General features: G+C 40.0%; 4 protein-coding genes and 1 pseudogene across 6 annotated transcripts; 3 read left to right on the top strand and 2 right to left on the bottom strand.

Annotated features, from left to right (window-relative positions):
- Nucleotides 1-10,252: 10,252 nt before the first annotated feature.
- On the bottom strand, nt 10,253-23,670 carry ATP5F1C (ATP synthase F1 subunit gamma; the record flags this gene model as incomplete). The annotated part of the gene is made up of 8 exons (XM_084253290.1): nt 10,253-10,353; nt 10,752-10,907; nt 12,199-12,263; nt 12,623-12,766; nt 13,296-13,500; nt 15,616-15,747; nt 16,370-16,404; nt 23,615-23,670. The coding sequence occupies 8 exons, from the start codon at nt 23,668-23,670 to the stop codon at nt 10,253-10,255; spliced, it is 894 nt and encodes a 297-aa protein (XP_084109416.1).
- Nucleotides 23,671-23,953: 283 nt separating this feature from the next.
- Nucleotides 23,954-46,815, top strand: KIN (Kin17 DNA and RNA binding protein; the record flags this gene model as incomplete). 2 transcript variants are annotated; one of them, XM_084253349.1, is made up of 13 exons in its annotated part: nt 23,954-24,067; nt 26,862-26,956; nt 30,597-30,640; nt 30,719-30,841; nt 33,577-33,758; nt 36,874-36,922; nt 37,691-37,748; nt 37,926-38,055; nt 39,868-39,918; nt 42,051-42,119; nt 43,204-43,303; nt 44,763-44,863; nt 46,753-46,815. In XM_084253349.1, the coding sequence occupies 13 exons, from the start codon at nt 23,954-23,956 to the stop codon at nt 46,813-46,815; spliced, it is 1,179 nt and encodes a 392-aa protein (XP_084109475.1). The 2 variants fall into 2 exon arrangements, with proteins under 2 accessions (XP_084109475.1, XP_084109476.1); XM_084253350.1 differs by lacking the exons at nt 23,954-24,067; nt 30,597-30,640 and having other exon boundaries at nt 26,812-26,956.
- LOC311184017 (tubulin alpha-1B chain-like) lies at nt 31,600-33,350 on the top strand (annotated as a pseudogene). The gene has a single exon. The product of its transcript is annotated as a tubulin alpha-1B chain-like (transcript).
- Nucleotides 46,816-55,112: 8,297 nt separating the features above from the next.
- On the bottom strand, nt 55,113-85,068 carry ITIH2 (inter-alpha-trypsin inhibitor heavy chain 2; the record flags this gene model as incomplete). Its single annotated transcript, XM_084253351.1, has 21 exons — nt 55,113-55,260; nt 57,241-57,347; nt 58,736-58,913; nt 59,414-59,612; nt 60,349-60,462; nt 61,722-61,856; nt 64,733-64,902; nt 67,169-67,308; nt 67,682-67,867; nt 68,728-68,909; nt 70,947-71,072; nt 71,824-71,992; nt 72,394-72,510; nt 73,863-73,991; nt 74,622-74,729; nt 76,523-76,685; nt 78,891-78,995; nt 80,144-80,313; nt 81,729-81,761; nt 83,546-83,620; nt 84,985-85,068. 21 exons carry the CDS (start codon nt 85,066-85,068, stop codon nt 55,113-55,115), a joined length of 2,838 nt encoding a protein of 945 aa, XP_084109477.1.
- Nucleotides 85,069-112,319: 27,251 nt separating this feature from the next.
- ITIH5 (inter-alpha-trypsin inhibitor heavy chain 5) lies at nt 112,320-187,770 on the top strand (the record flags this gene model as incomplete). The annotated part of the gene is made up of 14 exons (XM_084253973.1): nt 112,320-112,409; nt 122,682-122,726; nt 133,621-133,784; nt 134,636-134,740; nt 138,073-138,323; nt 158,639-158,808; nt 159,508-159,624; nt 172,663-172,831; nt 175,778-176,087; nt 177,256-177,797; nt 179,426-179,479; nt 181,362-181,478; nt 185,944-186,321; nt 187,357-187,770. 14 exons carry the CDS (start codon nt 112,320-112,322, stop codon nt 187,659-187,661), a joined length of 2,817 nt encoding a protein of 938 aa, XP_084110099.1. The 3' UTR covers nt 187,662-187,770.
- Nucleotides 187,771-288,358: the final 100,588 nt, after the last annotated feature.

The following is a 288,358-nucleotide window of genomic DNA, read 5'->3' on the forward strand; positions in this document are numbered from 1 at the left end:
TGTGAGGCTGTCCGCAGCCTTTGCAATGCGGGTTCTGTTCCCGGCCAGCCAGGGAGAAACCCACATGGTGTGGCAGACCTCTCCTGTCTCGCCCACTGCTCCCCTCAGCAGTGTATTTCAGTCAGTCTTCCTGTTCTGTTCCCCACTCTGTCTCTGGTGGATTCTCTCACCCTCCTGTGCCTCTGACCTGTACCCCAGTTGTTGTATAAATATTTTTTAAAAATTACTGCACTGGTGGTTACAAAATTATCCTTTTTCTGATTCTTTCTACATTTGTGAGTAGAAATTCTATGGTTTCCTCACTTTTTCTAACATCATATATGGTCAGGGATTCTTTTTTATTCAGAGGCACAATCCATTAACATCACTCTTATTTATGTTTAGACTGTGCCCTATTTGTCAAGCCAGCTCCCAGTTGCTATACTCTTTTAACATGCCATTGTCATTCACTGAGCATTTCCTTACTTTAAGGCACAAGGTTTTCCAGGTTCACCTTGTATTGTTTCTACCCTCAACTCGGCTATTCCAAGGGCTTCTGGTTCTTGGCCAATCCAATAGTAGAAACTAAGACATGAGTGCTAGCTTTCATTATCACAGGGCTATCATTGCTTCAGAGGCTTTTATTGAGCAGAACTATATAACATGAGTATTTTAAAAGCCTAAAGTACTTATTGATGTCTCTGATTCAAATATAAAACTACATATCCCTTACTTCCATTACATATTTTTAATCTGTTCTCCCAAAGTAAAATCCTGCTTTCTATTACATAAAACATATGCTATATCCGGCAATGCCTTTGCTGCTTTTTGTTTGTTCTAATGATTCAATCCAGTGCTTTTAGTTATATGATTCCCTAACACTTTATTCCGCAATTCTCCTGAGCTACATACTAATGTAACTAACTGCATCTATGAACAACTGTCTGCTGACATACCACATATACAACTCCAGATTTAATTGTTTGGTGAATGTACAAAACTAAGCTAATCATTCTGTTCTTTGATGTCTACTGCAGGACAAGAACTGGGTTCTCTCACTGACCCATGTCCACTAGATGGCCCAGGACCTAGCAGGTAGTAAGTACTCAATAAATGCTTTTTTAAAAAAAGATTTATTTATACATACAAGAACAGGGGTGCAGGCCAGAAGTGTAGGACATGAGTGGATTCACCAGAGACAACAGTAGGGAACAGAACAGGCAGATTGAAGTACACTGCTGAGGGGAGCAGCAGGTGAGCCAGGAGAGGTTTGCTATGCCATGCTGTGCTTAACCCCTTGTGCCACCAGGAAGGACCCTCCAGTCTGTGCTCTCTTAAATGCTACTCTATATAAAACTGTGTTGCTTATGGGTGGCTGTACAAACTTGATCCTTGCTGTTTTCTCAAAACACACACTAGTTCTATGAGACAGTGGAAGAGAAATGCAAAATCTCTTTAAAAAGCTGCCATTTCCCTACCCTACATTATTTTGTTTTCCTTTATACATAGCTGATAATTAAAAATTGATAGCATACTTATTCAATTAGTTATGTAGATTTCCCTATTTTTTAAATGCAACAGAAATTATAAAATGATTATCATTAACCTTAGAGAACTCCTATTTTAATGTGAAAAGGACCATTTTGAAAAGGGGCAATGAATGAGTAGTTTTGTTATAGGGTAGCCCCAATATTGAACGGGTTGCCTGGCTGTGGGTCCTCACCCACGCGCTTAAAAGGGACTTATTAATACTCTACTACAGGCACACACAAAAGGTTAATAAAAGGTTTATTTACAAGGGAAAAGGAAATAAGGAAAATGTACAACTCAGAGAGAAAATAGGGAAATAAAGTCTTTAATGCGTCCTACCCGATCCGCCGCCTTGTAGACCTCCTGTACCCCTGCAACATCTTTAGCTGCCGACCTGGAAACCCAAAAAGCACTCTCAGAGCTGGTCGGATGCTGCGAGCTGGCGGAGAGCCAAAATGGGGGAACCCTCCAAAGCCCACGTGTCTGGCTTTATACCAACCTGGCTGCTTAACCCCACCCTCAGGTCCCAGCCACCTTCCCTTTGGTGGTGATGGGATTTGGAGTTCCCAGTGTCTTTGGCTTTGGCCTGGGGTGGGGGTGGAGTCCACAAAGCCTGTATGGAATTAGCTTTAGGACATCCTGTTCCCCCTAACAGTTTAACATCATGAGATTGTTAAAAGTTTTGGAGTAGGGGCATCAGTATCATATACCATTAGTGAAAGTTTCCAATCTTTTTTTTTTTTAAAGATTTATTTATTTATGCAAGCAGAAGTGCGGGAGGGTGAGAGAATTCACCAGAGCCAGAGTGGAGAGAACAGGTAGAATGACGAAGTACACTGCTTAGGGGAGCAGCGGGCGGCAGAAGAGGTCTGCGCTCCATGTGGGACCCTTGCCCAGCAGACGGGGATCGAACCGGCGCTGCAGAGGCTGCGGGCAGCTTCGCAACCCAGCGTTCAACTGCTGCGCCACCAGGGAAGCCCAGTTTACAATCTTTTTGAGAACAATTGAGCAGTGCCTATTAAACTTTTTTTTTTTTTTTAAAGATTTATCCATTCATGCATACAAGAATTGGGGTTTAGGCCAGATGTGCAGGAGGGTGAGCGGATTCACCAGAGACAAGAACGAGGAACAGAACAGGCAGATCTGAAATACATTGCTGAGGAGAGCTGGGGTCAAGACAGAAGTCTGCCGCACCATGAAGTTCTCATACCAAGTGTGCACAAACTTGCCTGACTCATTCAAAATCATTCTGACATTTCACAGTAATGCAAGTAGACCTAAAGACTTCCAGGGGGAAAAATCGACAAAGGTTCAGAAATTAAAATGGGTACTAGACTTTTTTTTTTTTTTTTTAAATGTACATGGGATTCTATGTTTTTTTTTTTTTTTTAAAAGAGGCATGTATTTTATTTATTTGTTTGTTTATACATGCACTGGGTACAGTCAGAAGCACGGGAGGGTGAGAGAATTCACCAGAGTCAGAGCGGGGAGCAGAGCAGGCAGAAGGACCGAAGCACACTGCTGAGGGGAGCAGCGGGCGGCAGGAGAGGTCTGCGCGCCATGTGGGACCCTCCTCTGGTGGCCGGGGAGCAGCCAGGGATTGAACCAGCGCCATGGAGGTCGCGGGGAGCTTCGCAACCCAGCGCTCAACCGCTGCGCCACCGGGGAGGCCCCGGGTACTAGACTTTTGAAGTCACACAGAAGCAAAGTGCCTTCAAACTCTGAAGGCAACCAATTTCTAACCTATCACATCTACCCAAGCAAACTGATCACTTAAATGTGATATAACAAGTATTTTAAGATATACAAGGAGTGAAAAGGCTTACCTCCCACTTACCTGGAGAATGTGTAACACTGAAATAACAGAAGGAAATGAGACTCAACCCAAGAGAGACAAAGGGAATCAAGCCTCAAAAAAACAGACAGAAAACCCAGGACAGCCACACCCCAAAGAAGACAAGCAACAGTAGTGGAACATCCATGCTTTACATTCCTGAGAGCTGTAACCCCAGAACCCCACTCCCATGTATTCTCTTGAACCTGAGTCAGCCATGGTCAGCCTGACAGATTATTTTTAAAATTCTTGACAAGCTTACATTTCTCTAATTCTATAGTCAAAATCATGCAATTCACTCTCACAAAAGTGTTCTGCTATCCTGCAAACTGGAGATGTGTTACGTTTAGGTGCAAAACAGAAACCTCATAGCAGTGCCCCACCATTCCTAGGTGTCTAGGCCTTTGTTCACAATACACTGTGCTTGACGCCTCACTGTGGCCAGCTGTTTCTCACAGCCTTATTCACTGACCCATCCATAAATGACTCTTGTAAAATTTCTGGGAAGATTCAGTTTCTCTTCCCCTAGCCACGTTTGTATAGAGGCAATTCTGCTCTTTATAGGTTTATGCATGCCAATCAAATTTCTTTAAGATTTATTTTTATTTATACAAGCACTGGGTATAGTCAGAAGCGCGGGAGGGTGAGAGAATTCACCAGAGCCAGAGCGGGGAGCAGAGCAGGCAGACTGAAATACACTGCTGAGGGGAGCAGCGGGCAGCAGGAGAGGTCTGCATGCCATGTGGGACTGTCCTCCAGTGGCCAGGGAGCAGCCAGGAATTGAACCGGCGCTGCAGAGGCTGCGGGCAGCTTCGCAACCCAGCGCTCAACCACTGCGCCACTGGGGAGGCCCTCAATTTTTGTATTGTATTAATCAACTCGTTTTTAGGAATATAGTTGGTAAAGTGACATAGTTGGAATAATTCTTTCTATATATATGCATTTACCTAGCTACTGTTTTTGTAGAAAGTGAAGAGTAATAAACATGAAACTCTTCATTGAGAATGAGCTTTATTTCTAATATATAGAAATGGTAAATGATTGCACTAGCATTTTTACTTCATTTTGCTGACTGTTCTTTGAAGGTGTGAGAGGATGGAAACATACAAGTGCTGAGTGGTGGTTTGTCACCTATTCCTTCTGCCAGGATCCAAAAAGGCTACTTTTTAGCCTTCCTATACACAAACAATAAATCTAAAGAAGAAGAAATCAAAAAAACCATCCCTTTTTTTATTGAAACAAAAAAAATCAAATATTTGGGAATAAATCTAACAAAAGAGGTAAAGGACCTATACAAAGAAAACTATAAAACACTGTTAAAAGAAATAGAAGAAGACACAAAGAAATGGAAAGACATCCCCTGCTCATGGATTGGAAGAATAAACATTATTACAATGGCCATCCTTCCAAAAGCAATATACAGATTCAATGCTATTCCAATCAAAATTTCAATGTCATTCTTCAAAGAAATAGAACAATTATTGATGAAATTCATATGGAATCACAAAAAACCCCGAATAGCCAAAGCTCTCCTGAAAAAAAAAGGGAATGGAGGCATCACACTCCCAGACTTCAAACTATACTACAAAGCCATAATCATCAAAACTGCATGGTATTGGAACAAGAACAGACATACAGACCAATGGAATCGAATAGAAAATCCAGAAATAAACCCACAGATTTATGGTCAACTAATCTTTGACAAAGGAGCAAAGACTATGCATTGTAGCAAAGAAAGTTTGTTCAATAAATGGTGCTGGGAAAACTGGGTCGCTACATGCAAAAGAATGAAGCTTGACCACTACCTCACACCATACACAAAAATCAACTCAAAATGGATTAAAGAACTAGACATAAGACCTGAAACCATAAAATATATAGAAGGAAATATAGGCGAAACACTACGTGATTTGCACATCAAAGACATCTTTACAGACACATCACCCAAAGCAGTGATAGTGAAGGCAAAGATAAACAGCTAGGACTACATCAAATTAAAGAGCTTCTGCACAGCAAAAGAGACAATAACAAAAACAAAGAGAAACCCCACCAACTGGGAGAACATTTTTGTACCCAACACTAATGATAAAGGACTGATCACAAAAATCTGCAAAGAGCTGATGAGACTCAACAACAACAAAGAAAATAATCCAGTCAAAAAATGGACAGAAGAGCTAAAAAGAAACTTCTCTGAAGAGGAAATGCAAATGGCCAACAGGCATATGAAAAAATGTTCAACATCACTTGTCATCAGGGAAATGCAAATCAAAACTACCATGAGATACCATCTTACACCAGTGAGAATGGCACATATTAAAAAAACTAGCAACAACAAATGTTGGCGAGGGTGTGGAGAAAAAGGAACTCTTCTGCACTGTTGGTGGGAGTGCAAACTGGTCCAACCACTGTGGAGAGCTGTGTGGAGATTTCTGGACCTACTAAACATAGAGCTTCCATATGATCCAGCAATTCCACTCCTAGGTATTTACCCAAAGGACACAGAAACATCAATTCCAAAGAACACCTGCACCCCTATGTTTATAGCAGCACTGTTTACAATAGCTAAGCTTTGGAAACAACCCAAATGCCCAAAAATAGATGACTGGATCAAGAAGATGTGGTACATATATACCATGGAATATTACTCAGCATTCAAAAAAAATAAACACATGCAATTTGCAGCAACATGGATGGCGCTGGAAGGGATCATGCTCAGCGAAATAAGCCAAAAAGAAAAAGAAAAATACCAGATGGTCTCACTCATAGCAGGAATCTAGAAAACTTAAATAAGGGACCAGGAAAATGAATAACTATAAGAAAGTGAAAATCAAAATCAACAAAAAACTATGAACCATAGACACTTTTTGGGCGGCGGGGGCGGGAGGGGAGGGATTGGGGTCAGAATGGGGGGGGCTGCAATTGTATGGGCAATATAAAAATAAAATTTATTATTTAAAAAAAAAATGAAGGACTCCACCCAGAAAACTTAAAAAAAAAAAAAATAATAAACATGCAAAAGAAAAACAAAAAGGCTACTTTTAAGGTAGTTTCACTGAAAAGTCTCCTCAACCACCTAACCCAAACACTATAGAGCAGTATGTTAATTATTTCTAAGATTTTTAACACCTCATTTTGAAAACTTGTTCACATAGGGAAAAAAAAAGACAATGAGTTTCTTATTGTAAGTTGTTTATTGTAAGATAATTTACAAATATCTTGCTGTCCTTAGTAATTCAGACAATGGAGAAATAAATTCTTCTCATAAGGACAGCAGTAAGCTAAAACCAAAATCAGCTGGCTGAAATTTCCTTCTTTACCTGAAAAACAAAGTACAGAACAAGTTAAAAACCTTTTTTAGGGGGATATAATGCCAAAAGATAATACATATTTAAGTGATGTTTAAGGAATTAACAAAATGGTAAAATGTTATGCTAAACTAGTGGTGGTTCTCAAATTTGGTCTGGGGACCCTTTTGTGTGTATGTGTGTGTGTGTGGGGGGGGTCCTGTGAGGATAGAACTACCTCATAATCTAAAAACTTAAAAGCCCCCTAGCATTCACCTTATGCTCCCAAGCTGACTGCCACTATAAATGGGTCCAGCAATCTAAATCAGAGAATCAATCTGACTCTTCAATTATATCTGAACTAGGTTTCCTTTCTAAAGGGTTCTGGGGAGAGCGTGTGAAATATAACTACTTTACCTCTTGTCTGAGGATGATACTTGATTTTCATTAATCCCTGGTTATTATATTAGAAGAAAAAGACAAACACAAAACAAGCCAGTTAAAAAGCAATTCATGCTAGTTAATCATGTATCATTTCCAACTAAAAAAGTTCATTGCATCATTCATTACCTTAACTGTACCATAGTTAATAAAAATATTCCCTTACAACAGATTCAATGATTGTTATTAAAAAGTTACTGACTTCAATCTGGTTAGAATACTAAAACCATGTTCATGCGCAAATAGGCAAGATTATAAAAGCATAATTTATTATTTTTTTGAAAGCATAAATTAAACCACTATTTTTTCTATAAATAGCATACATTAAACAATTTTTAGACTGGCAAAATAATATTTTGTACCTCAAATATAATGGTTTATTGTGGCTTTTTATTTCTTTTACTAAATAGCCTAATGTGTATTAAAGTTTTTAACCAGAATAACTAATAGTTTACAGAGTATACAAGTCCATTCATATAAGCCATCCAAGCCTGGAGTGCACAGCTAACTTTCTTTTTTATGAAATGTTCAATTTCTTTTTTTTTTTTTTTTAAAAGATTTATTTATTTATACAAGCACTGGGTACAGTCAGAAGCGCAGTACGGTGAGAGAATTCACCAGAGCCAGAGCTGGGATCAGAACAGGCAGACCGATGAAATACACTGGTGAGGGGAGCAGCGGGCGGCAGGAGAAGTCTGCACTCCGTGTGGGACCCTCATCCAGCGGCCGGTAATCGAACCGGTGCTGCAGAGGCTGCGGGCAGCTTCTCAACCCAGTGCTCAACTGCTGCGCCACTGGGAGGCCCCACAGCTAACTTTTTATAAAGGATTTAGATTACTTTCTAGAAAGTGAAAATTTAACAATTTCCTATTATTTGAATTCTTAAATTTTCAGTTTACCTTCTTTCCAACCCAATTTCTCTTGCTTCATTACCCTTGATTTTGCTAACTTTACCCAGGTTTCCCACATTGGAAGGAAAGAAAGAAAGAGCAAGCCTGGTCCTCAATTATGCAGAAGTTGTATTCTCACATTCACTCTGAGCTTTCCTTTCTCAAATGCACAAAAAGGACCTTGGTTTTCTGAATCATCTCATGTAGCCAGAATCTTTAGATTGTAGGTCCTTCCTCTAAACTTCCTCATACTTACATTCTAAGAGGAACTCAGCTTAGCATCAGCAATAGGACATATAGTGAGGAGGCTAATATAATTGTTTAATCCCTTATTAGTCTGTTAAAGATGACAAAACCGTATCACAGAAGAGTATCTTAATCAAGTTATTAAGTGGCAGGGGCATTCATCATTGCACTGTACTCTAGGATGCTAACAGAACTTTAGTGACCAGGCTGAGAAACCAGTTAGTCTCAACAGTCATGCTTAGAAGGCAAAGCTGGAATCTAGTAACTACTTATGGAATGGCTTCAATTAGTTTTGTGTCTTCCTGGCATTCTGCCCAGTTTCTACCCTTGAGAGACAATACTGAAGGAGCAATTTAAATTTCACATCAGTGATAAACCTTTCCTAAACATAGACACACACTTTTAAATACACAATAAAATGTTCTCTCTCCCTCTTCTAAACTTCCAGTTCTTATGGCACATCATTCATTCACATAACAAATATTTGAAGAAATATGTGCCAAGTGATGGGCAAGTGAGTCAAGACACAGTCCCTTTCAAGCCACATGAACAAATCAAAGGGCAATTCCTAATAAAATGCTGTAACTGCTGATAAAGGGAAACATAAGATGCTAATAAAAAGCAGCCCATCCCAACTGTAAGGGAGGGTTTTCTGAAAGAAAAGACTTTGTCAGCTCAGTTAGGATAGACAGATAAACAAATCAGTGAAATAAAGAATCAACAGTGCAAGAAGAAAAGAATGGCATTTCAGGCAATAGCATATACCACCCCTTGGAGGAGAGAAAAAGCATGATGTGTTTGTAGAACTGTAAGTAGATCAATGTAGTTGAAGTTTGAGGGAAAATGAGAAACTGTAATAGTACTATAGTGGAGAGTGCTGCTTGCCAAAAAAATAGAATTACGTGTATCAAGCTAGCTGCGGATTTTTTCTCCCCCAAGGTTTATGTAATATAGAATAGATCCTACTATTTTCCTCATAATATTTTCATAAAAGGTTCAGATAGTAAATATATTAGCCATTGTGGATCACATATTGTCCCTTTTTTAATAACCTTTTAAATGTATATAAATATATGGCTCCAGGCCATAGTTTGCTGATTCCTGGTCCACTGCAACATCTTCTATCCTATCTGTCTTCCCTGTTAAGATGGGAGCTTAACAAACACTGTCACAACTACATCTTCAGTGTTTAGCTCAGAGCCTGGCACTAAAGAGGCATTTCAAAGATAACCTTTCCAATTCCAAAGAGAAATTACAAAAACCCCATTAAGCGAGCAGTTAAAGAGGAAAGAGTCAAGGGATATTTACAAGTTAAAACTTACAGAACATGGTAACCAATTAATAGGAGGTGATAAAAAAGAGTCAAAGGTAACTTATTACACATTTTCTCTTTTATCACAATTATCTACATATTTTTCTTACCCTGTTAGAATACAAATACCTTGAAAGAAAGGCAACACTATAACACTGGGCCTGGCACTATACCTTGCACATAGTGCCTGTTCAATTTAATACTTTTGTGAAGAGAATTTTCATCTCTTACACCTGCTTTCTCATACATTAACTTTTCTAGACAACCAAGAAATTTTCTTAAGGAAAGCACTATACTATCTTACAGTACTGACATAAAAAATTTAGTAACTAAAATATTTCTGTACCCTCTAGCCATTCACTGATTTATAGATAACTTAAAACAAACCCTATAACTCAGAAAGCTTGGTTTATAATGTTTTAAGTTCCAAAGACAAACTTCATAAATTACATTATCCACATTTTTATTCCTAATGCTCTAAAAAGTGAAAGCAAGCAATATATTGATTTCAAAGAAAAAACTAAGCTTGAATGTTTCAGCTGAGACAATCAGAACAAACCAGAGACCCCATTTTCACCAAATCTTTATATCCTAAGTATAAAGTTATATGTTTAAACAATGAGTTATTGTTTAATAGCAGACAAAACAAAACTGAAAACTTTTGAATATCCAATGGCTAAACTAGCAGAAAAAGAGAGACATGGAAAACAATTGCTTGAAGGCTGTCTTCAATAACTTACAGAGCTGCAGCACCAGAGATGATCTCAATCAACTCTTTCGTGATGACAGCTTGGCGGGTGCGATTGAAAGTCAAAGTCAACTTGTCAATCATCTCAGCTACAAAGTAAGCAAAAAGATTAGACAACAAAATCTAAAACTAGAAAAGGGTAACTTGTTTATTCACTTATTCACAGACTTATGTTGCTCAATCTAAAAATAAGATTGTTTCATTTTGATATCTTCTTACAATACTTTTTCAAAGTATTTGCAAACTTACTGCCTGCTAAATAACAGATTTCCTTCAAAGCAGAGGACATTATTTTTCTATCTTTTCAGAACAGAAAACTGAAGGAAAGAGATAGTAATTAGTCAAAACTTTCAGAGACTCAATAACAGTCAGTACTGGATGCCAGCTCTCTTACTTCCTGGTCTACTTAAAGAATGTAATGTTTGGTAAGCTTCATGCTACGCTCAGCAACACAATTCTGGCAGGAGAAATCTATTCACATGCTTACATGCATTCTTGCTAGCGTTGTCCATGGCTGTCATCCTGGCACTTTGCTCACTTGTGGTGGATTCCTTCAGAGAATAGTAGATAATGTTGGCCAAATTATATTCTTGGTAATTCTGCAGTACATCAGCATCAATGTCATCATAGATACTCATGCTCTCTGTTAAAATAAGTAATAAATTTCTTTAAGGTCATATAGTGCACTGATTCAACGTAAAAAGCTTACTAGTATAATAATAAAAATCCTACATTACAAAGTTAATTCAACATTTAAAGCAACTTCACTGCATTTCATAATAAAATGTTCTGCACAGCATCTAGGCGAGTGCCTAGCACTAAGCCAATATGTCAGTTTATGTTCTTCAATAAAGAAATTAATGAAAGAATAGAATACTGCAATTTCGCCATTTGATTATTGGAGAATCTGAATGTGTCAGTCAGGAAAACTTAGTTCTAATATAAAAGAATGGGAGAATTAGAGGCTGATATGAATTCTAGTAATTATGTTGCAGAAATTTAGCAACACACTTCAAAATCCTTTCATTAGGGTAAAATGGTGACACAGTACTATATTTCATCAAACTTAAGATACTATTGGATTATAAACCATATATATATAACACTAAGAAAGAAAACAACATAGCTAATTAAAAATGACATGTCACTGACTGGTAGAAGCATCCCAACGTCAGAGATACTGAAATGTAAAAAGGTGTACATCTTAGGATAGACTGCATAGGAGAAAATGCCTTAAGAAAACAGAATCAATTCCAGAATATTATTTCTAGAATGTTTCACTGAGTAGGTCAATACACTGCTCAAATGATCCATATTCTAAGTTTCTGATTGCACTGTAGTTACGGAGTTCCCACACATAGATTGTGAAGTCAATTTCTGACTATCTTCTTCAATCCTTGTGTAATCAATAAGTATGTATTTGTATAATTAATGAAAGAAAGGAGTTAACAGCCATCAAACAAAGAATGCATTAAAATATTATGGAAGTCACTAATAGTAATAGAAACAGCCCAACATCATTTTGTTACATCTGAACAGGCCACCCTGAAAAACACTATTTTCCTAAATGTACAAATCTCTCCTTTTTTTTTTTTTTTAAGATTTACTTATTTAGGCATACAAGAGCTGGGGTACAGGCCAGAGGTGTGTGTTTGGGACGGTGGTGGTGGTGAGAGGATTCACCAGAGACAGAGTGAGGAACGTGAGGAACAGAACAGGCAGACTGACTTAAATACACTACTGAGGGGAGCAGCGGGCGAGGCAGGAGAGGTCTGCTGCACCATGTGGGTAGCTCCCTGGCTGGAGATCAAACTCATGCTGCAGTGGCTGTGGATAGATTCATAGTGCTGCAACTTAACCCCTGGCGCCACAGGAAGGCCCCACACATCTCTACTTTCTACAAGAAAAACTACCTACATACAAAAATTTCTTACCAGAACTTGCAATGGTATCAAGAGAAAAGATGGGCTTTTCTTCTGTTTTATAGGAGATGACAGACCTAGAAATGACAAACGCAAATGTAAATTTAAAAATAGCATATATTTTTAGTTTATGTACTTTCAAATTGAGATTAATATTGGTTTACAATACATCTAGATGTATAGATGATGTAGGGGACTAAGTTCACACCTCCTCAGGCACCTACCACCAAAGTACTGATAGTCCTTTACCTTAGACCATTGGGCTCCCTTCACTCTGTGTTCTCTCATCCTCCCTCCCTCCCCCTCTTCTAGGAGTCTCAATTCTGTAGTTATATTTCCAGGGCTAAAATATAATTTTTAAGCTGTTATGTAGACATTTACTTATTTAAAAATATGAACGTAAACATAAAAGCTTTGATTTTTAAATTTTTCTTGCCTGAATCTATTAAAGATGATAGACCCTTCATCAAATTCATATCCAGAATTTAATAATTCAAGAGCAATGACTGACGCATCTCCAAAAGTAGGTGGCTTTCTTCCCACTTCTTTGAACGCTACCAGAAATTGGTCAGAATGAGTCCTATGGGAAAATGAAGAGATCACATAAAATAGTTTAATGGAATACTTAAGAATAAAAGGAACAGGGAAAAATATCACTTTGAATCAAGATGTTGAGTGGGTCACTGTTCACTCAATTGTTTCATACTTTATCATACCCAGTCATGATTATTCCTTCCCCTAGCACCTACTAAGAACTTTATTTTATACTTCCCTATGCCTTTATTTCTTGCCTTCTAATTCCAATTAACTATTGTTCACTTCTGACATTTCTAGGCATACCTCCTCAGAGTCTTCATTTTTAAAAATGTCATTAACCTTTGTATTTTCATTGCATTCTGTTTATAGTTTGGATGAAGAAGCAAAAGAGAAGCAGAAAACGGGAAATCTACATATTCTAATATATCCTTAAAAAGTAAAAACACAACAAAAACCTCTCCGTATAAAGTAGGTATTACGAAAGACACTTTCCTTAAATAAACTATCCAAGAAACTGATTTATGCATGCTTGCAGCACACTTTTAAACATGACCAATATGTATTTAAATTACCTATAAAGTATACCCCTGATTTTATCACCAATTCCAACAAGCATAACTTCTTTCCCAGCTGCTGTCAGTGTGGCCACCTCATTTTTCATCTGTTTAGCAACTGAGGAATGAATAGCACCACAAAGCCCTCGGTCCGAGGATACACCAATAAGGAGGTGTTTCTTCTTGTTTTCAGGTGCCTTAATTTCAGCTTTTTCATACAGAGCTTAAAAACAAACAAAAAAGCAAGAGAACTTTATAGCACAAATAAATACAGCAATAATCTCTAATTTATAGAAGAGTTGACTGTTTTCAGAATGGTGCATTTAAGTTTAGGTGGCATCTGACAACTAGAATCACAACTATCTGTGTACTTATTCCATTTACAATCAGCCTGAAAATCACAAAGACTTAAATCTATGACAAAAGTTCCTATGGGCCAATTTACCTTAAATAATATGCAAAAGAAATCTTTAGTACAATTCATAAACTTGTAAAGAGGTCAGAGTTATAGAGGTACCAACTTCTCTCGATCTTAGACTTCTGAGAATGCATATCTTCAGTACACCATCCCCGCCAAAAGGAAGTGAATATTTACTGAGATGATCATACAAACAATGTATCCAATTCTTGTGAATAATGTTGGCATTAAAATAATGGATGCCCACTAAAACAATTTTACCTTGTTGATCTAGTTTTCCAAGGAGACCAAAAGGGGATTAAATAAGATTAAATATACAGAGATTTTACTGGGGAAGTGCCTGTGAGAGCAAACAGGAAGACACTGAAGAATCATCGTACCACAATACAAGTCTGCCGCAAGGGAAGGAGAGAGGGAAGAAAGATTGAGAGGCAGCTTTGTGGATCACTATGCAGTTCAAATAAAGTTCAGAAAGACTGGTGCGGAGCCCCAAGTCTCCCAGAAATAAGCCTGCTCTAACATCTGTCTGAGCTAGGAGCGGCCAATAGGAAACGCTGTCAGGGTGCAAATGCAGGATGGACTTCAGCAGCATGTGCTCCCTGTAGCTGAAAGGTACATCTTCAAGGCTGCCATACTCACACATTTCAATAAAATTCCTTGCTATTACCGTTTTTTTCAGTATAGGAGAGTGATTCTCAAATTCTGTTAAGTGAGCACTCTCCATAAAAATACTCAATTCCAAATTTCAGGGGAGTGAGGAGAATTTTCTTTTAAGTTTCTTTTTATATATTATCCAGTACAAAATGCCTGTTTTAAATTTCAAATTTTTAAACTTATTAGCCATTTAATACCTACCAGTTTAGTACTTTTTTAGTTTGAAGCATTAGAAGTCTTGACTTGAATTTTTAGTATTATATCACAATTCTTTAATACTATCAGACACGTAAGTCAGTTTCTTAAAAGAAATAACTTGTAGTTACAGACTTTTTGGGGAAGATAAATTTATTATGGCTATTCTTATCAGCAGAAAAGTTGACTAGGGAAATGACTTTCCCTTTTTCATATAACTAGGCTAGAGAATGATTTACCAGCCACCTACATGCTTAATACTAGCCAGAGAAAAACTCATGAGAACAAATGGCTAGAGCTGACAGGGAATGCTGAAGCCTAACAGCAATTCTCTGCTATACCTTTTAGGGCAAAATCACATGTGGCATTTTTTAAGCACAGAATCACTTCCACTGAAGCCTAGTGCTCTGTCATTTTTTTCAGACAACATTTTCTTTAATAGTATTCAATACATATTTTTTAAAAAATAGAGAAGAGCACAAAAACCAGGGCATACAGTTTGCATATATTATTACATATATTAATTCATAGATAACATATATTCAATTTGGAAATAAGAATATTTTGCTTTCTTTACAGTGATATTTAAACATTCCAGTCATGTATTCATGAGTCATATCCATGACTTAGTCAACTCTCCAATGTAGGTACTACCTCCTCACCCTAAGATCCCTACAGTATCACATCATAAAGTAACAAGGGAAGATCAAGCATTTCAGTCTGTTACACTGTTTCCAAGTTCTTTACTCAGTATACTGAATAGTGTAGAAAATGTTCTGCTTATTTTCAAAGTTGACAAAAATCACATACAACAGAGACAGACTTTGTGCTAAACCATACAGATATGTGAGCTTGGGCAAGTTACTTGATTTCAAGGAGCTTTAGTTTTTCTCATCCATAAAGCAGGGACTCCCAACAATTCTTACTATCACAGAGTTGCTGAAAATGAGTAAATGTTAAATCTTTAAAATAGGTCTGTTATCACAATAAGTACCAACTTGAAGTCATTAATAGTAATCTTCTTTATATTAAATTGTTCCTTGTAATTTATATATTACACTCTTCTCTTACCCAAAGATCCTGTTCCATACACACGAGCTGGTTTCAGTTCCCTCTCAGCTCGGGCATATTTTGCTGCTGCCACCATTTTCATAGACTTGGTAATTTTCTGAATGTTTTTGATCGACTTTAGTCGCCTGGTAACTGAAAAGTAATGCTGTGTTAGGATAAAGAAGTTACAGTATATCCTCATTTGTGAATTTATCGAAATATTCCCCCCAAACTGCAAGATAGGATAATTAGTACTTAGGCCATCAATTAACAGCATGATGCAACACTAGGCTTAATATTGGGGATAATTAGTACTTAGGCCATCAATTAACAGCATGATGCAACACTAGGCTTAATATTGGAACAAGTATTTAAAAAAGGACAAACCTAGCTACTATTTAGACAAGACAAGCAAAATGGAAACACAGAACAGATATTATACATTTAAAACATTAAATGGTATTGAAAACGGCATATTAACTACATATTCCAAAACATTATATATAATAATTTCTAGTTATATATACATGTATATATTTCTAGTTATGCAATTACCGTATAAACAGAATCAGAACAAATCTTTCTCATGTGTCACCTCACACTGGTCTTTTTCAAAACCTCAGTGTCCCATGCACATCACATAATATTGTCAATTTTAACCAAATAATAAAAAGATAATAAAATAATAAAAATAATAAATAAAAAGGCTTTAAAAAGCCTTTTTTAGTTAAAATTTAGAGTTTTTCTTAATTCACATATGACACAAAGTACTTACTATCTTTCAAAGTTGCCATATTTCGAACTTGGATCCTGAGAATAAAAATTTTTAAAAATGAGTTATGATTTTTTGGGAAACCCCTCCCCAAAACTACATTATACAAAGTTTGCGAAGTCAATGTAATTATTTAAAGAATGTCCCATAAAGAAACTTCATCCCCAGCTGCTGTTAGTGCAGCCACCTCATTTTTCCACTCACGTGGAAAAATGTATATATGTATATGTTTAATCCCTTAACAGATATTGAATCGTATATGAAAGGTCTTGTTTTATTTGATCTAACTCTATCACAAACCTTCAAGTGAAATCAGAATGGCACTCCCACATGTTCTATTCCCATCTCCATTCTTTGTCTATATTGTTTCCACAAAAGAAAAGTCCTTTACCTATTAAATTATCCAGATACATTTGAAGCATCAGTAAATGCATGCATAAAGGACAGTCTAAGGAGGGCATTTCCAGGACCTGGATATAGCTTTGAAGCTGGAGACACAGGTTGGACTAATAAATTTAGATATTACTTTTTTGGTAGTAGGGAAATGATGAATGTTTATAAAGCTGCACATCAGTTTAGTATTTTGAATGGCAGTGAAAAGTACAAAATGATGTTGGAATAATGATGACTTGGAAACCAAAAAAGGGTTTGCTATAGTTTTTAGACAAGAATGCAAGAACCTGGACTAAGCTGAAAAAGCAGCAAGAGACTAGACTTGAGAGCAAATTCTTAGGCTAGGAAGGAAAAAAAGATGAATGACCTGACTTAACTCAAGGGTTGCTAATTTAATGATCTGAGTGGATACTGTTCATGAACCAAGAAAGGAAAAACGGGGGCAATTTTCCTGCAGATAATGAATTTTGAATATGGTATCGTTAAAAAAAAAAAAAAAAGACAAATTATAGGGTAATTCCTGATTCTATCAGGTCATCATTACCCTAATACCAAAAACAGGTAAAGAACTTATAAAAAATTAAAATTAGAGACAATTTCTCATGAATATAGATACAAAAATACACAACAAAATATTAGGGCATTGAGTCCAACAATGTATTAAAAACAGTTACACAGTACAACCAAGTATTCCAGGTATGCAAGGTTGGTGATTTGAAAATCACCAAATGTTGATTTGAAGATCAAATAATATAACCCAATACACCAACGAGTTGGAAGAAAAAATAGAAGCTGGGCCACCCTGGTGGCACATGCAGTTGAGTCCGCAGGCTCTGCAGCGTGGGTTTGACTCCTAGCCAGCCAGGGAGATCCCCACATGGCATGACAGACCTCTCCAGTCTTGCCCACTGCTCCCCTCAGCAGTGTTTTCAGTCCGTCTGCCTGTTTTGCTCCCTGCTCTGTCTCTGGTGAATCCTCTCACCCCCCCCCCCCCCGTGCCTCTGGCCTGTACCCCAGCTCTTATATAAATAAATAAATCTAACAAAAAAGAAAAGAAAAGTAGAAGCTGATGTAGTAACACAAGAAAATAAAATGTATACAGATTGGAAGGGAAGAAATAAAGCCGTCCTTATTCATAAGTACCATGATAGTCTATGTAGAAAATACCACAGAATCAGCAAAAACCAACCAAACAAAAAACCCCTGGAACTAATAACCAATTAAAGTAAAGTTGCAGGACACAAGGTTAACACATATCAATACAAAAGTCAACTACTAGCGTTTCAAGTAAAAATAATAAAATCACACATTACTTAAAAATGGAAATAAGTCTATGTTACCATATGCAGACTCATATAAATCTAGCAAACAATGTATATAATCTATGAGAAAAGCTACAAAACTGATCAAAGAAATCCAAGGTCTAAATAAATAAATGGAGGTTCCATATTCATGGATAGCTAAAATGTCAATTATTGCCAAGATCCCAGCAAGTTACTTTGTGGACATCAATAAACTGACAATAATATTTACATGGAAATGACTGATACTCAGAAAAACTGACACAATTTTGAAGAAAGACAAAATTGGAGGATTGACATTACTGGACTTCAAGACTCACTGTAGTTGTTAATCAAGACTGTGATACTGGTGAAAAAAAGAATAAAATGAGAAGTGAAACAGAGAGACCAGAAATAACCCACACATATACTACTTTGAGGGACCTCCCTGGTGTCACAGGGGCTAAAGACAGCGTGATCAGGCTACTGCCAGCCACTACAGCACAAGTCTGATTCTAGGCTAGCCAAGGAGGGGTCCCACATGGTGCAGCAGACCTCTCCTGTCTTGCCTGCTGCTCCTTCCCCTCAGCACTGTATTTCAGGAGATCTGCCTGTTTTGCTCCCCACTCTGTCTCTGGTGTGTCCTCTCACCATGACCACCCCCTCCCCAGACCTCTCACCTACACCCCAGTTCTTGTATGCATAAATAAATCAATCTTAAAAAAAAAAAAAAAAACTATTTTGAAAGATGACCTGGCAGTTTCCTACAAAACTAAACAGTTTTAAGATATGATCCATCAGTTATGTTTCTAGGTATTTACCCACTTGTGCTGAGGACTCAATGATACACAAAAATTTGTACATGAATGTTTATAGTACTTTATGCTCAATTGCTAAAAACTGCAAGCAGATAAGACATCTTTCAATATGTGAATGAATGGATAAAGAAACTATGCTAGATCCACACAAGGGAATATTACACAGCAATAAAAATAAAGGAGCTATAAAGTCACAAAAGATACAGAGGGAACTTAACTGCAGGGTAAATATGTCCGAGTCCAATGACAAGATATTCCAGAAAAGACAAAACTATATCAACAGTAAAAAGTGTAAATTGTGGCCACAATTCCAGACAGACATTTTTAGGACAGCAAACTATTCTGGATGATATATTATGGTATATAGATGTTACTATGTATTTGTCAAAATCCACAGATCTAGTAAAAAGTACAATTTAATGAAACTGCACTTTAGTTAATATTATGTATCAGTGGTGGTATAGTAATTGTAGCACGTATACCATATTGTATTAGTAAGATACAAATAATCAGGGAAACTTCAAAATGGAGGGTGGTATAAGAACGCTGTACTATACATTCAATTATTTCTATAAAGATACCATTTTTTATGATTTAGTTTTGTGCACTAAAAATAAGTATGAAAGGCAGCAACCAATTTAAAAAAAAAAAAATCAACTATATTACCACTCTAATATTTAGTTATAGAGAAAGCAAAAGGAAGTAAAGAAAACTATATGGAAAAAATGTTAGGTTTATTTATAAGATTACGTCCACTAAAGTCAAATACTGACAAGTTCTAAGGCCTCCCAGGTGGCGCAGCAGTTGAGCGCTGGGTTGCTAAGCTGCCCGCAGCCTCTGCAGCGCTGGTTCGATCCCCCGGCTGCTCCCCGCTCTGGTTCTGGTGAATTCTCTCACCCTCCTGCGCTTCTGACTGTACCCAGTGCTTGTATAAATAAATAAATAAATCTCAAAAAAAAAAAAAAAAAATCCACAAACACTGACAAGTTCTGTTACTTCAGAGTAGAGATTTATCTGAAATAACGATCATTCCATTTAATACTTTTTTCATAATTGGTACTTGAAAAAGTAACACCATTTTTGGGACAATCTTCTCCTTTTTTGATATAACAACTTTTTACCCCAAACGTTCCAAGTTTACAGACAATAAGGAATGACATTTGGACATCATGGTCTTTAGCAGACACTCCAATTTGGAACAAATTTCAATTGTATGCCCTATTTACATGAATATAGAATGTTTTGGTTTCCAGATGTATTCCAACTGAAAGATAAGATCTTTGTGATTTGTAATGCTGTGTGCATGTCCTAACTCTCTGCTTTGTAGGCTATATTTTGAGTCTTCATTTAGTTCTAAAACTGTGCTGCAACTTTACTTTTTAAGTACAATTTGAGTAGAGATTATCGCCAGTTGATACTAATCTCTTCAAAAATAGCTTGTTCTACTGCATATAAAAGTTTTGCAAATGAGAAGTCCTGGATAAATTGTGTGTTCTGTAAAACTGCACTATGCCCTGAAAAATCCTTAAGAGATTGTTTGAGAAACTTGAAACATTAAATGCAGTGAATGGAAAATCAGATTGCAAGTTACCATAATCTATTATGATCATACAGCACTGTCAGAAAGGCTGAAGAAAGCAGTGGAGGAGGGAGTCAAAAAAGCTGATTGGTGAGTGATTGTTTAAAGAAATTAGACAGTTTGAAAGTACTTTGAGTTTGTAAAATAAAAAGTCATGGTGCATAAAATTAAAAATTATGAAGAAAAAGCATCAGCTAAGTCCTAAGGCACAGACTTCTTTGACAAGTACAGTAAACCTTCTTAAATTTTATGTAGAAATTGTATTTATAAAGTCGCCTTCATTTTTCATTTGCTGTATTTGGATCCACACAAACATTTCTCCAACTTTCCTATGATTCTATGCAAATATTCTTCTAATCGTCACACTAACTCAGTAAATTGTGTGCTATTAATAACTCCATTTAACTGATGAGGACTTGCCCAAGGTCACACAGCCAGGTAAGTGAGTAGCAGCCATGATTCAAAGCCCACAGCCTGGCTCCAGAGTCCATATCTTCTACTATACCCTATCGCTCTTTTTTTTTTTTTTAATTTACAATAAATAAATATCTACTATCTCAGTCTCAGAACAGAATCTGCATTTTCTTTCCTGAAATGCCATCTCTCTCTTTTTTTTTTTTTTTTTTGTTAGACCCTTGCAGGCAGCCTCACAGCCCAGCGCTCAACCGCTGTGCCACCAGGGGAGACCCCATCTTTCATTCTTTTAAGAGAGAGAGAGAGAGAGAGAGAGAAAGAGAGAGAGAGTGTGTGTGTACAGTTCAATGTATGGCCTTTGATGACCTATCAAAAACAGTTCCAATTTAGAGACTTTTGAACATGTATGAAAAATACATTTTCCTTCACTTGAAAAGAGTAAACAGGACTCTTTCTCCCAATTTATTCTCCATTTTGTTAAGTTACCTTAAAAAAAAAAAAGCTTAATTTTCAAAAACTTAGGCTATTTTACAGATACTGTAAGCAACTGAAAGAACATGATTATAATTTTAGTGAAGCCTAAGGTTTAATGTCAGCATGCTCATCTCCTTTAAGACAAAACAAAAATATGACAATTTGTACTTTTGAAAGCTTTCATTAAGGAACACAGAACCCTCACAGATTCTGTAAAGGCAAAGGTATTTTTCTCCCCTTTCAAATTCTGTGGCATGTAAAACATTTCATTTCTGAATCTGAAAGGCAATTACAATGAATGAGAAGCAGAAACAAAGAAGAGGTGGAAAAGACATTAGGCGCCTGAGTGACAGACTATGTGAAAAAGAGGGTAGAATATGCTTGGTGTAGATCACTGACATTTGATAAATAAAACCTACCAACTAAAAACAAAATTCCAAAGGAATTAAAGTCAGGACTATAACGGTTTCCTGTTGACTGAGGTTCCAATTTTTGGCACTGGGCAACAGTTGTCTCAGACTAGGAGAAGTCTTGTTTAAAATAATCCTTTATTAAAGATGGCTTTTTAAGTTATTTCTGGTGGTGCAAGGGGTTAAGATACAACCTTTGAAGCTATCCACAGCCACTGCAGCATGAGTTCAATCTCCTGCCAGCCAGGGAGATACCCACTTGGCGCAGCAGACCTCTCCTGTCTCGCTAGCTGCTCCCCTCAGCAGTGTATTTCAGGCAATCCTCCTGTTCTGCTCCCCACTCTGTCTCTAGTGAATCCCCCCCCCCCACATCTCTGACCTGTATCCCAGTGCTTGTATGCATAAATAAATAAATCTTAAAAAAAAAAAAAGTATTTTCCCCTCACTTCAGAAACTTCCCATTTTTAAAAAGATCAACTTGGGACTCTACCTAAGGTTCTGAAAGTTCCAATAGAAAATATTAATGTACAGCAAGAAGCAAGGATGTATGCTGATGTATGCTGACTGCCACTACAAGCCACACTGTTCCACCAAGTTCACTAAGTTTCTAACTATTTATTTACCACCACATTTGAGTACTTTCCACAGTGCCAACTTGGCGCAGGGCTGGTAGAAAACAAATGTGTCAGCTGATTGATTAACAGGAGGGAGAAATCAATTATGACTTCCCACAAAAACTCCTTTCCAGCATGAGAAAAATCTGACTTCCAAGGCAAATCCACCAACATTTTTAACGTAGTTATTTCACATCAGAATTTTTTACGTCATTATCCGTTATAAATTCCTTGCTTAATTTCAATTAAAGCAGTATAGTCCGTTACATAAATCAGGATACAAAATCTAGTTTAGTGGGGTAGATCTTTAGAATCCCCTCTTTCTGTAAAACCAGGTAACTACTACACAGGATTTAGCTAACAATTCCCTAAGTACTGTCTGAAATCCCCCCAGAATCTGCCTGGCTTCGGAAGATTGCATCCTATTCCACGATACCAACTTTTATCTGCCTATAAATAGGCCTTATAATAATACGCAATTTCCTCCCGGGAACCAACGTTAAAAATCCTTACAACGTGCATGGTAGTTTACAGGTGACACTTTAAAGTCCACTTATCTCCTCCTCCTCAGGACCGTGTGACAACTTCATGCATGACCTTGCAGGGTTACTGCTTCAACATAATGGTTTCAAGACAGTGCTAGGTGTCTTTTCCGTCCTCGCCAAAGGGCAGAGGAAGGTCCTTTTAAGGTCCTTTTTGCACCCAAACTATTACCCCACGAGGAAACTCATTTTATTCCCACTCATTTTATTTTATAATGCATAGCATTATCACAAGTTCTGGTTGCCACTCGCCTCTGCACTGAAGAGTCTGCAAACGGCGTCAAGGACAAAAACCACAACTTAACCATTTGCTAGGCCTCTCCTCAGGTCTTCCTCTCCCCCACACTTTGTGGGCTGGAAGAAAGACTCCAACATCCTTGTTTCTGGCAAGAAGCAGGATTGCAGCTAGGACCGCCCTAAAATTCAGTAGGACTAAGGTCTCAACTCCGAGGTCCAAGCTGACCACTCCTCGTGGCCACCACCGCGCCCCGTCCCTCCTCAGGAGACGTGGCGTGACCTTCTCTCTCCACCCGGCGCGCGCCCTTCACGGTCCCAAGGAGTTTCCTGCAGCCCCGGCTCTCCCGGGCCTCAGCGCGAGGGGCCCAGCCGGTGCTGCGAACCTGGCTCCGGCCCACTCCCCTGCACCGCTTCTCCTTCCCCCCGACCGCGTCCCTTAAATTTCTCGCAACCCTTCCCTTCCCTCCCCACCGCGGCTATACCGTACCATTGCGGCTGCACGGCCAAGGCCGAGAGGCCGGCGACGCCCGCCCGAGAAAACATGGTGGTAATGGGCCCGCTGAAGGTCGGTCAGACAGACCCGACTGCGCTTGCGCAGAGGCTTCCCCACGCCCCCACACACACCCGCTTCTTCTTCCAATCTCGCGTACTCTCGCCCACAGAAGGAATTCTCGCGAGCGTTGGAGGGGGGTGGTCCCCAGTCTTTCCAGGCCCCACCTCCTTCCGGTTCGCTGCAATTTTTTTGCCCCGCCTACACTCTCAGCTCCGTTCCGGTTCCGGTTGGCAGGGTGTTGTTGTCCTGAAAGTTGCCGTGGGTCCGGTCGCTATGGGGAAGTCAGATTTTCTGACCCCGAAGGCCATCGCCAACAGGATCAAATCCAAAGGGCTTCAGAAGTTGCGCTGGTATTGCCAGATGTGCCAGAAGCAGTGCAGGGACGAGGTAAGTGGGCCGGGATAACCCCATGCCTACGCCCCGCCCGCCCCCCAGGAGGGGAGAGCCTGGAGACACAGGCTCCAGTCCCTGATGCTGGGGTGAGGGCTTGAGTCTCGGGTCCTCTGTCGGGGTGTGCACTGGGGTGTGCACTGGGGTGTGACATCTGTTTCACTCTGTAGAACCATCCTTTCCTTCAGCCTCCGTCCAGGAGGCCTGTGACAACCCATTCTTTATTATTTCTCCCCCCCTCCACCACCACCACCACCATGAAATAAAAGATTTTGCTGCTGTCGTCACTGTCCTGAAAAAGGAGGCGTGAATAGTTAAATACAGGACGTCTGGACAATAACGACAATCATCTCTAACCTTGAGTGACTCTTGCAGATGATTAGGATTCAAGCCTGTGTTCGGTATCAGATGAAAAAGCACTAAGCTCTTGCACACTACTCTGACAAGCATTCGTTGAGCACCTACAATGTGCCAGACCCAGGATACTATCTGTTGTGGTTAAGATGTGGACTTGGGAGTCAGGTGGTCAAAATTATTAAGGTTCGCAGTGCCACCTACTAGCTGATCTTGGACTTCCTTGCTTTCTCTCCAGCTGCTTACTTAGTGATCTGTAAAGTGGGAATAGTCATTGTACCTACTGGTAAGATTGTTGTAAGTTTTAAATGAATGATGTGTATGAAATGACTGATCAGATCTTGAAAAGTATGTCTGCCCTACTACTATGAAGGTTATACTCCTTCCCATTCATGTAGTGGATGATGAAGCCTTTGAAGTTCTTTGAAGAATTTAAAGCAGGCTACTGACCTGATCATTTTTTTCCTGGAGATTGAATGGGGGTGGGGGGAGAGGGCGTGGAAGAACACTGGGAAATTGGAATAAACCCAATCCAGTGTTTCTTCAAGTGAGGAATGAGCTATTTTAGATGATACTCACTTTGAAGAACATTGATACTGTTATTCTCATTCATTTCTTTGTAGTTCTGTTTAAATCAAGGTGAAATTCACACACAAACACATACAAAAAGTAGGGACTAGTACAGTGAACATTTGAATAGCCCACATGTAACATTTTAATTATTTTTCCATATTTACTTTTCTGAAATATTTTAAAGTAAATTATAAACGTCAAGGTATTTTACCTCTATGATTATGCCAAGTAAAATAAGTGAGAAAATGAAAGAAAGCTACTGGATGGTCTCACTCATTTGTGGAATATAAATAAGTAAAAAGGACAAAACAGCAAAACAAGAATAATTCTTAGACTCTACAAATAATATACTGATTACCAGAGAGAGTGTTGGGGAAGGGAGGACAGAATCAGGAAAGGGAAGGTGACAGGATTGTGGCACAGGAGCTTCAGTGAGGTGGTTTACATACAGAGGGTTGAAGTTGTGCTCCCCAAATTATGTAATTATGTAAATAAATCAATAAAATGTAAAAATAAAATGTAAACAATTAGGAAGATATTTGACCTCTACATACTTAAGTACGCATTTCAAAAATATCAGGATGTTTTTTACATACCTAATCTATGTCATCACATAACAAAAATAGCAAAAATTCTTTTATATTGTCAGATTCGTACTCTATAGTCACATTTCTTGTGCTCCCCCAAATGCTTTTGAAAGCACGCTAGTAGAATAGACATAAAGTCAAAACTTGTATGCTTTTTACAATCACCTGAAGAAAATACAGATTTAGTGTTTGACATTAAAGTTTGTGTAATATGCAACAGTGTGTTTTCAATAATGAACTAACATAGAGGAAAGTTAGTGAAAATAGTTTCGTAAATGAAAATTCACTAACAGCTGTTTTTACTTCATTATATTCCTTGAAGCACTTCCTGAACAACTCTGTATGAAATCAATGCTTGATAGGTCTTTGTTAAATTGAGTCCAAAAATGAATTTGTTCTTCTGTTACTGTACCCAGTAGTGTTTCTTTTCTTTCTTTCTTTTTTTTTTTTAAGATTTATTTATTTATCCATACAAGAACTGGCGTACAGGCCAGAGGCATGAGAGGATTCACCGTATACAGAGAGGGCAACAGAACAGGCAGACTGACTGAAATATACTGCTGAGGGGAACAGCAGGCGAGCCAAGAGAGGTCTGCTGTGCCATGCGGGTAGCTCCCTGGGCGGGGATCCAATTTGTGCTGCAGTGGCTGTGGATAGTTTCATAGGTTGTGTCTAACCCCTTGTGCCACCAGGGAGGTCCACCCCATTTGTGTTTCTTATTGATGTCTGTTTTCTAAGACACTTAGTTTGTGTCTTTCACCTTCTGGGACTAAAAACTGAACTTGTAAAACATTTTAACAGCTGTTTATAACTATTGATTTGATTATTTTTTATAAGTTTATCATCTGAGAGCAGCTTGTTAGGGTTTTTTTTTTATTTTTTTTAAAGATTTATTTATTTATTTATTTATTTATTTATTTATTTATTTATTTATTTATTTATACAAGCACTGGGTACAGTCAGAAGTGTGGGAGGGTGAGAGAATTCACCATAGCCAGAGCGGGGAGCAGAACAGGCAGAAGGACCGAAGTACACTGCTGAGGGGAGCAGTGGGCGGCAGGAAAGGTCTGTGCGCCATGTGGGACCCTCCTCCTGTGGCCGGGGAGCAGCTGGGGATGGAATCGGCTCTGCAGAGGCTGCAGGCAGCTTCGCAATCCAGCACTCAACCGCTGCACCACTGGGGAGGCCCTTGTTAGAGTTTAATCAGATACTTATATTTAGGGCCCATTATGATGATCTAAATCAGAATTTAACTCCTGTCTTTACATTTTCTGTAGAATGGCTTTAAGTGTCATTGCATGTCCGAATCTCATCAGAGACAACTGTTGCTGGCTTCAGAAAATCCTCAGCAGTTTATGGATTATTTTTCAACGTAAGTAACTTGAAGACATACTTATCTAATAGGCTTTATTCAGTCAAATTGTAATGTATGCTTTATTTTGGTATATCAGAGGCTCTATTTATTCCTTAGGTATTTATGTGTATGATAGCTACGTTATCTTTGCTCAGATTTTATCTTCCTTTGACAATTTTTCAGAGTGCAAAATTGTGAACTCACAATTCAGTCTTTCCTTTCATTTGAAACATATGAAACTATCTTTCATTCTAAACAATTGTAATTAAGAGCAGTAAGTCAGGCTATCTGATTTTCGACTATGTGAATCTGGGCTTCTCCACTCATCAGTTGTATGACTTTGGGTGAATTAAAGTATTTCTGTGTGTTAAATCCATTTCATTGGTAAAATGGGAGTAAAATAGAACTCTCTTCTAAGTACTGTCTTTCTTTCATGGGACTTACAAGAAAATTAAAGGTGTTAATACTTTAGAATTGTTTATAAGAGGGCTCAGTATTCAATTACCATTAGTTATTATTATTAGTTATTATTATTACCATTATTATTATTAGATTTCTAAGCCTTTTGGTCTAGGTTCCCTTGACACTGTATTAAAAGACCCAAAGAACTTTGTTTATCTGGAATTCTGTGATACTTGCAAATTAGGGATTAAAACTGAGAATTGCTAAGCATTTATTTTTAATTTATTTTAAGTAACATTAATAAACTACCTGCATATTAAAATAAATGTTAAAGAATTGGATTTTCCAAAACAAACTAAGATAAAGAAGTGACATTGCTTTACATTTTTGCAGTCTCTTTAATATCAGACTTCATAGGGCCTCCCCTGGTGGTGCAGTGGTTGAGCGCTGGGTTGCGAGGCTGCCCGCAGCCTCTGCAGTGCTAGTTCAATCCCCAGCCACCGGTGAGGGTCCCACAAAAAAAAAAAAAAAAAAAAAAAAGAATTCAGACTTCATAGAAGACACTTGGGATGTCACAACTGCTTCTCCATTCGTTCTGTTTCAAAATGTTGTTTTGGTTGAAGCACATAATGAAAATCTGGCTTTCACATAGATGTATAGGGGAGGGTGTGTTACAGGCTTTTCAGGTAATTTAAAATATTATTCTACATCAAAATGGTGCGGTAGTTTCTTAAAGGCTAGTTGTAATCTGGAGTCTGAAGCCATATCAGCTAACTTTTTGAACTCTATTATATTACAATGCCTTGGTCTTTTACTTTTTTTTTTTTTTAAAGATTTATTTATTTATGCATACAAGAATTGGGGTACAGGCCAGAGGTGTAGGGGAATGAGAGGATTCACCAGACACAGAGTGGGGATCAGAACAGGCAGATTGACTGAAATATACTGCTGAGGGGAGCAGTGGGTGAGTCAGGAGAAGTCTGCAGCACCATGTGTGTAGCTCCCTGGCCCAGGATGGAACTCATGCTGTAGTGGCTGTGCATAGCTTCATAGTGCTGCATATTAACCCCTTGCACCACCAGGGAGGCCCTGGTCTTTCACTTTGGAAAATACTGGCTCACCGAGTAAATGGCGGTATTCTGAAAGGTGACTCATTTTGTCGTACAATATCACAAAGTCATGTTCACTAATGTCAACATCAGAAATATCTTTTAAGTGTCAGAAAGTATGTTAAACTCAAGTTTTTAGCTTACTAGAATTCAAATTTTTGGTTGAAAGCTTAAGTTTTCGTTGGTAACAAATAATTGTTTTCCTTGACAGACTCTGTCCATTTTTTCTTTAAAGATTTATTTATTTATGCCTACGGGAGCTGGGGTATAAGCAAGAGGTGTGGGGGGTAAGAGGATTCACCAGAGACAGAGTGGGGAACAAACAGGCAGATTGACCGAAGTACACTGCTGAGGGGAGCAGCAGGCGAGTCTGCTGCTCCTTGTGGGTTGCTCCCTGGCTGGCCGGGAATCGAACTTGTGCTGCAGTGGCTGCGGATTGCTTCACAGATTGCATCTTAACCCTTGCACCACCAGGAAGGCCCTCTGTCCATTTTTAAGAAAATGTTTTGAATACTCAGTTGAAATAACTATAGTTTATTTTTTCAAGTAAAAATGGTCCATGAATAAAAGGGTGTTTAGCTTACACCTCAAGCCATCACATAGTTTTTTTCCTCTATCTTACCATTGTATAGAATTGGAAGTAATTTATTCATGATTCTCATTTCATTACATAGGGAGACACATACTCAAAGATTGATCCTGCGTCATTAAGGGCGTTCTAGATGAAAGTAGCTTTGGTTTTCATTGTGAGCACATGCCCAATAGATACACTATTAGTACAGTTTGACATCATTGATTCCACTTGCTCAAGATACCAGCAGGTTTACCATCATTGTTTCTGTGCCATCAAAGGAGATAATACAGTGAAAAAGGCAAAAGTTATTTATCTGCAAGCTGCCCATGACTGTCTTAAATAGCACCACGGTATATATGCCATACTTTTGGAATACCAAGACCCATCTCTGTGATTTCCCCTCCACTTCTCATTAGACTTCCACCTGTCCAGTAGACTTCCACCTCTCCTGAAGAGTCCCTCATGCCTTTTCCACCTGGGAATTCTCATTGATTGCTCTGTACAGTGTCCTTTAAACTCATGCCCTTTCCATTCTTACTGCCCTACTAATAATTCTTATCTCTCACCTAAATTATTTCAGTGATTATGCATCAGAATCACTTGGGAACTGTGGAAACAGAACAGTGGACCCCATATCTAGTTTCTGGATCAGTAGATCAGGGGTGGGCTGGAGACATTCCATGTCTCTCAGGTACCCACTTGATTCCAATGCTACTGGTCTGGGTACCACACTTTGAAAATTACTATTCTTTCTGGTCTACCAGAATTATCTTCCTAAATCACAGATTTTCAGAAATTAATTCCTAAATTTTCTGTATTGTCTGGATAAACCATAACCTCTTTAGCATAGCATTCAAAGCATTTCAGAAATTAGCACTAAATCTATTTTCCAGCAATAGCTTCCTTTTTATCCTATTTAATTTTTATCTACCCTCAACATCAGCCAAGTTAGATTGTCATTTCTTAAACATGTGATGCTTTCATGACTCAATGCCAGTCATGCCAGTTACACTTCATCACCCATATTAAAAATCACCTCTGGGTATCCCTTTCAATTCTTTCTATAATGTTTGTTGTATCTCTTTTTCAGTTTGACTCTGTTATAACTAATTCTACAGTTACAACCCAGGTCAAGACTGATGCTTTATTCACCTGTGTTTAACTAGCATTAATGTGGTATACTCAGTTTAGAGGGACATATGAGGTGCCAGTTCCATGTAGAATGAGGGTAGTGTGGTTATCATCAGTACGGGGGTATTATGCTACATTCGGTAGCACTAATCAGCTTCATAAAGGACCTTCTCAAAGCTGTGTAGTCAGTCACTTTTGCTGTGACTGCTTTCCTGAGGAAAAAATTTCAACTTCAAACTGAATTATAATTTTAATTCTTGATAGCTATAATGTTTTGGAATCTTTATCTTTCTATGTTCAATTTTTAAAGGTTCATAATAGCCACATAAATGTTTCGTAATGTCATTTGGGCATTCAGACTGTACAGTAGCTTGAATTTCAGGAAGATGAGATGACATATTTAGAGAAAATATCTTACCGTCTTTCTTCCTTTCTTTATTAGGGAATTCCGAAATGACTTTCTGGAACTCCTCAGGAGACGCTTTGGTAAGCATCGTAAGAATATCATTAACTTCATAATCTTAGAATCTTCTTAGAACTGACAGTACCATGTTTTGTTCTTAGGCACTAAGAGAGTTCACAACAACATTGTTTATAATGAGTACATCAGCCACCGAGAGCACATCCATATGAATGCAACTCAGTGGGAGACTCTGACCGACTTTACTAAGTGGCTGGGCAGAGAAGGTAAGAAGAACACAATATTGAATAACTATTCTGAGTTGCAGTACAGGAAGATAAAATTGTCATACTTTCTATGTAAGTATATGAGTGGGGTAATTAAAAATTGGTGGAGAGGAGTATGATCTCCAGGGTTAATTTTGGGTATTTATAGTTGAAAATGAATGTCTGGAGCAGTTCTTTGGACAGTGAAAAGATTTATCACTGAAGTATCCTCTTATTTAGGTTCAGGATAATTGGCAGTCCTCTTCCTTCCCTCCCCCCCATTCATTTCACTTCAAGAAACATTTTTTACCCCTCTCAAGATGATTTTTTTTTTTAATTTGCCACTACATTTCTCATTTCTAATCTTCATATGATGAAAATTTGGGAGAAGAAAAGACAAAGAAATTTTGTGTTAATGTATTACTTATTCATTGTGTTACTTTATTCCATCTTAGGGAAATAATTTCTACTTATTTAAGTTGGCAGAATATCATGTATTCATTGGATGCTACATACATAGATGCAGGTGAATAATTACTGTGAAAGATAACACATCTTTCATGTTTTTCCCTTGTTTAAATATGTTGCCTCAAATTAACTAGCTGAAAATTATAAGAGCTGAGCCTGCTGGCCCCTGTGAAGGGTGCAACTTAAGTGACTCCAGCGTTTTCCCTGCCCTGGCCCATTTCTTACCTCAACCTTTAGTTTATCAAGACTGTAACTGGGGAACCCATTGTCTATTACTTTCACCTGCACTGGCTCACTCTTAGCGACCGACCATGTGTGAATGTATCTCCATCCATGTTGGCCAGGCTGGCATCCACATGGGCAGTGCCTGCTGGGAGCTCTGCTACTGGGGACCGATGGCCAGATGCTCAGGGACCAGATCACTGGGGGAAGAGATGCTCCTTCAGCAGCTTCTTCAGTGAGACCAGCACTGGCAAGCATGTGCCCAGGACAGTGTTTGCAAACCTGAAACCCATACTCATTAATGAAGTTCACACTCGCACTGACTGCCAGCTTTTCCACCCTGAACAACTCATCATAGGCAAGGAAGATGCTGCCAGTAACTATGCCCGAGGGCACTACACCATTGGCAAGGAAATCATTGACCTCATCTTAGGTTGAATTCATAAGCTGGCTGACCAGTGCATAGGTCTTCAGGGCTTCTTGTTTTTCCACAGTTTTGGTGGGAGAACTGGTTCTGGATTCACCTCCCTGGTGAAGGAACATCTCTCTGTCTCTCATAGCAAGAAGACCAAGCCCGAGTTTTCCATTAACTCTGCACCCCCCACCCCCCCCCAGGCTTCCACAGCTGTATTTCAGTCCTACAAATTCATCCTCACCACCCACACCACCCTGGAGCATGTGGATTGTGCTTTCATGGTAGACAATGAAGCCATCTATGACACCCATCATAGAAACCCCAACCTTGAGCACCCAACCACACTAACTTTAGCCACCTTAATAGCCATGTTGTATCCTCCATCACTTCTTCCTTCAGATTTGATGGAATCCTGGATGTTGATATGTCAGAATTCCAGACCAACCTGATGCTCTGTCCTTACATTCATTTCCCTGTTATTTCTGCTAAGAAAAAGGTTTCTGTGGCAGAGATCACCAGTGTGTGCTTTGAACCAGCCAACTAGATGGTGAAATGTGACCTTTGCCATGGTAAATACATGGCTTGATGCCTGTTATATTGTGGTGACATGGTTCCCAATGATGTCAGTGCTGCCTTTGCCACCGTCAAGACCAAGTTTTTCTGTCCAGTTTGTAGATTGATGCCCTACTGGTTTCAAAATTGGCATTAATTACCAACCTCCCACTGGGTACCTGGTAGAGACCTGGTCAAAGTACAGTGAGCCTTGTGCATGCTGAGCAACACCTCAGCCATTGCTGAGGCTGGGCTTGCCTAGATCAGAATTTGACCTGATGTGTGCTGAATGTTCCTTTATTCACTGGTACATGTGTGAGGAGAGTTTTCTGAGTCCTGTGAAGTCAGGGTTGCCCTGAGAAGTATTATGAGAAGGTTGGTATGGATTCTGTTGAGGGAAAGGATGAGGAAAAAGGAGAGGAATGCTAGTTGCCTTTTCTTTAAGCCTTCAGCATATCATACTCAACTTCAGTTTCAATACTAGCTGACAGGCATTGAAGTTTTCTAATTAGATTGTCTTCACTTTTTTTTTTTTTTAAAGATTTATTTATTTATTTTATACAAGAACTGGGGTATAGGCCAGAAGCGCAGGAGGGTGAGAGAATTCACCAGAGCCAGAGCAGAGAGAAGATCAGGCAGACTGAAGAAGTACACTTCTGGGGGGAGCAGCGGGCAGCAGGAGAGGTCTGCGCACCATGTGGGACCCTCGCCCGGCAGCCGGGGATCGAACCTGTGCTGCAGAGGCTGCGGGCAGCTTCGCAACGCAGCGCTCAACAGCTGCGCCACCGCGGAGGCCCAGATTGTCTTCACTTTCAACTGAATCATGTCTTTTCCATGTATACCCTTTTTCCGCATCATGTCTCAAAGTAAAGGCTTTAAGAAAGAAAAAAAAATTCAGAAAAATAGTTTTCTGTTTAAAGAGATAAAACAATGTACTTAACATATCTAAATTTCATTAGATACAAATATGAAAACCTTTCATGCTATAGGAGTTTGTGTGTTTGGAGTGAGTGTTAATAATGCAGAGATCAAACACATTTATATTTACCTTTAACTTTGATTACGTACAAATTTAGGGTGTCTGTAACTTTCTTTTAAGGCTTGTGCAAAGTAGATGAAACGCCAAAAGGCTGGTATATTCAGTACATAGACCGGGATCCAGAAACTATTCGCCGGCAATTGGAATTAGAAAAAAAGAAGAAGCAGGACCTTGATGATGAAGAAAAAACTGCCAAATTTATTGAAGAACAAGTGAGACGAGGTCTAGAAGGGAAAGAACAGGTGGGCAACATTGTCATCCAGACAGACAAAAGAGAAAGGGCTCACAAAGCAAAATTGCTTGTTTTTTAAAAACATTGAAATGAGTTTTGTAGGTGTTGTTCCTTAAGTAAGAGGAGAAAGATCTTGGTAGAAAAGTTGTGGTTTTGGAGCCTAGGTTTTGGAGTTGAGACAACTCGGTTAGTTCCTGACTCACTGACTTCATGATCTTGTATAATTATGTAATTGTCAAAACCACAGTTTCCTTGTCTCCAAAGTAGGGCTGGCCAGTGCCTAATGGGGAAGACATAAGTAGGTCATGTCACTTGATTGTAATGAACACAGTGCTGAAGGCAAACACGATATAGGAACATACAGGGCCAGCACCTGCTGTATCGAGGAAGGACCTAGGATATTTGAAGGTAGATATAAATCCTGGGCTGGGGAGTCTTGAAGAATTAAGGGGCAAAACCCAAGTAAATTGTTTAGAGAGAGCACAGTGAAGGTGGTTTAGGTGTTAGAAAAACTAGTTCAGTCACTTATTTCAACAAATATATTGGTACTCTGGTAGCAAGGGAATATAGCAGTGAACAAAAAATTCCCTGCCCTCCCTGAGCTTATGTACTAAATGTTGTGTAAGGAAAATATGGCCTTACATATATGTGAAACTATTAGGTATTAGGTTTTAAAAATCTTTATTGTGGTATGACATGTAATAAAGTGTAGGCCATGCAGTCTTCAGGTTAATGAAATTAGTGAACACTTACATATATTTGTGTTTAGGTAGGTAGGCAGATACACAGACAGACAGACCAACTGACTGACCAGTGTAACCACCTCCCAGATCAAGATTAAAAAACATATTCAGTATCATAGAAGGTTCCCTTGTGCCCATTTCCAATTAGTAACCTCTGTTTCCCAAGAAGGAACCACTACTGATTGTTGGTTATGTTAGTCTTTCTTAAACTTCTTAGAAATGGATCACATTCTTTTTGTGTCTAGCTTCTTTAACTCAGGCACACTGTTTTTTAAATTTAATTCTTCTATTTCTTATCACTCTTTCACCCTTTAATTGATGTGTATAGTGTCCCATTTTATGAATATAATACAATTTATCCATTCTATTGAGAAACATTTGGCCTCTTTTCAGTTTTTGGCTATTGTGAGTATAGCTCTCTGGTCATTATTGTACACATCTTATATAAGCCATTTACAGCAGAGAGGCAGGAAGGAGCAGGTGAGAATCAGTTAATCCATCACTCTTTATACCTTATTAATTGAACTTGTTGATGAGTGAGTTTGAGTAGCTAAATATTATGATGTTATGTTAATCTACATATATTCACACTGTCTTTTAGGAATTCTCTAAATTAAAGCAGGAACAAAAGTTTACTGCCATTATGAAATTTACACTCCTGCTTAAGCATGAAAGTTTTTTATTCTTGTAGTTTTCTCAGTTTTATTTATTTTTTAATTTTCTTGAAAAAATCATATGCTTTTTTTTTTTAAAGATTTATTTATTTATTTATATAAGAACTGGGGTCAGAGGCAGAGGAGGGTGAGAGGATTCACCAGAGACAGAGCAGGGAGCAGAACAGGCAGGTTGTCCGAAATACACTGCTGAGGGGAGCAATGGACGAGACAGGAGAAGTCTGCTGCGCCATGTGGGAATCTCCCTAGCTGGCCGGGAATCGAACCCACACTGCAGAGGCTGCGGACAGCTTCACAGCGCTGCGCTCAACCTGATGTGCCACCTGGGAGGGCCCATTTTAATTTTTTTAATAATTTACTTTTATTTATATATATTTTACACCATTGTTCATTTTTATACAATGTTTGCTTTCTCTCAGGTATAAATTCAGTAAAATTCAGTAAAATTCCCACCTCCAGTTCACCTGTGCAGCTTCACCATAGTCCCTGTGCTCTTCCCTCCCTTGTTTTGATCTTTCTCCCTCTCTCTCCCCTGCAGAATGTCTCTGACTTACAGTTGCCTGTTAATTTTGTTTTTTTATTTATTGTTTTTATTTTTTTTTTCCTGATTCCTTATTTGGTTCCTCTATATTACTCCTATAACTGAAACCATCTGATATTTTTCTTTTTCCTTGTGACTTATTGCACTGAGCATAGTTCCTTCTGAAACAAGACCTCATACCATGGACAAAAATCAACTCAAAATGGATTAAAGAACTGAACATAAGACCTGAAACCATAAAAAGTTTTCTCACTTTTAAAAAATGTAAATCAGTTTTCATTAGAAGAAACATTCTGAAATTGGGGAAATAAAGAAGGGCCACATCTTTTTCCACAGAGAACTGTGATTTACTTGTAGAATAACTTTTTCTTAATAACATTTTAGCTTAGTATTGCTAAAACCTTTAAGTTGTTTTGTATTTTTGAGGTATAAATAGTATCTTTACCCTAAAAGTAGAGCTCCTACTCATCAGAGTGTCCTCATTCTACACTTAAATATGTCAAATTTTTTAAAGTAAGATTATGTTCTTTTACCTTCCTTTGTGAAATCTTAGGTGCATTAGCAAACAAAAGAATATTTGACTTGATTGCAAAAGCAAGTTTTATTAGTAGAAACAGTTAACATTTATTAAACACTGTGGCAGGCACTGTGTTAAATGCTTCCTTTATATTTAACCCTCAAACACCTAAATGTGCACATTATCCTAATTTTAAAGATAGAATATTTGAAGCTCAGAGAGACAGTCCGGCAAAGATGGCAAAGCTAATAGTTGGCAAAGGTGAATTTCATATGCTTTTCAATTTGAGTTTAATCATAGTCTCAATATAGAAAGGTTTGCTTTTTATATTAATCCTCTAGCTAAGATTCCTAAAGTTAATTGCTTTATGTTGTTTCCTGTATAAATTGTGATAAAAATAAAAATGTAGGTCAGCTTCTAAAGTCTAGTATAAGAAAGCTACTCTCTCCCCTTTTAGATTAATCCTCAGAGAGTATTTGCAGGATAAATAATTTCCAGATCAGGATCTTTATCATTTGTTATTTTAGAGTTGTTTCTTAGAACTGCCATGCGACAGAGTTAGCAAGTCATCATTAGGACTACTAAATAGTGACAGCAAATGCACTGAGAACCAAATCTTCAAATTCATTTCTTACTGTTTGTTTTTAAAGGAGGTCCCTGTTTTTACGGAATTAAGCAGAGAAAATGAAGAAGAAAAAGGTAGTTTTACTTTTCTTCTTTCTAAAAACTATGGTTAATTTTCTATTGTTTCTGCCAAAAGCTGGCAAGAGTCATGGAGGCAGAGTGATTCCAGAAGTCATGCTATTAAGCAGCTGCATGCAGGGTGACTGCCAGCACTTCCTGCATCAGATGCAGACCCAGCATCACCCAGTAGGTGACACACATCTTTTCTGAGTCCCCTGTAAGAAAGGAAGTTCTCCTGAGAAGACATTTTTGCCAGCAGACTTCCTTTTGAATGTCATTGGCTAGACTGTATGATGTGTCCCCTTCAAAAATAGTGGCTGGGAAAATGAATAAGATTGTTTTGATTGTTTTAGACCAAAAGAACCTTACTAATCACCTACCAGAGTGTCTCCCCATGCAATCCTATCATCTTGGGCTTCACAGAGGAATGGGTTTTTATGTTGGGGCTTTTGAAGAACATAAACTTTGAGAGAGTAGCATTCTCCACACCATGCGAGAGAGGTGCAGATGCCTAAACAAAAATGGAGTGTTGCTAGCAAGGGAACAGTGCAGTGGAGGGAAGCTGCCCGGGCCATGTGACAGCTCCAACATTTGAAGGTCTTTCACAGCCTTGCAAACGTCTGTCCTGTTCATTATACCAAATCTGTGATCTCTGGGTTGAGCTTGCTGGCTTTCCTTTATTCAAAACACCCATAGGAATTTTTGTGTGAATACATTGGTATCTTATCTGATCAATTTTATTATAAATTCCCTGGATTTATATGGACTAACTTTTTTTTCCAGTTACATTCAATTTGAATAAAGGAGCGTGTAGTTCAGCAGCAGCATCTTCTAAATCAAGGTGAGCTACATGAACAAGTATCTTAAAAACAGTCTTGTGAAAGATAGGCCCTGACTATTTAGACTGATCTGTTGTATATTTATCATGTAACAAGTTTCTTTTGTGTTCCTTTGGCGCCTTATAAAACCTTCCCCTCTGCATAGTTTTGTTAACAAACACAGGTTTTCTTTCCATCAGTGCTTTGGGGCCAAGTGCATTGACAACAATAGGGGTTGCAACATCAGTGAAACGAAAAGAATCTTCCCAGAGCTCAGCTCTATCAAAAGAAAAGAAGAAAAAGAAATCTGCACTCGATGAAATTATGGAGGTACAATTTATGTGCTACTTGTTGACTCTAGCAATGATGTAGTTTAAGCCAAGGAAAGTTAAGCTGTCTTACCAATCATGGGGTTAAAGATTGGTTAATACAAAGTTAGAAATTTGTGCCTGTACCAATTTATGAAAAAGAGCCTGAAATTTAGTTTCATCTGAATTGAGTTAGAGCTCCCCACATAGGTGTAGTTTCTTCCCTCAGGTGCTATCTTCAAAATTCTCCATGCAGTTGTGGCCTGGTTCTCCATGCAGTTAAGTTAGAAGGACTTCGGTGGTAGTTAGAAGGAAGTGGTAGACGTGAGAGAGCTCTTTGATTCCCCTTTTATGCAGTTGAGAAACTCCATGGTTCCTCCACCACAGCCTGGGCACTCCTGTCACCTCTGACTTTGACTTAACTGTCTCCTAGCCATCAAGAGAAAGCACTGACCTATTTTTAATTTGATTTAACCTGATGGCTAAGTTTTTATGATAAGTCATTGAAAACCTATGTTTATTTGGAGCTGGGACCCTATACTTGAAACTCTTGAGCAGTTCTCCAGAAGGTTCTTAATTCTAATATTCCTTTCTTCCTTTTAACACATAGCCTTACCATATCAATGAATTAATGAAATAAGCAGAAGAGGAGAAGAGTGAGAATAAGCAAATATAAAGAATAAACCAATACACAAAGCCCAACTTTATTTCCTATAATATTTCCTAGAATTACTGTTTTCTTCACATGTGAAGAAATGGGAAGGAACTGTTCTGTCTTCCCTGTTACCAAGTCCCCATATAATATAGGACAGTCTAAAAGGCATAAAGTATAATATAAAGATATGCATATTGTAAGATGTGGCCATTCTATCATTGAACAAGTAGTGATTTGCTCTCATTTTGGAGGGTGAGGGTCTTGGGTCTGTACAGTAAGGAGAAAACAGTCCCTCTGTGTCATGGAGCTTTCATTCTAGTGAGGGAGACTTTAGTGAACCAATAAATTATTATAAGATGCTGAGTACTAAGGAGGTCTGAGGGTGGGGCATGGAGCAATTGCTTTGGAAAAGGTGCTAAGACAGGAAAGATCTCTAATTCAAGCATCTGAGGATTCAAGGGACTAGAACATGAGTGTAAGAGTGTGGCATTTGAGATTAGTGAAAAGTAGTGCCATTGAAGTCTTCTAAGCTACAGCAGGGAGTTTTTCAATTTAGTTCAAGGGAAAATGGAAAGCCAGACCTACCTGCCTGATATAATACAAGCTAAATTTAAAATATTCTTTGTTCTTATTGGAATGTTAAAGACATTAAAATGAAGCTTGCAGTCAGAGAATTATACTCTTTGGTCCCATTGAAAGTTGGTAGTTAGGGTTAACCTTAAGCATTGGGGTATATTTTCTTCCTCTCCGTTCATCAGCTCTGTTATCCTATCAAACAGGGAAGCACATTTTTGCCGTCATACTGTACCTCTAACTATGCCGTGCAATGCTTTTTTCCCATGAAAACACAAACTTTTTTCTGTCTCATAAAGGAGTTAAAAAAGCAGGGGCGGGCAGTATAGTGCTGGCAGATAGCTGGGCAGTGTTGTCTAAGCAAAGGTTGTATGTGTTTATTTTCTGGACCAATTGACTTGTCCATCACATATTTCTTAAAATCCCAGGTTATTCTAAGTAAAAGAAACTACTTGCAAAACATGCTTATGTGCATTTATCAGAGTTTGCAAATGATAACATTCTCCTGTGAAGTATGTGTTTCATGATGTTTGGTAAATAAGATGGCATTTGACATAAACTGAGGATTTAAAGAAGTAATTTTATGAATGTTTTGTGTGTCTGCAGATTGAAGAGGAGAAGAAAAGAACTGCCCGAACAGACTACTGGCTACAGCCTGTATGTATCCAGTTGGCTCTTCTTAAATCTAAATCAACTTTTAAGTGAGTGATTTAAACAGCACTGGTATAAATAAATTCTTCAAATACATATAAAGGAGATAGATAGAATTGTGACTTCAGTGACTTTCTATTTGACCTTTAATTATTGGTTGCACCTGTTAACTTCATGTTTGTAAGCTAGTAATATTCTTTAAGTTCAATGCCAAGTTTGTTTATGGACACCTTGGATTTAAGCCTGGAATTATTTTCAGTTTTTGCTGTAAGACAAAAGTTTCTGTTTTCATAAATGGGATTATAAGGTAGAATTTTATGTTATTTTTTTCCCAAGATTTATTTATTTATGCATACAAGAGCTGGGGTACAGGCCAGAGATGCTGGGGTGGGAGGTGAGAGGATTCACCAGAGACAGAGTGGGAGCAGAATAGGCAGACTGACTGAAATACACTGCTGAGGGGAGCAGTGGGCAAGGCAGGAGAGGTCTGCTTTGCCATGTGGGTTGCTCTCTGGTGGGCTGGGGATCAAACTCATGCTGCAGAGGCTGCGGACTGCTTCACAGTGCGGTGCTTAACCCCCTGCGCCAATAAGGTAGAATTTTAAATATGGAGGTATTTGTTTTCAGCTTACAGCTAATTGTGCCTTGTTTTTAATTTTAGAAATGCAAGGAAAACTTTATATTTTGCTGCTTGTTATTGCTTATTATTAGAGATAATTTTATAATAATTTTTTAACACTTAAATAATTTTAAAAACCTTTTATTGGTGCCCTGTTTGTACTTACCAAAATATGAAGTTTTCCAAAAAATTTCTGAGTCCCTTAGTTATATTTAAAGAAGTTGGTTTAATCACTAATAGGAAAGTTAAAAGTAATGTGTAATTTAGATAATTTCTAATTTAAAAATGAGATTAATAACCTTGAATATCAAGAAGGTCAAAGTTCTAATTTAAATTTTCATAGTCATTCTCACTCACTTGGAAATAATTTTAGCTTTCATGTCTTAGTTTATCTCTATATAATGGGAAATACTTGAACCTGGTGTTTATAGGAAGGATCATGAAATAAGTTATGTAATATGAAAACACTTACTAGAAAATAATCATTTTGTATCACTTAAGTTCGTTAATTCTTATATTAGTCTTAAAGGTAATTGTTATTATTCATATTTTATAGGTGAGAACTGAGACATGAAACATTAGAGTAATTTCTGCAGGGTCATTTAGGGACAGTCTTATTCACTAGGCTGTACTCTCATCAGGTGAGCAACGCTGCTTCCTGGAAGGCATTAGTCACCCTGACTTGCAGTCACTGAAACGAAGTTTGGATCAAGATTAGTAAATAAAGGTTGTATAGACAAGAAACCACCTATGAATTATTTTGGTTTATTTTCCCTGTTAGAGTAGGTAATTTGAATATTAATAGTTTCTTATTTGCAATCAAGGATTTTGCCTGAAGCAATAGTTCTTAACCAGAGAGTATTTCAAAACCTTTTGGGGGCTTTTTTCAAAATGCATGTGCTTCAGTGATTCTAATGTGTGCACTTGTTTAAGATCCATTAGTTTAAAGGAAAAAGTAAACAGACCAAACAGGCTTTTGCCATTGAAGTTTTTATCAGCAGCAGACACAAACAGTACAATGTCCTTGGCACTTTTCACTTCCTTGAATGGAAAGAAAGAAAGAAGCTATCTCTGAAAGACATGGATTAAGAGAGTTGAGATATACGGATAAAAGTCCTAGATTTCAAGAAACCTCTGTGGAAATAGCCTTAGATATATATTTTTCCTCTCCATAACCACCTTGAATAAGAAAAGAGAGAAGGAATAAAAGATTACTAAAGAAATGTTTTGGCACTGTTGGGTAGTTAGAACTCTGAAATTTCTGGGCCTCCCCTGGTGGCGCAGCGATTGAGCGCTGGGCTGCGAGACTGCCCGCAGCCTCTACAGTGCCAGTTCGTTCCCCAGCCGCCGGCAAGGATCCCACCAAAAAAAAAAAAAAGAAAAAGAAAAGAACTCTGAAATTTCTTATTTAGCAGAGCTTTTTCCATTTTACAATTATTTTTGGTGAACATGATTTAAGATGGAGAATTAAAAACCAAGAAAAATAATTTTTATCTACCATCTTTGTTTTTTCCCCCAGGAAATCATTGTGAAAATTATAACCAAGAAACTTGGAGAGAAATATCATAAGAAAAAAGGCATTGTTAAGGTAAGGACAACAAGTTTTGAATGAAATTTGTGAAAAGAGCTGGTTGGGCTGAGTACAGTTATTTTAGTGTTCCTTTAAAGCCAAGTTCTAGTAGCAGAAACATCATGTCTCAGGTTCTTGATGACACCATAAAAAAAGTTGAATTCATAATTGTTGGAATAATAACTTATTTTCACCCATAGTTTATACTTAACCTTGGTCTGCTTTTTTTCTAGTGCAAATGGTATGTATGAAATCCCCTTGGCACCTTTTAAATTCAGTGTGTATGCCTTAATAATCAAAAGATGCGTTATCTTTGTTAATTATGGACAGTATAATTAATGCCCCTAGTGTTCAAAGGAGGGCTACCTTATGTTTTGCCTGAGAGGCTCTCTTTTGGCTGCTCTAGGATTTTAAATTTAAAAAATCATCTCTGGGCCTCCCCAGTGGCGCAGCGGTTGAGCGCTGGGTTGCGAAGCTGCCCGCGGCCTCTGCGGTGCCGGTTCGATCCCCAGCTGCTCCCTGGCCACCGGAGTAGGGTCCCACATGGCACGCAGACCTCTCCTGCCGCCCGCTGCTCCCCTCAGCAGTGTACTTCAGTCCTTCTGCCTGCTCTGCTCCCCACTCTGGCTCTGGTGAATTCTCTCACCCTCCTGCGCTTCTGACTGTACCCAGTGCATGTATAAAAACAAAACAAACAAAATAAATAAATAAATAAAACATGCCTCTATTAAAAAAAAATTTTTTTTAAAAATTAAAAAATCATCTCTGAAGTTCTCTCTTTTGTTTTTCCCAAATATAGTTTTGTTCTGGCAAGCTTTATTCAAGCTTATACATATACAAATTGCTAATAGAAACTAGGCAAAAACTATCCTTCTCATTATATTTCTTAAAGTCTTATTCTAAGGTCACTAGTCTTTTCTTCTTTCCACATAACAACTTTAATGGAATTCTTTAAGAACCATAAACTGAGAAGTCATATATAATGTTGTTTACTGTTATCTTTTGATTGGAATTTCATTTGTTTTCACTTTACATACTTTTATCTTTTACATATTTGTTCATATATTTCTCCTATTATAAAAATGTTAATTTCATATGACAGGAAGTAATTGACAAATATACAGCTGTTGTAAAGATGATTGACTCTGGAGACAAGCTGAAACTTGACCAGACTCATTTAGAAACAGTAATTCCAGCACCAGGTAAATCTTTTTGCATACCATTTAATGTGCAAGTTGTCAAAATGAGTGGATTCTATCATTAAAACTATAGTTTTTGTTTATCATTACTTGATAGGTAGTTAATGGATACAAGTTTCCTTCTTAAAAATATTTACCTAATAAAGGTTGTATATTTGACTTCAGGTCATGTGGTGATTCACCAGTCCTCTGAGAACACTATTTTGTGGCATGAATACATTTTCTCTTTCTAGAATCCATTTTTTTTCCTGAAGCAAAACAGACATATTTGGATAAAGTCAGTCATGTTAGAGTTATTAATGTATTTGTTCAGCTACCTGAGATAGTGATCTAAAAGTCAGTTTTTTGCTTTTTCTTTTTCTTAATTGTTTTTATCATGGGTGCGTTTCTAGTGTCAGTGCTACTTTGGTTAGGATGTTTGCCACTGATCAAACTTCCCCATGATGGTATCATTGCTGGCACAAAGAGAACGTTAGTCTCTCAAACTTCCACTTATTCTTTCCCTCTATAATAATACCCATTTTACAGATTAAAGAAGAGTTTTTTAATTCAACTTTAGTGAGCTCCAACTGACAGACAATAAATGGTATTTGTATAAAGTGTACAATTTGATAAGTTTTGACAAGTAAATATTCGTATGAAATCACCCATCTGATGCCAACATCACCCCTCATAAGGTTTCTCATTTCCCTCTACAATCCATCCTTCCCACCCTTTTGCTTCTGCCTCCCCTGTCCTCCCAGGCAGCCACCAGTCTGCCTTTTGAAATTATAGATTAGTTACCATTTTTCTGGAATGTTATATGAATAAAACCATACTGCTATGTTCCTTTTTTCTATCTGGCTTCCTGCACTGAATGTAATTACTTTGGATTTATACATGTTGTCACATGTTATCTATATAGTTCATTCCTTTTAATTGCTAGATTGTATTTCATTGTATGGGTGTACTACTGTTTGTTTATCCAGTAACCTGTTGACAGACATTTGGGTCATTTACAATTTTTGACTGTTACAAATAAAACTGCTCTGACATTGACAAACAAGACTTTGTATGGATATATCATTCCTATTGGGAAAAGTCTTAGAAATAGAGTGGCTTGGTCTATGTTTACATTTTTATGAAACTGCCAAATCATCTTAGGATTTTATAAAGAGACAAATTAAAGTTAGCAGATTTTTTCCTGCCTTCTTCTTGACTCTAAGCATTTCCTCTAAGTACCTTGAGCTCCTTGCAATCTAAAAGTAAAACATATTCCTTTGGAAAAGAAGTGGGAAAAAGTGAGGAATTTATAATGTATCATCAAATGTATCTTCAAACTACACTTTAGAATATTACAGAGTTCTTAAATGATTAACAACTTCTAAATGTTCTTTCAGATCATTGATTACATTTTGCTGTAACAAAGTAGAAGGAAAAAGTAGACCTTTTCTTTGCTTTAAGTATCATGTTCTTATTGTAGGAAAGAGAATTCTAGTTTTAAATGGAGGCTACAGAGGAAATGAAGGTACTCTAGAATCCATCAATGAGAAGACTTTTTCAGCTACTATAGTCATTGAAACTGTAAGTATGGTCAAAGATGGAAATTTCAAATATCTTAAAAATGTGCTGTAGTTCTTTATCATTGGATTGGTCTTAATTTTATTTTGGAGGTTGGGTTTTTTGCTTGTCTCCTCTCCTATTTGGAAACCTGTAAGTTTATTTCTCTAATGACTTTACCATTCCTAAAACATTTTATTTTCTGATTACACAAGAAATGCACGCATGTCTTGGTCTCCACAGGCTACTATACCAAAATATCTTAGACTGGGGTAGCTTACGAATAGCAGAAATGTATTTCTCACAGTTTTGGTGACTAGAAGTTAGAAATCAAGGCAGATTTGGTGTTTGGTGAGAGCTTTCTTCATGGTTTGTGTGTCTGCACATATATGCAGGGACACGGGAACTCTGAGATCCTTTATTAGGGTACTAATCCCATTCTCAAGGGCTCTGCCTTCATGACCTAATCATCTCCAAAGGTCTCTCCCCCACTAAGAACATCACATTGGGTATTAGGTTTCAGATATGAGTTTTTACAGGCGCAGGGATAGGTTGGGACATGGGACAACACATTCAGTCTGTAACAAAACTTATTATCCCATATCTGAAAAATACATCTTAATATAATTTTTTCAATTACCCATAATCCCCCCCCAGCTAGATGACACCCTCCATTCGTATTTTGGTCTATTACAATCTTTGTATTTTATAAAATTGTATACAGTGTGTACAGTTTCATATCCTGACATTTCCCCCTTCACATCTAATATAAACCTCAGTGTAGCATAGTATAACTTGTGTGTGTGTGATATGTAATCATAGTTAATGGGGGAAGAATAACAGAGATCACCTTTTTTTTTTAAATATCTCTCCTTTTTAAAGGATTTAAGTCAGCAGAGATCAATAAAGCAATTCATTTAAAGAAATCTGACATACAAATAAAATTGCTTATTGTCCTGGGAGGTCTGTGAGACCAAGTGAGGCTCTTTTCTAAAGCTCTTTTCCATCCCATCTCTCTCCCATCTTCAACAGAGTTTACAGTTGCTATGTTGGTGTGCTTTGGGTAGTCTGAGGAGGAACATGATGGATTACATGTGGAAAATGGTGTGGCCTAGCCTGGGACGTGGCACATACCACTTTTGTTCACTGCCAGGGCAGCAGTTCCATTCTATGGCCACCCTAACCACACTAGGAGCTAAGAAGTTTAACTATTCAGGAGATAGAGGAAATACTGAACAGCTGACAGTTCTCTGATGGTGATGAATAACACATTTCAAATATTGAAGAAAATATGCCAGAGATGATAACACATTTCAGATATTGAAGAAAATATGCCAGTTCCTTATACACAATGGAATATTATTCAGCAATCAAAAAGATAAACACATGCAGTTTGCAGCAACATGGATGGAGCTAGAAGAGATCATTCTCAGCAAAATAAGTCAGAAAGAAAAAGAAAAATACCGGATGATCTCACTCATAGCAGGAATTTAGAAAACCTAGATAAGGGTCAGGAAAAAGATTAATTAATACAAAGTAAAAATCAAAATCAACAAGCAACTATAAACCAGAGACACACTTCGGGGGTCGGGGGGTGGGGAGAGGAAGGACTAGGGTCAAAATAATGGGGGGGGGTGCAATTACATGGGGAATATAACCAAAATGAAAATGCATACGTTGTGCAAAAATGAAAAATGATGTAAGAATTATATAAAATAAAATATTTTAAAAAATGCCAGTTCTTAATGAAATGCCATATTTTTTTTTTTTAATTCATAGACATATAGACATGTTGGCTACCTTAAAGATATTTTAGGGCTATGGAAAAGGCAAATTTGTATTCATAAGGCAAATTTGTATTCATAAGTATAAGTACATGTGTGTTTTTAATCTTTAATCATTTCAATTTGTAGGGCCCTTTAAAAGGACGCAGAGTTGAAGGAATTCAATATGAAGACATTTCTAAACTTGCCTGAGTTTGAGAGTTTGTTAACAACACATTAAAATCCTAAAGCATCAAATTGGTGTTCACCAAGATTTTGTGAGACTCTACTGTGTTAGGGTATTTCTTTTGTATAAAACAAATGAATTTATTTAAATGTTACTGTATAGTTGTTTAGCTTAACTTACAGAAAAATCTGATTATGTCTCCTGTATCAAAATTATGTAATTTTGTCCTTGTTATTTTTGTTTGTAATACTCCCTTGATGATTTTTAAATCTTCATTAAAAGAAAGTTATTGTAAAGTGTTTTATATAAGACATTTTAGAACATATGATTGTAGGAAATGCTTCATATATGCTGAATTTATATTTTCAGTACTAAAGTCATACAGTTGAACTATAAATATTACATTTTAAAAGTTATACTGTAAATACAGTGGCCTTATTGGGATATAACTCATCATGCAATTGGTACCTATTTAAAGTGTATGATTCAGTGGCTTTTCGTATACTTACAGAATTGTGTGACCATCATGACTAATCTTAGAACATTTTCATTATCCCAATCAGAAAACCTATATCCTTAATCACTCCCTGTTCTTCCTCTCTCCCCAGCCCCTGGCAACCACTCATCTACTTTTCATCTCTGTAGATCCACCTATTCTGGACATTTCATGTGAGTGGAGTCATACACTATGTGTTCTTTATGCCTGACTTCTTTCATGTAGCAGAATGTTTTCAAGGTTAATCAATATTGTTGGCTGTATCAGTAGTTTCTTTTGTTATCAATTAACACTCCACTGTGTAGATAGACCACATTACTTTTTCTTAATCCACTCATCGGGTGATGTTTCCACCTTTGGACTATTATAAATAATGCTACTGTGAACGGTCATGTAGGAGATTTTATATGAACATTGGCTTTCAGTTGCTAGGAGTGGAGTCGCTGAGTCATAACTAATTCATTGTTATATACTGTGTTCAACATTTTGAGCAACTGCCAAACTGTGTTCCAAAGTGACTGGACCATTTTACAGTCCTACCAGCAATGTTGAACTATATATTTGTTAGTAAGTGGAGCAAAATATTTTTTAGGCATGCAGAAGGCAACCCCCCGCCCATACTTTATTATGTAAAATAAGAAGAAGTAATGTACGGTTCATGCAACTGAAAAAAAGCAGACCCTGACTTCAAATGCAGTAAAATTCGGAGTATGGACAACTTTATTAGGGCCTGATCTTTCCTTATCCCCAAATAGTGTGCTGGCTCCCTTCTTAAGGTCTCTTAAAACCACAATATTACTGCCAACTTCTCCAGCTTTACATCTTACCCTTCATCACAATTCAAAGAAAAGACCTGGAATTGAGTTGTATTAGTCCACATCTGGAAATCACTTCAAATCAAAGGATTGAAATACTGTGATTGGCTAGTATGGGGTCCTGTGGAAACCCTTGGGCCCTCTCTCTCAGATGTAGAAGGTGGGATAAATTATACTCGGAGCCAAGGGGAGCCAAAGGGAGACTACATGCTAATAATTAGAAATATAAAAGGCAGCATAGGAAATAGTTAGAGGATGATGTTGGTAACATTGCAAAGGACGTTCTCCCAGGATATTCTGAAATTAACAGCATAGTAACATGAAAAGAAAATGGGTTTTGCAGCTGGGCAGACTTTAGATTGGATTTTGGCTGTTTTGTTCACAACCTATATAATCATCGGAAAGTTAATATTCTTGAATTTCAGTGTTTTTAATGTAACAATTGTCAGAAATAGTGTGTCCATGCAGGATTGTTGTCAGAAATACAGAAAAGAATGAAATGTCATATGTAAAGTCCAGGACTTACTGTTTATGAATGGTAGTAAGCAGAAGTGGCAGCAGATGGAGCCAAGCATTTGTGGCTTGGTCTTATGTTAATCTGGCCTGAAGATTTAATGGAGAGAATGGTTTTTCCTATAGTAGTGAGATAAAACATGACAGATTTCTTATGTCTCCCTCAAATCCTTACGTTTGGAATCAACTCTGTTTTTCTTAATAGAAAAATTGTCTCATTCATACCTCTCATATTTAATTCTTTAATACCTTCCTGAAATTATCTCAGAATAAAATAAAGTGACATAATTGAGGTTTAAATTTAATTTTTAAAAATCTGAAGCACAAAAATGTGATTCCACACTATGGAATTTTTTTACTCTCAACTCTTAAAGGTCAGTAGTGGTTAAGCAAAGTGACTGCAGACTCCTGAAATCAAAACTTACATTGATGTACCTTTTTTTTTTTTTTTTAAAGATTTTATTTATTTATTTATACAAGCTCTGGGTACAGTCAGAAGCGCTGGAGGGTGAGTGAATTCACCAGAGCCAGAGCGGGGAGCAGAGCAGGCAGAAGGACCGAAGCACACTGCTGAGGGGAGCAGCGGGCGGCAGGAGAGGTCTGCGCACCTTGTGGGACCCTCCTCTGGTGGCCAGGGAGCAGCTAGGGATCAAACCAGCACTGCAGAGGCTGCGGGCAGCTTCGCAACTCAGCACTCAACCGCTGCACCACTGGGGAGGCCCCATTGATGTACTTTTCTTTTTAAAGCATCCTAAGCTATTCTTTAAATAAACTTTTAGAGCGGTTTTAGGTTCACAGCAAAACAGAACAGAAGGTAGAGAGATTTTCCATATAACCTTTACCCCTTGCTCCATAGCCTTCCCCACCATCAACGGTCCCCTCCCCCAACCAGAGTAATGTATTTGTTATAACTGAGGAACCTACATGATGCATCATTATCATCCAAAACCCCCAGATTACATTAGGTTCACCCTTTATGTTGTACACTCTACTGGGATGTACATATTTATAATGAAACATATTTCACATTATAGTATATAGAATAATTTCACCAGCCTAAAAATTACCTGCATCCCACCTTTTCATCCCTCCTTCCCACCCAACCCTTGGCAACCCCTGATTTATTTTTGCCAGCTCCATAGTTTTGCCCTCTTGAGCAGGTCATATAGTTGGAATCATACCACATGTAGTCATTTCAGATCAACTCCCTTTACTAAGTAATAAGCATTTAAGTTTCCTCCATGTCTCATGGCTTGATAACTCATTTCTTTTTAGCACTGAGTAATATTCCATTATGTGAATGTACCAAGTTTATCCGTTCACCTACTGAAGATTTCTTGGTTGTTTCCAAGTTTTGGCAATTATGAATAAAGCTGCTATAAACATCCTTGTATAGGTTTTATTTTATTTTTTTTTTAGACATCAGTTTTTAGCTTCTTTGGGTAAACACCAAGGAGTGTGACAGTTGATCAAATGGTGAGAGGATGGTTAGCTTCATAAGAAACTGCTTCATAAGAAACTGCCTTCCAAAGTGGTTGTATCATTTTTCATTACCACCAGCAATGAACAAGAGTTCCTCTTGCTTTACCTCCTACCAGCATTTGATGTTGGCAGTGTGAGATTTTGACCCTTCTGATAGATGTGTTGTGATATCTCATTTAATTTGTAATCCCTAATGACATGCTGAGCATTTTTATAAAAGATTTACTTATGCATACAAGAGCTGGGTGCAGGCCAGAGATGCGGGGGTGGGGTGGGGAGAGAGGATTCACCAGAGACAGAGTGGGGAGGAACGGGCAGATCTACTGAAATACACTGCTGAGGGGAGCAGCAGGTGAAACAGGAGAGGTCTGCTGTGCCATGTGGGCTAGCTCCCTGGCAGGGGATCGACTTGTGCTTCAGTGGCTGTGGATTGCTTCATAGTGCTGAGACTTAACCCTTTTGTGCTACCACAGATGCCCCATTCTGAGCATTTTTTCATATTTGCCATCTGTTTACCTTCTGTGGGAAGATGTCTATTTAAGTCTTTTGCCTGTGTTTTAATTGGGTTGTTTCCTTTAATTGGTTGTTGAGTTTTAAATTCTTTGTATGTTTTGAATAAATTTTTTTTAAGATTTATTTATTTATGCATACAAGAGCTGGGGTACAGACCAGAGGCGTGGTGGGTGAGAGGATTCACCAGAGACAGAGTGGGGAACAGAACAGGCAGACTGACTGAAATACACTGCCAAGAGGAGCAACAGGTGAGAAAGAAGAGGTCTGCTACGCCATATGGGTTGCTCCCTGGCCAGTGATTGAACTCGTGCTGCAGAGGCTGCGGACCGCTCCATAATGTGGTGCTCAACCTCTTGCGCCACCAGGGAAGCCCTTAAATAACTCCTTTTTATCAGATATGTCTTTTACAAATATTTTCTCTCAATCTGTGGCTTGTCCTCTTGCTTTCTGCAAAGTTTGAGATTACATTGTTGGAGATTACATCAAATCATTGGCATTGATGTCTTGGGAAATCAAATTCCCTGAATTGTCTTCATTAAGAATGCCATAATCCAGGCCTCCCCATGGCACAGCGCTGCACTGTGAAGCTGTCCGCAGCATCTGCAGCGTGGGTTCGATTCCCAGCCAGCAGAGGAGAAACCCATGTGGCGTGGCAGACCTCTCCTGTCTCGCCTGCTGCTCCCCTCAGAAGTGTTTTCAGTCCATCTGCCTGTTCTGCTACTCGCTCTATCTCTGGTGAATTCTCTCACTCTCCTGCACCTCTGACCTGTACCCCAGTTCTTGCATAAATAAATAAATCTTTAAAAAAAAAAAAAAAGAATGCCATAATCCCATTGCCATATTTGCTTATTTTTCCTTTGTGTGCTTCTAACTCCTGTCAGTTTTTGCTGATGTATTTGAGTAAATTCATTCAGCGTTTACTGAGTGCCGCCAGGAATTTAGCCATTGCAGTATGTGCTAGAGATGTAAGAATAAGAAGCAGGTGTAGACCCAAAATGAATGCTGTTGAGGAACTGACAACATTCAATGAACTGGTATTCAAATGAATGATAGGTCAATGAAAAGAAACTAATCTGGACTAGCTAATTAAGAGTCTGCCCTGATTTCACTAGGCCTCATTAATTTGACTATTAACTGAAACCAGTGTACACCTCAGTTTCTATTTTTGTTAAAATGGAATCACAGAATTAGGGCCTCCCTTGTGGCACAGAGGTTAAAGTCTCAGAGCTATCAAGCTATCACCATTCAGTGCAGCATGCGTTGGATCCTGGCCAAGGAGCTGACCCACATGGTGCAGCAGGCCTGTCCTCTCTGCAATATTTCAGTAGATCTGCCTGTTCAGCTCCACCCTCTGTCTCTGGTGAATCCTCTCACCTCCACCCCTTCCCTACAACTCTGGCCTAGACCCCAATTCTTATAAGCATAAATAAATAAAATAAATCTTTAAAAAAATCATCAAGGATGGAAACAACCCAAATGCCCAAAAATAGATGACTGGATCAAGATGTGGTACATATACACAATGGAATAATACTCAGCAATCAAAAAAGATAACCACATGCAATTTGCAGCAACATGGATGGAGCCAGAAGGGATCATGCTCAGCGAAAAAAAGTCAGAAAGAAAAAGAAAAATACCGGATGGTCTCACTCATAGCAGGAATTTAGAAAACCTAAATAAGAGACCAGGAAAAAGACTAATCAATGCAAAGTAATAATCAAAATCAACAAGCAACTATAAACCAGAGACACACTACGGGGGGGAAGGGAAGAAGTAGGGAGGGACAGGGAGAAGAAGAACTAGAGTCAAAATAAGGGGGGGTGTGCAATTGTATGGGGAATATAACCAAAATGAAAATGCATGCATTGTACAAAGATGAAAAATGATGTAAAAATTATATAAAATAAAATATTTTAAAAAATTAACAGTATCCAAAATTAAAAATTCACTGTTGAGTTCAATAGCACACTAAACACTATAAGAGAGCAACGAAATTGAACATCCCCTGGTGGCGCAGGTGGTTGAGCGCCATGCTGTGAAGCTGTCTGCAGCCTCTGCAGCGCCGGTTCCATCCCCAGCCAGCTGGCAAGGGTCCCACATAGTGCGGCAGACCTCCCTGTCTCGCCACTGCTCCCCTCAGCAGTGTATTTTGTCAGTCTGCGTGTTCTGTTTCCCGCTCTGTCTCTGGTGAATCCTCTCACCCTCCTGCGCATCTGGCCTGATTCTTGTATAAAAATAAATAAATAAATCTTAAAAAAAGAGAGAGCAATAAAAAAAAAACAAAAATGGAATCACGAATTAGCATTAGCATATGAGGCAGCCTTGATTGTAAGTTAGTTGATTGATCAAAGTCACCCCAGAAATGTTGACTGAATAACTGAATCATTGAACTATTAAAAGGAGCCATCCTTGATTTTTTTTCTCTTACGTTGATATTTCAGAAAAAGTCACCAATAGAGATGTGGAAAAAAAGTTGAGAAAAGAATAACAACACTAATTCTTAAAGCATAAGTATTTTTATCCAGGTAGAAAGAGAATTTTTATTTTGACCTAACTGGTTCTGGAGTCACTTCAATCTCTTTTGATTGGAGTAAGACTGAAAAGAAGATGCTACTTTGTATGTTATTAACTGATCCTTTAAAGTATATAGAATGATTTGCATAAGCCCTCACACTAGTAGATACTTAAATAACTCCTGATTCACAGTTCATTTTCAATACACCCTGTCACACTCTTAAATCTTTTTTTAAAATTCATTTCTTTAAATTGCCAGTTTTCCAACTCTTAAGAAAATGTGTTTAATTTTCAGTAATTTAAAAACTCAAATATAAACAGATGACAGAGATATGATCTGAGTCTGGCTTTTCTCAAACACGTACTCATTTTCCTGAATAAATATATATATTTAATTGGTTTAATGGATTATGTTGAGATTGATCTATGGGAAAAGCTTTGAAGATAGGATACATAAGTCCTAAAGATGATTTATATATCTGAAAAATACCAGTCTGTAATATCCCAGCTAAGATTTAAATTGGATACCACCACTATATACAAAATTAAATATTGATCAATTACTAATGTGTTGCAATATGCGCCAGAGAACAAATAAGCATAATACAAGTAATTCTCATGCTGTTTTTCAAGGTTGTTGAGAACATAATACTTTCAGAAACTAAATGGATGTAGACAGTGGAATAGTTCTTTCCTTGCCAACTATTCCCATTAATTTGGTTCCTTCATTTCAAATTCAAAATTGATTATTTGTTTTTAATTCAAAATTATAAAGATAGAGTAGACATTTCTGGCCTCAGAGGCATATATATGAACAAAATAAAAAAAGGCAAAGAATTTCAAAACACTAGCTATTAATAAAAACTTCGATGATTGGAATAACGTGAGTTTGATTTTAAACCTAGTTTCTTTTGATGTTATTCTGTTGCTCAATATGCTGCATATAATCCCAACCCAAGGTTGTCATGATTTTTAGAACTACTGAGCACACATAAAATACTATTAAACTAAACTTCATAGTGGAAAGTAGAAGTTTTAAAGTTAAATTTTCACCAAGTAGCAGTAACAGTACAAGTAACAAAGGATGCCTGAAACCTCCCCCAGCAGCTAGGATGCCTTTTGTAGTCCACACCATTGCATACACCCACATTCATTGAGGGACAAATGAGACAAGCTAATGGACCTCATGTGCACAGCTCTGGGATAGTGGAGGAAACCAGAATTCCCAGAAAAAACCCAAGCAGACTGGGGAGAAAATGCCAGTGTCATGGATCGTGGCCCGGGGGGCAGTCAATATTTTTTCTCATCAACATAATGAAACAATGTTGAATAAATTGAGGTTACTCAAGGACAGGCTATACATAATGTCATATATATGTATATGTCTCCTATTGGTTCTGTTTCTCTGGTGAACTCTGCCTAATAAGGGCCTTCAAGGCCAACACTATGGGTAGAATCTTGACAACCCACATTGGGCCATCACAGGTAGTGGGGCAAGGCTGTCCTGCCTGAGGGTGACAGCATTTGTGTGTATGTGTGTGTGTGTATCTATAGATAGATATAGACGTGAAACAATTAAGATCAAGTAACTTCCTCTATTTTTATTCCTTGTTCACCCAATAACCTTTTCTTAATTGAACTTCACAAGTAACCAGCATAAAAATGTACACAATCTGCAAGGCTGAGGACCTGACTCTCAGCAATACTGAAATCATTACAATAAATGCCAAATTCAGGGTTCTCTCAGGATGCCAGCTTGACTGTCCAAAGCAGTTTTTCTTGCATTGCTTGAATGAACATACCTTAGCCTCTGAAAACAGCAAAATCCTAAAATGTCTCTGCAAAGTATTTATTTTTTTCAGATGTGTTAACAAGTTTTATGAAACACCATGATATCTGGTTAGGTTTTAATTACTCGAACTGAAGAATGACTATAAAAGTTGCAGAGAAAGGTATGTAAATTTATACAAATTTCCAAAAGTGTAAACCTTTAAGGCCATTGGAGGAAACTATAGAGCTGAGGCACAAAGTAATCCTTGTAATGTCCATCAATGAAACCTTTTCCACTGTTGTGCACAAACCAGCAGGGGACATCCGTTCCAAATACAATGTCCGTTCGGTAGTCTTTCTGTAAGCCTCTGCAAAGAAAATGAGGCCCATGGTTACCACACAGACCATGGCATGCTTCCCTACACATCTAGAACAGAGACTCAGTCTCCCCTGCGGTACTTTGCGCCCCGTCTCACACATCATCTGGCCGCCTCCACTACCCCCATTCCCCAAGTTGTAGGGAACATCAGAATCTGTGACTTGGGATTGAAAGGACAGAATATAAGCAGTGTGTGCTTAGATAATTGACCAATATGGACTTTTCTGGCAAGTTAAAGTGTGCAAATGAACTTTCAAATAGAAACAAGATGGGTGGGCCTCCCCGGTGGCACAGTGGGTTGAGCACAGCGCTGTGAAGCTGTCCGCAGCCTCTGCAGCGTGGGTTCAATTCCTAGCCAGCCAGGGAGATACCCACATGGAGCAGCAGACCTCTCCTGCTTCGCCCACTGCTACCCTTAGCAGTGTCTTCGGTCCGTCTGCCTGTTCTGCTCCCCACTCCATCTCTGGTGAATCCTCTCACCCTCCCACACCTCTGGCCTGTACCCCAGTTCTCGTATAAGTTAAAAAAATAAATCTTAAAAAAAAAAGAAGCAAGATGGGTACAAAACTGCAAAGTGCTGTGGGCTCACTTCATATATTACCGGAAGAGTGAACCTGAAGTGCCTCTCGCCATCACTTTAGGGGTGAGTGTTTTTATTTAAAGATGATGCCACCTGCTGTTGAGAATTTCATGTCTTTCATTTAAAGGACAAAGAAGTCAATGGTTTGAAAGTTATATGGCATAGTTCCATTAATGAGCCTTAAATATACATATATATTATGTAATTTTTAAAATATATGTGTCTGTGTGTGTGTGTGTGTGTGTGTGTGTATAATTGTTCAAGTACCATAGTCATCTCAGTTTTAATTATGCATCATGGGATGCTTGTGGTACATGAAAATGAGACCAAGACTTACCTTTTATTAGAGTACAGTAGATGCACTTTCACTACGTTCAGATAACGTATTATCACCATCATTAGCTGGTATTCACCATTCTTCTACAAAACATGTTTACTGATGCATATTGGCTGCTCAGGTATCTCTAGTAATCCTGTACCAGTTGAATGGTATACTCGCTAGGAATCTATTATTTTAGCTATGAAACCTATGTTGAGGGTAGTACTTATTTTTATAATTTTATGGCCTAATTATTATTATAATTTATGGCTTAATTGTGTGGAAGTCAGTGACATTTGTGTGCAAATAGTTATTTCTAATATTTTCTGTTTTGTAAAAGCTTTAATATGATAACCAACTTAGGCACAGGTAAGACATCTGTAAAAGACTGGGGAAAATGTCTCCAGAATTGTAAGATTTTATACTCTATGAATGTTTTACAAATGTCTAAGTTCTCACTTCAAAATGAAGCTTATGGATATGGCTGTGTAAGAAAAGCTACACAAAAATGCCCTCAGTAGGAGCCTACCTGGTGGCACAAAGGGGTTAAGTCACAGCACTACAATGCTGTCTGCAGCCACTGCAGCATAAGTTCGATCCCCAGCCAGGGAGGTGACCCACGTGGCACAGCAGACCTCTCCTGACTTGCCTGCTGCTTCTCTCAGCAGTGTATTTCAGTCAATCTCCCTGTTCTGTTCCTCATTCTATCTCTGGTGAATCCTCTCAACCCCTGCACCTCTGTCCTGTACCCCAGTTCTTGTATGCATAAATAAATAAATCTTAAAAAAAAAAATGCGCTCAGTAGATTCATAGACCAAAGTGCACTCAGTAGATTCAGACTCAGAAAGAAGGCTCTAGCCTCATGTGCAAAAAGACCACTCATTTTCTACTTCTTTGGACTCTCTGTGGTGTCCTTGTACAAATGTCACAAATGTGTCTATTCCTGATGATGGTTTAATTTGACATAGGTAATGTTAAAATAGCTTTTCTTGTTTTGGTATCTTTTGTTGCCGTAGGAGTCCATCCTAACCAGAGCCTTTTCCCTAATTTCTTATTCATCTGAGGCCTACCTGGTGACGGTCAACTTGTGTCCTTTCACCTCCATGCTTGCCTCTGGCTTTGCGGGGTCATTTCCAGGGCGCTCATTGAAGATATGTACCTTTGGTTCATGCATGAACTGGCCTAGAGAATCAAAGTACAGACATTTATTTAAAAACAAGAGAGTGGTGGGCCTCCCCTGTGGCGCAGTGGTTGAGCGCTGGGTTGCGAAGCTGCCCGCAGCCTCTGCAGCGCCAGTTCGATCCCCAGCTGCTCCCCGGCCACCGGAGGAGGGTCCCACGTGGCGCACAGACCTCTCCTGCCGCCCGCTGCTCCCCTCAGCAGAGTACTTCGGTCCTTCTGCCTGCTCTGCTCCCCACTCTGGCTCTGGTGAATTCTCTCACCCTCCCGCGCTTCTGACTGTACCTAGTGCTTGTATAAATAAATAAGTAAGTAAGTAAATAAGTAAATAAATAAATCTTTAAAAAAAAACAAACACAAGAGAGTGGTAATTTGATCCAAACTGCAGTTGGGCTTTCCCTCCAGAATTTCAAAGATAGAGCTATGTATTGAGAGGGAAAAGGAAACCATGATGGACCCTTGCTAAAAGGTCATCTGTCTGCTCATCCCTGGTCAGTTATATATAAGGCTGATCTATCAGACCAGAAGTAAAATCGAACACCCTGATGGCAAAATCATAGACTAAATCAGAAACAAGGATATGATGTCATACTTACATTGGAACCATTCTTTCTTTTTTTTAATGTTTATTGATGTAGCATTGGTTTATAACACTGTTTATGTTTTCAGGGTATAGGTTTGCACCTCTACAAAGGTATGTTGTCACGTCACATCCACCCCCACAGCACCAATAATCTGGAATTGTTCTTTAAAAATTAGGGAAAGAAAACCTAGATACCCTATTTGTTATTACAGATTTCCTAAACCATTCACCAACTCTTCTGAGTTAGAAAAAAATCTCCATCATAAGCTTAAGATGTATCTGTACTTTCTCTTAAGTTGCCCAGTTCATGGTGGTGAAATTTAGGTTCTGGGAAAGCCTCATCTGGAACAGCAAATGGCCCTGGCTACAGCGTAATGGAGTCACCTCACACTGTTCTCACTGTTCTGTTGGGTGGTATTAATCATATATTTTTTTTATTTCTGTATAATATGCTGTTTCGGTATCTTATAAAGCCTTTCTGGCTGGGGAGAGACTGGCCTCCCGGAGCTACCCAAAGACAGCACAGGACTCAGCCTGGAACATGCCTTTGGTCTACTAACCAGTGAACCCAGAGCCAGACTTCCTCTATCTGCTGTTCAACACAACAAAAATCATTCCAGGGCCAGCTTCCCAGCAACTAGAGAGCAGCCCATAGCCCACCAAAATGACTGAAGCCAGTCAACCCTAAACTGTTCTGGCATAGAATATGGGTTCTCCTGTCACTTTCCCAAGACTTGCCCACATCTTTTCTCCTGGTTCAATCCCTGGAATGACCTCACACATGCTGAATGGTCAAGTGATACTTTACCTATTAGTCCATGTGCATTAAGTGAAAAATTGTTTGTGGGAGGAATGTAGATCCCCAAAAAGTCTACATTGATTGGATGCTTCTTCCAAACACGATGAAGTAAAATGGAGAAGGACATCTCTTTAGCTAGGGTGATAGTCACAGTTTTCTCCTTCTTCACTGAAACAAGTACCCTAGTGAGAAATTCAAAATGCAATGAAGGATTCCAGAACAAACCCTTTAGAAAGTCATTCCTGCCACCGCTACTCTGGGCTCTCTGTTCCTTTGGTACAATCCCACTGTCTACTAAGACCTTTAGAATGTTCTTATTACAAAATGGGTTTTACTGCCTACCTTTAAAATTCTGACAATTTGACTGTATATAAACAACAGATATGAATGGGAAGATAATTACACCTAAGGCAGGACCATAGTGTTTCTGAGCACACTCTCACACAGCTGGCTGTGGATTTCAGTTGCTGTGTCCACACAAATTCCCACATTTGTTGAGGACTTACTATCCGCAGGCTCCAGGCCAGCCTAAGAGGCACGTGCTCTGCTGCCAGGAACAGGTGTAGGTGCCAAAAACATTTCTGAACCTCGACTTCTTCATATTTAGAATGGTGATTTTAAGTTCTGTGTGTAGGTACTTAATATCAGAGACAGACTCGAATTCAGGTGTGAAAATACTTGCCTCTGAAAAATGACACGAGCAGTGTCAGACCAGGACAGGATGGACACTCGAGGGCCCTGACTCAGGGTGATGGTCTCAGTGCTGATTTCTATTTTCATGTCTTCATTTCGGAAATAAAATCCCAGTTTGCCAAAATAGGTTCTTAGTTTTTCATTCTCAGGTTTCTTGGCACCAATGAGCTGACCATTGACCAAAATCCCTACAGGGAAAAAGAGTTTTTTTTCTCATATGCACCCTTTGTTTTTTCAAAGGGTGAAAAAATTATGGGCACCATAATTTAAAGTTATAAAACTTGATAATAGGGGAAAATTATTAATATTTCTCTTTAAGATTTACATAACATATTTTCCTTTGCAACTGTCCTACTTTAAAACTATGCTTTATTATAGTTTAAATTAATTATATTGGGCCTCCCTGGTGGCGCAAGGGGTTAAGCACCGCACTATAAAGCAATCTGCATCCTCTGCAGCACGAGTTCCATCCCTGAGTTCAATCCCTGGCTGGCCAGGGAGCAACACACATGGTGCAGCAGACCTCTCCTGACTTGCCCGCTGCTCCCCTCAGCAGTGTACTTTGGTCAATCTGCCTGTTCTGTTCCCCACTGTCTCTGGTGAATCCTCTCACCCCCTGCATCTCTGGCCTGACCCCAGCTCTTGTATGTGTAAATAAATAAATCTTTAAAAAAATTAAATTAATTATATCACAGTGAGATCTATTAGTTCATACTCAATTTTATCTGTAATGGTTCAATCACTTATGAATACATTTATGATTCATTTTCCACTAATTATCAGATCTTGACAAATATAAGCCTTCTATTAATATTAACACTGACTTCGATTAAGGTGAGAAAGAAATCCCAGACAGTGACAATGAAGCATAACAGAGATTTAATTGTCTAATTCACATATCATTTTTTTGTTTGTTTGTTTTACCTGATTCTGGATCAGAAACAAGGTTGAGGATTTTTCCAGGTTCTGAATCAATATTGAAACAAATATTCTTTTGACTTTTTGGTAGGAAAATAATGAAGTGTGGGTCATTTTCAACTGGAAAATATACAAAGGAGTTAAAAAAACATAAAAAGGAAGATGGTTTTAAACAGCATTTTATTCTTAAGCACCCTTAACAAGGATAAGTATTTATTGTGCTTCTACTATATGCTAGGTTCTGTCTCTTGGCACTAGGAGCCCAGTGGCCCATACCCATTGTCTCTCCTCATAGAGCTTCCATCAGAGCCCTGCATTATTTTACAAATACAGTGGATACTTCTTCTGTAGTTATTACATATTTTAATAGGCTAGAGATAAAAAAAGAATAAGAATGACAAGAGGAAAAACAAACACATTCACTATATGTGCACATACATACACACATACATGCACACATATGTACCATGTATGCATACATATGCAGTGAATGTATAAATATGTAGATTAAAAGAGGTATCACAAATAAGTAAGCAGATGAACAAAAAGCCTCACAAAAATAACCAAGTAGTTATACAGGAAATAATATCAAAATATTTTTGATTGTAAGGTTTTTAGCCTGAAATAGAGCAAACTGGCAGGGTGCGGGGGGAAGGGGAAAACTAGGTTGACCTGGTTGGTAGGTACTCACCACCACACTTCAAAATGCAGGACACAACCCCAAAATGGACATACAGTGAGAAATGACAATAACAGGATTTATTTACATAGGGAGTGAGAAAAAAGAAAGAAATAGAGCTAGAGAGAGGGGGAATTTACAGGCTAGCCGTGTGACCAGATGCCATCTGTCTTATGTCAGACAGCATCTGCTGAGCAGAGACTGAGGTCCAAGCTGAAGCCACCAGTGGCAAACTGGTGGCTTCCCCATAGACCCCTCATTACCAGCCATTTTAACTGCTCAAAGCCCCAGCTTCACCCCTATTTCCCATCAGCCTCTTTCCCCTCAGGGAAAAAGACTCACTCAATCACTCTATCGCTCTCTTCCTGCCTTTACAAAGAGATCATATGAAATCACAGAAAGATGGAAGTGGCTTACAAGCCAAAACTATGAAGTATACTTTGCCAACACCTTGGTCTTCTAGCTCCCAGAACAATAAGTAAGATAGGATTGAACTTAAGCCATTCAGTCTATGGTATTTTGTTTCAGTAGTTTGAGTTGATTCTTGCAGGGAGCTATTTTCTTTCAATGGAAGTCAAGGATGTCTAGAAAAGTCACCTATTCACAGGACACAGTGATCTTGCTAACATGTACAAATGTTCCACAGGACTGTGATCCGATGGAGACCTGGGGTGTGAAGGCAGTGTCGAATGTCTTTTACCTCTCATCACATGTGGAGGAGTCATCTCAAGCACAGGAGCACTTTGCGCAGGCATTGGGGCCATTGGCATTGGTGAAGGTTTGACCCAAGATGGGACTGAACTTGGAGCAACTTTGCTGCCATAATACAGGGCACCTGTATGGACAATCCAGTATCCATTAGTTTTGAGGTTTACTTTTCTGTGGAAGTTGCTTACAATTTCAAGAATCTGTTCTATGCTGGACCCACAGGTTCAATAAGATTTTCTCCTATTTTTATTCCAGAGTTTTCTCTCTTTTGGCTTCTTCTATAATTCTGCTGTGTGAGCCTGTAGTAAGAATCTGTGCAGAGTCTGGACCCTGCATGAAGGTCTGCAATAGCAGAAAACACCCCACGGAGGTTAGGGGAAGTCGTTGTATAGGCCAGGAAGTGTGTCCTGTCTATACTCTGGGGAAGTCCTGAATTACAGTTCATATCTTTCTGGATTTAATCCTATTTACTCACCAAACCATGCAATTTTATTTACCAGTAAGGTTCACCTACTGATTACAAAAAGTTCATTTTGCTTTCTCATATCCAGATATTCATATTTGCTTTCTGATATGAAATTCATATCCATGCATTTCTTTGAGAAACTCATGCTAGTAGCCCAGGGTGAGTTTCTCTCCGGAAAAATTTAGCTGTGAAGCTATTGTAACTGGGACGTCAGAAATCAGAGTTCCTTGAACCCCAGAACACTGTGGTAAAGTTCTCATCTCATTGGACAAAATTTAAAATGCATGAAATGATCCCTTCAGTGTATGTAGGTTATTTTCAAGATTATGTTTCAACAGGACACATCCCTAAGAAAGAGGAAGGAAAGAGGCAAATAAACTAGAGGCACCTGGGGACTTTCACAGGACACAGAGAACATGGAAAATTTTTAGGGTGATTTCTATTTTTAACTCAATTTCTAGATACACTTTTCCTACGAATCCTTTTTCTCCTAGCCTACAAATGGAAGGCATGCTTGCTGTAGCCCTGCCTGTCCTCACCTAAAACCTCTTGGAACCATTTGAAATTGTTGTAATTCCAGAAAACAGAATGGTTCCAAGGCCTGGGGAACAATTCCATTTGCAAGTCAGGTGGTTTACAACTCATTGCTCTCAACAGATTTAAAGCAGGACCTGAGCTGTTACCAGATAGATCCTTAAAAATAATTTTTGAACACTAAATCCATACTTGAATTTTGTCTCATAACTTTGATGAAAGTCAGATAAGTGAGTGACATTACTATAAACAAGTTTCTTCTACTTCTAACTACTTACGTACGTTAACAAGGTTTATCAGGTCTTATGCCAATAACTTTTTTATTTTTTTATTTTTTAAAGATTTATTTATTTATACAAGAACAGGGGTACAGGCCAGATGTGTGGGTGGGTGAGAGGATTCACCAGAGACAGAGCGGGGAACAGAACAGGCAGACTGATGAAATACACTGCTGAGGGGAGCAGTGAGTGAGACAGGAATGGTCTGACACACCATGTGGGTATCTCCAATGCCAGTCGGGATGGAATCTGCATTGCAGAGGCTGCAGACAGCTTCACAGCCCTGCATTCAACTGCCTGTGCCACCAGGGAGGCCCACCAATAACTTTTTTAAAAAGAGAATTGATGCTGAATTTTTCTGTTTCAATTTATTAATAAATAACACTTATACATACATGAAAAACCACTCCGTCAATTTTCTCATTAAGAAATGACTTCTAGAGTCTCCCTGGTGGCCCAAGGGGTTAAGACACAACCTATGAAACTATCTGCAGCCACTGCAGCATGAGTTCAATCCCCGGCCAGGGAGCAACCCACATGGCGCAGCAGACCTCTCCTGACTCACCCGCTTCTCCCCTCAGCAGTATTTTTCAGTCAATCTGTCTATTCTGTTCCCCATTCTGTCTCTGGTGAATCCTCTCACCACCGCCCCCCACCACACCTCTGGCCTGTACCTCAGTTCTTGTATACATAAATAAATAAATCTTTAAAAAAAAGAAATGATTTCTAATAAAATTTTGCTTCTTATACTTCTTATATAAGCTACTTCTTTTTTTTACATTATTTTATCAATTATCTACTCAGTAATTTAATAAAGCTCAATCCAAAAGAAAACTTTGAACACTTAGAAATTTATAGACACAAGAAACTGAAAGAATTTAAATTTGTAAAATTTTTCTTGCAGAGGAGTAGGATGACAAATAAGACTCTTAAGCATAGAAATATGTTCCCCTAGAACATAATTCTGCCAGGAAAATGGGATGGAAATAAAAGTTCAACTAGAAAAAAAAAAAACAATGTACTGGGCCTCCCTGGTGGTGCAGCGGTTGAGCGGTGGGTTGCGAAGCTGCCCGCAGCCTCTGCAAAGCCATTTCGATCCCTGGCCGCCGGTCAAGGGTCCCACATGGTGCGCAGACCTCTCCTGCTGCCTGCTGCTCCCCTCAGCAGTGTACTTCGTCGATCTGCCTGTTCTGTTCCCCACTCTGGCTCTGGTGAATTCTCTCACCCTCCCGCACTTCGGACTGTACCCAGTGCTTGTGTAAATAAATAAATAAATCTTTAAAAAAAATGTAAAATTTCTAATTATTAAAATAGAATTTGTTCATGTAATTTTTAATGGATGATGGTGAGTATCAAATTAAATGTTGACCTCACTGAATACATGTAAAACAGTAGTGTAACAGTTTTGTTTTAAAATGTGCCAAAATTTAACTTCATGGCTACAACTCATACAAGATGAAAAAATTTTAATGTTGATTTCTAAAATGTGTGAGGGGTTATGTAAGTTACCAAAATTCCAAAAGTTCTTGGAAAACATATGAACAAAAATATTAGAAAACCTCAGCAATTACCTGTCTCAACTGTAAATTAACAGGAAAACCTGTGCAGGCAGAGACATAAAAGCAAGACGTGGGCTCAGGGAGGGAGAGAAACTGAGATTCTAGGACCTCCAAACAGGGTAAGAGAACAGTTCTAAATATTCCTCCTGCAAATGGAAATGCTGACCTGAGCAGCACGAGTGGTCTTGTGGGGGGGAGTCTGCCAACATGCGCTCATCCCCAGCATCGTTCTCAATCACCATCGCCGTGAGGGGGGTTACTATGTGATGTTCCAGAGACATCTGCAGGATTGTTCTTGTAATTTTCCTTTTGGCAGCAGCTGTAGGAGCCAGGCTTCTGTGTTCAGGAAATAAAGATTTTGAGAACATCTCTATGTTCAAGGCTGAGTCAAGTCCCATGACCCAGTAATTCTGGTGTTCAACCAGACCTTGGGGGTCACATGGTAAACTTGAATCAACTGGCTTTATGAAGCTTAGTATTTTATCTAGCCTTGCAGTCCTAAGGAATTTTAAAAAAGCAGTTCTAGGATCACTGCAAAATTAAGCAGAAAGTAGATTTCTTATAGAGCTCCTTTCCCCTCAATACACATACCCTATTATCCCCATTATCAACACTTCTCCACTTCCCCCATCAGAGTAGTTGATTTGCTATAAAGGAGGTACCAATATTGACACTTTGTCATCACACAAATTCCACAGCCTACATTGGGGTTCACTTTTGGTGTGGTTACATTCCAAGGGTTTGGAAAAATGTAATCACATGTATTCACCATTATAGTAGCATACAGAATAGCCTCACTGCCCTACATATTTCCTATAGAAGTGAAAATAGGAGGGATCTATTGATCCCTACAACTTCAACCCCAAGCCACTGATCTGTTTTACAGGGACTTTTTTAAAAATCAGTATTTCACTTCTACAGCACCTTACTTATTCAATTGCACTCAATGGGCTCCTGTAAAGGGGTAGGAATATTTCTAACTTAACTTCAAAGTCATAGCTTACAGCCTGAGTCTTTTCTATAATCTCACTGGCATCACCGATTTTCTCTGTGTGTGTTCTACAACCATATTTCATTTCCCCCCAATCTGGTTCAGATGATCCATCTTCCTAAGAATCTGACCAAATAGGTAGAGTAGGGCTCAGGGATGGTAATTTTCTTATCAAACACCCCCATGTAATTCTTTAAAAAAAAAAAAAGATGTATTTATGCAAACAAGAACTGGGGTACAGGCCAGAGGTGCGGGGGTGAGAGGATTCACCAGAGACAGAGTGGGGAACAGAACAGGCAGATTGACTGAAATACACTGCTGAGGGGAGCAGCAGGTGAGTCAGGAGAGGTCTGCTGCACCATGTGGATATCTCCCTGGCAGGGGATCGAACTCATGCTGCAGTGGCTGTGGATAGCTTCATAGGTTGTGTCTTAATCCCTTGCACCACCAGGGAGGACTACACCCCCATGTAATTCTTTTTCTTTTCCCTTTTATTTATTTATTATTATTTATTTTAACATTTATCATTTTTTAAATTTTTTTAGACAATATTTGCTTCCCCCCACCCCCTCAGTTTGAGTCCCCATTGAATTTTCTTCCCCAAGGCACCCATGCACCATCACCACAGTCCCCTGTGCTCCTCCCTCCCTCCCTCTCATTCTTCTCCCTCCTCCTCCTCTGAAGTATGTCTCTGGTTTATAATTGTCTGTTTTTGCTTTGTTGTGTTTTGTACTGTTATTATTATTTTTTTTATATACTGATGTCTTATTTGGTTCCGCTATATTCCTGTTATAAGTGAAACCATCCGATATTTTTCTTTTTCCTTCTGGCTTATTTCGCTGAGCATAATTCCTTCTAGCTCCATCCACGTTACTGTGAATGGCATGAGTTTAACCCCCATGTAATTCTAATGCAAGTGGTCAAAGAATCATACATTAGTCTAGAAATATAGCTTTTATAATGGAGAGTTTAAATGCAGTTCAGCTGAGAAGACAGAGATAAAATCGGTAACTATTAAGAAGTCCTTCCTTAGGTGATATAGTAATTGCATACTCATAAATTCCTCTTGGGACAACAACTTATTTTCAAGAGTAAATGCAAATGAACTTTTTATATTCACAGCAACATAAATGAGTCTCAAGATATCATATTGGGTGAAAGAAGTCAGAAAGAACATTGATGTATTGTTATATGAAATTTAGTCACAGATAAAACTGATAGATGATGACAGATGTTGGAATAGTAACTTCCAATGGAGGTAAGTGTTGATTGAGAAGGAGTAAGAAGCAAGGAACCTCTAGACATGATAGAAGTGGTCAAAATACAGATCTGGGTGGTGATTATAGGGGTGATGCACAGAAAAAACTCATTAAACTATCCAGTTAAAATTAATGCACTTCACATACTTTACAGTTTGAATGTTATACTTAATAAGAAAGAAAAAAGAATAAATTGAGTTTTAGTTAATATGTCTGGAAGTGTTGGAAATTAATAATACAAACCCTGTATTAATTTTCTGCCTTTCTGGGTTCCAAACTCCTTCAGTGTATTACTTCAAATATTCAAGGTAAACCCTTCACTTTTGCAAATCCCTGAAGTGTCTACTCTTACCGTTCAGCTAGAAGTTGGTTGATTGTCAGATAGGCCCACAGTTTCTTGGTGAAATCAGGATCTGCATGCTTATCTTTTGATAGGAAATCTTCCAAGTCATCCATTTGGCCCAGAGTTTCCAAAACTAACTCTGTATTAGCCTAGATGAAGAAAGAGCCAGGTGAAAGACACCAGGGCAGCAGAATTATAATCAAGTCACAGTTTTCTTGTCCATAGTGAGTGAATCAAGATACTATGCAATTGTAAGGGGAATGCAAAAAAAAAAAGCAAAAGAGGAAGTACGTGCTTATCTCTGGAGTTTGGGATTGGATTTGGGATGAAAAAGGGAAGGAAGGATTTACACCAGAGTTGGGAAGACGGCATATTTATTCAAATGTCTTCCTCTTCATTTAATGCTTTTATTCTATGCAAATGATTCTTGGAATGTAGAGGTGTTAGCCTCTTAATACACAACATGGACTGTATCCAGGGAACCAATTACTATTTTTAGAATAAGCAGATAAGCAGAAGTACCGAAGTTGCGGTGACAATGCTCTGTACTTGTTCCAATTTGTCAGGGTCAAGTTTTCCTGCCACCACAATCTCTGAACCTTTAAAGTAGTTGTGGAAACCGTTTTGTGTGACATCCGTTACTGATGTTTGGGGATAGTTGAACTGAACATTCCGGAGCAATGGAGTAGAGACCTGGTTGTAGAATTTCTACAATACCAAAAAAAAAAGTGGAATAATTATTTTCAAACCACAGTATAGGTCTAAAGCATTTTTTTCTGAGAGTACTTGAATGCTTAGCAGATTTACCTCTCAATTTATTATCACAGGATCTCTGTGGAAATATTAGGACAAAGAAAAGTTCTCATAATTATCAGATGAACTGAGACATAAAGAAGATAAAGACTTGTTAAAACATTACCTTTGATTTAAGAGCCCAGCATTTCATTTTCATTGTGGCCAGCATGAAGAGCTCACAGACATGCAGAATAAGAAAAGTCAGCTAGCTTGATCTTCCCAACTCCAAACCTCATCCCTGACTGTCCCCCAAGTGTAAATAATAATGTCCACCATTGACACAGACAATGGTAGTGACAGAGGGTGGAGTAAAGTATGTTCTTCTAACATCTTTTTCTTGTGCATTCAGTCAAAACAAACAAGTAACACATCTCCTTTACATTTAAGGAAGTATACAGACCACAGTTTGGTTTGTATTACTTTGTAAAAAATTTATATCCAAGATGTCTGTGCACTTTGAAAGGAAAACAGAGGTCATGCAGCTAAAGAGGACAAACTGCTTATAGGCACGGGAAAACCTGGCAGTGCCTCAGAGGACTTGTTTAGAGGATAGGAAAGTTGGCACCCACCACCTACTACCTCTCATCTCACCATGAATGCAGATCTACAAGTAGGGTGGGGTGCATGAGAAAGACAAAGACTGATTTTCATTCCCCAGTATAGATGAAATAATGACAGTTCTGACTTTAATTTAGACATCTTCTTTTATGATTCAGATATTGCTTGTTGAAAAAATCTTTAGTGAAGGAAACCAAAAGAGATAAAAATGTTACCTTGAGCTGGGAAGAAGTCTCCTGATTTCCATAAATCCTTTGAGCAATTCCACGGTTATCATTGGACAGTCTCTTCAAAAAGTCGTAATCAACATCAAATCCTATCCCCAAACTGAACAAGGAGATACTGTCACGTATATTCTGCTTCACATTTTTCTGTATTTTTGATAATTTTAGCTCACCTAAAGTTGATGAAGACAGAAAGGAAAGGAATGAGGGGGCAATATCATAAAGTTTTTGGAAAATCCATTAAGAAAATTTTAGCCAAAATTGTCAAAATTAAAAATGAACTTACCCTTCAACCCAGTAACCCAAAGTATATGGATTTTTCTTACACATGCACTCATACACATTGAAATGAAGTATAGGCAATGGTACACAGCACCATTATTGGGAATAGCAACATATTCCTAACTTAAATATAGATCTACAACTTAAATGTAGATCAGTAAGGGAGAATGGTTAAATTATGGCACATTCCAGTGGCGAAATATTGTGAAATTAGAAAGAACAAGGAAATTCTTTCTGATTTTATATTAATAATCTCAAAAACATTTTATTTTTTTATTTTTTTTTTAAAGATTTATTTATTTATTTATACATACAAGCACTGGGTACAGTCAGAAGCGTGGGAGCCAGAGCAGGGAGCAGAGCAGGCAGAAGGACCGAGGTACAGTGCTGAGGGGAGCAGCGGGCGGCAGGAGGGATCTGCGCGCCATGTGGTACCCTCCTCCGGTGGCTGGGGAGCAGCTGGGGATCGAACCGGCGCTGCAGAGGCTGCGGGCAGCTTCGTAACCCAGCGCTCAACCGCTGTGCCACCGGGGAGGCCCTCAAAAACATTTTAAAGGGGAAGTAAGGAGGTATGTAAGGTACATTTATATATATGCATATATATGTACGTGGGTATATATATTCACACATATGTGCGTTTGTATGTCTATATAGTATACAGATATGCATAGGACCTCTCTGGAGAGATACACAAGAAATTGACAACCAGATACTGCCTCCAAGGACAGGAACTGAATGGTTGAAGAAAACAGGATGAGAAACAGACTTTATTTCTTACATATTTATTTCTTTTTCTTCCTTAAGATTTTATTCTAAAACTGAATTTTAGAAGTAATTGGTTCTGAGGGCAAAAAAACAAAAAACAAAAAACAAAAAACCCAAACAAACAGTGAATCTTCAGCAAAGTTTAATAACAGCTGTTCTGTCTCACTCATAGTTACCTCACTGGCTTCCCCTCCCACTGAGCTGTGCCACGTGCAGGGTAGACAGCGCCCTTGACCTCTGACAGACTGTAACATAACCCAGCATTCACTCTTTCTTATATTCATAAGACACAAATAAAAGAAAATAAAATGTCATGACATAGTAGAAGCAGGGAGATGTTGAAGTCATTTTGTGGGTAAGAAAAGTGCTTGGCACAAAGGATGTATCAGAAAGAAGTAATTTCTCCCCAGTGGCACCCAGGCAAATGTGGAGAATGGTGAATCTTGACTCTGGGGGTGCCACTGCAGACCTGGCACAAGTACTCATCATACTTTCTGCCATTCACTAACTCATAACCTTAAGTTGAAGACATAAATGCAAGTCACTACTGTCTACCAGCAACCCTCAAAGTAGCCTGTGATATTAAAACTTAAGTTTCCCCATATCATAGGGGTGAAACTGAAGCATTTGTAGCATCACTGAAAAGACATCTGGGGATCTGTTTAAGCAGAGAGAGGGCTTCAGAACCAAAGGAAGCCTTGTTCTAGGAAAGATAAGTTTAAAATCATTTAGAAACTCAGGCAAATGCTATTGGTCGCCTTTTGAAAGCAAATCACACTCCCAAGAAACAATAATAAAAATATTTGTCGGGCCTCCCCGGTGGCGCAGCGGTTGAGCGCTGGGTTGCGAAGCTGCCCGCGACCTCTGCGGCGCCGGTTCAATCCCCGGCTGCTCCCCGGCCACCGGAGGAGGGTCCCACATGGCGCGCAGACCTCTCCTGCCGCCCGCTGCTCCCCTCAGCAGTGTACTTCATCAGTCTGCCTGTTCTGCTCCCCACTCTGGCTCTGGTGAGTTCTCTCACCCTCCCGCGCTTCTGACTGTGCCCAGTGCATGTATAAACAAAACAAACAAACAAGCAAACAAATAAAGAAAAACATGCCTCTATTAAAAAAAAAAATCTTTAAAAAAAATATTTGTCACTAGAATGTTGATGCAATACTTGCCTACTGTGGGATCGCCATCAGAAACCAAAATGATCAGAGAGACTGAATTGGGATCCAATAATCCCAAGTTATTGGCTTCATTCAAAATGAAGATGGCCCGCAGAAGTGCTTCATTGATATTTGTGCCTGTTAAAGTAAAATAATACATGGTTCTATTTATACTTGTTCTTGGCATAGGGACAATCATATCTTGGGTTGAGGTTCATCTGTCTGGTGATTACTCATGTACTATTTATCCAGTACCCAAGTCATTTGCTTCCCAAATGACACAAATTTTGCCCAAGCTGATCAACATCCCCCGGGGGGTAAAATATTCACTCTGTGGTAAGCTATTCCCTTAGAGAAGAACAAACCCTTTCAAAGCTCCAGTCTGTTACTATGTTAAACATCAGGTTTAAGGCAACATTGTCAGCCTTGCTGACAGCCTTGATACTATCTATAAGTATAGACAGTTTCATTTTATCCTCTGTGAGTAGTAAGAGGCTAATGCCATTTATTTATATCCCTTTGGAATATTTAAAGAAATTTATTTTTTTTAAACTTATTATTTTTTAACTTACATTTTTGGAAGTACCATTGTTTTACAGAGTTGATAACATTTTGTAAGTATAAAATCTTCTCTCCTCCCTTCCCCCTCACCGTAGCACACCTAGCATCTCTGGAAGATTTGAATGGTTAAAAACTTATGTGGGATGGACTATGTGTTAATCTTCTACCACAAATTTGGTATTTATCATTAAACATGAAATGTATTATTGAAGACAGATCACTGCAGATTGGGCAAAGAACACTGTGGTAGAGAACACTGCTTCTTAAGTGAATCAAGATTTGAACCCTATAGAATTCTCTTTCAAGGTTCTAGGCTAAACTCTCTCACCTCCACTGGGCTGGATTTTCTCAATATACTTCTTGGCATCTGCAATTTGTGCTTTAGTAGCTGAGACTAAATCATTTCTCCAGGTTCGAACATTGTGGTTAAAGTCAACCACAGAGAATTGGTCTTCAGGTCTTAGATCATCCAATATTGTTTTCATGGCTTCCACTGTCTGTTTTGAAAAAGAATAGAGAAGGGTCTCATTACACAAGTCTAAAACTAAGAAAAAAGAGGAAGATCAATCGTTCATCCAAATCATCTTTCAAGTACTGACTCCAGCTATAATGCTTCCAGAAAAATCTCTGGAATCCATCTCAGTAAAAAGATTTATCTCCCATTTATTCAGAATATATTGTCTGCATTATAACTTAAACTTTTACTATCTTGTTATGCACAATCATTTTGACAATTCTTATTTTAAAGTAAGGATCACATACTTCAGGTGCTCCCCTAATGGTGTTTCTAAGTCAGTTCAAAGGCACTAAGACAAACCCCAGGGGGACGGTACATTGCTGGGAGGGGATCAGTGAAGGGAGGAGGCCCACAAGCACCTTCCAACAAGGGACTACTTACTTGTTTCATTTTTATTCCCCACATTGAGCCACTAACATCAATGACAAAGAGGATGTTTTTTGGAATTGGATCCATGTTTTCAGGAGCAAAAAAATGGACAAAATACCCATTAAATACCTGAAAAACAGAACATATTTGTGAACCAAATCATTCCCAAGGTTTAGGATATAAGATTATGGGGGGTTGGGACTAAGAGAGGAGTGGCAAGCTGCAGTGAACAGGAGGCAAAAAGAAGAGAACAGAAATATCTGTTCCATCTCTCCGTCCGTTCTTCCTCCTCTGCTCCTTCATTAATTTCCTGGAAAGTTCAAGCCTTCTCAACAGTTTAACTCACCCTCTACTCCACCTGATCTGCATTGAGAGCCTCTGTTCCAGATACTCTACTGGTCAATGGTGAATCAGGCAGAGGCTCTGCCCTCATGGGTCTAGTGGGGTATCTGGACAAGAGGGTATTTGCAGCACAGGGTGTTAAGTGTCAAATCAGGAAAACAAATAACTCCAATAGCACCCAGAGGAGGTGCATCAAGCTCAAACAGGGAAGACTTTCCCATAGAAATGGCATCTATCCTGGATTTGAGCATGAAAGTGGAGTGAGGCTGCCATTGCAGGTGATGGGTCAGGTTTAGCAGGGCTGTGCATTCAGTTAAGGGTAGGGGCAGGGGTGAGGAGAGTTTCAGCCACCACAGCCCTGCCATTGAGAAAATGTGGTACCCTTGGAGCTCTGCAAGTGGTTCAGGGAAATGGGATCATAGCATTCAAGGATTTGAGAAATGAGTGAATTTAATAGGCCATCATGTGTCCTCTGGGAATTTGGATAGCTCTTGAAGTCAGTGGGGGGGGGCACTCCAACAAGCTTCCTGATTCCCCTCTTCTATTTACAGCAGGTTCTATGATTATCTCTCATCCTCTTTCCACTTTGGTTGTTTCTACCAGGATATGCTAGTGTTCACTGGTAAGGGGTATAATAGCTGTGGGCACCCATTACCTCCCTGGCCCTAGAGGGAAGCACAGTCTTTTGGATACTCTCTACAGGAAATATGAACATACATCTAAGATATGATAAAGGAAAAGGAGACTTCAAGAAACCTCACAGTGAACATTGACTCTGGAATTCACCACCAGCCCAGAGATCTTTCTCTTGGTTTTGGTTGTTCCATCCAGTCAATCCATAACCTCTGCTTTCTTTAACAGGCAGATTGCAAAGGGCTTGGAAGTGTATCTCAAATTCCCATTTTGTGATTTTTACTGTTTTTAATATAAGGCCTAGAAGTACCATTCGGGAAGAAAGCCTGACACCCAATGACCCTTTATTTAGTTTTCTTGACATAAAATACTCAAGACACTTTGGAAAATAAGGCTTCTTACAGCCTTTATGCTTGCCTTGGCAACTAAGAACTACCCAGAGGCCAGTGAGTCCAATCACCAAGAAGCAGTTCTCAGCATGGCAGTTCTAGAGTGTTTTCACCCACCTCGAGCTCACCAGCTTTCTCTTCTCTGGCCACATCGTATACCACCACTAGCTCTCCATCCACAGCTGTCTCAGAGCAGTTAAAGCATTTCCTTTGCTGTGCTACTGTGGGCTTGAAGGAGATATGCGCCTGGAAAGAACAGTGACGTCATTGCCTACACTGCCCCTCCCTCTCCAGGCAAGGGGTTCGAGGCTGTGCCATTTCATGCACAGGAAGCACCAGCAGTCCAACCACTGATGCAAGGGATATTGCCCCAGCATATGAGGGGGCCTTGGGGTGTGAGTGGTCATGTCTTTGTGAGATCCAAAGAATTCCTCCTCTTTTTCACGGAGGAAATGGCCACCAGCTCCAGAAAGAATCTGTGATTGATTCTTAGAGGAGTTTGATACCTCCAAAGTTGGTTATTATTGGCTATTACTGCAGAGAATTAAGATGAGTATCTCCTGCTGGGTTAAGGACAATCCACTATAGATTATATGACATTTGTCTGGGTAGAGTGAATGACTGGGGGGAGAAGAAGGTCCAAAGAGGACAGTCATTGGTCAAAAGGGAGGAAGAGTTGGGAGTTTTGTTTCTCATGTCCTGCAGAGGACCACAGACTTTGCTGAGGGGACACTGGTCCCTTGTGGGACTCAATAGCTGAGCACTTCTCATTTGGCTCAATGCCTGCCCCCCATCCATTCCCCAGTGCCCAGGGGGAGAGCAGCACCTGTGACTGGCAGCCTCTCAGACTTTCGCACCATGAGATGCTTACATTACCTTCTGTTTTCCTTTCGATATCACTGGAACCCCATCAAAATGGCCTTCAAATGTGTCAGGAACATGAAGATATTTTATTCCCTGAGGTTCAATAATCCACACATCAACCTAGAGAGGGGAAGGAAAGAAAAATATTCAAATCATTAAAATATCTTTCTAGGTTTTTTTTTTTAAGATTTATTTATTTATTTATGCATGCTTGCAAGAACTGGAGTACAAGCCAGAGGTGTGGGAGGTGAGAGGATTCCCCAGAGAGAGTAAGGAGTAGAACAGGGAGATCTACTGAAATACATTGCTGAGGGGAGCAGTGGTTGATGTAGGAGAGGTCTGCTACACCATTGGGTTGCTCCCAGGCTGGCCAGGATTGAACTTGTGCTGCAGTGGCTGGCAATAGCTTGATTGCTCTGTCTTTAACCCCTGCGTCACCAGGAAGGCCCTCTTTCAAATTTTTTCCAGCAAGAAGTACAATAAGTAAGTGCTCTGCTGTTTTTCTCATTTTTGAGTTTTCCCAAAGATGACCCAGCATGGTTCCACGTCACTTAAACTCCATGGGATAGGATCCATCTCATCATGGTAACTCAGTGCTCCCTCTTATTGCTTCATTCCTCTGGCATTTAATATAGAGTCTATCCTGTCCTATCTTGTCCTATCCTGTCTTATCCTGTCCTATCCTATCCTATCCTATCCTATCCTATCCTATCCTATCCTATCCTATCCTATCCTATCCTATCCTATCTTGCTCTAGTTTGTTTTGTCCTGTCTTGTCCTATTCTATTAGTCTATTCTTTTTACTTATAAGAGCATTCATATTAGGGGGTGGGGGTGGGGAATAGAAGGAAAGCCATTGTTAAATGATTCTGCATTTACTCTGTAGATATATTAATAATAAACATCCCATTCATCCCCATCTGGGTCTTTTGATTCCTTTTGTGTCTCCCTGCTTTGAACAGAGCCAAATAGGAGGGAATTCCTTTTAGTGATCCGTGGCAAAGCCATAGTCACAGATGCCATTTCTCTCTATATCTATTTAAATGCTGTGCTAAGTACTTTACATGTATGAATTCACTTAACCTCACTAATATGATTGCTATTTTCTGTTATTGTTCTTATTTGTTATTTCTCATTTTACAGATGAAGAAACAGATTCAGAATAAACTAGATAGTAAGTGGCCAAGCCAGGCTTCAAACCCAGGACCCAAGCTCTTAATACTTGATAGACACTGCTTTGAGACTTTCAAAAGTCTCAGTACTCTTTTTAGTGGACACTGGCATGCTATTCTTTTTTTTTCTTGAAAATGATATAATATTTTAATTTAATTTTTTTATTGAGGTAATGTTGGTTTACATAATTGTTTGTATTTTGGAAATATAAAGTCCCCTCCTCTCAGGTGTTGTTACCATAGTGCACCCACCACCAAAGCACCCACAGTCCACCAGAATAAACCATGTGCTCCTTCCCCCTCTTTGTTCTTTTCATTCCCCTGTCACCTTCTCCCCCTCTGGATACCTCACTTCCACAGTCAGTTTTCAAGAGTTAGTTTTGAGTTTGACTTGATCTGACTTTTTGCCTGGTTTCTCCATATTCCACATATAAGTTACACCATCTGATATTTATCTTTTTTTTTAAAGATAAATATAATGATGTTTTAAGCTCCCTGCTTTGTGGTAATTTGTTACAGAATCCCTGGAAGCTAACACAGCTAATAAGGAGCAGAGCTGACATTAATATCTATAGGGAAGAAACCTAGTTGACTCCAAACCCATCATTTTTTCAGTACACCATACTTCTTGCAGATTGAGTCACATCAAACAGCACAAGAACAGATACAAAGGGAGAGCTTAAATCAGGGGTGGGAGCCCTAGAGGACAGCCTCCATGCACCCCTGCACATCTGTGCTTACCTCCAAGTGCTTGGCCAGCCTTCCTGGCTGCAGATGAAGCCTGTGTTCATATGATCCCAGCTTCCTCCACTTCACTTCCTGGTAATGAAGTTCAAACTGCACCTTTGCTCCAGGGAGGACATTTACTTCTGTTTTGAAGTTCTCCATGTCAAGAGCCCTGCTCCTAAAGATGTGAGCCCCCAAGGTAAGTTATTATAAGTGCAGTCAAGCACAAGACCCAGAATCTAGGCAGAGGCATCTAGACTTTTCTGGGCAATCACACCTGTTAATTGTTCATGAAAACGAACAGTAGGTACAAGAGAGAAAACTGCAATTTCCTCTCCAACCAGATCTTTCTCTTCCCAAGCTTTTCAGATTTTGTCATTTTTTAAAAAGATTTATTCATGTATGCATGTAAGAGTTGGGGTACAGGCCAGAGATGCGGGGGGCGGGGTGAGAGGATTCACCAGAGGCAGAGTGAGGAACAGAACAGGCAGACTGACTGAAACACACTGCCGAGGGGAGCAGCAGGTGAGAGAGGAGAGGTCTGTTGCGCCATGTGGGTTGCTCCCTGGCTGGCCAAGGATTGAACTCATTCTGCAGAGGCTACAGACTGCTTCTTAGTGTGGTGCTTAACCTCTTGCACCACCAGGGAGGCCCCTTGATTTGTCATTTGTAAAGACCTTCCAGTTACTGATTATGTGCCAGGAACTTGACCCACATCATCTGTAATGTAGCAGCTTGGCCAGATGGATATTGTTACGCTCACTTCTTATCTGATAATAAATGAGCCACTTAAAAGATAAGTAACCTGCTCAGGACCACACAGCTAGTTAATTGTAAGACTGAAACATGAATCCAAATTTAGATGATTTCAAAGACACCACATCTTTACTGCATTTGACGCCATTCTAAGGATTCTATATATGTTGAAAATTTCAGAAAAAAATCTATCATTCCATCAGAATGCATAAGTATTTCCCCTGTAAAACCTTATTTAGTCCTGTACATATCAAGTCCAATGTAACCATTTGTCTTGGGGTGTTTATGGTTTTAAGGCGTAAACAGCAGGATTAATCAAACGATGATAACTTGAACATTACAAGTGATTTTTAAAAAATTAAATAACTGGGGCATCCCCCATGGCACAGGGGTTAAGCACCTCACTATGAAGCAATCTGCAATCTCTGCAGTGTGAGTTTGATCCCCGGCCGGCCAGGGAGCAACCTACATGGCACAGCAGACCTCTCCTGTCGCTGCTCCCCTCAGCAGTGTACTTCGGTCAATCTGCCTGTTCTGTTCCCCACTCTGTCTCTGGTGAATCCTCTCACCCCCCCCATCTCTGGCCTGTACCCAGCTCTTGTATGCATAAATAAATAAATCTTTAAAAAAATTAAATAACTGACTAAGTGAGGTGGGACTGTGCATAGTCAGCCCACTTAGGACTGGGGAAGTATTATATGGAAATAAGCTTGGGTTATTATGTGAAATATTGAAGAAAAAGATGAGCCTGATAAATGTGAAACTCAGAGCTAGTGCTGACCCTGTTGTATATATTCTAGTCCCCAGTTCGTTGTCCATCTCCCCACTGAACTAGCAATGTTTTTAGATGTTGCTGCAGCCTCTGACACAACTGGGTACCTCCTGAATAGACATTTTCTTTGAATGAAAGAAATACATAAATGAAGTGAAAAGCACTTCAACTAAAGGTAAGTTTGGGGCATAGAAGAGGAGGAGGAAATGAAGAAAATAATGAAGCCAGAATCTGGAAGAAGATTAATATGCTGCTGTGCCATGTAGGTTGCTCCCTGGCAGTTTTCAGTTGAAAATTCTGTTGAAGTTGCTTGTTTGAGAGGCTGCTTTTTAAAGGGGGCTTTAGCATTCCCTGTGTCTTATTCCCTGTGTCTTATTGAATTCTCTGGGAGAATGCAACAGAACCTAAGCTAGGTGACTGATGCTGAAAAAGGTTCTACACCATAAAATTAGTGCAATGAATTTGAGACCATTCTTTCCTCATACGTGGTATTTTGCAACAGAATTACCAACATTTCTGTAGCTCCTCTATGTACTCTTTTAGACTATCAGTGCTTATTTTCAGAACATCCATTTACATACAAGGCAAGGTATGTAAGATTAACATACCTGAGATCATGCAAGACCCATTTGTTGTAGAGAGGTCTTAGGGACATATTGGGCTGTCGGAAAAGTCATGATGCATTTTTGATTGAGAAACATAGAAAAAATACATCATGACTTTTTCAACAACCTGGTAGAAATTTCGAACCCTAATTCTGCCATCCAGCAACAAGACTCTGTGCCTCTCTGGAGGCTGGTTGCCACTGAGGGAATGGGATTGAGCAGGAGCAGCAACCAGTAGCCCTGCCCTTACCTCACCAACCCAGCCGTTTTGCCTTTTGCTCTGGCCTGTGAGTAGAGTGCTCGGCCCACAGTTTTCTCCTTGACAGAACTGGTGAATGTCATGCCATCTACAGTCCTAGAAAATAACAGAAGGCCACACTGTTGGTCCTAACAGCAGTCTTAGCGAAATAAACAACAAGCAAACAACTCAACAATGGGGATTTGATGAATAGGGACCATTATCATTTAGCTTCTGTAAGAAACAAGAAAGATGTTTTTGCATATTTCATAGACGGGAGTCCCTTCTTCTGGTATTGTGCCTTAAGAGGGATGAGGTAAGCTCCCATCCTAAAAGCTTTTCCTAACATACTGTTGCTTGTGGTTTAAGTTTTTCATCAATTTCAAATTTTACTCTGGATTAAGCCTGTTTTCTTTAGGTATGCTTTTTGAATTACAAATATGCATAGGAGAGGAGACTGATAAATCACAGGTTGTCTGGCTTAAGTTTGGCTTGAAGGTCATTTTGTGAGTTAAGCTCTCACACATTAAGCCAATCTCAGATCGCATATGATCTCATCCTTGAACACTTCAGTATATATTTTGGAGAGGATTTTTTAAAAATTGTGTGTAGAATTATAATTATCAGGTAGGAAATATAACAGATTTCAATTAAGTATAAGAAATAATTCTAACAGAGCTATCAACCACACAGTGGATTGCCTCGGGAAATAGTGAGTTTATCTTTAAGGATATATTCAAGTCAAGCCTGGATAATACACTTGTCCGTGGTTATAATAAGGGGATTCAAGCATCAGATAGGTAATTGAATTTAATAGGTGGTTCTCAACTTTTTTCCAAAGAGAGCATGTGACAAATAATGCTGAATTGTTTTACACACACTCACATGGTTCCCTGTAAGCCAGGGCAACTCAATCTAATTCTTCACACACTCCCTCCTCAAGCATATTAAAATGCAAGCAAATGGGAAGCTGTTAGCATAGAGGAAGCTTAGTTTGCTTTTAAAGTGTTAGAAATGAAAAGCAAATCCTTCACAAGTTCTGATACTTTGAACAAATTATTGGGACCCACATACACGCGCCTGCCCCTACACACACACACACACACACACACACACACACACACACACGATGATTCTTGTTGTCTGGTAGGTCCACAGTTCTGGAAGTGAGAGCATTGGAACAGTTGACTATTTAGGTCCATTCTAATCATGAGGGAGGCTGATTCTGTGAGCGGAACATATCCACATTTTGAGGAGTTACTCACATGGAGAAGTTGGAGATGAAAGCTCCTTTGGGAATCTGAACATCAAACACAATATTCTGAGGCTCTGGGGAGTTGTTCACCACTTTCGTCTGGATGATGGTGTTGGCCATACGAGAAGTAATAGTGGACTGGACTTTATGGCTATAAAGGGTTACTTGATCAGCATCCTCCTGTAAATGGCGAGAAAGCATAATTTTACTAATGGAAAAATTAGACAAAATTTCACTACATATTTGAGGTTCATAACCATCCACATTTTATAAATAATCCCAAAGCATTATTAAATACATTCCTCAGGAACTATCAAGCATTCTCCTAACTTCTTGGAATAGCCTTCCAGGCAGATATTTGTCTTTGCTTTGAGATAGTTTGCAATGTTTTTTTATCTCTATGAGTCTATGAATAATGATTTAAAAATCAGAATACAAATGGTAATGAACGTGGGAAGAAATATTGGATTAGGACAGTTTAGGAAATAACATTGAATGTAGGATTATGGCGTGGGGAAGGATACAGGCCTGCAGGGCTGAAAGGGGACCCCAGCCGCATCTTTGGGGGAACAGTCAGGAGTATCTTAAGATGTGAATACCTGTGGTCCTCAAAGCCCTATCACGCTATCTGCCTTTCTGCCTTTATTACTTTTATCTAATGACAATTTTATTTTCCAGTCCTCTTCTCCTTCCCCACTTTAAAAGAAAACACAAGAACACTGACTGGTGTGAGGAGCAAACTGAATACCGAGAAATGGGCATTCTGATGCTTTGCTGGGCCAGCATATGACCTCCTTTGCTAATATCTCTCTCTCTTGATTCAAGGCAGCTCCAGGGTAAACAGTGTTGGCAGCATATCACTATGCCCAAAGGCAAATTGCTAAAGAGGCCACCTGAAAACAGTAAGCTGCTTCAGGACTGGGGCAATTATGTGACCCATTTGTTTACTTTTTTTTTTTTCCTGAAAGGATTTGCTTTGCTTATTTCAATACTAGATGTCACCTCCCAAACTTGTCATCTACTATGAAACCTTTCAACTCATTAACATCCAACTCACCTCAAGCTAAGAAAAAAGGAGGGTAAGCTATTTGCCCTTCCTACCCTTTTAAACATGCTTCTCACAAGTTGTCAGTTCAGACCAGGAAGTCAAACCAAATCACTTCCTTTTGATATTTTTCTTGTCATGGAGGATGAATGACATTGAACATTGAAAATCTCAGGTTGCTGGGCCAGTTTCTTTCCCACAGTTACTCTTTTACTCTCCAAAGCTGTTAGGTATCAGATTTTAAATCAAAACAGATAAGCTGGAATAGACAAATGTTTGGATGAAACTTAGGCTGTTGGCAAGCCTTGAGAAAAGTAGAAAGGACATTTTCTGCTGTTGGTGATGTGTCTCCTGGCTGCAGACACACTGTCTTCTTGAATGCTGAAGTTTAGACCCACTTCCCAACAGAATTGGGAAAGGCAGTATTTCGAAAGGCAGGTAAATGCTCTCCGTGGTAGAGACAAAAGAGGCAACTCTATTGATTCTTAGATAATAGGTAACAGAAAAATCACTTGGTCATCAAATTTTAATAAAGTCAAAGTAAACTCACCATCACTTCCCCAGATTCTCCAGAAATGCTCCTCTGTGAAAGGAAGTTAGATAATCATTTTTCAGAAGTATGTTACTTATTACTTGGAGGGTTAAAACTGTTTATTCTTAGTCAAAAAAAATTTCTTTTCAATATACCAATTCATTCATGGAGCTAAGACATGAATACCAATTATTTTCGAATGTTATTTTTCCATTGGCATATTTCTGTGAACAATATTCCAAGCCACTTTTTGGACGCATGCACATCAGTCTTAAATATAATGCTAAAATAAATGTTTTTACTTGAAAATAGTCAACCAACCTCATGCTAAGTAGCATATACTACCTTTATCTTGTCAATTTATCTGATTTATTTTTTATTCAGTTGAATGTTTATTTCACTACTCTATTCTACAATAGGTCTTGGAACCTGCTATCCCTCTGTCTGCAATGCTCCTCCTTTCAAGTCCCCTCTGTCCCACTCTAATCCCTACTCATCCTTCAAATTTCAGCATGGGCAGAATTTTCTTTGAGACACTCTTTGTGACCCCCTCAATCTCCGTATGTCTCTTTACTAAGTATTTTTCCATCACCATAGTCATTCCTTCAAAGAAAAACAGTGGGAGTGCATGTCTGTCTTCTCCATTAGACTAAGCTACCTGCAAACAAGGACTTCCATGTGCTTCCTCCTTGGCGGGGGCCCAAGAGCCAAGCATGGTAACTGTCCTTTAATCCCTGTGCTAGTGAGTTATCCAGAGCAAGTACTCTCTGGAGGGCATGGAAAACTGAGTGACTTTAGAGGGATTGATGAACATTTCATATCTGGTAGATTTTACAATAAGCAGTCTGATATTACACATAAAGTTAGCTTCTCATATTTGGGGTAGATAGTGTTGAGGGAATGCTATGTGACACAGTGTGATCAACAATTGTTTTCTTTTATACTTTTAGACAACAATTTTCTCTTTTGTGGCTACATAAAGATCCTGACACAGGGACTTGCTTATTGTTCAAAAACCTGGACTTTGCGAAAGTCAAAAATTCACGTATAAAATAAGGCATCGGGGCCTCCCCGGTGGCGCAGCGGTTGAGCGCTGGGTTGCGAAACTGCGCGCGGCCTCTGCGGCGCCGGTTCAATCCCCGGCTGCTCCCCGGCCACCGGAGGAGGGTCCCACATGGCGCGCAGACCTCTCCTGCCGCCCGCTGCTCCCCTCAGCAGTGTACTTCGGTCCTTCTGCCTGCTCTGCTCCCCGCTCTGGCTCTGGTGAATTCTCTCACCCTCCCTCCCGCGCTTCTGACTGTACCCAGTGCATGTATAAACAAAACAAACAAACAAACCAGCAAACAAATAAATAAAGCATGCCTCTATTAAAAAAAAAAAAACCCTTTAAAAAAAAATAAAATAAAATAAGGCATCGGTCAACTTAGCAGTGTTCTGCAAAATGCCTCTTCTTCCAACATATCGGCTCTCTGTGGGGGAAGCCACACTCTTGCTGGTGTCCTGAAAGATTCACTCTTATTTATAAAGCATGTTGTCTGTGCAGCTGCTACTGGAGGAAGGAGAATTTGTGGCTGCCATGGGAAGCATTTAACACCCCTGGGATAAACCATGTATCCTTTAAGGGAATAAGGTGAACATTATGGTTTGGAGACTGAGGACAGCTGTATGCAGGTCTCACTTTATTTCACCTTGACAATGTCTCCACTGATGTGTAAAACCAGTGGATTCTGCTAAAAAAAAAAGAGCTCTTGAGAAAGTCTAGCAAAAGTCAGCTTAAACCTTCAATTATGATGACTTTCACTTAATTTCCCATTTGGAATTAAGGTTTATTGCACCTGATATCTCCGGCTCTCTGGTACAAATTGAAATTTGCCTGGGGCCACTTCCACAAGATCTTCATATTCTGCAAACTTAAAAGAGAATTAAGGATTTTTATTTCTATTAATAAAAAAAGATCTAGAGCAGAAGAGCATCTAGGACAAGCATAAGCGTATTCATTATATTGAATATATGTAATTTTTGCCTTGTTTCCTATACTTCTTGGAAACATTCATTTTTCTATATTGAGGTAACATTAGTTTAAAATATGGTATGTGATTCAAAGGCATATGGCCACACCTTCTCAGATGCATGAATATCTCCTATTTTTATACAATGATTTCTTTAATGTCTTTGTTTGCTAGCTATGTGTCAAATGCGTAAATGGAAATTAGCATCTTCAAAGTTGTTTGATGCAGGAAATCATTTTGAGGGAGGAAGGTCGAAGTCACTTGTGATCAGGTAGCTGCTTGTGGGGAAATACTGGTTAGCTCTTAGGGGCATCAGCAGTTTCTGATTGGATAGATACAAGATCCCTTATAGTTCAAAATGAAGCCATGAAAGGAGTATCATACAAAGTGAATTGAAAAAGCACAAATACATCTGAATGTCTTGGCTTTGATTCCTGGCTCTGCCAATGAGATTTCCAACCCATTTTGGTGGTTTTTTAAGGAGTTGGAAAATATGATAGTTTCTAAGCAGACAGAGCAATTTTTTTTTCTTTGCAAGCATGCCATCCCTGTCTTTGGCATTCTTGTAGGTAACCCACTTTACAGTTACTACAATCTACTGTAACTCCCAGAATGTTCCCACAATGCATGTTGCTTTTCTGGCATCCAAACAACTCTTGCATGACTTTCAAATGACTCTGTTCAAAACTTTCCTTGTGTGGGGGGATGGTCAATGGTCCAAAGGCGAGACTTTGACCTCTCTGGGAATGATTCCTGCACTTGTCATCCTTTCTTAACAGGAATATTTAAAGTGACCTTAGACGAGAAATCATTGTTCACTTAGGTATTAAAAATAATAGTGCTTCAATAATGACTTTCCTTGCACTTTCAACAAGAGTGTTTATATATCACCATCATCATAGCTAATCATTATTAAGTACTACCTAGTGCTTGCATTGTATTGGCATATACATATCATTCAATTCTCATAACAACCGTTTGGGCTAGATCAATTATTATCCCTATAAGAAGTAGGCAACTGTGCACATAATTGTCACAATATGGGGCTGGTCAGCTGTTTGACTTAATTCTCATGTGAAACCCTTTAATGCTTTAAAAGGTAAACTCACACTCCAAGAATTATAACAGTGAACTCTTCTACTCAGGTTAATTTTATGTTATCTCTCTCCATACAGAGCACAGTCCCGGATTAGCAAAGCAATAGACTATTTATGGAGCACACCTACAGGACAACAAACAACAAGTCGTCTTCTGGAAGTACTTACTTCTGGAAGTCCATTGGTGGGGATTTCAAAGCCTTGTGCTTCTGAAAGAAAGAACCAGATGAGCCAGCACGTGAGTCGTTCCATTTTGCTGGGCAGCTCTGCCAAGCTCCCCGGAGCAGGGTCGGGGGAGAATCCAGTCTTCACTGAGCCAAGTTCAAAGGAACACCAGAAGAATACAGTTCGGTTTAAAAAAGAAGACAGAAGAAGAAAGCTCTCAAACTTCGTACCAAAAAAATGGGACAAATATTTGTTCTGGAGTTCAAACCTGATCTGTGGGGGTGGATCCGACTCCTAGAGGTTATTCAAACAGCAAAGCCAGCGGCAGTCCCCGGGGTGGGAGCACTTAGAGGGGTCAGAAGAATATGCTTCTCCCCTCCCCCCTTGCTAATTTCCGCTCAACTTTTAATCAGAAAGACACCTAAAGATAATGCCCTCTTTGAAGAACCAACTGAGGACCTATACTGAGAAAAAGCAGAGAGGAAAAAAGTGAAAAATTTCTGGAAAACAAAACCTTTGCTCTAAATGAAAGCAGGAAAAAAACAGGAAGAGTCATGATGTTTTTCTGAGCATAGCATTTATTGTCAGTATTTTTCTTATTCACTTCGATAACTCAGTACCTATTAGAAACAAGTGGGCAGGGACAGGTGCTGATCCGAAGGACCGGTCTTCAGTGCGGAAGCTTCGCAAATTTCCTTAAAAGAACAGTGTCTGTCAGTCCTGCCGCCCCTGCTCATCCTCACTCAGGTTAGTGGAAAATAAATTTCCCCCAGTCCCAGAATCAGGGAAAGACCCCTCTAGAAATAGCGTGTTTTATTCCTTCACTTTCATGGTCCCAATATAATAATAACATCAGCTAAGATTTATTAAACCCTTTGTGGTGTAAGCATTTTTACTCACATTGTCTTTAATCCTTTACAAAAATTATACAACAGCCACGGGATATATGTACTGTATTTTCCCTTATTTACATTGAGGACAATAAGGTTAAGTACTTTATTGTACATCTCACAATTAGTGAAATGGAGACTCAGTGCAAGGTCCCCTAGGTATCCACCTAGGAAGGGCACGTTGCCAGCCGATCACCAGGTTTCTTGTCCCAGGTGTGAATTTAGACCAGAATTTACCTGTAACCCCCAAGTTGGGTGGCAAATTACTGGATAATGATTTTTCCTGAGCCTTTATTCCAGACATTGCCTTAAACAAGACCATGCTATGGAGTTTGGTCAATTAGGGACCTGAGCTCCCATGTCATTTGTGGAAGTTTCTTTCCTCAGAATGGAATCCATGATTCCTGCTATTTTGCTGTCTTGGCATTTCTCTGCCTGAAGGTCCCTATCTAGCAGAGGAATGTCATGGGTCTGCTTTTGGGAACAACTACTCTGATAGTTTGCTCACACAGGGGAACTTGCACCAGATGAAAACAGCAAGTCTGCCTTGGCCTCTGAAGCATGGTGATGTAGGGCTGTTTCCAGCACATTCCATTCTACCTAGACCCAGCAGTTTTCCTTGTCCTCAGAGAATCACTGTCTGCATTAAACTGAACACAGGACAAAGAAATCTGTTGTCTGAGATGGTCTTCTCATTTTGTTTAAAAGGAAATGGTTTAAAATTTATTTCAGAGACAAAGCCAGTGAAAAGAGAAAGTGAAAAATAATGCCCCAAAAGATAAATGTGCAATTGACATATGTGGGATGGTATTTTCAAAACAGTGTTTTATTTATTATATCTAAGCGCATGCCAAAAAGAAATTGAAGTGTGGCTCAGATATAATATAAAATGCAAATAGATTATATTTATCTGTAAGACTTTGAAGGGCTATTGCTTCTTCTTCTTCTTCTTCTTTTTTTTTGGTTCTACCATATGCTGTCTCTAAAAATTATGCTTTATCTCCAGGAGAAGAAAACGGTTTGCTTTAAAATCTACCCAATTTATTCCAAATAGAAAACAGGGTTTACAAAATGGTATGAAGTTAAAAGAGATATTTTTTTTGTCATAGCAAATAATAATAAAAAGCTGGTTGAAGAGAAAATTAAATCTGAGATTAGAAACCAACTATTTGGAAAAAGAAGATAATAACAAAATAGATGTTTACCTTATTAGGTAGTGGTAACAAGAGTGGAATATGCAATAATAAATTATCATTAAAATGAGTTTTATAATGATTAACATCAAAGATTTTTGTAGTACTGGTAATACTAATAAACAGACATTGATCATTATGTCAAACTTACAAAATAGCATCTTATAAAAATACTTTAATTAACCATAATATAGAGGTTATGAAGGCAAAAAAAGGGGAAAATAGATTCATTTACATTAAAAAAAAGGCCTGACCATTTTTTTCATCTATCATAGGATATGTACTATCTATGAAATATGTGACAATATGGTTTTTAATTCACTTAATGAGGCAGATATTGTTTTGATCCCCAAATTTGAAAAGTACACTTTAAAAGTTTTGTAGCAATTAATTATAAACAAAGATGTAAAAATAAATATGATACCATGAAAAAAAATTATTGTAATCGAGAAAGGATTTGCCTAGAAAATTGAAGCTGTTACTACACAAGAAATCTTATCAAATTAAACATCAAGAAAAAAACAAAAATTATTTCACTCAAAAGCTTGAGAAATAGTTCAATAAATTTCAAAATCTGTTTCATATAAAGTGCTTAAAGTAGAGTTAGGAGGCAATTTTTTTTTTAAAGATTTATTTATTTATTTATACAAGCACTGAGTATAGTCAGAAGTGTGGGAGGGTGAGAGAATTCACCAGAGCCAGAGTGGGGAGCAGAGCAGGCAGAAGGACCGAAGTACACTGCTGAGGGGAGCAGCGGGCAGCAGGAGAGGTCTGCGCGCCATGTGGGACCCTCCTCCAGTGGCCGGGGAGCAGCCGGGGATAAAAACCAGCACTGCAGAGGCTGCTGGCAGCTTCGCAACCCAGCACTCAACCGCTGCGCCACCGGGGAGGCCCAGGAGGCAATTTTTTTAACTTGATTTTGTATGGAGGGGGCAGTAAGGAGCACTTCTTTTATAAAGAGAAACTAAAACACTTGTTTTTTGTAGAGGACATGATTCCCCATCTAGAAAATTTAGAGAACTTCATAAAACATTGGTAGAGGTAATAAATTTGTTTAGTAGAACAGCAAGATATAGGTTTAACCCATAAAATCAGTTTCATTTCTCTTTACTAGTGATTACATAGGAAATAGCATGAAAGAAGTACACTTTTACCAATAGCACAAAACATGGAGGTTTGACTCAGGACAGAGATTTATAACAAATACTTAAGCTCTGATAAAATGAAGGAAAACATGAATCAGTGGAGCATATTACCATTAGAAATACTAATACTTAATACTAATAGCTAAATTATCTGACAATAATTCATTAGATAAATTAATATATACATTTATAATATTGATATCAGTATCTCAGATAAGTTTCTAGAACCTGTAAGAGCTAGCAGATGAAAAGACAATAAAAGCAGGAAAAAACCTCAGATTTTTAGCAATTAGTGTTTGACCTCATTTTTCAGATTTTAAAATATATTACAAAGTAAAAGTAAAAATCATGGTTTGATGCTTGAAAATATATGTTCTAATTAATGGAACAGTCTAGAAATACATTTCATATAGAATATAAGACAATCTAAAGCAATAATGGGGAATGAATTTAGCCCTAGATACACGCTACTGGATCAGGTAATGATATTAAAAAGAACTAATGTTAACCCATTCGTCCCTCACATGTAAGAAAGATTAAAAATGGTTTTCAGAATTTTATGTTAAAAAGAATAATGAGAATTGAGTAATTGACTATGTGCTGGATATTCTTTCAGGTGCTTAAAAAGCAAATAGTGGAATGAGAAATATAGATAATTAGCATAACTGGTTAAGATTTACTAATAGTAGGGCCTCCCCTGGTGGCTTAGCTGTTGAGCGCTGGGCTGCAAGGCTGCCTGCCCCCTCTGCAGCGGCGCCACCGGCAAGCGTCCCACATAAAAAAAAAAAAAAAAAGATTTACTAATAGTAGTAAAGCAATGATCTATTTGTATTCCCATTTTACAAATGGAAGAATGGAGGCTCAAGGTTAAGTAACTTGCTCAAGGTGACGGCAGGCATGATGGGGGCACAGGGCTGCATGGTCACACCTTCCTGTAGACATACCAGCATAAAGCAGTTCCCAGGGAAGGAGATTGATGGCTACTCTTGCTGCTCTGGGTGACCTGGGCTCTAGCATACAGACTGCAACCCCACCTGGCCCTGTTTAAACTTTTTGACCTTTGCCTGAAAAGTGGAAATCCTCTTCAGATTTCTTCTGCTTAGTGGGAAAAGGTACCAATGTAGGTCCTTTGTAAAAAGCAAGTAGTATAAATCAAAATTTTGAAGAGTGGGGGATACCTACATTTATGGATTACTTTTATCATTAGAAGAAAGTATAGATTTCTAGAAAGAAATTTAGGATGCAAAAACACAGTTTAGTATTTTTGAGTCATTTTTATGCATCAAGTTATATCTCCTGTTTTATAAAGTTATCCACAGCTAGGAATGCACACTTAAAAGTGGGTCAAGAAGATGTGGTACATATACACAATGGATTATTACTCAGCAATCAAAAAAGATAAACTCATGCCATTTGAAGCAACATGGATGAATCTGGAAGGGATCATGCTCAGTGAAATAAGCCAGAAAGAAAAGAAAAATACTGGATGGTCTCAATCATTAGGAATTTAGAAAACCTCAATAAGGTATCAGGAAAAAGACTAATTATAATAAAGTAAAAATCAAAATCAACAGGTAACTATAAACCAGAGACACACTGGGCTGGGGGGATAGGGGATTGGGGAGGGAGTAGGATCAAAACAAGGGGGGTTGGGAATTTTACGGGGACAATAACCAAGATGAAAATGCATACATTGTACAAAAATAAAAAATGATGTAAAAAATATATATAAAATAAAAAAAAAGGTTAAAAAAAAAGTGGTGCTTAAGACCAGGAAATGGGTCAAGTGTATTCGAATGCCTAGGAAGTATTGACACCCAAGAGATAAGTGCATATCTGGTTTAAGTTAGATGTTAGGAAGTCCCTTAAATAACACCACAGAGGACTTGCCAAGTCATATTTTGTGGCTACCACATATCTACAAAAGGACAACATCTGAGAACACGACATTTTCAGCCATTATCATTCATCTAATCACTGACTCTTTGAGGGGCCTTGGGAAAGACAGGTCCTGTAGAAATTAGAGGTATAACCTTTTAAAAAACACCACACAGTAGTAACTATATTTTTCTTGGATGCATACATAAGAAGGAAAACAATGAAAACATACATTGGAATAATACATACTAATTTTAAATAATGACTTTCTGGCAGAGAGAAGTAAAGGGAAGGGGAGGAGATTTTGGTAGTAGCTGCATATATTTCTTAGAAATGAACTTGAAGCAAATATGAAAAAATTTAGATAGAGAACTATTTCATATAGGCACATTTGCAAATATATTTATAAAAATAAAATTTTGTAAATATCTAGTTTTATTGTGATAAAAAACACATAGCATAAACTTAGTCTCAGCCATTTTTAAGTGTAAGTACAATATTGTGAACTAAAAACACAGTGCTGTCCAACAGATCTCTAGGAATTTTTCATCTTGCAACACTGAAACTGCACTCCTTGAACAACACCCTATTTTCCCCTGCTTCCAGCCCTGGTACCAATCATTCTACTGTCTGTTTCTTTAAGTTTGATATAAGTGGAATCCCATAGCATTCTGATTTCACTTAAAATAATGTGCTCAATGTTCATTCATGTTGTAGCTTAGGCCAGAATTTCCTCCTTTTTAAAGGCTAAATAATATTCCATCATATGAATGCAGCACATTTTCTTTATCCAGTCATCAATCTATAGAATTTAAATTGCTTCCCTCAAAGATCTAGAAAAAGAACAACAAAAAAACCCCAAAACCAGTAGAAGAAAAGAAATAATAAAAACCAAAGCAGAAATAAATGAAATTGAAACTAAAAAAACAATCCAAAAGATCAATGAAACCAAGAGCTGGTTCTTTGAAAAAATCAATAAAATAGACAAACCCCTAGCCAGGCTCACAAAGGAAAAAAGGGAGAAAGCACAAATAAACAGGATCATCAATGAAAGAGGAGAAATCACAACGGACACAGCAGAAATCAAAAGAATAATCAGTAACTACTATGAACAGTTATATGGAAACAAGTTTAATAATCTAGAGGAGATGGACAAATTCCTACAACTCTACAATCACCCAAAGCTAGATAAAGAAGAAATAGAACACCTAAACAGACCAATTACAATTAGCGAAATTGAAATGGTAATCAAAAACCTCCCCAAAAACAAAAGCCCAGGACCTGATGGATTTACAAATGAATTCTACCAAACATTCAGAGACGAATTAGTGCCTATCCTTCACAAACTCTTCCAAAAAATTGAGAAGGAAGGGACAATACCAAACACGTTCTATGAAGCCAACATTACACTAATACCAAAACCGAACAAGGACAACACAAAAAAGGAAAACTATAGGCCAATCTCCCTAATGAACACTGATGCAAAAATCCTCAATAAAATTTTAGCCATCAGAATCCAACAATGTATCCATAAGATAATTCACCACGACCAAGTAGGATTCATTCCAGGGGCACAAGGATGGTTTAACATCCGAAAATCAATCAACGTTATCCAACACATCAACAAAAAGAAATATAAAAACCATATGATAATATCAATAGATGCTGCGAAAGCTTTCGACAAAGTGCAACACCCATTCATGATAAAAGCCCTTGAAATTCTTGGGATACAAGGAACATACCTCAACATCATAAAGGCCATCTATGACAAGCCAACAGCCAGTATCATTCTCAATGGTGAAAAGCTGAAAGCAATTCCATTAAGATCTGGAACAAGACAAGGATGTCCACTCTCACCACTGCTTTTCAATATAATACTGGAAGTCCTAGCCAGGGCAATAAGACAAGAGAAAGACATCCAAGGAATCCAAATAGGAAAAGAAGAAGTCAAACTATCACTATTTGCAGACGATATGATATTATACATAGAGAACCCCAAAAACTCCACAGAAAAGCTAATTCAACTCATCAATCAGTTCAGTAAAGTGGCAGGATACAAAATCAACATGCAAAAGTCAGTAGCCTTCCTATACACAAACAATAAATCTGAAGAAGAAGAAATCAAAAAAACCATCCCTTTTGTTATTGAAACAAAAAAAATCAAATATTTGGGAATAAATCTAACAAAAGAGGTAAAGGACCTATACAAAGAAAACTATAAAACACTGTTAAAAGAAATAGAAGACACAAAGAAATGGAGAGACATCCCCTGCTCGTGGATTGGAAGAATAAACATTATTACAATGGCCATCCTTCCAAAAGCAATATACAGATTCAATGCTATTCCAATCAAAATTTCAATGTCATTCTTCAAAGAAATAGAACAATTATTGATGAAATTCATAAGGAATCACAAAAAACCCCGAATAGCCAAAGCTCTCCTGAAAAAAAAAGAAGGGAATGGAGGCATTACACTCCCAGACTTCAAACTATACTACAAAGCCATAATCATCAAAACTGCATGGTATTGGAACAAGAACAGACATACAGACCAATGGAATCGAATAGAAAATCCAGAAATAAACCCACAGATTTATGGTCAACTAATCTTTGACAAAGGAGCAAAGACTATGCATTGGAGCAAAGAAAGTTTGTTCAATAAATGGTGCTGGGAAATCTGGGTCGCTACATGCAAAAGAATGAAGCTTGACCACTACCTCACACCATACACAAAAATCAACTCAAAATGGATTAAAGAACTAGACATAAGACCTGAAACCATAAAATATATAGAAGGAAATATAGGCGAAACACTACGTGATCTGCACATCAAAGACATCTTTACAGACACATCACCCAAAGCAGTGATAGTGAAGGCAAAGATAAACAGCTGGGACTACATCAAATTAAAGAGCTTCTGCACAGCAAAAGAGACAATAACAAAAACAAAGAGAAACCCCACCAACTGGGAGAACATTTTTGCACCCAACACTAATGATAAAGGACTGATCACAAAAATCTGCAAAGAGCTGATGAGACTCAACAACAACAAAGAAAATAATCCAGTCAAAAAATGGGCAGAAGAGCTAAAAAGAAACTTCTCTGAAGAGGAAATGCAAATGGCCAACAGGCATATGAAAAAATGTTCAACATCACTTGTCATCAGGGAAATGCAAATCAAAACTACCATGAGATACCATCTTACACCAGTGAGAATGGCACATATTAAAAAAACTAGCAACAACAAATGCTGGCGAGGGTGTGGAGAAAAAGGAACTCTTCTGCACTGTTGGTGGGAGTGCAAACTGGTCCAACCACTGTGGAGAGCTGTGTGGAGATTTCTGGACCTACTAAACATAGAGCTTCCATATGATCCAGCAATTCCACTCCTAGGTATTTACCCAAAGGACATAGAAACATCAATTCCAAAGAGCACCTGCACCCCTATGTTTATAGCAGCACTGTTTACAATAGCTAAGCTTTGGAAACAACCCAAATGCCCAAAAATAGATGACTGGATCAAGAAGATGTGGTACATATATACCATGGAATATTACTCAGCATTCAAAAAAGATAAACACATGCAATTTGCAGCAACATGGATGGCGCTGGAAGGGATCATGCTCAGCGAAATAAGCCAAAAAGAAAAAGAAAAATACCGGATGGTCTCACTCATAGCAGGAATCTAGAAAACTTAAATAAGGGACCAGGAAAATGAATAACTATAAGAAAGTGAAAATCGGAGTCGGCAAAAAACTATGAACCAGAGACACTTTTAGGGGGGCGGGGGCGGGAGGGGAGGGATTGGGGTCAGAATGGGGGGGCTGTAATTGTATGGGGAATATAACAATAAAATTTATTAAAAAAAAAAAAGAATTTAAGTTGCTTCCATCATACATATGTATTTTAAAACTTTTCTCTGAAATATTTCATAAATTAAATTTTTCAACAAATTTTTAAAAACAAAAATAGCTTCAAATCAGTTGCAAATAGTTTAAGTAACTGATGAAGATAAACTTAGTACAATAAATAAAATCACTTATTTTCATTGACATCTAATTTTGTTTACATAATATAGAAATTTTATTTAAAGAGAGAAATGTACTAGTTCAGGTAGAGTGACATTTGCTACAAATGACAGTGACTTGGTGTGGGATGGTCTATGTTGATTTGGTTTGGGTTAACACATACTACTGGACTTGGGTTGTGAATTTTGCTTCCCAAATGCTTGGCAAACATGTTAAGTATTTCTGAGAACATACCAATTGATATTGATTGTACTTTTTCTCCATCCCTACTGTCATTACATTTGTAAATTTTTCCAGAACTGTAATTTTTCTGTAACATTAGGTATATGTTCTAGAAGACTTATTGGCTACTATTTCTGAATCAATACCCTCACACTGTTGGGGTTTTTGGAATCTGTGGGTTTGGAGTGCGGAGTCCTTGGAGTCACTCTGGAAAAGGTTTCACCAGAGCTCCCTTTTCAGTGACACGTGGTGCGTTTCCCAGGCGAGTTTATAGACACAAGTGGGCAGGAAGAGCTGCCCCACAAGGGATAGGTTTGCTAAGAGAGGCCTGCGTGGTTGCAGGCGGGCAGACTTGACAGGTCATGGGCAAACAGGAGGCTGCTGCCCTGCAGAGGGACAGATTTGGTGAAAAAGAGTCACCTGCATAAACACAGGTGGGCAGAGGAATTGCTGCCCCGAGCCTGTGCAGACACTGAACTGATATAGTCTTCTTCTATTTGGGAGGGGCTCACTCCATGTGAGCCTCAGGATTAGTTGCTGATTTTGGGTAACTATGCAGAATCTGAAAGGGAACGGAGATTCCACAATGGGCGTCAATCTCCATATCTTTACCTTTGGGGTCTGTTGAGCTCAATCTCCATATCCTTACCCTTGGGCCTGTGCTCTGGATTTCAGTCTGATACCTGCTTGGGTTTTATGCTTTGTAATCTAGATTTTGGTGCCTAAGGATTTTGGTTTCCATAGCTGTGTCAATGACTATGCTAATCCCTTCTACTCCCACCTCCTTGTGTGAGCCAGGTTTCTGGTCTTGTGGTGCCTCCTTTTCAGTTATTTTTTTTCTGCTCCTGTCCTGCATTAACACCACCGCTGAAGCAGTGTCCTGGAGCTATTGCTGTCTGGTCAGTAATCTTTACTCTTGGACTGTGGAGACTCCAGTTAAAACTGATTCCTATGATATTCAAGACTCTTGGTCTTTTTCTAATTTGATCTTCCAAATTCCTTAAAGTACCCTGTGTGCCCACACAGGCAGAGTATTTGCTCAGCCCAAACGATTATACCACTTACTTCCCCTGACAAGATTCCCTTGGCCTGAAATCATTGTAGCAGCGTGGTCCCCAGGAAAAGGGGAGGTTCCAGGTTCCCTGCCCCACCCAAAGGACGGTGGAGCTGAGCAAGGAGAGAAGATGCTGTAGAGGAGAAAGGAAGAAAGGAAGCAGGATGGAGAGCCAGAAGGAGACCTGGAGGAGGCCTATGGAGCCGAGAGACACGTGAAGAAACTGCGCTTGCCTTTTGGTCGTGGACTGGGTGACACAGATGTGGGTGAGAGAGCCGTGGGGAGGTGACAATGGCGGTTTTGTCTTCATTTTAATTTTGCTCTTTTTCTTCCAGACTTGTCTGGCTGTTTCTAATCCTTTTCTGTGGGACCCCACTGGAAGATGCTTTAGACTTGTGGCAGGCTTTGGGGCCTTGCTCTGGGGCAATCCTGCTTGGGTGGACTTTTACCCACGAGGGGACGGGTAACTTTGCTGCTTGATTTAGAAACTATATTCTTTGCCTTTTCTGTATTATTTCCTAATTGTATTAAAGTTCCTTCCCATTAAAATCTCATGGTTTGTGTTGATGAGGCGATGGCAGAACCCATTTAGAGTAGGCAGGTTTTTGGGGTCTTGGGTGCCCGTCTCCCTGCCCTGTAACATCCCTACCTTTTTCCTCAGGTATTTATTAAAACCATATGCATCTTTCAAAGTACATTTTATTTATTTATTTATTTATTATGTATTTTTAAAGATTTATTTATTTGTACAAGAACTGGGGTACAGGCCAGATGTGCGGGAGGGTGAGAGGATTCACCAGAGACAGAGCGGGGAACAGAACAGGCAGACTGATGAAATGCACTGCTAAGGGGAGCAGTGGGCGAGACAGGAGAGGTCTGCTTCGCCTGCTTCATGTGGTCTGCTTCATGTGGGACCCTTGCCAGCCAGTCAGGATCTAACCGGTGCTGTAGAGGCTGCGGACAGCGCTCAACCACCTGAGCCACCAGGGGGGCTCAAAGTACATTTTCTTTTTTTTTTTTTTTTTTAGAGATTTTATTTATTTATTTATACAAGCACTGGGTACAGTCAGAAGCGCGGGAGGGTGAGAGAATTCACCAGAGCCACAGCGGGGAGCAGAGTAGGCAGAAGGCTCGAAGTACACCGCTGAGGAGAGCAGCGGGCGGCAGGAGAGGTCTGCGCGCCATGTGGGACCTTCCTACGGTGGCCGGGGAGCAGCTGGGAATTGAACCGGCGCTGCAGAGGCCGTGCACAGCTTCGCAGCCCAGCGCTCAACCGCTGCGCCACCAGGGAGGCCCCCAAAGTACATTTTAGATGCTACTTCCGTCACCAATGTTTTGCATTTTCCTCTGGTTGAAATTCATCATCCGTGTCATTTGGGGACCTAATTGTAACATGCTGCTCCAGTTCTACAGTGAGGCATGTTATGTGTCTTACTAAATTCTCTCAAATGCAGACACCACACTCCTTCGTTCAAGACCTATGTCTAGACAGAATACTGTGTACCTGACACTGTATATATACAGCAGTCAGCTCACCCATGATGTGCTTTTGAACACAACTGGCATAATATTAGCACTGGCTTGAATCACTATTGGAAGGTGACCTGGCATCAGAGTAATAATCCTTTCCTCTTGTATGTAGGACTTTTCAAAATATTTTCACACTGTGCTATCTAATTCCTAAGACTGGAACATATGGCATGTTCAAAATCTATAGTTTATCACTTACCACATTTGTGCAGGTTACTTTACCTCTCTAAAAATCATCTTCCTTGTCTGCATGATTGGCTTAGGACATGTAGATCATAGGGCAACTGTGAGAGAGAGTCAGCGAGGAGCGAGGTTAGGCATGTGGTGGGCACACATGGTGAATGGCCACCACATGCTCAGAGCACTGCTGGCAAAGTTCTATGTGGCACACAAAACCCAGTTTGGAATGCAGATTATAATCACAGGGCATGCCACGGGGGTTGTCTCTATTTTTCAGCGTAGATTTCTCTTTCACCTTCAAAATTACACAGAGGTTTATCATCTGGAAAAACATGTCTTCTGGAATAATGGAAATGAGAAAACAAACTCCCTCCTCCCTTGTTTTAGGGCTAGGTAAACTTCCAGCCAAGTGGTTGTTTCGTTCCAACTCTCATGGGAAAATGCTATCATCCTTTCCATTCTCTGCTGAGATAATACCTCTGGGTAATTGAGATTCTATGGAAAGTTTTTCAAAAATAATTATGATTTTCAACATTATGGCCTTTTTCATTGATCATTTCATCTCTGATGATTGTAATCTGATATTAGGAATTACCTCAGAACAAATCAAACTAAGGGTAGCTGGGGTCACTCTTTTCATGTCGATAACCTATTTCCAAATCCCAAGGTCTTGGAAAAAACACCATGTTTGAACTCTCTTGATGTTCAAAGCACCATGGCTCCCTATCAGTGTAGGTGTGTATTCAGGTCACTGGGTCCTGAACCTGGGGCTCTCTCACCCAGTTTCAGGTCTGGGCATCTGTCATGTAGTGAATTGAAAGTATCTCCTATTACTTAAAACTCCTGATGTATAGAATGGGAATCACTACCTTAAAAACCAAAGGAATATTCAGTTTCATATATTTAATATTTTGGAGGGCAAACTGAGAATTCGAAGATGTCTTGATAAGCACAATAAATTCTAGAAGCAGAGCATAGTAAAATGTCAGTACATTCTCCAATGTAGACCATACCTGGAATATTGCATCCAATTCTGAATGAGCTTGCAAGAAGAACTTTAATAAATTAGATGTTAAACCACTGAAGGTAGTGAGGGTTTGAAAATTATCAGATGAGCACATAATAGAAATATACAGGTCAAGAAAAAGCAGTTCAAAAATGGGAAGATAAAGTAGAGAGGCTAATCATCCAGGTATGAGGCCTCTTGGCCAAGGAGGAGGCTCATTATAAGGTCATTGTTCTAAGGACTTTTCACATCAGAATTGAGAAAATGTCAGAATCTAAGAAAAGAATTTATGAGCTGGCAGAAACTCAGCAGGTGGCTGACCTATGTGGAACCCATAGATAGACCAAGCAATCCTGACAAAAAAGAAAACAAAAAACCTGTGGCTTCACACTCCCAGACTTCAAAATATACTACAAAACTATGATAATCAAAAAAGAATAGTACTGGTACAAAATTAGCCACACAGATCAATGGAATAGAATTGAGAATCCAGAAATAAACCCACACTTACATGGACACCTAATCTATGACAAAGCAGTCAAGGGTATATACTGGAGAAAGGAAAAATCCTTCAACAAATGGCATCAAGGACACTGGACAGCCACATCCAAAAGAATGAAACTAAAACACTATCTCACACCACCTACAAAAATCATTTCAAAATGGATTAAAGACTTGAACATGAGAGCTGAAGTCATAAAATACATAGAAGAAAACATAGGTACAATGCTCCATGACTTTGGTTTCACTGATGATCTTCTAGATTTGTCTCCAACAGCAAGAGAAATGAAAGAAAATATAAACAAATGGGACTATACCAAGATAAAAACTCTGTCAGAGAAAGAAACTATTACTAAAACAAAAAGACACCCTATTGAATGGAACAAAACATTTGTATATCTGACAAAGGGCTGAAATCCAAGATCTATTAAAAACTCATAAACTCAACAAAAAAGAAAACAAATAACTGAATCAAAATATGGGCGGAAGTGCTGAACAGATATTTCCCTAAAGAAGACAAACAGATGGACAACAGGCACATGGAAAATGTTTCATTATCACTTATCAGGGAGATGCAAATCAAAACCAAATGAAATTGTGCCTCACAATTGTGAGAATGATCCATACCAAAAAAGATCAGAAACAACAAATATTGGTGAGGATGTGGAGAAAAAGGAACACCCGTACAATATTGGTGAGAATGTAGTCTGGTCCTGTCCCTATGGAAAACAGGGTGGAGGTTTCTCAAAATATTAAAAATGGATCTACCACATGACCCAGAAATTCCATTCCTGGTATCTGCCCAAAGAATCCCAAAACACTAGTTTGAAGGGATCTATGCACTCCTGTGTTCAGTTTAGCACTACTTACAATACCCAAGTTATGGAAACAAACTAAATGCTCAAAGACAGATGAGTGGGTTAGGAGATTTACACACATACACACACACACACATAGGTGTATATACATAATGGAATACTACATAATTATTAAAAAAGATAGTCTTGTCATTTGTAACAACATGGATAGAACTGGAAGGGGATAATTCCAAGTAAAATAAGTTAGAAGGAGAAAGCCATATAGTGGACAGTTTCACTTATATGTGAAATATAGAGAAACAAAACAAAGGGTTAGAGAAAATCAAACTAATAGCAAACCCTAGAAATCTGACTGTAGAATTGAGGTTACTGGTGGAGGGGTGGGATGAGAACAAATTGGGCATGGGGCATATAACTGTGGTAGAGGACTATGGATGCCTTTGCGGTGGGTGTGGGTGTGGCATGGTAACATACATTTGAAAGGTATGACCTTAGACGTCTGCAACATATACAATATTGTAGACCAATGTTACCTTAATACAAATAAATAAATAAATAAAATAATAAAATTGTGTGGTCCTACAACCTAATTCCTCATATACTATTTTTGAAATTTTTTTTTTATACTTTGAATTAATGGGATGAAACTACTGTGTAAATTAAGGTAAAACTGTATTTTGAATCAAGAAGTTTTCATCATTTTGGAAAATAACATCACCTATGACAAAGCTGCTTATGGAATTCACATGACAGGCACCAGTGTCTTTGTCAGCCTAAACATGTAGTGTCAAAGTCAATGATTTACATTTGCGTGCAAGCATCTAAAACCTTCACAATGTATTTCCCCCTGAGCATGTGCCTATTTAAATCATATTTTTCTATAGATTTTCTTTTTTATTTTATAGCTAAGAGTTTACATTGAATTTTAAAAACCATATGTGTCGTTAGGCTATGTTACCTAGGAATATTATTCCAAAGTAGTAAATGGACTGTGCGTAATATTATTCCAAAGTAGTAAATGGACTATTCCAAAGTAGTTGATGGGAGAAGAGAAAAAAGAATGTGGAAATGTTATTCTAGTGTTGGAAATGTGGACATAGTGTCTTTTAAGTGTCTTTTAAGAACAAGAATGTATGATGCTTACCTATTAAAAAATGTTTCCTAACCCCCTGGAAAATTTTATTAAGTGATATTTTGTGGAATTTTTTTTAAAAAGGGAAGCATATTTCCTGGAAAGATCAGTTCATGGTGGTGGGGGGGCAAAGAAGGGAAAAGAGAGAGAGAGAGAGAAAATATGAACAGAATGTATTTGGGAGGTGTTTTAGTCAGTATAGGTTAAGCAGCTAAACTATATTTACCTAATAAACAATTCCCAAATTCTAGTGGCTTAAAAAGACAAAATTTTCTTGCTTCTTGGACACATACTACCTGTCCATTGCAGGTGGATAGAGAGCTCTGCTCTCTGAGGCCCTCACTCAGAGTTCCAGGCAAAGAGAGGCAAGGTTGGGACATGGAAAAATAAGGAGAAGTGTATGGGTAGATGCTTTTTCCTGGATGTGACACATGTCATTGTCATTCATAGTTCATTGGCTAGAGCAAGGCACATGGCCATACTTTGCTTTGAGGGGCAGAAATCTGCCACTTTCCCCTGTGTCTGAGGGTAGAAGGAAATTAAATTTGGGTGTAGAATGACATCTACAGTAGAAGAAAGCTGGGACTGAAATTGGATGCTCAACAGAAGCAAATCATAGAATAAGTGCCAGATTTGGCAGAAATCTTGGGGAGGCCCTTGATCTTCTCACCAATCAAAAGCTAGCACATCCAAATATTTACATAAATAGCCAATGTGACTAGTGGAAGAGGGGTTACTACAAATCACAAATTTGTACTTTTTGTCACATCTGCACCCCCTCTTCCTTTGACACCCAGACAGCACCACTAACTTTGCCAGGAACCCTTCATCATACTGTGAAGAAAAAAATATCATTGCGGTAAACTGACTAGGAATGTAGTCTCTTCTACGAAACAGTGTTTTCAATAGGAAGCTGCTGGGCAGATTCACAAAGGGGGCCAATAACTAAACAACCCCCTTAGCTAAGGAACTCACTGGAAATGTTTTTCAGAATATGTGTCCACTAGATGGCGTGAAGCGCTTGCCTATTTTGAACTGGTGTGCAAAGTAGGGAACCAAGAACATGAAAATAAAATATTGAACACGAAGTGGGGGAATGTGAACTACTGTTTATTATTAGGTAATAATAAAATAAGCTTTATTGCGGTGGCACTAAATAAACATATCCCTCATAACACTAGAGCCAATTACGTGGTTTCTTTCCTCTCCAACCATATATTTAAATCATCATGTATTAAAATTATAGTTGATTGATTCTGAAATGCAATACATATACGTAATACATTTTCAAGGGCAGTTCACTTGTGAGTACTATTCATAAAAAGAGGCAGATATTTATTTATAGTAAACTAATCAGCTGGTCAGGCAACCAATGTTGACTGAACACTTTTCATAGGCAAGGCCTGTTGTGTGAGGATTTCTACAGCATGTATGGTGGTAGAGGACAGTGGTTTAAGTCTTTGGGGCCAGACAATCCAAGTCTGACCCCTTCATTTCTATCATTTATTAGCTATAATGCTGAGAACGTTACTTAACCTTTCTGTGTCCTGGCTTCCTTGTCTGTATTTTTTTTTAAAGATTTATTTATTTTATGCACACAAGAGTGGGGTATAAGCCAGAGGTGCGGGGGTTGGGGGCGGGGGTGAGAGGATTCACCAGAGACACTGGGGAACAGAACTGGCAGATCAATGGAAGTACACTGCTGAGGGAAGCCACAGGCAAGTCAGAAGAGGTCTGCTGCACCTTGTGGGCTGCTCGCTGGCTGGCCGGGAATCGAACTCATGCTGCAGAGGCTGTGGACAGCTTCACAGGGTGCATCTCAACCCCTTGTGCCACCAGGGAGGCTCGGCTTCCTTATCTGTAAATGGGAATAGTAATACCTACCTTACAGTTATTACCAAGAGTTCATCTTTGTAAAGATTTTCAAATAGTGCCTGCAACATATTGTTAGACAAGTATTATCATTATTATGACCTGATTCTTCACTTTACAAAGGAACTCATTGTGGGATTCACCTGAATAAAAATGTGTAAGGTACCTATCATGTGTAAGCCATGGTGGTGGCCACTGTGTACCTTTCAAAGGCCTGTGAGAAGGTGGGAAACATGGCGCCTGCCTTGTGGAATTTAGCAATTTCATAGGAGAGATGAGATCCCACAAGTAACTAAAGCACCAGCCAGAGTGACACTAGTGACTATGATCTTCTGAAAAAGGAAAAGAGCATTTCAGTAGAGCTTCCCAAAGTAGGAGGGGGTTCAATGGGTGGGATTTGGGAAAGGAGTCTCAGTAGAAGGATCTGTGTGAACAAATCTAGATCAGCTGTGGAACCTAGAGAAGGGGGAGTGAATGAAGCAAGGAGGCCTTAATAGATGATGATGTGGAGCATCTTTATGTCTTTTTTTTTGTCATCTGGTTATCCTCTTTGGTGAAATGTTTACTCATGTCTTTTACTCATTTTCTAATTAGATTTGTTTGTTTACATTTGAGTTTCCAGACTTCCTAATATATCAAAGTTCTCATCTCTAAACAACATCACATAGAGGGTGAGGACTTCAACATATGTATTTTGAGGGATTACATGCAGTCCGTGATGCAGGTGATGACCATGGGCCAGTGTCTTCTCTTGCTCATACCTCCATTCCATTCTTTTTTTTTTTAAGATTTTTTTTTTTATATATGCATACAAGAACAGAGATACAGGCCAGAGGTGGGGGGAGGGGTGAGAGGATTCACCAGAGACAGAGTGGGGAACAGAACAGGAGGACTGACTGAAATATACTGCTGAGGGGAGCAGAGGGTGAGGCAGGAGATGTCTGCTACGCCACGTGGGTCATCTACCTGGCCGGGGATCGAACTTATGCTGCAATAGTTTTGGATAGCTTCATAGTGCTGACACTTAACCCCTTGTGGCCCTCCATCTCATTCTTGATGGACTTAGACCCAATCCAATAGATGCATGGAAAGGCAAAGAATCCTAAGTTAAGAAAACATTACTTGATTTCTCAAAAACATTGATATTAATGGTCTATCATGAGTTGGCAAGAATAAAGCTTACTCTACGTGAGAAAATGGGAACTCAGTATGGAGGTAATCTTGAGATGTAGAAAAAAGGGTTAAGTATTTTTGTTCCACACGTCTGCACCTGTGAGACCAAGCCTACTCTCCCCTTAACACAGATAAGCAGCTTTCTCCCTTCCAACAGGCAGTAAGCCCATCAGCGCTGCTGAAAGAACACGATAATCGCTCCTTTTAAGGACCTGATTTCAGGGAAAGAGATAGATCTCTCAGTATCAACCACAAAACCAACATTGCTTGGCCTTCATAGAGAGTCTTCTAAAGACACACCGGTAGCTTTTGGCGAAAATGCTCTGGACAGCTCCCAACATATGTCTGGAATGAAAACACTCCTTGTGGATTAACTTCAGGTATTGCTGGCATCTCTCTCTTTATGCCTCAGAGCCAAAGAAAGTAGCAGGGTGGGGCATTAATATCTGGCCTTGGGCTGGATGAACCCAACTCATCTCTACCAGAGTATTATGCCCTCAGTGCTAGTCCAAGTCAACTGTGGTTCAGCTTAAGGCCCAGAAAACTAGGATACTACTTGTTACTCTAGCCCTCCTTCCAAAAGAAGATAAATATGATTCTAAACTTTGCACTGAGATCACAGTGTTTAATGAGCATGGAGACAAGCCATAACACAAATACAAAGAGATCTTCAGAACTGTTTACCTGACTTTGAATTATACACTAGTGCAGAAGTAGAAGAGTAAAGACTTTCATCTATAGCTAATGTTGAAGAGTGAAGAACTGGATTAATTATTGGGGTGCACTTTTAGGAAATAAAGCAAAATTAATCCTACTTGTGCCTTGTGGTGACCTCAGGAATATAAGAAATCTATCCCTATATATTATAAATTTCAACATTTTCAAGGGAAAGAAATGCTTTTAGTGTGGGCTTGGAGAGCCATTTTAACAGTTGTGTACAGACTGAGAGCAGATTTTTTTGGGGAGGAAGGGAGATCCTTGAAGGGACAAGGGTCTCTACAATAGAAAATGTGATAGAATTGGGGAAATTCATGAATTAAAAGTGGTTCCTCTCACCATGTGAAATTCAAGTCCATAAGGAATCTAATACTCGAAGAGAAAATTAAGCATCAGATAGAATACTGTATTGAGGGTCTCAACTACAGTAGTCTTGGGGCCTCCCTTGCAGGGGTTAAAGTCTCAGCACTATGAAGCTATCATACCAGCCACTGCAACCTAAGTTCGGAGTTAACCAAGCTGGCGCAGCAGATATCTCCTGTCTTGCCCACTTTGCCCACTGCTCCCCTCAGCAGTGTATTTCAGTAGATCTGCCTGTTTTGCTCCCCACTCTGTCTCTGGTGAATCCTTTCACCCTCCACCTCTGGTCTACACCCCAGTTCTTGTATGCATAAATAAATAAAAAGAAATCTTTAAAAAAATAATCTACAATAGTCTTTCTCCAGTTCTTATAATTATAACTCTCACAAAGATGAAGAAATAATAAGGCAGGATAATTGTGTACTAAAATGTTTTAAAGAGTCAACATAATGTTTTTGCTTTTTTTAAAAAAGTAATTCACTTCCAAAAAGGTAAACACTTTATCTAAGGTCTTACATCTAGTTAGTAGCCATGTAGACTGGTGTTACAGAAAATCCCAAAATGCACAACACGATAAGCATACCATTTAAACTGAGTCATCCTTACTTATCCAGTAAACATTTCTCAAACTCGGGGAATATGCTGAATGCTGGCAAAGCAGACAAAGAAACAGCACAGGGCCTGCTCTCCATAGGGTGTGTATTTAGTGAAAAAGACATGTAAGCAAAGCTGTATTAAGAGGCATAAATAGCACACGTCAATCTGATGAGGACCTGGAGGAAGTCACATTTGCAGGAGTGGGTAGGGAGTCAAATGGGGGTATCCCAGAAAAACGAATCTTTGCAAAACTCTGGGGCAAGCAAGACCAAGAGAGTGTTTAAGAGGCCAGAGTTTGTGAGCAGTGTGTGTGTGTGTGTGTGTGTGTGTGTGTGTGTGTGTGTGGAGAGTGACTCCCAGGAGGTAAAAAGTAGGGGAGCTCTTTTTTCTCCTTGGATGCTATTTAGGTTAGAATTTACCCCACAAGCCTGAGTGAGGTCATGTCTAATGTGAAAGAAATCTTAGAAATCAGCTTTTCCACTATTTTTATGTTGTTTTTATTGCAGCTACAGTTTTAAATTACTGGATTAATCCTGAACAAGTAGTAAATTCACAGTGTTCAATGATCAAAATGAAGTATTAAATGTAAAAACAAAATCCCTCTCTTCCTCTGCTGGATTTTACATTTTTTTTTTTAATAGAGGCATGTTTTATTTATTTATTTGTTTGTTTGTTTGTTTTTGTTTATATATGCACTGGGTACAGTCAGAAGCGCGGGAGGGTGAGAGAATTCACCAGAGCCAGAGCAGGGAGCAGAACAGGCAGAAGGATCGAAGTACACTGCTGAGGGGAGCAGCGGGCAGCAGGAGAGTCTGCGTGCCATGTGGGACCCTCCTCCGATGGCCGGGGAGCAGCCAGGGATCGAACTGGCTCCGCAGAGGCCACGGGCAGATTCGCAATCCAGCACTCAACTGCTGCACCACCGGGGAGGCCCTGGATTCTACATTTTTCCCATCTTCTTACTACTGTGACTCCCCCAAACACTCTTCATTGTTTATGCTTCATATAATCTTTATGGAAATACAAGCAATTATGAATATGCTTTCTTTTCCTTTTCTTTTCTTACACTAAAGACAGTACATACTACACCACACATGCAGTACAAACTACACTTGCTCTAAATCTTAATTACATAATATATTGCATATCTTTCTATATCAATACATGGAAATCTTCCTCATTCTCATAGCTTCAAGGTATCATATCATGTTTAGCCAAATTCATAATAGTGAACTTTTGGGTTATTTCCAGTCTTTGGCTTTACAAATGCTGTAATGAAGAAACTTGTACTTACATTGTTTTGTATATGATCAAGTTTATTTGTATAACTTCCCTAATGCAGTTTTGATGGGTCAAAGTATAGCTGCATGTGCAGATTTGATAGAGATTGCTGCCAGAGATTTATATTTTTTTGACTTTTAATTATGAAGCTTATTTACAGAGCTTTCTACATGTGTCACTATAGATCCATCTCACAGTCACTCAGTCTGGAGAATCCTGGGTGGTAAGTCTAAAGCACTGATGTCATTGAAAAGTAATTGTATTCAACTACTCACACTCACTGTATAGTATTGATAATAGGAGCAAACATGGATAACTGAAATAGTGCTCATTTTGATAAGTCCTAGGTGTAGAGCACAATGATAGTGGGGTTCTGTGGACAGGATTTCTGAATCATCCGGGAGCCTTTTCAGATGACATTGCTTCCCCTCCTCCCCTCCATAACATTCTGTGTCACTATTCTCTTCCATCCTCCCCTGATCCCCAACATACACACCTCTCCTGGAGACTTACTTTTTTCACTCACCCACTCCACTGGCCCACAGTGAGGAACTCATTGGTGGGAGTGACAAAGTTCTTAGAGCACAGGACAGCTCTTTAAAGCAAAAAAAAAAAAAAAATTGGTTCATGATAAAATATGCAATGTCTTAATTTCTCTCCTTTTGCAAGAAACTAGAGAAAAAATGTTGTCATAAGCCTAAACTGGTGAGCAGGTATACATTTGGGGACTATTTAAAAATGTTTCAGTTCAAGAAAATTCCACTGATTACTACCAAATTTCCCCCAGCATTATGTGTTATTTCTCTAATTTCAAAGGCTTTCCCAATCTTATAGTGTCTCTTTCCTCTATCTCCTTCTGACTTTCAAAATCTGATTTTCTTTCTTTTTTTTCTAAAGATTTATTTTTATTTATTTATGCATACAAGAGCTGGGGTGTAGGCCAGAGGTTTTGGAGATGGTGGTGAGAGGGTTCACCAGAGACAGAGTGGGGAGAAAACAGGTAGATCTACTACTGAAATACACTACTGAGGGGCACAGTGGGTGAGACAGGAGAGGTCTGCTGCACCATGTGGGTTAGCTCCCTGGTGGAGATCAAACTCATGCCACAGTGGCTGACATAAGCTTGATAGTGCTGAGACTTTAACCCCTGTGCCACCAGGGAGACCCCAAAATCTGATTTTCACTTCCTTCTTATGAGCCTTCTCTAAAGTTTCCAGTTCACAATCTACAGTCTCACCTTCCTCTCACTTACCATCTCAGAATTGAGCTCAAATAATGTTCAAAATTCGTTAGTTCCATAATCACATCTGTGTCATATCTTCTTCTGGGTCACGGAACTTATCTAAAAGTTCTGTTATATCACACACGGCTAGCACAAGATAGCTCCCGGCAGGTAGATTGCTTTCAATCACCCACCACCCCTTCCTCATATCTAGTTTATTTCAGGTCATGTACCAGAGTCCAGGGATATAAAAATGAGTGTGAGACTAGCCTTGCCTATAAGGAAATCAGTCTAATTTGGGTCTCAAATCTGCAAAAAGATAATTAAAATAAAATATGTGTTACATTTTGTGACTAGTTGACAAATTCAGCAAATCCTCAATCATAAGAAATGAGAAAACTGCATTCTCTATTTCCTCTTTCACAAATCTCTCTAGATAAAACTCAATGGTTAATATAATAGCTGAATAGTGCATATAACTAGGGTCCCAAGATATCAAAGGTGTTTGAGAAATTTCCAAAGTCAAAGTCAAAAGGAACCCATTTCTTCCCCAGTGCTCTTGATTAAAAAAAGAAAAGCTTGTAAGGGACTGTAGTGATTATGTAAAGTTGTCAGTGGTCCAAGAGAAATACAAGGCCATGTAAGTAGATAAAAAGAGGCAGACCAAGGAGAAGAGAAATAGCAGACCCAGAACAGAACAAAAGCCTTATAGATACTCAAAGGATGAGGGAGTGGCTGAAGGGAAAACCCAGTGGATGGGGGGGGTGGGGGGGAGGGAACTGAATCTCAGAGCAGCTGGATAGAGGTACCAGGGGGTAGAAGCATATAAACTTAAGGCAGAGGAAAAGCCAACCTTGGCTAACGGGTGCCAGGCCCATCCACTGGCAGTGTAAGATGGGAGACCAGGATAAAGCCAATAACTTTAATAACACAGATTCTAAAATTCTGGAATCCTTCTGTAACCCTTCAGTTACTTGGGAGCTATTTCCTAGAAAGAGCTGGCACAGTGAGACTCTGATCCAGGTGGGGCAGCTTCTGAGTGCAGACACAAACAGAAGCCCTTGCTGCTGAGCTTTGTACTCAGATTCTATCCATGAAAGCCTGAGATTTATCACTAATTGGCATGTGGTCCTGGGCAGGCCCTCTGAGTTGTCTCCATGAAAAATTGGGATTGGGTGAGAGATCCTCTGAGAACTTTTCCAGTAAAGGTTCTGGGAGTTCTGTTGCCTCAAACTGGGAAATTGGCTTGCCCCACAGGTGAAACGAGAAATGTGGGATCAAAGCATAGATGTGTGTTTGGGGGTGTAGGGTAAATAAAATTATCAGGCTTTTCTGCCCTCCCGCCTTTAGGATTGATGATGGATCCTTGCGGTACTGAATGCATGCCTGATGGCTGACACCTGGAGTAAGGTGTGAGTATGCATAAGTGGGTATACCTAGGCTAAGACTGGACTTATAAGGGTGGCGTCTCATAGATGCCAGTAGAGCGAGAAGAGCGAAAGAGAAACAGAGGTCACAAGAGAAGGCTGGATAGCCCAGAAAGAGTGAAGATTTACTGGGGGCTGGGAGACCTGCCAGCCTCCCGGCCCCCTGGCACCCCTTGCCAGCAGTGTACCTGGTAAATCCCAATAAAAGCCTGAAAAACCACTGAGGGCTCCAGGACTCTCCTTTACCCTGTCTGCTCGAATCATAAAAATCCTGCACAGTACCCTTCCTGCCGCTACAGGGGGGGTAACTTACACCCCTGGGAGAGGCAGTTAATTTTTTCATCCTTATTTAGAAGGCCAATATAAATCATTGCTTATGCAATGGAAAACTATCAGTCTTCTTTTTATTATATGTACATACATGGTCTTAAAAGACTGCCTCTATTCAGTCAGATAGATACCAGATGTCATATAGGAACCTAGGCTTTTACAGATGCAAATATTGGGACCTTCAGAAACTCTCCCAGGTCATGTGGCTAGGTAATGGCCAAGTGTGGGCCAAAGTCGAGCTATCCATTCCTCCACACAGCCCCCTCCTGTTCTTAACTCCACAGGAAGGGGAAAACAGAGATGTGCTCCCAGCTCTGTTGGAAAACTGAAATATAATAGTTGTTATTGTCCATGTTGAACAACCTGGTTTTGTCCAAATTCAACTTTCAGTTCATAAATAGGTATTTTTTCCTTGGTGAAGGGTGGAAGGGGGCAGAAATAGCTAAAACTTGATTCAGAAGATTTGAACCATGCTCCTTAGTTAAAAATGAGGGTAGGGTAGGGCCTCCCCTGGTGGCGCAGCGGTTGAGTGCTGGGTTGTGAGGCTGCCCGCAGCCTCTGCAGCGCCAGTTCGATCCCTGGCCACTGGCGAGCGTCCCACCAAAAAAAAAAAAAAAAAAAAAAGAGTAGGCTATACTCAGGATTTATGTGTTGCAAAGTCTCTAGTTCTGCATGGGAGACAGAATACATTCATTACACCTGGTGAGACTGTAAAAGAGCCACACATAAAAATCCTTTGACTTTCTTCAAAGCTCTCTTTAACCAGTGCTGTTGTTGTAGAAGCCTTGTGGAGCCAGCTGTTACTTCCTGTTAGTTGCATGTTTTTTAAATTAGCCAGTGATTAGACTATTAAATGATTAACTGCTAATGACAGAGATTTTCCTTTTATTTTGCAGTGCCAACACATTTACTTTTCCCCTCCCCTCTCCAAACATCTGTGTTGAAGAAACAGCACTGCAACAAGAGTAAAGACAATATATTTTTTCCCAAAATTTATTTTTTATATATATTTTTATTTTATATATTTTTTACATCATTTTTCATTTTGCACAATGAATGCATTTTCATCTTGGTTATATTCCCCATACAATTCCCACCCCCCTTATTTTGACCCTAGTCTCTCCTCCCTCTCCCCACCCCCCCAGTGTATCTCTGGGTTATAGTTGCTTGTTGATTTTGATTTTTACTTTATTATAATTAGTCTTTTTCCTGGTCCCTTATTTAGGTTTTCTAAATTCCGGCTGTGAATGAGACCATCTGGTATTTTTCTTTTTCTTTCTGGCTTGTTTTGCTGAGCATGATCCCTTCCAGCTCCATCCATGTTGCTGCAAATTGCATGAGTTTATCTTTTTTGAATGCTGAGTAATATTCCATGGTGTATATGTACCACATCTTCTTGATCCAGTCATCTATTTTTGAGCATTTAGGTTGTTTCCATAGCTTAGCTATTGTAAATAGTGCTGCTATAAACATAGGGGGTAAAGACAATATTTTAAGAAGAGAAAGCACCACAAAATGACACGCGTGTTTTCATGGTTTTTCCCCAGTTCTTATTACCTGGTTACAACCATACTGTTGATAATGTTATATTATCTCCTTTTTTCTTTTTGATTATACTGTAAACATTTTCATATTTCCATAGCCCCCCCCCCGGATTATTATTACTGGTTGCATAAGATTCCACAGCTGATGTCCCATTATTTGAATTAACCATTTTCCTATTCTTGGTTATTGGGGTTTTTGCCAGCCTCTCACTGTTATTATTCAGCTTACTGATTTAGATGCAATTATTTCAGACACAAAATATGTCTTGGAGGAGATTGTCTGCTGGGAAATAAAATAAACAAGCCACTCCAGCTCTTCTGAGCGTCTACCAGATAAAACAATGGCTACTGGACTGTAAGTGGCCAGTGGGGATGGTTGGTAAAAAAATCCTCCCTATAAAAAAATGGAAATACCGTCAACAGTTTGTAACTAGTATATACAATGCCATAAGTTTTCTCCATTAATAACCAAAACCCCTGAAATACTACCACACGGTTCTATTTCTAGCTTCCTCTTTTTTGTACCGAACTGCATCAAAGGGGACACTTTCTGCCTCAAATAACTTAGTGACATCCCTTAATCTTGGCTTCTAAGCTTCAGGGCTGTTTTCTGGGTAGAAGGAAGAAGGTTTCCTCATATTGGTTTTAGGTTTTAGGGGGAGTTCTAGGCTTTTAGCAAGTGGGGGGGGGGGCGGTCCCTCTGCGACAAGATTTAAGTAAGACCTTGAAGAGGAATTACATAACATGCAGGAGAGGCAGAGTCGATTGGGGTTGGGAGTTGTGGGGGTTGGTGGTTGGTGGCAGGTGGACTCGGAATAGGAAGCTCAGACAGAATAGTCTGGTCCTGAGCAAGATGTCACACGCGCTGGAAGAAGCTGGCCAAGAAAGTAAGGGCAGGGAGTCTGGGCGAGCTCTGAGAGCAAGAGCTGGGAGGGACCGGCAGGAGGGTGAGCTGGGACCCCGCCAGTAGGAGCCTCCTCCCTGGAGCCATGGGGACCCGGCTTGAACCCGTGGCCCGCTGCGCCGGGCGGTCCCGGGGCGGGGCGCTCGAGGTGGCCTGGAGCCGGGGCGCGGGGAGGCGGACAGTGAGCTTCAGCAGGGGAGCCCCGGCGCCGTCTGTGCGCGCGCATCCCGCCGCGGAGCTCCGAGCGCTGTTCCCGGAGCGCGGCGGTCGTGGCCGAGCCCGGAGCGCTGTCCCTGCGCGCGTCCCAGCTGTGGCCTCCGCGCCTCGCCCCGTCATGCTCCTGCTGCTGGGGCTGTGCTTGGGGCTGCAGCTCTGCGCTGGGTCGGTGGAGGAGGCGCGGGGCTGGGATGGCACTTCGGAGCAAGTAAGTGGACATCTGAGGAGAGAGGTGGGGACCAACGGAGGGCCCCCCGGGTTGCGCGCTGCTGTGCCTTCCCATGCCCTCCTTGGGGCCGGTGGCTGCTGGAAAGGCCTCTTTATTTTTTTCTTTAAAGATTTATTTATTTATGCATATAAGAACTGGGGTACAGACCAGAGATGTGGGAGATGAGAGAATTCACCAGAGACAGAGTGGGGAACAGAACAGGCAGACGGACTGAAATACACTGCTGAGGGGAGCAGCAGGTGGGAGAGGAGAGGTCTGCTGCACGGGGTGGGTAGCTCCCTGGCCGGCCGAGAATCGAACTTGTGCTGCAGAGGCTGCTGGATTGATTCATAGTGCAGTGCTTACCCCCTTGTGCCACCAGGGATGCCCCTGGAAAGGCCTCTTTAAATCGGTCCTGGAAACCAGGAAAGGAGGCGTCGCCCCATCTCCTTCCCCCAACCTTCTGCCGGGGAGCTTCCCAGTCTATTGATAACTCATGGGGAGAGTCCGTATGGTGCTGTTTCCTCCAGAACTGTGTCTGGCATTTCAAAGTTCTGCAGAATCATTGCCTCCTGTTGTCTGTGCAGACTTCTATTTGGTTAATTTTGTTGTTCATTGCCGAGCTTGAACCCCAAGTTAATCCCAAGTTTCTTTAAGACGCATGTGTGGGATGGAGTGTTGCTACTGTTGTTCCTGGGAGTTTCAAGAGCAAGGACAATCTGAAAAAAGTTCCAAACTCTCCCAAAGCTCAGACTTTTCCATCTGAAAACTGGGAGAACCTGACTTTCGCATCCGGGTCTTGTCAATGGTTTGTCAGTGTAAAGGACCCTAAACCAAAGGATTTGGTTTCCCCTAGTTAATTCGGTGCCAGAGTTTGTGTCTATTTATTTGTTTTGTTTATTTTTTTTCAATTGAAATCACATTACATGATAAGTTTCAAGTGTACATCATGGAAAATCAGCATGTGTATATACAACATCAAGTTCACCACTAAAAGTCCAATTCTATCCTTCACCATACAATTAAACCCAATTACCCTATTTACCCACCCACACCCTGCCCCCTTCCTTCTTTTAACCACTAATTTGATTTTCTAGTCTAAAGTTTGTTTGTTTTACATAGTTCATTCATTTGTTTTGTTTTTTAAAGTACCACATGTGAGTAAAATCACATAGTGTTTGACTCTCTCCACCTGATTTATTTCACTAAGCATCATGCCCTCTAGGTTCATCCATGTTGTTGCAAATAGTAGATTTGCTATTCCATCTCTTTTTATTCGATAGCTGGGTAGTATGCCATTGTGTATATGCCTCATCTTTATGCATGGTTATTGTGAATCATGTTGCAGTGAACATGGGGGCGCATGTATGTCTTGGGATGAGTGTATTTGTATTTTTGGGGTAAGTAGAATTTTTGTTTTAGTTTTTATTTTTTTTAAAGATTTATTTATTTATGCATACAAGAGCCTGGGTACAGGCCAGATGCGCAGGAGGGTGAGAGGATTCACCAGAGACAGAGCGGGGAACAGAACAGGCAGACCGACGAAACACACTGCTGAGGGGAGCAGCGGGTGAGACAGGAGAGGTCTGCCTTGCCATGTGGGTTGCTCCCTGGCCGGCCAGGGATCGAACTTGTGCTGCAGAGGCTTCGGATGCTTCTTAGTGCAGTGCTTAACCCCTTGCACCACAAGGGAGGCCCCAGAATTTGTCTTTTAAATGTCTGAACCACAGGTGACTAAAACCTTGCAAATATGAACTCTCAATATGTCTGATGAAGAGAAAAGCTCTTTGAAAAGTGTAAATGAGGCTCACATAAATATCAACATGAAGACCTTATGTGGAGAAGTGGTTGTTCCCCAGTAAAGTTTATATTTATGTATCTTTATGCTGCTTACACATTATCATTCAAATTATGTCTAAAATGCTTAATTTAAAGCATGGTTTCTCAGGATGGGGGGAGATGATAAGTAGGCACACCTTCTCTCTCCTTTCCCACACCTTGGTTTGAGGAGCAGATCTGACCACATGTCACATTGCTCTCTCTTGCTGACTCTGCCTCTCAGATGTGCTTATTTGCAAATGGGGGACATGGTCATTCTACTGTAGTTTGTCAGGAAGAATAACCAGTGAACATTCCAGGAAACTGCAAGGTGCAGTGGAGAAAAGTACAGGCTTTAGATGCAGAGAGAAAGGCTGCCTTTTCCATTGTCATTTACAGTTGTGTGATCTGGACAAGTTGCTTAATCTCTATGTGCCTTCCTTTTTGCCTGGTCACAGCAGGATGTATCTCCTTTTAAGCACACTTGTAAGGCTTCAGCTCCTAGTTTGTAGAAAAGACCCATACACAGTGAGTACTCAATACAGGGTCGATATTTTGGTAAATGGTTAGAGGCATGACCTGAGTGACAGATTGCCTGGGCATGATTCCTGGTTTGGTTATTTAACAGCTCTGTGATGCTGGGCAAGTAACTCAGTGCCTCAATTTCCAATTCTGTTAAATTGGGCTATAACAGTGTTATGAGGATAGGTGTATTAACATGCCTAAAGTGACCAGAAGGGTGTGGGCACTTACTGCTGGCTCTTGCTGTTAGGCTTAGGCAATGGAAGTGCTGAGGGAAGGAATTTAGGGTAAAGATCTTGAAACTTTGGGAGGGGGGATGTGGAAAGAGAAGGGTGTGGGAAGAACTGAAACAAAGATTCTCTTTATGAACTAAGAGGAGGGATTAAAGCTTCAACATCTGCAAGTCCAAGTAGGCTTAACAGTCTCTAAACCTTTCTGCATGGAAATAACATGGGTTTGACCCAAATTAGTGATTTCATGCTGTCTTCAACTGTAGCACTATTTATTCATCTTGAAAATGACTTAATAAGAACAAACTCCAACACATCAAGTTCTGTAAAACTTTGCAATTTTACCTTTCCCCCTATTCTATTTTTAAAATTGTGTGTGTTTGTGTATATGTATGACTGCAGAGCCAGAATCCATTAACTAGAGAGGTGCCTAAAGTCTAAGAGCCTCTCCTTACCCAGCTCTCGAATGGGGATGAGATTATTTAATTGAAAAGGTTTTTGAAGTTTAAGAAAATTAAAATGCTTAAAGCTTAGACTAGTAGCTGGCAATATAGTTAGTCCTTTATTCTTAATAATTATGATCTTCAAAATTATACATAAATGTTAAATATTAAATGCGTATGGTATATGCCTTTTACTGCACCTAAGCTTGCATTTTAGCTTGTGTTGCAATTTTTATTTATCATTTATCTTACTAGGTAATGTTATGAATGACACCTTAGATTCAAGCTCTTTCCTACCCTACCTCTACCCACCCCCCTTCTGAAAGCTAATATTAACCATATAGCGGGACTTACTATAGGCAGTGGTTTTCCAGCTTCCTTGTGAAAATAGACACTCAGAGAGTTCCTTCATCCTTCAGATTCCTGAGTCCCATCCCCATCAATAGATCCATTAGTTTTGGGTGGAGCCCAGACTATTCTGATGCAGGTGATTTGTGGACCACACTAGAATAATACTGCTTTAAAAGACTCTTTCAGGAAATAACCATTAATTTACAAATTACAGTATAAAATCAGCCTGTTGTAGAACTTATGTTTTGTATGTTACAAATTAATAATTTCCTTAAATAAGAATAGAGCTGTGCTCCTATTATTATAAAAGAAATTTTAAATTTATAAAATGATAATAACCACCAAAAAATTTTAGTGTCCATAATGTCTCAGAGAATTTGCTAGGATTCTAAGTAAAAATAATAAGAAATGTTAACATTTATGATGAGGAGTACGCCAAGATGTTCCAGACTGAATGATGTGACAGTGTGCAACATCCTTGTGGAAAAATGTTGTGGGTCCAAATATAGGCCCCACCACTAACTGGCTGTGTGTATTTGGGCAAGTAGCTTAACCTCTCTGTGTATCAGTCTCATCATCTGCAAGCTAGAGCTGTTCATATTTCATAAACAGGGGTGGATCTAGGCTGTGAGAAGAGGATGAAGTTTACACAAATTGAAGTACCCTCTTGAAGAAAATAATCAAATTATGACTGCAAAATTAAGTACTAAAGTGGACATTTATTTAAGATGAAAACAAATCACAACAAATGACTTATTTTGACAAACTGGCAAAGTCCACAAATGTTACCTGTGGTTAAGGGATTGTCCAGGTGATGGATCCCGAAGCTTATTTTTTGGCCTCTAAATAATAATAGAATATTATAAATAATAAACCCATTTTTCTTCTTATGGTTGTTTGTGAAGATTAAATGACCTCATTCAGGTGAAGCATTTATATAAGGTAAGCTGTCAGGTAATATTAGCTATCTTCATTATTCCTGTACCCCCTGGTTAAGTCTCGCACACCCACTACAAGGAAGGTCTCAATGTGCTTACTTTCCAGGAGAGTCACTGAGTCCAGCCAGAGAGGTGATGTGTCCACACTCTCATGTGCACATCTGGATTAGACCCAGGTGTGCTAAATGCCAAAGGGAGGTTCTCAATGACACCTCCAAGGAGCAAGCCTCTTTCATAGTTACAATTTAATGTGATTTGTTTAAATGTGATTTTTATTGGTGGCACATAGAAAATGTTCAGTAACTGCTTGTGTATCACATGGATGGTAGTGGTACCTTCCTAATCCCTGAATGGGGAATTTCTGGAGTTTTGCTTTTTAAAATATTTCACTCAGAACCAAATCTTTGTATTTGGGAAAACACAGACAATGGAGACAACTCTCCATTTTTAACTCTCTAAAAAGTAAGGTCAATAAACGGTTTTGTGAGCTCCAGATTGCCCCGTATGTCTTCCTCATATGCACCAGTGTAATTGGTGCAATGGAAAGCTGAACCGGGAAGGAGAAACGTGGGAGAGTTCCAGAGATTTCCTCATTCCTAGTCATAGCTTATTTCTTTGCAGAGGGGGAGAGAAAGGGTGGGGAGCCCTGATATTTGGGTGATAAGTTGTATATGGCTTCGCTTTCCTAACTAGTGCTCTTCCCAAAGCCCTGGATACTAAGGCTTGGAGCAGTCTTGCCTAACACTGTCAGAATTCCAGCTGGGGATTTAACAAACTCTGTGCATCTAAGAAACATCAGTGTCTCTTTAGAAATACGGGCCACAGGATAAAAACCTAAGCTTTTGGGGGAACCGGGGGCATCCTGAGCTACCTTATTGTTTTCTCACAACCGAGGTCCGTTTTGTATGGACACATGCGAAGATGTAGATGAAGAAAAGATGAAGAAAAGAAAAAAGATGGGGCATGCTCATCTTGCCTAAAGCCAGTTGCTTTTTTTTTTTTTTTAAAGCTGCCTGGAAATCATTTGGATTTTTAAATCCCCAAGTTAGGCTTCTTCTCCCATTATTTTTTTTTGAAGATTTATTTTATTTATACAAGAACTGGGGTACAGGCCAGATGTGCAGGATGGTGAGAGGATTCATCAGAGACAAAGCAGGGAATAGAGCAGGCAGACTGACTGAAATACACTGCTGAGGGGAGCAGCGGGAGAGACAGGAGAGGTCTGCTTGCTATGTGGGTTGCTCTGAGGTCGGCAGGGATCGAACCTGTGCTGCAGAGGCTGTGGACAGCTTCACAGCGCTGCGCTCAACCACCTGTCCTACCATGGAGCCCCCTTCTTCTCCTGTTATTGAGGTTATGCCCCCCCACATCACAAATGGTCAATAACAACAAAATCTAGAACAACATTATTTGAAAGGGAGAAAACGTTTATGTGGATGATATAGAACTACCCAAGTGGGGATCATCCCAGACCAACTATTCTCAGCCCAGGTGATAGCTGGCATCTCCAGGGCATCTCCAATCTTTAGTTTTGCTTTTGTTTAATGTCTTATAACAGATCTATGAGGTAATTGACATGTAGGTTCCTAAGTCTTGGTTTCAGGATTTCAGAACAAACTAAGGAAGTGGGGAACAACTGGTGGAAAATTCCATATACACAACCTCTTACAACCCATGATTTCAGTCAGTTGATGGTCTAAGTGATGTTAGAGGACCTAGAACCACAGACCTAGTGATAGAGTTCAAGGGGAAGAGCAGAAGGCCTGAACCCTGCCTTTATGTTTCTCTTTTAGCCAACCTGGGAAGTGAAAGCATCTACACCAAAAGAGTGTAAGTGTACTGCATATGCAGAATCACTCTCAGCATTTGGAACAGATTTTTCCTCTCTTCCCATCATCTTTTCCATTTATGGGCTTTTTTGAAAAACTGAGCTAACGTTGGGTTACAGTACTACATATGATTTAGAGTTATAGGATCATACCTTCAGGTCTGTGTTGCCACACCCATCACCAAGACACCCATAGTCCTCCCCCATGGGCTAAATTGTGACCCTTCCCCACAATGGTCTCCCCTCCCCCCTCTATTAGCCTCAATTCTACAATCAAATTTCTAGTGTTGGTTGTTGGTGTGGTTTTATCTGACCTTTTGTTATAGTTTACTATATTCCATTTATAAGTGATACTGTCTGGTATTTTGGAATGCTCTAAAGGTATTTATCTTCCTTTTCTATCATGATCTGATGCTGTGATAGATCCTGGTAAAAATATATAATCCCTGCTATTCCAATTATGAACATTTATGAATTTTTTTTTTTACCAGTAGTTGGACTAACTGATGATGGGGTAGATGGGGAAGATTTTCGACTCTACAGCCCAAACAGTGTTATTGTCACATTCTTTGTGCAAAGGAAAGCTTTGGCTATCCTCCTATCTCTAGGTGTTTGGTTCACACATGTTAAAGAGGGAGTGGTAGATTTATGCAGCTATTTCTCAACACTGTTACTACATCAAACCTGATTCCCTTTAAATTCTCCTCCCCTTTAATTCTATGCCAACAACCATCTTACATAACTAGTTGCAGCCATACCGCCATCACGTGGTCACTAATGGTCACTCATGAACATCATGAATGCTTCTTTTCCTCCTCATTCCTTTGTAACTTATAAAAATTCCCTGTATATTATATTTTTGTGGGTCTATTTCTTCCAAGTTAGGTAGTATTGTCCTGGATGCAGGGATTGTGGCTTTTATTTCTCAAGAAATACTGTGGTCCAGACATCTTCTCTTTTGATGCTGGAGAAACAAGCTTAGCTCTGTAGGAGCAAGGAATCTTATTTGAAGTTTCTCTAAAGTCAATGACTAGAGACCCCTAACAGGTTGGTGACAGCTCTGAGGTTGCTTTCAAGGTAGTCCTTGACATTTCACTTGAGCCAGTTATCTACACTCACTCCATTTTCTTACAAAGGCAGTGGGAAAACCCTGAAACAATAAAAGGAATCAAGAATTCTTAACTAAAAACAGTGATGCTGACATTGATGTTACTTCCATTGCCAACTAGTTGGGAACCAGTGTGTACCAGGAAGTTTTGATTATGGTTCAATCTGAGTTTAAACTTGGATTGAAGTGTAGCCAGAGTAATCCCCTGAGATGTCAGATAGTCATCTCAAAAATGAAAAACCAACATCTCTTGTTCTCCTTAGATCTTGTTTATTTTCTTGGAAAACCTACTTTATAAAGGAGGGGACTTCAAAGAAAATACTTAAGGTCAACTGGTAAATTTAATATCTGTGAGGGGCTAGGCTAGCTTTCTGAAAATGGCCCACAATGTCAGAAAGGGAAAGACTTGAGATGAACCTTCAGAGCTGGCAAAGACCTTACCCAGGATACTATTATGGCCTCTGCCTGGACAGCCTCTTGTATATCCCATCTCATTTTAGAAATAGAAACTGCTATCCTCACAGTAAGTGTGGTTCCCATTTGGAGTCAGGGTGGACAGCAACCTACATCCTGTGCTATTTCTTTCTGTTGTGTGTTTTATAGAACACGAGGCTTGATAATGGTCTATAATGGTAATTTGTAATAGTATATGTACATTGGGGGGAATCAGTAAAAGCAAGGATTAAAATATTTTGTTATAATTTTCATTTTTCAAGTGGAAATATCATTCTTGTTTTTCTGTTATGGAAACAGTGTATTCCATTTTGTCAAAAATAGGGTTAAAATAGAAAAATGCAAAGAAAGAATTTACCTGTCTTTGGTAATAGCCACTAGCATTTTGGTGCATATACCAGCATACACTTACCAAAAATATGAACTACAGTCCTTTGTCACCTGATTCATCACTTATAAATGTGTCATGAATGTATCAGCCAGGATAGGCTAGGTTATGTTGTGGTAATGAACAACCCCTAAATTTCAAGTCTTGCTTGAGATAACTTGTCCATTTTGGATTAGCTATGGAACAACTATGTATACTGTAGTCATTTGAGAACTTGGATTTGATGGGGTAGCATCTCAAACCATGCTAATTACTGTGCTTGAGAGAAAGGTCAGTGGTATAGGATTGCACATTTGCAATTCAATATTTGGCCCAGAAGTGACAAGGGTTACTTACATTTATGGCTTATTGCTTATTGGCCAGCGCCAGTCATATGACTCTCCCTTCCCACTAGGGTGACAGAAGTGCAATTCTTGTGGCAGAGAGCTAGAGATGTATTTGGTAAAGAACACTGAAGTCCAGTAATTGATATCCAGTTATTGATGTTAATAAATATAGACCCATATCATTATTTTCAACAGCTGTATTCCAATTGACAAATCATAATGTATTTAACCAAAACACATTAAAAGGATATTTTAAGTAATTTCCAATTTTTTAAAAAGATTTGTTTATTTATTTATACAAGCACTGGGTACAGTCAGAAGCACGGGAGGGTGAGAGAATTCACCAGAGCCAGAGCGGGGAGCAGAACAGGCAGACTGATGAAGCACACTGCTGAGGGGAGCAGCGGGTGGCAGGAGAGGTCTGTGCGTCATGTGGGACCCTCGCCTGGTGGCCGGGGATAGAACCGGTGCTGTAGAGGGCAGCTTCGCATCCCAGCGCTCAACCACTGCGCCACGGGGAAGGCCCTAATTTCCAATTATTAACAGCTATTTTAAAAGTCACACAGAATTTCTTGTACATTTATATTTTGACTGGTCCCCGTGCCCGCATTAGGAGACCTTTCTGTACGTGGAATTTCTAAATTAAAAGACATGCATACTGGTGGGAATGGGAAGTATTGCAGCCACTTTGGAAAACAGCTTGGCAATTTCTTGTAAGTTAAATTCACTATGCAATTCAGCAACTCAGTTAAGTTTCTATCTACCTAAGGGAAATAAAAACATATCTCCAACACAAAGACTTGCATATGAATGTTCATGCAAGTTCCACATTATAGTAATAGCCAAAGAGCCATCAACTGGTGAATGCGTAAATAAAAACATGGTCTATCTATGCAATGGAATGTTTTTTAGACTTTAAAAAAATGAAGTATGAACATAAGACACAACAATGATGCACCTTGAAAACATTATGCTAAGTGAGACAATTTAGAAATAAAAGACCACATATTGTATGATTTCATTTATATGAAATGTCCAGAAGGAAAAATTCATAGAGACAACATAGATGAGTGTTTGTCTAGCTCCCTGGGAGAGTTGGGGACTGGAAGGTGACAGTCAAGGGGTACAGGATTCCTTTTGGGATAATAAGAATGCTCTAAATTCATTGTGGTGATGGTTACACAACTGTAAATACAATAAAAAAACTTTTACTTACACTCTTGAAGAACGATACAGAAAATCCAGTCATATTTTTCAAGTTTTTCATCAAAATTGTCAAATTGCCCTCTAGAGAGGATAATTTATTACTAGTTAACACTTCTGGTATCTAAACAGTGATTAGTCATGCATAATGTTCAACAACCTGCTAAGACTTTTTAAATGGTCCTTAGGGACTGGTTAATTAGTAATGTGATTTTTTTTTAAAGATAATTTTATCATCTTCCCATGCTCACCCCCCACCATACTCCTACAAGTGGGAAAATAAATATTAAGAAAATCTAAGGTAAGTTTAGTTTTGCTTCCAGAGTTTTCTGAGCTTTGAGTTGAATACATGAGCCCATCAGAATAAGAGTGAACCAATATTCACTTATAGTAACAGATGCAATATGTGATATTTCAGTGAACTCTTGACAAACTCCTCTAACAGATTTAGGAACAGTAAGATGACAAGGTCGTGTGACCTCCTGGTATAAGCAGTCAACCAGGTTTAAGAGGGATGAATTAGAATCCTGGCCTGGATCAAAGGTCAAAACTGTTCTTCGGGTTGGGTAGTCTGTTTTGTGATTTGAATCACTTTGAATGATTCTCATATAGCTCTTTAGGAATGATGCCACAATAATAATTCATGATTCTTCTCCTATTGTAGGTTGGACTCAGATTTCCAAGACAAGTCAGGCTGCTGCAAAGGCTGGTAGGTATCATCATTGATTCATCTTGAAAGTCTGTTTCGTGTCTATTCTCTCTGTATTTTAAATCAGCCACTAGCTTTGCTGGCAACTTCTCCAAAGCTTACAAAGTTGCGTATAGATGAATTCTAACATGCAACAGCCCAGCTTTTAAAAATTAAGACTTTCTAAAAATAAGACTTCTTTTTAAAGATTTATTTATTTATGCATACAAGAACTGGGGTATAAGCCAGAGGTGCGGGGGTGGGGTGGTATGTGAGAGGATTCACCAGAGAGAGTGGGGAGCAGAACAGGCAGATCTGCTGAAATACATGGCTGAAGGAGAGGTCTGCTGCGCCATGTGGGTTAGCTTCTTGGGGATTGAACTCATGCTTCAGTGCTGGTGATAGCTTGATAGCGCTGTCTCTTTAACCCCTGTGCCACCAGGGAGGCCCCCAATAAGACTTTCTTTAAATGATTTTTTTTTTCCCGAAAAGAGACCTGATAACTTTGGTAAGACTATAAGGACAAAGTATGGCATTTCAAAAGCCTTAAACACACACACACAAACACACACACACACACCCCCCTAAATTAACCTTCACTTTTTTTTTTATCACCTTCTTACACAAGGTAAAAAAAGACTTGGTTGTGAAGTAAACAACCACAGCACCAAAGATTTTACTTTTGTCGATTGAAGCATCATGTGATAAGGGTTGGGCAAGGTCAACAGACTGCAACTTGGGCAGATGTTCAGAAAACCTGAGAGCTTACTTGAAACTATCTGAGTCTTGTTCACTAATGTGCATGCAGTGATATAAAAATATGGGGACTTAACTTCAGGCTCTCAGATGTGCATTTACAAGCCATTCTTTAGGAAGAAGACATATATCCAAGCTCTCCCAAAACCTAGCTGGTGTTTGAATCAATTCTAGATTTATTATCACCAATGTCACAATTATAACCCTCTTTGTTGGTATTTTTGTCATTTTTAACTGAACTTCCTCTTTCTACTTTCCTTCCCCAATCCTTCCAGTCCTGCTCCTATGCCCCAAGTTTGTTAGCCCTGCATTTATTCTTTCATGTTTTACTTCATGTTCACATAATCTTAGACAGACAAATGTAAACATAAGCATGATAAGAATTGTAGAGTCAAGATAAGATGTAATTTCATGAATATTGACAGAAAACAGGATGTGCCTTATTTAGGCAAGGGAAAGATAAAAGAAATCAAATTGGGAAAGAGGAGTTAAAATTATTACTTTTTGCAGACCATCTGATGAGATACATAGAAAACCCTATAAGACTCCACTAAAAAACATTAGAAACAATAAAGCAGTATAGTGAAGTGGCAGCCTACAAAATCAATATGCAAAAAATCTGTTGCATTCATATATGCAAATAACAAACCAGAGGAAAAACAAATCAAGAAAGCAATCCCACTTATAATTAAATTAAAAAGAATTAAATACCTAGGAATGAATGTAACAAAGGAAGTGATTCTAATGAAAAAGAATAGTCATGCCCCCAGGCTTCATTCTGTACTACAGTGCTATAGTAATCAAAACAGTATGGCACTGGAACAAAAATAGACTCACAGACCAATGTGATAGAATTGAGAGCCCAAAAATAAACCTACACTTATATAGACAGTTAATCTATGACGAAAGGAAAATCCTTCAACAAATGGTGTTGTGAGAACTGGACACCCACAAGCAAAAGAATGAAACTAAACTACTACCTTATCCAATACATAATAATTCAAAATGGATTAAAAACTTGCATAGAATACCTGAAGCCATGAAACACAGAAAAAAACAAAGGCAAAACACTCCATGATATTTGCTTCAGGGTTGTCTTTGAGGATTTGACTGCAATGGCAAGGAAAACCAAAACAAAAATTAACAAATGGGACTGTATCAAACAGAGAATTTTTGGACAGTGAAAAGAAGTTTCTACTAAAATTAAAAGACACCTTATGGAATGGGAGAAAAAATTTGTATACCATATATCTGCAAGGGGATTATATCCAAGATCTACAGAGAACTCATACAACTCAACAATGCCAAACAAATAACCCAATCAAAATATAGACAGAAGAGTTAAATAGCACTTCTCCAAAGATGAAATACAGATAGACAACAGGCTTATGAAAAAATATTCATCATCCCTTACATCAGGGAAAAGCAAATCAAAGCCACAACGAAATATTACCTCACACCTGTGAGAATGGCTCATATCAAAAAGATCAGAAACAACATGTGTTGGTGAGAGTGTGGGGAAAAGGAACCCTTGTACACTGTTGGTGGGAATGTGACTGTTTCAGACTGTATGGCAAACAGTATGGAAGTTTCTCAAAATAAAATCAACAAGCAACTATAAACCAGAGACACACTACAGGATGAGGAAGAGGGAGTAGGATCAAAACAAGGGGGGTGGAAATTGTATGGGGACTATAACCAAAATGAAAATGCATACATTGTGCAAAAATGAAAAATGATGTAAAAATATATATAAAATAAAAAAAATTTAAAATAGATATACCACCTAATCCAGCAATTCTACTCTTAGATATTTATCTGAAGAATGCAAAGACACTGAAGGGATCTATGCACTCCTATGTTCATTGCAGCACTATTTACAATAACGAAGTTATGGAAACTACCTAAGTACCCAGTGGCAGATGAGTGGATAAAGAAGATATGGTATATATACACAATGGAATACTACTCAGCTACAAAAAAGATGAAATCTTTCATTTGTGACGTGTATTGAACTGGAAAGGATTATGCTGAGTGATTGAAGTCAGAAGGAGAAAGACTACACCAGATTATTTCATTCATATGTGGAATATAAAGAGGTGAAACAAAGGAACAAAGATAGACAAAAAAGGAATAGGTAAAACTAGACCAAAACAAATCATCAAAATCTAATTGCAAAGTCATTGATAGAAGGGGAGAAGGTGTAATATCGAACACATGGGCTCAATGGACGATGGTAGAGGATTATGGGTGTTTTGGTGCTGGGTGTTTTGTGCTAACTTACATCTACAGAAGTGGAAACCTGTATCTCTAAATCATATACAATGTTGCAAACCAATGTAACCTTAATAAAAATAATACAATAAAAAAAACCCCAAAAAACAACAGACTCCTGGGTCTAATTCAAAGGTTGATTTATTTCTCAGTAGTAGCAGTAGCATTTCCACATTTGCACGTATTCCTCAAGTCCACTTCCCCTAAGATGAAACAGAGAGGGTTATGTGTGGTTGGTTGATCATGTGAGAGGAACCTGACTCTTTTAGAATGAACACTAATCCTCCCTCATATTTGATTCCAGAGAGAAGCATTCTCTTTGATATTCTGGATATTGAATCAACTTGCCCTTTGCTCTAAAGGAAGACCCTACCTCCTTTTCTAAAGCCAGTCACAACCTAAGCATCTTGAAAAGATAGTGCAAAACAAAGACTGGTCATGTCTCTGCTTGCAAAATGTGCAGAAATATTAGAGCCTGGTGGGTAATAGTCTTCCAGCAAGAACTGCATGCCCATATTCAGTCATTCAACAAATATTTTTTTTTTGAATGCTTTCTACTACTGAGCATTGTTCTAGGCATTGGGAATATAGCAATAAATGAAGCAAAGAAAAGATCCTGTCCTTTGTAGATGGCATTCTGAAGGTGGGCAGAGAGAGGCAAAAAAGACAAATACATCTGTCTTGTGTCTAATACCTTCATTTATGTTCTGCATGTCATATAAATGTTTAAAGTTTCTAAGTATTAGCTACATTTATTTTTATTCACCACCTCTGAGTTTTCATTCTTGGCTACAAAGATTTTCTTTGCCTTAGACTATTTATGTGATCTCTTAGATTTTCTTAGGGGGGCTCTAGGAATGTTAAATCTTACTTGCACACGTAGTATATGTATATTTTTAACATGAACTTTACTTACCCATCCAGCTGATATCAGAATGATTTTTCCAGCTGTAGATCTGATTGTGTCACTGTCTTTTGTAAATTCTTCAATTTGCAGTTCTCCTTAGGACACGTTAGACCCCGTGTAATCTGGCTCCTGCCTCCCTCTTTAGCCTCAGTTTACCCTATTAGTCTCCTTACATTTTATCCTCTACCCACACCACACAAGTTTGAAGGTCTCTGAATGTTTTCTAATTAACGAGTAGAATGTGGGTGGCAACAGCTGGTACTCTCCTATCACTGCCAGTTCACATACCACAGGGATTTGCCTGAGTTCATTCCCAATTAATTAGGCACCCCTTTTATGAAGGTTTCAGGCATCTCATGCACAAAAAGGCATTTATATTTTGAAAAGCAGGGGTATCTTTGTATATGAATCTTCATGCTTCCTTCACAGATACTGAGCTGATTTTCCTAAAACAATTCACTGTCATTAGTAAACTTCTGATGGAAAGGGTCATGTCTGGACCTCTCCTTCATATAGGTAGTCTAATTTGTATGGAGGTTTTGTTTCAAGCAGGTATGTTGAGACATGTAGAACCGGAAATGATCATGAGGAAAGAGGTTGATATTCACAGATTCCTAGAACAGGAGGCAAGGCTTTGCCATGCAGGCTGCACAGGAAACCCAGGATCAGACAAGAGGCAAAGGGAGAGAGGGGAGAGCGTGACCTGGAGCTTTTATGGATGTTTTTGCAGGAAGGAATTGGTGAGTCAGGTCAGATATTCTGAGTAAGTTTAAGATAAGAGAGATTGAACAATTTTGGCAGGCTCTGGACTATTGGAGTGGTCCCTAGTTATCCAGTGATCTTGGGTGATTTAGAGCAGGGGTAATATTGGCTTGGTGTGTATGTGATAAAGGAGGTATTGGGTGTGTGAGCGCTGATTATATGTGGAAAGAGTACTTGCAGGCAAGTCTTTTGCTATCTCTGGGATTAACTAGCTCTGGGAGGGGCTGTTTCTCTAGGATCAAGGTCCTAAATGCCAGAGCTTCAAGGATATAGAAAATATAGTCAAGGGCCCTCCCCTGGTGGCGCAGCGGTTGAGCGCTGGGCTGCAAGGCTGCCCGCAGCCTCTGCAGCGCCAGTTCGATCCCTGGCTACCGGCGAGGGTCCCACAAAAAAAAAAAAAAAGAAAGAAAGAAAGAAAGAAAGAAAATATAGTCAATGGAGCTGGTAGCATGCTGTTGGGTTTCATTACTGCAATGATGGCTTGTTATATATGATCTCTCTTCCTAGTCCCAACTCTGATCTCATCATGGGTTATCTATTTTTAGGATATGTGGAGAGTAGGTTTTTTGTTTACCCCAAAGTGATAACTGCATTTCATCCTTTCCTTTAACCATATACAGTACTGCTAAGTAGGATTTATTTCCACAAACAGGTATTTCAGAGTTGATGGCACCCCCTGTCTCTGAATGGGTAAAACTATTTCCCCAAGGTGGTCAATTCAGCATTGGGGGTGCCTCTTCTAGAGGACTTCTGTGTCTTGGAATAACAATTTGGGTAATATTGTTTTCTTAAAAAGGAGAGGGATGATTAAGGTCTAGTAAAATCTCTGCATTCCAAGTCAGCCAACTACCACCCATTAAACTTCTTTTTATTAAGTCAGGGAGAGTTGAGTTAGATGGTTTTGAAGGTGCCATCTCCAAAATTCTTTTTTCTAATGATTGTGAAGAAATGTTAGACCAGAATTAAACAACAAAAGGTTAACCTTCTGGTGAGAAGCCTGAGTTCTGGCAAGTGCCATTGCAAACATTCCTTAGTTGGATTTCCAGATGGCATCCTGGGTAATTTAGGACATCCTCTGGGTGGCTTGATTTTAAGTGACTCACATGAGTCACACAGAAACCTTTGGTCCCTCGAGTAGCTAATTAAGACACTCCCTGCCTCAAATTGCTTTTCCATCTGTTTAGCCTTTGTAGGAAAAATAATGAAGAAATTATGATGTCACAGGAAGATTTGATTTTTGCCCCTTATTTTCCAGTTGACATCCCCAAATGAAATAACGAATTCACTATAAATATGGGAAGCATATGGGAGTTTTAAGAACTGTGCATTGGGAAAAATTGAAGCAACTGTTTTATAGCTTCCTTTTATGGCACGTATTCTTGAACCTCTGCCATTCCAAACTCTGTGCTTCACTTTTAGGGGTTTTCCACTTCCTGACTATTTTCACCTGTTCAATATTCTTCCCACAATGTACCATCCTTTCTGAGTAAACTGCACTATTCCTTGTTTCATGGATGTGCTATGGTTCATTTCTACTTCTGTGTCTTTTGTGTTTTTAAGAATGTTCTTTTTCTTCTCTTTCATTACATACATATTCTACATCTACTTTAAAACCTTTCTTTTATACACCTCATATGTTTCTCTTTCTTTCTTTGAAATTCTGGATGCTCTTATAGACAGTAAGTAAAGTAAATACATACACATACACACAAACACACAAACACCTCTGTCTTCCTATGATACTTTGTATTTTTTGCACTTCTTTCCCAATGTGATCATAAATTCCCTAGAAAAGGAACCATGTGTAATTTTTTTTCCCAATCCTTCATAGAGCTTAGTCTATAGTAATGCTTAATAAATACTGCTTTGTTGCTATTTCTTTCTTGGAGATATACATGTTTCTCTAATTGCCCAAGAGTCAGAACTTTCAATTCCATAAATATTTTCTGAATTTCACTCTATGATTAAACAATAAGAGGAATAAGCCATGATCCTTTTTCTCCATGTGTTTACAACCTAGGAAGGGCAAGGATAAGGGCTGGGTAGCCTTGGGGAGTAGGATTAACCCACCAGTGACTTGAGTAGAGTGTGGATTGAGAATGCTGTCACAGGAATGCAAGGACTCTGAAGTGTGAGTAACAGCAGGGGCTCCTATGGGAACAGAGTTACTGGGCAGAAGCAGTAAAACTAAAATAGTTTCTTGGAACTTTTCTCAGCCTGTCTCTTGAGTCCATAAACTATGCTTGCTGTAATATTGTGGAAAATTCTAGTACATTCATAAACTTAATTTAAGTCAAAAGAATATACTACAGTAACTTAATATTTTGTCAGGTGTTCTCTAGTTTTCTCATTTAAGTTGAATGCAATCCCAATTGATAATTATCTCATAAATAAGAATAGATCAACATGGCTTCAAAAATAGTCTCAAGTTGTACCCAGTAAAGAAAATTATTCATCATTGTAGAAATAGCACTGGGCAAAAACCATCCTCTGTTCTCGATGGAGCTAAATTTTACTTGGGATGTTATGCAGCTCAAACTATTCATTTGTTTTTCTAAGATGTAAACTAAAGTTTTTCCTGTTAGTACTGTACTCTTATGTAAAAATATCAAGTGATAGCTGATAAGATAAAATTGAGGAAATTACAGAAGGTGACAGCAATGGAGAATGGATTCAGCTTCCTGTCTTATGTCTTGAATGTTTGCAATTTTTGAGCATTCAAAGTTACCTGTGTTTTTAATTAAAATGTGTATTTTATCCCGTGTCAAAAAAAATAACCCCAAGGTGAATAAATCCATGAATTGTGATTAAATATTTTGCTTTGACTTATGTTATTTCTGAAAATAGATTTTCTTCCTAAATGATCCATGCTTTAAACATATTCTTATATCTTCAAACCTGAGTGCATGCAGACCAAATGGCCCATATACTTTTTTTGAATCAGCAACAAAAATTAAATTATATTTAGCATACTTTTGGAGTTCTATATTTTCTACATTTTATTGGCTTTTTATAGTGATTCCTGTAGAAAGCTCATGTTGCCTCTGGAATCCTTTCAGGAAAGAGGTGGGATTGGAAGTCAGGACTCAAGAATCTCTCACTGGGATTATTACCACCCACCTTTGTTACCAGGAGCAAGAGAACTGAGAGTAAATTGTTATGCAGCATTAGATAACTGGAACACATTCAGAAAAAGGCTGGACACACTGAATCAATGGGAGAAATTAAAGCAAAGTAATACAGTATGAGTTTTTGGATGTTTATACCACAAGCTGTTAAGTATTCCCTCTGGAGAATGGAGCTGTGTGTCTGCTGTGGGAAGGAGAATCTTTCCATTTTATATCCTGTAATTTGAAGGTTTTACCATGTGTGCATGTTACCTAATATTTTTTTAAAGTTAGTTTAAATTTTAAATACAATAAAACAGAATGACAACTAGAATTTTCTGAGTTCATGGGGACTTTGTTTTTCTCTCTTTTTATTTAGTATTGATTCTTATTTAGTTCTCAGTGAATCTGTAAATATTAGAATTGTATATGGTGATATTTTAGACCCTTCATAAATTCATATAAGCACGACTCTGGGCCATTTGGTCTGCATCAGCTCAAATTTGGAGATAGAAGGATATGTTTAGGCATAAATCATTTAGGAAGAAAATCTATTTTCAGAAATAACATAAATCAAAGCAAAATATTTAATCACAATTCATGGTTTTATTCACTTTAGAGTTCCATTTTTGGCACAGGATAAGTTATACATTTTAATTAAAAACACAAACCCATTAGGTTGTTGTGCTGTTATGATCATTATCATTACTACCCCAAGCCTAGTCCTCATTGACTTTATTGAAACTTGTTAAATATTTTCAATGAGATCATTTAACAGAAGCATTTGGTTAAGACCCATCTGGAATTGCTTCCAATCCAAATTACTTTTGGGGAGAGCAACATATTTTGACCTAAGAAAACTAGATTTTCATAAAGATTATTTCTGAATTCAAGAATAATATCCAAAAACTCAAGGTTTCATTCCCTTTTCTGGCTTTGCCTTAGAGTCTTATATCCCGGAAGTGGATATAAATTTAGTGATTTACTCAAACCCTAATTTATAGATGAAGAAGTATGTGAAGAGGATCATTTGTCACATTACTTAAAAATAGTATTTCTCAAGTATCAGAATCATTTGGAGGGCTTATTAAACTTGCATTACTGATATGGTAAGTTTGGGATGGAGTTGGAGATTTTGCTTTGCTAACATGCAAAAATCAAGATGCTATTACTCCTGGCCTGTGAACCACACTTTGAGAACCACTGCTTTGAAATAATTCATTCTCACACCAAATTGGTAGACTTCTCTAATACATTCAGATATATTTTGTCCTTGATCATTACTTCACTGAACTCTTTATGCTTATCACTTTCCAACTTTCTCAAACAGGTACACATTCTCTTAACATTTTCCTAAGCTTGTTCTCACTTGCTTTTTTCCTTTTGAGTAACCAAGACTGGACTTACAACCACATACTTGGAACTCTTTATCTTGCATGCACCCACTTTCTGGCCTCAATCATGGACCTCTCTCATGCTCCCTGAGCTCACTCTCTTGTGGGCTTATCACCTTTGTATATATATCACAGGAGCAGTATGCTTTGATGTCATCAAGTCATTGCCTTATATCTATTTTGAAAGCTAGCTCACTACTATAAAGAATTTTAAAAGCAGATGAAAGGTGAAATAAATGTTGGTCAGGTAAGACAATCCCAATAGGGAAAAACAGAATACCATCAAAGTAAGTGGTTCCATTAAGTATTTATTTCAAGTCAGATACATACTAAAGATGGGATTTGAGTATGCAAAGATGAGAAAGGTTTATTCAAAAAGGGCTGCAAGATAGCCTCAAATAATGGTGGTGAGTGTTAACTTTGGAGCAAGTGAGACTGAGTTTATGTTCATCTCCATTAATGCTGTCCTGGACCAATATATATCTTTGCTAAGCTTGACTTTCTTTCATCTATGGATTGGAATAAAACATCTACTTCATATGTCTGTCCCAGAAATAATGGGGTAATACCTTATCTCATCTTGGGTTGTCATAACAAAATACCATGAACTGGGGGACTTCACACCAGAAGTTTATTGTCTCAGTGTTTTAGAAGCTGGAAAGTCCAGGGTCAAGTTCTGGCTGGTTTGTATTCTGGTGAGCCTTCTCTTACTGCCTTTCAGATAGCTACCTTCTTGATCACATGGACTTTCCCCAGGGAGAGCAAATTCTGTGGTGTTTTTCTCTTCTAAAAGCATTAGTTCTGCCAAGGGTACTCCATCCTCATGACCTCTTCTAACCCTAATTATCTCTCAAATATCCCACTTCAAAATACCATCACACTGAAAGTTAGGGCTTCAACACATGAATTTAAAGGGAGAGGTACAAACATTCTGTTCATAAAATGTAGCATGTTAATCCTTAGACAGTTCCTGGAATTAGAGAATCAATCTGTTAGTGGTCGCTTTTCTTACTGATTTTTTCTTCAGTTTCTGCTACCAGTTGTTATCATATATATAGCACTGTTGTGAAGACCAGGGGGAAGAACATTGGGTAGTTTTAGCCAGCTTTTAAATTTGCACCATCTAGTACTATCCTTATCAGAGGCTTTGGGGATAAATTTAAAAAACACAAACATTCCCTTTTCTGGGTTCTAGTTCCCCAAACACTTCCTTGAGTTCAGTATTATGATTATAATCTAAATAGGAAACCCTGGAGTGTAGTTTCTCTAAGTGAATAGTGAAATTAATTTGAAATATTAGAATTTCATTAGGCATGTTTTGGTGTTTGATCAATTCAATTCAATGACCCTATAAATGTGATCTCAAAGTTTATAGCTGAAAACTGTGTTTCTTTACTCCTAAAATTCTAATAATTTATTAAACTATTTAAATAATCTATATTCTCTGGTAAATTGGAAATATTGCCTTTGTTCATTTGGTAAAGTTAGGTTCGAAGATCTGTTTTATGTTATGAACTGGTTGGTCAACCCCAGTTGTTTGATGATGGGGAGAAAATCAATAAGAGACAAAGAAAGTAGAAAGGAAGCACATGTCCAAATTGAAGACTCCCAAATTGAAGACTATTTTATGGAAAGAAAAATTTACAACTACTTTAAAAAGGTTGATTCATGCTTTCATGCACCACTGAGAGTGCCGTGTGTTTTAATTCCAACAGAAAACGAAACCCTTGATGACAGAATTCTCGGTTAAGTCTACCATTATTTCTCGCTATGCCTTCACTTCGGTTTCCTGCAGAATGCTGAACAGAGCATCTGAGGACCAGGAAATTGAGTTTCAGATGCAGATCCCAGCTGGAGCTTTCATCACCAACTTCACCATGTAGGTGACACACTGGGCAGAGACTCTGGATGAGGATTTCTATGTGGGGTGGCCAGGGTGACCTGGGATGAGGTGAGAACTTATAACCCAGCAGTTGGGTAAGAAGGTTGGCTCTCTGCCTTCCTCTTTTCTCCCTCCCTCTCTTTGCTTCTCTTTCCACTGCCTTCTTTCAATCAATCTCTCTCTTCCCCTTTGCTTCTTTTCCTCTTTCTCTTCTCTCTACAACACTAGTGCCTGTGAGGGTCAGACACTTAGAAGGTGATTGGTATATGTCTATGAAATGACAATGTTGCTCTCCTCCAGAAGTTGCAGTGGGAGAAACAGTAAATAAATGAATAAACCAATAAGTGAGATAACTTCAGAGAGTAGCAAGTGTTTTATAAAGATAGCAAGTAGGACTGAGAGGGGCTTGATTAGGTCAGAAACCAAGGAGGTTGCTCAGAAAGGTCAGTGTTTAAGTTGAGATGTGAATGATGATGATATGCTAGATAGAATATGCTTCTTTATTTTGAATTAAGAGATAAAGGTATGCCAAACAGGCATATGGGTTTTAATGGAGGTCTGGGCAAGATTGAATTTGGTGAATCTTTACGGAAGTTTATCTGAGCAGGTCTCTGATTCCCTCCTGGAGAAGCAAAGAGGCACTGTAGTTGGGTCTTTCCATTGAGACCTGTTGAAAATGGCCTTAGAATGAAATGAGAGGTTTAATGGTAGTGCCCTGGTCTGGAATGAATTCCTTCTACATTTCCAAGAGGCAAATAAAAATATTTCCTAGGCCATGGCTATGAAATCCATGTTTGAATTTGTCTTGGAATTGTAAAGCCCCAACATAGCTGTCCCTTGTGTTTCAGGCTTATAGGAGACCAGGTGTATCAGGGAGAAATTACAGAGAAAGAAAAGAAAAATGGTGATGTGGTCAAAGAGAAAAGGAATAAAACCACCACAGAAGATAATGGGTAAGTATTTTTTTTTTTTAAGATTTAGTTATTTATTTATACAAGCACTGGGTACAGGCAGAAGCGCAGGAGGGTGAGAGAATTCACTAGAGCCAGAGCGGGAAGCAGAGCAGGCAGAAGGACTGAAGTACACTGCTGAGGGGAGCAGCGGGTGGCAGGAGAGGTCTGCGCGCCATGTGGGACCCTTCTCCGATGGCCAGGGAGCAGCCAAGGATAGAACCAGAGCTGCAGAGGCTGTGGGGAGCTTCGCAACCCAGCGCTCAACCACTGCGCCACTGGGGAGGCCCAGTATTTTTTTAATTAAGGAATTAAAAATCCACTTCAGCAACATGTTACATTTTCTGCCTCTTTTGCCTACCTGTTTGGTTCCTTTCCCTTCCTTTAACTGTTGATCTTTTTTTAAACTTTTATTATGTTAATAAATAATTAAATATATCTGGTTAACAATATAGTAGATAAGGGTTTACAATAAAAAGGAATTTTTTATTACTCCTATCATGTTTAGTTCTTTAGACCTTACAACCTGGAAATATCCATTTCTAATATTTCTGTAATTAAGAATTTTTGGTAGTTACCTCCCTGATTTTTAAATATTTTGATAGTCTTTTTAAAAAATTTCTTCATAAAAATAAGGCATTACATATTGTTTCCCTGTTGTAATGAAAGAAAATTTAGCATATTTACAACACTCCCTCTGCATCCCAAATTTTTACATTATGATTTCTTCTTCCATCAGTTGAAGTGCTTATACCATCTTAGATGAGCCCTCCCATCTTAAATGATAACATTACCTCTCTCCTACACCTCACTCTACCTTTCCTTTTCCATTTTCAATACCCATCCTTAATCACCTAACCATTTATTTCTGCATTATCAGAGTTAATAATATTTAAATTCTGATCTGTAACAATATTTGCGTACTTAAACATTGAAACATTGATAAATAACATTAACTTTTTAATGGTTACAGAAACAATAAAGTCACCTAGTCTACTAAAATTCCATTTTCCTCTCTACCATTTTGAAGAAAAATCATCTTAGTATCTAGATAAAATGGTGTGAATGTGAAAACCTGACTTTGTTCATTAATAGAAGGGCCTAATTTTGAGAAAGCTTGTTCTCTAAAATTATAAACTGTTAGAAACTGCTGTTTGAAATCCTACTGGCTTTCAGTAGGATTCGAATGGAACATCCCACTTTTGCCAGGAAGATGTGAGCTGTGGGTTCACCTTGATGTAGAAAAGCAGCCAAAGCCCACAGCTTCAGATAAGGGGTTGTCAAGACCAGAAGTTCATATTTATCTTAATTTTGTGGTTTCTAAGGACACAGAGCCATGAGTTTGCTTCTCACACTAGGCAGAGCTGCCTCATGATGCCTCTGGAATGCAGACTCCCCAGGTTACTAAAATCTAACATTGTTGGTCTGTAAGCATGCTCAAGTGGTCTTTATCACATGGACGTTATCAGGATTATATTTTCTTATACTTCATGAATTGTCCTGAATCCTGTCACAATTTTGTTTAGTTAGATCATAATATGTAATATCTGTTTTCCTGGAGTTTTGCTTTTTTTTAAAGATTTATTTATTTATGTATACAAGAGCTGGGGTACAGACCAGAGGTGTGTGGGGGGTGAGAGGATTCACCAGAGACAGAGTAGGGAACAGAAGAGGCAGACTGACCGAAGTACAGTGCTGAGGGGAGCAGCAGGCGAATCAGGAGAGGTCTGCTGCATCATGTGGGTAGCTCCCTGGCCAGCCAGGGGATCGAAATCATGCTGCAGAGGCTGTGGACAGCATCATAGGTTGCGTCTTAACCCCTTGTGCCACCAGGGAGGCCCGAGTTTTGCTTTTTTCTATGAGATAAAACTCACCTTTGTCACTATTGAGATCTAGCGAAACACATCACTGATTTGAAATGGTGACAATGAACAGTTATAACCAAGTTTCTACAATACTGTCATCATGGCATTACCAAGAACATGAGGAAAGCATAACCGATCAATTTATACATTCTGATTTCAAAGCTGTTCATCATGGAAGAAAGTATGTCTCCAGATCCATGGAATCCAATCATTGCTTTACAGCCTTTGCGCATCATTTTTCCTCATTCTCTTCTGGGTTGTGTTCATTATTTCTAGTATTTTGTATCTTCATCTTTCTTCAGCCTTCACTTTGCTGGAGTATATTCTGAAGTAGCTTCCTTAGAATGGATATTTGAGAGGTAAACTTTATGAGACCTTCATTAATATTTTAATTTGTATGAAATTTTAGATTCAGAATAATTTGCCATCCTAACTTTGAGGACATTTCTCCAATATCTCATAACATCCAGTTTTAGTTTTATTGATGATGCATCAAATGTGGTCTAAAAATACTGCTTTTATGCGCTTTCTCTACCTGATGTTCTAAAATTTAAAAATATGGTTATAGGTACATGTAGTCATATTTCATTCATTCTGTCCGGCTCTTAATGAATTGTTCTATCTCAATATTTGTGTCTCTTTTCTCAGCTCTGGGAAAGTAGAGTATAGGAACCTGTCCTCTTCATCATTCATTCACCTTGATGTTCACCTCTCTGGGTTTGGTTCCTATTCTCACTTCTATCTGGTATTGAATTGTGAACCAGAGCCTGCGGTCTCTAAAATTCCACAGACGGTGTGGTTCTCTCCTTTGCTGTACCCATTCCTGCATATTATGAGCTGCATATTATTGCTCTATTGAATGCCCTAAGTTCTCCAGAAACTTGTAAATTATCCTACCCACTGATGGTTGCTGCTGCCACGCTTATTCCTTTGGCGTAATCTTTTACTACACTTTTATAGCCGGTCTTTCAACTGGGATCAGAAAACTCTCACCCTGGTGATGAAAGCATTTGGAATGGTTTGTATTTTAAACTGTTTTGCACTCTGTTATTCCTTTCCCCACCCCAAACTTTATGAAGGTATAAAACCTAGTACATTAGCAATCTTAAAGTTGTACATAATCTTACATCCATTCGGCCAGCCCTACAAAGAGGAGAACACAATTCACATCTCAACCCCAAGGCTGTCTTTTCTAGCAGTTCTCCTATATCAGTGTCCCCTTCCTTTGCACCTTGGGTCCGGCTCGGGGAGCGGTCAGAGAGTTCAGTGTTCTTTGAATTCTCCGCTCTTCAGTATTCTCATACCATTGGCAACCTCCCTCTAGCCTTCTTCAACCATCACTAACTTTATTTTTTCTTTCAAAGGACACTCACTGCCATGCTTACCAGTCTCACTGGGAGTGTTTGAAGGGTGCCCAGAGGGGACCTGAAGGCACCTGGCTTCCTCTGCTCTCTTTTCTCTTCCTCACAGGCAGAAGGGCACTGAAATGTTCAGAGCTTCTGTGGTGATTCCCAGCAAGGACAAGGCCGCCTTCCTCCTCAGTTATGAAGAGCTCTTGCAGAGGCGGCTGGGGAAGTATGAGCATGTCATCAGCGTGCGGCCCCAGCAGCTGGTGGGGCGGTTGACGGTGGAAGTGAATATTCTGGAGCAGTCGGGCATCACGTCACTGGAGGTGCCAGGGCTACAGAACAGCAAACAGAAGGGCAGTGGGCGAGGGGAAGGTAAGTACTCTTTGTTGGGAAGCCTCAGATCTCGGATAACTGAGATGTTAGCATTAGAGGAATCTATAAAACTGATGGCTGCCCTTCAATAAGGCTCTGAGTGTGTTTGCAGGAATCTTAAAGAGTAACATTACAAAGACTGTGCCTTGTTTTATTTTTTTTTGGTAAAGTCAGTTCTGTCAGGAAATTATACAATGTTTGAGTCATTTGACACAATAACCTCACTTCTGGGACTCTATCCTAGACGAAACAGTCTAAACTATTAGGAATGTTATATGTATGGACCTGTTGGATAATATTTGTATCAGAAAAAGCATTCTGCCATCCTAAATATTAAGCCAATGGACATGATTAGTAAAATGAGTTCATAAAAACAATTTAGCGTGTGACAGGGGGAAAAAAGACACCATTTTACATACACTATAATGTTAAATAAGTTCATTTTGTTATATATGAGACTGATAAAGATTAGAAAGTTACATAAAAATAATTTGTACTGGAGTTAGAGATTACAGGGTCATTTCTAAAAACCTGTTTTGAAACGAACATAAACATCTAAACAATGTGCTATATTCTTTCTCAAATTCAATAATGAAAAATACAGGCTAAAATCAATTTTAGACAGAATTTTTGACTCATTGGTAGAACCATTCAGTCGTTTAATCAAATGCTAACTTTAAAAATAACATTGTATTTATTGAAATCATACTGAAAAAATTCAATGTAACCTAATTTAAATCACTATATCATCTCAATTAGTAGTTTATAATGAATATTTATTTGTGTTGGAAAACAGGACAATGTGTAAAAAAAAATTCACCAGGAGTAGAATGACAAGATTGCAGATAATTGTGCCATTGAGGTCAGGGAAATGCTAAGTGATGCAGTAAGTGAAAATGCAGACTCTGGTTTCAACCCCATGACTGCAAAGAGGGCCCAGGGTGGCCCAGAAAGGCTTCTTGCTCAAGACTCCTTAGGAATGAGATTGGAAGGAGAGGTAGAGAAATGACTTGACAGTAAAATACGAAGGTTTTGGTATCCATTATAAAACAATAATCATGGTGGCCCAAAGCTGGTCATGGAAGCGTAAACAGAATGGAAAATACACACATGTGTCCCCTCCCCTTCCCCCCACAGCTGAGTGAATGTCTCTCCCCTGGAAGTAGTTTACTCTCAAAAACTAGAGTGTATTCTGGTTCTGTGGTAGACTCTGGTTTCCTGTTGTGGGTTGTGAATAAGCACAAGAATTTGGTGTTCAGTTCCATTCTCATTGAAAAATGAAAAATATTGTGGAGGTATCTGATATTCAGAAGTGGTGTGAGATATACAGTATTCTTGTGTCAGAGAGGTGGCCTTGTGTATTGTTAATGAATTTTAGTTCAATTAACTATCGCCCCGAAAAAATGACCTAAGCTCTGTCAGGTGGGGATAGTAACTTTCTCATTATGTCATTGGGGAGCACTAGTGTATGTGAAGTGTCTGGCCCAGAATAAGGACTTAATAATGAAATATTATTATATCATCACCTAATAGTTACTTTTTTCTTTGCAAATATTGTCTTCCATATTAGATCACAAGTGATTTTGAAGGCAGTTCTATGCCTCATACCTTTGTCTTGTGGATCTAGATACTGAGATTTGGATGAGTGACACCTCAAATGTCATAGAGATAGTGTTAGAGCTCTGTGTACAGCAGGGGTGTTACAGCTCCTATATTATAGCAGATGCTTATTCACACACAGTCTGGGGAATGTACATTCAAGGAGCACTAGAGTTACTTACCCAAGGAACTAGGTGGAGTAGCTTATATAGGCAAAAGGGATGGGGCTAGTCCTCACTCAGGTCTGCTTTATGCAACAGTAGTTATGATTGGTGGAAAGTTTGCCAAGTGGTGATTGGAATTTCCATCCTGGGTATGGCTTGTCACCATGGTTTCATTTTCTCCCATGTGGGGCATATGCCACAACTTGCCTACATGCCTGACTGTGTCTGGGACTTGACCCCTAACAACTTCCCAGCTCTGGTTGTTACACACAGTTGGGATGGTTCCATATTCATTTTTCTTCTATTTATCAGTCTCTTTACAGTACTTAACATGACACCTTTTAAAGGGCTGATAGCTAATTGTCTGCAAATTAGAAAAGTGTAAAACTACACAACTAAACTAGTTACAAAGAATGCCATTAAATTTTATTTTTTTCTAGTCATAATTATAGGGCAATTTTCCTTTGTACAATGATGTGAAGGAAGCATTGTTTTCAGGAGCAGGAAGATTCGATGAGAGTGGGTAGTATCCCCAAGAGGGCTGCCGAAGTGCAGTGTGTATGGAGGAGCTGGGTGGGAGATTCTGAGGGTCATGATCTACAGTAATGAAATGAGTGTGTATTTTGCCTAATTTTCCGAACTGTGGCTCTTCAGAGATATATATGAGTTGTGGTGTGTGTTATGGTTGGTGGTGACATGAATTATGATTATTAAGGGAAAAGTCATTTATTGTTTATTTTCAGGGTCTGTGAGAGACTCAGGAATTTTCTAATCCATTGATCTCTTGGGATATGTTTTTTCTCTCTCCTTTTTCTCCTTTTTTTTTTTTTAAAGGAAAACTGTTTTTTCAGCTCTTTGTATCAGAGCAAATATTTGTCTCTCAGAGCATGCAGATTTCATAAGCATCATAAGCATTTACCAGATCCAGGTGCAGTGGACCAGTTCCCTTTTTGCTTCTCAACCGGTCTGTGGAACTCAACTGTGAGTGCTCCTGCAAAATGGCAGCCTCAGCAGTGAGAGGTACAGGATGCTGTGTTTTTTTCTGGACACCATTGTGTGTTTCCAAAAAAATCCAGGCTAGAGATTAAATTAGAACTGGGCTTGCACCAGGGTCATGAACTGTAACTATGAATATGGACCAGAGCCAGAAGATTCCTTTAATAGATCTGGCTGTGATTAAGAACTCATCACTTGTGTAACTTCTGTAATTTCTCAGAAGCAAATCTCTAATCACTCAGCCATTTTCTTGTTTAAGGATGCAATTCTAGATGGGGATTACCATGAGCTAGATATTAGACTCAACACGTGCACATATTATTATCTTAGTCTATCTTTAAACAACCCTCTTGGGATATATTTTTTTATCCACATTTTATTTGTGGAATAATTAAGGTGCACAGCATTTAAGTAACAAGGACAAGGCCCCATGTTTGGTTGTTGATAGAAGCAGAATTTGTGTGAGTTATCACTCCAAGTTCATGCCCTTACCCACTGCCTCCTTGTTAAATAGAAGATATAAAATAAATTATAATAAATAATAAGATATAAAATAAATTATAATAAAACATTCAGGGTGTGAGTCTGAATACTAAGTCCCTCAATTGCAAAGCCAACTTCTGTTCATCAATATAAATACAAAACAGAAAGGGTAAATGAAATCTAACCCACTTTTGCCTCAGTTTACTTGTCTGTATCAGAACTGGATCCACAGCTATTGAATTGTAAAATAATGGGCTCCATCTCAATTTCAAAGCTAATTCTGAGAGATATAATTTGGCAGACAAGACTTTATACTTTCTGGGTTATTAAAATAGTGAACTCATGTACATAGTTCAAAAATCTCAAAGATTCTAAGCTGATATACAATGAAAGACAAGATTCCCTCTCACCCCATCTCCCTGACCCCTCCCTCCAGGTCCTCTACTCTAAAGTATCAGTGAGAGAGAATATTTGAAATTCAGACTTTCCTAGAACATCCCTGTTTTGTGGTCTTCCAAAGACTCACACCAAGATAGATATTCCATCTGTGTTATTGGATCAAGGCTGATTATTTCATGTTTTATGCTAAAGCCTCAATAAACTTCCCATTGGCCCATGGCAACTAAATTTCCATGCTTTCCACAATTTCAATTTTTTTCTTGTTTGGCAGAAAATTTTCATTCATGATGAATCCCTCATGACTAGGAGTAAAATAAAATGAACTAAACAAAGTACGACTTAAGGTATCTTACCTTATTCCCCTTTGGTTTGTATCAGTGGATCTCAAATTTGGTTAGACCCTATAGGAACCTGGGGAGATTGACAAAAAGAAATACAGAAAACTGAATCTGACCTTATATACCTGAATTAAAACTTACAACAACAGGTTACATCTAGGTAACTGTGTTATGAAGGTGATAATCCAGGAATTTATGTAAGAAATAAAAAAATAAGTATTTCTTAAATGTTTATCATGCTAAAGAAAAATTCTTAATTTTTTTTCTACCCCTAATCATGGCTTATCCTTCAGAGTCTTTGCCTTAAAATAAAATCATTGAGGTTTAGTTAACATGGCATAAAATGTACTCATTTTAAATGTATGATTCAGTGGTTTATAGCACATTTGCAGAGTTGCACAACCATCATCACAATCCAATTTTAGAACATGTCTATCATCCCAGAAGATTCCTGACTCCATGGTGGCCACTCCTTGTTCCCACCCAAGCCTTAGGCAGCCACAAACCCACTTTCTGTTTCTGTAGATTTCAGACAGCTGTCACTTGAAATGCATCCCAGATAATTCTGAGGCTTGGTAAAAATTCGGGAATCCTTACTATGTGCTTTCCATCAGAATTGAGGGGTGTCAACTCTGCAGGATCTTGACCTACAGGAGCAGCTGTTTAATTAAACATGCTTATTCTTTTAGTCATGGGGTCCTGAGAATATTCTGGCTTTTGATCCTTGTTAAAATGTATATTGTTCCACTTTCCACTAACACTTTTTCTATTGGATTTAGGCCAACATAGAGTTACTCACAGTTGGTAGAAAATAACCTCTTCCCGTAGCCAACATCTGTTTATAAACATAGAAATTGGAAATGGAAAAGTACCAACAGGCTATCCTAGTGGTCTTTCTAATACAGTCTCAAGCTCATTAATCTTGGTGGTCCATCTCTTCTTGGAAAATAGAGACATGATCACACAGTACTTTTGGAATCAAAGAGCACCTCTGTTTTACTTGATTCCATGGCCTTGTGGGAGTAATCCCCCTACAGCCCCTCTCATCCTTTCCCATTCTTGCCCACTCTTCCCTGTCCTTCCCTATATCAATGTGAGGCAAGAGGATCCAACCTTTGAAGTCTGGATTAATATTAACCTTTGTCCTTTCTGTTTCACACAACTCCACTGTCTGGCTCAGTGTTCCTGAATGTTACTGCACATTAGAATTACCAGGGAGCGTTCATAGATATATTTGCCCAAGTGTCATCCACACCATTTAATCTGAATTGCCTGGAATGGAAACCAGGAGTTAATATTTTTTTTCTTTTTTAACAATCCCCAGGTGATTCCAATGTGTAGCAGGGTTCTAGACCATGACATCTTGCTTTTGTTGTTCAAGATATAAGCAGGCTCTAAGATAGTCTAGGTCGTTTATTCAACATTAGGAATAATGATTCAAGTACTTGACCAAGGGGCTATTCCAAGGTGTGTTCCATTTGGCTCAGGACCTAAGGGAGTTTTAAAGGATCAGGCAGGGAGGTCATCTGAGATTAGGTCATTTGTAGTGACACTTTTGGATTTGGTACTAAATCCATGTGTCTGTGTCTGTTTGATGGGCAGGAGTCTTTAAAGAGATGGCTGCAGTTTGGGGGTCTGCTGTCACAGTGAGCAGGTGGGCTCTTGTTTTTTCATAGTCACTGTATGACTGAGTCAGGCTTTTAATTTTCACCTAGAAATTTCAATATGGGGCCTTAGAAACAATGTATTTGACTCAAAACAGATTCCACCTTGTTAAGTGTTAATTGGCATTCATCCCTACCCCTCTGTACCCTGTGACTCTTTTTCCAGGGCTGCTAACAATATTCCCAAGCCTCCTGTGGGAGTTTCTGAGTGAGTCTAATCCCATCTCTGCCCAAACTGACAGACTTATGTGATGCTACCCTAACCTGACATGGAAAGGAAATTTAGTTTAAGTAACAAAGAGGCCCTATGCTCCTTGTTCCTGAAAAACATAGTGGTTTTCAGTTTCTTGAGGTGTCTGGTTTGCCATTGAGAATGGCCCATCCATACTGAAGAGTGCAGAGGAGAAATAGAATATTGGTGTGCTCACCTAAAAGAATATGGTGCCGTACGGCATAATGCAAAGTGCAGGGGTTGGGGGATGTGACAGCTCTGGTTCACAGGGAAGTTTCAAAGGCCTGGTAGTGGCTCTGGAAAAAGTAGAAGGGGAGAAAATATTTTCAAATCATATATCTGATAGAGTCCAACATCTAGAATATATAAATAACTCATAACTCAACTACAAAAAGGATAACCCAATTAAAATATCAGGAAAGGAAAAAATATAGCGGAAAGACTTGAGTAAACATTTCTGCAAAGCAGATACAAAAATGGCCAATGAGTATAGGAAAAGATATTCAAGACCTAGCCCTTACGGACATGCAAATCAAAACCTCAATGAAATATTACTTCACAAGAACTAGATAACTGTTATAATAAAAAAAGAAAAAAATGAAAGTGACAAGTTTTGGCAAAGATATGGAGAAATTGGGACCCTGATACCAAAGAAATGGTGCAACCACTGTGGGAAAGAAATTGGTGGTTACTCAAAAGGTTAAATATTGAATTACCATATGACAGGAAATTTCTCGAAGTATATATGCAAAAGAATTGAAATAGGTCCTCAAATACTTACACATAAAATAGTATTCACAATAGTCTAAAGGTGCAAATAATCCAAGTGTCCATCAATAGATGAGTGAATAAACAATGTGGTTATATCCATTGAAAAGGAATATTATTTGCTATTCAAAGTGAGGACGTCCTGATAGAGTTGCAGCATGGATTAAACATGGACACATTAAGCTAAGTGGAAGAAGCTCAACTCAAAAGTGTTTGTCCATTCATAGAAACCAAATAGATACATCCATAGAGAGAGAGAGAAGATTGGTGATGATGGGGGCCTAAGGATAAAGAAATGGGGAGTGACTGAGTTTTCTTTGGGGATGACGAAAACATTTTGGAGCTTCATAGAAGTGTTGTCTGCACAGCATTGAATGTCCTAAACACCACTGATTTGTATATGTTAAATGTGGTTCATTTTACACTGTGTGAAATTTACCTCCAAAAAATAAAATAGAAAAAAATTACATTGTAGGTTGTTAGAATTCTACCACCTCAGGTGCTCCAGGAGCAATGTCTGCTCTGCTGTCCCACAGCTAGAGATGCATCCTTTACGTGTGGGGAAACAAATAATAGGACTGGGTGGAATTCAACTTGCTTTTTAATGGTATCACTCCTATGTAAGCCACCTAGAAAATTTTGACCCTCATATAAGCCTAAAAACTGAGGGAACTTAATGAGAAAGCAGAGACGCGTGGAAATGCTATGTGGTCTTGGAGGCAAGGCTCGTCACCAGCCAACCACATGGGCAGGATCAGTCATCTCTGACTTCAACAATCACAGAGTCGTGTATTCAGTAGGTGTCTAATTAGAGGTTGACTGAGTCTTTCAAAAAACTTATTTCTGCTTTTCTTTGGTCTGCTAACTTTGTGACTCTGGCGTTTGCTGTGGAGGTTCACCGAGGATTCTGTGCTTCCCTCTCTAGTGTGGAGCCGGCCATGGAATGGGCGCTCATCACATCATTGCTAAATGAACTTAGAAACAAATAATTGTTGGCAATGAGGGTGCTATTAGGTTTTCAACAGTTTCCTGGTTTAGGTTGGTTAATTTTGTCAGATCTCAGTGTTGTTCTTATTTTGTCGTGAAGGAGGTATGAAGAGACAATTTGGTTCCAAAAGAGAGGTCACAAAAATTTAGACCTCTCCCTTTGCCAGGATTGCCAGATAAAATACAGCCTGCTGAGACAAATCTGAATTTCAGAGACACAATGAGTTCCGTGCAACATCGGGGGCATACTTGCACCAAAAAAGTATTATTCATTGTTTATCTGAAACACACATTTAACTGGGCATTCTCGCTGCTCTGCCCTATTAAAGGGTTGTGTTGTGAGTAATATTACTCCAGCTCTAATTCCCGCACTGCTCCGAATTCTTCCCCTGCGGCCAGTCTTCTCTCTGCAGCTGGAAGGTATGGCCCTGTTTGGCCTCTGTACATTTGCCAGGAAACAATCTGGTTGTTATGCGAAGATTTCCAGCATTGTTCAGAGCAGAAATTATTCAGGTATGAATCATTTGGCTCTGTAGTAGCTTTTGTTTGATTTGGTTTTGAGTGCCACATGAGCACTCATGCTCTCTTCTTTGTACTGACAATTGTTGTGGTCCAGTCAGAGCCAACTGTGAACAGGATGACCCAGAGACCCCAGAGAGTGGCCTGGTCTTTTTGACTTGACCTTGAGGAGCAACCTAGTCTTCTCTAGGAAACCCTCCCTCGTTGCCTCTTTCCTTTTCCTGCCACTCTAGTTCTGTGTGAAGTGGGATGTTGTCTGGACATGAGGCACTGTCCATTATAGCTAGGACTGTAATCAGAGGTCCAGGGATGTGACAACCAACAAAACACTTTCAGGATGAGACCCTTTATATCTGTTTTTTTTTTTTTTTATTTTAAGATTTATTTATTTATTTATGCAAGCACTGGGTACAGTCAGAAGCGCGGGAGGGTGAGAGAATTCACCAGAGCCAGAGCAGGGAGCAGAGCAGGCAGAAGGACCGAAGTACACTGCTGAGGGGAGCAGCGGGTGGCAGGAGAGGTCTGCGTGCCATGTGGGACCCTCCTCTGGTGGCCGGGGAGCAGCCGGGGATCGAACTGGTGCTGCAGAGGTTGCGGGCAGCTTCGCAACCCAGTGCTCAACCGCTGCGCTACTGTGGAGGCCCGAGACCCTTTATGTCTGTTGAAGGGCTCTCTCCATCTGCCCTACTACATGCCAGTATGTTTAGTCACCTCTTAGCTAAGTGTTCAACAAGCTTATCTTGGGTTCTCACTGTGCTCCTGGCACTGTACTTTAGACTTGGAGCCTAAAGATGTCGAAGATGTCATCATTGCCTAATAAAACTTGGAGTTGCCAATTAAAATTGTTTTTTAAATTTTCTGATAATTGTGGTTAACATCAAATTCATCATTACAACCAGTTTCTAAGTAGAACAATTCAGTAGTGCTGAGTTGATTCACAATGTTGTGAATCCCAACTCTAAAACTTTTTTCCCCTAGGTTGAAACTCTACTCACTAAACAACCACCCATGTCTGCTCCCCATCCAGCCCCTGGTGATCTCTATTCATTTGACTTTCTGTCTCAATGAATTTGACTACTTTGGATACTCTTGTAAGTGCAGTCAGACAGTATCCATCCTTTTGTGACAGGCTGGTTTTAGCATAATGTCCTCCAGGTGCATCTATGTTGTCCCATATACTAGAACTTCCTTCCTTTATGGCTTCCTCCCTCAATTCCACTGTAGGTATGGAACTCCTTTTGTTTTTCCACTCATCTGTTGATGCACACTGCTTTGTTCCTTCCTGCTTCTTGGTTATTATGAGTAATGCTGCTATGAACCTATGTACAAATCTCTCTGTGAGATCCTACTTTTAATTCTATTGGGTGCTTACCCAGAAGTGAAATTGCTGGAACATATGGTAATTCTATGTTTCATTTTTTGGGGAACTTGTATATTGTTTTTTATAGGAGTTGTACCCTTGTATATTCCCCCAATGGTGTACAGGGGTCCCACTTTTTTCACATTCTTTCAACAGTTGTTATTTTCTGTTTTTTACTTATCTTTTTTGATAGTAGCCAACTTAATGGGTGTATGGGTATGTGCAGTTAGCAATTTTGAATAATAAAAAAAATGAAAACTCTTTGTAGGGTTGAATCTAGGAAGTGTCACCCAGGTTTTCACAATGATTGGGCAATGTTTTACCTGCATGCAAGAGGACAGTAGGAAACAATATAACAGAAATTTCATCATCTTACATTCCTTTGCTGCTCTAGCACTGCTTATTCAGTTCAGTTTCAGATATTTCTGTCAGCTGGCATTTGAGGTCCTCAGTGGACAACATATTTTTAGGGATTAATTGCCTTTAGAATACATGAGGTAGTTCATGAAGTAGTGCCACTTGTTTTCAAGCACAGTTTCTCTTGCAAAGGCGATCAAACATGGAAAACCAACTCAGTAATGTATTATTTTAGGAAGAAGAGCCTTGAGTAAGCAGTAAAGAAAGCAAACTTGCTAAAAAAAATTCTGGGCAAACACCAGAATTTTATTTTATTTTATTTATTTTTTATTTTTATTTTTTTTATCCATCATTCATTTTATTTCCAGGGAAATCTGAAGATACAGAAGATTTTTTTTTAATGTTTTAAAGAACTTATATCCAATATTAGATCCTGAATCCTTAATGATGACTCTTATTTTTTATGATTTTATCTTTTTTTTAATTTAAATTTTATTTTTATATTCCCCATACAATTACAACCCCCTTATTTTGACCCCAATTCCTCTTTTCCCCGCCCCCCTGCCCCCCACCCCCCCTTAGAGTGTCTCTGGTTCATAGTTGTTTGTTGATTTTGATATTTTCTTTCTTATAGTTATTCTTTTTCCTGGCCCCTTATTTAAGTTTTCTAGATTCCTGCTATGAGTGAGACCATCCGTTATTTTTCTTTTTCTTTCTGGCTTATTTCGCTGAGCATGATCCCTTCCAGCGCCATCCATGTTGCTGCAAATTGCATGTGTTTATCTTTTTTGAATGCTGAGTAATATTCCATGGTGTATATGTACCACATCTTCTTGATCCAGTCATCTATTTTTGGGCATTTGGGTTGTTTCCAAAGCTTAGCTATTGTAAACAGTGTTGCTATAAACATAGGGGTGCAGGTGCTCTTTGGAATTGATGTTTCTGTGTCCTTTGGGTAAATAACTAGGAGTGGAATTGCTGGATCATATGGAAGCTCTATGTTTAGTAAGTCAAGAAATCTCCACAAAGCTCTCCATAGTGGTTGGACCAGTTTGCACTCCCACCAACAGTGCAGGAGAGTTCCTTTTTCTCCACAACCTCGCCAACATTTGTTGTTGCTAGTTTTTTTAATATGTGCCATTCTCACTGGTGTAAGATGGTATCTCATTGTAGTTTTGATTTGCATTTCCCTGATGACAAGTGATGTTGAACATTTTTTCATATGCCTGTTGGCCATTTGCATTTCCTCTTCAGAGAAGTTTCTTTTTAGCTCTTCTGCCCATTTTTTGACTGGATTCTTTTCTTTGTTGTTGTTGAGTCTCTCAGCTCTTTGTAGATTTTTGTGATCAGTCCTTTATCATTAGTATTGTGTGCAAAAATGTTCTCTCAGTTGGTGGGGTTTCTCTTTGTTTTGGTTATTGTCTCTTTTGCTGTGCAGAATCTCTTTAATTTGATGTAGTCCCAGCTGTTTATCTTTGCCTTCACTATCACTGCTTTGGGTGATGTGTCTGTAAAGATGTCTTTGATGTGCATGTCATGTAGTGTTTCTCCTATATTTCCTTCTATGTATTTTATGGTTTCAGGTCTTATGTCTAGTTCTTTAATCCATTTTGAGTTGTTTTTTGTGCGTGGTGTTAGGTAGTAGTCAAGCTTCATTCTTTTGCATGTAGCGACCCAGTTTTCCCAGCACCATTTTTTTTTTTAATTTTAATTTTTTTTTTAATAGAGGCATGTTTTATTTATTTATTTATTTGTTTGTTTGTTCGTTTGTTTTTGTTTATACATGCACTGGGCACAGTCAGGAGCACGGGAGGGTGAGAGAATTCACCAGAGCCAGAGCGGGGAGCAGAGCACCCAGCACCATTTTGAACAAACTTTCTTTGCTCCTTTGTCAAAGATTAGTTGACCATAAGTCTGTGGGTTTATTTCTCGATTTTCTATTCAATTCCATTCGTCTGTGTGTCTGTTCTTGTTCCAATACCATGCAGTTTTGATGATTATGCAAACACCAGAATTTTAAAATATTATGTTAAATTTGAACTCCATCAGCTGTAAGATTGAATTATTATTCTGTTATGTGTTGCTGTCATATCTATGTGATGCTAAAAGATTTATGTGATTCCAAAAGATTTAAAATACCAAATATCAATAGAGGAAAAAGCACCCCTATCCAGTACGAAAACTGTTTATAATAAGGGATTTGTGAAGGTATTTAGCCAAATCCCTTCCCCTCATGATTTCCTCAACGTCACTACTTTTTCTTTCAATAACTCTAGTAATTTGCTTCAATTCTGTATTTATTGTCACCATCAAGGGGTAGGTGGGCAATTATTCACAGTATTTTTGACTGTCCTATATTTACAAAATCTTCCCATGGGGCCCCAGGTGAGCAAGTTACATAAACAGACAATTTAGTGTGTTTTCCAAGGGGAAATGAGCAGTCAGTGTTTGTTTGGAAATCCTTTTGTAAAATCACCAGGTGTTGGCTGCTTTTCTGTGACAGTAGCCAAACCCCAGACCCACAGGAAAAGGCCAGGATATCCCTCTGTCAATGGGCCCAACTGATGTCCTTGAATGTGGCTCTTTTCTCCTAAATCTTCTCACCTTTAGGCATTTTACATAGTTGGCTTCTCTTTTTCTCCCATGTGTTGTCTAGGAGAATGTTTACCTGTGAATAACATCCATGTCTCAGCACAAATTTAAAAAGCTGTGTTTTATTCTCTTCACCCCTTATGCAAAATAATGAAGTGTTTTGATAGTCAAGAGAGGAATATTAAATAGTATTTATAGGCATGGTTCTTTTTATTTAATATTATTTATGCATGCATGCAAGAACTGGGGTACAGGACAGAGGTGGGGGGGTGACAGCAAGAGGATTCACCAGAGACAGAGTGGGGAACAGAATAGGCAGACTGACTGAAATACACTGCTGAGGGGAGCAGTGGGCAAGACAGGAGAGGTCTGCTGCACCGTGTGGGTAGCTCCCTGGTGGGCCAGGGATCAAACTTGTGCTGCAGAGGCTGCTGACAGCCTCACAGTGCTGTGCTTAACCTCTTGTACCACCAGAGAGGCCTAGGTATGGATCTTAATTAAATATAAAACTTGTAGAATCTAGAGAAAACGATGGATTCTCACTCCAGAAAAAACAATGTATACATGTGCACCTTCATGAAAAACACTGTATATAGTTTCAGGGTGCTCTTAGGAAGCTACCAACTCCTTCATCCTTTACATAAAGTTTATTCTTTATCTATCTTGAAGTCCCTGTCATGAATGTGCATTATGATGTGCTTTTCCCCCACCAAATAATATTTGTTTTTACTAAGCTCTTGGTGTTTAGGGCAAAATGTAAACCGTCTTTTATTAAAAAGTATTTTTTTCCTCATGAGTTGCCTTTTATCACTGATGAAGAGAGCAAGGTACTACTTCTGAAAAGGATGAGGCTGGACACTAATGTGCATATGCATTGAGCAATAACTCTGTGCAAGGCACCATACTTGGCTCCTTATTAAATGCAGTTTCACTCAATTCCAACTGATTCTATGAGTGCACTTACTCCATATCAGAGACAGGAAGGCTATTGTGGCCTGATACTCAGAAATACTAAGCCAATTGTTTTGAGTCTTTCAAACTCTAGAGCACAGCACATATCTTCTTGCTCAAGAATGGAGGGCTGCAACAGTGTTTTGCCAGCAAGGCACAGGGCAGATTCTCTATCAATATGGGAGATTGGCAAAGGAGAGCTCCGGAGCCTTCAGTGGCTTTTTCTAGCTTTAATGCTCCTTATATGCCAAATGTAGTGAGGCAATCAGGTTCTGGGCAGGCAGGCTGAGGGCCTAGAGACAGGTTGCTGGCAAGGCAGGGAGGCCTCCTAGCCCTTGGCGGATCTTTACTCTTTTTGGGGGTTCTTTCTGGAGTTCTCTTGTGGTCTCTTTCTCTCATAGCCATTCTGCCACCATTGTCCACCAGACGTGGTCCTCTGTGTTACACTGCCCTTGTAGCCTCAGCCTCCAGGCTCAGGTGTGCCCACTTACGCATGCCCACACCATATTCCAGGTGTCCACCATCAGGCACACGTACGCCGAGCCCATGCTCCCTAGCACTTCCTATATGCAAGGCCTCAGGTGATAGCCACAGAGGCCAGCAGCGCAAAACCTGACCATCACTTGCCCTATAGACAGGAAGAGAGCATGGTGGGAGCTGGTGACCTGAGACCAGGGAAGAGTGGGTGGAGAGAGTGGTTTGTGAGTCCTATTGAGAATGCACCGGAGGTAGAGTATGCTGCAGAAAGTCATCTTGCATGAGATAAATTAAAATAGGAAGATGACATTAAAAGGCTCGATATAGACTGATCACCAGTGTTCACACTTACCCCTAACTAAGCCAACACAAAGGAGAGAAAACAAAGGAGGAATAAAGATGTGGGTCCTCATTGGAAATGTAGGTCAGATTCTTAGTCCTTTTTGGCCTATTCCCAGCTCTTCCCTCTTACTATTCATTGTCATTGGGGCACATCCTTCGACAGCTGAGGTCCTGCTGACAAAGCTTACTGTGCTTAGGGACTCTTTTGTGGAGGTCAGCAGTGTGAACCCCAATTCAGAGTAAATGTTCTTTGGGATTTTGTTAGTAATTGTGGGGCAGCCTATACTGACCTCACTGATTAAAAGATTTATTTCTCTTCTAATATAAAGAGGATTTTATTTTCTACAGATATCACTTTTGGAATTTTTTCCAGTAAATTTTTCCTCTTGATAGTGGAAAATTCATGGGGTCACATTTGTACTCAATGGGTAGGAGTCAGCCTCAGGAACCAGACTTTTGGTTAGTTACATAAGTGGGAATCACTTTGGCATGTAAAATGAGCCCATTTAGATGAATCTCATGAATTTTCATCATGAACTAGCAAACACCAGAGGTCAACAGGAAACCAAAATAATAATAATACACTACCCTTTCTCATGGTCTATATCAAAGAGCCTAGTTAAATGAATTATGAAGGGAAAAATTATACTTTTTGATCCCCAGTTCTTTCATTTAACCATGAATGGTATTAATTCAGGGTAGTTGTAAAAAGCAATGATGAATTTGAAACAAGAAAAAGTGGGCACATGCTGATAGTATGAAGAGAGTTAAATCTAACTAATGTAGAATTTGAGAGATAATCTAGTGCCACCTAACTATATCCATCAAAGGCAGGTGACCATCATCTCTATATAAGAACAGAATCACCTGAATGTATTGTTAAAATATAGATTTCTTTTTTTTTTTTTTTTTTTTTTTTTTTTTTTTTTTATAGAGGCATGTTTTTCTTTATTTGTTTGCTTGTTTTTGTTTTGTTTATACATGCACTGGGTACAGTCAGAGGGGCGGGAGGGTGAGAGAATTCACCAGAGCCAGAGCAGGGAGCAGAGCAGGCAGAAGGACCGAAGGACACTGCTGAGGGGAGCAGCGGACGGCAGGAGAGGTCTGCGCGCCATGTGGGACCCTCCTCCGGTGGCCGGGGAGCAGCCGGGGATTGAACCGGCGCCGCAGAGGCCGCGGGCAGCTTCGCAACCCAGCGCTCTACCGCTGCGCCACCGGGGAGGCCCTAAAATATAGATTTCTTAATCCTACTGCCAGAGTTTCTAATTGAGTGTTTCTGGGATGGGCTCAAGAATTTGCATTTCCAACAAGTTCCCAGGTGACACTGATGCAGCTGGTGCAAGAAAACATTGTGAGAACTGCATTGCAGGTGACCGACTCTTCCAGGGTTTGCTTGAACACTTCTTTTTAAAATTTTTTTTAAAAGATTTTATTCATTTATACATACGAAAGCAGGTGTATAGGCCAGAGGTGCAGGGAGTGGGGGGCAATGAGAGGATTCGCCAGAGATAGAGTGGGGAACAGAATAGGCAAATCTACTAGAATACACTGCTGACGGGAACAGTGGGCAAGATATGAGAGGTGTCTGCTGTGCCATGTGGGTTATCTCCCTGGCCAGGGATTGAATTCTTGCTGCAGTGGCTGCCAATAGCGTCATAGTGCTGAGACTTAACCAGGGAGGCCCCTCCTCTAACCCTTCTAATGAGATGAATCGTGAAAGCTGCCCATGCCAACAGAACCTCCTCCCTCCAGCTTACTGGTGCTGCCCTGAAATGCTTTCCCATCACTCTGTTCCTACTCCTAATTCTGCAGCTGGAATTACTTGACTACACCTAATCCCCATGTAAATGCCTGCACAATACACTTATTCTAAGGAAAAGGACAGATGTGGGTCAATTGGCAGATAGTATTATGTTGCTTACTGAGAATACTTACTTGTTCAGTCTATCCAACTCTCAATGAATTTAGTTTTTTAAAAACTGGGGTACACACTGGGCCTCCCCAGTGGCGCAGTGGTTGAGCACTGGGCTACGAAGCTGCCCGCAGCATCTGCAGCCCCGGTTTGATTCCCGGCCACCGGCGAGGGTCCCACATGGTGCACAGACCTCTCCTGCCATGCTCGCTGCTCCCCTCAGCAGTGTACTTCGTCTGTCTGCCTGTTCTGCTCCCAGCTCTGGCTCCGGTGGATTCTCTCACCCTCCCGTGCTTCTGACTGTACCCAGTGCTTGTATAAATAAATAAAATAAATCTTTTTAAAAAACTGGGGTACACATAGAATAAAATGTATATGTAAAGCTAGCTATGTCTTCACATATGTACACATTCATTCCTGATCAAAACAGAGTATTTTTACCAGCACAAAAGTTTCCATTGACCCATTCCCAGTCAGAACTCACCTCCCAAAAGTAACCACTCTTTAACTTCAATTGCCATGGATAAGTTGTCATTGCTCTTAAATAGTATGTAAGTGGAGGCATAAAGAATACACTCTTGTATTTTATATTTCCCCTCAAAATGACAATGAGAGTCAACCATGTTATAAATGACATTATTTTCATTGCAGTAGTCCAAGTTTGACAGGTTGTATTGCCTTACATTTCATTCCCTGGACCTTCTATTTTATAGTTAAGGCTGATAATACTTTTAGCTAGCATAAGTCATCCCATCATTTAATCTTTTCAATAGTGTGAGTTGGGTCAATCATCAATTCATTTTATAGGTGAGATAACTGAGATTTGGTAACCTGCCCAAGGTCTCATAAATAGTGACAGAGATATGGTCAGTCTTGAATGCAGGTACTCCTGAGTCATCTGTGACCCCTGAGTTCTTAGCTGGTGTATTATCATGCCTGTCAGTCTTGGTACTTTGCCAATAATCACCAATGAGAGATTGACCCTGGATCAATTTCTTTTGATTTCAAGGACATTTCACTTTCAGCCTCTTTTCCTTCTTTCCCTCTAATCATTCTATGTCACTGTCAACCATGAGGTGAACTGGAAAGTGACACTTGTCAACATCAACTTGTCAACTTGCCATTGAGGTTTCCTCAACTCCTTCTTCAGGGGAGCAGATCTATTGGAAGCATGTTGTCTTTCACACAACTGTCTTCTACAAGAATGAACTTTCCTGTTTGCTGTCTCTCTGGTCCTTTCTGAAATCCCTGCCCTTGATAAATGCAAATAATAGAAGAATCAGTTCTGTCTTGTGGTTCCTGTTAAGGTTACTTATAAATTATCTCTTAAAATTAGTTTTCTGTTCTATTGAAGGAAATAGTCAAACTTTCTTTGACGCTAATGTCTAATAAGCTCTGAGCAAAAGGAAGTTTATTCTTAAATACAGATTACCTTGGGCAATTTATGCCTCATTTCCTATTTTATTTTGTTAATTGGACATGGAAAATTGCTGGTCAATTTACTCCATGGTAGCAAGTCACGTAGACTTAAAGAGATAATCAGATGCTTTGTAGCAGTTTTAAGCCTGATTTTTATTCAGTCTCCACATGTGCTGATATTTAAGAATTCTCTATTCTCCTTCCATATTCTTTATGGTGCATGCAGATTTTAAAAATTAGAATTTTGTTGCTAGGGTGGTTTCTAATGCTATCATTCCTTTCATGTAGAATTCTTCTTAAATAATCTATATTATAAATGTTATAAATCTAAATTTAAATGTATTAATTTATATGTTATGTATAATACATTATATATCATTACATAAATATGTATTATAAATACAAACCTAGATTTATGAAGGTGGGTAGTCTCATAAACATTCTCTGTATTCTAATGGGAAATGAAGGTCAGGAGTGAAAAAGGAGTGTGCTTTGTTTATACTGACATCTCACTAACTTTTAAGTCAGATAAAATCCATTTATCTGTTTATCTTTTTGGAATTCTAATTTAAGTCCTATGGCTCATGCTGGGGAAAGATTTGGGATATGTTTTTTAAAAAAGTTCATAAACTTTCTGGATAAACAGTATGTTAGGGCAACCAAAAGATTGACAGGGGAAAGGAGTTGTTTGTGGAAGAATTCCACATGAATGGAATGATAGCATTAGAAGTCACCCGTTTTCAACTCTGGTAAGTTAGTGGATCTAGACAACACTGGAACCTACCATCAATCTTGCTACATTAAAGGTAGACACCTAGAGGGCCTCCCTGGTGGTGCAGGGGGTTAAGATGCAACCTATGAAACTACCCCACAGCCACTGCACTATGAGTTCGATCCCCTGCCAGGTAGCTACCCACATGGCGCAGCAGACCTCTCCTGACTCGTCTGCTGCTCCCCTCAGCAGTATATTTCAGTTAGTCTGCCTGTTCTGTTCCCCGCTCTCTGGAGAATCCTCTTACCCCCACACCTCTGGCCTGTTCCCCAGTTCTTGTATGCATAAATAAATAAATCTTAAAAAAAGTAGGCACCTAGATATTATAGACTGTCTGATGTGATAAAGTAGAAGCTACTCAGCATCACCTGTGTAGTGTTCTTGCCAGTGACATTGAACCTGAGTCTAACCAAGTCTCTAGTTTTACTTGCCAGAACACTAGGGACAGAGGGAGCTGTGCTTCTCAGTCTTGACAGTACACTGCAATTAGGGTGTGGGAGGGGGGCACGGTATTTTTAAAGTCCTATCATCCGTCTGTGTCTCAGATTGATTAAATGAGCTTTTGGCCTGGACATCAGTATTTTTGTAGCCTGCCAGGATGTTAGAGTCTGAGTCAAGTTGGGAAAACACAAAAATAGAGGAACATGTGAAAAGATAAAATGCAGAATATGAGAAACTCCATTAACAGAAATGACCAGTGTATTTCTGACTGATATGTAGCATTAGAAAAAAAGTGTATGGTAAGCTGAGGGTTAAGAGGGAATCCCTCCAACAAAAGATTTCATCCCCAATCCTGAGTCTCAGCCATCAGATCTGGGCTGGCGACCCCTACTCTTTCCTCTCATAGAACGCAAGTTCCCTATGAAGGCAGGCAGCTCCAGGCCTGAGTCCGATGGTGGAAGCAGCTGTCCATGAAATCAATTCATGAGCCACTTCTTAGTATTTGGATACTTCGGGACCCACAAACTTCCACAAACTGGTGCTGGAGCTGGCTTTTGTCCACATGAGACCTCTGCAGGCAGTCTGTGTGCTCCCCCCACCCCCACCCTGTGGCTTTGTCACATGAACATGAAAACCCTCTACCCCCTTTAGACTTCCCACCAGCCAGGCTTGTCAGCTCCACCTGGTGAGGGAAAGCAGGATGCTGGCCTGAGAAGTCTGCCCCCCTCCCCCATGAAGGGCTGTTGTTCTTAGTGGTTCCCAGGACTCCGACATCCAGGGGTATCCGACCTAGTTGAATTTTGCAAAAAATACTGTAATGACTTTCAAAATGAAAAATACCTAGTTAAGGTGATTTTATTACTTCTAAAAAAAAGGAAGGGAGAGAGTGTGGAAGGAAGGAAGGAAGAAAAGAAGGAAGAAAGAAAGGAGGTGGCACTTGTAGATGAGAAGAAATTTAAGAAACCTAATGTGACATGTGGACTTCATTTTGATACTTGAAACAAATCAACTATTCTAAGTTATTTTCTGTAGAATAAGAAAAATTTAAACAGACTGAGTATTTGATGATAAGGTAATGAGCATTAATTCTGTTACCTGTGAGAATAGTTTTGTCGTTAGGCTAAAAAGAAAGTTCTTGGAGATATATACTTAAGCATTCATGGATGAAATAGGTCTAGGAATTGTTTTGAAATACTCTAGTAAAAAATGGTAAGGAAGACATATACACAGATACGAAGATCGATAAACTTGGTAATTGTTGGGAGATCAGCACACAGGGTTTGATTTTACTGTTCTCTCTACTTTCATATGTTTAAAAATTTCTCATAAGATTAAAAAGGAAGTTTAAAGGTGAAATATGATAACATATCTCATACTGTGTTATATATTGCCAGTACAGAATCTTGGAAGTTACTATGGACTACAGACCTGCAATAAAATAAAGTTTAACTCTCTTTATATAAAACAGGCCTTATTTTATTTTGTATATATACAAAAATACTTGTATATCCAGTTATTAATTATATTTATATCTTGCTTGCAGGTGATTCTGGACCACCTCCTTCTACTCTTATCAACCAAAATGAAACATTTGCCAAAGTCACCTTTAAACCTAGTGTAGTACAACAAGCCAAGATTGCCCAGAATGGCATTTTGGGAGATTTCATCATTAGATATGATGTCAGCAGGGAACAGAGTATTGGGGACATCCAGGTAATGGGTTTGTTGTTGCTATTTTATGTTAATTGCTCAATACTTTCAGTAAGAATTAGGGATTCTGATATTCACCTAAGGGAGAAAGAAATTTCTGGTTCTTAGGAAATATGCTTTAACCCAAAACATATCTCCAAGGAGACTAATGGCATTCCCTTTCTGGAGGCTGAGGGTATCTATTTCCTCCTTCAGTAATTTGGAGAGCAAATAAAATCCATGATGTAATTTCCCAGTGCTGTTTTAGGTGAAGTTAGAATTTTAGTTCATCTTCGATTTTAATTAAGAGACTGTTCCATGGCTCATTTCCCTTTAGGTTTATTGCTCCAGAGACAGAGTGGGACTATTAAAATGTATTAGTATGTATCCAGGATGTAGGCAACCTGTAAGATGCTTGGTAAAAAACAGATGACAAAGGGAGCAGGACCTCAAGTGATAAGGGTCAGAAGGGAATGCATAATTTAAATGGAATTAGTTGATATAAATAATAAATTTTTAAGTGATAATTTATCCTTATACAGATTAAATGAGCAATTTTACTTCTCTTAGAGGCATCAGGGCTATGGATGCTTTTGCTCTGAGCATGGAATCTGACTCTAGACTAAGTTTCATGCTGTCTTTGACTTTCAGAAGTTTGATGGGCTATCCATTTACCTTCCTACTCTGGGTACTATCATTTTAAATTTATTTTCCCTCCACTAGGTTCTAGATGGCTATTTTGTGCACTACTTTGCTCCCAAAGACCTTCCTCCTTTGCCCAAAAATGTGGTGTTTGTGCTTGACAGCAGTGCCTCCATGGTAGGAACCAAACTCCGGCAGGTGAGTGGGTGCCAGCTGCCCATTTATGCCTCTCTCACTTTTGCCTCACACAATGATGTTCGTTGTGGATAAAATTTAATAAATGCCAGATATCTTCTACACAATCCAACTATTCTTGCCTACAAAGAACATTCCTGAACTGATTCAGTTAAGCCATAGACATAAATTATTGCTTCAGCATGGTGGTTTTATGAGAGCAGAGGGACATACTATAGAAACACCTTTAAATAAAGGACTGGCAAAGTAGATAATATGAATGAGACAGGAATACACTGAGAAGGCCGCTGATCACTAAAATGTTGTATGTGAACCATAGAATAGAATCTTTGGCCTATCCTGAGAACAAGTGACTTACATTTCAATAATTCAGAACTGAGTCTCAAAGTATTTAGGATGGACCTTAGACACTCTAGGGCTGAGAGGATGTTAATGGGACAGGTATTTACATGTTTTACAGACTACTGGAAAACAATTTCCTGCTATCATAATTATCAGAATTTTTCATTTATGATATATGTATAGCTCAAGAGCTGGCTTCTGTTTATTTTGCACAGTGTAGGTGGTTTACCAGTGTAGGTGGTTTGCCCCTTAGACTCTGGACTTCAACTTTTAGACCTCTAAGCTAAGAAAGTGATGCTTAGCCTTTTACATATAGTCACTCTTAATGATAAGGATATATTCTGGGAAATGCATCATTGGTTGTTTTCATTGCTATGTAACCTTGTCATTGTGTGACACTGTATTTTCTAAGTTTGGGGCTGTAATGAACAAAACAACATGATTATAAATCAAACACAAGGGAATATGATGCTATCAAGAGCTCTGTTAAACACATGATGTATGAGGCTGATGTGGGCATAAAACACTATGACTTTATGATGACTGCAGTGCTCTTAGGAAGTAAGAATTTGGGGGCCACCAGTGTGTATGCAATCCATTGTTGAATGAAATGTCATTGTGTAGTACATGCGTATGTTTTCCTGGTCTTGACAACATCCCTTAGACAAAAGTAATCCCAAATACTGAGCCCATCTCTATTCATCTTCTCCCAGATCTTTTTTCTCACTGTTTTTGTTAAGCCTCTGATACTCTTAAGATCTACCTATCTACCTATCTTTTCTTGTTGTCATTATTTAGCTGTTTTAGTTGTTCTTCATGGGGTAAACCTTGCTACTGCAGCTCCTGTGGGGCTGCATGCACTGAGGCACTGGCCGGTAAGATGCTGCTGCTCCTGCAGCCCCCAGACACTGCCTCACAGTCTCTAGGTGCCACAGACCCCTGTTACAGAACAATTCTGCTCTGCTACTGTATCACAGAGGCAGCCGTAGACAGTTTGCAAGGAAATAAGCATGTTATGTTCCAATAAAATTTTATTGAAACAGGCAGTCTGGATTTGGCCCCTAGGTCATAGATTGTTGACCTCAGGTGTAGCGTGATGACTAGTGGATGTATGTCTGGAGATCATTTCTACTTATTGTATTTTCCTCATCGACTTACTTCCTCTTGTCAAAACATTGGCCCAGGCAGTTGTGTGTTTCAGAAATACATTGCAAAACAGAGATCTGGGACTTGGGGCAGTGAACTGAAGGCAGTGGGGAAAACTGGTGTTTTTCATTCTTCTGTGAATATGAGGAAATAAATGATGGACGGGGGCAAATGTTTTTGTCAAACATTGGATCCAGGGAGAACCTGGATTTTTAGCTTCAATAAAAGTTTGATTGATAATTATCATTCTCTCTCTGTTGGCTACCTAGCTCTCTTCATCAATGACAATACAGATAATTTTATCTTTTTTAAAGATTTATTTATTTATGCATACAAGAGCTGGGGTACAGGCCAGAGATGCGGGGATGAGAGGATTCACCAGAGACAGAGTGGGAAACAGAGCAGGTAGACTCACTGAAATACACCACTGAGAGGAGCTGCAAGAGAGTCAGGAGAGGTCTGCGGTGCCATGTGGGTTACTCCCTGGCCTGCCAGGGATTGAACTTGTGCTGCAGAGGCTGTGGATTGCTTCATATTGTGGTGCTTAACCCCTTGCGCCACCAGGGAGGCCCAATAGAGTTAATTTTAAATTATGATATGATAACATAGTCCAGGCAAAAAGATAGGAGTTCTCACAATCACTGTTTCAGATACCAGCTCTCTTTGATACTCTCAAATACTCACTTTTGCTTGGATGTGGGTAAAATTATTGTCTTCATCACTTTTCCTCCCCAGGTAGCCTGACAACATAAAAAGAGATGAGTGGTTCCACTTAGTCCTCTATATCTAAGAAAACATCCCCCTCTGCTCTGGACCCTCTAGCTCTCCAGAATCAACCTTCTGGTGCAAATGAGGATGACAAGAAATAGTAACCAAAGCTCCTTCCCAATTCCCAACAATTAAGTTCATTTTTATTTTTATTATCTTTTCCCTTCTACAACAAATATCTCACTTTCTAGTCTCACAGTGTCTGTAAGAGTATGGGAGGTGGAAAGAGGCATTGGAAGTCATCATCTTCCCTGCCTCCTAGAAAGTGAGTCCACTCCCTTTAAATATTTTCTTGTATGTACAATCTACATTTGCCGATATGCTATGTTTACTTCTTACATAATTGTTCCTCCACTGTTCCATACTTACCAGGGTTTTTTCTTGATGTTTCCCAAAGCATATTCCCAAGGGATTTATAACGAGTGGCTAGGGAAAACAGGAGTCCTGAGAACTCATACAGAAGGGAAAGCTGAATGGGTCAAAGGCAGTTAGAGTCAGACAACAAAAATCTGTGAAATGAAGTAGATGGAACTCCAGAATCCAAACATGCAGTTGAGCAATATAAGTTTAATTTTAGGCCAGGCCCTGGAAACCAAGAACTCAGTGAGTAAGGAGTGTTAGAGGATGAAAGGCAGACAGAGTACAAAGGAGATCTGTAGACATAGGAGAACTATTACCCACGTGCTCTCATTTGCTTCCTATTAGAGCAGCTAGTCAGCCATACCTGTCAATGACCACCTAGACCCCACAGATAGGAGTGATCAGTCTAGATTCTGAGCCAGAGTGCAATGTATGGGATCTACCATGAGGGCAAATCCTGATCAGTTAACCTTACATGTGAAGAGTAGTAAAAAAAATGATGCTTTAAGTTTATTTACACATCAGGCATGAAAAATAGATATACCCAATCCATCCTAAAGATTCAAACAAATGTTATTAGCAGAGAGCCTTCCAGAATGTATAATGGCATACTATATAAATGTTTGATACATTTGTCAAAGCAAAGTCTAAACATTAAGTGATGAATCTTTTTTTTTTTTTAAGATTTATTTATTTATTTATACAAGCACTGGGTACAGTCAGAAGCGCAGGAGGGTGAGAGAATTCACCAGAGCCAGAGTGGGGAGCAGAGCAGGCAGAAGGACCGAAATACACTGCTGAGGGGAGCAGCGGGCGGCAGGAGAGGTCTGCGCGCCATGTGGGACCCTCCTCTGGTGGCCGGGGAGCAGCCGGGGATCGAACCGGCGCTGCAGAGGCTTCGGGCAGCTTCGCAACCCAGCGCTCAACCGCTGCGCCACCGGGGAGGCTTAACAGTAGTTAGAGCAGTAACATGAGAGGTAGTTTCCTTCTAAAGTTAGAATGTTATCCAAAACATAGAGATTAATGAGATTTAGTTATGTTTTAATATCTAAATCTATTCAGGCTTTATTTTTTTAGTTAAGGCTGAATTTAGCCAGAACTTTGACTTTAACAATCATTCCCTACTAGTCCTGAAGTAATATTGGTATTAGATCTGAACCTTTACTTAAAAGGTGCTTTTCTTTTGCTATGAAGAAACAACCATTTTATTTTATACATAGTGGGTAAATTTATACATATATGTATATTGTGTATACACACATTTACATATAAATAGAACCAGAGTTACAATATAATCTAGCTCAGCAGTGGAAAGAGCATTTGATACTAGAATTCCAACAATAGATGAAATAATAACTTCAAATAATATACTTTAAAAAATAGGAGCCCTGTGATTTTGCTTAACTTAGGAAATATGCTCTTCTTGGTAGTCTGAATATGAAAATGCAGAGACCAAAGAAATAATGTTTTCTGCATTTACTTCTAGATGGAATTTCAAGTTACTATTTAGTACTTACTAAATTGTTTTTAAAATATTGAAGGATAAGATAACTTCTATTCCAAATGTCCCATTTATATTACATGAAGAAATCTTACTAGTTTCTGCTCTTTCTTCAAGAGGAAAGTTTTGGCCAGTAAAAAATGAGTTTCCTTCAGCAAGATTCCTCAAATTTGAGATATCTCTTTTTGGATACTTTATGTTGCTTATAACTTAAAATTTTTACTTTTTTTTTTTAAAGTGTATGTCATGGTTGGGCCTCCCCTGGCAGTGCAGCGGTTGAGCGCTGGGTTGCGAGGCTGCCCGCAGCCTCTGCAGCACCAGTTCGATCCCCGGCCACCGGCAAGGGTCCCACAAAAAAAAAAAAGTATATGTCATGGTTCCCTTTGGGAGACACATGGCAGAGTAGCGCCATGAGAGAATCAGGTGTTGTGTTAGCGTTGATTTCCTTTATGAGTTTACACAACCACTTGAAATGTTTACTCTATAGTCAGTGTGGAATCACATTTTTTAATTATTGTTTTTTTCTCCAAATCCAATTTGTTGTTATAGATTTTTTTGATGTATAACAATATAAACATGTATATACAATGGAGAAATGATCTCTCTCATTCACTTTATCACCTTGATCCTAAAGTTGGCATTAAAAAAAAGGATTCCTTGGTGGGTCAGTCACAACAACATTTCAGAAAACTTTCCTTCAAATCATTGGAAGACTTACTGAATATAAAGAAGAACTTCTGCTACCTTTCACAGACCAAGTTTTTGTGATCCTGAAATACTGTGGCCTTGAAATACTCCTGTGAAACATATATTATATATGCATGAGTTGGCAACCTCTGCTGGCAAGTTGTGGTGACTCTGGTCTTGGCTGTGACCATGACCTTGGGGCATCTAAGACAGCACTGAACATGGATGCCTACTGAGTGTGGAGAGAAATGCTGGGACATCTCTTCCTCATGGCAAGCAGTGGTGATGTAAGGTTGCAGTGAGGTTCTGATGGTGCCAAGTTGTGTTGGCATCACAGATGATTTTTTATTTCATCTGTCCCTTCAAACAGGATGACGTCAGTGCCTTCTTTAGGAACAATGTGTCCTGGACACTGTAGATGTTCCCCTGCTGGCATCAAGACTAATGGGCTAACCAGGGGACAATATAGATACATTTCCCCTTCTTCCAACTGACCTCTAGTATCTCTGCCCTGCTAAGGAAAGGATGAAAGTTGATCTGCTTCAATTTGTGGTATACATATTCCATGTCTCAATGTCAACTCTCAGAAACCTAGGGCTGTCTTCACAGTAGGTATCTATTAATTATGATGCTCTTTCAAGACTCCAATAAGACTTTTAGAAGGTCTTATATTTCTTTGTTGGATTATTTAAGCTGTTCATCATAGAAGGTTTTCCCTTGGAGTCATTGAAAGGGCTGCCAAGGTCAATGAAAAGGACAGTGTCACTCCTTGGTAAACACTTCCAAATGAGGCCAGTGGTGGGACTGCCTAGGAGAACAGCATGGCCATTCTGCTGCAGACATAGAATGGCTAATATTTAATACCCTTGACTATGATGTCATGGGTTCCTGAGTATTCTGCCTAATAGCCCTGGGTTGTAGGACAAGAGCTTTTTGTGTCTGTTAGTTCCTGTTGAATATGGCTTGGCACATGCTGGAAATATTTGCAAAAAGCTGCATCAAAGGGTCCCCTGATGAAACTGATAGCCAGGAGTTGGGTTTCTCATGGGCTCTACTGATATTTCACTCTGAGGGTCTTGTTATGCACTGCTTCTGCTTCTCTTCTGGGGAAATTATTAATAGTCCTTCACAACATGGCTGTTATCAGGGAAATGCTTACTCTTTGAGGGATGTGCTGAGAGTTTGCAGCTGCTTGGGCTCAGTTTGCAGGAAAGAAGGGGAAGAAGGCTTTATCTTTGTCACTAGTACAGCTTGATACAGGGACTCGCCTGCCCCTGGACACTCTCTCCCCTCATAGAAATGCTCACTGGGGCATGTGAGTGGAGAATGGATAAGGGGGTGTATCCTGGGACCCAGCTCTGCTCCTTCATACAGATGTCATTTGGCTTCCTGAAGACCCACTAGACCTGGGAGGACATTGTCAACCATATTGAATAAAGGGAGAATCTGGAAGAAAGTTGTTTTTTTTTTTTTTCAATTTTTTTATAGCCTGCCTGTTCCCACAAGAATTTAAGTAGATAGAGATTGAAAGATTTACTTAATAATAAACCCAAGGCAGAGCTGGAATTAACTTGTAAGACATTATTTTCAAAGGAAATAATTTTTTCCTCCTTTTAACCCAAGGAAAGGACATAGAAGAAGAGTTATTTGTCACAATTAAAATAACTTCAAGCAGAGAATAAGCTCTCTGCTCTGTGCCTCTGAATAACAAGGATTCATGAATAATCTTGTCTTGCATCTGGCTGAGGTACCTCTCCACTATCTGAATAGTAAGAAGTACATCTTTTTCATTTATCCGTTGTATTTCTGCACATTTTATCTTCCTTCAGCCCAATCCCTATGTTTATAGATGGTGTTTGCAGATGAAGCTCAGGGATCAGCGGGGAGCACAGACATTCGTGTTGCCTGTGGGTCAGATATCTGTGCTTTCAAGAACCGGCGCTCACCCATGGAGGAGACCTCCTGGGCTTCTTGCTAGCTGATCTCCTTAAGATTTCTGTCTCCTCCCCAGTCAAAGGAAAATCGCGTGCTTCTGATTTTTCTTTCTCCAGGCACAGGGTATGGTTTCCTGCCTCTTCTCCATCACCCTTTCTCCCCAAGATTTACTAACTCCTCCCCAGCAAAGTTGCCACCTAGAAATTGGAGGCAGTGATTCAGACCTCTATTCCCATATGAGCCCTGTCCTTGTCCCCAAACACAAAAAATGATGAGGATGGTGATTTGCTGAAAGCTATTTCTATGACTCCAAAGAGTGAATACAACTTTACAATGTTGGGCATTTAACCCCCCTCACTAATCAGAACTTTACCCCAATTATATTAATCGACATGCTAACTACACCATCTGTAGCACCATAAATATAAAAAGATCTTAAAAGATCTCCAAGGAAAACATTGATACAGTTTCCTGTGGTCACCTATTACAAGTTCATTTCAAGGCATGGTTACTCCAAGGAGTATGTTTTGGGGTTAATTGTCTCCAGCAGGTTCTCCCCCTTCCAATGCACAAGCCCACTAGGTGGAGCTTTGGGGCAGGGGAATTGTTCCAAAGGACTTGGTGTGCTGAGGTATCCAATATCTATTCCTTCAGGTGGGGTTAGCTGAAGAACATGTTGGAGGCGGGAGGAGGTGGTGACCGTCTTCAAGCATCCACCTACCCTGGATATGCCCACAGCGCGTCTTAATTTCCACTATCCAACTGCAGGCTGGGAGGCACCTTCAGGGAATGGAGTCCAATCCTTCCTGTGATGGCCCTTTGCCTTCAGGATCATTCAGAGCTTGGATTGCACATTCTCTCCCTTTCTGGACTTACCCTGAACTTTCTGGAATGTGCTTACCCTATTCTCTGGACTGTACTCTTGGAAAAAGTCTGACTCCTTTTCTGTTACTCTTCAGCATGTAAACACAGTCCACAGAAATATTGGCTTAAGGCCATTTGCTTTTTTCTCTCTGGACTGGCATCTTCAGCTTGCCTATTGGCCTCTGCAGAATGCAGAGTTCTCAGGGCTATAGACTCACATGAGTACAAGGGAGGCAAGGGAAGGGTTAATGGTGGTGGTTACAGGCCCCAGGTCCCTCAGGAAAAGGGGGAGATCATCCAAAAGATCCTAATGCAACTGGAAATGGAGCAACCCAGGGCCTGCTGGCTGGCCTTCCCTTGGTGCATGTGAGGATAAATCGCAGCTGTGGCCTTACAAGGTCATAAGAGACCTGTAGTTGCTGAGCTAAGGGGAGGCAGTGGAGATGGTGGAATACCTCTTCCTGAAGCAGAATATTCATCACGATAGGGGGAAATATCAGCACAGGAGCCAAGTCGGTCCCTCTTGAGGTCTTCTGCTAACTCTGTGAGTTCTGTAAGGATACCAGCAGCTAAACAAGCAGCGGTCTCCTGACGAATCCCTCCTCAGGCCTGCACCCCGCAGTACAGAGAGCTGTGGGCACATGGCCAAGTGCGTGCCTTGGAGTTGGGCTCCCAACAGTGTTGTCTCCGGGATGGCCACAGCAGGCTGTTGTCCTGTCACATCACCACTGTGCACCTTTGGACTTTCTGGGGGTCTAGATGCTACCACCAGGAGCATCCATGCTCATGCTGGGATTGTGGTGGCTCCAAGTGGGAGAAAGGGTGAGGAATCAAAATGTTCCCAGCTCTTTGACTACAACTGTTGCCATCAACACCAGAGCACTCTACCCACTTCTGTTTACTGTAATGATCTGAGTTATTTATCTTTGCTTTAACAAAAGCAAAGTGGGTCAACTCTGTTTCTGTGGGTCAACTCTGTTTCTGACACATCATCCTTCTCAGCATTATGTTCTCAAGGACAGGTCTGTCTCTTACTTCCTTTGCATTCACGCAATAGAAATCCACCTCTCTCTCTCTCGCTCGCTCGCTCTCTCTCTCTCCTCTCACTCAGATACTTACTGAAAGCCTACAGTGTGCAAAATATGTTGGGAGAGTGGGGAAGAGCAAAGCTGCAGCTATCTTCAGAAACTCCTATCTAGCATGAGGCAGTTTATTCCCGTTTATTCAGGAAACACGCATCAGGTCTCTGTCTTTTTTTTTTTTTTTTTTAAAGATTTATTTATTTATTTATATAAGCACTGGATACAGGCAGAAGCGTGGGAGGTTGAGAGAATTCACCAGAGCCTGAGCGGGGAACAGAACAGGCAGAAGGACCAAAGTACAGTGCTGAGGGGAGCAGTGGGCAGCAGGAGAGGTCTGCGCACCATGTGGGACCCTCCTCTGGTGGCCGGGGAGCAGCCGGAGATCGAACCAGTGCTGCAGAGGCTGCGGGCAGCTTTGCAACCCAGCGCTCAACCACTGCGCCACCGGGGAGGCCCCAGGTCTCTCTCTTATGGCCAGGCACTGCTGGGTTTTAAATACAGAATGACAAAATAGAAAAATCTCCTGTACTCAGAAGCATGGAATTGAGTTGGACAGACAAGTAAATACACAAATAAGTAATTACATCCTCGTTAGAAATGTTGAGAAAGAAAAACAGGGTGGCTTTCTGGAGACAACAGGGGAAGGGATGGATTAAGTCCAGAACCAGAAGCTGAGAAGGGAACACAGTGGGGCAGATGTAGGGAAGGGCATTCCAGGCAAAGGGAACAGCAGAAGCAGAGCTCCCTGTGAGGAAGAGCTTGAAGGAGTAATGATACTGAAATCTGATAAGTCCTCTGTCACACAGGTTTCCTGTGGGCCTTTATCCTAAGGAAATGGCTGTGGATACAAAGATGTGTGAGTAAGGAGCTTCATAACAGTGTTGTTTAAATATTTAAAAATGTTCATTTATGGCTTATGCATACAGTAGAATATTATGCTGCCATTTAATTGATGTGGCAGGCATTTATCTATGGGCATGAAAACAGCCTGTGATATAGTAAATACAAACTTTATAGCATAGCATGATAGGTTACGTGATCTCATTTAACTTAAAATTGCACATACATACAGGAATGTTTCTGAAGGGGCCTGTGGTACAGCAGGGTTTTGATAGTGGCTGTAGCTAAGTGAGCAGAATTTTGTAATTTTGATGTTTTCTTCTGATCTTTTTAAAAATGAATTTTTTGATACTAAAAAATACAAAAGAAAAAATGTGTTGCCAATGTAGGCTAGAGGTGGTCTGGGCCCAGATCATGGCCTCTCAAGAAATTTAGGAAGAGAAGTGTTGGGGAAGGAGGGAGAACAGGAGGATCAGGAGCTGAGACCATGAGGTTAAGGAGGGGTAGAAAGAAGGCTCTGTGAGCTGTCAAGTCTGACTTGCACCAATGTGCCTCCCCCAGTACAGGAAGCAGCAGAGGAGAAATGGGTTTGGGTAAAAAGATAAAACTTCCAGTTGTCAACTTATTGCCTCTGAGATGCTTGCAGGGCACATGGGAAGAAATGGTTAGCAGGTTGGCCTGGATCCAATGAGAGAGGCAGCTCCAGAGAGAAGTCTGGAAGTTAGTGATACGATAACTGGGAATGGGTGAGCTCATCTAAGGAAGCATGGAGTGAGGGGTTAGGGGTGGATATGAGGAGCTCCAAAGCCAAGGGAAGGGCTGGTCAAAGCGAAGGAGCCCAGGGGGCGGCCAGGGAAGTCATAGCCAGCAGCGTTTTTAAGAAAGAGGAACTGCCATCTTGGTAAAGGGCCCACAGATACTTGACAATGCTTCCAGATAAAGCTGACAAATTTTGGGTCTGGATTCTGCTTATTTACACAAGATCCTCAGACATATTTCTTAGGAACGGGAGTTGTATTAGGGAGAAGACACAAAATGCAGCTGCCAGTGAATCTATCCTCTGAATAACTGGGTGTGGTGGAATAGAAGGGTGGTAGGGGTGGGGGAGGCCCAGTTGCACAAGGAGAGAATGGAGACCCCAAATGATAATAAACTCTACCATTGCCATTCTTTTCTCTTGGAAGAGCTGGGGGAGGGTTAGATTAGGAGGAGAGAGAGCCCGCTATAGGAGGAGAAGATGGATTTAATGAAAGATGTTCATTGTTCTCATCCCTGGGTGGATGCAGAGTCCGTGCCGTGCTTTCTGCAAGGGTGTTATAGGAGAGGAATTCATTCATTGCTGCCAGACATGAAGTGAAAGAAACAAAGAATAAATAGCCCATCAACAGGGATCTGGAAGGAATCCCAAAATGAACTGCGCTCATAAGGGTTATAACTCAGAACACTCTCCACACCAGTGCTCTTGGGGCTGGTGTAAATGTTGGCCAGCAGTCTGACTTCCTGGCTTTTATTTAACCCAGGCTCCCAAGGGCGTGATGCATGAGCCCTCCATTGCTCAGTTGCTTTGCCAGTAAAAAGGACATACTAATAGTTGCTTTATTTTGGATGGGTTATGAGGCCTAGTTGATCAACCCCTCAATGCAGGGAAAGCACTTGCACTTGGCATCACACCTGAGGGGCAGGAGGAACACTAGCTGCCAGTGTCATCATCACTGTGCTCCTGATGAGAGCATTCAACTCCTGCTTTCTCAGCATGGGAATGAAGAGACAGGGGAGGTGGGGACAACTGTCATTAATTCAGGAAAGATTGACAAGGAGAATGACAGGTCAACATTGTCTGCTCAGGTCAGACCCTTTGAGTTTACTAAACTGTTTAGGAAAGAATGCATTGTGCAAATTGAAAAGTAGATGCTGGTCAAAGACTTTTCAAAAGTGGATTTTGAGGTTTCTATGATATTCAAGGGTTAGGCAATGGAATTAGAGGGTGAGCAGTTGGGTATAGGATTGAAAGGAAAGACCAAAGAGAGGAGACAATAGGAAATTCAGAAGGGAAAAGATGTTTTAGAATCATAACTGTTTTGCTTAGAGAGGAGCAGTTGTAGAAGCAAGGCAAAGAGTAAGAGTGTAATACTGTCTGAAGCCAGGATATAAAGCAAAGACATGATCATCAAATCTGTGGGAGGACCTGCAGAATATCCTCAGAGTCATCGCAGAGCTCCTTAGCACACCTCACTCTAGAACTCACTGCTCTAGACTTTACTGTTTTTGTTAAATTCTGCTGCCTTCCATCCACTGGCAAATAAAATGTATGGCTTCTGTGTGCCTTACCCCCTTTTAGTGCTTTCATATAGTCACTGATTTAATTGACTGTCTGGTGAGATGGGCATTATATTGTCCTACCTTACAGATGGGGTAACTTAGGCACAGTGAAGTAAGAAAGGTACTGTATGACGGGAGCAGTGCCACATAGACAATAAGTGACAGACCAGGGTCAAACCCAGACCAACAGCCCCAGAGCTGCCTGCATGCGTGTGCTTTACCACTGTGAAAGTTCCAGAAGTCCTTGTTCTGGCAGTTACGTGAATATTCCTTATCTCTCACACTGAATCTCTAAATGTCTAACAACAACACTATTTAGAGGAGAAGTTTCACGTCTAGCCTCCTAGCATTTTTCTGTTTCCAGTTTCATATGGTGTCTTTCTTCTTCCGTAAGTCATGTCTTTTATCCACACAATTATATTCTGGACCTCTCTAGAATGCACCTGCATCTCCCTTTTGATTTGCTCAAACCGTTTTCCTTACCTTCTTTTCAGAATGCCCCTTCTTCTTTCAAAGAGTTCATATTCAAATAACCCTCATATTCAAATTCCTCTTTTGCTGTGAAGCCTTTTCATGTCACTCTAGTCCACAGTGCTTTTATTCTCTTAAAGTCCTATGGTATTTAAAAAGTGGATTTTGAGGTTAACCTTTGAGTATCAGAGTCGCTATCACTGGGTGATGGGACCCAGCCTCAGAGGTCACAGTAGAGTAAGGGAAAGCAAGGGGAAGCAGGCCTTCATGGCTGTGGAATATGCACTCTAGTAGATGACGTGTTGCGATAGTGCTCCCCTAAAGGAGTGACAGATCAGCTCCTCCTGGAGGAGTTAGACAGCTTCAAATAGAGACCACGCTCCCTGAGCTAGGCTTTAAAGACTGATGAGAGGCTTGTCAGGTGAAAAATGTAAACAAGACAGCAGGGACAGCAGGCGAAGAACACCTGAGAATTGTGAGAGCATGGTGACCTGGAGGCCTAGGGCACCCCACTTTGCACCAGCATACAGAGTTCAACTTCATGTCTTCTGTAAAATTGCAATGTATTTATGACGGTTTTTTCAGCTGGATGACAAGCTTCTTGATATTTACCCATGTGCCCTTCACATAGTAGGCACTTAATTATTTCCACCGTGCATTCTTCAAACCAAGAGGTTGTAGACTAATGTGATCAGATGTGAATAGTTTTGTTTTGTGTTTGCCTAGACCAAGGATGCTCTCTTCACTATTCTCCATGATCTCCGACCTCAAGATCATTTCAGTATCATTGGATTTTCCAACCGGATCAAAGTGTGGAAGGACCATTTGGTATCAGTTACTCCTGACAATATCAGAGACGCCAAAATCTACATTCACCATATGTCGCCTTCCGGAGGTAAATATGAGTCCTTTTCACTGAGCTTTAATGTGATAATGAGTGGGGAGCTAATTTTCTGCCAAGAGATGAGGATTTGAAAACTGAAGCTGATCACAGGAAAGGAGATAACAGGTGAGAGTTTTCCCAGAAGCTTATGTTTCGCTAAACACCAAACCTCTAAATTTTCCTTTTCCAGGCCCCAAACTAAGATGGTCAAGTAAGTTATAGGGGAGAATACCTGATAGGTTTTGGAGCCTTTCCTGGCTTATCTCTTGGATCCTGAACAATGAAGCTGTTTTTGTGTGTTGCCTTTGCATGGAGAACTAAAGCTAAATAGACGATCCAATGATTTGTATGCTTGAATATTAGCACCAGAGGAAAAGCAGATGGAGCTGAGTCGCTCATCCTCTAGATGGGCTGTGACAGTGGGTATGGCGTGAATCCCCTGGGGAAGGTAGGATATGGTAAATGAGAGGGGAGGATGGTGAGCTGAGTCTTGGCACATATGGCTTCGGTGTGTGCCGAGGTCAATGTGCAGAATGCTGAAAGAGGAGGGAAAAGTTCGTAAGAAATTCTAAGATTGGAGAAGTAGCACTGTGTGTTCTATGCTGTGGGTAAGATCCTTCAACTCAGGACCTGGGTCTTACTCTTGCTATTATCTGTGTCACAGTGACTCAGGCCAGGTGTGCAGTACTGGTGTATTCAGTGCGCTTGAACCTGATTGCCACAAATCCTACCCCCTTTCTTAAAGACCCTTTATAGGGATTCTGTTTCCTGAAGTTGTGGTTTTCATTAATCCTGCCTTGGTTATATGAAAATATGTAAAACAGCCAGTTCATGCTTCTTCCATCTGAAAATTTTCCTGTTTCATATATTCATTATCTCCTATCAAAACAAAGCCCTTACTTCCCAAATGAGCTTCATTTAGAACTTGACTTTGCTTGGACAGACTTTGAATTACCATGGGATTTCCTATCAATCTCCACAATGTGGTCTAGGATTTTTTTTTTACTGGTTGATGGGAGAAATAAAAAAATGAGATTTGATGTTATAGTGATGGTCTATAGTCAATAAGACTGAAAGTCCTTGAGGAAGAATTCTTCATCTTTGTGCAGCCCCCAATTCCTTGTGTAGTTGTTAATATACACTACCTGATCAAGGAGTATTTACTGAACTAAATTTACATTGGAATGATGAGTTGGAATGATGAGCTTTAGAAAACACCTCATGTGTGTTATGTTCTTTTGGAATCCAAACCATAAAAATCTCATTGGTTTCTTTTATTTTTTCCTCCACACTTCATTGCTTCCAATCTCTGCAGATGGACAGAAAATTAATCTGCTCCTCTCAATAAGTATAATGTCAAGCTTGGTGACATAAATTCTGAAACGAGACCACCCATATTTTGAATCAATCTCCACCATCTATGAGTCATTTAACTTCTCTGTGCCTCAGGTTGTTGAGCTGCAAAATGGGGGCTAAAATAGAGTTATCAGGATAAAATGAGTTAAGATATTTAAACTACTTAGAATAGTAGTTGGCTGGCTCCCGAGAGGTTGACTTCAAATGTCTGATATGGCCATTTGTACCTGCCTGCGAAGTGCCCGTGGGGCACTTGGGTCTTTGAGGAGCCTGGGTGAGTTCTGGATGAATAATAGAACCCTCTGTCCTATTGTCCCTGTGGACCAAGCCTCAATGAGGGAAAGAGGGTGGGAGATGTTCAACTTACCATAGGCGGCCCCAAACCCTCCTTACATTTGGACACACATAGATATACATTTTTTAAATTGAGGTAACATTGGTTCACAACATTATATATGATTTAGAGGAATAGGATTACACCCTTCAGCTGTATATTACCATATCACACTTACCAAATGGCACAGACAGTCGTCCACCATAGTTCGTTGAATATATGGTTTTTTTAGCTAGAAGTTCTGGGGGATGTAAAGCAATGCGGGAAGGTATCTGGTTTACTCAAACATAGCATACTTTGTGGGTAGATAAAATTACTATGGTAAGGGAAGTGGTTATAATTGATTGGTATAAAATGATTGGTATACAATTCAACAAATTTACTGAAATAGTGAGTTGTGCATTAAAAATGGGTGATGTTTTGTATGTACATTTCATCTCAATAAAACATTGGAAAAAACACATTGGAGTCAGAGAAAGGAAATCAGTGTTTAGGTCAACTGTGAGATCTCTTGATTTCACTTGGTGATGGGAAAACAGTGGCAGCAGAGTTGAATGAAAGCCTTAGATAATCCAGAAAGCTCATATTAGCTGCAGTTTTGACCTCATTGTATAAACCATCAATCTTTACCACCCACCAAGCAAAGGCCTGTCTAGCACATTGTCCCCTGTCTTTAATCAGTGCTACAAATGACAAGCGCCTCTGAGGGGAAAGTGGCAAATCTGGAGATGGCAAATGTGAAACTTCTGCTTTGTGGGGGTTCTGATAGGCAGAGGTAATCTGAAGGTAGGAGGCAAGAAAAGGTAAGATGATGAAGGCAATAGGGAACTAGTTAGTTCTTTACTTACCTCCTCCAGTCACAGTTAAAGTCACCTGGGGTTATCTCCATTGCCCCACATTCCCACTGCCAACGGGCAGTCCTTTCCTATTTCTCCCTCCAAATTCCTGTACCAAGCAGCATCCTGCTTTTCAAAGCTGTTCTCAGAAAAGGGTGTCGAAGCCATTAATACTAAGGTATCTTCAGGTAGAGGTTATAATAAGGAGGATAATTCCGTGCCATTTCTATTCAAGTTTCTGGACAGATATGTGATCTGATACCACCCCATAAATGCAGTGGATTCTGTGCTCCCCCCTTTCTACCAGCCACACACACATACACCACTCCTGCTAAGGCGTGAATGGTTGTTAGTGGCCACAGCTCTGAATGTGCTACCAAGTTCAGAGTGTGATCACATCAGCTTGAGCTGTGCTGTTTTTGTGGTCCACAGGAACAGATATCAACGGGGCCCTGCAGAGGGGCATCAGTCTGCTCAACAATTATGTGGCGCACAATGACATTGAGGACCGGAGTGTGTCCCTCGTCATCTTCCTGACAGATGGGAAGCCCACGATCGGGGAGACTCACACCCCCAAGATTCTCAACAACACCAAGGAGGCAGCCCGTGGTCAGGTCTGCATCTTCACCATCGGCATCGGGAACGACGTGGACTTCAAGCTGCTGGAGAAGCTGTCGCTGGAGAACTGTGGCCTCACACGGCGTGTTCTCGAGGAGAACGACGCGGGCTCACAGCTCATCGGGTCCGTTTGTCTGTCTTCCCGGGGTATGATAGGCTCTCAAAGGGGGCATGAGGGCTGGATTCAGTGAGAGACTCAGAAAAGAGGATGTCTTGCTACATCTGAACCTGGAAACAAGCATACCTCATTACACCGGAGATGTCATAATGGGTTTTGTTTTTGTTGAATTACATTATTTTTTATTGAGGTAATAATTTAGGGTTACAACACGTACATCATGATGGGTTTTGAAACCAGGCAGATCAGGCTGCAAATTTTGGTTCTGCTTTGTGACTATAGGCAAAATTTAAGACAGGCTGTGCCTCAATTTCCTCATCTATAAAATGGGAATTATAGTTGGTTGAGAATTTAATGAGCAAACCAGTATAAAATACTAGCAGAATGGCTATTGTGTTAGGTATTCAATTAATTCTGTGGTTACAATTGTGTTCTTGACATTTCAAAGCACTTTCTGGTACATTTGTTCTAGATTCACTCTGTGAGGTACGTGGAGAAATAGTTATCTCCACTTTGAGACTAGCTCAAGTGATATTTTTATTTTGGAGTAAAATGACAGGTTAACACTGGTAATTGTATTATCTTTTGATCTTTTGAAGTAGAGAAGAAACTAGAACTTAGGTCTTCTAAATCAGTTCAGTGTCTCCCTACAGTTAACATGTTTACAAACATGAAACACAACTTTGTTGATGGTTCCAGGAGGTTCTGACTCGCATTTCGGCATAGATGCTTTAATCTGCTTTGTGCCATGTGGAGTATATATTTAAGAGGAAAATAAGAAAAAAAGAAAAGGTGAAAGTTAAGCATATTTACAGAGTTTCATAGCCACAATCCAAAACCATTTATTAGCGATAAACCTATTTGGAGATCTCTAAGGTGGGCCATCAAATAGGTGGAAACTGCTGGAGGAAGGTTTTGATGTACTGCAAGGAGGTTCTTCCTCCTCCTCAGAATAATTGAAAAGACTCACGAGAGAGTGAGTCCTCTGTCACTAGTGGTGTTCAAGCCACTGCTGCATGGCTGACTGTCAGAAATGGTCTGGTGGGTACAAGGTAGAACTGGAGCATTTCTAAGATCAGATCCAGCCCCCTGCCAGCCTACGATCTCGTTCAGGACCCACCTGCCTTTAGCCAGGACAGGACCCTGATTTTCCCTTTCTGTTCCTCCTCTCCAGGTTCTACGATGAGATTAGGACCCCTCTCCTCTCTGACATCCGCATCGATTACCCACCTGGCTTCGTGGAACAGACCACCAGAACGCTGTTCCCCAACTACTTTAACGGCTCCGAGATCATCATTGCTGGGAAGCTAGTGGATAGGAAAATAGATCAACTGCACGTGGAAGTCACGGCCAGCAACAGTAAGAAATTCGTCGTGCTGAAGACAGATGTGCCCGTAGAGCCCCGGCAGGCAGGGAGCACAAGGCCCAACGGTGATGGCAATGACTCCAACCACATGGAGCGCCTCTGGAGCTACCTCACCATGAAGGAGCTGCTGAGCTCCTGGCTGCAGAGTGGAGAAGAGCAGGAGAAGGAGCGGCTGAGGCAGAAGGCCCAGGCTCTGGCTGTGAACTCTCGCTTCCTCACCCCGTTCACCTCCATGAGGCTAAAGAAACCGGCCCTGCAGATAGAGCAGCTGGAGGACTCCACAGGCATGTCTGCTGCCACTGGGCCAGAAACAGTGATGCAGAGCCTGCGCGGAACCAGTGCACAGCCAGGTACTGACACTGCAGCAATGTGCATGTGCAGAGGCCAAGGGTCCCTTCCCGCCTGCTTTTGAGGCAGCCCCAGGTCATCCGGCAGATGTTTTTATTATATTTTAGTTTTTTACAAACAAAAATCCTAAATGCAACCCATAATCTCTGGAGGCAGTATTAGGGTCGTGTGCTATTGTTACAAGCTGTACCTCTCCTTCGGGAAACTAGAACAGATGACATTTGTCTCAAAGATGTTGTCCAGTGAAGTCAGTCGATCGATAAAACATCAGTGCTGAGTACCTATCAGGCATCAGGCATTATGAAGACACCCAGTTGAGCAAGCAAGTGTTCATTTAAGTGCCTTTCATTATTTTTAAGTACTTCAGGGTTAGTCATTGCATGTGTACACAGATTGTATTCCTGGAGAACACATGTGATGAACCAAGTTTTGGATTCTTGAGAATGTCCACCCTGTCCACACTTAACACTCAGAAGCCAAACAGAAACAGTCACCATCAGTCCCTGTGCCATTCTGATGAGGGAATTAGTAACAAGAGCAGGAAAAGGAAAAGCAGTTCAACCAAAGCAGAGGATTATATTCTCAGTAATATCTGTTTGTAGGGAAAAAAACAGCACTATTTTTATGCAAGAATTATTAAATTCTGGTCAAGTCCACATTTTCTTAGGAGAAGGAACTAACTTAACCCAGACCCTACAGCTGTCTCCTTTCTTCCTGACACTTGAAACTCAGAAGCTGCCAGGCAGGGGAAGAGAGCGTTATGTTAGGCTGCAGGCAGAGCTGGGTTTCAGTTCACTGACGGCCCTACGCTGCTGTGCATCTCAAGGCGAGTTCCTGAACCTCTCTGTGCTTCTGTTCCCTTGCCTGTAATATTGGGATAATAACTCTCCTGAAGGGCTATTGCAAACACTAAATGTGTAAAATCTTTGGTAGTCTACTAATGGTAGTCTACTAATGTGTACACAGATTGTATTCCTGGAGAACACATGTGATGAACCAAGTTTTGGATTCTTGAGAATGTCCACCCTGTCCACACTTAACACTCTCCCCTGAGGAGTATAGAACTAGCAATGCATTGAAGAGTTCAGACACTAATGTAGAGGTTAAGAACGATACGCTGCCTTTTTAGAAAGGGTGGAGTTTGTCTTGGCAAACCTAGCGCTATTTTAGTTCTGACGAAAACTCAGTTGCCTGATGATCTTCCAGCTACAAGAGCAGTGCCACAGCCAGGGAAAATGACTTTGCTTCAGTTGCTTGGAGGGCCATCATATAAAGCTGAGAGGACCAAGAACACAGAAGAAGAAATAACCAACTGATTGGTCCAATGAATTGGTTGAAAGAAGATTTCCCTGAGGTGTCAGTGGTACTTAGGACAATCCTTAGAACTTTGACGATTATTTATTTTTAATTTGACTTATTTTGAGTGTCCATGGCAGCTGCTGCTCACCAGGGCCCCTCAAAGCAGCCACCCAGACTGAAAACGCCTTCCTCTTTCTTATTCTGTGGTTAGGAACCACTGTGGAGAAGGGGGGCACTTCTTAAATTGCTACAAATGTATCTGAAAGCTATGTTTACTCTTACTGCACCCCCTTCCATGAGTAATAGTGGTTGTTCTCTTCCTTCTTTTTAGGACCTGCTATCAAGAAATCGTACAACCCAAGAATTAAAATCTCTAAAACATCAGGTAAAGAATGAAGTTGTGTGTGATTTGAGAGTAAGGGATTTTAAAAAGTGGACACCCCTGAAGCCAGTTAAAATACCTCATAGAACAAGACCTCAGGACCCACATTTATTCAGCGCAAGCCAGCAACATGAGGCAGATGCTAAGACCCAGGTCCTGGTGAAACCATTATGTAAACACCGTGGATAACGCAGTCCCGGGAAGCTGGCAGGGGGCCAGTGGAGCAAGAGACAGAGAGCAGAAGCATATTTCATTGTTGTTGAGTTTAAAGACATTTGTTTTAGAGATCTGAAGTATATACATATGCTTTCAAGTTCTGGTGCTACACAGATCTGTGACATGTAGGCTTTTGTTTGTTTATTTTGTTTTGTTTTTTTTACCCTTAGTTTTAGAAGGAAATAACAGATAAAAATACCATCAAAGTTTCCTTGGCCAGGTTCCTGGGACTATAATAAAAATCCACTGGAATAATCACACAAGGGCTGGCTTTTATTCTTATAATGTACACATCTTCCTTTGTTAGTCCCAATGATGCACTCGACATGCAAGCTCAGAAAGCCAGGGACATCCCGGAGCGTAGCTATGGGGATAGAAGCTCAGTATCTCAGGAACAGGATGTCATTCCTGTGAGTACACACATGCCTGTGGAGTGCAAGATCTTCCTCTTGGGTGCCACCAAATTACTTTCAGATCTCCCTCTTTCTTGGAGCCCTCAACATTTTGCTTGTAAAGGGATTTGAGGATTTGAATAGAAACAAAGTGGTATGAGCCCAAGAAACTCAGCAAACTGTCATATAACTCTCTTCATACCTAAAAAGTGCCAAAAATGTGCACCAGAACTATTATCTCCTAGGGGGAGGGGGTCATACAGAAGACCAATACCTGTATTTCTTTGTATGTTGCCATTCATGGGGTACTTGAGGCATTTCACATGGAGATAACCCAGATTCTTTCAAGGGCCTTGGGTCATGGGTTTTTTTTTTTTTTTTTAGAAGTAACACCAGGACATTAATTTGCTAGCAATTTGAAAACACTGAACTCCTGACCCCAACCCCGCCATATAGCTGCATATATATACATGTGCAATGAAGAACAGAAATTTAGAAACACCTTGTGTTTGGTATATAAACTAGAGAGAACTCAGTCTCCATCCTATGAGACAAGATAACTGATATATTTATAGATTCTTGGGCTATATTTTGTCTTTGCTATAAAAGACGAGGCTGGTCCTCTTAAACCAGGGTGAAGGTGAGGACACTGAGCAAGGGTTGGGGTCAGCTAAACTTTGTGATCTTATCTGTGGACAAAAATTTGAGATCAATGAAGTCAGTATGACCACAGAAGGGATTTCCACTATCCTTGGTGACCCCTGCCTCACCTGTCACCACCCTAACTGGGCTCAGTCATTACACTGGCATGCAGGGTGGGTACCTCTGGAGCGGTAAATACCCCGAGGGCCATGGCACTCTGGCCCTGGGGCAGGAAGGGTTCTCATTCACATCTCTTGATATGTAGGCAAATGAATAAACAAAGTGAAAGCAAGTGGTTTCGGGAGGCCACACCGGACATCGAAGACTGTGGGCTCGGTGGAAGAGAGGGGTGTGCAATACCTCTTCCCCTCTGTGCCCTGCCCACCTCTCAAGCTTCGCTGTGTGTCTGAGGTGAAAGAAACATTATATTTGCAATTAGGGGACCTGAATTCTTTAATGCATAGGAACTGTGCAACTTTGATGAGTCATTTCATCTCCATTCATCTTCCTCATTTAGACATCAAGGATGGTTGAGAGGGTTAAAGAAATAATTCATGAGAAAATATAAGAGTATTTAAAGGTGGAAATCACCCAACAGCTCTTCTTTTCTCTCCTGTTTCTTCCTGCACTGGCAGCGGATGGAGATCCCCATTTCGTCGTGGATTTCCCCTTGAGCAAGCTCACTGTGTGCTTCAACATCGATGGGCAGCCCGGGGACATCCTGAGGCTAGTTTCTGACCACGTGCATGCCGGTAAGTCTGCCCTGCTTGTGGGGGCCTTGGCAAAGGTAAGGTAGGGGCACAGCCGCTCTATAATTAAGATGGGCATCCATTATGTAAGGGGCACTTCAGAGATGCTCTGTGAGTACTGATGGCTGACTGAAGGAAGCAGACTGTGTGCTGGGGTTGGCATCAGGAAGGCCTGCTTGGAATCCTTGCTCTCTGACTCAGCCTTTGTTGTGACCATGAGCATTCAGCTCAGGCGCTTCAGTTGTCTCCCCTGCAAAATAAGCTATTTGTTTATTAATTTATTTTTTAGTTTCTTACTTCGTTATTCATTTCCCCTCAGATGTAGTCCCCATAATTCTCCCACCACCATATACCCTTGTGTTCTTCTCTCCTCTGTTTTGACCCCTCTCTTTTCCCCTCCCCTGCTGTATGCCTTAGAGCTATGGTTTGCCTGCAAGTTTTATCTTTTTCCTGATCCTTTGTTTGGTTTCCTTATAGTTCCCCCAAATAGGCTATTTTAAAGGTTGTTGTAAAGACCAAATGAAATAATGAATATGAAGTTGTTTCGTAGACACACAGTGCTGTATAAGTTCTTTTTTAAAAAGATTTATTTATTTATGCATACAAGAACTGGGGTACAGGCCAGAGGTGCGGGAGGGTGAGAGGATTCACCAGAGACAGAGCGGCGAACAGAACAGGCAGACTGACCGAAATACACTGCTGACGGGAGCAGCGGGTGAGTCAGGAGAGGCCTGCTGTGCCATGTGGGTAGCTCCCTGGCCGGGGATGGAATGTGTGCTGCAGTGGCTACGGATTGCTTCACAGGTGGCGTCTTAACCCCTTGCACCACCAGGGAGGCCCTGTAAATTCTTTATATACTATGGCTTTCCACTCAAAAGCTGTGATGGTGGGAAGGATAGAGTCCTCAACTCACCTATCTCTATTCCTCCCTGATTTATCTGTTAAAGCCAGATGTTAACTTCACAGTTCGTCCTGCAGTGAGCATGGATGTAAAAAGGACTCCGAGCCCCTCTGTCTGTAGAGGGACTAGATGCAGAGATTAGTACAGCTGCACCCAGGAGACAGTGAGCAATTGGCTTCAGACCATCACAATAAAGCCAGTATCACCACAAGCAAGTCATGATTTTTTCTGGTTTCCCCGTGCATGTAAAAGTATGTTTACATTATACTATAATTGATTAAATGTGCAATAGCATTATGTCTGAAAAATGTGTATACCTTAATTTAAAGTCTTTTATTGCTAGCCCTCTTCTGCACTGTTGGAAAAATGGCACCAATAGACTTGATTGATGCATTGTTGTGCAAACCTTCAATTCATAAAAGGCACAATATCTACGAGGCACAGTAAAACTAAGCACCATAAAATAAGGTGTGCCATATATAAAAATGCTTTCTTGGGTTTGTTTTTTTTTTACTAAAAGTGTATTCTGTTTGCTAAAGTGGACACATGAAGCATTAATTTAGATAAAAATTCAATAAATTGAATCACATCCATCAAACATTTTAAGATTCACAAGTTGATATTAATATTCACCTTTCCTTTACCCGCCACCCCTGCAGCTGGTGTAGGCTAATTACTAACCCAATATAAGAATGTCTTCAAATTGTCTGCAGTAATGGTGCCTCAGGGATGGCCCTGTGAACAGCACACAGCCCAGCATTGTGAGGACAGGCTTTGGAATAGACATTCTGGAATTGATCAGTTCTGAGAAATGAATTGGTGGAGGCCGAGATTATTGAAATCTCCACAGTCAGATGACATGTGATTGTGTAATGTTTGCTCCTGGAGCTTCTTTCCCACGACATTCTCTTGGGAGGCTTCTTAGCTCTGAGCTAGCGCACAACTTGTTTCTAATTCAAAGGACTCAGGAGGGAGATGGAGAATCCCTTCCTGGAAGTGCCTGTCCTCCAGGAACTGTTTTGACCATTTCCTTGCTCAACATGGTGGGAATCTCTATTGAAGGTCCCAAGAGCCTTGAGACTGAAGTACCCAATCCTTGCTCAGGCTGGGAGTTTTCCTTTCCCCATCCCTCGCTTCAGGGAAGGCACTTTTCTCCTGGAATGTCTACGAAGCTGCTTGATAAGATTTAGAGGAAGATAATTCCCAAAGCAGAGAAAAGAAGAGTTAATTATAAAGCAATCTTTTATGACTGTGAATGGCCTCTGTCTGAGAGCAAAACATATTTAACAGGCACCACCTGATTCAGTCTCAGATATCACCTGTGCAATTGCTATCTGTTCGATAGCTCTTCAGCAGCCAGCATGGAACCCTGGGGTCTGGCTCACAGGCCTCGAAAGTCAAGGAAAACTGTAGTTGTGTGAAGGATGATGAAGGCAAAACAAAAGTATTTCTATTTGATGATGACTGACAGCTTGTATACATGCCACCTCCCATGAGCCTCAAAATCCTCTTAGGATTTGTACCCCCATTTTATAGAAGAAGAAATTGAATCTCAATTTTTCTTTTTATATATTAAATTGTTTTTTAAAATTAATTAATTAATTAATTTTTTAAAAGAGGCATGTATTATTTATTTATTTGTTTGTTTGTTTGTTTATACATGCACTGGGTACAGTCAGAAGCGCGGGAGGGTGAGAGAATTCACCAGGGCCAGAGCGGGGGAGCAGAGCAGGCAGAAGGACCGAAGTACACTGCTGAGGGGAGCAGCAGGCGGCAGGAGAGGTCTGCGGGCCATGTGGGACCATCCTCCAGTGGCCGGGGAGCAGCCGGGGATCGAACCAGCGCCGCAGAGGCTGCGGGCAGCTTCGCAACCCAGCACTCAACCGCTGCGCCACCGGGGAGGCCCTATATATTAAATTGTTTTTACTGAGGTCACCATGATTGGCAACACTGTCCATGTTTCAGGCATACAAGTTCACACCTCTAAAGCCCCCCTAATCCTCCTTCCCAGTCCATGGGGCCATTTCTTCCCACCCTCCAGGCTCTCCTTCTGTTGCATCAGTGCTGTGTCTCATTTCAAGGGTTTTTTGTTTTTTTTTTTTAAATATTCCACGTATGAATGAAATCATCTGGTATTTGTCTTTCTCTTTCTGATTTATTTTGCTTTGCATAATCCCTCTAGTTCCATTCATCTTGTCCCAAATGGCAAGAGTTCACCCTTTTTTTTTTTTTTAATAAGTGAGTAGTGTTCCATTGTGTAAATATACTGCTTCTCTGGATCACATGGTAGATCTATTTTTAATACATTTTTTAAAGATTTATTTATTTATACATACAAAAACTGGGGTGTAGGCCAGAGGTGCAGAGGGTGAGAGGATTCACCAGAGAGAGTGGGGAGCAGAACAGGCAGATTTACTGAAATACACTGCTGAGGGGAGAGGCAGGTATGACAGGAGAGGTCTGCTGTGCCTTTGGTTTGCTCCCTGGCTAGAGATTGAACTCATGCTGCTGTGGTTGGTGATAGCTTGATAGCTCTGTCTTTCACCCCTGTGCCACCAGGGAGGCCCTATTTTTAATATTTTGAGAAACCTTCATACTGTTTTCCATAGGGATTGGACTAGTCTACATTCCCAACAGTGCACAAGGCTTTCTTTTTCTCCACACTCCCAACAACACTTATTTCTGATCTTTTTGACATGGGCCATTCTCACAGGTGTGAGGTGTTATCGCTTTGTGGTTTGGATTTGCATTTCCCTGATGAGAAGTGACAATGAGCATTGTTTCATTTGTGATTTCCAATTTTTCTAAGTGACTTGTTTAGGGTTACACACCTAGAACATGGAAGAATTTGAGTTTTTTTTTTTTAATTTATCCATTTATACACACAAGATCTGGTACAGGCCAGAAGTGTGAGGGGTGAAAGGACTCACTAGAGACAGAGTGGGGAGCAGAACAGGCAGATTGATCGAAACACACTGCTGAAGGGAGCAGCATGCAAGCCAGGAGAGGTCTGCTGTGCCATGTGGGCAGCTCCCTGGCTGGGAATCAAACTCATGCTGTAGTGGCCTCAGACAGCCCCATAGGCTGTGTCTTAATCCTTTGCACCACCAGGGAGGCCTGAATTTGAGTGTTTTGAGTAAAATAAAATCTAATTTTTGCATTATATCACTCTGCTCATGGCATCACAGGATCTCCAAATCAGTATCCATGGCAACTGATGGATAAGAAATATGTGTTAGAGTCACACAAGATTTTTTGTCTCTACAGCCAGGTGTTGGAATGGACATGAACAAAGTGTTTACCCCCTTTTGTGAGATTTGAACCCAAAGCTACATTAACCTTCCTTACCCTAAGACACTGGCCAAACATGGAGAAAAATTCATTCAGACTTAAGTACTTATTTATTCATTATTTCACTAGGTACTCTGTGGCCCCTGCAAGGGTTGATATTTGTGGTGCTGGTGGTAAAAAGATCAGGTCAGAGGAGCAGGGAAATTTGATTAGACTCCTCAGACATGAAGTCAGGTTGTTTCTCTAACCACTGCACTCTTTTCCTCTGTCTTTTAGGTGTGACAGTGAATGGAGAGTTAATTGGAGCCCCAGCTCCTCCAAATGGCCACAAGAAACAGCGCACTTACTTCCGCACCATCACCATCCTCATCAATAAGCCTGAGAGGTCTTATCTCGAGATCACCCCTAACAGAGTCATCTTGGATGGTGGGGACAGGCTGGTCCTCCCCTGCAACCAGAGTGCAGTGGTGGGGAGTCGGGGGCTGGAGGTAACAGTGTCTGCCAATGCCAATGTCACAGTCACCATCCAGGGCACCATTGCCTTTGTCATCCTCATTCACCTCTACAAAAAGCCAGCACCCTACCAGCGAAACCACCTGGGCTTCTACATCTCCAACAGCAAAGGCCTTTCTAGCAACTGCCATGGGCTCTTAGGTAGGCATCTGCTCTTCATGCTGGCTTCAGAGGTTAGAACTCAGTTTCCGTTATGAAGCTTGTATTGCCAATATCTTTAGCTTGATCAGGAAATTCATTAGCAATGTGGTCTTTATATGTGCACCTTTGCATATATATAAATTATATATCTTGTCTTCTGAATGCACTTTATAAATTAATCCTCATGGCCTTCTGGAAAGTCAAATGAAGGTGCTGGGAATAACCCTCTTCAGACCTGTTTCCTAATCTCTCAGCAACAAGATGCAAGTGAAGGACACCCCTATCCTGCTCTTGAGAAACACTTCCCTTTAAGGGGTCACCCACCTGCTTTGAGCTGCAGGCCATCCCCTCTGCCTGACCTTCTGCAACGTGCAAATTCATGCGGGCATCTTGCCCACAAGTGGAGAGCTGGTCACTGCCATAGCTCGGTTTAGAAAGCAGGATTTCCTGGCACTTGAGCTGGCTGGGTTTATATCACGCCTGACTGCCAAACCCAAGCTCCTCTCACAGACACTGCAGTGCTCCTCCGGCCTTGGCAATGCCCTTGTTGACCTGGGGGTTCTGACGATGGGTATCTGGAATGAACCCACTCATTCCCACTATATGCACAGTTGGAGAGGTCCCACACCAGAGGAGGAAAAGGGAGGACCTGTTCCTTTGTCTCTGTGTATCTACCCTCATCTTGTCCTCCCAGCTCTGCAGGAGACTGTGGTTATCTCTATTTGTGGTTAGGCTGCTTTCTAGTGTTAGCATTGGCCACTCCCAGAAGTAGAGGCTGCTGTGACTAAGACCTGGGCTTTGCTCTCCAGCCATCCAAATGCAAGCCCCACCACAGATGCTGGACAGGGTGTGAGTGCCTCCTGGGAGAGTCCCACCGAGGCTGCAGGCTAGCCTGCCCGCTGGCTACCACACACAGTCCCCTCCTCCGGACACACAAGTGCATGGTCTCCGGGGATAGAAGTTGAAGTTAGATTTGTTTTTCAGCAGTGTTCCTTACACTTGACTTCTACCTCTGATGCTTTTTCATCTTCTCAGGTCAGTTCCTGAACCAGGATGCCCAGCTCACTGAGACACATGTCCAGACCAGCAAAAACCTTATGAGCCCCAGCCCCTCACTCCCTGAGTCAGGCGAGAAGTCAGAGGCCGTCTTAAAGGTGAAAGGGCACCAAGTCCCAGTGGTCTGGAAACAAAGGAAAATCTACAATGGGGAAGAGCAAATAGACTGCTGGTTCACCAGGAATGCAGCCCAGCTGCTGGATGGGGAATACAAGGATTATCTGGCCACGCACCCCTTTGACTCAGAGACTGCTTTAGGCCTGGGAATGGCCAGGGCACACTAATGCCTTAAATGGAGAGGGCATGTTGGGGAACAGTCTTTGGGGACATGGGGCACCATTCCTGTGCCTGCACGTGCCTCACTTGGCACCCAGCTCCTCGAGATCTAACTGGTGGTGTGTGTACGTCTGATGTCTGCTTGAGAAAGGCAGGGGCAGGAAGCTTCCACTTCCTCCTCCTGCCTCCCCACACCCCATCCACAGCAGAGAAAGATGGTATGAAAGGTTTAGCCCAAAGCAAGAAGTCTACATCTTGTGCCCACTGGCTTGTCCACCTCATGGCCCACTGTAGGTAACTCTGATAAAGGAAGGTGCCACACATTTATTTTCTCTGTGGAAATGGCCAAGTGTGGTCACTCTGCCTTTTTTTTTTTTTTTTTTTTTTTTTTTTTTTTTTGCCTTGTAGTACTGCTTAGGAATCTCTTAGCGCTGCTGTGTTCCCCAGATGTGAGGTCAACCTCTGCCTTAGGGGCATCTCATGGAGCCCAGGCCTCGGGTCATCCACAGCAGGTAGATTTGATCATTGTTAAAAAATTCCATCATAGACGAGGTTTTTCTTCTGTTGTAATATCTTGCCTTTGACATTTCACTTGTTTCTTTCAAAAGAACATTGAAAATAGAAAATCTGCACCCCGGATATCCCTCTCTTTCTGAGGACTTTGTGAATCACTTGACTTTGTTGATGGATAGTCTCCTATTTATTCCAGTAAGCTAAGTGCTTTTAATAAACAGGACAACCCCATGTGAATGCTTTTTACTGGCCTGTCTGGGGGCTGGAGAGCTTGTCAGTTGAATGATGAATCTTTTACTTGGCACGCTTCAACCTTTGTCATAATTCTGGTCCTTACTTGCTCACAGTTCCATAGGAGGTGACAGAGTTGGCTCTGGTCGCATTGGCATGTCCATCAGCCTGATGCCAGGAGTCAGTTTTACGTTCTCAGCAACAAGTATGGACATGCCTACAAAATCTCAATGCCTTCCACGTCTCAAACAGGCAAAGGTGGGAAGTCAGCATGAGTCAGGTGCTTTGGTTCCAGAACACAGACAAATTTGATCCTATACAGCAAGGTTAAAATCAGTGAGGCTTCAGTAGTCAGTGAATATCACCCTTCGCTCTGTGAAGTTTGCTCATACTCGCAGGGAAACATGAGCCTCCTTCCCTGCTGTCCTCCACAGTCCTCTTTGTTCTGCTTGGTCTTCTCAGGTTGCTGAGGCTCAGGGAGGATTGTCCTTACTGAATGAGAAACACAGTCAGAATTCAGGGAGCACTTGAGCCAAACAGCAGAGGAAGATTTGAGTCAGAGAAATGTAAAATTTAGATGTGAGACCCAATTAAATGGAAGCTTTTGTGTGGGCTTCTCAGCAGTTTTTTTTCCAATTAGGAGGGACTCCTGAGCAGACTTTCACAAAGTGTGGAAGCATACTCAGCACTTGGAGAGAAATCAGAGTTAAGAAAACAGTTTATCATCATTACCCTCCCGTGGGAACATTTGAGAGGCAGAATGACATCCACATGCTTCTGCCAGACCCGGTGGCTTCAGAAGGTGAGGTCAGTGTGGGGAATGTTTCAATTCTGTCCCAGAGTCTTGGTCTCTCTCTGCTCGGCGAACCCACCAGACCATGGCGCCAGCTGTGTTATTCTTGACTCCCATCTTCCCAGACTCTTCTGTGTGTTTTCATGGTTAGAAAGACACCAGCTAAGACTGCCTACTGATGCTTCCATATATCAGAGCTCCGAGGAAGATGGGGTGACCCCAGGGCCAGCCAGTGCCTGGTAAGGCTCCAGGGGCCCTCCCTGTTACGTAAATCTCAGTTCCAGTGTCCCATGTGCATCACTGAGAATCAGCCTGTGTATCTACTACATTAAGTTCACTGCTAAATGTTACTGCAATCAATCAAAAAAAGTAAACTCAGGTACAGAGGGGGTTAGAGAAAGGCACTCAGGGTTGAATACTTGATATTTCTATTAAAGTTTAATTACAGAAATAACTAAAAGGCCCATATCTTCTAGTAATAAGTAAATGATATTATCAATGAATAAAAGTTATAAAGATCATCCAAGTAGACTTTCATTATACTCACATGCGTTAGTTTAACCTGCTCAAAATTTAAAAAATTTAAATACTAAGATTTCTGGAGTTGTAGCAAAAAGATGGTTTCTTATCTTTAGAATTTAGCTAGTTTACTTTTAAAACTTCTACATGGTAATCTTTAAAACTTATTTAAATATTTATGTGAAGAAAACAATATATATATATTTAAAAGAGGATATAATATTCGTTCAAAATGAAGATTTATAAGTTTTTCAAGTGTCTAGAAAGGATGAAAGATCTTTACTTAAAAGAAAGTATTTAATTTAAAAACCTAAAAATAGGGTCAAAATCTATTTTCAGGTCACATCCAAGTCACCTGCTTCATAAGCCTTGTAAGTTAAAAATGGGTTTTATGTGTTTAAATTATTGGAATAAAAGAAGACTTTGTGGTGTGAAAATTACATGAAATTCTAATTTTAGGGTTATAAATAAAGTTTTATTGGAACAAAATCAATCAGTCAATCAGTCTTGGCCCCAGCTGAGCTGAGGCCCAGAGACTAGAGGCCCAGCCTGCTGTGAGAGCCCGTGGAGCAGTGACCTGCCCTTGGAGCTGCACTAAGCTTACCAGTTACTTCTGCTTCTCTAAGAGCAGAGAAAAATCTCCGAGTGGTGTAAACATTGCTTACTGCTATTCAAGGGAAAAAAAAAAAAAGATTTAAAGTACCAAAGCTGAGCTTTTACTTTAATTTTTTAACTTTACACACAGACCACTTTCATTCTCTTCCTCTTCAGTTGTCTCTCTGCAAAGTTGTCTCTCTTTATTGCAAAGACTATCAATAATTTTTCTGTTTTAGCCAGAGACTGGTATCTCTGAGCCCCAAAGTCCATAGCAGTGTTATTTACAGAATCTTTTCATTTGATTGGAAAATGTAGTATTTTTCTATTGGCATGCGTGTTGTGAATAGCCAACTCTTTTTAAGTAAATACAGAGAGGAGAAATTCACTTCTCAGATGGGAAAACTGAGGCAGTGTCACTGGCAGATTTTCCTCATGTTTTATAAAAGATACCAAGACCTGGCTCAACTTCCAGAATTCATTTTGTTAGATTCATCACCTGGACAGTCATTTATTTTCCTAGAGTATTTATAAATAACAGAATGGGTGGGAGACTAAATGAGCTGTTGAATGAGATTGAGAAATATGTGGCAATTAGGGGAGATAAAGCTCATGTTTCATCACAGCTAATGTTAGTGGGTCCTAATAGTCAACTTACTGGGGTCTTCCTCAACATTTCAACTGAGTTCCTATCCTCTTCCTTGTCTGAACAAGCAAGGCATCTGAAGGAGTCATTTTAAAGGGTCTCTTAGTTTAAATTTCACATTTCCAAAATTAAACAGAACATTCTCTATCCCTGCCCCCAACCCCCCAACCCCATGCAAGGTACTATATGGGCTTCCCTGTGACCTGTCCATGCTTTATTACTTCAGGCCAGAGGGGCGAGTGTTTGGGAGGATAAACCACCTCTATTGGTGCTTGAGCACAGCTGCCAGGTTGCAGTGCAGGGCACCACACCCCCAAAGACAGCCTCTTTCCTTCTGCCTGGAGTGACATTAAATCTTCAATCCAACTGTGCATCCTCATAGGTGGACTCATTTCTTTCAATTTATCTCTTGACTAACTGAATACTAAGGACTGAAGGTTTGTATTTCCCTAATTCGTATGTTGAAGATTAATCCCCAATGTAATGGGATTAGAAGGTGGGGCCTCGTGATTAGATCACAAAGAGGTTGTCCTCAGGTAGCATCTCGTTCATGAAGAGATGTGAGGTGATCTCTCTTCACCATGTGAGGATAGAAATGGCCACATATGTACTGGAAAGTGGGCACTCACTAGACACCTGATCTCCCAGTGCCTTGACCTTGGACTTCCAGCCTCCATAACTCTGAGAAATAAATGTCTGTTGTATAAGCTGGTGGTTTACTTGATATAACACCCAAGCTGATTCAGACACTGAGTCATTCAAAGTATGAATTATTTTACCTTCCTTCAAGCTACCCAGAAAAAACAATGCCATTACTCTATTTGAAGGACCCATGGAACCATAAAAAACATGATCCAGCTAAAATAAACAATGAATAAAATAACACAGCTAAGCAAATATTTAGCAATGTAACTTTAAGTGTTTATTTTAGTCAGTTTAAAGCAATAAGTAAGGTACAAGATCATTCACATTCAAGAGACATTTTTCTTCAGCAAAAATTTGTAAGAGATTGACATCTAAAAACACAACATAATGGTATGTTTATGTTTTGAGGGGAAATCAAATTATAACTATGGATAATAAAACTTGATTCCAAGTGCACTGCTTGTTTGCAGGGGATTCTGAACTGCATAAAATTTGTGTAAATGGAGTACTGACTTAAGGTAATGTCAAAACAGCACAGTGTATAGAACTGAAAATGTACAGCTGATCTTTTTACATGCTTTACTTTTCCTAAAATGGTCTGTAGCTTAAAATTTCCTAAAATGGTAAATGAAGCTTGGTCAAGCTTTTACGCCTCAGGCCTATCTGGCATCACCTCTGTGCTAACGCAGTAAGCACTTGAGAGCCTGGGCTCCGGGCATGTGTGCCTGATAGTGGACACCTGGGGCATGTGTGGGCATCCGTCAGTGGGCACAGCTGGGCCTGGAGACTGAGGATATAAAGGCGGCGTCACTCAGAGGATGGCTGCACCAGAGAACACCTATGAGAGGTGGGTGACTACAGAGGGAAAGAGTAAAGATTTGCCGGGGACTGGGAGGTCTGCCAGCCTCCTGGCCCCCGCAGCCTCACTGCCTTGCCATCCTTTGGGCTTGCCCCACTACAATTGGCATAGAAGAGCATTAAAGCCTGTAAAAAGCCATTGAGGGCTCTAGGACTCTCTTCACCCATCTGCCTGAATCAAGAACCTGCCCTGTGCTTGCTTGCCAAAACCGGTCAAATACACAAGGGATGCCTTCAACCTCAGTGTAAAGGCAGGACTGGACACAGTGCAGTTCTAATATCCAGCAGACCGGGTAAAGGAGGAGTCAGAGTCCTCAGTGGCTTTTTGCAGGTCTTTTATTGGGATTTACCCGGTACACAGCAGGCAGGGGTGCTGGGAGGCCAGGAGGCTGGCAGTCCTCCAGCCCCCAGCAAGTCTTCACTCTATCTGGGCTCTCCGGCCTTCTCTGCTTCTCTCTCGGCTTCTATTCCTTCTTAGCTTCTTCTCGGCTTCTACTGGTGTCCCTGTGACGCCGCCCTTAAAAGCCCAGTGTCAGCCCAGGTGAATCCCATCTACCTATGCCCACACCCTATTCCAGGTGCCCGCCATCAGGCATGCATTCAGGACCGCAAGGATCCATCATCTATCCTGATGGCGGGTGGGCAGAAAAGCCTGACATTTTTCCTTACCCTACACTCAGTCTGTTGTTTTCTGGGAATCTGGCATCCTGAAACCTTGGTCACCTTTCAGGAGCTGGCTCCTGTGCGCACACTGCCCACTGTCCTGCTCCTCTTGGCTCGGGGTTGTTTTCATCTGCCAGCAGCATTTCTGGCTTGTGGTTTGGCACCCCCAACTCTCCACCTCTGCACACGTGTATGCCTGTAGGTGTGCAGTTCCCCACCTGTAACTGTAGAGTTTCTTTGCTAAGTAGTTGCTTTGCTATGTCATTTTATTTGCTGTTTATTTGAGCTGGACCTTATTTTTTTGAGCTGCGCCATGTACTTATGGAAGTAATCCCACCAGATTTTGCTTAGATTCTGATTGAGTGACCTTAAATTCTGAATAGACCGACACCTGATTAGAACCAAACACAAGGGAGACCTCACGAGGAGGCTGTGCTAAGAGAAAATAGCCGACACCTGATCTCCAGGGTACGTGTAGGGTTAGTGAAAAAGTATCAGGCTTTTCTGCCCTCCCGCCATTAGGATTGATGATGGATCCTTGCAGTCCTGAATGCATGCCTGATGGCGGGCACCTGGAGTAGGGTGTGGGCATGCGTAGATGGGATTCTGGGCTGAGAGACTGGGCTTATAAGGGCGGCGTCATGGGGACGCCAGCAGAACAAATGGAAGAACTACAAGAGAGAGCAGAGAGAAGCAGAGACCACTAGCGAAGCCTGGAGAGCCCAGATAGAGTGAAGACATGCTGGGGGCCAGCAGGCTGGTAGGCCTCCCGGCCCCCAGCACCCCTGCCTACCGTGTGCCTGGTAATCCCAATAAAAGTCCGCAAAAGCCTCTGAGGGCTCCAGGACACTTCTCCTTTATCCCATCTGCTTGGATCATAGAGATCCTGCTCCGTGTCCTCCTGCCACTACAGTGTGCCATCAACTTCTCTGTGTGCCATCAACACTACAGTGTGCCATCAACTTCTTTACCTTAAAATGAAGGGACTGTACCCAAAGGCTTCTGAGATCCTATGGCCTTTACCTTCAGATGAAGATACTTCCCCAACTTCCTAGAAACAAATGCAACATGATTCATTCAGGCACTCCAGGGTATTTCGAGACCCATTGTTCCAGGCTCATGGATCAGAAGAGGGTGAGAAATCCTGTAGAGAACTTTGTGAAAGGTTGTTATCTGAACAAAGACACAACAGTGAAGGCAGGAAGGAGGCTGAGAAACTATTCCAAAGCTACAAAGAAGAGCATCTACAGAAGGAACCACTTTAAACATTTTTATTATAATGTGAGCCAGCTGGGAACATCTTCTGAATTGGAGTATCTTCTTCTGTTTCAAACAGCAGACTCAGTGGTTGCTGAGAATCACAATGGACAAGGATTGAAGGAGTTCCAGAGTCCTCACTCCCATGACCCAGTTCCAGATCTGTCTCTGGTCCTGCATGTACACCCCCTTTTCCTTCACCATTTCTCCTGGGGCCCAGAAATGCCTAGGAAAGTCATAGACTACTGGGTCATTCAGTCAACAGGTTCCTTCTGATCTTTAGAAAAACTTAAGTCCCCTGTTTTCCCTGAAATGCATTTGCCTCAATAACTACCACGTTCTGCTTCAGCTTTCTAGATCATCTCACCCCAAGGATTTTGACAATAATGTGTCTCAAATATTGCTGAGAATACAGCTTCACTCTGTCATATCAGAGGGGTTCTATGATCACATAGCTCCATCATCTTTATACCCCTTCATACAGCCTCCATTCCTAAAATGACTGTCTGGCTTCATTCCAGACTCCTCCCATCTAGAGATGGGATGGGTCTGCTAGACAATTGCCTCAGTTATTCCCTTTCTAGAATCTCTAGACTCAGCCCCAAATAGATTTTTCCCTTTTCAAATACCATTCCAGAAGTTTCCTCTGGTCTGAAAATATTATCCCTGATTTGGCTTCTATCTCCTATTTAATTTTAGTGTTAAACTTGCACTAGTGGTTGGTATTTGAACTCCTATTTTTTTCACCCGCTATTTTTTCACTGCTTAACTCATCAGATTCTACTTATGTCTTCAGCACATTAATGGAACTGCTTCTGAGACATCAGGTTACCATTCTCAACATTCATTTCCAGTCATCAGTGTCTTCAATCTCTATGCATGACTGTAACTCGCCTCTTCTTTGTTGAAATGCTGGATCCTTTTGAGCAAAGAATATGCACTGGAGCAAAGAAAGTTTGTTCAATAAATGGTGCTGGGAAAACTGGGTCGCTACATTCAAAAGAATGAAGCTTGACTACTACCTCACACCATACACAAAAACCAACTCAAAATGGATTAAAGAACTAGACATAAGACCTGAAACCATAAAATATATAGAAGGAAATATAGGCAAAACATTAAATGACATACACCTCAGTAACATGATTGATTAAAGACTCATCACCCAAAGCAGTGATAGTGAAGGCAAAGATAAACAGCTGGGACTACATCAAATTAAAGAGCATCTGTACAGCAAAGAGACAGTAACTGAAATAAAGAGACACCCCACAGATTGGGAGAAAATTTTTTCACACAACACTAATGATAAAGGACTGATCACAAAAATCTACAAAGAGCTGATGAGACTCAACAAAAACAAAGTAAATAATTCAGTCAAAAAATAGAAGAGCTAAAAAGAAACTTCTCCAAAGAGGAAATGCAAATAGCCAACAGGATTATGAAAAAATGTTCAACATCACTTGAAATCAGAGAAATGCAAATCAAAACTACAATGAGATACCATCTTATACCAGTGAGAATGATACATATTTAAAAAACCTAACAACAACAAATGTTGGCAAATATGTGGAGAAAAAGGAACTCTCCTGCACTGCTGGTGGGTGTGCAAACTGATTCAACTACTATGGAAAGCTGTGTGAAGATTCCTCAACCTGCTGAAGGTGGAGCTTCCATATGATCCAGCAATTCCACTCCTAGGTATTTACCCAAAGGACACAGAATCATTAATTCAAAAGGGCACCTGCACCCCTATGTTTATAGCAGCATTATTCACAATAGCAAAGTTATGAAAACAACCCAAATGCCCAAAAATAGATGACTGGATCAAGAAGATGTGGTACATATACACCATGGAATATTACTCAGCATTCAAAAAAGATAAACACATGCAATTTGCAGCAACATGGATGGAGCTGGAAGGGATCATGCTCAGAGAAATAAGCCAGAAAGAAAAAGAAAAATACCGGATGGTCTCACTCATAGCAGGAATTTAGGAAACCTAAATAAGGGTCAGGAAAAAGACTAATTATAATAAAGTAAAAATCAAAATCAACAAGAAACTATAAACCAGAGACACACTACGGGGGAGGGGGGTGCGGGGAGAAGGGAGTAGGATCAAAACAAGGGGGGGGGGTGGGAATTTTATGGAGACTATAACCAAGATGAAACTGCATACATTGTGCAAAAATGAAAAATGATATGAAAAAATATATAAAATTAAAATCAAAAATAAAAATAAATGCTGGATCCTTTTGCTTCTCTTTAGTGATTAAAGAGGAATTTTCCTAGTCTCCTTTGGTCGATTTCTTTTCTCCTACCAACAAAGTGACTTCCTCTAAAGTTCTTCCTTGGTTCTCTGCACTTTGCTTTCTTCATTCATCCCCTTACAGCTCAGCCCACCAACGCCCCATCATCTGGCTCTGTACCGATGGCTCCTGAGTCTAAACCTTGGCTTCTTTTATTTATTCGGCATCACAAACTCAGTAATAAAAGCAAATTTTCTACCTTCAAAGTATTTGAATTTGGGATCTGGGAAGAAAGGTGGAAGTTACAGCTCAGACCTTTTCTCCTTTTGCCGTAGCAAGTAAAGATGGAAGTGTGTGTGTACACGCAGGTGCTCATGCTGGGCACACGGCATAGGCCAAGCCAGATTCATTTTTATTGACATGGCTTTCTTCCTGAAAAATTCTCCTCCATTCATCATATTGTTTTCTCAAAACAACAGCTGTGTTTGTGCAAGAGCAGGCTTGACATCCTGATTGCTCACTGGGAATTTCTAGTTATGTAAAGTGAAAATCACATGTTCTACATTTATTGATATGTCAATTAAACAGCTTCATTGTACTAGCAGTACAATATTCACCGTAAATGCATTTTAACTTGCTTTTTTAAAAAATAAATTCTATTTGAAATTTATAAAAGCTGTGTATATAATAAAATATTCCAGGTGTTCGCATGTGAATGAATGTCTGTTCTTTTCTTCCATTCATACTTTTCTCCCATTCAGATTCCAGTTGGAGTTGGCCTCACTACTTTTGCAGAAGGTTGGAGCCCAGTAGTGTTCTAGAAACTAAAAGTTTTCCTACAGAACTTGGAGGCAGCTATGTACCTTTCCATGTCTTCATCTGCCTGGAAAATGGAAATAGAACATTTTCAGAATTTGTGATGGAAACATAGTATTAAACTTTGCATACTGTTGGATGAAACATTTTAAATTATTCTTGCACTTTTCCCCACAAGAAAATGCTTCAAAAAATACATTCACTTATCAGTCATTCAATAAATATTTAGTAAGCATTAACTATATGGGATGGAGAGTATTCTCTCTACCTATCTCTGGTAATAGTGTTGTATGTGATTAGTTATCCGAAAGACAGCCAAAGATTTAGGTGAATGTGTGGATTTAAAAAGGAAAAGGAGACTCTCGGAGTGGATGGGAGTGGAAAAGGAGTTGGCATTTGAAGTAAGTATTGCAGAATTGGTAAGTTTTGAGGGGAAAATATCGGGGGGGGGTATTTTATATTTATTAATACAAAACTACAGGGGCCTCCCAGGTGGCACAAGGGGTTGAGTCTCAGCACTATGAAGCTATGGGCAGCCACTGCAGCACAAGTTTGAACCTTGGCTAAGGAGCTGACCCACATGGTGCAGCAGACCTCTCCTGTCTTGCCCCCTGCTCCCCTCAGCAGTGTATTTCAGTAGATCTGCCTGTTCTGCTCCCCACTCTGTCTCTGGTGAATCCTCTCACCTCCCAAACCTCTGGCCTACACCCCAGCTCTTGTATACATACATAAGTAAAATAAATCTTTAAAAAGAAAATAAAAACACTACAAATAAAAGGAAAATAAATTGTATAGAAGAAATGAAACCGTGGGAAACTGACTAACTTGCCCTCATGATAGAACAGTTATTTGACCTTGGACTGAATCTTTGCTATTCCCATGGCTCTGGGATGATTTGGACCAAACAAGAATGTTCTATGACTGCCAGGGAGGGCTGATGGTGATCCAGGATCAACCTGTGTGGATCAGCTGTGCATCACAGGCCAAGAAGTAAGGAATGATGCCCCAGTTGCCCTAGGTATCCCAGTCCACTGATTTTAGTGTGGCTTTTCCTTTTAAAGTGATGTTCACTGACTTGAATGTTGAGCTGCTCTTTTTGCAATTGGCCTGGGCCAAAAGTGGGCCAGGAATTCTGCTGGGTTGGAGACCACAAGATGGCTCCAAGCACATCTTCTCCCTTTCCTTTAGAAACAACATCCTAGGAAACATCTCCCAGAGTTGGTAGATTTCTAAAGCGAATTGCTGGCGTGCTCAGGAGATCTAGCTGAGGAAGGAGAGTCCTAGCTCCCAATCTGGTTAAATACACAGAAGTCAAGAAAGACAGAACTCACCTGTCCAGTCACTGTTTTTTATTAATTTTTTTTAAAGATTTATTTATTTTGCACACAAGAGCTGGGGTACAGGCCAGAGGTGTGTGTGTATGAGAGAGAGAGGATTCACCAGAGAGAATGGGGAACAGAACAGGCAGATATATTGAAATATACTGTTGAGAGGAGCAGCGGGCGAGTCAAGAGAGGTCTGCTGTGCCATGTGGGTTGCTCCCTGGCCGGCCGGGGATCGAACTTGTGCTGCAGAGGCTGTGGATAGCTTCATAGGTTGAGTCTTAGCCCCTTGTACCACCAGGGAGGCCCCCATTCACTGGCTTTTATATGTCACGTGTCTTCTTTGGGAGAGGTCCAGGCAAAGCCACTATTCCCATGATTAATGACTGTACCTGGTAGGGAGACACAGGCTGAGGCACCGAGGCAGCCCTTCTCTGTGAGACCCCAGTGCTGCACTAGGGAGACTGTCCTGGTTTCTGTAGAGATAAGCAAGTCCTGAGGAGAGCAGAGGTCTGGCAGGAAGTGAGAAAGGAAAAGAAGCCACAGGAAGACCTGAGAATGTGGCCCGCTGGCTGCTGGGAGCCAGTCCCTTGTGGTTATGGCTCATGTAGACAAGATGTGCTGGGAGAACCCCATGACCCAAAGGAAAAACACCTGAACAAAATGTTCCGTGGCACTATCAGGACTTACCTGCAGGTCCTCCATCGCTACAGTTCAGATGACAGGCCAAGCTGAATGACGAACTCTACTTGCTCAGAATGGTGACAGATTTCGGAGGGTCTCTGCGTCCACGCAGGGTGGGCACACTTAGCTTCCTTCCCTGTCTCCTCCTTCCTTTCATGCCCTCATCACATTGCCTGAGGCCCACAGGGACAGTTGGTCCTGTCACCTGGGCCTAATTTGCTTGTCCATGTCTCCACCCACACTGTTCCCACACCAGCAATGACAGTCCTTACTCTGGAGATGGGTGAAGGGGTGGGGTGGGGGGAGAAGGGTGCTGCTCTGTTCCGCGGGAAGCCAGAGGGGCCTTGCCAGATCAAACATGTTTTACTTTTATGAATTTGTTGCATAAACTTACAAAAGTTTGCAATGTTGTGGAGTTATATGAGCAGGTTATTCCTTGCCCTTTTTTTTTATTATAAATTTTATTTTTATATTCCCCATACAATTGCGACCCCCTTATTTTGACCCCAATCCCTCCCCTCCCCACCCCCCACTCCCCATTGAGTGTCTCTGGTTCATAGTTGTTTGTTGATTTTGATTTTTTCTTTCTTATAGTTATTCTTTTTCCTGGTCCCTTATTTAAGTTTTCTAGATTCCTGCTATGAGTGAGACCATCCGGTATTTTTCTTTTTCTTTCTGGCTTATTTCGCTGAGCATGATCCCTTCCAGCTCCATCCATGTTGCTGCCAATTGCATGTGTTTATCTTTTTTGATTGCTGAGTGATATTCCATGGTGTGTATGTACCACATCTTCTTGATCCAGTCATCTATTTTTGGGCATTTGGGTTGTTTCCAAAGTTTAGCTATTGTAAACAGTGCTGCTATAAATGTTCCTTGCCTTTTCTAATAATAAAAGCCAAACAGAAACTAAGACATAGCCTCAGTGACTATCAGGCTGTGTGTGTTCATCATGGGCCAAAGACAAGTGGTTTGCAGTAATTAAATGGAGGATGATATATTGTAAAACAATGTTACTTCAACTAAACAAAGGTGAGGAAGTACAAATAAATAAATAAAATGTATGTATTAACAGAAAACTTACATACATAAAATTAAAAACAAGTGGCAGAAGAGTAACTACATAGTCATCTTTTGCATTGTAACACCTTGATGCTTAATATCTTTTGAGTTATGAACATTTTTGAACACCTGATAAACATGAAATCTTACTCTCAAGAAAAAACAAAAACAAAAGCTAAACCTCAGTTGAGTCTCTTACTAAAGCAGGAGATCCTTGGCTCCCACGTTCTGGGGTCAGCCAAACCACAATCAGTCCTAAGTGTGCTGCGCTATGATTAAAGCCTAATTCATCCAGTGTAGGTCCTTAAATGACCCTCACTACCCTGGTTTACTCCCAAATGTCTGCCCCTTTAGGGAGCCAAGTCTAATTCTAGGCACAGTAGCTAGATTGTTATTTATTTTCTTCCCCCACCACTTCAATTCCTTTCCTACTTTAACATTTAGACTAAAGCAGTTCCCAAGACTTCCCTGAAGGGTCAAGGAGCCACAAGTCTATTCTCGCTCTTGGGATCCTGGTGGTAGCTAAATCCCAGTGACTGCTGATGACCACTCAGTCTGTGAAGGCACGCCCAAGTTATGGCTCCAGCCTGGCCATTCCCAGCAGGAGGAAGACCTTGCAGTCCTCTTTGCCCAGGGCCTGCTAGGGTTACCGCTGAATGTACTGCAAGAAAGAGGAGAACAATCCAGCAAATTCAGTAGTAAAGTCATTCCTGTCCCCATGCGGTAGGTCCCCTGGCTGCTGAGCTTTCTGGAAAAGAATGGAGCTTATTATGTGAGGCGTGGAGGTGGGGAGGGCCAGCGAGGTGTGAAGCAGAAAAAGTGGTTGAAATTCAAGTCTCTGCAATTCTGGCAGTCCGGCGCCTGCTGTTAGACAGTCTGATGAACTCTGATAAACCCCTGACTCTTTCCCCCACCTACCTAAGCCTGCCAGCCTGGGAAATTCTAGCACCCCACAGAGACTGCAGGGCTTTTAGAAACTCAGAGTGAGGGTGTGTCCGCATTTTCAGAGGGGCAGGCAAGAGGTTGGCTTAGCTTAAGTTATGACATTCAACCATGGGTCTGGTGGTATAATGGGGTCTGCACAGGAACCAGCTGCTGGGCTGGTTGTGTGAGAAGGAAAGAGAACGGCACCTCCAGGGAAACAGCACCTTTGCCAGAGCTGGTGAAAATCTTTACCTTGGGGAGAATGCTAGCCAGCCAGACAAACACACCCATTTCCCCTCCTAGTCCTGGAGTTGGGGTGACCCTCCCCTTGTCTGCACAATTCAAGCTTGTGTCCTTGATCTCACAATCCTCAGAATGCCACACACAACAGTGTGAAAATATCTAATGTCATGGAGTTGTTCATTTAAAAATGGACAAAAATAGAATCACATGTGATCCAGCAGTTTATATTCCATATATGAAATGGAATATTATTTAGCCTTTAAAAAAGAAAGAGAAATCCTTCCATTTGCATGCAGCACTATGGGTGAAACTGGAGGGTGACATAAGATAGAGAGGGTGACATAAGATAGATATACTAGGTGACATAAGATAGAGAGACAAATACTACGCTGCGTATTTGTGGAATCTCAAAAAAGTCACACTGGAAGAAATAGAGAGTAGAATGGCAGTTGTCAGGGGATGGAAGATGGAAGAAATGGGGAGATTATTCAAAAGGTAAAAATGTTTAATTGTAGGATAAATATAGTCTGAGGATCTAATATAAAATATACCAACTATAGTTAATAATATTGTGTCGTATAATTAAAATGTACTGAGAGTAGCACATAAATATTAAAAAATGGCCAAAACAGGTCTCGAAGATATATTTGTACACTGGTGCTAAGATCAGCATTATTTATAATAAGCAAGAGGTGGAAGCTACTCAAGTCCTTTGGACAAATGGATGAACAAAATTTTATTTTATTGCATATATATGCAATAAAATAAAATTCTGCCTTAAAAAGGAAGGAAATTTGACACACTTAAGGATGAACCTTAAGTTCATCCAGTTACAAAAAGACACTTTATGATTCCACTTATATGATGTATCTAAAATAGTCACAGAATCTTCATCTTTCTTCTTATGATATTCTCCTTATGAAGTGCTTATATCTGCTCCCAGTTTATCAGTCACCCAAGGGCTTGCCCGCAAGCCATTTATATATTGTAAGTATTTTATAATTACAATTAATAGTATTTATATACATATTAATCTCCACTTCTCTGGTCTGATTTGAAGGCATGGTGGATTGACACACCCAGGCAACAGCAAAGGTTCCCAAGTGGCTGTGCTGATATGAGCAGGACAATGTGTCCCTGACACCCCCCCTTCCCACCTACACCTCCAAAACACTGCCTATGATCTCTCATGGCAAGAAGCTAAATGTTGAAAAAAGCCCTTATTAATGACTACCATTTGTCATAATTCAAAATAATCAGAATGGACCGTCAATCAGGCCCTGTTCCAACAACTTTGCATCCTTTTTCTAAAAGAAGAGGGAAGGTCCTGGGTTGATATGGGTCTACAAGATGAGTAGTAGATGCTACTGTTTCCAAAATGACTTCTGAAACTATTACAAATATATTCAGTTTTCTAGTGTAATATACCAACTACCAGCTATTGAGGAGGACTTGGCTCTCAGTTGTGGGAAGCTGACAGGAGATAGTGTGAGATGCTTTGTTCCTTGACTGGAAAACAGTGCATTAGCTTTCATCACTAGGGGAGCTACAGAAAGAGCTTTACAGGAAGCTAGCACCCCAAAGAGGAGAATGAGTGGAGAGAGAGAGGAGTGCTAAGGAGAGAGGGAGAGCAAAAGTGCTGTCATTGGTAGTTGCCCGGATCACCCCCCCATTTTCAATTACAAACACAGCACAACTGTTATCTGATTGAAAAATAATACATATACATTGTTATAAAACAAAAACCTTGGGAAATACAGAAGACCACAAAGAATCAAAGACTTAATTTCTAATTTGATTTTATCATCTGTGTGTCCTTTTTGGGGAAAATATATTTTCAAAAGAGACCTTTTCCTGGGAGATTATCTATAAGGAGTTAAACATCTCATCTGACAATGCAAGTGATTCATGTCAATAAACAGCAAACAAGTATTCTCAGAAATGAGATTAAATAGCCAAAATTGAGAAAAAGAGTTTGGATTCCAATATTCCTGTATTACTAGATTTTCTGCATGTGACAAAGGAATGGGGTCCTGTCCCTTGCCAGTGAATAACCCTCAAGAAAGACAGTGTGGCAAATTGAGCAGAGCACTCAATGAGAAATAAAGGTTCCTGATTCTTGCTGTGCCAGGACTGATCATGTGACCTTGGCATGCCCTGCACTGCACCTATAGCATCTATAGGTCTGTAAAATGGAGATCTTAATGACCTCTTCCCATCAACTGAATGAATTGATAAGCTAATGAAGAGGGTCTGTTGTCATGTTCTACATATGCCAAGTATTCGACAAAGGTTATCTCTCCATAGCCAATAGTCAGGCAACAGAATTTCTCTACAGAGCAAGCCCTCTGATTCATTATAATGCCTCTAGTTATTCAGGAGACTGGCTCAGAACTAGCCATTCTGAATAAGACAACAAAGGCTTGGTTATAACCAAGCAGAGGTCAGTTCACTCCTAGGTCATTTGTTTAACTTGGTTTCTGAGGCCAGAAGCCAGCCTGGTGCTATCAGATTCTTGGGAGTAGGGGACACAGAATCACAGGTGTGTGGGAGAAAACTCATTGTGTTCCTATCTTTTTGCTCTGCATTAAAGGAAAAGTGTGCAATTCCCTAGACCACATGCCTGAGAATGTGGCTGCACTGGGCACTGTGAAAGACATTTTTTTCCACACATTGTTGTGGTTGCCTGCTGCTGGTAGCAGAAAGCAAGATTCAGTGGCAGCACCTACCTTGGTCTTGGTGTACCCATGGACAAGGAGGAACCCAATCTAATCAATACTTGCTATGAACAAGGAGAGGGCCCAATGACCCCATTCTTTCTGTTGCGCAGGTAGATGAAGACCACAGCTCTTGGCTCAGCTCTGGAGAGCCACCTTCTTACTGGATGCCAGTTTGCTCACTTGGCAAAAAGGGAAGGAAGGAGAAAGAGAAGGGGTGATAAAGGGAGGGAGGAGAAAGAGGGGGGAGAGAGCTCCCTCTGGTGTCTCTTATTATAAAAACTCTAATCCTGTTGGATCAGAGCTCTACCCTTATCTCATTTAACCATAATTCTTTCTTTACTCCAAAGGCTATTACATTGGGGGGTGAGAGCTTCAACATATGAATTGGGGGGGGGCATGTGGTTATAATTCAATCTCTTCATTCCTAAATCTGTGTCATTCATGAAACTGTTGAATTGGCAGCTTGTTAAACAGCCAACTGTAGAAAAGAAACATTCAGTGAGGCATGTGAACATTTGACTTCACATCTTGTTCTCCAAAGCTGGACAAACTTCAGTCAGGTCCCATGTTGCTGGACTCGCTTGGTTTCCTAGCCCTAGAAGCAGACCACCCCAGTGGCAATAAATGTTTTTAGGGTCCTGTAAATTGGTTGTTACTTTTAAGATCTGAACCCATTAGCTGAGAGGGGAGGAGAACACATTCCTCAGCAATCCAGAGTTGGCCTCCAAAGCTTCTGCATGCATTGGTGAAGAAAAGAGCTTCCTTCTCCTGCAGAATGAGTGACATAGTGACCTGACATCTTGCACAGAGCCTCAAATGAAGCTTGTTAGCTCTCCACACACTGGGGGCCCACTGAAAACAGGAAGCTAAATTTGAGGGGGGTTTATTATCTATGAATGACTGTCTCATTTTCCACTTTAATTATTAGGACAGGAAATTGAGATGAGAGAAATAAGAGAGAAAATTTGTCACACAGCTGGTTGGATCAAGTTGAACTTGGAACTTCCAACTCCTAGTCCAAGCATCATGTAATTTGGGGAACTATATTCTCGTTATACAGACAACCATTCTTTTCTCATCTTTATTGAGTTTTCTCCAACTCATCATAGACTCCATCATGAACTCCACTCTAGAATCCATTAGGCAGAATCACACCCAGCAAAACAAATACTCTTGTACACTGAAAGTGAGAGAAAATTGGTGCCATTTGTCTGAAGGGAAACTTGGCGGGAAATATCATCTTGAACACATTCATAAACCTTAATTTCAAGACGTGGTATATAAATATCATTACAATGTGAGCGAAAGATTCATGGAAAACAATCTAGTCAAAGTAGAAAGGACTCAGTGTCTAATAAGAAGATTGAGGTGGCTTCCTACTAGACACCACAGCTCTCCACACAGCTCTCTATTTTCTACCAAGTGAGACAAGTCCCTTGAGTTCTTTGATTTCATGCCTCCTGTATGTCCCACAGTGTCTGCTACACTGGAGACCACTTATACAGATGCAAATGAAATAAGATGGAGGGAAGGACCAGGAGACGCAGGTGGACTGATTTTAACTTTGGCCATCTTTCTTTTCAGAACTACATCTCACATGATGGAAAGAGGCAGTGCTTTGATCAACGAGGTCTGCCTACTCTTACTTCTTCATTTCCTTTGCCCACCTTTCTCCTATGTCCCTCTACCTATGCTGCCAGCACAATCCCCTCATACTTATGCATGGATTATAGCATTATTTCCCAAGAGGGGGATGCGTACAACATTCTATTTTGGTTTTACACAGACATAAATCAACAATAAAAGCTGTCATAGTGAAAAAAGTGCTTCTGTGTCCTCTTCAATCCTGATTCCGACAAGGAGAAAGAGAGAGTCCCAGGTCATATTACTGTGCCTTTAACACCTCTCAAATATCCATTTTAACAACAACAAAATCATAGGCAAAACTGCCAGTAGATGACAATACCCATAAACTTATTCCTATCACAAAAAGGAAATGATAATTACATGACCTTATAGAGTATCAACTAATACCGAGATGACAATCATATCACAATAGATAAATGTACTAAATCAGCATGCTGTACACTTTAAATACATCAACGCTCTGTCAAATATTTTTCAATAGAAGAGTATAACAGAAAAGGTTTTTTTTTTCCTCCCAAATCAGTAAGACAAAAGTTTATAGCAGTGATTTGAGGTGTTTTTTTATTTTTTTAAATAAACACATCAAGTTTACCAAGTCAACCTAAAGGAAAATATTAAGTAAATCATTGTAAAGTCAGTATAAGTTATGGGAAGGAATACAGGGAGGTGGCATATGAGACATGAATGACTTGAGCTTGGGAAACACTTGAAGAACCAAGCTTCTTCTCCTTCCTTCACTGCCTTTCCACATGGCCACACATAGCTCTCTTGACCATTTCGAAGATTCACAGAGTGGGCATTGCTCAAATGGATACTTCTCCCATCAACAACACATTATTTCTGCACAGTATTTTCGTACAACAACACCTGTCTGTGGACCACAGTGAAAAACTTACCCCCTAATTTGTTTTCCCTGGGATTCCCTCACTTTGCAGTGAAACTTGTGAGCCAGGCTCAGCTTGCTAGAGTTTCATTCATCAGAAATCACTTTAAAGCTAATAAACAAGGCTCTGTCCTGGCCAACGAGGGTAGATCGGGTATCTCCTGGCTGCCATGAGGGCAAGCACCAGCATGGAAACATGTGGTAACTAAAGGTCTTTGCAAAGAGTCAGGGGTTTCCATTATCTTAGGCTTTCTGGGTAATGCAATCTGAAAATCAATTCTCATTAAATACAAGTAATACTAATACCTCTGACAGGTTACATCTTAAGTGATAATTAAAAGCATATTTCCTTATGCTTAGCTGCTATGAAATGCATCCCTATTTATACCACGGAGGGGGTCTGGTGCGAAGACATTAGCTCCCCCAGGAAAGCTCATAGTTCCTGGAGTGTCATTCATTGTTTTAATCTGATTTTCTTTGCTCAAGTGAAATAGAACCTGGCATGGGTGCTTTTTCTCTCCAGCTCCACCAACAGTCCTTAAAAAGCAATTAATTTCATAAACCAAGGAATGAAGACTTCCATTGCATGAAAACAGCCTTCACTTTGATCCATGAATGGAGTTTAATAATCATCAAAAACATCGCACTAAGTTTTATAAACATCTGTCATTAACAAAGGAGACATGTGGCTGAGCTGTTAGGCCCTTTATTTGAGATGCTGCAGTGTAAAGAATTTCGTCATCTTGGGCCCTGAAGTGAAAAGTGTGACTGACGGGGGACCAGACTTTCAGAGAAGTATGAGAATTTTTTAGTGGCCAATGATAGTTACTTATTTGGTGCTTTCAATACCAAGATGTCAAATTTTATCTCTAAAACTATCCTTTGGGGAAAATGGGAATGTTCAAAATCTTTTTCTTCAGAACTAGATTTATTGATCATTAAAACTATCATTACGGCATAGGAATAAGCCACCAGAAGAAGAAAAATGAATTTTTCCTCACCTACTCCTTAGGCTGAAATTCCAAAGGGATCAAAGATTTAAATGTGAAAAATTGCTCAAGTATTGGAATCATAACAGTCAACACGAAACTTATGTGCAGGCATGGTTTGAAGAGCTTTACACATATCAAAATTGAATCTATCTCATAATTCTTATTATCTCTGTTTTACAGCATAGAAAAAATAGGCACAGAGATATTAATTAATTTGCCTGAGATCACACAGCTGGGAAGCATTAGAGTCAGGATTAAAATCCTGCCAGTTTGGTTCCAGAGTGTATGCTCTTAATCAGTGTTACATAATTAAAACAACATTCAAAGAAGATATTTCTAGTGTGTGTTTTTACTTAATGCTCTATGTAGTGTTTAAAATTTTAATTATGGATATGTATTACCTTAAAATGAGTAAGAAAATAATTTGATCTCTCTTTTCCTCTTTATCCTGCCTACCACTGTCTTGCTCCTGCAGGGACCCTCCCCCTTCAAGGGCCTAATCCCACTGTTAATCTGCCCAAGAATTGCAACTAAGGAACGCAATAACTTCTGCAATGGAATGTTTGATTTAGAACTAAACTCTTATTTTTACATCCTCCAGGAATTTTCTGTCTTTCTTGGTGCTGCAACTGTTTCTGACTCAGTCAAGTACCTATTTCCTTTCATAATCCTGAAGTCGGCCATTTGGATAATTCTCTAAACCAGTCCCTTCAAGCATTAAAGCCCTTCTTAAATTCACCTGGATAATCTGTTAAAATGTAGACTCTGAGCAGGGAGTGGATGAACTGAAATCCCCCGTTCCTGACCCATCTGGAGGAGGTCCATGCTGCTGTCCTGGGTCATACTTTGAATTGTGTTGCAACTCCTTCCTTCTCCATCAGCTCTACCTCATACTTGTATTTCCCTCTGAAAATCAGGACTGTAGAACTTGAAGGCTGAAAAATATCCAAGGCTGATATCCTTTCTTAAGAATCTGCCTTCCACTCTTAGAGGCAAGCCCAGGGGAAAAAGACGTGAGGGTGGGATGTAGAACTTTCTTGTTCAACATGTTGAAACTTGGCTCCAAGAAAGAAAGTCCTCCAAAGTCTCCACTTGGGAGGCAGGACTCAAAGTGGGGGAACTCCTCCAAAGTTGGACATGTTCCCAAATAAACCAGATGATCCCCAAAGGAAGCATTGCTACACTGATTATTTGGGTGCTTGTTTGTTCATTCACTCCAGCATTTTGCTGGTTATCTGCCTAGTGTGAGTGCTTGTATCAGACACATCTATTTTGTTGAGAATAGTAGAGAAATGATCTTGGACTCAAACACTCTTCTTCTGGGATCACAAAATACCTTAGGGCCTCCCTGGTGGCTTCGGGCTTGAGTATCAGCTCTACCACCTCAAAGGCCTGGATTCAATCCCCGGCCAGGGAGTTTAACACACATATGGTGCAGCAGACCTCTCCTGTCTCGCCCGCTGCTCCCCTCAGCAGTGTATTTCAGTCAGTCTGCCTGTTCTGTTCACCGCTCTGTATCTGGTGAATCCTCTCACCCTCCCACACATCAGGCCTGTACCCCAGTTCTTGCATGCATGAATAAATAAATCTTCAAAAAAAAAAAGAAAAACTGAAATATGCGATGGGGGTAAAGCCTCAGGTATACAAAATGGGTAATTTCTAGAGATCTGATGTACAACATTGTGTCTATAGTTAACATTATTGCATTGTATACTTCAAAATCTGTTAAGAGGGTAGAGCCCACGTTATGTGGATTTACCAAAATAAAAAAAGATATTTCTAAGAAGGCAAGTTGTGTATATGAATCGGGACAGTGATCAGTGAAAAAATGCATTTACCACTCCGCAGTACACAGAACATCCCCTGCTCAGATCCAGGGAGAAAGATGTTTCTAAAAAAAAAAAATGAAGAGAAGTAAATATAGAATTTAGAATTTAGTAAATATAGAATATAGAATTTAGTAAATATAGAATATAGAACGCTATAGAATCGCAAAATTGTATTTCTATATATTACATGATTTAGTGGGATATTGAAAAATCATCTGTATGGTCACCAAAAAAATTTCTGGTATATGAAGGAGGTTCCAAATGGCACCATTTTGGAATGGTTGCTACTAAAAACATTAAGATATTTGACTTACATTATTTAAACAGATATTTACTTGTTGTTTAATAAATAGAGAAGATCAGAAAAGCAAATTTGTAATTATTTCACATTTTATTAGCCGGGAAAATTTGAAAAAAAAAAAAAAATCAGATATCCTCCCCACTTTGATAGGTGATGATGGAGCAACCAGGACTGAGGGAGGACCGGGGGGGGGGGTCATGTGGGGAAGGGTCACCCCTGACATGCTGAGCAGAGGCGAGGGCTCCTACAGCAGTGGTGGAAGTGGTCCAGGAGGCCCAGACCCCACTTCCTAGAAGCCTCTCTTGTTGCAGGTGGAGCCCTTTGGCCAGCAGAGGGATCCCTCTTTGCTCAAGTCAAGTCTTTTCCTGTTTCTGAATAAATTCAGTTGGTGAACTTTGTTCTCTGACCACTTGATTAAAATTAGGTCTGAGCCCAGATGTGGACCCCAAGGCACATGTACCCCACTGTGCTTATTACAGGGTGGGGCTCTTTCTTCAGGGATCATACCAGTTGCAGATGGGTGCTTCCCTGCTCAGCCAGGACACAAGATCTCCAACTGAATTTCAAATTCAGTTACTAATTCTTTTTTGTTCTTTTCTAGGAAAGGCTACAATCTTGAAACCACGAAAATGAGATGCTTGACATGACTCACTGTCTCCTCTTCACCCTTTTGCTTGGTCTCATTGCACTTTGCTACAGCTGCTGGGTCTCAGATGGAAGGTAAACAGAACCCCTGAAACACCCAACCCCACAAACTTGCAAAAGTCCAACGGAAAGGTAAGGGGGTGTGTGTTCAATAACTTCTGAACATCTCTATCTTCCTGTAGGATCAGCCCTTTAAATCTTGAGTCTGTGCTCATATAAATGCTTGATTCTAGTCAGAGTGAAATTTGCACACACAAAAAATCAGAATATCAGTCCCAAACTGTCCTTGATTACTTTCCAGCATTAAGCAGGGCAAATCCTCCACATTGGCTTGCCCATAATGTGGGAGGCCTGTGTTATGTAAACACTGCAGGGTGCCATGGCAACAGCAGGAGTGCACCCCCCCACGCCGCCTTGGCAGGATGTGTGTCTGAGACATGACTGCAAAGGACCAGCCGAATTCAGAGTTCACCTTATTTTAGGGAGGAATCTATGCCTTAATTCCTTCAGAAGGCGAATGACTTCAGATTCCACAGGCTCTACCTGCAGATACAGTCATGGGAAAAGAGGAAGAGAGAAAGAACCATGGCTTGCTTCAGTTCAGCCTTCATCTCATACAACGTGTGGTCTTATTTTTAGATGAGGAGCACTTATGTCAAACTTTCATCCTGTTCTTTGTACACGATATTGAGTTCTCACTGCCAGGCACGTATGCACTTGTATTTGCATGGCATGTGTGACATGTCAGGGTTTTCTCCTACAGGACTGATTTTCTATGTTCTCAAAGGGTTTATCCTCAAAAGTGCAAAAAAATAAGATGAGATTTTTGCCTTGAATCTTAATCTTTTGCTTTAAAATATGGGGGAAGTGGGTTTCCCTAGTGGCACAAGGGGTTAAGCACCACACTATGAAGCAATAGCAGCCTCTGCAGCACGAGTTCGATCCCCCTCCAGCCAGGGAGCAACCCACATGGCGCAGCAGACCTCTCCTGTCTCACCAGCTGCTCCCCTTAGCCGTGTGTTTCAGTCAGTCTGCCTGTTCTGTTCCCCACTCTGTCTCTGGTGAATCCTCTCACCCCCCACACCTCTGGCCTGTACCCCAGCTCTTATATGAATAAATAAATAAATCTTATAATAAAATAAAATATGGGGGAAGTGAAATGGTACATCTGAGATGCTAAAACAAAATTCTCCTCCTTCTAATCAATCACATAACTGTTATTTGTCAATTAAGGATGCAACAAAAAAAATCTATGTGTGAGTGGATACCTGGTAGCGGTTACTAGTGGGACAAACTTTCATCTCTCCTGTATCTAACACACTTTCAGGGCACATTTTACTGCCACAAATTGGCATGTGCTCTAGAAGATGCAGAAAAACTGTAATATTAAGCAAATAGAAAACAATTTGAAAAATGAAACTAGATGTGAAAACAGCACATCTTACCCTACAACAATATAAAGCCCTGAGTTTTGGCTATTCTACTCTTTTGGATAAATGATACAGACATTCCCGTCCTCTGCAATTCATTCTGGCTATAACTCAGCCTGGGTCCTCACCTTTTTCCTTGTATGCAGGATGCCCACTGCTGCTTGCACATCTGGTGGTCTATTTCTCACTTCCAATCAGGGCACATTCTTCAAGTCCTTGGGGTAGGAGGGAGAGTCTGCCTACTTTCTCTGCCAAAAGCATTGCTGAAGACAGCTGGGATCAGCTATTAAGCAAAGAGATGGGAGGAGAACAAATATGAATTCACTACCCACTGAGCTTTCCAGATTAAGAAAGACACCTCACCCACAAGCAATCAAGAAAACAGAGCCTGAATAAAGCAATCGGAATTGCCTGTGAAAAACCACTAGCATTGCTTTAGGTTGAGCTGGGATATTTTGTTGGAATCCTTCTAACCAAATATATCACCATTATTTAATTCTCTAGCTCTAGCCAGTATTAATTGAACCGACAATGACTTTTCTCCCATCCTCTCCCAGTTTTGGGAGCAATTTCGAAATAATCATTTCTTTCCCTCCTACCCTCTGCTCTTTTCCCACACACAGAGTGAAAGCAAAGAGTGCCTGACCAGAGTCCATTAATTCTAACTCTCCCAACTTCTTCTTTTGTACCACCCCCAACTAAATGTCTCAGCACTTTCTATGTTTGATTCTAAGCAATCAAAAAACAATCCAGTTCTTGCCATTCCCTGAGGTATGAAGCCATGACTGCATGAAGATCAGAAAAACAAGACAAATCTGATATTTATTTTCCTATTTTTTCAAAGCCCCAGCATTCAAGTGAGATGTCACATTTTTGTGATAAGGTCACAGGGTGGCAGCTTTCTTGTATGTTAATGTGTAACCCATGGAGACTAACTTCACAGTGCTGTGATGAATGTATAATCTGATCAAATACCATTTGTTGAATGACCACTCTGTGCAAGGCGAGCAAGAGGCCAAAGGCTTACTATCTTGTTGAGAGGTAGACATACACACCAGAAAATGAACTCAAAATAGAAGGAAATATATATAGGGCTCTGTCAGTAATAGGGAGGAGAGAAAGAATGTTGTGAATCAGAGCAGTCGGGGAAGACATGGGAGATGGTGTGACTGAGCCTTTCAAGATGGTAAAAACCATGAGTCAAGAGGAGAGTGAAATGTTCAGTTCTCGTTGTGAGAAGACACTGCTTCCTGGGCAGATAGAGAAGGTTGGCATAGCAGGGTGACACCTTCATAGCAAGGTAACAAGGTAATCTGCTCTTCATAGCCCAACTACCTCCTCTCCCCGCCCCCCCAAGTTGCTTCTGTCTTCATATGGCTCTGGGCACTACCACACAATGGACTTTGAGGCAGATTTTATTTACCAAAAATAGACACAGTGATATTTCTATTCCACCACATACCTACACTGCAAACATATTTCAGTCAGAGTGAACGAATTAAGTTTGGTATATTGCACACACCTGAGGTAGTTCTAATAGGATGTTATGAGCCACAGCTGAGATTCACCTCAGGATTAGTGTCTTATTGATGGAGCTGGAGTTATGCAATTTAAGTAGACAAAACCTAGGGGGTGTAAGCTGTGGGATGGAAGAAATCAAATTGGAGATGCATGAGATTGTTTGCTGCCCTGGTAGCAGCCACCTGTGCTCCAGTTATGCCACATACCTGAGCCTGTGTTCTCCATCTTCAAAAAAGAAAGAATAACCTCAAGGGTTGTAATAAAAGCTGAAGAATATAATAAATGAGAAAATAATTCAAGATATGAAACACCATATAAATGTGAATGATTATTACTTTATATATTTTAAGAAGCACCTGATTATCCAAGGCACTATTCCTTGGTCATGATAAAAGGTTCCAGAATTGTTGCTAAATTCTAGGGAGAGCATTAGAGTTGCTCTTGAAGAGAAGGCATTTTCCTGAAATTTTGAGAGAAATTAAGTATGTTGGAACTTGGGCATTTTATTTGGGGAAGTGAAAATATATGAAGAAACTTCTACATTTCCAGATTGCTGACCCACCCTGCAAACTTTGGACTTGCCAAGCCTCCATAATTGCATGAGTTCACTCCTTCAACTATACTTTCACTACACATAGTCATACATCAATTCACGACATTTCACTCAATGATGGGCTGAATATTTGATGGTGGTCCCAATAGCCTGTATCATTTAGCCAAGGTGTGTAATGGGCTATATCATTTAAGTTTGTGCAATTACACTCTATGACATTTACACAATGACAAAATGGTCTAACAGTGAATATCTTATACTATACCCCAGTTGTTAAATGATGCATGACTATATGTGGTTTCTCTAGAGAACCCTAATACAGGCACCTAATGAGATTTACATTCCACCCATTAGAAGCCCATGGATTGCTTGGGACTTGCAACTGAACTACACAGGAGGGAGCAAGGGTACAAGGCCCTCCCTGTGCTGGTGAAGATCCCAGTTGCAATGGCAGGTGGCTTTCTGTCCATGGCAAAATCAAGTTCCTTGGTGGCCCACTTCGGTGGTGTGACTTTGGGAGTTGTCCTGGAAATTTACCCTGGAATTTATTCAATTTCTTCAGTGCAACCAATGATTCCGGGAGTCATCTAACACCCTGTAATAAATCTTTCTCTGCTTAAAATAACTAGAGCAGACTCTGCTCTTTGCAAGTGAACCCTGACCAGTGTGGCACATTGGGCATTTAAGCTCCTGAAACTCCTATTGTTAACTGAACACAGGGTGGCAGTGATCTGACAAAGACCCTTCTATGAAGGCCCACATTGTGAGGGAAATTAAGCTTCAGCTCTGAGTAAACAGAAACTCCACATGAGTATCTCTTCCTATGATGCATAAACTAAATCCACTCAACTTGGATATCATCTGTTACTTAGTGCAGCCTTCCAACACCAACAGGAATAATCCCGACATGCCACCATCCAGGACACTAATTTCACTCCAGACCACATGAATAGCATTCACACAGTGGCATTCAAGACAAAATTCATCTGGTAACTAGAGAAAGAGGAAAAGAAACGGGCGTGGCTAATCCAACACTCATAAGTTTTGTCCATCATGAAAGACCCCCTTATGGGTCTTCACAGTGGGAAACATAACTTCACTTACTGGCTTAAAAAAATTCAAGATTTTATTGGAAAATCCTGTAATGGAAATCCCATTTTATTTAAATGAGCCATCTTTTTCTGGCTAAAGATCATTTACAGACAGCAAAGTAACCGTCTCTGCCCTCGTGGAGAGAATTGTCTGCAAAGTAATTAGGATTTTAGGGGGCCACAATATATTTTCTTCTACTGTTTCACTCTCTCTGCTATAATTTCATGGTTTCAACAGAAAGAGCATAGATGATATCCATAGTGAGTAGTCATGTTCTACTGGAGGTACTTTCATTCCCAGAGCCATAGGCCTATTCTGGAAGATGTGTTATAAAGACCAGCCCAGCAAGTCCAGACCACCTGGATTGGCTAGGACACATCCATAACACAGTGTGCCAATCAATAGCTGTTGCACTGAATGCTTTTGTGCCAGCTTGTCTCATTTCTGACACCACCATCTCTCCGATCGCTTTCAGAGAAACTGATCTATCCATTTTCACAGATTAAAGCAAAAATGCAAGGTAGTATATCCACTGAAAATGAATTGAACTGTTTTTCCAAAGACATGTTCATTTAATATTAAATGCTAGTAGTCAAATAAATAGGGACTGGAGAAAAAGAAAGCTTATCTCCATGACATCAGATTTTCCTACTTAAAATGTGCTATAGGGGCAAATAAGATTGAATATCAGTTATAGAATCACCTAACACTGCTCATTGCTAACTAGAGTCAATTTTCAGCTATATGGCAGTTAATAAAAAATATATTGGATATACATATTTCTTAACACAAAATTCAGTTGTGGCTACAGTGACAATGGCATGTTTTAGAGACAGAGTCTGTATATATACAGAAGGCAGCATCTTTCCTGTAAGATCTGACAGGGAGATGAGAGAGAAGTACTCTTTTTGAAGGATCAGAAGATAGAGAAATAGGTTTCTTCAAATGCCCTCATTTTATTATGGCATTCTAAGCTCCACTGGACTATTCTATATCACACAGTTACAAATGCATTTGATTCCCTGTCATTTACAAAGACAAACATTTATAAATAAATGAGCTGGGCACAAAATAGATATTACAGTTCTTTATATCTTACGACTTTGAAGGAGGACTTAAATTATAACATTTACATTTTATTTACTTTCATAATAACCCTGACTATAGGTAATAGTGTCATTTTATTTTTGCAAAATGAGGAAACTATGAAGAGTTTAAGGAGCAACCTTAAACTCTTTATCCTTAGATGACCAGGACAGTGGGTAAACTAGAAGTTGACAACATTCATATACCCAAACCAATGGCATTAAAAAAAAAAAAAAAGCCAACCTGAATTTAAAGCAACTCAATAAGTATTTTCTGAAATTGTTTTATGCTTTTTTGGTAAATGTTAGGTTTATCTCATTTGACATTCATGAGTGTCGTAACAAAAGTAAAATCAACTTATTTTGTGTTAGAGTTTATTTGATAAACTAAGAAAGAATAGTCCCCATGAATCTTGGCTGAAATATTCAGAAGCAAAAAGCAATATGATTGCAAGTTATCACTGAGCAGGGGATAAGGACCTCTGGAAACTGGTAAAAGCTTCCCATCTTCAGTTCTGTACTGAATGAGGTCACGTCTTACCAGATTTCCAAGGGCATCTTCCTTTGGTTCCTTAAAATGTTGTACTAGAAGAAAATGAGAATAAAATCAGACTTGCATGACATTTTTAGGTGGGAAAAGTGATAGAGAAGGATGCAAAAAACAAAGAGCCAAACCAGTTATACCATAACTGGATAGTCTTTTTTCTTACTGTTATTAATCACAAGGCCAGAACCTTTGAAGCAATCTCCCTTTCCTCCCTAGGGGGCGTTTGTGTAACCTCTCCTTCCCAGGGGTTCCTTGGGGCCTGATCAGTTTCAGTAAAAATATTTGAAGCATGTGGCATTGTAATCAAGTGAGCCCATTGTATCTGAACTGATCCATAAAATAACAAGTCTGCTTTCTAAGAAGCAGCAGGGCAAGGGGATCTGGTCTTAATTAATCACTCTTATTTTTAAAGTGGCTTATTTGGGACCAGTACACTGACCTTCGGGACACATACATCATTAGATGTGTCTGAGGCCTCTAGAGAAATATATAAAAACATTTTCCAGTAGGACCTCAAGTTGAATGTTTAAATTGCTGAACAAAAGAGCCCAAACCCTATCAGCCATGTCGCTCCATCTCGGTGGCCTGATTTCCCCCATACCCAGTAGGCCCGCAGAGCACTCACCAGTCAAAAAACAGGCCTCCCATGGCCTCTTCAAGTCAGAGTGACCTTTGACCCACACCTCTAATCTCTGGAAAGGGAGATACTCTGTCCCAGGGAGGCCTCCTAAGACTTCACACATTCAGAATCACAAGAAATGCTGTTGTCTTGCTCTCTTGGAAATTCTGCTTTGTTGCTACAGGTTACGTGGAACAGTCCAGCTGCCGCTTCCTTAGGGACAAAGCTCATGAGTTCCCCGCCTGTCCCCAAAGCACCCACTGAAGGATCTCTAGTAGGACTCTAGTAGCTCGCTTTACCAAAAACTGTACACAGCTCACCTTTTCGCAGGCTTGCTCTACGAAGTAGCTAACAAAGTATCTGTGCCTTTTCTTTGGATTACATTTCCAGTTGTGAAAAATTAAACTGGGGCCTCCCTGGTGGCACAAGGTGTTAAGATGCAACCTATGAAGCTGTCCACAGCCTCTGCAGCACAAGTTCGATCCCCGGCCAGGGAGCTACCCACATGGCGCAGCAGACCTCTCCTGACTCACTTGCTGCTCCCCTCAGCAGTGTACTGCGGTCAATCTGCCTGTTCTGTTCCCCACTCTCTCTGGTGAATCTTCTCACCGCCCCCCCACCCCCCACCACGCTCTGGCCTGTACCCCAGCTCTTGTATACATAAGTGGATGAATCTTTAAAAAAAGAAAAAGAAAAAAGAAACTGGATATGAATTATCTATCATCTCTTCAGTTAAATAAAAACAAACCACTGATGTTCCAGTGATTTAGTCCAGAAAACTCCACCCCACATAGCTGACTCCTCCTTCCCTAATACATCCATTTTTTCAACTTAAAAAATAAAATCAGTTCTGGAAAGTAACCTAAATGAGGGCCTCTAGAATACTTGGGTTGAATCTGCCTGATGATAGTGTTGTGAAGGCCTCTAAAGGGATGGAGCTCGTGAGCAGAGAGACCTGTGGTAGGGCACAAGCCCAGTATTTGTGGTAGTCACACAAGAATGGGGGTGGGTGGTACATGTCCCTGAATTCCTCTCCTAAATGTGTCCCACAACCTTCCTGAGGAGTTAAGAGGCACGCCATCATAATGTTGATATTAATGCAAGTGGACATGCCACAGGGTGGTCTAGGGAGAGCTGTCACCCTGAATCTCATCAGCATGAAGGCGCTCCCTTCCTCAGCCTCAGCGACCCCCCTGTCCCCCGCTTCCAGGTTAAGAGGTGATCGTAGGCATGGAAGGGCCTGGTAAATCAGAGCCCAGGAAGGACAAGTTCAGTTGCACATGAATCTTAAATAATGAGTCCATATACACCCTCACCCTCCAATTTTTTTTTTAAATTTTAGTTGAAAGTTTAAAAAGAAAAAAACTGATAAAAACTTTAAGTGGAAGACTGTTGTGGTCTGAGGTCATAATGGGCAAAGAAAAAAAGTTCCTGATAAGAGAGAAAGGGGACAAAGGAAGATTCAGAAGAAAGGAATGGAAGGGTGAGGGGAGCCAAGGGTCAGCCCAGGGGAGAGAAGGGGGTTCTGCCTCTCCTTTTGTTGCTAAATTGCCAAGGCACCTACATTGTGCCAGCGCTGGCCTCGCGCTCCGACACAAGGAAAGTCCTTGAAACATGAGCATTGATCACAAAAAAGTGACATCAAATGCTTTTCTGAAAGTGGCTTTATGACTTCCAGATGACAAAGCTGGGGAGCAGTCTTTGCTCCCCTCTCTGCCTTCCCTGGGAATGGAGCAAATACCTACTGTGTGGGAACCCTCGCCACCTGGCGGGCAGTCCATGGGAACTCAAGTACAAATCTCAAGATGTACTTTCCAGGCAACAGCAAAATTATTGAGGGTTATCCCTTACGTTTTTTCCTTGATGACTTTTGTCCACCTCCAGAAAATCCCTGCTCAGGCCTTCTTACAAAATCCTCTCACATCTCGTTTCGTTGCTGTGAACTGAGCCTGGCAGCTCGAAGACGGAGACTGTCATAGGAATTTACTGAAAGTGATCTTTACATTATTTATTTCTTAATTGATAGGCTATTTCTAAGCAAATCTTGCCCCCTAGCTTTCAAGTCTCACAGTTAGAGTCAGCCCGTGCAAGAGGCGCACGTAGACACATAAACGGATGAATAGCGCCATCTAGTGGATGGTTGTCATCAGACATGAAAGAAAGGATCATGGATTTTGGTCGCCACAGGTGACCAGGTGTACGTACTTGGCACTATCAACAGAGTTCCCACTTCTTTGTAGTAGAACATCATCTGTATGTGCACTCCCTCCTTGTAAAGGTGGAAGAGGAGGATCAGAGCTGAGCTCACTGTCACTAATATTTCATGATATAACTCATAGATTAAAAAAAATCATCTATTCGTTTTAAAATTATAAAGTAGTCCATCTGCACCTTCCCAGTAATTCCACCGGGGGTGAGGGAGGCCAGAAAGCATAAAAAGGACACACACTTCTGACTTGGGCGTAACCTGCTTTATCGACCCAATAATCAGCTGGGACAGAGGAATATGTAAGGACGGCCATGACCTTGATGGAGCACTACAGCTTCCAAGTTGTGCATGTGGAGTCCAGGGCACACTGACTCATTAGCTGGAATCTGCTACCTCTAACTTGATTCCTTTGAGGAACAAGAAAACTTCCAGGTCATGTGAACAGACTAGAAGAAAGCATCCCGGTGGCAATGTTTAGAGAAGCAGAGAGGAAGACAGAAGTGTGGGGTTTCTCCCAGGCTCCTCAGCACCCTGCGAGCTAGCAGGCCTCACAGATGTGTGAAGAACACCCACTGTCATCAACATTTACAGAACACCCATCCCGGGTCATACCACCTCTCATAGTTTCCTGCTTCGGTTTCAGGAAAGAATTTTTGAGGGTACCACTGGTCTTTCCAGACTTGGAAGCATGGGAATGTAGTTTGTTGTTTATTGTAAAATTATCAAACTCACAAGATGATGACTTTCAGTCACCTGAAAAGTACTTGTGACAAATAATTTGACCTTGTCTCTAAAAAAGTGTATGCTCAGATGAAATCTGACCTTCTATTAAAGATGTGTGTTGGAGATTCATTTCAAAATCACAGCAGTCATCCTAATAAGATGGTAGCCTTCCCTCTGATCTTGCACCTGAACTTTGTTTATAGAAACAGATGAGGATGAGCTTGAAAGCAAAGCAAGATGGGTCTAAAAAGATGGCAGCGGAAAAGGTGGTACTTTGCATGAAATTGTAGCTGTCTTAATTATTCAGACAGAAAATTGAAAAAAAAAATTCCCCTACTAGCATAAGTAATTATTTGGATGACCCACACCCCAAGGAAATGACTAGAATCAATAATAACATTTCCAATATTAATTTACAGTTACAGTTTTCAGATACTTCAGTCCATTTAGGCCTCCACGCAAACCTGCCAGGAGGCACAACGATCCTTTGTAATAGATGCCTTGACCCAGAAGACATTGCTAGCCCTTTCCACCACACCACAGACTCTACTTCAGAATGAGTCCTCTGCTTGGTAACACTCACCTTCTCACGTGCCCTCTCACTATAAATGAGTGTGTATTTAGAACCTTGAACTCGACTTGCTTTAGCTGTGCTAAACCTCTGGGCAATGGGAAGATAGAAGTATTCAACCTTCAACAATTTTCCTTTGTTGAAGTCCTGGGGACTGTCATCTTCCTACAGAGCTCCTCAGATGGAGAAAGGCAGATACTTCTCCATCTCAGGAACCACTGAGATACTCACTGCCTAGAACAGATCAGCACCAAGTAGATAAATAAGCCCCAGGACTCCTCGAATGATTTGGGAATGACACAACAGAAAGTCAGTGGCAATTACTTAGAGTACATATGAGTTAGGGACATACCCTAACTCGTTTCACTAGTAGACTAAAGGGAACAATCTTACTTTTTCTTAAAGGCTACTATGGCTTGGTAATCTGGGTAGCTATGAATTCATTTAATTTTCAAGACAATCCTCAGAAATAAATGGTCTGGGATACAGAAACAGGCTCAGAGAGAGCAAGTGGTTTGCCCAAAGTCACACTGATGATGAACAGCTCAGCAAGCCTGACCCAATGTCGGTAACTAAGCCTGGTTTTGGTTACATTATTTCTCCCTGAGTCTCTGTTGGGAACTCTTGTGACAAATCACTGGGATCTGCCTGGGGACAGAGGATGAGAAAGCAGAGGACTCTGCCTAAAGACATTATTAGGTCCGAGGAAAACTGATTTATACTGGCGGTCCCTGGACCTGGCAGGCTAGACCACAGGATGGTGCCTGGCACCGGAAGGTTGTGAAGCTTTGCCACTAACTAACCCAACAGCAGGTCACTTCGCACTGTTTTGCCAATAGTGTGATGAGTTTGTATCTGGCTGGTGTGGAGTAATTGAGTGCAATAAGATGACAAAGAGGCAAGAAGCTAATGATGTGTTGCCTTGTTAAGCAGAGCTTGCCACGCCTCATTAGATTTAAAAGAGTTATCAAGACAGAGTAATTATCAGAGACAGTAAAACTGTTGTATTAAAAGATAAAAAAAAAAGCCAGTATCAAAGAGAAATAATTAACTGCTTAATAGGGCATCTGCTCAGCTGCTGAGCCCCATATTTTACTCCGAGAGGCTGCTGAGGGGGGTCTTTCTTCTGGGTGGGGTCTAGTCACTTTAGAACAAATCCTTTCCTCTCTTCATTTTTTTTTTAAAGGCTATCTTTTTTTTTTTTTAAGATTTATTTATTTATTTATACAAGCACTGGGTGCAGTCAGAAGAGTGGGAGAGTGAGAGAATTCACCAGAGCCAGAGCGGGAGCAGAGCAGGCAGAAGGACCGAAGTACACTGCTGAGGGGAGCAGCGGGCGGCAGGAGAGGTCTGCGTGCCATGTGGGACCCTCCTCCGGTGGCCGGGGAGCAACCCGGGATCGAACCAGCGCTGCAGAGGCTGCTGGCAGCTTCGCAACCCAGCGCTCAACCGTTGCGCCACCGGGGAAGCCCTTCATTTTTTTTTTTATTGTGGTAAAATACACATAAAATTACCAGCTTAGCCATTTTTAAATATACAGTTCAGTGGCATCAAGTACATTCATATTATTGTACAACCATGCATACATGCATCTCCAGAACTTTTTCATCTTCCAAAACTAAAACTCTGTCCCCCTTTAAAGACTAAGTCCCGGGCCTCCCCGGTGGCGCAGCGGTTGAGCGCTGGGTTGCGAAGCTGCCTGCGGACTCTGCAGCGCCGGTTCGATCCCCGGCTGTTCCCCGGCCACCAGAGGAGGGTCCCACATGGCGCTCAGACCTCTCCTGCCGCCCGCTGCTCCCCTCAGCAGTGTACTTCGGTCCTTCTGCCTGCTCTGCTCCCCGCTCTGGCTCTGGTGAATTCTCTCACCCTCCCGCACTTCTGACTGTACCCAGTGCATGTATAAACGAAAAACAAACGAACAAATAAATAAATAAAACATGCCTCTATAAAAGAAAAAAAAATTAAAAAAAAAAAAAAATAAAGACTAAGTCCCTATACTCCCTCCCAGAGCCCTGGCAGCCACCATTCTACATTCTGCCTGAATCTGAATAACTCATAAGTGGAATCACATGGCATTTGTCTTTTTATAACTGGTTAATTTCAGTTAGCTTAATGTCTTGATGGTTTAGCATGTGTCAGAATTTCCTTCCTTGTTAAGGCTACTAGCCTTGCCTTGTATGGTTAGGCCACATTTTACTCATTCATTTATCTGTTAATGGACATGAGTGGCTTCTACCTTGCCTACTGTGAATAATGCTGCTCTGAACATGGGGACACAAACACCTGTTAAGATCCTGCCTTCAGGGGTGGGGGGAAGCAAATATTGTTTAAAAATGAACAATGATGTAAAAAAATAAAAAAAATTTTAAAAATTAAATAAAAAAGACACTGCCTTCAGTTCTTTTGGGTATATATCTAGAAACAGAACTGCAGGATCATGCAGAAATTCGTTGAAGGACCGCCATCCTATTTTCCATAACTGCTGTACCATTTCCCATTCTGCCAAAAGTGTGCAAAGATTCCAGTTTCTTCATAGCCTCAGCAACTCTTGTAAATTTCTGGATTTGGGGACAGTAGCCATCCTAATGGGTGTAAGGTGACTTTTAAGCAAACTCCACATATATCCTGGTATCTAACTTAAGGAAGCCACATGAAATAAAGAAAATTAAGTTCATCATTCATCCATTGCATTGACAGAAACTTCAATTCTGTTTAATTCTTGTATTTTATTGGTAAACCTGAAAGATTGTGAGGGAAAATGTTCATTTATGGCAAGAAGTCCTCAGTTCCAGGAAAGAGACTAGTCAGGAAGTTCAAATCTCTCTGAGAAGCTGTATTTATTAATACATGGGACTCTTCCTCACCCACTGAAGCATTTCATAAAGCAGAAATGCTACCCATGAAGCCCTGGTCACAAGTAGGTAAGTGGCTAATGAAATATTTCTCCCTCCTCCCCCTCCCAGCACCATTGCCCTCTCTCATCACTGCATCCTCTTCTCTTTTTCTCTATGTGATGCCCTTTACCATTGTACCTGTGCAAACCTTCAGTTGGTGCTTGATGTTTGACCCTGAGGCACCTGTTAATAAGGGGAATCCTCTCTCTTACTAGGATCTATCCTCTTCACCCCCTCTTTCACCAGCAGCTACGATACCAGGAAGAAGCAGACTCAACCCTCGTCACCAAAGCCCATTTCCCCACTTTGCCAGGCAGACTCCAGCCCTCTCAGGGACTTCTGTGCTTCCTTGAGAGCCTTTACTATGTTGTGGCCCCAGCTTACCTGCTTTGTCCCCATCTTGGGCCTCATCTAAGAATTATTTAGACTTCTTTTGAATGAAAGTCTTAACTCTTTCACTGTCCCCAAGTCAGTGTTCTTGCAACTTCTTGTAGAATCAAACAAAGGTGTCCTTTAAAACTGAACTGTGTATTCCTCATATTGTCTCCCTGCTGCTTTGTAAGTGCGAATCTCATTGACCCAGTGAGATCGATCTCTCCACGGGGCAGGCACTTTAACATTTATTTCCTCAGTGTCTCCCAGTGCTGGTCATTTGGGAGGTGACAGGTAAATACACGAATTAAATGGAATTGAAGTTTTCACTAGTATAACTTATATAAGATGATCCTGATATTTTTTAATGTGGAATCTTTACATTGGATCCTGGTATACACATTAAGTCCATTTAAATGGATCCCTCCAAAATAACTAGTGGGCAGCTTTCTTGCCTGCCTGTGACTATGCCGGCACCCTCTTTTGCTTTCTCCTTTTCCTAATAAACCTGTACTTTAAAACTGTTTAAAAAAACAAAACAAAACAAAAAACCATTAGTGGAACTATATTAAGATGATTATTGTGTGCATAGTAGGGGAAAGAGCAAGGAAGGGACCTTCCTGGTATAGATTTAAATTGTATTACTTTATAAAAATCAGATTAGCCCATTAAATCTCTCTTTTTAAAAAGTCAACAGCTTTTATTATCATTCACCTATTTTATGCAAAAAGGAATGTAACATGGCGCAGCAGACCTTTCCTGTCTTGCCCACTGCTCCCTTCAGCAGTGTCTTTGGTCCATCTGCCTGTTCTGCTCCCTACTCTGTCTCTGGTGAATTCTCTCACCCTCCTGTGCCTCTGACTATACCCTAGTTCTAAACTAAGCACAGCTTTTCCTGCAGGAGATTCATTTGCAGTCTGCGTTTGGAGGAGCCAGGGCAGAGGAGAAGGAGTAGGTGGGGTCTTTAAGCTGAGGTGAGGTGGCTGAGCATGCACTGAGGCTGATGGAAGGCATCATCCATTTAATCTCTTTGTGTTTACTCAATTCCGCCAACATTCTTCCTACATACATTTTGTACACTTACCCTCAGTTGAAATTCAAAGCTGGTCAACTGAAAGGAGAAAAAAGGAGGGGGGAAACCACGGTGTGAATATTACACTGAAGTGATAAGATTTGGTGACTCCATTGTCGAGCAGAACAGAGGGTTTATAATATTTTTGTTTGTTAGAAAGAAGAAATGTAAGGTCGAGGCCAGGGCAGAGATGGGGTTCAGAGGCAGGGAACTTGAAACTACTGCCACCTGCATCCCGGGAGCCAGAGCTGGCTCTGCCTGGTTTGCACGGGCCCTGATAAGCAGCATTGAAAGAACAACCAGTTCCGAGAGAAAAAAACTTCTTCAAAAAGTAACTTCAACTCCGCATTCTCCACCTCCTTCCAAGGCCAGACCCTGCCCTATAAAATCTTGCCCTTATCCCCCAATGGGTGCAACTTCTCTGGGTGTGACTTCTCCAACCCCCACCCCCCGCGGGAGTCAGCGAACCTCACCCGGGAGCACAATAAATTTCCCACCTGTGAGAAACTTAGCCTGGCTCTCCTTCCTTTTCTTCACTGCACCAATCCTTTCAAGAAAGGTAACTGTCCTCCCTACAAAGTCATGCATTTGAAAGGAATTGCATTGGGGGTGGGGGGCGGGAGGGGAGGGATTGGGGTCAGAATGGGGGGGGTTGCAATTGTACGGGGGAATATAAAAATAAAATTTATTATTAAAAAAAAGAAATCTGGATCAACAAATATAAAATTTTAAAATAAATAGATCAGCATTTTCAAAAAAAAAAAAAAAAAGGAATTGCATGCCCCAGGATATTCACAGTCATGTTTAAATACACTTTGCAAGAGGACTTTCTTAAGTAAATGTAGCAAGGTAACTTTCTACTACATGGGTCACACAAAGATACATAGTAGAGGAGTACATGAAATTTTCCATCCCTGAGTCTTACAGAAATTCTGACTTGCAAAGTTGTAATTTTTAACCCTGGGTTAAAAAAAAATTACCAGTAGAGACACACATATGAAGTCTTTTAAATTCTATTTAGAGATTCAAAACCATTTTATCCTCATTCAAGAATAAACGCATAGTCAGCTTCCTAGGTGGGGTCCATAAGCCTCAATATAAGAAACACTAACCTAGAACACTAATTGAGAAAGATCATCTAGAAATGCCTATTTCATTCTATTCTTTAAATTTTACCAGGAGTGGAATACAAGTAAGGAAAGGTAAGCTTGTATGTAAAACAATATTAACATATTTATTCCAGTACCTGCAATGCTCAATTTTCATCTTTGGATGGATAAAATAATTTGATTTTTTAAGTGTGGCAAATTAATAGAATGTCTATCTCATAAACATTGAAAATAAAACTGCTCCAAATTTGACACTTTATGCTTAATGTTTTGGAAATAGTAGCTTGTGAAACTGTAAGTAGTAGAGCTAAAATGAAACTTAAGACCTTTACATCCCTCATTTCACTTCTAGGAGACCAGGAAGGGAGGCCGTAGCCATTCCCAAATGAAAGATGATGAGCTGGTAGATAAGGCTTTCAAGTGCTGTATTTTACTGGTGACTCCTATACAGTTTTTCTTATAAATCTACTCAGCCCACACATATTTCTCCTGTTGCAAATTACAACATTATATAAAAAAGCATTTTCCATGGTACATGTAAGTTGCAAACTCTAAGTATATTTAAATGTTTGCCCTCTGTTCTGTGGGAAATTAAACCAGACATTCAGAAAATGTTAGTCTCCCAAAGTCCTGTCCATCTAATTCTACCCCTTCCAATTTATAGTTCAGGAAATGAAGGTAAAATGATGTGCTCAAGTCACAACTACTTACTGTCAGAGCTGGGATTCAAACCCAAGGCAGGCTCCACTTTTCTGTATTGTTTTCACATTCATCATAGATACCAAGTGCATGGCTTTCAAAAAGCCACTCCATTGTGGTTTTGTCTATGCAAATCCAAAGTGAGACCTCAGACAAAAACCATGGTCACATGGAGTTAATTCATAGAAAAATGCTGCTTCCTAGGAAATGATTTTTTATTTTAATTTTTTTAAAGATTTATTTATTTATGCATACAAGAACTGGGGTACAGGCCAGAGGTGCGGAGAGTGAGAGGATTCACCAGAGACAGAGTGGTGAACAGAACAGGCAGACTGATTGAAATACACTGCTGAGGGGGGCAGTGAGCAAGACAGGAGAGGTCTGTTGCACCATGTGGGTTGCTCTCTGGTTGGCTGGGGATCAAACTCGTGCTGCAGTGGCTGCCGATAGCTTGATAGCGCTGTCTTTAACCCCTTGCGCCACCAGGGAGGCCCCTATTTTAATTCTTGATAAATTATTTGGCAACCTTTCTTTGGTACTACTGTCAATATTAATGTGGAGATCCAATTTGGAAGAAAAGATGCCCCACAATGCAGGCTCCCTAGTGAATCCCAGGACAAGTTAGGGTTAAGTAGGCAGCTTCAGGGACAGTGCAGGTAGGAACTTTAAGGGAGTTAAATAGGTTTCTGAAAAAGGACAATAAATTCTAAAAAGTGCTACCAAAATATACTCCAGGGGCTTCCCCAGTGGCGCAGGGGGTTGGGCACTGCTCTGTGAGGCTGTCCACAGCCTCTGCAGCACATTTTGATCCCGGCCGGCCAGCAAGAAATCCACATGGGACGGCAGACCTCTCCTGCCACATCCGCAGCTCCCCTCAGCAGTGTCTTCGGTCCGTCTGCCTGTTCTGCTCCCTGCTCTGTCTCTGGTGAATTCTCTCACCCTCCTGTACCTCTGACTATACCCCTGTTCTTGAATAAATAAATAAATCTTTTTAAAAAACCCACAAAATATACTCCAGAGGTGAGGACAGAAAGTCCAGGGGAACTAAACAGAGACAGTAAAACTCGAGAGAATAAGACCTTGGACAGGGGAGGTAAACCCTAAGATAAGAGCTGGGAAAATGGGCACATCTGCCTGGAGGAGAATGGCCACTAGGAAAAAGAGTCAATCACAGGGCCTCCCTGGTAGCGCAGCGGTTGAGCGTTGGGTTGCGAAGCTGCCCGCGGCCTCTGCCGCGCCAGTTCGATCCTCGGCTGCTCCCCGACCACCAGAGGAGGGTCCCACATGGCGCGCAGACCTCTCCTGCCGCCCGCTGCTCCCCTCAGCAGTGTACTTCGGTCCTTCTGCCTGCTCTGCTCCCCGCCCTGGCTCTGGTGAATTCTCTCACCCTCCCTTGCTTCTGACTGTACCCAGTGCTTGTATACATAAATAAATAAATCTTAAAAAAAAAAAAAAAAGAGTCAATCACAGAATAGGATAATGAGATTTTAGAATAGAGGAAAAAAAAATGGTTTCAATACCCCTAGACACAAACCCACAACAGCTTCCTTGCCCTTCCTGAGTACAGCATACTTAGGAGTCCTTACTTTCTTCCTTTAAATAAACTTTTCTTTACTATTCTTAAACAAAGTTTGTCTCTCTTTGCTTACTTATAAAACGTCTGCAAATTCCTTTTGACAGCTTCGTGAGACACAAAGCCATGGTGGTCTAGTGGCTGGGACTCAGCACTGCCACTGCAGCCTGGGATCCGTTCCTGGCTGGGAGACTAGGCCTGAGAAATGACGGTGTCCCTAGGACTAGATTCACCTGAAAAATCAAAGGAAACATGATGTGGGGTGATGATTCTATGTGGCATCTCATTTTCTCAAACAGACTGCAAGATTTTTCTTTGAAACAAGAGTTTGAAGAAATCAGAAGGCAGGGAGAAAAGGAAAGAGTGAAGATTTAAGAAGTGAGGAAGGAAAATGCAGGACACCCTCCAAATGGAATAAATTTAAATTCATTTCAGCCTGAGAAAAACAGGTGTGAATGAGAACTTCTTTTTCTCTTATGATCCAACATTATTTATTGTCTCTGAGCTTAAAAACTTGTCCCTGAGCTGTGAGTGACAAGCTGCAGGGTCTCCTTTAGGCAATGTGGCCTTGATGCCCTATAACTAAACACACCTGGGTTACCCAGGCAGAGCCCAGTCCCCAGCACCCTGCTGTCAGTGGGCAGCACTAGAAGTAGGTGCCGCCACACAGCTGGGTGTGCTGGAAGGAAATCATTCAGCTAGAAATTAGGCTACGCTGTAATTTCTTTAAGAACCACTTAAAAAAATTACCAGCACAGATAGTCTCCTTTGTGCTGGCTGGCTTTTTATTTAGGATTGTGGAGAAATGGGTGTAGGGAAGAGATATCATCGCTGCCTCCCAGGAGACACAGTTATTGACTACGACTAAAAAAGCAAATAGTATCAGATAACCTACTAAAATAAAGCAGGGAAAGTCATTATACTTTTACTTTATTGATCCGGTTCCTGGCTACATGGGGAAAAAAAACAACGTACATTGTTGAAGCTGGAAATCTCTAAGGTTACAACAACATGCTGTTAGAAAGTGATGCATTCATCTACATGTAAGAAGCAGGACATGGTTCTGAGCCGCAGGGGGATTTGCTTTAACAGCAAAGAACAATGTAAGGCTTCGAGGGAAGGGAAAACAACCTTCCAGGGAAGATACTGTGCATTTTCTTTTAATTGTTGGACGTGCTCTCTGAATAGAAAAAATACACGTAGAATGCCCTCTTCTAGTCTTGTATTAATCATCTCAATACATTTTTATAACAAAGGCATCCTTCAAATAGGTCTTGAGAATCAGGTCTCTGCCAATCTTGTTCACTACCATGTAGCAAACTCATGAAATATTTGTGAATGAGTGGTACCCAGTTAAGGTCATATTTAAATGTTAACATTTAACTTTGATGAATACACTACTTTATAAATCATTACTATGGAAAAGGAAAATTCCTTATGGAAATTTTTTTCTTTTCCTCTGGAAAAGAATAATTTCTTGGTATACAAACATGCACACAAATGCATACATGTATATATACATTCATGTGTGTATAGGCACAGATACACATCCACAAATGTGTCCATGCACATATGCACACATGTATATACAAACACGCATGTGCATGTGTACACAGGTGTCTGTATGTACACGCACATAGAAATGCACATATGAATATGTTTATTATACACATGGTATAAATTGTAGCAAAAGCAGTTTTATTTTATGGCCTTCTAGTTGCCTTGCATTTGCAAAAATACAATTGCAAAAAATGCATTTGCAAAAAAACGGGCATTTACAAAAGACTACTTTTGTCAGTGAAAAAAGAACTTGGATTTTATTGCTTTGATTAAATCATGGTGGTTTAAGATCATGGTTTTTAAGATCATGTTTTGGGAATTTTTTCACAGTCAGGGGCTACTTACTCCTCCCTTTTCACAAGAAACTTCCCAATAAATTAATTAACAAATAAACATTTATCAAACTATGTGTCAAGTGCTCTGCTAAGAGCTGTATGCAATACAAAGATTAATGATATCCCCACTGCCACAAAGAAATATAGTTGAATAGAGGAATTATCTTTTTAGGACTTTGTGCTTTTCTTTCATCAAATAGTGAAACCACATGAGTGACAAAGACAAGAACTGCCCTAGTAGTCTCTCTGTAGCTGAAGTTGCTGAACCGTAAGTGGATAGAGTATGAGACCTTGAAACCAGAGCAGAACTTGGACATGTCAAAAAGAGGGAGAATGCAGAAGCTTGAGTCTAATCATTTCCAAGGTTTGGGAAACCACTGCTCTAAATGTTATCTCAGGAAAGACCTGAATATCAGAAGTCATATAATCAGATTACCATGTGATCTAGCTCTAATGCAGTAAACAACTTTTCCTCAACTGGGCTTTGGTGATATGCCCTTAACCAACATGGAGACAGTCTTCCAGAAAAAAAACCTATTTAAAAAAAATAGACTAGTTCTACTTTTCAACAAATGGTGCTGAAACAACTAGATAACTCCATGCAAAGGAAGAATTTATACCCTTCACAAAAATTAGCCAAGAATGGATCACAAACCTAAATACAAAATTATAAAACTCCTAGAAGATAACAGAAGAAAACCTAGATGACTTTCATCTCTGCCATGAGAGTATGAATTGGTTGCCACTTTGAAAAACTGCCTCTGCAGCGCCGGTTCGATCCCCGGCTGCTCCCCGGCCACCGGAGGAGGGTCCCACATGGCGCACAGACCTCTCCTGCCGCCCACTGCTTCCCTCAGCAGTGTACCTCGGTCCTTCTGCCTGCTCTGCTCCCCGCTCTGGCTCTGGTGAATTCTCTCACCCTCCCGCGCTTCTGACTGTACCCACTGCTTGTATAAATAAATAAAAATAAATCTAATAAATAAATCTTAAAAAAAAAAGTCCTTGAAGAAAATTAAAAAAAAAAAAAGAAAAACTGTCAATATTCAATAAATTTGAAGAAATGCATGTATCTCCTATCACCCCCTAAGTGATCAGTTCCATTCATATGTTAGGATAGACATTTCCTAGAGCAGTGATTCTCAATTTTTGGTGTGTTTCATAATTAGAGAGCTTGTTAAAAAACTCATGGTCCCCACCAAGAGTTTCTGGTTCAGCAGGTTGGGGATGCTGGGGATAGGGCTTAAGGATGTGCCTTTTTAACAAGTTCCCAGGTGATGCTGATGTTGTTTCTGGGACCACACTTTGAGAACAACTGCCCTAGAGAAATGTGTGCCTATGAATTTCCTTAGAAATGTGACAAGAATTTCTCAGGAATGTCAGGGCAGTTTGCTCCCAAATGTGCCAAAGTGACATATTTATTATTTTGAATTAAAGTTGCCTGAAAAACAGTCAATGAAGGAATAATACTCTCTTTGTTCTCACTAAAAACAGGAAATAAATCTCTCATTGCAGTCCCAGGAAATGGGAGAAAAGGGACATCTTCATCACCACAAACAAGGAACACATGGCTTGTTTAGTCTCTGTAAATAAACTGCTTAGCTCCTAAATTAATGTTCAACCTAATATTTTTTTTTGTTCTGTCAGTTCTTCATTGGCTTCTTTGTCTAAATGATATAAAATCAGCTGCTTTGCTTACTCTCTGAACCTCTTTATGAAGTTCCCATGTGGATGAATTAAATTGTTATTTTTCTCCTGTAAATCTGTCCTTTATTTATAGGGTTGTCTCAACTAAGAATCCAGAAGGATAGAGAAAAAGTTTTTCTCCCCCATTGTAGCATATTTGGTAATAGTTCCAAATTGGAAACAATCCAATGTCCATCAATAGCAAAATCAATAACTAAATGTCAGTAAATCCACACAGTGAAATATTATACAGCAAGGAAAATGAAAAACTATCCATATAGAGAGAAACTTAGGCAAATCTTAAAAACATTGTGAAACAATGTTGCAAGAACTAAACTGTGTGGTTTTTTTTTTTTTTGAGATGCTTAAGTGCTAAAAGGATATGAAAGATAAGCAAGGAAATAGGTTTCAGAATTTATAAAGGAACGGATATTTCAGCTCCCCCTAGTGGGTACAAAGAGCATTGCAGTATGTGGGAATTCTGGAATGCTGACAATTTTCTAGTCATAGCCTTAGATGGTGGCTTAGATGGTGGTCTGCTTTAAAAAATTTCACTAATGTTTTATCTACTACATGTACTGTATTTTGTAACAAAAAGGAGAGAATAATAAAAAAAATCCAAACAAAACTGGACTTTAACAATCATGATTATTATATTTCTTTTTTGTCAAGTATGTATTGTATACCAAGACACCAGTCTATAATGTATGTATGTGTAAACATTTGTTAATGATGAGGTATTTTGCTGAGCCGAGACTTCCTCTTCCAGGATACATTATACAAAACCACGTGATGAGCACAGAGGAGAAGTTTGATTATAAATACATTTACAGAAGCATATGCCTCACATTCCCTCAGTCACTTTCAGGAAGGATAAAACTCCACAGCATCTTGCTTCCCTGGGAATTAAAACTGGTCTTCATTGTTTGAAGAACAATGCAAGGAAAAGAGCCTCTTTAGAAAGTTCAGAGGAGTGACTCATATTCACATACAGACTAACAGTCTTAGGGTGGTTTAGCCGAGGTTTCAGGTGCTACAAGAAGAGGGGAAAGGAAGGGATGTGAAGGATAGATGGAAGACAAGGAAGAAAGGGAAGATGGTCACTGCCAGCCAAACATCCAAAGGCCAATTCTCCATTCAAGCAAGGAAAATAAACAACTTTCTGAGTGTCCTGTCCAACCTAGTGAAGTTCATGGCTTTCCCCGAGTGACATCCTTAATGCAGTGAATTTTTAAAAAAGAGAAAGAAGAAACATCAATTCCAAAGAGCACCTGAACCCCTATGTTTATAGCAGCACTATTTACAATAGCTAAGCTTTGGAAACAACCCAAATGCCCAAGAATAGATGACTGGATCAAGAAGGTGTGGTACATATACACCATGGAATATTACTCAGCAAAAAAAAAAAAAAAGATAAACACATGCAATTTGCAGCAACATGGATGGCGCTGGAAGGGATCATGTTCAGCGAAATAAGCCAGAAAGAAAAAGAAAAATACCGGATGGTCTCACTCATAGCAGGAATCTAGAAAACTTAAATAAGGGACCAGGAAAAAGAATAACTATAAGAAAGAAAATATCAAAATCAACAAACAACTATGAACCAGAGACACTCTATGGGGGGTGGGGGGCAGGGAAAGGAGGGCTTGGGGTCAAAATAAGGGGGTTGTAATTGTAAGGGGAATATAAAAATAAAATTTAAATAATAAAAAAATAAAAAATAAAAAAGAGGAAGAAAGTATGTATTGGGAGCTTACTGAAACCATTCCCCCAATGCAATTTAAATATCCCTTGATTTACCAATTTACGAAGATGGCACCAAAAGCAAAAAAGAAGCCTCTGCTCCTTCCAAAGCTGAAGCCAAAGCAAAAGCTTTGAAGGTCAAAAGAGGTGTCTATACCTTCCAGTGGCCCAAAACACTGCAGCTCTAAAGGTCCCCCAAATAGCCTCAAAAAAAAAAAAATCCCCAGAAGAAACAAGCTTGACCACTGTGCCGTCATCAAGATCCCCCTATCACGGAGTCATCCATGAAGATAAGAGACAGCAGCACACTTGCGTTCATGTGGATGTCAAGGCCAGCAAGCACCAGATCAAACCAGCTGTGAAGAAGCTCTATCACGCTGATGTGGCAAAGGTCAACACCCTGGTAAGACCTGCTGGGCAGACAGCATATGCTCCGCTGGCTGCTGACTACGATGCTTTGGATGTTGCCAACAAAACGGGATCATCCAAACTGAGTCCAGCTGGCTAATTATAATTTTGTATTTTATCACCTTAATAAAAACCTCTTGATTTATCAATGTAAGGACCAGAATGTGTGTGTGTGTGTGGGGGGGGGAACTGGCACAAATACAGACTGAGAGTCCACATTGATGGAAATGACCCTTAGGATTCCATACATGGATGCATATATATACATGCACATGTGTATTAATGTCTTTCTTTTCTTTTGCCAATTTTATTGAGATATAATTGACATACAACATGTAATTGACATATGAAAGTGTAAGTTTGAGGTATATTTGATACTCATACAATACAATCAGAAGCTGAAGTCTTAGTCTAACAGGAGCAAAACTGGCACCACGTATTTATTAACTAAAGAAGCACAACTGTAGTGCTGTTCTTACATTAGGACACACAACCACTTGTGCGGATGGTCTCAGGTGAGTTCCAGCAGGAGAGTCAGCAAGAAGTTTCCACGGACTCACACTAACTCTGGCCCACCCACAGGCCTTCAGCCCAACTGCTTTGTGGTTTTTCTGCCTTGCAATCTAGTGCCAGTGAGCATAGTGTCCAGGAGACAGGAGATGGGAGACTAAAGTGGAACTTTGATATTTTCCAGGGTAAATGAAATGACTACTTGCAATAAAATCAATGATGTGGGGAGAGAAGGCACATGCCTAAAGGAACCCTTTTTCCTAGTATTTTCTAACTTTGCTTTGCTGTCACAACTTTCCAATCCATTTTTTCAAGAGTTTTATACTTTTTTCCAGAAACAAGCAGATCAAAGATTTGCAGAAACACATGCCAATACCACTTCGCACAGTTCCCTCCCAGACATCCACCTTCAACCCAGCCATCTGCTGCTCTGTCAGCCCCAATATTTATAGCCTCTGCTCTTGTCCTCATTACCAGGCCCTGTTTGCAGTGCCAGGGACACAGCTCTGCTTTCCCCACTCTGAAGAAACAGCAGGATAGAGTTAACTTTCATCATTTACCATTGCTTTCCATTTCAGACGTTATGTCAAAATTCATCTTGAAAAACTTAAAGTTATATCCTATTAACAATTTGCCACCTATTCAATTTGCCCTGTAGACAAACCTTGCTTCCTTGGCTTTTCTTTTCTCATTCTGAAACTCTTTCAGATGAACTTAATAACCATGGTATATTAAGCCATTGGCATTCAGTCCCATTTGAAAAGCTGGCTTTTATTCACAATTTGGGAAATAATATTATTGACCTAGAAAATCACAAGACTAAGATCGAAAGATGGGAATGCTCACAACAAATGTAATCAGATCTATTCATCCTGGGCTAGCTGGAAGGCTGTCATCTCTAAGGAGGAAATCACCCCCGCAATTTAGGACTGACCCGAAGCCCATGAGTCTGTGTGCCTTTGTAGTAAACTCTCCCAGAGCATGCATTTCTCCATTAACAGCACAAGCCAGCTGGTGGATTCAGACCCTTAGCAAGGAGCTGATTTCTCCCTTATCCCTTTCCTTTGCTGGAATCCTACAAGTTCAAGACCCAGTCTGTTTTGCCGTCCAGTCTGTGTCTCTTGATAGAAGGGAAACTTGCTAAGTAGCACCCGCATACCCCCACTGTCTCCCTAAACCCATGCAAATTTGACCCTTGCAAACACATCTGCAGAAAGACTAAGTCTCGGTAGAACTCATCATAAGTTTACAGAACATGTCTCTCTAGTGTTTGGGGTTTCTAAGTAACAGGCCATAGGAGGAAGACAACCTGGAACTCTCTACTTACACATCCAGGTGTTCCAGGTGCCCAAAGTGGCGGTGCTTGTAAGATGACCTTGTGGGTCCAATGGAACAGCCACAAAGATTCAGCAAGAGCAGGGATGTAGGAAGGGGTGTGGGGAGAGCTAGGGACTGTGTGTGTCATTATTCTTTTTTTTTTTTTTTTTTTTGTGGGACCCTCGTCAGTGGCCGGGGAACGAACCACCACTGCAGAGGCTGTGGGCAGCCTCGCAGCCAAGCGCTCAACCGCTGCGCCACCAGGGGAGGCCCTCATTATTCAAATAATATTTAAAAAGCAAATTGGAGCAATGGGGATGTAAAGTGAATAACTTTGCATAAGGCTTATTAAGAGCCTCCTAATGAAGCTAAAGACATGATTACATTAAAGCTGTGAAGTCTGGAGGATGCCATTGGCATGTAGAGGCCCCTGCTTCAGACAAACAGCCATCCTGACTTACTGCCCCAAGCATGCCTCCAGCCAGGGCCAAGAGAGCTCTGCCAGCACCACCAGATATATAACATATGTTTTGTACAGTCTTTTGCTCAATTCTAAGGAAGATAAAATGAAATTCAGGACATAGATCAGAAAGGATTTTCCCATCATTTTTAAGGACGTCGACAACCCCATGTAAATCTAACAAAGAAGGATAAGAAGACCATTAGAAAAGGAGAAAAGAGGATATGAGTTAAGAACATAAGAAAAGAGGAAAACCCAAAAAGGTAGAAAATGGAAAGCACTCACTGCATTTCAGACTTTGGAGTTTTCAAAGTGGTTTTCAAAACTGATTTCCCTGCTTGATATCTACACAAACTTACCAGTTAAGTCAAGCAGGAATTATTGTCTCCATTATCCCTAAGGCTGAAGTCGAGAGATTAAACCATTTGCTCCAAGCTAACCCCCTCTCCCCGCAACACACACATGCACTCTGCCTTCAGAACCACGGTTTGCAGACAGGCATCTCAATTGCTAATCTGCACCACTAGAGCAAGAAGTCAAGTAGGACGCAAAGAGAGGAAAAGAGTTCCTAAAAGTCTTTTCGGCTGTGTATGAGCCTATATAGGTTTTATAATCTGTGGCTGAAAAGGACACAAAGGTCAAGGCTATATCACAGATTTCTCATTCGGCTTATCAAAATCCTTAGGCCTAAGGGAGGCACAAGCTCATTTATATACAAAGCCTCCATGCTGCCTCTGCTCTATATTAACTACTTGCCATGTTCCCCAAGATTTGCTGTAAAGTCACAGATCAGCAATTTCATTGTGTGTGCATTCATCTATTTGCTCAACAAATATTTATTGGGTTCCTAATACATGCCAGCAAGTGCTGAGTGTTACGTGTTGAGTAAATAATGAGGCAACAAGACAGAGCCACTTCCCATTGTGACTTAGTGGGAAGGACGGTGCTGCTTTGGGGAACCTCTCCACAAGAGAAAGGTTGAGGATCTCCCTGGCCAGTTTCTTTTGTTCTATTGTTTCTGTTAACCAGTCCGCAGTCCCCACCCTGTTCTATCTAGATACCCTCCACTTCTTATCTTCCTCAGAAAGAACTTGCATTCACTTTGTAATGAGCAACACCATAGCATTGTGGGCCTTTGCAACAGGAAGTTAACAGGTCTCCTTCCTCATTCCCACATCCAGATTCAGGAGCTGAATTTTGTGACCCTCTAGCACTCTTGCCATTCTATGGGATTAATCCTACACACCATTACCTACAAGTTGTCCTGTGAGGGAATCTAGGCCAAGCATCTAGAAGATGTCTTCTCATTCTCTATCTGCTCAATCTCAAAGGGGGGTCTCCATGCTAACAGTTCACTGGGTTTCTCAGGAATAGAGAAATAGTAAAAAGTTGAAGACTTTGGATGCCTCAGTTTAATGCTGCCCCTTAGATTTGCTATGTTGAACCCATTAGCTGGTATCTAACGAAGTAGGGCCAAATCTATGATAGGTTAAGCACACCAAGGTCACAGAAGCCAAAGACTGTCTCCTTTCCCTCAGTCCCTCTGAGGTGTCCAGTTCTGCGTCAGGCAGGAAGTCACAACCTGAGAACCTAAGATAAGTCTTTCCGATATTGAGAGTGAATAAGAATGGAAAAGAACTTACTTCTTCAGGATGAGAGCTGGGACATGGGAAAACTGGGGTTGGCTCTATTGTGATTGCTTAGGGCTAGGAAAGCAATTAATATAAGAGAGAAGATATGGATTCATGTTATTGGCCACTGGAAACTTCCTTCACTCACAACTTTTTAGGGTCTAAATTCATGTGTTGAAATCCTAAACCAATGTGATGGTATTTGGAAATGGAGACTTTGGGAGGGAATTGGATAATTCACTTTGCCCTCATGAATAGGAACAGTATCCATATAACAGACATCTGGACTCCAGTGTGAGGATGTGGAGAAGAGACCGTGTCTATGATCCAGAAACTGGGACCTCCAGACACCAAATTTTCCACACCTGATCTTTGCCTTCCAGCCTCCAGAACTGTAACAGATAAACATACAACAGATATACGTAAGTTGTATAAATTCTTTTGGTATTTTGTTTTACAAAGACATGATATAAGGTGTGAGGAATGCAAGAGGAATAAGACATAAATTGCCTCTTGGGGCTTTGCAACCCATTTTGAGTTGCAGGGGAAAGGATTTTAATGAGAAACCAAGTAAATAATTAAAGAATTCTTTCAGTAAAATTGCTATAATGCTACCTAAGATATTGAAAGCACAAAACAAAAGTGTGACAAGGTAAGTAATCTAAAAATCAACAATTAAAAGGGTGCCCTTCTCCCTGGTCTCAACTAAGGAACAAAAACCAAAGAACCAACACACAGCTGGACTGGCCTTGTGAAAAATCTGCATCAACAACAACAACAAATTGTCTCAGATAAATCAGAAACTTCAAAGAAAGACTGTCTTCAAGGTCCATGGCACTGCTAAAACTTCTAGTGGCTACAAGATCAGGCTCTAAATAGGGTGAATTTTAACAACCCTCCTTATTTTCCTCAATTCAGAGACATTATCAAATAGATAGATTCATTGGACACCTGCCTAGGCTTTGTAAAAACCCTTAAAACACAAAATGTTTTCCTTACAGACTGTCTACAATTCTCATTGTGAGGCTCAAAATTCAGACAGATTCTCCAGTGCTATCTGGAGGCTGTGCCCAGGCTCAAGTCTTCAGTCTTGATTCTTTATGATTATTATTGTGTGTTTTTTTTATTTTCTTGCATCGTTGTTCATTTTTGTACAGTATTTGATTTCTCCCCTTAGATGGAGTCTCCATAGTTGTCCTGTCACCATATCACCCATGTTCCATCACCATATTTTCTTGTGTTCTTTTCTCACACCTAATCTCATGTCTTTGTTTGGGTGGCTAAAACAAAATACCAAAAGACTGAGGGTGTTATTTATACAACTTATGCTTAAGTTCCCACCTCCCTTGCCTCAGATCTACAGTCGGCTTGCTAGTTTTGTCTTTTTCTTGACCTTTTGTTTGGTTTTTCTATATTCTGTGTAGACATGAGACCATCCGACATTTCTCTTTGTCCTTCTGTCAGTCTTGGTTCTTTAATACATTCATTTACTTTTGCTTGGCTGAGTTGATTTAAGTTAACAGATAAATAAGAGAACGTAAAGGAGGCATTGGAGCCAATCAGAGTGTGGAGCTCCAGTGCCCAGAAGTGAGGGAAAGTAGGATGGACCTCACACTTGCCTAGGGCAAAAGTCACTTCACTAGGAAGTTTCTGGAAGTTGGAGTACAGGAAGGGAAAGTGTCTTTGGACAAAGGATGGTGCCATGAACCAGCGTGAGCCCTTGCTCTTGAGACTTCTAGGGCTAAGGGGGGGGGAGGGGACAGCCAGGCTGCTCTTGTTTTTGTGATCCTTCCCCAGGTTTGCGGCAACCACTGGTGCATGGTGAATGGTTTGTTTGACTTTTTTCCTTTCCTTGGAAATATGAGCAGCAAGCCAAAAAGAGGGTGCTCGAAAAGAAATGAGTGTTTTAATCAATAAATTTTAAAACCAAAGTTATCTTTCTTAGCTTAAATGATATAAAAACTGTTACTATACTTGATATAAATAACTGTGAATAGTAATCTATTTACATTCATTTGGGGTCACTTGGAGGACAAAAGAGAGTAAATTACTTGGTTAGTTAAAATTAGGTTTGGTCACACATACCAGAAAACCACAGAACAGCAGTTGTTTTAACAAGGTAAAAGCTGGCTTCTCTGTCACGGAACTCTACAGGCAGACGCTACAGGGATGATAAGGGGGCCTGTTGGCACCCCGGCTCTGATCTTCCCTCTCTGACATTTTAGTGATTGCATAGCTTTCATTTCCAAGACTATCTCATGATTCAAAACAGCTGCTGGAGCTCCAGCTATCACCTCCTCAAAGAAGGAAGGAGAAAAAGGTACAACCAAAATACAACAAGAACTCTTCCCTAAAAGAAAAAAAAAGGAACACTTCCCTGTAGTCTATGCCCATCAAGAAAACTTCCAGAAGTCCCACTCAACATTTCGCATACATCTTATTGACCACAACTGAATGTCATGGCCTCTTTAAACTTCACAGAAAGTCAGAGATGGAATTGTGTGTGTCCAGTTACAATAGAGTCTTGTTCTCCAAGAGGGGGAGGAGGGGTAAATATTAGGTAATTCTGGCAGTCTCTACTCCCAAATGCTCTCTTCTCTCCTCCCTTGTGCTTCCACCTTCAGAGCTGTGCCTCCCAATGCTCACCCAGAGTACCCCTACCCCCTAATTACCCCTGAAATTGCCCTTCTCATGAAAGTCACTTTCCCACAATGGAGCACAACATGCCCAAACACCCTTCAATTTGGATTGTGATTTAAAGAGACTTCCAGAAAATGTAGCATGTGCCAAGCTCTTGACTAAGTATCTTGTTCTCTAGGAAATGGCCTACAGTTTGTGTGAGAAGATAGCAAATCAAGCATTTACATTACATTTATAAGTGAAATCAGCACTTTCTCCAGCCTCCTTATTCCCAGTCCATGGTGACATAGGATTGGAGGTGGCAATCTAATTCTACAGGGAATTCTCTTGCCATCATATTTTGCTGCTTTAAATGATTGACACTTTTTTTTTCTCACCTTCCCTAAAGTTGCATCTTTCTGTAAATGAATACCTAATTTTCGCTGTGTTTTTAAAATGGTGAATCCTCCACAAGAATTATCAGTAATTATTTGGTAGGCCCATGTTATTCTAAACATCAGTGCATACCTAAGTAAGGAAAATCAACATGAAAGATGAAAAGAAAGAGCAAAAAGATTGAAAAGGACAGGCAATTCTGGGCCCTTGGTGCATGGGCCCATGTGTAGATGCAGCTCAGAACTTTGTTGAGGTCTGTATATCAAACTGAGCTTTTTCCAGAAAGAAGAGAGTCCTGTATAAAATACTTTAGGTTTAGAGAACACACAATATATTTTGAGGTTATTTTGAATCATGATTGGAAATAAAATGAGTAAGAGCACTAAGACGCAGAAAAGGGTTTCCTTTCCATGAGGAAAGATCTTTCAAACCAAAACGCTACTTCAATATGTCCTTTCCTATTTACCAGCTTGGGTAAGATTGGTGTATCATCACCATCCTCAGAAAAAGTTTCTGTGTCATATTTCTCTCAGAACTTCCCACCCCCTCTCTCTACCTTACTTACCCACCAAAAACCTCTCAGTGATTTTGGCGTTTGCCCTAAGCAGATGTGCACTCAGCTATCTTGGCCCCTCTGTCAACAAAGAAAACCTTCCCTTCCATAGAAAAAGATCCACTAGGACCTCCCTGATGGCCTAAGGGTTAAGTCTCAGTGCTATTACCGCTAAGCCCTGAGTTTGATCCATGGCCAGGGAACTAACCCATATACCTCTCTTGTCTCGCCTGCTGCTCCCCTCAGCAGTGTATTTCAATAGATCTGTCTGTTCTGTTCCCCTCTCTGTCTCTGGTGAATGCTTTCACTCCCTGCACCTCTGGCCTACACCTCAGTACTTCTATGCATAAATAAATAAATCTTGAAAGGAAGATAGAAAAAGATCTGCCAGCAAAAAGGAGCAATCCCAGAACTGGGGAGTCTGGGAATTTGAGTTCTGACACCAGAGAATTACTTATTCCTTCATACCCAAAGCTTTTAAATGAGGAAATGGGAACAGATCACCTCTAGTCTTTCTTACTCTGAAATGCTGTGTCCACTCCCTCCTATCTGAAATTCTGCCCAAGGAAAGCCATCTCTTTGTCTTAAGTTTCCCGGGCCTCCCCTGGTGGCACAGGAGTTGAGCCCTGGGCTGCGCAGCCTCTGCAGCGCCGGTTCATTCCCCGGCCACCGGGTGAGGGTCCCACAAAAAATAAATAAATAAATAAATAAAAAAAAAGTTTCCCATCTTCATCTCATCCAAAACCAAAAGCCCACAAGAGCAGTGGCATCTTAATGCATTTTTAGTATTAATGCATTTCAGGGTGAGTGATTTTTAAAGTTGTGATTAAATAAAGCTGCACTTCTGTTTTGCCACTGATTATGGATAACATCACAAAGCATAGTTGACTTGGTAATATTTCATAAAATGAGGATTCTCCTGCAAACCATTCCTTGGATGTTTGTGACATGCTCTGCAACCTAATTGTTGCAGAAATGCTGAAGGATAATTATCGACTTTTGTGTTTTCACTCATTTTGCTTTTGGTTCCTGTGTAGACTAATTTAAAAGTTTAAGCCTGTAAAGAGGAATTTCTTCCACTGAGTCACAGTTAGGAAGAGAGATTATGGCCCTGGCAGCCAAGTGAACACCTGTTGATTTTTTTTTTTTTTTTTTGGTGTCAAAAGTCACTACTTATTGTACTTTTAAAATGGCCAATCCCTACCTTTGAGCTTTTGTTATAGTTTCTGTGGTAGCTTGACACACCCTTTGGGAGTAAGTTATCTAAAATTTTTCTGTGGTCCTCTCAAATTTCAAAATAATACTTAGAAGATATCTTGCAGCGTTTCCATCCGTTGAGGGCAAACATTTCTGAAAATCTTGCTTTGTGAGGGCAGACAGAATCACTGGCAGTCTGCCAATAGATCTGTGCTGTTTGCCTTTTTAACTCACAGCTCTGAAAATTCTGATAGTGTCAGCAGCTCATTGGCTTACTAAGTAGCTGTCTCTTTGCCTATTTGAAATGCTTCTCTCTGGCTGGAGAAACTTGGGAACTTGCAATTTCTTGCTCCTCTGGTTACTACTAATTAAGATATAGCTCTTGGGTTTAAGTCAACTCAAGAAACAAACCCACGTAATCCCCAAAACAGGGTGTCTGAAAGGAGGTCTTGCCTCTCTTGCAGCTTGATAAGGAGAAATAAGCTCTGGCTTTGGAATTAAATTAAAAACCTTTACTTGGACAATGAATTTGGGCAAATCATATCTCCTCTTTGAATTCATTCAATTGTAAAGTGGCAATGTAAATAGCTCCCCTGCAGGCTTGTTGTGAAGTTTAGAGATGAATCTATCTGATGTGCAAAAATAGAACATTTTAAGAATCATACCTCCATTGTTGGATACTTTGAGTTGCTTTTGGTTCATTATCATAAATATATGAAAGTAAACTGCCTTGTGGCAAAGAGATTTTTTTGCACCAAAGATCACCTTAGGGGTCACCTTAGGTTCTGTCTGACTATACGACTCCACCCTTGATCTTAGCCAAAAGGCTGAGAAGCGATTGCCTGTACGACTCCAAAGGTCACTTTCTCCAGTAACTGGAGGAGCATCCTCCCTTTGGTTATAGTGTGCAAGGGTGTGGGAGAGGAAAGAGTAAACATATTGGGTATAAATCTAGTTGTATTAAGGCATCATTCCAGAACTTGCTATAACATGGGATCTTCATGCTGAAGTTCAGTCAACTACAAAAAGAAGACCTTTGTCCTCCATCATAGACCTACCAGCAGTGTCAGCCCACAGACCTGTTATTTCAAAACTACTCTTTTCCCTTTTTTGTTGGTCTTAGTGTTTCTCTCTGTTGTGTGTCTTGCTTTGTCAATAAGTGCTTCTTTTTCTAACTCCTTCTTTTGTTCTATTACTGACCCAAATATAGAATACCCTCCTTTAAAAGTATTTTTCTAAGTAAAGGTGGCAGGTGGATCATATGCATTTATCTCCATTACATTTAAAAGTTCACATAGCAACAAAGCTACTCAAAAAGGGTTATCAGTTAGCAAACACAAACATGGAACAGTCATCCTAAAGTGTAAATACACACATAAAGAGAACAGGAGTGAAAATGTTGAAGTGGGGGGGGAGTAAGGAAGGAAGAAGGGCAATTTGGAAGCTGAAAACATAAAACAGTTCTGAGAGAGGAATTCTAAGTCTGCACTAAGAAAGCCATGCAGCAGGAACCCCAGCAAACTGAGGCATTTGCTGCACAGGTACACATAGAACCAGATTGAAAATGGTGCTATAACAAGAGGAACAGGTGAGAGATGGTTTATAAAGGAGCTGGGTGTCTGATCTCCACTTGCTCCTTGCCATCTGAAAGAAGACTGGAAAGTGAGGTCCATCCATACTCGGCAAGCACCTTCCACCCACAGAGAGTTTCCCATCTGCCTTTCAGTGTTCCAATCTTAAATCAGCAAAGGAACACGAGAAATCTGCAGAAAGCTGTCATCAAAACAGAGATGGAGGGGCCTCCCTGGTGGCGTAGCGGTTGAGCGCTGGGTTGCGAAGCTGCCCGCAGACTCTGCAGCGCTGGTTCGATCCCCGGCTGCTCCCAGGCCACCGGAGGAGGGTCCCACATGGTGCGCAGACCTCTCCTGCCGCCCGCTGCTCCCCTCAGCAGTGTACTTCGGTCCTTCTGCCTGCTCTGCTCCCCGCTCTGGCTCTGGTGAATTCTCTCACCCTCCCATGCTTCTGACTGTACCCAGTGCTTGTATGTATAAATAAATAAATAAATCTTAAAAAAAAAAAAAAAACAGAGATGGCAATAGACTGAATGTATGTGTTGTCTCAAATTCTTATGTTGAAATCCTAACCGCCAATGTGATGTTACAGGGCAAAATGAGGGACACCCTGGGACCCACAAATCTGCCTGCTCTAAATAGTTTCTGCTATCAGCTACATAAAGACAAAATATATTTTAGTGTATAAGACCTTCAATAGAAAAGAACTTTATTACAGCTCTTCTAGTGTGCAATAGAGAGACAATTAATGTGCCATAAAAAGAGAAGAGTAAAGAAAAGAAATTTTAAAAAAAGAAGAAACACCCAAAGTTACCCATCCCCTCATGGGTAAATACCCAGTCAAACATAGTTGCCGCAACACAGAGCAGCAGAGGCCCAAAAGCTTGCCATGAGTCTAAGGCACTTTCTGGCGGGGACCCATAGCAACAGGGCAGAAGATGGCAAGCAAGTCTGGAAGGAAAAGAACAAAATCAAATGCAAGATAAAGGCTGTCATTGTCAGTCTGCCCACAAATCTCTGACCCACGTTTCTGTCTCTTTCAAGTGTCTCCTTCTATGTCCCCCAAGTCCCTGGTACAAGTCCAAGGCTGAGAAGCAAGTGTGGCTTCTTCACATGTCTCTCTGCTCCATGTGACTTTAGTCTTTTCTAGTCTTTTCTAGCTTCACCTCCTCACTTAGCTTCACCCTTCCTTGGGGGGTGGGAGGCAAGGACCCTGGAACTTCCCCTGTTACGACAGCACTTGGAAATGGGACTTTGGGAAAAAATTTGGTCATTAAAGTGAATGAATAGATCATTGCCCTTATAAAAGAGAACCCCAAGGACCTCCCTTCCTCCCTTCCACCCCGAGGGGGGGGCGAGGAGATACAGACAGAAGATGGACGTTTATGAACCAAGAATCTTAAGCAGTGAAACAGCTTGGATTTCCAGTTTCCAGAACCATGAAAAATGAATATCTTATTTTTATAAACCATCCAGTCTATGGTGTTTTTGTTAGAGCAACCCAGACTTACTAAGATAAAAACAAGTGTTCAAAAAACAGAAACTTGGAAAAGGTTAGAGAGACTAAAACTTTAAGAAACAATCAATATATACAGAGAAATAAAGTAAATCATACCCTGTAAAAAAGCAATCCTTAGAAAAGCAACAAACAATTCAAAAAAAGTGTTAGAAGATAAAACTGAGGAAACACAAAAAGCATTAGAAAATATCAACAAAAAGATAATGGGAAGATGAGTCCAGGCTATCCAAGCATACCTACACTAGAAAGGAAAGAAACCAGCAGACTATTCAAAAGGACTTTCTGAAACAGAAATATGTTGCCATCCTGAAAAGGATCATTGAGTTCTTAGCACAATTTGGTGAAAATGGTCCCACACCAGGCATGTCATTGTCATATTTCAGAACACTGGGACAATGAAAAGAAGATTCTGTGGGAATCTTTCAGAGCAAGAAAATGGCTTCCTCTACTACCATTATCAGAATGGGGTGGACTTCTCAAGGCAACACCAGAAGCCAAGATTAAAGTAGAGAAATTGTTTCAAATTTCAGAAAGGGAATGCATTTCAATCTAGCATTCACTACCCAAATCAGGCCCTATTTTTACATTTTAAAAGGACAGATTTATTAGGAAAAAGAGAGGTTCCTGCATAGTCACAGGTGGGCAGGAGATCTGCCAAAAATAAACAATAGGGGCCTCCCTAGTGGTGCAAGGAGTTTAGTTTCAGCACTATGAAGCTATCTGTAGCCTCTGCAGCTTGAGTTCAATCCCCAGCCAGGGAGTTGACACACATGGCGCAGCAGACCTTTCCTGACTCGCCCACTGCTCCCCTCGGCAGTGCATTTCAATTGATCTGCCTTTTCTGCTCCCCAAACTCTGTCACTGGTGATTCCCTCTCATTCCCTCCCCCACCCATTGCCGGATCTCTGGTCTGCACCCCAGCTCTCATATGCATAAATAAATAAATCTTTTAAAAAAATAAGTTTTTTCTTCAAAAGATAAGTTGCATTTTACTTATGTGACATGAATTTCCTTCTTCTGTAAAAAAAAAAGTGATGTAATAGAAAAGGAAATGTCTAGTCCCAAAAATAACATACCTAGGTCTAAGTTTACTAACTTAAGAAGAGAACTATCATTTTGGTCTCTTTATTGAGGTATAATTCACATCCAATAAAGTGCATCTATTTAAATTTCACTTCCTTTTGTTTTCATACAATTTCCACCAAAATTAAGATACAGCGATGGGACAGGTCCATTGCCCTTAAAAGTTTTCCATGCCCCATGTCAGACTACACCGCCTGAAGTCTCAGGCAGCCATTGCCTGATTTCTGTCATTTTAGATTAGACCTGTTTTTTTTCTAGATGAAATGAAACAGCACAGTATGTCTCTCATGTACCTGACTTCTTTCTAATGCCTTTAAGTTTCTTCTATAAGGCGTGTATTGATGGTTTATTCCTTGTATTGCTGAATAGTATTCCCTTGTATTTGTTTATCTACACTAAACATTTTTAACAAAACTGAAGACAGTTCAATTTTTTTTTTATTCTTTCCAGTCTCCTGATTACGAATTCTTTCTCCCCATCAGCAAACTCTCTCTATGGTCAATTATCAAAAAGGGAACTAGTCTCTGTCAGCTGAGTGAGAGTCTTCTGGGAAACCCATCTCAGTTGCTTAGCAACAAACAGAATAACTGTATTAGTTTAGTAGATTCTGAACAAAAAGGTAATCATCTTTTATCCCCAGATAGATAGAAGATGGTGTTATTCCAAGAAAAGTGGGGGGGGGGGAATGGAGGCCATGTGAAGGGAAAGAAAATACATCTAGCTAATAAAGGCATCGGGAAACCTCCTATACTAACATTTTTGAGTCCCATCAAGTGTTCTAAGACCTTGGAATCCTTGTTTATATTAAATACTGCGGTATAAGGCACTGGTGTGCAAAATCTCTTAAAAGTCACAAGTAAGTACTGCCAGAAATCATTGTAATTCAGGGCCACAATAAAGAAAAACTCATTAACCTTTATTAGCATTAAGACTTGGAGTAATCCTTTTAAGGTGAATGAAAAATTGTGTCAGGTATGTATACCCCTTCCCAACAGAAACAAAGAATTGCATTAACGATATCTTTCCACTTATCCTAGGAACTGCTTTTCATAGTAAAGTTGATTATTTATTCTGATTCCTTAATCTCAAAAAAAAATGGCATCCATTTTGCAAGAGATGTTACTTTCAGAAGTTTTTTTTTAACTTCCTCCAGAATTTGGCCAACTTGATTATTTCCTTCTCATCATCTGTGCCCTCCCTTTGCCCACTAATGACAGAATTTAGCAGAAATAGCTCTGCTAAGAATTACGGATTTAATGAGCAGAATATCCCCCAGCCATTTCATGCTGTGTTTAATAATCAATCAGAGATCGGTTTCACTTAGTTTTACAGGGTTGAGAGGGAGGCATAAACCCTGCCCCATCATTTTTCAGCTATCCCTGAAGCTGTCCACATTTGCCTCCCAACGACAGATTTCTCAGTTTAAATCATGCCTCAAGGGGATGAATGTGAAACTCTGGTTATGCAGTTTTCCATCCATGCCTAGGCATTTGGTAAAAGACAGCTTTGCAGTTTTACTTATTTTAGGGGCAAAGTTGACTACCAAATAATTGGGTTCATATCCTCCCTTTTCTTGAGACTGCAAGGGTCAGCTTTCTGGATAAATGCGTTTAATTGCAGGAAAAGTGGCAGGACACACACCTTGAGAGCAGCTATCATTTTAATTTCAATCTAATTAGAACTGCTCAGGTCTTTTCTGGTTTGGGATTGTATGAGACATCCACTTGCCTTCTAAGTTGTATGTGCCCTGAGCTCACACCCAGATAGATAAACAGGAAGGCAGCCTCTGCCAACGAACTTGCAAAACCAAAACACATCCTGGGGCCCCCACAATTAATGAAAATCTCACAGCTACACAGTTCCAGCAAGCATGCTACTGCTGAAGAACTGAGGACTAGCAACTTCTGAGTTACTAGTGCCCACAGTTTTACTCCCTGTTGTGACATTTTGTCTGTGGTTTCTACTCTGGGGAGATCTGTCTGTTAAGAAAATAGACCTGATAGAAAAGCGTGGCTTTGCACATTAAGAGATTCTTGTGCTCAAATGCCACATTGACATCAATTTACTGAAATTGATTCTCCTTTAGGTTAAAAGACTGGAACTCCTAAAGAAATGTGTCCAAAAATGTGCCCATGTCTCTATATTTTAAAACATACAAAAGTCAGGTCTCTGGCTGGTTAATTTTAAATTCATTGTTCTCTAAGGCCAGAAAGCAGTGAAAGAAAAATAAGCAAAGACTTTGAATCAGAACAACCATACCCCAAAATTCAGATTTAGCATCAATGGTTACACTGACAGGGTCTTTTCTCATCTCTTGTTCACCTTCTAAGTTTTGTATTGTTTTGTTTTTCCTGTGGCAGTGTGTTTCTGGTGCCAGGACAGTGATTAAAAAAAAAAAAAAAAGTAAAACGTGCTCTCTGTGCAGCACTTATGAAATGGAAACTTCAAAAAAATGCTGCCTGGTTGATTTTTCCAAGACATCAGCCAATTATAACAGAGAAACATGCTGCATTTATATTTGTCAGGGGTGCTGATTATCACATTGAATTAGTAAATATTTGTTGAGGCACCAAATCCACCCATTGAAGAGTGTCAGAAATTTCTAGTGGGGAAAAGCTGTTTTGAACAATAATACTCAAAGGACCTTGAGATTTGACCTTTCCCTTCAGGGATAGGTTTTTAGTCAGAAGTGATCCAGGGAGGTTGGGCCAGAGCTGGTGGACAGCATGAGCAGGAAAGCCATCTTTTTCCTTTTTGCAAGAATTTTTTTGTTTTCTTATTAATCTCATTCTCATTGGTGGTGATTTAAATTAAATAATAACAACAGGGGGGTAGAAGAGATGTGGCAGTCAAATGCATGACAATTGCCCAGAGGCCTGGAGGGGATCAGTGAAAACAAATGGAAGAAATTTTTCAGGATCATGTTAATTATGGTACTATTTTTATCTAAGGTTGTGAAGGTGCCAGGAAAAAAATCATCTTTTTTAGCAACAGAGTAACTAGATAGGTTTCCATATGGGTTTTGAGGATTTAGAAGGAGTGAACCATAGACCCACTATCATACAAAGTCTGCTCTGGAATGAAACTTACACATTGATGATGATTATGAAAGGAAGAATTGGGGGTGGGAAAAGAGACTGGGCTGGCAAAAGGTAGAAAATAAAGAATGGTATCAAGATGCCTTGGGAGATGGAAAGATGAGAGTGAACGTCCTTGATCTTAGGGTTGCAGCTCAAGCTGTCCTGGAGGGGGGCAGTGGGGCAAGGGGTGAGGAGGCTTTGGAATCAGGTCAGGGTGTCCTTCTCCACATCCTCTGAACAGGACTTTTTCCCCAGCGAAGGGGCAGTGAAAGCCAGGCTTGCAGAAACATCCAGACATGCATGGTGCTCCCCCTCACCAAACCTGGCTAGTCACACTCAAACATTTCCAGGGCATTTCCTATGACAGATCTCTAGCCTCTGCAACCATTTTCACTCCAGGAACATAGGTATCTTCCAGTGAAATCTGAGGCCTGAGAGAGAAAGTGCCTCCTTTTTGGTGCAAACTCATTACCCACAGAGCCAGGACTACAGCCCAGACATCAACTGTCCCAATACACAGTCTGCTAGTTTCGTGTCCACAGAGCTGCAAAACTTCCTGCCCAGACCAGATACATGGACAGAACTGACCCTGGACTTGCAGACCAGCTTGGGGATATCCAAGTACAGTTTTCCTCATCTCTAAACTATTGGCAAATGGGATAGGATAATTCCTTTTTTTTTTTTTGTAAAGTTTTTTTTTTGTATTTATACAAGTGCTGGGGTACAGGCCAGATGCGCGGGAGGGTGAGAGGATTCACCAGAAACAGAGTGGGGAGCAGAACAGGCAGACTGACAAAACACACTGCAAAGGAGAGCAGTGGGCGAGACAGGAGAGGTCTGCTTCACCATGTGGGACCCTCACAGGCTGGCCGGGATCGAACCGGCGCTGCAGAGGCTGCGGACAGCTTCACAGTGCGGCACTCAACTGCCTGCGCCACCAGGGAGGCCCCCATAGGATAATTCCTTGTTGTTGGAAATTGTCCTGTAAGATGGTGGATACTCTGCAGCATCCCTAGCCTCTACTCACATCCAAAGTTGTGACAACAAAAAATCTCTTGATATTACTGAACAATCCCAAGGAGACAAAATTACCCCTGGTTGAAAACCACCTCTCTGTTATAATATGGCGGCATTGTGCCCCATTTGCTGCGATAGATATTAGGTTGATGGCAAAGAAGCAAGGCTGAGCTGAGGAGGACGGTGGAAGAAGGACCGAGTCTAGAATTAAGGTGCCTGACTTGGGAAGCTGAGCCTTGTCCAGGGGAGCAGGGTGGTATCAGATGGAACACTGGACAGGGGCAGCCACAAAGTTCCCTTGGCTCTGGTATTCATTAGCAGTTGGTAGCTATGAAAAATTCACTTCAACTTTCTTACCATCACTTCTAACTTTCACATATGTATTATCAGGGTTCTCCAAAGAAACGGAATAGGAGAGCCATCATTTTATTTGTGGATAGCTATAGATAGATGAGGTCCCACAATGTGCTATTTGTAAACTGGAGAATTGGGGGAGCGTGGTGTAATTCAGTTCAGACCAAAGGACCGAGGGCCAGGAGCACCAGTGTCTGAGGGCAGGGGAGGGAAGGCAGATCACCTCAGGGAAACCATTCCTCCATCTTTGTCCCCTCAGACCTTTAATTGACTAAACAGGCCCTCCTGCGTGTGGGGCAGACATTTGCTTTACCCCATCTGCTGATTCAAATGCTAATAATTTCTTCCAGAAACACCCTTACAAGCAAATACAGTAGACCTCTCCTGTCTCACCTGCTGCTCCCCTCAGCAGTGTGTTTCGGTAAGTCTGCCTGTTCTCTTCCCCACTCTGTCTCTGGTGAATCCTCTTGCTCCCAACATCTCTGGCCTGTGCCTCAGCTCATGTATGCATAAATAAATCTTTAAAAAAGAAAGAAAAAATGTATTACCAGCTATCTATCTGGGCATCCCTTAGTTCAGTCACATTAACACACAAAACAAAGAGTAACATCCTACTGTTAAATTTAAATGGCCTGGGGCTGCAGTCTTCAGGCTCCTCTTGCAGAAGGAGGGAAGGCAGTCTATTCCATCGACTGACATCATCAATAGCAAACAGTTTCAGAGGCCATGATGGAGAGAGGGGGGAGGAGCAAAAGCAGATGTGCAAGGTGGTCAGTGCAATGGAGTTTCCAGCGCCTTCTCCTCCTCTCCTTTCTATTCTCTTTTTCCTTCATGAAGAGGTAAGGCAAACTAGATAGCAGAGCTGAGGCACAGAGAGATTATCTTAGTCCACAGGCTGCTGGCATGGTCTTTGTAGCTTGTATAGTCAGTGTGATTGTTAAAATTTTACTTCATACATTAGAACACACACACACACACACACTTTTCCAGTAATTAGTACACGATGGCAAAAAATTTCTCCCTTTCAGTGGCTTGCTGTTAGTGACACTCATTTCACTCAAGTGTTCTCTAGCAGCAGATGAAGGGAGAGAAATGACATCTCAGGCATTTCCTCTTTCCTGTAAAGATTTTATTCAAGTAGAAAGAGGTCTGCATCTGAATTAAAAAAAAGGCAGATTAATTCACCAATGAAAATGGTCTAATAAGGAGGCATAGGGACTTATTTCCAATTGGATTAGTAAAAATTAAACAGGGGAATTTGTGCTTTGCATACAGAAATTTGCAAAAAGAACCTTATTTCCCTTTCTCAGGGAGGAAGACAACTAGGCTGCTTTGATATGAGGGCAGCTGAGTGGTGGGAACTAACAGTGTTTGCAAAAGCAATCAGGTCAGCTGAGAATTAAGGGCAACATCTGATGACAGGAGGCATCTAAGTGTATTCAAAGCCAGTGAACCTGGAACAATTTTGTGCACGTACTTGCAACTGACAAATCCTACCAAAGGAAGTCTACCAAAAAAGAGAGGTATTTGATTGATGGACATGCTTTTTTGGGGGGTGGGAGGGAAAGTAGAATATAAACTTTAAAGAGAGGTAAGTAAGCTAGAGTTGCAGAGCACATTTGTGTGTGTCACTACCAGCTGAGAAAATAGGGTGTACTATTGAGAAGGCTGATATCTCACAATTTTCCAATAGGGGAGAATTCTGCCTAGGCCTGGGTTTTATTGAATAAGAAGTATAGAGAATGGCAATGTTTATAGAAATTCTTACATAAAATCACTTAGTAAACACTTTTAACTCAGAAGCAAAGAGTTAACAGGTCCTGGATTACCCACTAAGTAAAAGCAGCTGAAGAAGGGAAAAATCATCTATGAATTGGCGTCTCTCTTGTTAAGGTATGTGTTTTTATGCCTATATAGAAAGAATTCAGCGCTCAGTTCTAAACTTTGTCCATCCATACACCACTGCTCAGGACTGAAATGAGCCTCACAAACCAAGTGCAATTGGAACACTCTCTCCCACCAGCTCTCTCATTAGATTTGGACCCTTCTTGGTGTCTTCACTTATTCCTGGCAAATTTATTAATTATTGCTTCACTTATTCTGGCAAATTTCCAACTTCCTGCTTTTCAAATCCCAGCTCCCTAATCCTTGACTCTGTGACCACAGGAAGTTGCAAAACTTCTCTGAGCTTAGAATTTCTGTATCTGTAAAATGGAGTAATAATCCCTACAGCATCCCTCACAACAGCTAGTTGGATGTTGTTGGTTTCAGTCTCCCCTTTGCCTGTCCTTCCCCTTTCACCATCTCTGATTTGTGCTGTTCTCCTTGCTGAACAACTCTAACCTCCCATGCATCGTTTTCTGTCTCAAAGTACAAAACACGCCTCCCAAAATGACGATAGGAATAATCATGTGAATTATGGGTAGCAGACTTGTGAGACCAACAGCACAAGACTCTCCAGAGATGTTTCTGAACAGGAACCAGGTGGATGATGAACTCTATAATCCACTAGATGACAGCATTTCACATTCAAATCATAACCCTTCTTATTTCACTCACACAAAGGAATGAGGCCCGATGAATTTGCTAGGCTAGAGTGAATTTTCTCTCATCATTGCCTATGCGAAATTTTATCCACAGAAAAGAGAAAAAGAATTAAGTCTCTGCCACCTGAATTTCTTAATATTTTGTCTTATTTTTTCCTCTGGCAATTTTATAATAGTTTAAATAACAGACAAATCTAGGGTAGCATGGAACTACTTTTAAAATAAATTTAATCTGAGATAAAGCTCTACTTTGTTTTCTGGTAGGCAGAATGGTCTCATAATTGGTAATTTTTATGCTTAAAATCTAAAATGACTTAGTGCTGTATTGTTTTTAGTTTATGTGACTTTGTGCCTATTGCATGCCATTTAAGGAGTTGATGTCAAAGTTCTATGGTATATCATTATTTTTTTCATGTGTCCACTTACAAAGTGTATATAATTTCATAACTATGGTCAACTATGATTAGTGAAGGCATTGAAGGAATTAATGATAGTGGGAAATATTACTACTTATGACTATGCAAATGTTTTATATACTTTTATTATATGTACTTATATATATATTTATATACTTTTATTCTCATCCAAGCACCTTTATTATTATATCTTTTTCCCAATATGGATGTCTTTTGTACTTTTTATTCTAGTATCAATATGCAGTTTATGAAGGTGCTGTGGATCCCCATCATATTTTTCATAATCTGCAGGTGAAGGCTGATACACTTTATCTTCAATTTTTGACCTGGTAAATTTGTGATGGATCCAATCTCCACAACTGAGAAACTTCACACCTTTTGCCACAGTCTGTAGTCTGGTGTTGGTTTTGGGGTGTCTCTGAACTGAGCACAAAATTCCTGCCATGTGTGGTGACCTGTTTTCTTTAGAGGCCTATTCTCTTTAGAGGTAACAGTTATTAAATGTTGTTAGGCTTAACTTATCTCTGAGCAGAAGAAGCTATGCAAATATATTTTAATGTGTGTAAAAATATTGCAAACATGAAATTAGAAGGCAAATATTTAATGAGGGGAAGGTAGCATTAAAATATGAGTATCAAAGTTTACTATGCTTAATTTTAAAGAGAATGCTCACTAATCAAGAAGACACAAATGAACAAATAAATAGAAGAAAGTAAATAACAGATGTAGACAAATATTTAATAATGGAAGAAGAGTGAGAGCTACAAATATATGGAAGTATGTGCAAATTTCAATAATTAAAAAATATATAAATTAATACTGTGAGACAGTATTTTTAGCTACTTTAATTGGAAAAATGATTTCTTTTTCTAGTTGTTAACTTAATATTGGTAAGGATGTAGAAAACAGGAATTTTCATGCAAACCACTATTGGGGAGCAAACTCATAAATGATATTAATTTCCTTTAATGCATCATTCCTCAATCAGATAATTTATCCCAAAGAAATATTTATAAAGATTTAGAAACAATGATATTTATTATAGTGTTCTCCAGAATAGCTGAGAAGAAACAACTTAATATATCAACTCAAAGAAATTAATTGAATTATGCTACATTTCTGCACATGAAAACTATGCAGCTATTAAAAATTACATTATAGTCGTTTGCTGTACAAAATGCTCTCCAGTTGAAATCCAATTAAACGAATAAAGTAGAAAGGTAAATTACTGAAAGGCCCAAACAAGCAAACTCATGAACATGCAAAGAAATGAAGGTCAACCACACTATGGAGCTGGAAGTGGAAATAGGTGCCAAGGGACTCACTTTCACAGGTAGATAGATACTGTTACAGGGCAGGGAGAGGGGCACCCCAGACCCTCCAAACCTGCGTGCTCTAAATAGGTTCTGCCATCTGCCACATTATCACAAAACATATGAGACTTTAATGGGAAGAAACTTTCATACAATTAGGAAACAATACAGGAAAGGCAAAGAATACAGTTTCTAAATCAAGCACCCAAAGTTACCCTTCCCCTCATGCATAAAACTGAATCCAAATGGGATTGGCTCAGAGCAAGGCCCCAAAGCCTGCCACAAGTTTAAAGCATCTTCCAGTGGGGACCCACAGAAAAGGATCAGAAACAACCAGACAAGTCTAGAGAGAAAAGAGCAAAATCAAAATTAAGACAAAAACCACCATTGTCACCTCCCCACGGATCTCTCACCCACATCTGTGTCACCCAGTGCACGACCAAAAGGCAAGCGTAGTTTTTTCACGTGTCTCTCTGCTCTATGTGCCTCCTCCAGGTCTCCTTCTGGCTCTCCATTCTGCTTTCTTCCTTCCTTCCCTGCAACCACTCAGTTTCCTTGGCAGCCTCTTCTCTCCTTGCTCAACTCTGCCCTCCCTTGGGTGGGGCAGGAAACATGGAATCTCCCCCTTTCCTGGGGACCAGGAATACCTGTTACAATACCTGTTCTCTTGTCCTGCCCTCTCTTACACACCTACTCTGTTATCCTGCTTCTAATTGTGGACCAGCTCATTCGATCTCCTCAGGAGATTTCTTCCTCAGGAGTTCATTTGCAGGCAACATATGGTACAAAGAACCCATCATAGTCTAAAGGACTCATGACCATCCAAATTACTTGGAGAGAGAATCTAATTAGTGCAATCAGGTGTGTGTGTGTGTGTGTGTGTGTGTGTGACAATGAGGTGTGATGACGTGGTGGCATCTTCCCTAAATAGGGAAAAGGTAGAGTCTCTACAGATGAACCTAATATGGAATTTGGGTAGAAGAATATTGAATAACATAAAAATATATTCATGCTCTACTAAATGTAAACAAAAAGTCACACCAAATACAGGATAATTCTAATTTTTTAAAATAAATCTGCACAGAAAAAAATTATTGGAAGAATCCAGGGTGGTCGAATTATAGAGGATTTTAATTTTCTTTCCCCTGATTTCTGGCTTTTTAAGTTTTTGCAATAAACTTGTATGATATAAGAATTAGGAAAAGTAAACATTTTTAAAAATGAAAGTATAAAGGGATACACATTTTAAGTGAAGAAAAAAGAGCTTAGGGTCCTTAATTAACCCTTATGAAAATAAAATTTTCTGCTTTAATGAGAGACTCTTTAACTTGGCAGACAACAGTCTTATGGTGGGCGGTAGTCCTAGGAGCTCAATGAAGAGTCTTTTTACCCTAAAATTTATTATGTTGCAATTTGGAGAGTGGGGGCAGTAAACATTTAAACTTATATATAGGGAAATTATCATCAATACTGATAATTTTTTATACTGATTGATTTGTTTAGAACAGTTTTAGGTTCACAACAAAATTAAAAGAACACTACAGAGATGTCCCATTATCCTGTGCCCACTATGTGCCATCACTCCCACTAGCAACATCCTCCATCAGAGTGTTACATTTGTTATAACCGGCATTGTACACACTGACACATCATAATTACCCAAAGTCTGCAGTCAACATTAGGGTTCACTTTTGGTGTCACATATTCAATGGGTTTGAACAAATATATAAATGACATGTATTTATCATTACAGTATCATACAGAGTAGTTTCACTGCCCTAAAAGTCCTCACCTCCTCTGTGCCCTGCCTATTGGGCTCTCCCCTCCTTGCTCGCATTGCATATGTCAATCATTGATCATTTTATTGATTCCATAGTTTTGCCTTTTCCAGAAATTCATATAAGTGGAATCAAACAGTATGTAACTGTTATAGGGCAACGTAAGGGGTACCCCAGGATTGAAAAAATGCCTGCTCAAATAGGTTCTGCATCTACTGCACCAAGACAAAACATACTCTAGTGCACAAGACCTTCAACAGAAAATAAATTTAATACGATTAATGTGCAATAAAAAGAAGAGATGAGAAATAATATAGTTAAAATAGTTTCCAATTAAACACCCAAAGTTACCCACTCCTTGTGGGTAAATGCCCAACCAAACAGGATTGGGCCAAAGCATGATCCCTGAGACCCAAAAGCTTGCCAGATGTGTAAGGCACCATTTGGTAGGAACCCATAGGAAAGGGGCAGAAGGGACCAGACAAGTTTGAAAGGAAAAGAGCAAAATCAGAATCAACGCCACCCTTGTTAACCTACCCCAGGGTGAACTCTCTCCCACATCTGTTTCAAGTGTCTCCTACCATGTCTGGCAAGTCTCTGGTACAAGTCCAAGGCTGAGAAGCAAGCAAAGCTACTTCACCTGTCTCTCTGCTCCTTGTGCCTCCTCCAGATCTTCTTCAAGCTTTCCTTCCTCCCTTCTCCCAGTTTTCTCTCTAGGTTCTCCTGGCTGGTCAGCTCCACCCTTCCTTAGGGTGGGACAGGGAACCTGGAACCTCCTCTTCCCCTGGGGACCACCCAGTTACATAACCTTTTCAGATTGGCTTTGTAGTAATTCACTTAGTGACATGCCTTTAAGAATCTTCCACATCTTCATGACTTGAGGGCTCATTTCTACTTAGCACTGAATAATATCCTATTGTCTGAATGCACCACAGTTTATTCATCCATTCTCCACACTGAGGGACACCTTGGTTGCTTTTTTTGTTTGTTTTTTTGTGGGACCCTCACAGTGGCCAGGGAATGAACCGAACCTGTGCTGCAGAGGCTGCGGGTAGCCTCGCAGCCCAGCACTCAACCGCTGTGCCGCCAGGGAAGGCTCCCACCTTGGTTACTTTTATAAACAAAACTACTATAAACTTCATTTGCAGTTGTTTGTATGGACTTAGGCTTTTCAGCTCCTTTGGACAAATACCAAGAATCAGGTTTGCTAGCTCAGATGGTAAGAGTACGTTTATTTTTATTATTTATTTATTTATTTATTTTTTGTGGGACCCTCGCTGGTGGCCAGGGATCGAACTGGCGCTGCGGCAGCCTCGCAACCCAGTGCTCAACCGCTGCGCCACCAGGGGAGGCCCAAGAGTATGTTTAGTTTTATAAGAAATCTCCAAATTGTTTTCCTAAGGGGCTATGCATTTCCATTCTGGTAAATTTTAAACTCCTAGAGGTGTATTAAAGATAGTAATAAAAAAAAAATCGAGAAAATGTATAATTTTAGAAAAGGAGAATTTGGGAAAGACCCCCCCCCCTTTTTTTTAGGAATAAGCAATATTATGAATTAAAAAAATTCTTTCTCTCCAGTTCCCTCACTTGTCTGTCTGCTCTCAAGCCTGTTTGCCCGCACTGCCTGAAGACTAGCTGTGAGCACGGCCTGTATATCTCTCAACACAGTTCACAGTTTGCCAGCAAGAATGGCTTTCCTTTGCCCAATTCTGCAGTCAGATTGCTAGGATTAGTTTTGGTTTCATTTTGTCCATTTCTTTGTTTTGTTTCTTTATATTCCATATATAAGTGAAATCATCCAGTGTTTGCCTTCCTTTTTCTGTCTTCTTTTACTTAGCATAACCCCCGCCTGTTTCCATCCATGTTGTTGTAAATGTCAAGTTTTCTCTTTCATTAATAGCTGAATAATAAAGTCCATTGTAACCAAATATCCTTAATCCACTCATTTGTCTCTGGACACTTAGGTTGTTTCCTTAATTTGGCTATTGTAAATAGTGCTGCAGTGAACAGGAGTGCACATCTCCCTTTAAATTGATACTTTTGTATTCTTTAGTTAGATACCTACAAGTGGGATTGCTGGATCACACAGTAGATTTATTTTTAATTTTTTGAAAAATTCCATACTGTTTTCCAGAGAGGCTGGACTAATCTACATTCGCACCAACAGTGTTAAAAGGTTCCTTTTTTCCCACACTCTCACCAGTACTTACTGATTATGGACTTTTTGATAAAGGCTTTTCTCATAGGTGTGAGGTGATATCTCATTATGGTTTTTATTTGTATTCCCCTGATGATAAATAATGACGAGCACTGGACCCAATGGAATTTGGTGGTGGGCCTGGTACAGTGACATTTATCTGAAGAAATGTGAACCTATACGCCTTAATTATATACAGTGCTTTAACCAATGTTACCTCAATAAGAAGTAATATAATTTTTTAAAAAGTTAATGAAAGACTCTAATAAAAAGTAACATTGTGGAAATTTGATCCAGATCTTCTGACCTTATATTTAGGACTTCTCCATATGTTGCCAACTTAATACAATTAACATATTACAATATCGCACTGTGAAATTAAAAAAAAAAAAATGACCTTAACTTTGTAGGGATAGTTTGTCTCAGAGTGAAATTTTAATATGTACCAAAAGTTCCTATTTCTACCCCACATTCTTCCTAGAAAATAAATATCCATAAAGATTCTCTTCTTTGGGGCAGGGCAGTGTCCAGAGGCTATCATTTGAAATGCGAACTTCCTTGGGAGAAGAATACATTTAACCATAAACACTTTGGTGTGAACCTTTTTATTGGGATAAACTATCCAGCTCCCTTCCAGGGCCCCGAGGGAAGGAGGGACACTGTTGACCTTTAAAATAAAAGAATCTGAGATTTGAATAAGTGCCAGCCTGCCTCCAGCAAGAACCAGCTAGGATCAGCAGGAGGGCACTAGATCCTTGGCAGGAAACAGCACGGGGTCAGAGGATGGGGGAGTAGAGCTTCAGAGACAAAATATGGAAGCGCTGTTTGGCTCAAGGCTGGCCCTAACTGTTCCCATGAGATACCCTTTTCTTTACACTTCATCTCTGGGGTTTCTGACTGTCTGACTATATATACTTCCAGATCAGTTGGGGGACTCGGAACCTGTTCCTCACAGTGGAGTGAGATGGGGTGGGGAGGTTGGATAGGGGTCACCAGTGGGTTCCTCAGTTGCTGTCTTGTTGTCTCCTGGCACAAGCCCAGTAGTTCTTGCCAAGTGTCATAAATCAGCAGTTTTAACTGGTTGCTATGAAGGTAAAATCCAGTCATTTTTCCCAAAGTGCCTTCATCTCCTAGCTGAGTTTTGGCTAATAAGGCTCAGAGGAACCAGAGGATGAACAGGCTGTTAATGATTATGTTCTGCGTTTGCTGAGATGCAACACTAGAACACATTGCTCAGATTTGGCTGCTATTGAGATTTTATGCTTTAATACTTTGCTGCCTAGTTTAGGCCTGCAGTACTCAAAATGTATTACTTCTCTTTTAACCTGTATTTGCAATGTGTGTGGTACTAGAAGTAAGAAGAGCAATCAGACTTTTAATTTGTTGAGAATTTTTTTGCTGCTTCAGGACAGCTGTTGCCACAAACTTAATAATTGCTCAAAAATCCAGAGAATGGGTTTTTCAGCACTCTCTGATGCTGCAGGGCTCTAAAGTGTTTGCAGCTCTAAGGGAAAGTCCCCCACGCTCCCCAGCAGCTGCACACACTCCATGGAAAGGAGTTTCTCCTTGGTTCCTCTTTCAGCATCTCCAAAGAGACAAGCAGAGCATTTGTGCCATCTGGACTTGGTAGTTCTTTAAGCACAGTTTCATTTCTGTTTATAAAGTTATAAGATACTCCAGGCTATATTTACAACAGTTTCAAGACCAGCATGACTGGACTGTTTCTGGCTTAACCAGAGAAATTGCCTTGCCCAGTGACTACCTCCTGCTGGTAGCTAAACTGATGCTTATGGGATTTTTCCCAGGAGCCCAAACTTTGAAGATATGGACTTTGAGAATGGCAATGAACTGTGTGTGTGTGTGTGTGTGTGTGTGTGTGTGTGTGTATACATATACCATCTAAGGTAGCATGCTCACATTCAACCATACCAATAGCTGCACCATAACAATGGCATTTGTGACTAACTATAACCATACTAACAGAGAGCCTGTCTACACTGATCTTCAAAGCCATGTAAAGCAGACTCTTTTAAAGTCAAGCATGCTGCTTCTAAGAAGAAATCCTAACCTAACCCCAGATCTTGAAGATGTATGTCTATGCTTCCTTCTAAGAGCTCTTAAACATAGGTCTTTGATCCCCTTTGAGTTAATTTTCATATATGGTGAGAGGCAGGGGTTCAAACTCCCTTTGTATATAGATATCCTGACATTCCAGAACACTTTGTGGAAAAGATTTTAATTGTCCTGATATTCTTTTTGAATATCAATTGACTATAAATTCAATGGGTTACCTTGGAAGATTCCATTCTATTTCAGTGATTTATATGTTGATCCTTTACACAGTATCACTCTGTCTTCATTATTCAAGGTTTGTAACAAGTTCTGAAATTAGGAAGTATGAGTCCTTCTACTTTGTTCTTCTTTTTTCAAGACTGTCTCAAGGCCTCTTCCTCATTGTGTGTTTCATAAAGCATACCTCATTCCCCCATTTACACAGTTTGGGATGACTGACATTTGGTGCAACAGATAATCCAGGATAATCTCCCCTCCCCCAAAATTCTTAACTTCATCACATCTGCAAAGATTCCTATTCCTTATAAGGTAACATTTACAGGCTCCAGGGATTGAGGGCTTGATATCTCTGGGAGACCATTATTTAGCCTACCACAGCTACCTACAGAATAATACAATTAAAATCAAGCTTTAGGGCATGCATTATAAGGTTGTTTATTCTGGCAAATTATGAGTTGTCTACTTCCTTTGTAACAGAGTGGTCCCCAGGAATGGGGGAGGTTTCAGGTTTCCTGCCCCACCCAAAAGGAGGGTGGAGCTGCAGAGACTGAGGAAGGAAAGAAGCAGGATGGAGAGCCAGAAGGAGACCTGGAGGAGTCACATGGAACCGCCCCCTTTCCTGGGGACCACCCTGTTACACAACAACTAAAAATCTTAAAGTTCACTTAAGGACCCCGTGGTCATGTGCATGATATTACATTTCATCATGTATGCAACGCATTCCTATTTCACCTGAGCTCTCTGGAGGACAGAGGGTAGAAGGCATTTGCTAAACCTAGAATATCCATCCAATGTATATATTTCATATTCCTTCCTCTTCAGACTACATTTGGAATTTTTATCAGACCCCTCCCTGACTTGTAATGGGAATTAAACATTTCCTTTAGTCACTTAATCTTGACCTGCAGCAAACATCTCATTTTGTTATAATTTATGTATACATGTATGTATAATGTATACATATAATTTATGTATACATAGAAAAAAGTGCCAAAAAGGTGCATATCCAAATTTTAAAAACAATCATAAGATAACAGAAGCATTTTTCTTTCTTCTTTCGGCTTCTCCAAATTTTATGTAGAATGTGTATTGCCTTTATAACTATAAAACACTTTTTGCTAATGATATGTTTTTGCAAATTACTTTAAATTAGCCTTCACCATTTGCAAATTATTTCTTGATTTTCATTATTTCTTGCCCTATTTCATTATTTCTTGCCCTTTTCTCTTAAGTAATAGATAAGTAAGACTCTCTTAATTTACTGGTTCAGGCACTATAACTGTAGAGAGAATTGGAAATGCAATCTGAAAAAAAATCTGACCATATACTTTATTCATTTGACAATATTCTCCTTGTACTAAGGAAATCAGTGCTAATTGCCAGGTATTTGTTTGACTTCATCCGAAAGTTGGACTCTGGGGCAAGGATTGGAGTGTAAGTAGTACATTTGGAAAGTGATCCCAGAAACACAGCGAGGGAGTAAAAAGTAAGGTGGAAATGAAGGAAAACCAATAAAGTCTGCAATAGTGATAGAATTAACACCAGCAGCATCTTGGGCTCAGTCTATGCGGGACCTCTGAGAGAACACACAGAGAGTATTTGACGACTGTCTCCCCCAAAACAAGAAAGCCAAGTTCCATCGCTTACTTATTGAGGGTTTCTCCTAAAATATAATATACCCCCCCAAAAAATACCCTTGTGTGTGTATATTAACATGTATGTGTAAAATATATTTGTATATATATTTACATGTATACATGTGAAAATATATGTTCTTTAAAATATATTTGTAACCAGTTGCTTAGCTTAAAGAATTATGAACATTATAACTATAATGGGCTTTATAATTTCTATATTCCATATATGTACTATATGTACTTATATGTGTGTGTGTGTGTATATATATATATATATATATATACACACACACACACACATAAAAAGTTGTACATCTATGATGGTTAATTTCATGTATCAATCTGACTGGGCTATGGGATGCCCAGGTTAGATATCCTTTCTGGCCATGAATGTGAGATTAGCATTCACTCATTGACTCAGTAAGGATCACCTTCCCCAAGGTGCGTGGGCTCATCCAATCTGATGGAGGCCAGAATAGGACACAAAGATGTAGAAGGAAATTCACTTCTTTTTCTTCCTGCCTATCCGCTGAGCTGGGCCTTCTGCTGCCTTTGGACTGGGACTCACACTGTCGCTTCTCTGCTTCTCAAGCGGGCATGTCTCCTTTGCATACTTCAAATCCCCCAACAATACTATGAGGTAGACACTACTATGACCTTATTTTACAAAAATGGAAGAAAATAAGAGTGGTCACTTTCCCACTCTTATCTTGGTTCTGTTTCCCTGGGGATCCCTGACAGATACACGAGGTGGCAAGACCAGGCAGGACAGAAGCAGTGTAACAGTGTGATATCCATAAAAAAGAGGAGGTTCCATGCCTTTTCCCACAACCCCAACCCCCCACCCCACCCCCACCCCTGCTCCAGGGAAGGGTGGAACTGAGCTGTGAGAAGAAGAGAGAGAAAGAAGACTTGGAGAAGGCACACGGAACAGAGACATGGAAGAAACCGTGCTTGCTTCTTGGCTTTGGACTTGTACCAGGGACTTGGGGGACATGGAAAGAGAGGTTTGAAAAAGACCCATGGGGAGGCAGGCTGATAATGGCAGCCTTTATCTTGTTTTTGATTTGCTCTTTTCCTTCCAGATTTGTCCAGCCTCTCCTGTTCCTATGTTATGGTTCCTCATCAGAAGGTGCCTTAGACTTGTGGCAGCTTTTGGGTCTCAGACCCTTTTTAGCTGGGCATTTACCCACAAGGGGATGGGTAACTTTAGGTGTGTCATGGGGAAATTATTTTAACTATATTCCTCCTCTTTATTGCACACTAATCATATTAAAGTTCTTTTATTGAAGGTATTATCTACTAGAGGATGTTTTGTCTTTATGCGGCAGATGGCAGAAACCATTGAGAGCAGGCAGGTTTGGGGGTCCTGAGTTCCCCTCACTTGCCCACTAACAACAGCACTAGAATGTCCACTTTTGAGTTTTGTCTACTTATTAAACTACCTTTTCCCTCTACAACACCTTTCCATCCTCTACCTCTTCCCTCAGAGTGCATTCATTCTGTGGGACACTCTCAGCAGGCAGGCATGTGATCTCACAGGCCAGTGAACCCTGGTGGGGCAGTGGCCTACCCCCTCATGCTTGGCAGGCTGTGGTAGAAGAAACACAGTCCCTGTTGTGAGACCAAGGAAAGCAGGGACGTATAGTGGATTCGGCCTAAACTGCAGCACCAAACGCATTCTCTGTTCTAATATTTCTAGGGTGAGAGGGGCTTTGACTATTTATTATCCATTGGAGACCAGTAAACCACATACTGATGAAAAGGTTGCATTTTCCAGCTAACAAAACAGTGTGTGGTGCCAAATAACAGGGAAATCTTTTTTCAGAAAGTTTTGCACAGTGAAAACAGTCCACTGAAGGACCACAGCTTCAGAAAACTCAGATAAAAGAATTTGATGCTGTCATGGGAACTATTACTCAACCATCTAGGGCAATTTATTGAAAAGAGATGGGTGATGATTTTCCTATCACATGTGTGAAACAATCACCATGTTAAACAATTTCATTAACTTTTTAATGCTTCCTTAATTTTTATGCATTCCTTTATTCTTTCTTCAGAGATTTATTGAGTAGCAGCCAAAAACCAGAAACTGTGATGGGTGCTTGGTCATCTATAGGTGCTTGGCTGCTTCTGTTTGGGCAGAAGCAGCCCAGTTTGTCCAACCAATGCAAACAAAATAGCTACAACAGGTTATTGAAGAAGGAGCCATCTGACTCCTGCCCCCAAATATACTGTTTTTTGAACTGAAACAATAACAGTAGAAACTAAATTTGTCTTTTCTCTGGTATCACAAGTGACTGAAATACCTCTAACAAGGATTTTGTAACTCAATGAGTATAATAGGGGATGGAAACTAATAAGGGTTAAACAGCTAACATACATTAATTACTATAGGTAAGTGATGTCCTAAGCATTTTACATACTTCAAATCCCCCAAAAATACTATGAGGTAGAGCCTACTATGACCCTATTTTACAAAAATGGAAGAAGATAAGAGTGGTCAGTTTTCCAGTCTATTGGAGGAACTGCTTAATTTTCTTTTATGGGTCATATAATTGCCATTCCACGTGATTCTGTTAAAAAGATCACATAAAAGAAATTGAATTTCCCCCCCCAAAGAATTAAAAAGTTTGTAATCTTCAAATCTGATCAAAAGTGTAGAGAGAAGACTACTTAGATCACACTGAGTTACAGGATGACTATTCATGTATTCATCCTTCATTCCATAAATATATTAATTGCCTACCCTAGACAGGCATCTGGAATCCAGAGATGAGTATGCCTCAAGGTGTACTTAGCTTTAATGACAAAAGTATATATATATATATATATATATATATATATAAATACTTATTATGAAATGTGATACTTATAAATAAAATATGTGGATGGCAAGAAGGGGCAGGTTTAAGAATGAAAATACTAATAACTAGCACTTACTGATCATTTATTCTGGACTTGGAGTTGGTCTAAGAGCTGAATATGTTTTACTTCTTTTAATCTTTACAATGTCCTTATGATGCAGGTACTTTAATTGTCACACCTTAAGAAACAAGGAAGGTCAGATACTAAGAAGTTAAATAGCCTGTTGAAAGCTTGACCCTGAGCCTTCCTGAGTGATCTTCAACTCTGCTGGGTTGAATAAGAACTCAGAACCCAATGGTTCATTATCTGGGCTGTTTCTCAAAGTTGTGTTTGCAGCAAGGAGCCTTGAGGAATATCCTTGGAGAAAAAAAAAACAATATCTTCTTATTCCTCTTATTATGAAAGTGGTGATTATTATAAAGGTCCTCTCCTGTAATGCAACACACTTTTTGTTCAAGAATCTACAATGAGTCCTTCACATTCCTACCATGGAACCAACACAAATGAGCATAAAGCACTATATATTGCTTTTGTCAGGTATAACAGTCTTTTGCCTTTGACCCAGGAATCTCATGTTTTCTAACATCATCTACAAAGCCATAATAGACAAACTTAATAATGGGTGAGTAGGATAAAATCTCAAGTCTTGCACAGGTCTTGACAAAGTCACACAGTAAATGATGAAACATGAATTTGAACCTGAGTAGTTCAACTCTAATGTCCACAACCTTATTAAATATTACTAATACTGCATCAAATATAGACAACTAACATTTCCTAGTCAAGGTAGAATTTTTAAGAGAATGTGGTCTTTGAATTGAATTTTGACAAATAAATAGAAATATAACAGAAAATAGAAAAGAAACAACATTCCAGGGTAAGGGATCACCATATGCAAAGCCTGGAAAGCAGGAAGCACCTGGTATATTCCAGACAATGCAGGGACCATGTTGTGAGATTGCTGTGCTCAGTGGAATTTAACGCCAGGGCCTGGACAAGAGATGAAGTTGGAAAAAAGGCAGAGATCACAGTGTGAATGAGCATGTATGCCCATTTATCTTTTGTTATGGACTGGATGTTTGTGCCCTCACATCTCCTGCCCACCAGCAATCTCACATGTTGAAGCAAAACCCCCAAGGTAGTGGTCCTAGGGAGTTGAACAGTGGGGGGGGGGGAGTGTGATTGGGTCATAAGAGTAGAGTTCTGATGAATGGGATTAGTGCCCTCATAAAAGACTCCCTAGTGAGTTTCCCAGCCCCATCCCCGATGGGAGGACTCGGAGAAGAAAGCCACCTATCAACTAAGAAACAAACTTTACCAGACACAAAATCCTCAGGCATTTGATCTTGGACTTCCAATTTCCAGAACTGTAAATTTAGAATTTTTATTGTTATATGCCACTCAGTCTATGATATATTGTCACAACAGCCCAAATGAACTAAGACACCTCTAACAATCATTTTAAAGAATGTGGTAGGGAGATGGCATGATATATTTTTGTTTTTGAAGGATCTTTCTGGAATAGTGTGCAAGATAATCTCGAAGAGTCAGAGAGATCAAGTAAGAAAAACTTGAATAATCTAAGTGAGAAGTGATGAGGGCCTGAACTTTGTAGCAAGAAGAGTAAGTGCTGATATTTTAATTTAGTGCCTAATGAGAGTAGTAATTAGTTTGGAATGACTCCAGCCAGAGCAGTTCCATTTTCAGTTCCCAAGCCTTGATCATTCTACTTCATAAAATAGGTGGGAGAAACTCAAATGAATAATGTGATCTGGTTTCTGCCAGTTCCAGAAAGAGGAACTGAGTTTCCCTGATGTCTTTAACCATATGTGATACTATGGGGACAACTCTGTCTTCTTCAACCTTGCAAAGAAGAACAAAGAAAAACTCTTAGGTGATTCCTATCCAATGTAGGGATTGATCTGCTTTGTAAATGTAAATGGTATATGGACAATTAATTCTTGGTCCTCAAAGTTGTGTTCTCCAATTTAGTTCGGGTAATTTGCAGTTCAAAATGTTGATGAAGATGTGCATCACTACACATCATAGGCTGAGCAAAACAAGCCAAATTAATAATAATGCAAATAAAGCTACAATAATCTTTGCTTACTTCAAAAATATAACTTGAACAGAATCACCTAAGTTCCCTAGAATCCATTTGCCCTTCCTCTTATCTAAAGGAACCTGGGATTTGTTGAGGGATATACTCTCTACACAGTCAAGCATGTAAGGAGAGACTGACCCAAACCTGGCTCTTGGTGGTAGATTCCAGTTTGTCTACATAAATGCTATTCTCCTTCTGGTTATTGGCTTAGGCATGGACAGGTGACAGAAGCTCCTCTGGACATTGTTGTGTCTCAATGTAATGCCTGAAAATGTTTTACCTTGCAACCATGTAAGATGCTGAAAAATTTGAACTAGAATATTTCAGTAAACTTTAGAAACTACTGATGGTATATGTGAATCCCAACTTTTATTAATTATGCTAACTCCATTACTTAGTCACCACAAAGGAACCCTTCTGAGTGTATATAAATGAAGGTTTAAGAGCCAAAGATGAAACATCCATTTTTGAACCAATTCTTGGCAAAGGGTAGAGTCCAAACAACATTTTAAAAAACCACTGCCCTAAAATTAACAGATAACCCACCACAATGGAAGGAACTGGTGGGTAATCTTTCTTATGAGGAACAGTCTTAGAAAGAGATAAACCACTATTTGTGGAATATAAGCTGTAGATAAAATACACTGTTACATGATAAACTACCATAGGACAGTTTGTTATAATGATGTTAATTTATAAAACATTTTCATCAACGTGTTTTGCCTTAGGTCCCACGAATCAGTGAATAATTCTTTGCTGCAGTTCTCCTGGTAGTTATAATATAGACTTTATCCCAGAGTCTGTCTACATTTTTCATTAAGAATTTGGACTTTCTCATCAAAACTAACAGTCTGCTTTCTTTGATTTTTTTTTTGGTAAAACAGTGGGCAACATTTCATTCTTTGTATTGAAAGGTATTTAGTCCTTGGGGCCTCCCTGGTGGCACAGAGGTTAAGGTCTCAGTGCTTTTCAGTGCTATCAGGTTATCACCAGCCACTGCAGCATGAGTTCAATCCCCAGCCAGGGAGCTAACCCACATGGTGCAGCAGACCTCTCCTGTCTTGCCCGCTGCTCCCCTCAGCAGTGTATTTTGGTCAGTCCACCTGTTCTGCTCCCCACTCCATCTCTGGTGAATCCTCTCACCCCTGCACTTCTGACCTAGACCTCAATCCTTGTATGCATAAATAAATAAAATTAATCTTTTTTAAAAAAAGAAAGTTATTTAGTCCTTGTGTGCAATAAGGAAATAGTTGCCTAGAATAAGTTTGAGACCCTGAGAGGCAACCCGGTGCTTTTTTCCCCTGTGCTTTAATGTGAAAGGTTTGTGAAATGTACCAAAAACTTAGATGAAGAAACATCTTGTCTCTAAGTGTGATATTAATTTGGTTCTTTCAGGCTGCAAAGAATAAATACTTTCTATAACTTCAGATGATGACTTGTCATGAAAAAAACAACAACAACAGAGGAATCAGGAAAATATATCAATGACTGAACAATCACTACTCAATAGAATAAAGAATAAAGACTTCTTATCAGTCAGGACACAGTACTAGCAGTAATGACCCAATGAAAACTCTGGGGAGCAGACATTTTTGCACCCTCAGAATTGGACAATTGGACATCTGTCACTCCTCACTTAGGATTACCACATTTGAGACTTGTTTCTTTTATACCTGAACTGCCCATCTGTTTCCTGATAGTTTCACTGTATATAGAATTTTAGGTTGACAATGCTTTTTCTTTCAGCACTTTTAAGTGATCATTTCATGTCTTCTGACACACATCTGGTGAATCATCTGATGAAAAGTCATTCAGCGTTCTTATTGTTAAGAAAAAAAATCTCTACTCAACCTCTGGCACAGTTGGATAATTTCTGTCAACTTATGTTCAAATTCATTAATGTTTTCTTTTGAAGATTCAAACTGCTGTTAAAATCAGGTAGTGGATTTATTTTTAACTTCAGGCATTTCATTTCACCATGCTAGAATTTCTGTTTTGTTTATTTTTAGCTTTTCTTTTTCTCTCCTGAAATATCCCTATTCCTCACCATTATAGTCACCTTTCTCTTTAAGTTCTTAGAAATTTTTCCAAAGCTTCTTAAATTCTTGCTGCTGGTTCCTATAACAGGGGTTAACTGTAGTTTCACACCTACTTGATTATATTTTTCCTTGAATTTTTGGTCAGTGTCTCTTCTAATTGGTTTGCATGATTTTTTGTCTTGAAAATATGAAGATTTAAAAATAATAATTTCTCAGAGAACACAGACCTGCTCCCCATATCTGACAGGATAGTGGGCTGATTATTCCCATTCCCTCTAGAGTCATTTTGACATAGGTTTGGATTGAATTTAATTAGACTGAAAACACTGCTGCTTAGTCCAATACTCAAATTCCACTACTACTACTGCTATCTCTTTTGATATTATCAAAATGTGTGCTAATGGGCTTCAGTTTTACTTATTTTTCATTTACTTTGCATTCAATGCAACAGAACTCTGGCATACAAGCACTATAGGGAGGTAGAGGTCTTGGTGATTTTATTCTGCATTTTAGTCCTTCCTTCACTAATTCCTTTTTATTAAAGTTTAGAATAAGGGTAGGAAAGTGAGACTTGTGCCAATTTTTTTATAATTAGGGCACATTTGTATTCCAATCCACCTTTCTAGTCTCCATGAGCATCTGAAGCTCAGGTGATTCCTTCTCTTCCAGAACATCTCTTTTCAGGACATCCCTCCCATACCTGGACTGGCAACTCTTCCCTGGGATGGAATCTGTCCTGACTTTCCCTTTGCCAGTGAAAGACTAATTTCTCTGAAATTTATTTCATTAAGTCTTCCTTTGTCCTTTGAGCTTTCTGTGCTCCTTTGAAAATTATGGTTTTTATGATGCTTGGGTTTTCTTGGTGTTACTATAAGATCTTTCACATCCTTCTACTGTCTAGCCTGAGGGAAATTGGAACCAAACATTTGAATTTATTAAAACAGATAAAATCAGTAGACAATAACATGGGATAATTCTATACTTTGGAGTAGAGAAAACCCTTTCAAAGCAAGGTGGAAACCTCAGAACTTCAGAAGTCATAAGGAAAATGATTTACTCTCTCACTCTTATAGATAGCCATATCTATAAATACATAAATATGTACATATACACACATATAAATATATTTTTAGTAAAATATAACAAAGAAATATTTGTATGTATAGTAAAATAAAATGAAATATTTGTAACATGTAAGACAAATATTACTTCAACACAAACATTTAGTTTTTCTATAAATAATAAAATAGAAAATGGAGAAAAGCAGGTAGTTAACCAATAGATCATTAGAAGCATTGTATCAACATGAAAATGTGTTCAAGCTCACTGAAAATTAAGAGCTACAAATTGGACTGAGACATACTTTTGCCTATCATTTTCACAAAGTTAGGGGCTAACAAGGGCCTTAGAAACCAATACTCACCTACACTGTGGATGGGAGTGTAAATTAGCACAGCATCCTCAGATGTGTTTGTTTTGTGTTATGTTAGAGTGTTCTTTGGCACTATTTAACAAAATTAGAAAATTAGTATAGCCTTTGACCCAGAAATTTCAGTTCTCAGAATTTATTCTACAAATATGCTAAAGATGTACATAAGAATATATGCAAAAGTATAACCACTGCTTCATTGTTTTCAAGAGAAAAAACTAAAAATAACTTTAAGATCAATAACGAGGGCTGGTTAAAATTTTATAGTGTCTAATTTCAACAACGACATACTTCATAACTAGAAAGAATTAATAGAGCTCTGTGTGCTGATATAGAAACATTGCCAAGGTATATTGCCAAGTATAAAAATTAAGCTATAGGATATTATGATTTGTGGACAGGATAATGTCCACAAGGTACATAGGGAAATGAGGAGTGAGAAGGATTCTGGGGAAGAGAAGGATTCGCTTTTCATTTTATATCACATTATTATTTGGATTTAAAAAAAAATCAAGGACAATATTATTTCATAAAACAAAGGAAGCAGGTAGGTCTTCACTGTGCTGTGACAAATGACACTTAGCAATGTTTTTTACTAATTGACATATATTGGAATTGGGACTGTATCACAGACTTATTATACTCTGTTTTGAATATTTTTGTAGAGTTCATTTCAGAGCCTCTTACAAGGAGAAGTAAAGTGTAAACTAGTGAACAAATGGAACAATGTATTTACTGGCATTATGTGTGTGATCACAGAATCTGTTTTCAGAATCTTCTGAAAGCTCAGTAATGACGATCAATTTAACAACCCCCCTCCTCTTGTCATGCAGATAATGACTTATATTTCTGACCTGAAGTCAGAGCTAACAGTCACAAAGGCTTTGAGAAAACCCAAATGAACTTTTGCTTCTGGGTGGGGCTTCTTTTCCAGAAGAAAGAGGGATGTCTTATCCAGTTTGAACTATAAAGGAATTTTGGAAATCAAAGAACACTGGTCTGGGGAACACGATGTTTCATTCTATTTTCTTTGATTTACTGTTAACTAGGATATAATCTTAAACAAGTAGCTTCTCTTTTGGATTTCATTTATAAAACACCAGCTAATGACTAAGGTTATTTATCTCTCTTAAAACACACACAAACACACACACACACAACCGAAAACAAAAACTGTGGGAGCACTATCCACATTTATACTTAATAAAATTTCTATTTTTGTGTAACAAGCCTAATGATAATTTACTGCCCAGAGAGGCGTAACTCAGTTAATAGAGTTTGTTCCTATAAATCCAGTGCTGAGTTTTGGTTATCTGTGGAAATCTGACTCTTTAAACTGAAGTTACTCTGGCTTCTGGAGTTATAGGCATTAAATAACCTGTTTCTTGTTCCCTATATCATCTATAGATTGGTACAAGTATTTTCTGCTTAAGTTTAGTTCATTTATTTAGGTGAAGGAATATTTACTTGCTAAGTCCACCCAGGTTATCATTTAGAACTCCCAAAATTTAGCAAGAAGTTAGAGTAACACCCAAGTTCTTTTCTTTCACTTACAGCTTCAAACAAGGTTCCCCGGTGACAGGGAAAAATCATTCCATATTTGTGTTTCTGACAGTCCAGCGAAGAGCTGCCAGTCTCTGCCTACTTGCTGCCAAAAAACATCGATTCCCTCTGCACTGGGAATTACATCAATGGTTCTTCCAGGAGTTGGCTTAGCTCTGAAACCAGGAAAGGAAAGACAATTTATCAGCAGGTGAAATAGAACTGAACTGGAGCAGAGCCAGAGGGAGTTCAATTAGGCAGAGACAAATGGGCAAAGGGAGGGACGTAGTTCTGCATATGAGCTGGACAGAATCTCCCTAGAAACGGCTGATGCAAACCAAGCTCGGGGAAAGCTGGGCTGATCCCGGGCCTCCAGCGCACCGGAGAAAGACTTAGCCATGGAGGGCAAAATCTATGTAAACCAAGGCTGCTTTCTCTGCCAACGGAAAGGAACTTAGAGCTACATTGCAGGTTTAAATAGAAAAGCTGCAGGTAGCATCTAAGGAGCAGTTTTGATTTACGGGTTAATATTATTTTATTTGCAATAAATGCACTTGAAAAAGTCACTCCTTTTATCATAAATGTTTTTATTAAGTCATCTCTGCTCTTCACTAGAGCAATGATTTCTAAAACTAGAGTGCTGGAAACAGCCTGTCATATGTGGGAAGAAACAGGACTAATAAAGTTTATTTTTCTTTCATCCTTTAAATTCCCCCCCTTTTTAATGTTTTATAATGTATCTAACGTATTAGTAAAGGGTAATATATTACTAGTATTATATTAATAGTAGTAATATTTAATAGTAGTAACATATTAGTGTGTGATCACATTTTATACATTAATAGTTATGTATTTAATAAAGATTTGTTAAATATTTTATTTTTTGTTTTTTTAAAGATTTATTTATTTATGCATACAAGAACTGGGATACAGGCCAGAGGTGTGGGGGAGGTGAGAGGATTCACCAGAGACAGAGTGGGGAACAGAACAGGCAGACTGACTGAAATACACTACTGAGGGGAGCAATGGGTGAGACAGGAGAAGTCTGCCATGCTATTTGATTAGCTACCTGGCTGGCCAGGATCAAACTCATGCTGCAGAGGCTGCGGATAGCTTCACAGTGCTGTGCTTAACCCCTTGTGCCACCAGGGAGGCCCTTGTTTAATATTTAAGAAAAAATTTACTGGTAGGGGTACAATGAGATAAAAAATTTTAGAGACTATTACTTTAGAATCTAGATTCTAAATCATGGGTTTTGCAACTTGCTGTAACAGCATCATGAGTGAGGAGGGACATTTTGGAGATGGGTAAGGTGAGTTTTGTACCACATGAGAGATGGTACCCAAAACTTATATAGTATTGTAATTCAATAGCATTTTATTTAAAATGGTAAATCAATTAAATTTTGTTTAAAAAAGAAGGAAGTAACACTGAGTCGCAAGGAAACAGTGGCTATTATAACAGGAGAGTCTTTATAACCTATTACAACATGAAATGTTTGATTGAGGAATAGAATGTGTCAATACAACAAGAAAAAAAAAAATTCAAAGGGGATAAAAGAGCAGAGTAAATGCAAATTATGAGTGCATTTAAAAAAAGAATGGAGGCCTCCCCTGGTGGTGCAGCGGTTGAGCGCTGGGCTGCGAAGCTGCCCACAGCCTCTGCAGCACCGGTTCGATCCCGGCCACCGGCGAGGGTCCCACATGGTGTGCAGACCTCTCCTGCAACGCCCGCTGCTCCCCTCAGCAGTGTACTTCGGTCCTTCTGCCTGCTCTGCTCCCCGCTCTGGCTCTGGTGAATTCTCTCACCCTCCTGCACTTCTGACTGTACCCAGTGCATGTATAAATAAATAAATCTTTTTTTTTTAAAGATTTATTTATTCATTTATTTAATTATACAAGCACTAGGTACAGTCAGAAGCGCGGGAGGGTGAGAGAATTCTCCAGAGCCAGAGCGGGGAGCAGAGCAGGCAGAAGGACCGAAGTACACTGCTGAGGGGAGCAGCGGGCGGCAGGAGAGGTCTGCGCGCCATGTGGGACCCTCCTCCGGTGGCCGGGGAGCAGCTGGGGATCGAACCGGCGCTGCAGAGGCTGCGGGCAACTTCGCAACCCAGCGCTCAACCGCTGAGCCACCGGGGAGGCCCAATAAATAAATCTTTAAAAAAAAAAAGAAGAAGAAAGAATGGAAATGAAAACAATCTCACATTTTAGATTACATAACTGCATGATCACTTATAAAATGTCAAAAGAAAATTACCCCTTTTCTGGGATGGCGAGTTCCCAAACTGTGGATTCCAATTTCTACTTCTCTTTCTACCACAGTGGAAGAACCAGCTGAAGGACTGCCAAGCTGTTAGGGGGAAAGGATGTTCTGCACTCACTCCATATGGGCTTTGTGGATGCCACCCCCACTCCATCAAGACACTGGGAACTACAAATCCCATGATCCCCAAGGGGAGGTTGCAAGGACCTAAGGGCAGAGCTAAGCTGCCTTTTTCTCTGTTTGTAAATAAAACCAGCCATGTTAGTGGAGTCACTCTCTCTTCGCTGGTACTCTTGGCCAGACAGGTGTGTTCTTGGCGGGTCATTTGGGATTCTGAGTCAGCAGAATGTGTGGGACACATTTAAGAATTTGTCTCTCTCTTTCTCCCTGAGTTGTACATTTCCTCATTTCCCTTCCTTGTAAATAAACCTTTTGTTAACCTTTTGTGTGTGCCTGCAGTTTAAGTCCCCTTTAAGTGCATGGGTGAGGACCCACAGTCAGGCAACCCATTTCATATCAGGTTTGCCCTGTAACAGAGCTAGAGGAGGACTGAGCTTCTAGAATGGTAAGCTTGAAAAGGGTTAGCCAAACCAATCCTCGTGTACAACTGGTCTTCAATTCATCTTACTTAGAAGTCATTTGAACTGTTTGTTGAACAAGGGTATTTCAATACTGAGCTCCCCCTTGGGTTATGTAGACAAAATAAATGGTGACATGTGAAGCTGTGGAACACGCCTAGTGTGTGAATGGCCTCACAGCATAGTCTTCAGTCTACACAGCATGACTTGCACTTCCCTGCAAGAGCAGTTGGGCCCCAAATACACCCTCCACTGTGTTGTGGCACCACACTCCTGTCCAGTCTGATCCTCACCATTTTGGCTTGTCAATTTTCTCATGACAAGTTTTCAATCTGTGGCTGGGGTCCTCATCACTGCATACCCTGAGCTGCTGCCTTTCTAATCTGTACAACCCCTCCTCTATCACCTTCTAAAAACTGGGGGGTGGGAAGGGTTGCAAATTAATTGAGTAGTTCAAGGAAAGCTTAATTGGGAAGAACAGCTGATAAGGAAGCAAAATGCATATTTGCAAGCCAAACATATGGTTCTTCAGAAACTCTAAGTAAATGGAGTTACTGTCACTTCTTGATCATGGAGACTGGTAAGCAAAATTGAATGGGAAGCATCATGTCCAAATTCACTTGATGAGAGGTTCTGATTCAACCCGCTAGAAGTTGGGACCCAGATTGAGTGTTTGGGCTTCATGCTGCTGCTTCTTAAACTCTCACTATAATCCTCCTGGCTCAATCTCCTTGCAGGCTGTTTACCTATAGTGGACAGTCCCCAGATATGGTTCTATTTTATTTCCAGTTCAAGACATTAATATCTTGCAAGGATTCCTGGAGTGAGAGTCATTATCAGAAAGCAATAAAACCATCCTCAATCTGCAGATGCGTGTATGATTTGGGATCCTTTGAGTTCTAACACACTGTGGTGCTCCTTGCGGTACAGATGCACAGAGCAGTGAGGATTTGGTTTTTGTCTTGATATTTGCTTTGAAGTGGAAATCCACTTTTTTAAACTATGAATTTTAACTAGCTACACCCTGCCTCTTCAGTCCCTCCAAATAATGCAAATCTTAAACAGAATATTGTACAATGATCCTGTCTGTCTCTTGGTGGTTGCTGAACATTCCAAGGAACTAGGGTATGTGATCTTAAGTTGGAAGTAAATGGAATGACAAGAGTATCTTTTTTCTTCTGTGTCATCACCTCTGTCTTCCTGCGACAAAGACCAATGAGGAAGAGCGATCTGCCTCGATGCATTGAAAGCTTTGTGAATTGCAGCGATAAACCCTGATGGATCACTTCACAGCATGGATGGAGGGACCCTGAAGTTTCCTTCTTCCAATTTCTGTTCTAATGTCATCTTCAATCCATTACACCAATTCTTCCCTATCTTCCTCATCACGGAGAAATATAGGAGAAATCCTATAATTTGCTGGGGTGATTTTTCACTGCAAGAACTAGCCTGGGAATTTGCTTGAGAGGATAGAACAAAGGTCTGTGCAACTTAAAGAAAAAGACCAAGGACTGAAGTCACATGTGTAAACTCAATCCTCTCCACTCCTCTCTCCTTACAACTAGGCAAGTTCCACCTTCAAAGCCCAGAGGCAATTATTGTCAGCAGTGTTTCTGGTTAGGTGGCTGCCAGCCACTGTCCTATCTTGGGCTTCTGTCACTCAGAGAGGTAGTCCAGTGCCTTGAGAAGAACACCAGTGTCCAGAGTCCTCCAACTCACTGTGGAATTCCAGGCTCTGTTATTTACCAGTGGACAAGTTCTCTGAGCCTTTATTTTCTGACCCCTAAAATGAGGTTAAAAATTTCCAGTTTCCCAGATTCTATAAAGATTGTGTTCAGGGTGACAGGAAGATATAAATTCTCAAGAAATGAGCTCTTTGAATGTTCAGACTCTTCCATTGTGTTGGGTGAGAAAATAGTCAGATTGATTTTCTTTTAGGGAGAGTGCAAACAAGAAGAAAAATTGATAAATGTTAGGGTTAATGATTTCAGGGTCTAAATAAGGCCACAATTTGAATATTTGACTAATTTTTAGCATTATTCATCCTAAAGCACCTGTGTTTGTCTAATGGTGTGACAAGGTCTATATGCCAAAAATGCATACATAAAGATTGAGTTCTAGAGCTACTGTTATCTTCCTTGCCAAAGTTTCAAGTCACAAAAAGACGCACACACACACACACACACACACACACACTTCCTCAAAGTATATGAAAACTATACAGTAGTTGCAGAAAGTTTCCGAGCAAGGAATTTCTCCGCAGCCGAAACTATTTTCAAGATTTTTTTTTAATAGAAAATATGTTCCTCCTTTGAATTAATTCCCATATTAAATGTCTGCCTTCATCACTCATTTTTATTACCAGTCTAAACACAGACTGTTTCAATGGAGGCCATTTACAGCATACAATAAAAAGGATTCATTACTCATTTTCTTCTTATTATCTTTCAATTGCTCTAGTTTGAGATAGTGCTTAAAGTGGACATTAGGTCCCAGGAACCACTACATTGCAGAACGCAATTAATGATAATACTTAACACTCTCACACACCCAGACAGTGAAATGTTCTCCTTCCCTAATCCCTTACTCAGGCTGCTTTTCATCACATTTATTCCACTTTCATCTCATTAAACTTCACATTTTTCACAGGAAGTTCTCCTTTTCTATTCTACATGATGTCTCCCTCTTGGTCTGCAGTAACCCCAGGTTTCATTCAATTAGCTCAAATAATGTTCCCTTAAAAAATATTCAAAAAATACCCACCACATTATTTTCATAATAAGGTATAATTTCTTTAGAACAGGCTGACAATAGCAGTGTGGAATTCCAGTGTTTCATGCAAATAATAACTGGATTTTGATGAGTGTCTAGTTATGTCATAATCCAAATAGAAATTACAAGCTCCAATCTATGTCCTAGAATTTATACCCTGGGTTATTACCATCTCCGCAAGTCACTGATTTCTCTGAATTAACTCCATTGAATTCGAGATGTTCTTTTGATATTTAGATAGAACTTACTAAGATTGGAATAGTTTATAGAAAAATAGGTTCTGAAACCCCCCACTGGCTTTTAAAGTTTAGATTAATGTCACTTTGCTCATATAAAAATATTTACTCTCATTAATAATAATCACATGGCAACTTTCTCTGTGAAGCACCTGAATTCTTACAGATCTCATGATTCCTGTGGATTACATGTAACTAAGATGCAGTAGGTTTACACAATCTGAAGTTTGAATCCACCATCCACCATCTTGAGACTCCAAATATATCATGCAAGCTACACTTCTCTTTGTCAGTAAAATGAGTATAATACTTAGATTTTAGAGTTGTTGAGAGAAGCAAAAATGATAATGCCCATAAAACACTGTTGCTATTCCTGGAGTATATTAAATGCCTCATAAATATTAGCTATTACTTGTGCACTAACTCATTATGAGGTGGCTATTATGTGATGGGTGTTTTTATGTGTTATCTTAATTAATCCTTATAAAATTCTTTACAGTTGTCATCATTATCCCCATGTGATAAATGGGAAAATTACCTAAACTAAGTAAGTTGCTAATATGTTTCTGAACTGGGCTTGGAACTCAGGGCCTGTCCATGTCCACCATCTTGAGGTATGTGTTGGGTTTGGAAGGAATGGAGTCTTGCCATAAATATCTGGTCACTTCCCACCTTTCCTGTCTCAGGATTCTGTCATTGCCAAAGAGAGACATTCCTGAGCCCCTTTCCAGTGGGGAGTAGAACCGTCTTGTGGGTCTCTCCTCAGAAACGTAGGAGACATTCATCCAAATGAGAACTCTTTATTAGTGATAAAATTAGAGAAGTTTGATGCTACCTTCTAGAGAAATGCTCTCCAGTTAGACATAACTTATAGTGTGCTAGAGAAAGGCATGGATGAATGTATGAGTAATAGAATGATGTTGATATACCTGATAAGTTTAAAATAGGGCAAAAGACACTGAAGGTGAACTTCAATCTTGTAACTTCATTCTGCTGTTTCATGACATAAGTTGAACTTCAGAAAAATGCAACAGGGAGGTAAAATCATTTAAAAATCCATCTCCTTAAAAGGTAGTCTTCCTGAGTCAAAATGTTAACCAAATTCTAATTTCTACCTTGAATAAATCTTTACAGATGAAATCACTTTAAAAAACATTCAGAGCCTCCCCTGGTGGCGCAGGTGGTTGAGCGAAGTGCTGTGAAGCTGTCCGCAGCCTCTGCAGTGATGGTTCAACCCCAGCCAGCAGGGGAGAAACCCACATGCCCCAGCAGACCTCTCCTGTCATGCCCGCTGCTCCCCTCAGCAGTGTGTTTCGTCAGTTTGTCTGTTCTGTTCCCCGCTCTGGCTCTGGTGAATCCTCTCACCCTCCTGCAAATCTGGCCTGCACCCCACTTCTTGTATAAATAAATAAACAAATAAACAAAACAAATCTTTAAAAAAATTATTTAAAAATAAATAAATAAAAAACATTCAATATGTGCAAAAAGCCTTTGAGAACAGAAGGGATATCTGGCAGCGTTTGGATTCAGAGCATCCTTCTTTAGAAATAGCACCTACTTAATGACTCAGCTCTAGAAAGCAATATAGTTGTGTCAATGAACTTTTTGCAGGTTTATGAGAAGTTGATCCTCTCTATTTCACAAGAACTTGAAAGGAAAGGAAAGAGGGAACTGAAAATAGAAGGGAGAATTGGAAGTTTGCTATAAAGTTCCAGATCAGATCCCTTCCCATTATCTGGTTTAAGTAACCCAACTACTCTGTCTGCAGACAGACCATCACACTAGTCCCAGCAATATCACACATACTCTGTTCTGCCCTTGTGTCTTAGTCTAATCTTTTGGAGCATGCTTTGCCTATGTGGATTTAACATACACTGTTGCCTTCCCAGGTACCTAATTGGTTCTTCCTTGATTGTCCACACGCACACCTCTCCCCAATCTCTACATTTGCTACCATTATTCCCCAATCCCTAAACCCGTATTTCCATTTTCAAGTTCATAAACTTAGGCCCTTAAATTGAGACAATTCTCTTTTTTTTTAAAATCTCTTTATTTATGGATACAAAAACTGGGGTACAGGCCAGAGGTGTGGAGATTGAGAGGATTCACCAGAGACAGAGTAGGGAACAAAACAGCTGGTTCTACTGATATACACTGCTGAGGGAAGCAGTGGACTAGTCAGGAAAGGTCTTGAGCTATCGTGGCTGTGGATAGCTTCATAGTGCTGCATCTTAATCCCTTGTGCCACCAGGGAGGCCCAAGACAATTCTCTTGACACATTCAACCAGCTATTCTCCCTGAAAGTGGGAGGAATTGAGAGTGTGTGAATGCTGCCAATAAATATTAGACAACAGTTGAAGAGAGTGTTGAGGAGCCAGCATGGTGGGTACAGGTCTGCTCAGCAGCTTGGGTCTGTTATTGTTGGGCAAGGTGCTGAGCATTGTTGGGCACTGGGCTGTTGTTGAACTTGTCATTGGTTATGTAGTTGGCCACTGTCATGTCGTTGGGCATAGTTGGGCACGTATTTCTTCAGGCTTCCCTCCCATCTCCTTCCCAGTGTACTCCTTCCCAACCAGATATGCCAGAGAGGCAGGATGAGGGCACAGAAGCTCCAGTTTGCATTCACAGCAGCATTTTCTTTCTTTTTTTTTTCTTTTTAAAAATTTTTTTTAATTTTTTAATTTATGTATATCTTACATTATTGTTCATTTTTAAACAATGTTTGCTTTTTTACTCCCTTCAGGTATAGTCCCCATAGAATTTCCTTCACTCGTCCACCTTCACCACAGTCCCCTGTGCTCCTTCCTCCCTCCCTCCAACCTCTCTCCCTGCCCCTCCTCCCCTGCAGGATGTCTCTGGTTGATAATTGTTTGCTTTTTGTGTGTGTGTGTGTGTGTGTGTTGTGTTTTGTATTGTTATTATTTTTTCTCCTGTTGTCTTATTTGGTTCCCCTATATTCCTCCTATAAGTGAAACCATCCGATATTTTTCTTTTTCCTTCTGGCTTATTTCACTGAGCATAATTCCTTCTAGCGCCATGCATGTTGCTGCGAATGGCATTAGTTTATCTTTTTGGTTGCTGAATAATATTCCATTGTGTATATATACCACATCTTCTTGATCCAGTCATCTATTTTTGGGCATTTGGGTTGTTTCCAGGTTTTACCTATTAAAAATAGTGCTCACAACAGCAAATTCCTGCTCAGAAATACCCCCGGCTTTGCCAACGAGGAGCCTCAAATTTATTTGGCAATGCCTTCTACTAACTTTGTGGACTTGACTGAATTACTAAATCTCAGTCAGTCTTGATTTCTTTTGTAAAAATGCAGATGATAACTCTATCACATGGTTCTGGGAAAACTGAAGGGAAAGAATGCTTGCACAAATAGAAAGGGACGACATAATAGATTTTTAACACTTTGCTTCCTTCTTTCAAAATACAACATAGCAGGAGAAACAAATGTTGCCTAATTCCAAAATGAAAACAGACTGAAAAAACTACAATGCTGTCACAGATGGTGCAGATACAAGCACAACAAGCACAATGTAGTGGCTACCCCTGTATCTTTTGATAATACATTTTATAACTAACTCAGCAAGGGAGCCTTGGAGAATGGATTAATTTCTCTTTATGATACTCCTACTAAAAGAGTCCATGGAAAATAAGTTAATAGATTTTCTCAAGTATAACTAGAAAGTGGAAAGCAAACTGGACTGTTATGAAGTGCAATAACAACTAAAAAGCAGCTAGATTCCTACCTACTAAATTCAGGATTTTAAACTTTATTAACCAAACCATTTTCTAAATTGCATACTTCATTAGAGAACTGTTAAGAGTTATGTCTAAAACACTTAGGTCTGTTTTTTTTTTTTATTATAGCATGAAACATTTAAGTCCATGTATGCTTCTATGCAATCTGTTGGTTACTGCAACAAGGGAACCATTTGTTCTTTTCAAACACAAATATCTACCTCCTCTCTTCATTTGTTTCCCTCCTGGATATGGAGGCCCTGGTTCTTCAGTTCTCTCTTTGTTTATGCTAATGTAATAAACTGTCCCTAGGGAGCTCTGGCTAAACATAATATTAAATAGTCAGCAACATAATCAATTATTTTACCAGCAGGAATAGCTTGTTTACTTAATCTCTCTTTTAAAACAGTCACTTCTAGAAAGACATTTCATACCTTACTTATTTTGACAGCATCAGGAAGCTCCATTGTTAATCAGAGGCATGTTAAATCAAACAGACGTACATAAAGGCAACAGCCAAGATTTGTCAGCTGGATTGACTTTTACAGTGTAAAGCTGTAAAAACATTTTATAGGAGGAAAAATTGTATAGCAGTTCTGTAAGTGCATTCTATGTGACAAAGCTCAAACCAGATGAATTCAAAGATAGATTTGTGCATTAAATACCCAATTTCTTTTTAATACACTATTTTTAAAGGATTAAAGTACTTGGAAATTAAACATTAATGATGGGATAGAATATTAAAAATTAATGAGAGTATAGGAGAGATAAAGAGTCATGGATTCTGAATCACTAAATATAATGGTTGATTTATTTTGACAGGTGCAGTTTAGTTTTAATGATTTCAAATAACACTTCGTGGTAGGATACTAAAAGTCCTGCTGTGTGTGTATACGTGTACGGTAATAAAATCTGGGTAACATGAGTTTCACTCTAAGTCTTAGTGGCTAAGTCTTCATTAAGAACAAGCTGTTGTTCTTCAAGTTTGTATATCAGGGAAGGGAAATTGTGCTGTTCTCTTCTACTTTTTGAGTTTTTGATTGTCTTTTATTTACCTCAAGTTCAGAACACCCTTTCTTTCTGAAGAGAGCACTGAGAATTTGTCTGCTGCATAATAATTCAGGCTCCGGTGTCAAACTTTTCCATGACATCAATATGTCACTTTGTTTTTGTGCCTCAGTTTCCCAAGGAGGCAAAATAGGGTGAGTAATTTCCTGGGGAGAGAATTAATTAACTTCTGTAAAGATTTCAAGATCTCTTTGAAAGAACTCTTCATGAGGGAAAATGTTAAGCTGTATGAGATAAAAGAGCAAAGGCTGTAGATTTCAAACACCGTGGACATTATTGAAGAATAAAAAAATACCAGAGATATAATTATCTTCAGAAAGACATATATCACCTGACAGACTGTAATACAATGATGAAAGACATATTAAAAGAGAGTTTGATGAAGCCTTCAGAGAATTAAACACCATGTTATCGGCAAAACTACTGAGACTCATATTGTAAAAACTAAATCAAATATGATCCAAAAGAACAAACTACTGAGATCGGTTAAATTGTGACCTAAAACATAAGGCTTCTGGTAATCCCCAAAATCTTTGAGTGACTCACATTTTCTTTGTGCCTCTAATGCTGATTGCTGCTTCATTATTGATTCAGATAACCTTTTCCATTCTTCCTTATAGAGATGAATCCCCAGATTATCAAGGGATATAATTCGAATTTCTCTTTACTTCACTCTTGCCCTCCTTCCTTGCCTCCCTTCCTCTGAATAGGGGGAAGGGATAGAGGATAAGAGAGGGACATCCCATGTGTGGTTCTCTATGTACGGTCACTTTACATAGAAATTTTGTCCTTCATGCTGTGTTTTGATAACTCTTACTAGCTAAATGGCTAACTGACATTTTATAAATACACTGCTCATTGTGTGCAGAAAATATCAAACTTTCCCAAAGTAGTGGGAAATATCATATTTCATTTTATATTTTTTAGAGATTTATTTTTATTTGTATTTACTTTTTATTAAAGATTTATTTATTTATGCATACAAGAGCTGGGGTACAGGCCAGAGGTGTGGGAGGGGTGAGAGGATTCACCAGAGATAGAGTGGGGAACAAAACTAGGCAGATTGACTGAAAAACACTGCTGAGAGGAGCAGTGGGTGAGTCAGGAGAGGTCTGCTGTGCCATATGAGTAGCTCCCTGGCCAGGAATCGAACTCGTGCTGCAGTGGCTGTGGATAGCTTCAAAGGTTGTGTCTTAACCCCTTGCGCCACCAGGGAGGCCTAAAGATTTATTTTTATTGATTTCTGCATACAAGAACTGGAATGTAGGCCAGAGATGCTGGGATTGAGAGGATTCACCAGATACATAATGGGGAGCAGAACAGGCAGATCTATTAAAATATATACACTGCTGAGGGCAGCAGTGGGCAAGACAGAGAGGTCTGCTGTGCCATGTGGGTGGCTCCCTGGGCAGGGATCAAACTCCTGCTGCAGCCTCTTGTTGCAGTAGCTGCAGATAGCTTCATAGTGCTGAGACTTAACCCCTTGTACCACCAGGGAGGCCTTCATGTTTCATTTTATCAATGAATAACTGAAACCAAAGGGTTCCTTCTGAAAAGGTCCTTGAAAGTCTTGCTCCTGTATAATTCAGCTCTGGTGGTAATTTCCTCCATGGTGTCCACCATCCTCTGCCTAGATATACCTCCCAAGAGCCACTAAGTCACTTGTGTCTGGTGGGAACCACATGGTCCTGGAAGTGCCACTCTCGCATTTTTTCCCAAGATATTGGTCATTTCTTTAGCCACAGGTAATTAGGAATTCTTAAGTAATAAATTATTTGAGAGAGAGAGAAAAATATTCCTTGGAATAAATCCCTGATGAGGATCATTTTTAGAAACTTGAAACTCATGGCCAATTTAAGTGGTATACCCAAACTCAACAGGAAGTGGGACAATGTGAGTGGAAGCATCCACTACAGTTCTGGATCCATAGAACTTAAAAAACTCGAGATTGGTGGTGCAAGGGGTTAAGCACAGCACTGTGAAGCTATCAGCAGCCTCTACAGCAGGAGTTCGATCTCCAGTGGGCCAGGGAGCTACCCACATGGTGCAGCAGACCTCTCCTGTTTCCCCAGCTGTTCCCATCATTAGTGTATTTCAGTCAGTCTGCCTGTTCTGTTCCCCACTCTCTCTCTGCTGAATCCTCTCAGCCCCAAAACCTCTAGCCTGTACCCCAGTTCTTGTATGCATAAATAAATAAATAAATAAATAAGTACATCTTAAAAAAAAAAAACACACACAACTCAAGGTTGAATCTTCAACATAAAGGAAATGTGCTGGGAAACAGACATATACTATTATATGATACGGCCAAACCCAACAAGATTCTCTTAAAGAATTTGGATATGAATTCAAGCTACTGGAGTTGGATATTGTTATGGACTGAATGTTTCTGCCCTCTTCTGCCTCCCTTCTGCCCTCCCCCTCACATCACACAATGTGATGGTATTTGGAGATGGGGCCTTTGGAGGTCATTAGGTCATGAGGATAGAGCCCCTCATGAATGAGATTAGGGAGCTCTCATCCTCTGTTCCCTTGGACCTTATGAGGCTCCAGTGAGAAGGCAACTGGAAGCCGGTCCTCATTCCATAATGGGTGGCTGGAATCGTGAGCTTGCATTTCCAGCTTCCAAAACTATGGGAAATAAATGTTCAAACCCCCAGTGTGTGTTATTTTGTCAGAGTATCCTCAGTTGACTAAGAGAGTTGTCAACCATGATTAGGTTATTCAGCCTTGTTAAAAAACAAACAAGTGTCACATTTTTCAGGCCAACTATTATACATTATCATTATATCTAAACATTTGGGGAGCTATTTCAATTTTCAATCTGCTTTTAAATACTCATTAATCATTAACCCCTACAAAGACATTAGAATTGAGACCAACCATGTTTAAATAATCTAGAATTGCTTTCTCTCTCCCTGTATGAAAATATAAATGCTTCTTTCCTCCAAAAGGAAAAAAGAGAAAAATTCTAATAAATACCTAGTTGATTTGATACTGTTTAGAAAATCAATTGAGAAATTGAAATGATGGATAATCATAGTGTACAGCTTAGATGTTGCATTTAACATTTATATTTTTAGAAGAGGATTACATTTTAAATATGGCAGTAATTATCATATCATGGAAAAGACAGTCTAATTTTTTTTTCATTTGCACCTGAGAACTACAGGGGGAAAAAAACTCATGTTAGGAAAACTACCCTGACTAAGGGAATATATTTTGCCCCTCAAAAAGAATTTGTAGGGATAGGGGTGGCTAGGAGTATGGAGTTCTACTAGTTACATAAAAACTGAAGTTACTTCTGTTTCAGCATCATCTGTAACTTCCACTTAAAGTCACAAAAATTATTAATACATATGTGCAGTTTAAACTCAATGTATAAAACAAATTTATATTGGCCTCTTTTGTATTCTAATTTAGGTTTAATCTTGTCTCAAGAATGCACCATATGAGTTTGGTTCCTCATGGCATTCAGCCTTTCATCTGTAAAGCAATGGGATTAAAGTAGCTCAGTGTTTCTCAAACATTAATGTGCATTTGAACCATCTGGGAGTCTTATTAAAATGTGGCATTGCATTCAGGAGGTTATGGGAGTGGAACCTGGGTGTCTGCATTTGTACCCAGCTCCAAAATGATGCCAGTGAGTCTGGCCCAAAGGTCATGGTGTGGGTAATGATGGTACTTCACATGTTTCTTTTCATCTCAGTCAGATACTTCTTTCGATTCCTGTCTCCATTGTC

This window comes from Talpa europaea (genome assembly GCF_964194135.1).
Source record: "Talpa europaea genome assembly, chromosome: 14".
NCBI lineage: Eukaryota > Metazoa > Chordata > Mammalia > Eulipotyphla > Talpidae > Talpa > Talpa europaea.